General features: G+C 42.2%; 1 protein-coding gene and 2 non-coding genes across 5 annotated transcripts; 1 reads left to right on the top strand and 2 right to left on the bottom strand.

Annotated features, from left to right (window-relative positions):
- Positions 1–6,042: 6,042 nt before the first annotated feature.
- Positions 6,043–221,605, bottom strand: LRCH1 (leucine rich repeats and calponin homology domain containing 1). 3 transcript variants are annotated; one of them, XM_025000035.2, is made up of 20 exons: positions 221,058–221,605; positions 113,584–113,728; positions 88,889–89,015; positions 77,286–77,391; positions 71,736–71,872; positions 70,808–70,935; positions 69,246–69,309; positions 65,957–66,059; positions 63,329–63,456; positions 59,276–59,343; positions 57,610–57,696; positions 52,777–52,866; positions 52,641–52,677; positions 48,180–48,233; positions 47,369–47,441; positions 44,619–44,723; positions 35,449–35,558; positions 31,341–31,478; positions 28,038–28,115; positions 15,551–17,446 (listed from the first exon to the last, which is right to left on the bottom strand). In XM_025000035.2, exons 1-20 carry the CDS (start codon positions 221,368–221,370, stop codon positions 17,240–17,242), a joined length of 2,298 nt encoding a protein of 765 aa, XP_024855803.1. In that variant the 5' UTR covers positions 221,371–221,605; the 3' UTR covers positions 15,551–17,239. The 3 variants fall into 3 exon arrangements, with proteins under 3 accessions (XP_024855801.1, XP_024855803.1, XP_024855800.1); XM_025000033.2 differs by lacking the exons at positions 15,551–17,446; positions 44,619–44,723 and adding an exon at positions 6,043–8,580; XM_025000032.2 differs by lacking the exon at positions 44,619–44,723.
- Positions 221,606–229,274: 7,669 nt separating this feature from the next.
- MIR2285O-1 (microRNA mir-2285o-1) lies at positions 229,275–229,356 on the top strand. The gene has a single exon (NR_107746.1). It is a non-coding gene; the product is annotated as a microRNA mir-2285o-1 (primary transcript).
- Positions 229,286–229,344, bottom strand: MIR2285AV (microRNA mir-2285av). Its single transcript, NR_162241.1, has one exon. It is a non-coding gene; the product is annotated as a microRNA mir-2285av (primary transcript).
- Positions 229,357–231,764: the final 2,408 nt, after the last annotated feature.

The raw sequence follows: 231,764 nt of genomic DNA, 5'->3' as shown, positions 1-231,764 counted from the left end.
ATTATATATAAATGTAAATATATACATTAATATATTTATTAATATAGTAAGAGATTTTTAACTCCATAGCTTCTTCTTTACTGATTTAAAAGCAATAAACTCTTTTCTTACATTAATATATCCATTAAATATAAATGTAAATATATACATCAATATATTTACATTTAACACAATTAAAAATAAATCAACATCTCTACCCTCCACCAAAGAAGTACAAGGAATTAAGAGTATTTGAACTTCCATAATGCCTTCCTGGCTTTTGCAATAACCAGCTGGTACTTTCTTTCCACTGTCCTTTATTTAGCAACCTCCTACTCCAAATCAGACACCAGTGGTCATTGTCCTACGGCCAATGCTTATTCCAATGTGCTTACATAGTTTTATATTTATTTCTCAACCATACTTTTTTAAATTTTAGACCTTTCTTCTCCCTAAAATAATTAATTCAATGAAGGTGAATTGATGGTAATTCATTTTTTGTCTCAAGTTATGAATATTTATTTTCTCTTAGCACTTTAAAGAGGTTACTCACTGCCCATTGGCTTCTGATTGTACTATCAACAAGTCTATATTGTCCATCCAATTGGATTTCTCTTCTTTTTTGTAGGTAAGCTGTCTTCACTTTTAGGATTGTCTTTGTCTTTACTTATCCTGCTTGAAATGCACTATGCTTTCTCCATCTGAGCATTCAAATGCTTTATCAATTCTGGAAGGTTCTCAATCACCATCTTTATATATTGCCTCTCTTATATCTATTCTCTTCTGAATACTAAGAGAATTTTTTTTAAAAATGTGGTTAAAAAAAAAAGTTCAAATAGCCTCCTGACAGTTCAGATCAAGACTTGCCACCAGATAAGTTGCAGAAGAAGCTTTCAGGCTTCAAGTTTCAGAGCTAACTTTGTCACTTCGGATGGTAAACCCAGGCATGGTTGGGTATAATCCCGAGGAATTAGGGTCTTGGTGGTGGAAACCTTCCTTCAGTAAGAAACTGCTTTTTTATCTCTCTGGTATCCTGGAGTGTGACAAATCTGAAAAACTTTAAGTAAACATGCTTCATCTTGGGGTTTCCCACACTGTATCTGTGGTAAAAATTCAAATCTTAAACCTATGGAAGCTGAGAGCTGTAATGACAAAGTCACAGGAGATGATATTTCCCCATCTACTCTCAGTCAATAATGGCTAGTTTCCTTTGCAGATGGACACATTTTTTCCCCCTATCCTTTCCATGACGAGGCAGCTTTATACAGATCCTAGCTTTGTGCAGAGATTTCACATCCAACTCAGGAATTACCCTTGAATGGGTCCATGTACTTATTTCTATCACAGAAGACCTATTAATAATATCTTTCCTTGGTCATCATCAAGATGGACAAAAGATCCCAGTACAGCCGTGGCTTCACCTTTATCTTATGACTCTGAGCTCCAGCTCTATGGATTTTCTTATTTTCTTATAATAATCACAGCACTTCAATGTGTATTATTTATTTTTTAAGCATTTCTAGGCATGTTGTTGGAGGAGGTTTTTCTGGGCTGTGCATACTTCAGCTCCCTCCAGCGAGCTTGACTGGGATAATTCTGAAGTGTGAGGTGTTCTACTGTCTGTCTGTCCTCAGTCACTTCAGTCACGTCTGACTCTTTGCCACCCTGTGTACTGTACTGCCAGGCTCCTCTGTCTATAGGATTCTCCAGACAAGAGTATTAGAGTATGTTGTCATGTCCTCCTCCAGGGGATCTTCTCAGGGATTGAACCCGAGTCACTTACATCTCCTGCATTTGCAGGCAGGTTCTTTACCACTAGCGCCACCAGGGAAGGCGGGAGGTGTTCCATACCATTTCTCAAAGCTTCCTCCAGGATTGAGCTGGATTCAGTAGCTCATTGTGGAGCTGCTTTAAGGACGCACCCCCTAGTGGCCACTTTCTAGAAGGCATCCCTAGTGATCACCTCTTTCTCTTTTTTTAAATTTATTTTTAATTGGAGGATAATTGCTTTACACTGTTGTGTGGGTTTCTGCTGTACAGCAACATGAATCAGTTATAAGTATACATATATCCTCTCCCTCTTGCACCTCCCTCCCCTCCCCATCCCCCTGGACTTCCCCGTTTTCTTGCAGGCTCCCTTCACCAAAGACCTAAGTGCCCTTACACTTATTTCCAAGTATGTCTGCTTCTTTGGGGCTTCCCTGGTAGCTCAGACAGTAAAGCATCTGCCTACAATGCGGGAGACCTGGGTTCGATCCCTGGGTGGGGAAGATCCCCTGGAGAAGGAAATGGCAACCCACTTCCAGTATTCATGCCTGGAAAATCCCATGGACCAAGGAGTCTGGTGGGCTACATACAGTCCATGGGGTCGCAGAGTCGGACACGACTGAGTGACTTCACTTCACTTCACTGCTGCTTCTTTGGGGTGTCCCTGGTAGTTCAGCTGGTAAAGAATCTGCCTGCAATACAGGAGACCCAGGATCGATCCCTAGGTCAGGAAGATCCCCTGTAGAAGAGAATGGCAACCCACTTTAGTATTCTTGCCTGGAGAATTCCATGAACAGACCACGGGGTCACAAAGAGTCAGACACAAGTGAGCAACTTTCACTTTCTGCTTCTTTTAGGTTTTGCCTGCCTAATACCAGGTGCTTCTAGGAACTAGACATGCTTCTGGGTGCTTCCAGAGGAAGCCTCTAAAATATCCTGTTATGCCTATTAGAGACCATAGTTTCTAACATGGAACAATTCTATCCTGGAAAACGCATATGCTCTACCATTAACAAGGGCCGGGGTGGGGGCAGGGGAACCAGCATATAAGGTGGTACTCTGTAAAAATGCATAGGAATATCTCAAGGAAAATATTTTGAAAGTTTAACAGTTCCCTTAAGCTGGGATTACTGGTGACCTTCCCCAACATCTTTATACTTTCCAAACTTTATATGATGAACATGTATAACTTTGATAAACAGAGAGAAGAATCCCCAAATTTTAAAAAGTCGTAGCAATATTTTATTAAATTGGGAGAGAAAAATGGCAAGGAAAATGGAGATTTGTTCCTAGACCTCATGTCAAAGTGAGGTACGTGTCCCCTCAGTGTGCTTCTCTTATAAATCTTTTTTTCCTATTCTTGTTCTGACCTTAATCTGTCTTAGCTAGCTTTTGCACTGGTCCCAACAGGCTCAGCTTACCAGGTTTTATTTTATAAATATACTTGCTTTTGTATCTCCAAATATCTTAGGTATTGTCGAGAACTTTTTTTTTTAACTCCAGAAACCTCACCTGGGTTAGCTCTGCTGGGAAGTTCTTCTGTACGGTGAAAAGGACATAGGCCTGAGATGGCTGAATTTGACTTTGCCAGGCTCTCTCACCTGCTGTGACCTTGAATGAGTTATCTGAATACTCTGAGTCTCAGCTTCTCCTAGTTAATATGCACTCAAATGATTGCATGCAAAGCCATTGCCTCTTGAAAACATTCATGGGAGGTTTGCCGACTCAAGCTTCAGAAATACAGAACTCTTTACTACTGGATCAAGAAAGCAAAGAGCAGAGCTTTTTTGGTTACTTCTCCCTGCAGGTCAGTTTTATACTCTAGGTGTTTCCCAAGTTTCGTGTCTTCTGTCTTCAGTCACCAGGAAAGAATCTGAGTCCTGGAGGAGACTTATTAGTCAATTGTGAATAACGGGGCTGCTCCTGAACCAGGTGGGAAGCGTCAGGTAAGAACCACCAAGGACTGGGCAGTACAGTGGTTAGGGCTCTGCACTCCCGTTGCAGGGGCATGTGTTTGATCCTGGTCGGGAACTAAGATCCTGCATGTCACTTGGGCGAAGCCAAAAAAAAAAAGAAACACAAAACCCTCACGGTATACAAGGCAAGGTTAACTCCTAGAAGTATGTGGTATTAGGGGACAACCCTATGGGTGTCTGGGCTTCCCTCATAGCTCAGTTGGTAAAGAATCCACCTGCAATACAGGAGACCCCAGTTCAATACCTGGGTTGTAAAGATCCGCTGGGGAAGGGATAGCCTAACCACTCCAGTCTTCTTGGGCTTCCCTTGTGGCTCAGCTGGTAAAGAATCCACCTGTAGTCCGGGAGACCTGGGTTCAATCCCTGGGTTGGGAAGATCCCCTGGAGAAGGCTACCCACTCCAGTATTCTGGCCTGGAGAATACCATGGACTGTAGATCCCATGGGGTCGCAAAGAGTCAGACACAACTGAGCGACTTTAATTTCACCATGGGTGTCTACTGCAAGTCCTTTCCTTGTTGCATTTTGGTAAGAGATTTTAAGATAATATATGTAAAATTCATTGATTCTTCTAACTGACATCTCTCCAATGCCTACTGCACGATAAGCACTGTACTGGGCAATGGAGAACCAGCAAAGAACCAAATAGACAAGCAGCCGTGTTTTAATAGAGCTTATAGTTCAGAACCTTTACCAACAAAGGTCTCTCTAGTCAAAGCTATGGTTTTTCCAGTGGTCATGTATGGATGTGAGAGTTGGACTACAAAGAAAGCTGAGCGCTGAAGAATTAATGCTTTCAAACTGTGGTGTTGGAGAAGACTCTTGATAGTCTGTTGGACTGCAAGGAAATCCAATCAATCCATCCTAAAGAAGATCCGTCCTGAATATTCATTGAAAGGACTGATGCTGAAGCTGAACTTCCAATACTTTGGCCACCTGATGTGAAGAACCGACTCACTGGAAAAGCCCCTGATGCTGGGAAAGATTGAAGGCAGGAGGAGAAGGGGACGACAGAGGATGAGACGTTTGGATGGCATCACGGACTCAATGGACATCAGTTTGAGCAAGCTCTGGGAGTTGGTGATGGACAGGGAGGCCTGGCGTGCTGACCATGGGGTCGCAAAGAGTTGGACATGACTGAGCGACTGAACTGAAAGTTCAGAAAAAATTCTGGACTCACAGGAACCACTCCATAAATTCTGGCCATTTAGGTGGCCCATTAGCATGAGTGTGGGAAGTAGAGAGAGCTCTTTAGAGGGGAATCCTGCCTTACCCACAGCCAACGGGACCTGATCTCTGCTAGCTGACCTCCAGTGGAAGACAGAAGATTAGATAACCAGTCCCACTGGTGTCATTGCTGCCTAATACTCACCCCAGGAGAAACCAGGAAGTGCTCAGATACAGCAGGTGACTAGAATTCAGTCTCTGGGACAGTCCCCAGCTGCGGTCAGTGCCGTGTGGCTGAACTGCGTGGGTGACCCTCATGCAAACATGCCCTGCCAGGCTCCCCCCAGTGCTCCCACTTCCATCCTTCCCCTTGCCCTTCACACATTCCCAGTCATTCCAATCAACTTACAATGCAAAGCATCTGCAAGGCACTGGACTCCTGTAATGTGCAGGAGACCAAGATGGCTACGCTTTGGGTACAGTCGCAGCACTTGCAGTCAAGAGCCTCACAGGCCGGGCATAGCTCTTCCTGACTCGGTAGATACGGTCCCAGCCGTCCCTGCTCAGGCTGGGGTCTCAGCTCTTGTGTGTGGGTTGGGGCAAGAAAGCAGAAATGATCTGTCCCTGTTTTCCCCTGAATCCCTCAAAACAGCTGCTCTTCTCCCAGAGGGAGGCTGGACGTGTGGGGAAAATGGTAACACCGACCTGGACTCGTGGGAGGTGAAATCAGAAGTCACTGAGCTCCCTGAGGGTCGGACTCCTCAGTAGACAGTTGGGAGGGAGGACCAGACCCCAGGATTTCACAGCAAGCACCACAGAACCTTCAGATTTCCTCACGGACACTTCTGGGGCCACTACCCAAGGGACGAGTGGAGAGGTCTGATGTACACGTGGACTCCAACTGCCCTCCCTCACCAACCCCTCCCAATCATAGCAACTCTGCTTTTGAGTGCTCATGTTCTGTGTGTTCCGGGGGAGATCTTAGTTTGAATAAAAACTGTCCTATCCTATATATGCATATTATTTTTATATTTCACAATACACAACATAAAAACATATACACTAGATGATTGCCACAATCTGTTTCATCAGTGACACTCTACGTATGATTTCTTTTCTGCATCTGATGGGGAAGTCAATCAGAAGATAGTCTGTACAGATTCAAAGTTTTAATGGCTGTTAAGTCATAAAAGGAAGGATATTTGCACTGTGCATATTCTGTCCACTTAGGGCACTGTCGGCCAGCCATGCACATCTTATTGCACGTGTAAGCAATGGACAAAGATCTTGAAGACATCTCAGCCACACAAAGGATTCCATTTTGAAGAAAAAAAAAAAGCGCATTTTATAAAATATTGAAGCCATCCATATTATACAGCCAACTGCAAGAAAATACTGAAAATTAGTATCAAAAGAAATATTTTAATTCTGAAAAAAAATCTTTCAAAACAAGGATTACAGAGTTTCATATTGCCATATATACATGTAAAAAAAAATATTTCAGGACCCTGCATTCTCAATGCCCATCAAGGTGCAGCCATCTGAATTCCTATTTCTATCATCAACCTTTGACTGTGGCTAACATTGAATACGCTCTTTGTTCAAAGTGTTTTCTTTTTTTTTACATTGTTATGCTATTTGACAAAACAGGTATTTGTGCAGTACAGGAAAACATTAAAATATATTTTCAATTAGGTTAAAGTGCACAGTACATTTGACAGGAAGTAACTGCTAGCTGCCAATCCAAATGACTGTTTTCAGCGTCCCCTCCCCCCTTGCCCAGACGGGAGGGCAGCCCTGGCATTGGCTGATGTAAGTCTGTGTTCAACGCACACTGTCCTCCTGGTCTCTTTGTGTTCACATCTGTCTTACAGCTTGTGGCTGCCGCTGCTCTAAAAACTCAACAATGGCTTTCCACAGAGGCAAAGATGCAGTCAGCATTCACAAGACTTGGAAAGACGAATTCCTGGGAAATCTGTACCTGCAGGGTGAGTGCACACGCTTTTAACTGCCTAAAACAGGCTATGTGTCTGTGAAGTCTTACGTGACTCCCTCAGACCAACACGGATCCCTCTCCTTTGCTGGGTTTTCTCAGGTCATTGTTTTGTTTGAACTTGCTCCCTCCTGGGCCCTTCAGGCTCACAGATACTACTTACTTCACCTTCTCCTGTGCCCACCTTGGCGTGGCATCCATCTGCCCCACCAATTCACTGACTCACGTCTGAGGTTTCACACCAGGCACTGTGAGTCTTACAGTGTTTTATGGGCTACTCTGAAAGCCACCAGCTAAGCTGCAATAAAATAAGCACGTCTACATCTCAGAATTGTTGCCTCTTTTAAAACGGGCAGCTGTGGAAAGTGCTGGTTTCCTGACCTAGGTCCTGTATCTCAAGTTATTTCTGAATCACTTTTCAATGAAGCTGACCTTAAAACACTTTTTGGTTACAGAATCATCTTTTCTCCTCTCCCCTCTCCTACACCACTTCCTTATTACCTACCTTTGGTGCTCGACTTCTACCCAGGTTACAGTGCAAAATTACACGACAAGACACACGAGGCCAACACTCGTCACTTCTTTGTGTTAAAACGTGAATGTTTTGTGCATAGCAAAATAAGTATGAACCCAAAAAAAGAATTGTTCACATTTTTATATTCAAGTTTAATATGTCTTTTTTCCATCACAGCTATTTACAAATAACTTTGGGGTGCTCTCTCGATTTCAGTCAGTTCATTATATCAAGGGACAACAGGGCTGCTGGAATGTAGGAAGCTGGATGGAATGCAGAAATATAAATAAGACCAATGTTCCATAAACCAAAGTGTAAATAATGGCTCCCCAGAAAACAGTTTTTGTCACAGAAGCACCTGTTTTTTTTTGCTTAAATTTTTTTTTGAGTCATATACATCAGAAAACATAACTATGGAGACCTAGAACTACCTGCACACCAAAGAGGATAGAAAATAACTCAATATTTATAATATTAAAATAAAGTGTTTAACCACAAAAAAGCAGTAATAAAATAGTTTCCTAGTTTACAATTTGCATCCAAAGGATGAATAACAACTCACTAATAAATAATATTTATATAAATATTTTGTATGTCGAAAATAGTTTTTTGTTTTTTTAAAGGCAATGGTCTCAAGAAACTTCTTGAAAAATTTGGTGGCGAAAAACCTGATTGAGTTTCATTCCCTCCACCCCCCTCCCCCACGAAATATACAATGTGTTTGGTTTTAATAAAAACAAATGCATCTTGCCGCAAAACGGTTGTGCTCGGTGTTTTGGTAATGGCAGTGGGTGAGCATGGAAGGGAGGAAGGAGGCTGCAGAAGGCATTGATGTGCTGCTCCGCTCTTCACAACCAGCTCCCTCATGGGCTTTAGGTAATTACTTGTCTCACCTTAATGTCGGAGTCAATTACGAAAGGTAGGAAATCTTCTCTCATGTCCTTCCGTCAATTCAACTCGAGTTGGGGAACTGACGAGCAGGGAGTGGGAGGGTGGAGGGGACAGGCGCTGAGAGCAGAGTCCAGGGTCTCTGACTGGAAGAGCGTCTGAGCCGACCAGAGAGAGGAGTCGGTCTCATGTGAACAGAGCCTTCGCTACAGTCACATCTAGCAATGCTTGAACAGTAATGCCCACTTTGACCAGGCCTTTCTCTTCAAGAATGTGATGGGGTAGACACAGTTTTTCCTAAAAGGAAGAAGAACAAAGCATTGATTTTTAGATGACTGGAATCTAAGGATAAAACCTCAAGACACCACTGATAGGAGTTAAGTCAAGCTCTGTTGTCTGCCTATTTGATCACCTCAGACTGTGCTTTCTTCCTAGCTTTCAACCATTACAAAGACCTGTTCTGTGTTGGCAAAGAAAACAATGATTTTTTCCACAAGTGAGGGTTGCTCTAGAAAGACTTCCAGTCATCCTGAAATGTGCAAAAGATCTAAACATTAAAAAAAATCCTTGACACTAAATAACTGAGCTACATACAGTTGGAAACCACCCACCAGGAACATATTAGCTTATATTCTTACAAAGCAAAGTTGCAGACAGCCTCTCACACATTTTAAGAGAACTTGAATACTCATTTATACAGACCACACAAGGTTCTACTGACCATAAACCTTTACGAATCTTTTTTTAAACTGGCCATTAGTCTTGAGTTAGTTCATTTTATTTCCCATGATCTCTGGAATGGAGGCATCTTTTCTCAGTTTGCAAACAGCCTTATAAATAAGTAATTTTAACCACAGCCTTTAATAGCCTCCTTTTCAAGACTCTTTTATAAAACCGTCAAAGACACAAATGTCCTGCTACTTTCTCGCGCTGTATTTTTGCTCTTGGGAAATGTCCAGCACATACTATTCAAGAAAGATAATCAAGGCGACTCACTCCCTGTGTGTGGCACCCTGCATGCTCAACTGACGGTTTACAAAAGAGCAAAGACAAAGTAATTTTACACTTCTGTTGTCTGACCCTGGGCTAATACCATACAAGGGAATCTCCTTCCAGAGACTGTCTGCTTGAGAGGGAAATGACTCCACAGCAAACTCTCCCTCTCGTGTACCCGAAGATGGTGTGCTCTCCACAGTCCAGTAACCACTTTTCCCCCAAACTGGAGTATCATTGCATTACAGTGTCGTGTTAGTTTCTGCTGTACAACAGAGAGAATCTGCTGTATGTCTGTGTATATAGCCCCTCCTCCCACCCTCTAGGTCACCACAGAACACCAAGCTGAGCTCCTCATGCTATACGGCAGACTCTCACTCGCTATTTTACACATGGTAGTGTTTATACGTCAACCCCAATCTCCCAATTCATCCCACTCTTCCCTTCCACGCAGTGTTCACATGTCCCTTCTCTGTGTTTATGTCTCTATTCCTGCCCTGCAATTAATAGGTTCATCTGTACCACTTTTCTGTATTTCACATATATGCATTAATATATGCATATTATTGTTTTTTTCCTTTCTCAGTGGCCACCGTTTTTAAGAAGAGTTGAGATGAAAGCTGCATTAAGCTCCAGGTGGTGGACGCAGTGTTTAACTTGAAGCCAACTGGGGTCACTGGTCAGAACTGCTTCCTTTCACGTGACTCTTGCTGGAGGAACCAGATCTTCCTGTTGCCTCAGTGCAGGAATCTCCATAAGTTATCCCAAGTACAGGCATTCTGCTCTTAAAAAGATCTTTAAAAGACACATGCAAGAACCTGTTCCACAACCTCGAAATGTCTGTAGATTCTAATCTCGCAGTCTTAGCATCCCCCATCCCTCCCACTTCCCCAACTTATAGACTTCAGAGTGTTTCAAACTCTGACTCCGGGCCTTAAGTAATGGCCATTTGTCAATATAAAACAGCTGATTCTTTTAAACACAGTTTGAACAGTTATTTCAAGTGGCTGCTGCTGCTGCTAAGGCACTTCAGTCGTGTCCAACTCTGTGTGACCCCATAGACAGCAGCCCACCAGGCTCCCCAGCCCTGGGATTCTCCAGGCAAGAACACTGGAGTGGGGTGCCATTTCCTTCTCCAGTGCATGAAAGTGAAAAGTGAAAGGGAAGTAGCTCAGTCGCAACCCCATGGACTGCAGCCCACTAGGCTCCGTCCATGGGATTTTCCAGGCAAGAGTACTGGAGTAGGGTGCCATCGCCTTCTCCATTTCAAGTGGCTGGTGTGTATCAAACAGGATTATCTTGTCATCAATGGTGTGTTCGGTGGAGAGGCAAGCTTATGCTGCTCGCCAACTTAGTAGCCCAATGTCAACTTGAGAAAGAATAGGAGGTTCCGTCCAAGTTATGAACTGGGCCCCAAGCCACAGGGGCTTCCTCCTTGTGCTACAGCCTGAGGTCAGTGTGTACCCAACACCTGTTTGCCATGGCTTGTGAATCTCATTTCATTGCTAAGACTAATACCACAGGGACAGGAATGTATTTTCCTCATTCTTATGGTTTCCACAGAATCCAAGTAGGAAATTATAAATGCCTACTAACTATGGTTAAGCTCCTGGTCCAAGGAATTCCTTGGGGGAAAAAAAGAAATCTTCACTTTATACCAGATGCCAAGAACAATTTGAGATGAATTGAAGTTAAAAAGAAAATCCCCAAACACCCCTTCCAATCAAATATAGGTATGTATTTAATATTTTCTCTGAAAAACAGATGGGGATGAATATGTGATATCAAAATTACAAAAGATAAAAACAATTGATCACCTGGAAGTGTAAAGCTCCTGTGTATCAAAAAACAAACACTCAATTTAAAGATAAACCACCACTCAATTTAAAGATAAACAACTAAAAAAATCAGCTGTATCAAATTACAAAGGGATTATATTGACACATAAGCTCAACAAATCATTGCAAAAAAAACACTAAGAAATCAATAGAGCTCTGAGGAAGGAACATGAATAGAAGTTTAAAAACGAGGGATTTGCCCAAGGCATTTTGAACAAGATATTTTGCATCTTGACCTCAGCGTTCACCTATGTGTAGCAGCAAACATTCTTGAATTCTACAACTAATAGGTGGACAAAGCCTAACCTCTGTATGCAACATGGCTTTGACAGGGCTGTCCTGAGTCCTGCTTGAGCTGTATGTCTCCATCAGTGACTGCCCAGTCCCACCGATTAGTGATGGCTCCAGTGGTCTGCAGAGTTGAGTTTCCAAAATAGAAGTCATGCTTGGGCAGGGCTGGGGCTCCAGGGAAACAGGATGGCAAGATATGAGGCCTTGGCTGCCTGCTGACAGGACACTGGAGTTGTCACATACCAAGGGAGCTCAAAGTCCTCCCACAGAGTTCCAGATTCTCCCTTCCACCCTTGCAGCTGGTGACAAGGAGCAAACAGCATATATAAAAGGTACCCCTTGCATCCTTTCTGGCTTTCTCTTTGCATTTAGACTTCCTAAGAATCCCCGAGGTGTCCTCAGATTACATTATGGGGTTGGAGGTACCTAGGAAGACAAGCATCAGATCATAGAAACCTTATAAAAACAATCAGAAGTTGTAGTTATTCTAGTACAGGACTAGGAGGACATCTCTGATGGGAATTACAACCTGAGGTGCTGGTTGACAGGACGAGTCTGCCAGAAATACGGAGGCGCTTCAGGGGTGGCCAGAGGCCATTTCTGTCACTCGAGTCCTGTCATTGCATATCCCACAGGGAGGGAATCCCTATAGAAGTTGTGATGGGAAGGAACTGCTGTGAATTTACAGCTGGATGGGAAATGATTTTACCTCACCTGTGTAATAAACTTAGAGAGGTGAACATTTACACTGGGTTTAAATGCACAAAAAATCTCCTTGTTAGAGGAGATGAGTGATTTCCATTGAGAAAGTAGTAGTAGACTGCTCTCCTTTGCTGTTTCTTTTTAAAGCACAGAGCAGAATCATAAAGTAGTATCCTGCATACAAAAACTCTGAAGAACTCGTCCTATCCTTTGCATTGTTTCTCCAATCATGAAACAATTATTCACTCTTATCCCTTCACCCATCCCTCTTCTGAGCCACAACAAGTAGGGCTGAAAAAGGCAGGCGAGCCATAAAGATTCAATTCCAACTCTGCAAGCCTTCTGGGGTACCTCCTATAGGTCTGGTCCCAATGCTATAGATTTACGTTGCTTTTTTCCTTTCTTCTTTTTGACAACTCTGAGAGGTATTGGGTTTTTCTGTAATATCATATGGGAAAACCTGAATGAACTTTTTGGCCAATCCAATAAACAGAGTATTCTGTTTTAGAGAGGAGAAAACGGAGATGTAGAGAGCTTAACTTCGCTACAGTCACACAGTAGGTAAAGTAGGATTTGAACTTGTGTCTCATCTTACAGCAGCAGCCCCTTCCACGACATCATGTTGCTTCCTGCGAGGTCCTTGACTGAGAAATGAGTACGTTCCTTCTGTGTCCGGAAGACAGGAAACGGCCCCTGGCCCCTTGGAGTTCTCTCTAGGTAAGTCCCACCAAATTCAGCATCAGGTGGGCATGAGAGAACCCTCAACACAGGAAAGGCGTTAGCTCTGCTGGTTAGCTCACTTAGTTTCCTTTGTAGTGAGGGGCAGACGTCTTGTTCTCGCAGAAAATGCCTCGTGGGAGCAGGCGGATCACTGTCCCTGCCTGACTCTCCTCTTTATCTAGCTTCTTATGCTCCCCAAGAAGCACGCTGCCTCCTGCCAGGCCACCCACTAGACAAAATGAAGTCACCCAGGCAGCACATTTCATGTGGTTCAGTCTGTTGTCTAAAATGCAAAGTCCTGGCCCTAAACTGATTGAACCTTGAAACTGTCTGCATGGGAAAGAGAACTTCAGTTCCTGCTCTGCCACATGAGAACTCAGGGGCTGCTTCCTCCGATGCGAAATACAAATCATGTCAACCTCTTCTAGACCAGGAGAATTTGTCAAATCTTCATTTGGTTCTCTGTTTTCCAGCCCAGCTACTGTCTAGAATATTTGTTTTCTATACATATCTACCCCTTCTCTCACCCTTCTAAACCATACCCCCTTCACCTGGCTATTCCTACACATCGTTAAGGCTTCAGTGTAAACATCATGGTTCTAGAAAGGCTTCAAAGACCACACACTCTCATGAGGGTCAGTCCTGATTGTCCATGTGTTTCACATAGAGAATCTTGTAGCTGACCTATCACAGAAACTTATCCATTGAATTCCTCTTTAATTGTCCACTAAGTCAGCTATATAAGATCCAAAAACCTGTAAGCCAGTCCAGCCCGTGGTCTGTTTTTGTAAATAAAGTTTTATTGAGACACATTTATGAGTCATCCGTGGCAGCTTTCATACTATAGCAGCTGAGCCGGGGAGTCCTAAAGGTAGGTTTTAGCCCACAGAGCCTAAAATATTTACTGGCATTTTGTAGAAAAAGTTTGCCAACTCCTAGTCTAGAATGTAAGTTTTTTTTAAGACAAAATCACATGTCATGGTCACCCTTTTTATTGCCAAGGTGGGGTGCTGCACAAACAATCTTCATTCAATATTTGAAGAATGAATGAATGAACACAATCATAAACAAAATCCAGGGGAAAAGCCACAGAACTGGATCCTGATAGTCTTAAGGAAAAAAGCAAACATTCTATATACCTGATTATTTATTGAGAACTAATTTCAAAATCTGAAGCCGAATTTTAAAAGCCTAACCTCCTGGGACTTCCCTGGTAGTCAGTCCAGTGGTTAATATTTCACTTTTCAGTACAGGGAGTGTGAGTTTGATCCCTGGTAGTCAGTCCAGTGGTTAATATTTCACTTTTCAGTACAGGGAGTGTTGAGTTTGATCCCTGGTGGGGGACCTAAGATCCCACATGCCACGTGGCCCAAAAACCCAAACATAAAACAAAAATAGTATTGCACAAATTCAATACATGTTTTAAAAAACTTAAATCTCCTGAAATAAAATCCCATTAAAATACTTTTCACCTAATCCAGAACCATTTTCAAAATAATAAAATTTTAATTTACTGTCCATTACATTTACCCTGTAGGTAAAACATCCTTTTTCCTTATGATAGAGACCAGCATGGAATTTAGAGACATAACTCTAGCCACCGTACACTAAATTTAATTTCTTACTCACAAATAATTGGCCTTTATTTGTGAGTGCCTTTACTTATCTACTCCGTGATGAAAATCCCACTCAGTGGTCTTGTTTTTGAGTTCTGTGGGGCCTTTTCATCAGCACCGTTTTTAAGTGTTTCTCCCCAAGGGCAGTGAGCTACCTAGGAACCACAAATCCATAAGTAGAACGAACTAATAGAACTCAATGTCACAGATTTCGGAAATCCCGACACTGAGTGGCAAGTTGCCACCGACTGAAGAACTGGAGAAAGAGAAGTTTCTATTTCAAATAGATCTTTCTATTTCAAAAAGAATGTGTAAATAAATACTTGATCATTTTTATCAGGTATTAGAAGGAAATAACTAAAAAAAAAGTCTTTCTTGTGAAAGGAAGATTTAATATGCATATATAAATCACAACTAAATCCCCAACCACCTCTCAGATATCAAGTGGGTTGACCAAGTATCCTTAGTTACATGGCAGTGGCAGGCACCATGCTAGCATGTGAGCTGGTGCGTGGGTACCTGGGGGAGGAACCACGGGGAGGTTTAATAATGTTCTGAATAGAAATGAACAGTAATGGGCAAGAGAGTTCATTCTAAGTTTTGCCTAAAGGGCTAAATTAATTGTGTTCTGCTTGTTACCAGGCTATTTGATGAAAAAAAATACCATCCAACAGATCCCCAGAGGAGCAGCACATTAGGGTACAGATGCATTAATGACACAAGAAATAAAAGTGGATCCAAAAAACTACTCCGGAAGCCAGAACTGAAATAGGAAGGCAGCCAAAGAATGATGTCAGGTCAGCGTTGAAAGTTAAATCTGTTCTCAAGGCATTGTGCTAGTTAGTTTTTATTGACAGCATTGTCTTTCAGATGGCCACCCAGTAAGTCATCTCTCTTCTTCCTCTGTGCCCCCATCCTAATTAAGAAGAAAAAAACCAAATAGCTATGACCATGGAAGGGAAGTCTCAATGCACTGCAGAGCTGGACATAAGTGCTGAGTGTAATTCTGGGGGTGCACAAATTAATGTATTGATGGGCTGATAAAAACTTGGATTTATCACCCAAAATGTATTTATTAACAACTTATGGCTCATGGTGCTCGTTAGACATTGTACAAAGGGATTTTATTGTGTTACAAGTTAATGAGTACAAGACAGCACCCAAGGCAATTCAGTACATCTGCAGGTTACTTATTACACAACTGATGTGAATTAGACAACTCCACACACCCTGTATTTCACCAATCAACACAAAATCAGGAGGGAAAGGCTCAGTTAACTCAAGATATTACCATGTAAAGACTGTCTCCTGTTAGAAAATCTGATCTGATTTACCAACAAAGCATCTTTATAAAATATATTCTTCTAACTATGTAAGTTTTCCACATTCTCAAGTTCCCCTAGATTCATGGAAATGTTCAGAAAAATAAAATTATCTTCTTAGTAGCAATCTATAAATACTGCTTCCATCTGAGTAAATGAGAAATTTATCTTGAGGAAGTGAACTCCATTCTCCCCCTCCACCCAACCTAAGAAAAGATATTTGGCAGCCGGATGTAAATCGAACTGGGGAGTCTGTCTTCACCTTGGAGTAGGGCCTTCTCGTATTATAAAATGACATCCCAAACCACGAATATCTTGGTCTAGATAGGATCACAATGTCCTTTTCTTTAATTATAAACTGATAACATTCTTCTGAAAGCAGATATAATAATTAACATATAATCCTTTAAGTTTATTAAATATAGAAGTAGCTTGCTAATGTCACTGGAAATCAAAGGTTAAATGGAAATTTCAAGTCACTGGAGAAACTACATTCTTCTAAAATAAAAGCAATCTCATTGGCTCCTACCATAGTAACCCAAGCCCCAGGACCAAGAATGTTCCATGACTCATGGCTTTATTTGGAAATAAATACTGTCAAATCCATCACATTCTAGACTTGAAGTTACGATGTGATGTAACGAAAAAAAAAAGCAAAATGACCCATTATATTATTTAAAAATAGAAATCCCTTCTGGAAAATCCTTTCTAAGAGCCTCAGAGTAGACCAAACAAGGAAATAAGTAAAAATATACAGAAAGAGTGGTGGGCAGTGGATCCTCCAGGGGGCGCTCTGACAGTGTGAGCCCCCTTCTCCCCATTGACCCTTCAGCACAGCTCTCATGCAGCAGGGCAGAGGGTCACCCGCCCTGATGCCCTTCACAGCTCCCGCTGCAGGAAGCAGGGAGGAAGCCAAATGGACAGCCAGCAAAGCAGTCATTTTCCAGATGGTAATTTTCAACTTGGTCAACAGTGGTTATTATTAAAGACCAAATTGGACCCCAAATGCTTGCTTTCTGTCTTCTTGGCAAGGTGGCCCCTCTACAGTTCAACTGCCCAATCCTGAATTAGGATTCAACTTCAATACTGACCCAATAGAAAGATTTTCATACGCTAAATCCCCTTTGCTCCTGTTCTGGAAACTTCTGCTCTACCCAGGGCAGCAAAGCTCACTGGGAGAGAGAAGAGGCCCTGCATAGCTGGCACTGCTGCTGGCACTACGTGGACGAGGAAACGAGGTGTGCGTACACCCAGTCCTCACTGTTCCTCAGCAAGTGAAATTATTTAATGGGAACCGCAATCTATAAAGTTTGTGCTTCTGGAAAATCTGATGTATAAACGTTCAGCTTCAAAACTTGAGAGATTACTGAAGAGATGACAGGGATGGAAGTTTGCAAGGCAAAGGCTCAGAGGGAGGAAGGACCCTGTCACAGAGCAGGGGACAGACCAGAGCGTAAGGATGCACATGCAGGCGTTACGGAGGCAGAGCATTCCAGCGGTAAGTGATATAGATCAGCACTATAAAGAGAATATGGACAAGACAGAAGCTTATAAGGTCCCTGGAGCGGAGGGCAGAAGTTGGTTGTGGGGGTTTCTCCCCAAGTGCCAGCAGAGTGTCAACAGTCTTTCGAATGTGACGAAAATCCAACTGCAGGATGTCATACGGAGAGCAGAGGTCAGCCTATTCCAGGGGCAGCCATCAGGACAGAAAGAGACAGTGCATACAATTAAAAATACACAGAACAATGGCTGGAAAGAAGAACACATTTTTACTTACTAGCAAATGGCAAGAGTAACCCCTTATTTCAAGCAGGTAAAAACCGTTTCACCAAAGTTTTTTTTTTTTTTTTTTTAATTAATTACAAAATAAAAGCAGCATTCCCAAAGACTTCTATGCAAATAGGACAAAGAAATTCTTTACCCCCAATCTTGCTAGTGAGGAAGAGAATGTTCTGTAATTTATATGTCCTTCTGGTATTCAAAGAGTTTTAATATTCAAGTGTTCTCATGTGTCAACAATGGCATTAAAATAAGAGCTTTTCACCTGGGACACATTTAGGTCTTCGCCTTACTAAAGGGAAAAATATAAACTTTAAAATTTAAGCCATTATCCTGGTCTATGAAGACTGAATATAAAGTATTTCTCTCTGAAAGGTAATGAATGCACCTAATTTGTTTTTCTTTTAGAATTTTGATAAACTCTGGGCCTTGCTAGGTCTAATTATATCCCTACATGTGCCCCAAAAGTACATTAAATTTCACATTTTTGCTACTGACATAAACCAAAAGTCTAGCAGAGCTTCTTAGATCTGCAGTTAAATAATAGTACATTCCTGCATAGCATTATTATGTAGATTTCTTCACCTCTCAACAGGTATGGTTTGGGCATGGACCTTCAGGTTTTGTCTACGTGAGAGTCACCATGCAAGGAGGCAGAACTCTTCCTTTCTCAACTAAACGCAAAAATTAGGTGCTGAGTCTTGGTTGACCTCTGGATGCCTAATGCTCTCAAGAAAAAAATGGTTTTCTGATACCCTGAATTCCTGACCACAGTTTCAACTTAAAAATTATAATTGATATGTCAGTATAAAACCAAAGTTCTGGTTTTGTTTCCAAATTGAAAAAGAAAATATTTGAAAATATTTGTAATATCTTTCATAAATGCAGCTTTATGTCCAAATTAGGCAAAGCATTTAAATATATATATAATATATATTTTATGATATACTTTGCAACAACATTGCCCTCTGTTTTAGCATCACTGCTAAGCAGAGGCAAATCACAGAGCAACTGAAAGATGATTCTAAAAGACTATGTCTTTCTCATATATTCTGAAGTTAGCTTGATGCCCCCTGGTAAGGAGGCAAACTCAGTGTAAATGGGTTGAATAAGATTATAAACCTCCCAATCTTAATTTATGAAGGTAGAGATAATCTTAACAAAAGACATTTAAGGGAATTAACAAATCATGTTATATCTATTCAGATCATGCATCTTTTCTCAGTGCATTAGGAGGAATCAAGTGAACACTGCTATTTTCTCAAGAATTAAAACAGCTACTGTGTGTGTGTTACTTGCTCAGTCATGTCTGACTCTTTGCAACCCCATGGACTGTAGCTCGCCAGGCTCCTTTGTCCACGGGATTCTCCAGGCAAGAACACTGGAGTGGGTTGCCATTCCCTACTCCAGGGGATCTTCCTGACCCAGGGATTGAACCCAGGTCTCCCGCAATGCAGGCAGATTCTTTACCATCTGAACCACCAGGCTACTAATAGAATGTATTTCACTAGGACAGTGATGGACTCAAGAATTAACAGATGGGGAAACATCTAGGAGAAGTAGCTTCCTATTGCAATAACAATTTTCTATTGCAACGTTGTGCTTAATCAGTGAACTCTGAACAAAATGAACATAAGACAGAAGGCATATGCACACTGAAATGTGATTGTCACAAAAGGGGTATTTCCATGGGTAAAAGCAGTATATATCTCCAGTATGTATTTCAATACATTTCCCAGAACCCTATGGAAAATGTCTGGTCTGCTTTCCTGCAACTCCATCAAAGAACTCAGATTGTCTATGGTTTCCAGTGTATTTATCCAACAGTACACTTCTCACATGGGTAGGCAACACAGACCATTCTTCTCATTCTGGAAATAATTTTCATGATGCCACAGATTCTGGGTTTTATTTAGATTACGGTGGATAGAACTGTTTTTAGCCAGTCCATGGCGGGTGGTTTAAATTAAATCACAATCTCTGAAGAAAAAGGCATGGGTCTAAGATTGGCTGACAGGCAAAATCATAATGGGTGGAGTACGGGCACCTCTGCTTCCACCCCAGTTACACAGCTCACAGCCATCAAGTCAGCCCCTCAAGGATGCCGTGACCGGAACCAGGGCTGAAACTGCCAGGAGAACCTGGGGGTTTTCTGATCCTTGTGCTTCCCCAATTTCAGTCTTAATAAGAAGGACTTACAGATTATGCTTTATTTTTTCTTATAATTAAAATCAGAAAACACTACAAGAGAAGGAAATTTTAAAAGGCCAAACTTCACCATATATTTACAGAGCACTAGTAATTATTGCAAGGTGTTTGAAAAACATAGTTAATATACTTAAGAGTCCCCAGAGGCAAGTGCAAATTCTAATTTCCGTTATAGTGAACAGAAATGACCATTACTAGAGGTTAACTGGTTCTGATACAAGGCAACATGTGTGTGGCTAAAATTACTATTAAAGATTAACTCAGGTTCCCCCAAATACTACAGATACAAATAGATATATAGATGGTTCTGGCAAAAGGTTTAATTTACAGGCATTCTGAGTGTAATAGACTAAATTCTAAGAAATTTAGAATATACTGTTTATTTACATTTAATTTTAAAGGCAGTATACTTATTAATACAAAGTATTTTTAGCACAGGAACGCTGATGGTTATTCTGAAAATTTAAAGTCTTAGTTGACAAGGTATTATTTGGCAGAGTGAATTAGGAAAAGGTTTCCAGAGTTTCCCCCAGATATGATAACTAATCACCAATTTTATGCACTTAGAGAGTAACTCTAATATTGGTATGATAATTTATCTGGAAATGTAATTTTAAGCTTTTGGAATAAAATATTTATTTTTAACCATGTATATCTGAAAGGCTGTCAGAGCACTGACTAGACTTTGTTCTGCCACCAGGAGATACCCAGTGGGAGAGGATTCTTACTTGAACGGTGATAAACACCTACTAATTATTAAGGGATGACTGGTTTTCCAAGCTAGAGATTAGCTCTATTTAATAAATTATGAATTTAAAAACTGATTTTAATATAATCAGGTGTATAATCAGGGACCTGGACCTCTGGTTATCCAACCTCAGAGATAATCAATGCAAATAGAAACATAAATCTTGTAATAATCTCACCACCCCTTAAAAGTGTTTATTAGTTAGGATTTAAATTGACACTAAAGTCATTGATTTGGGGAAGAAAAGAGGCATTGGGCTCAAAGAGGCAAAGGAACTCATAACCTCCTATTTTAAGATTAAAACAAACAAAAAAGGTAGCTTCAATATATAAAATGTGTTTCAATTAAAAATTTCTGATCAGTTTTATATGTATAGTGTCCTAAACCCTCAAAAACGGGTGTAAAGTAGGAAAGGTTTTACAATTATTTTCAAAAATAATACCTCATATAAAAGAAAAAAAATACAAATATGAAAGGTACTGACAAGAAGATTCAATCATAATTCCATTTGTATCAACACAGTCATCGTTAGCTTCTCAGTGCATTTTAGGATTTTATTTTTAACTCATTTGGCTGATGCAGAGGATGGACACCAAGTGACTTGCCTTGTGGACATGGAATGAAAACATTCCCCTCCCACAGGCCAGCAAGGACCCCTCTCTGCCTGCCTGGGCAGCACAGAGGCCCTGTACAGTACATGGAGTTGCTGCCCTAATCCTCTTGCCTGTTTTCTACCTGGAGTTAGTAATGAATAGGAAGGGCTAGGCAGTTAGAAAACGAGGTGCATTTAATTCCAAGTTCCTTCTTCCTCTAAAGAGAACCAGGTCTGTTAAATGAAGGACCTTGGTCCACAAAGAGGTTGGAGGCCAAGGTTTCTCATTTAAATTGGAGAGACAGAGAACAAGGTGTCCATTCTCAACAGGACCAAGGGTTCCCTCCTCAGACAGAAACCTGGGTAACTCCTCTCAGAAGAAGACCAGGGCAATCCCCTCGGAAAATTTGGTGACTTCTCTCAAGAAAGACCAGGGAGTCTCACCTTGGACAGACACCTGACAGAGACCTGTTCTTTCCCAGGAGAGAACAGGGTGTCTCCCCTCAGACTGAGACTTGAGCTATTTCTCTCGGAAAAAGAACAGGGCATCTCCTTTCAGTCAGAGATCTGAGTGTCTTGACCCAGAGAAAGAGTGAGTCTTCTTTGCTCAGAAATGTGAGTGACTTCTCTCAGAAAAAGATCAGGGCTTCGCCCCCCAAACAGAATCCTGAGCAACTTCTCCCAGAGAAAGACCAGGGTGTCTCCACTCTGTCAGAGACCCAAGCACTCCTTCAATTAAAAAAAAACAAAAAAAAAACAGGACATCTCCACTCAGAGACACCTGAGAGACTTCTCTCAGAGAAAGACCAGGGCATCTCCCCTCATACAGTGAGTTGGGCGACTTCTCCTAGGAATGGCCAGGGCTTTTCCCCTTGTCAGAGACCCAAGCAGCTTGTCCCAGAGAAAGACCAGGATGTCTCCCCTCAGTCAGAGACCTGAGAGACTTCTCGGAGAAAGACCAGGGCATCTCCCCTCAGACAGTGAGTTGGGCGACCTCTCCCAGGTATGACCAGGGTTTTTCCAATTGTCAGAGACCCAAGCAGTTTCTCCCAGAGAAAGCCCACCAGGGTGTCTCCCCTCAGTCAGAGACCTGGGAGACTTCTCCCAGAGAAAAACTAGGGCATCTCCCCTCAGTCAGAGACCTGAGGGACTTCTCCCAGGGAAAGACCAGGGTGTCTCCCCTCAGAGACCTGAGGGACTCTTTCCAGAAAAAAAAAAAGCAGGGCATCTCCCTTCATGAAGAGATCTGGGTGACTTCTCTCAGAGAAAAACCAGGGCATCTCCCCTGGACAGAGAGTTGGGTGACTTCTCCCAGGAATGACCAGGGAGCCTCCCCTCAGAGACTTAAGCAACTTCTCCCAGAGAAAAACCAGGATGTCTCCACTCAGAGAGACGCCTGAGTGACTCCTTCCAGGAATCACCAGGGTTTGTCCTAAGGGATTTCTCCCAGAGAAAGACCAGGGCAGTTTCCCTCAGAAACCCAAGCACTCCTTCCATAAAAAAAGCCAGGGTGACTCCACTCACAGAGACACCTGAGCAACTTCTCCCGGAGAAAGACCAGGGCTTCTCCCCTCAGAGACCTGAGTGACTTTTCCCAGAGAAAGACCAAGGCTTCTCCCCTCAGTCTGAGACCTGAGCAACTTCTCCCAGGAAAGACCAGAGCTTCTCTGTTTAATCAGAGACCTAAGTGACTCCTTTCAGAGAAAAAACCAGGGCATCTCCCCTCAGACAGAGAGCTGGGCAACTTCTCCCAGAGAAAGACCAGGCTGTCCCCCTCAGAGAGAGACCCACGTGATTTCTACCAGAGAAAGACCAGGACGCTTCTCCCCTCAGACAGAGACCTAAGTGACTTCTCTCAGAGAAAAACCAGTGTGACTCCCCTCAGACAATGAGTTGGGAGACTTCTCCTAGAGAAAGACCAGGGTGTCTCCCCTCAGAGAGAGACCTAAGTGACTTCTCTCAGAGAAATACCAGGACATCTCTCCTCATAGGGAGACCTGGGCAATTTCTCCCAGAGAAAAACTAGGGTGTCTCCCCTCAGACAGAGACCTGAGCAACTTCTTTAGGAAAGACTAGGGCACCTCTCCTCAGAGACCTGAGTGACTTCTCCCAGAGAAAGACCTGGCACCTCCCCTCAGAGACCTGAGTGACATCTCCCACAGAAAATCCACGCCATCTCCTCTCAGTCAGAGTCCTAGGCAACATCCTCCAGAGAAAAGACCAAGGCATCTACCCACAGAGACCTGGGTAGCTTTTCCCAGAGAAAGGCCAGGGTGTCTCCCCCTCAGACTTCTCCCAGGAAAGACCAGAGCATCTCCCCTTATTCAGAGACTTAAGTGACCTTTCTCAGAGAAAGACCACAGTTTCTCTCTCAGACACAGACATGGGTGCTTCCCAGCAGGCTGAGAGACTAGGGCAATATCTTTCAGAAAAAGACAAGGCTGTTTCCCTCAGACAAAGAGACCACGGGATCTCTCTCCAGATAAAGATTTTAGTGTTTCCCTCTCCACAACCCCCACCCCCCAAAAAAATCAAGGTGAAACATTCCCTGGTAAGAAAAAAAATATTTTCTAGTATTTTTGATGCTTCACAAATGAGAGATTTCTCTTGACCTGAGACTAGTAGGAGTCCTAAAACAGCCCTAAGTTTGGATAAACTTGAGAACCCTCCAGTAGCCAACTGTGAATTCTCCACATCAAGGTCAGAGACCAGGAATGACCAAGATGACTCAGAAAAGGCAAAGAAAGCCTCAATATGTTCACAAAATGCCTCATGACCCGGAGGCTTAATTGAAGTCAGATTTTTGGTGATTGAAACTATATTCTGAAGAACTTGGAAGCCCACCAAGGGTATGCCTGTGTTCAAGATCAAGTTAACACTTGCACCAGAGGTCAGAGACAGCACACAGTCTGACTGGCATCAACATTACTGGTGTCTTTGGGACGGAGCCAGCAAAATCTCCCAATTCCCAGATTTCCATGAGGTAATTTTCCTGCAGCTGAGCAGCTGATGGTGGAAAGCAACTGGAACAATTCTGAAATCATGTGGCTGCAGAGCATCCATGGATTATTGGCTAAAAGAAACCTTAAGGGTTCAGTGATTTTCAAACTATAATTAGCAATAGAACACTTGTCCCCCAAAGGAAGTCTTAACTGGAAAGTCAGTATATGCCACAGGCAAGGGAGAAACTGCTGTAGCTGAAGCAAGGCGGCAGTTACGATCTGTAACCTCCCCATGTGGCTTTCCTCGCCTCCTGGGTGGGGCCTTGGAAAGATCCAGGGCTCTGGAGAATGTGGCTTAATCTATCGCTTAAGTCCAACACCTGCAGTCTGCAGAGCAGGGGAACTCCATCAAAGAGACCCTCCATGTATGCCAGAAAGAAGGCAGGCGCTTGAAGCTTTTGAACCCGACAGATCTGGGTTCAAAAGCCAGCTCTGCTGCCTCCCAGCTGCAAATGTGAGGTTAGGAAATTGTGTAACCTCTCTGGACCTCATTTTCTTCATTGTATGGTAATAAAATACTTCTAATCCTCAACAGTGAGCATTCAAGAAGAGGAGGCAGGTGTAAGAAGTTCTCAGTGAATGGCTTTAATGGCTCTAGGCTGCCACAGGCTCGCCTCCGGGCACATAACCAGTTAACGACACAGGTGCGGCTAATTTATCCTAAACCCCTCGTGTCCCTCACTCTGCTCACAGATCCTCTGCACTCACCCTCACGCCCTGCCTTCCAGGTGCTGTCCCTTTAGTTGGGGAATTGGCCCCAAACAAAAGAAAACAAAATCAAAAACAAAAACCTAAGGCACAGGGAAGCAGGAAGAGAAGTGACCCAGGCTGAAACAACTACCTGAAGAAATATTAACTCTGCCACCAGGAAAGAAACTTGCCAGGGAGGGACATTTCCAATTTGTTTTTAAGGATCTTTCCTTGGCATTCTCATTAGCAAACCTCTACCTCATCCCAGAATCCCTCAGAGACGGCAAATATGCCAGGTGTAACCCTAATAGAATTTCTCCAGAACTCCAACACCAACTACTTTCTGTGATGTCAACTCCTATCATTGGCATCAATTGTGCCAAATCCTAACTGTGCCCTAGACTCGGAAACGTATAGGTCCAGCCTTATCCAAACGTCACAAATAACAGACGTCTAGAGTCACCATACACATCTACTACATACTCTAGCCTTCTGCAGAGATACTAGGCTCACGCTGTCTGCAATTCTGAAGGCAGCCAATTTGAAGAAGCCACATTTATAGGTAAGCCACTCCACTGAACACACAATAAAATGCTTCATGAACCTTGACCAACCCTGAGGCAGATACTTGGGACTGTGTCCCTGGAGACTTCGAAAGAAAATATAATAAACTATAACAAGTGGAACAGTTTAAAAATTGCTTTCTTCCCACTGTATTGCTTTATGTGCAATAGTTTTAACTTCTCAGCAACCACATTCCACCCAGATGAACCTAATAAAAGTGAATAAGCTGCCGACCCTGACTCTGGTTTGTAGTTTCAAACTGTAATTCTATTACAAAGGGCAACAAACTCGGGCTAGAGCATAGCTGTGGCTTTTCAGTCTCTACAGGATGGTTTATCATTGCCAATTAGATATTTAGCTTAAAAAATACAGAATTCCCAATCTTTGTGACTTCTGGGTATGTTTATGTAGATAAGTTATGAATGGAGAAGAGAGGACAAGCTTGCACATTAGGAGGAATTCATTAAGCTACTGGGCAATCAGTGAATATTTTCTTACCCAAGTATTAAGTTTGAAATCAAAAAGAAAACGTAATGTTAAAGGTCCTCTGCTCTTAAGTACCGGCCTTTTAAAATACCTGATTGCCAGGGGAAATTTCTGCAACTAGATTCGGGATATAACTTCCTTTTCACTATAAATCATGAACTGCAGTGTGCCACATACACACTGCAATTCATCAAACCATCTTAAATAGTGGAAGAAGGATCCTTATCTAAGTGGGAAGGAGTCATTCCAACCCTCCCCCAACTTAGTATCATATTACTAGATGAAAACATTTCCTTATTTCCAATAATTTATTCCTCATTCATTCCAAGAGATGAAAACATGTTCCTTTATGTGTACAGAAGATCTGCCAATTGCCCTCCAATTGGCAATTTCTGGTTTCCATCAGAATATTCCTCCCTCCCTTTAACATATCTTATTAAAGAAGTACAACTGCTAGCCAGCCAATAGACTTTTGCTAGTAGCAATGAACTTAATGTATTATTACTCCAGTTACAAGTAAAATGCTGTTCAATTATCCATCAGGATGGATATAGATAGATGTATACACAATCACATACACACATATACCATGTGAACTTGAAAATCATCTCAAATCTTAAAAAAATAATTTCAAAAATAGCCTTAATGATGCATTTCTTACTAAGCATAGTTAAGTGAAATGCTGGCAAAAAAAGACGATTTACTCCTTGCAATTCAATCATCTCAGGAATTATCAGTTGCCTGTTAGTGCTAGCGGCATAATTCAGAAATTATGATAAAATTTTCTCTGCATTTTGATGCTAATTTAATTTCCTTTTCCTCACTTTAAAAGGAAACCATAATTATCAACCTTTACTCACAATAAATAGTTAAGGGCATTCCCATTTCATTTTGTATCACTGTAAGCCAAGAAAACGCTGATGAGTTTTAAAATATCACAGGGAATTAGGTGATAACTCATCAGTGCTTTTGAGTACAGACACGAATAATTTACAGTCTGAAACTTGGTATGATAATTTTGATTCACACATGGGAAATCTTATTAACCCATGATGGAATCAAATGATTAAAAGAGGTACATGTATGAGAATTTCACAAACATTTGTAGCCAGGAATGTATGTGCAATAGTAAAATATACACATACAATATGGACACACAGATTAACACTGCTGAAAGACATCTGGATAGATCATAAAGGCATTTAGTACATTATATAAAGATTATACTCTTTTACAAAATGAATTTGCAAGGTTCTTTTAATTGATACAGTTTTGATTTAAAGATGCTTTAAAATTTTTCCCTTTTTCCTCACATAAGATTAGAAGCCCACTGCTAACCCTCACCTTCAAACCTCACCAAGTTGAAAAATAGGAAGGAATAAAGGGAGGAAAAGGGAAAAAACCCTAATTCCAATAACTAACTGTTATCTCTGAGTAGAATTACATGAAAATATAATTCCTTCACATGCTCAAAAATGTTCTAGCATTTGTAGTTACTTTATCCTGGAACATTTAAGAAATGTAATTTCTGTCCATTTCTGTTTATTACAATGATGAAAAGTCTGTCAAATTACACCCAAATTGAGTGGACTGGCTTTTATCTCCCTAAGAAATCATTTTATGCTACTTTAGTGGACTAAAGGGGAAAACATAAGTGCAACAGTTAACAAACTATAAAATAATATACAAACACTTCTATTATTAATGGTAATGATTAATGATAAGAACAATAATTATAATATTTTCAATTAATGCTGATTATTTTGATCTACATACCCCAAAACCACAGGGTGTGAAAAGTCAACTACAGATCTGCTCTGCTTAAGAACTCTGGATAAGGAAAAACATCATCTCCAAAATTCTACCCTATATAACCCCACAGAAGGCTCCCTGAAGCTTCAGCACTTGCTGCTCTCTGAGTGGAGAATCATGCTAATCATTTTTTAAGTTTGGAATTTCTCATTTATTTCAAAACCTTAATGTTCCCCTTTTCCTCAGAATTGACCATACCATTTTAAGCCATTTTTATTTCACTGCAATAGAGTAATTTCAACTAAAATTTTATAACTTATTCGTATCATTCCTCAAGAAAGACTGACACAAAAAAGGAGGGACAAAGGAGTATTCCTATTCAGTGGGTTCAAACATACATTAAATAAAACCATTACTAAAACATAGTGATTGGAACTAAGTTTGATGTTACCTCTGGTACTCCTAATTTTCGGCAGGCTTCCAAAAAGTTTTCCACGTTTCTTCTGCATTTGGCCATGCTAAGTTTAGGCTATAAATGCAACATTCAAAAATAATTAGTTATTAAGAGGAATAATTGAAATAACAGGTTAAATTTTGAGCTTTCTAAATGCCACAAGTAATACGTGTTTATTGGAGAAAAATAATACATAAACAAATAGAAGACAATAAAAAAATTATCCAGGAACAATCCACCTGAACAGCTGTTAATATATGGATTATATTTTTCTAGACACTGTGTAGGTACATGTGTGATATAACAGGTGTGTACACACACAGATATGTGTTTATATGTAGACTTTCTGCATATTTGCATACATGTGCAAAATTTCTGCACATGTATGTGAATGTATACATGTGGATACACACACACACACGCTATTTTTATAAGATCATACTGCTGTGTAACCTGCTTTAGTTTACTTAAAAGCACACCATGCTGCTGCTGCTAAGTCGCTTCAGTCGTGTCCAATTCTGTGCGACCCCATAGACAGCAGCCCACCAGGCTCCGCCATCCCTGGGATTCTCCAGGCAAGAACAGGAGTGGGTTGCCATTTCCTTCTCCAATGCATGAAAGTGAAGAGTGAAAGTGAAGTCGCTTAGTCGTGCCCGACTCTTCACGACCCCATGGACTGCAGCCCACCAGGCTCCTCCGTCCATGGGATTTTCCAGTCAGGAGTACTGGAGTGGGGTGCCACTGCCTTCTCCAAAAGCACACCATAAACATCACCTTTTCCCATGAGCAAACATATTTCTATATTAAGGGTTGATTCACCAGGCTAATGACTATCTTTCTCCTCAAAGCAACAGGTTTTATTAGAAGGCTGCTGATGCCTCAAGGTGAAGAAATTTAGAGGCACGGTGGGGAGCAGCCTTCTAGGTTAGAAAGAGCAGCTTGTGCAAACACGGGAGTGGAGAGTGAAGGCACAGAAGAAGCAGACCAGGTTCTACGGCTACAGCACAGCTGGGTCTGGTCAGTGGGGGCTCAAGATGCTCAGTGAAGAATTTCTAAGAAGTGGACTAAATTCTGAAACATTTCTAAAAAGGAAAACTAAAGAATCCTCCAGCAATGCAGGAGACCTGGGTTTGATCCCTGGGTTGGGAAGATCCCCTGAAGCAGGGCATGGCTACCCACTCCAGTATCCTTGCCTGGAGAATCCCCATGGACAGAGGAGCCTGGGGGTCTACAGTCCATGGAGTTGCAAATTGCAAAGAGTCAGACACGACTGAGCGACTAAGCACAAAACATTTTACAGTTGTTAAAATACATGGTTATGAGGAACTTTAATGACTCAGGGAGATACTTAGGTTTCCATAAATTTTAAAAACTACTAAACAGTATATATGTGAAGCTCACAATTCAAAACAACTTCTATGTTGGAGGAAAGCCAAGACGTAAACAGTGGTTGTCTTTAGGGAGTGGGATAAGACATTATTTATCTTCCTCCTGCATTTCTCCATTATCTCTTTTTTTCTAATCAGGCATTATTTCACATGACATTTTCAATTGAAATTTTTTTATTTGAAAAAAATAAAAAGTGAAAACCAAAGAATGTAGCATTTTTTTTCCCTGAAGAACTGACAAAATATATAAATGTGTATAGATACATGATTCATAGTGTCTCTTATACCTTATAAAACAATTATTGTATATTTAAATTGGGAGCTGAAGAATGATAGTTTCTTTCTTATAATTTGAGGAAAATTACTGAATGAGAATTTGGTACACAGTTCAAACTTTATAGCTGTCTGGACTTGAAAACTTTTGCATATTAGATTACAGGACAGAATTTACTGTCCAAACTAAGGCAATTAAAGCAGATTTAAGTCATAAGACAAATTGGTCTGTTTTTCCCCTGTGTTTTCTGAAGCCAAAATGTGGTCAGTCTTTGGGAAGCAAAAATTATGTGAAACTGTATAGAAAGAAAACTGAGAGGTGAAACGGGATCATCAGCTTATTTTTCCTACTGCGAAGAGAAAAGAAAGTAAAACAAATAGTACCACTGAGACACCTTCCTTGAGGCGTCGGGAGTGGGCAGCCTCACATGAGGCTTTCATCCCACACACTCCTTGTGCGACCTTTTATGAACACTGTGCCTTGAGGTTGGGAGCTCTGACTTTTGCAAATCTGCTCACAAACACTAGTGATCACAGTGGCTTGCATTCATTCCCGTGTTTATCATGTACGGGACCTCGTTTCATCCTCATGAGAGCAGCTCTGTGACAGAGAAGAGCCAATCAAGTTCAAGAGAGGTTAAATAACTTTCCCAAAGTCGTGTGGCTCATACCCATGTGGAATTGGAATCCCAACACTACAGTCTTAGCCCCTAAACTCTTCTGCTTCATCTAACAGCAATAGTGTGGATAGAAGTTCTTCTCTACTTGTCCAATGAACCCTGCGTGGGCTTCAAAGACAAGCTTATCTTTGATTCCTCTCTTCTTGATGGTAACATGCTCCATGAAGTACAGGGAAAAGATTTTAGTGCTGGCTTTATCTCCTCAACAGTGAAACAAGGATTTTTCTTCACTCACTCTTTCTGATCTTTTCCGTTTCCTTGGTATCTCCAACCAACCCTTGAGCACAGCTAGCAGTCAAGGAATTACTGAATTAATGACCAGCTAACCAACCTCTGGCCTGACAGGTTACTAATGATATTTTACTCAGAACCTACATCTTTTCAGAGTGATCCTAAAATCCTCAATAATTATAAAATAATAGATTCCATTAGAAGAGAACCTACCAACCAAAAAATGTTTTCCGAAAGGACTTCTCATTGCTTAAATAAATGCTTGTGAGGAATAAATCTCTGTCTCTACAGTCTTAAAGTTAGTGAGCAGAGCACTCATTTAACGTGATTTGCTTTATATTTGAAACTAGTTCATTGTCTCTCATTTACAGATTTACTTGAAATAGTTTCCCTTTTTATAGTAAAAATGTTGCTTCATTCGGAAATGCTATCCCTGGGATTCTCTAGCAGTCCACTAGTTAGGGCTCCACACTTCCACTGCAGGGAGCACAGGTTCAATCCCTGGTCAGGGAACTAAAAATCCTACACGCCCTACAGCATGGCCAAAAAATCCCCAAAGACAAAACAGACACGCTATTCCTTTTCTGCTCTTTCAAGTTGTTTGGGGCCCAAAAGAGAGGATTTGAACAGGGTCCTGGTGATCCCCATCAGTGTCTTTAACCAGCAGTCCTGTTCCAAAGGAGTTTCTCTTATGTAAGAGTTAGTTTTCCTTAAATGGTGTTACTTACGACTGCCGGTGAGGGGACATGGATGCTTGCGACGGATCGCGGGCGGATGTGGTTGACCAAATGGCAGAGGACAACGCCATCCATGAGGGCGGCCCCCAGGTCTTCGTGCAGGCTGACCTTGAGTCTCATCTCGATGCTCTGAAAAGAGATCAAAAGGAAGTCAATTGCTCTCAGGCAACTGAGGGTAAAATACAGTTATGAGTATTTATGAACTGAGGTTTAAGTTTCACTATAAAGGATAAGAACACCTGGAAAACACTGACATGATTTAAACCTTTCAAAAGATATTAAATAAAAATCCCTCTGTAGAAAAATAAATTCAGTTATGCTAAAAATTTTTAATCAGTTGAATTTTTAAAATAATGGAATCACTTCTTGAGTTCAATATTGCCTCAGGCTTAGCAATTAAAATAGAAAACCAGAATAAGTTGACAAATAAAAGCCAAATCGGTGGTGACTGTTTTGCAATGTACAAAAATAGCAAATCAATATGCTGTACACATGAAACTAAAATCATACTGTAAGTCAACTATATTTTAACAAGAAGTAAATAAAATAAGTAAACATAAACAAAAATCAAATGAAAAACTCAAATCCAACCCAAACTTATTTCGGATAATGTATCTCATGTAGCCTGCAGAGGGCAGAAGAGAGATTAGGGGTGTTTTTCTCAGATTATGCTTTCATTGAAAAAGCAATTTTTCTCCCTTCTTAAAAAAATGCAATGTTTTATTTTGAGGTCATTATGAATTCATATGCAGTTATAAGAAGTAATACAGAGAGATCTCAGGTACACTTTACCCTGTTTCCTTCTAAGGGAGCAACCTGCAAAAGCACCTACACAGCCGGGACACTGACATGGATAGAACACATCCCTCACTACAGGGATCCCTCGTGCTGCCCTTTTGCAGTCACACCCACTTCCAACCCCTCAAGAACCTCTTTGTCCCTGCTCTCTTCTCCTCCCCTTCCAGGACTCCCAGGACAAGAATGTAGATCATCTGTTACAGTAACTCCCAAAGGTCCCTGAGGCTCTGCTCACTTATTTTCAGTCTGTTTTTTCTCTCTCTGCTGCCCAGACTAGGTAATCCCTGTTGTTCTCTCCTACAGTTCACTGATGCTTTGTGATGCTGTTGAGCCCATCCCCTGGGCTTCTCACTGCAGATAATGTATTTCCCAGTTCTAAATTTCCATTGGTCCTTCTTTATGTCTTCTGTTTCTTTGCTAAGATTATCTATTCCTTTGCTGAGGCATTCAATTTTTTCCCTTTGTTTCAGCCATGTTCATAACTACTTGTGGAAGAAACTTCACGGTGAGTGCCGTAAAATCTTTGTCAGATAATTCTAACATCTCTGCCGTAACAGTGCTGTCATCTACTGATTACCTTTTCACATTCATTTTGGTTCTTGGTACAATGAATGATTTTTTTTTTTTTTTTTCCTGGTTGAAAACTGGACATTTCTGGTATTACGTTATGAGACTTTGGACCCTATTTAAACTTCTCTTTTGGCTAGCTATTTTGGACACTGCTCTGGCAGGGAGTGGGAAGGCACCACCTTGCTGCTGCTGTGTAAACGCAGATTGCCACTTGGTGTCAGTTCACTGGGACTGGGAAAGAAATCCAGGCTCCCCGTGTATAGGTTCCACGGTCACCGTGGGAGGGGATGGGATTGTTTTTAGTTAGTAGGGATGAAATTCCTGGCTCCCAACTTGGCCTTCTCTGATATCATCCCTGCAGAGGTGAAAGTCAGCTGCCTATTCCATCTTTGCAGGCATGGGTAGGGTTGGGGCCACAGGTTTCCTGTAGCTGGAGTAGGGCATTTATTGTTGTAGATGTTGTAAATGTAAAAATTGTAAAAGTTTTCTGTCTCCCTAGGCTGTCCTTTTTCTGGTCCTCTGAGTAAAGTAAGCAGGCTTTTGTTGGGACTTTAAAAAAAAAAAAAAAAACCTGTTCCCATGAGCATTTCCAGTTTCCAGCTACTTCAGCTCCAAGTCTGAGAAAGATGAAGCAAAAAAGAAAACCCACTGGACTCAGCACCGAGTCATTCCTAGTCCCAAGGAGCCCAGCTGGTCTGAATTATTCTCTCCACCTTGCAGAGTGCTCTTATGCTTATTTTATATATAATTGCCAAGGGTTTTAGTTGTACTTAGTGAGAGGAATGGGGAAAAGTACATCTACTCCATCTCCTCAAAAGCAGGAAAATCCATTTTTTAAACTTCAAATACAAATTTCTCCTTTACAGCAAAAGCTCCTCATAATTGGGTAACACTGTAAGAAAGGATGACTTAATTTGGAGATCTGCAATAAGTAAAGCACTTGAAAATCAGTGCCTGTAACAGTGTTGCCTAATTCTCTTTCAAAACTGTCCTGTGTCTAGACACCTGATTTTTTATTTCTAACCTTGCTTTCAGTCTCTAATTAAATTAAAACATAAGCTATCAATATGACCCAGGCTTTAAGATAAAATCATATCACGCTTTGAGAGGCTTGTCTCAACTTCTCATCTTATTTTTACGTATCTCTGAAAGTTCGCCTCCCAAGTTTACAGCACACCCAAATACTCGAGGCAAACGACCGAGGTCTGACTTGTCCGATGTGACTGCTGAGTCAACCACAGCGGCTTAAAGTGGTGGTGAGGAGTTTCCGGGTTTTTATCTCTTTCCTCCGGACTACCTGCTATATACATACTTTTGGGGCTTCCCTGGTGGCTCAGAGGATAAGGCATCTGCCTGCAATGCAGGAGACCCAGGTTCGATCCCTGGGTTGGGAAGATCCCCTGGAGAAGGAAATGGCAACCCACTCCAGTATTCTTGCCTGGAGAATCCCATGGACAGAGGAGCCCGGCGGGCTACAGTCTACGGGGTCGCAAAGAGTCAGACACGACTGAGCGACTTATATAACCATATATATGAAGTATCATCTACAACAAAAAAAGATTCTGACCTTCCTTAAATTCAGCTTTAATTTTACTTATAGAATTCATTGCTCATTTGTAAAACTCACTGTTATTTGAAGTTGTGTATTTATTTGTTTCCTTCTTACTTATTCTCTCTTCTCAATAGACTACAGGCCTCATGAAAGCAGAGACCTTTTTGTTCTTTTGTCTCTCCATCACCTAGACTATACGGCCTGGCACAGAGCAGCAGTCAATAACCATTTGCTACTGGAGAAGGAAATGGCAACCCACTCCAGGGTTCTTGCCTGGAGAATCTCATGGACGGAGAAGCCTGGTAGGCTGCAGTCCATGGGGTCGCACAGAGTCAGACACGACTGAAGCGACTTAGCAGCAGCAGCAGCAGCAGTGAAAGAAGAAGATATAGTATAAAATCCACCTCTTCAAGAAGCTTCCTATATTCTTCTAATTAATGGCTATGGTACTTCTCTTTGAATATAAAAGAACTTATGTAGTAAAGCATGATATGCTGCCTTTAATAACTAATATCAGTGAGTTCTTTGGTAACTGATCCTTGGCCTGCCATTTGACCTTCCACATACTTACGTGAGATCCTCCTAATTAGACACAAAGACCATGAGGGTAGGACAAATATATACACAGTTGCCACCAGGAGCTGTGCTGGGGATAGAATTACAATATGGAATAAGACAGCCATGGCTCCTGCCATCACCAAGCTTAAAAGCTCCCCTAGCGCCCAGCACAAGACTTCACTCTTGGTAGGAACTCAAATGGTTTGCCTATTATATGACATTGGAAAATTCTGCCTAGTAGGGATAACTATAAACATCCTTTAATAAGTCACTTTAATAAGTGACTTTAATAAGTCACGTAATCTTATTAAATAAATTAATAACAATGCATTTTTACAAGTTTTAACTTTTATACATAGGTATTAAGTATCTCTACTTATATTACCTCATAGATTCCTCACAAAATCCCACAAAGGTAGATGGGAACTACTGTTTTAATATATGAAAAAACTCAAACTCAGAGATGTTAAGTGACTTGCCCAGTAGCAGACAGTCAGTAGGCGAGTTGGCTAGATTTGAAACCAGGTCTGTTTGAAGTATTTCAAAATCTACTTTTTAAAAATACGGAATGCTGCTTCAACGCTGGAAATTATTATTCAGTAATACAACGTTTCCCGGTACCTCTCGGAGTTGTTCCACCAGTTCTTTTTCTTCTCTCATCTGTTCCATTTTCCTCCGAATCGTAAACTGTGGGTCTATAGATTCCAAATTTCTCTGTGGTCTTAGAAACACTAGAAGAGAAAGGGGGAAAGCCTTTATGGAGTGTCTAGTACAGACTGCCATATCGGGCTGCTCATGTTTGAATCAAATAGTTTATTTATCCCAAATAATTCATTCACCACTCACAAAAACAGGAAATTCTGACTTTACATGAAAAGCTTGATTCAAATATTCTAGAGAAAATTATGTTTTCAATTATTCTGCATTGTGTGGACGAATGATCAGCTGAATCCAGGAAAGGGCTTGGTCATCCTTGGTATTATTCCAGACTCCTCCTCTAATTTTTCCACTGCTTCTATTCCAAGCTTTCATCTACACTCCAGGTTTCACAATCCTTTCATTAAACTTGAATACTCTGTTTCAAGTAACAAGACAGAATTGCTTTACATGGTATAAACAAGCACAGGTTAATGATTTTGTTGGCTGCGGTTTTTCCATCAGCCTGGATTAAGAACTAAGTGATGATATGCACTACCTACTCCCAAGCGTTATCTATCTGAGCGTGGAGGGGAAATTCTGGCTTCTATCATGTCACTGAAAGTGCATCCCTAAGTCAGCTCTTCAAAGATGACCGTAGATTGCTTTCAGAAAAGCTGTCAAGATGGGAGGCAGTCTTAAGAGATCATCTTTGCCTGCAGGTCCTTAAAATTACAACCTTCCAGGAATAGCAACTCACAGTGGCAACTCAGGAAGGAGTTAAGGCTCTGGCTGCAGACAAAATGAATGTTCTCAAACTTTGAAGGATAACATCTCTTAAAGACTATCAGGAAAGCACGAAATATTCTACCTATGGGCAGTGATTCTAGCAATTTATATCAGGATACAAAGCACAGGGCAGATTTAAACTTGAATCTTTTTCTGCCTTTAGATTCTTATTAAGACTATCAACTTTCCATGCACACAGAAGGAGCAAAGAGTGGTTAAGAGCTGTCGTTGGTTCTCTGTGTCCCATAGATTTTCAGATTGGGAGAGGTGGGGATGGGAGGATGCGGGGGGCAGGGCTTCAGAAAGTCTGGGGCAGAGAACTCCAGTTTTAAAAATCAGTACCACATAGAAGGCTGCACTGACATACTGCGATTCTAGTTGCTTCAATCACCATATCTTCAATAATATAGAATAAGAAGATTATGCAATGTTTATTCTATTCTGACAAACATTCTCTATGAGCCACTTTAAAAGCTAATTCAATTTATTTATTGTTAAATATGGTTTACAAATATACTTTGAATTAAAAACTGGGGCCCACCCTATAATCAATTATCCTACATTCATACAACTATGTCATTTTAATCCTAATTTGTATCTTTGAATCAAAACACCTTAATGAATGTCTTACACTATACTTTTCACATTTAGGTATTTTCTTTCTAAATCAGTTCTAGGATATTTGAATCAGCATTCTGGCGCTCTACAGAGGACCAGAAAGTTGACACATCTTAAGAAATCCTTGACTTACAGAAGTTAATGGAGCAACGGGATGACTACTGTACATGAAACACCTTCTGGAACTTCAGAGAGAAGTCAGCCTGGGGCCTGGGCTTCTGTCTCAAGCCCCCTAAGGAAGTCACAGGTGGAAAGAGCCAAAGTCTTGTCACCAAGACCCACAAAAACCAAACCCCACAGGAAGTGAGACCAACTGTTTCAAAAATAAAGGCAAGGCAGGCCGAGGAAGTAGGGTAGACCAATCAGCAGGGAGAGATGAGATAAAGCTGCCTTTGCACCATATGGAGCCCAGTCAAAAAATCTACCTACTTAAACTTAGTGATCAGAAGAGAGATACATTAAAATGGAAAGTCCAGAAAAAATCCACACCCTCAAAGAAAAGAAATCAACCAAATTTACCAAAAAAGTCAAGGAATGTGGACTTAATTGAGTAATACACATACTGGTCCGCAAGGGGGAGCCCCAGCTCTGTTTAAACAAATCCAGTGTTTTCTTTGGAGGTTTTATTTTCCTTCGGCTTTTTTTCTGGGGGCAATCTTATCTAATACTACATGTTTAATATTTCCAATATGTTTTTACTGGCAGACTTCATTCTGAATACGAAGCTATCAGGCAGTTAAATTAACTGTGAGCTTTTGGTTAACAGGACACTCTTCAAGTATCTATGCCCTGTTAGAACCCTATGTGAGATAACAAGATAACACAATGGTGTCTGGGTTTTAAATACCTGGTCTTGCTTTTCATCTTAAATGCCCATACATCTCAAAAAATACAAAATGCATGCTTGGGTATTTGCTTTATGAATATAAGCAGTTAAAAAATGTTAAAACATATGTGAACTGTTATTTTTTAAATGAACACTTCCAATGTATATAAAATTATTGGAAATTTGACTACTACGAGTTTTCTAAATAGATTAATTATTGTAGAATATATGAGAATTTACAATGAATTATTTAGACTGATAAATCTACAGAGCACATGTTTGTTATGACAGAATTAATTTTCATAGGATCATTATAGGAGCTCTGATTATACTATCTACAATTTTTTTTCTTTTCAAGCCATATTTAAATAATAAATACAGTGACCAGTTTGGTCAGAGCTTCAGGAAATTGATCTATGGAGGAATTATTCTAGTTTTCCTTAATTTTCTGTCACTACATTTAAGAACTCCCCTACTTAATTCAGGGGAATAAAAGTTAACTTGAGGCTACAAGAGCCGCCTTGTTATAGTAAATATTTTTCAAAGCAAATGCCACACTGATTAATGTAAATAAGAAGGAAAAAAAGCTGGGACAAGAGAGCAGAGGGAGGGTGTATATGAGGGAGTGAGTGTGTGTTTATGTGTGTGTGTGCTCAGCTGTATTCGACTCTTTTCGACCCCATGGACTGTAGCCCACCAGGCTCCTCTGTCCTTGGGATTCTCCAGGCAAGAATCCTGGAGTGACCTGCCATTTCCTCCTCCAGTGGATCCTCCTGACCAGGGATAGAACCATGTCTCCTGGGGCTCCTGCAGGCAGATTCTTGACCACTGAACCACCCGGGAAGGACGTGTCAACACACGTATATATGCCTAAGGGGCAGGAAAAGCCAAGGAAATAGGAGAAATAAGATGCAGGGAAAAAATGAGTCCTGCTTCGCTGGTTAGTTACTATGTATCAAATAACATTCAAAGAATGAAAAGGATGGTTTGCTCATACTTGCAGTTTTGCTCATACTCAGAAATACAGAGACAAATTTCTAAGCAAAAATTCTGCAGGGAATGATGAATATGCTTAGGAAGAATATCAAATTCATTCTGCAGGTACAGGTCAAATTCTACTACTTTCCCCTTATCTCTACCTCCTCCTCCACTCTCTTCATCGTCTTCATCCCCGACCTGGGAATGGTCTGTCAGCTATGAATGCGCAACGTTCCTTATCTGCGCCTCTCATGGTACTCATCACCTTCTGTCTCACAGTACAGATCTGATTTTCTCCATAGGACTCTCTAATACAGAGTTTATGTCTGTTTCCAATTTAAACTTCTACCCCTGTCCAAGAAAGCAGCTTGTTTGATGAATAAACAACAACAAAAAAAAAGTGTTTCAAAAACTCCCTCATTCAAAGATCAGACTATCTGGGACTTCCCTGGTGGTCCAGAGATTGAGATTTCCCCTTCCTATGCAAGGGGTGTGGGTTTGATCTCTGGTGGAGGAGCTAGGATCCCACATGCCTCATAGGAAAAAAAAGAAAAAAAAGTAAGAAAGAAACATAAACAACAGAAGCAGTATTGTAACAAATTCAGAAAAGACTTTAAAAAATGGTCCACATCAAAACATCTTAAAAAACAAGCAAGAAAACAAAGATCAGTCTATCTGGAGAGTACCTTGACACAGATTACCCTACCCTGATATAAGCAGTCACCTGAGAAATCTCCTAAAGCTTAGTTTCCAGGTTTGAATGCCTTAGACTGCAAAATAAAAAGTTCCACAAAGGCAGAGATTTAGTCTGTCTTTTTCAGAACTGTGTCCACAGTAAAGTGCATCATGCCTAACACACAGTAGGCACTCAACAGATACTGGAACTTCCCTGGTAACTCAGCTGGTAAAGAATCCACCTGCAATGCAGGAGACCCCGGTTCAATCCCTGGGTCAGGAAGAGTCCCTGGAGAAGGGATAGGCTACCCACTCCAGTTTACTTGGGCTTCCGTGGTGGCTCAGACAGTAAAGAATCCCCCTGCAATGTGGGAGACCTGGGTTCAATCTCTGGGTTGGGAAGATGCCCCTGAAGAAGGGATCGGCTACCCACTCCAGTATTCTTGCCTGGAGAATTCCATGGACAGAGGAGCCTGGCAGGCCATAGTCCATGGGGTCGCAAAGAGTTGGACACGACTGAGCAACTTTCAACAGATATTTAAGGATGTGCACAAGAAACTATTTTTTAAAATGTTATAAAAGTACCTTTCAGTTAAGCAAAGAAAGCCCACTCCTCTAAAAATTCCCTGAAATGCTCTTACAAGAAAAGCATTTTGCATAGAAATTATTAGTGGATATTATTAACCTTTATTATCTAAATTTAACTCCAGATTTCTTCTCTGTGGACACATGAGGTTTGGAATTCAGCTCTCCACTTCCCCTTGGAAACTAAAAAATCTGGACAGGGTGTGATGTTAAAGACATACCAATTCAAGGGCAACAATAGGGTGGCTTTGAAAAAGTATCATGAGTTGTAGATCCAGTTAATGTGAATCAGAAATCTGATTAATACATTCATTTATTCCCTCTGGTGCCTAAAAATGAATTAGATAAATTCTCTGCCCTCAGAAGGCTCAAATTTCTTCTCTATTGTCTTGGGCAGTTTATTTAACCCAGGGGTGTTTACCTGCTTAACAGAACATCAAGTCAGCAAAATAATCAGTGCGAAGACTCCATGGTACACCAAATAAATTAGCGTCTCTGAGTGTAGGGCACAGGCAGCCATTGTTTGAAAAATGCCCAGGTGATTCTCATATAAAGCCAGGGCTGAGAACCACAACCCCTCCCAGCTTCAGTTTCCTCATTTTTATAATGGGGAAAAAAATACCTAGAAGTGCAAGATTATGGTAAAAACATTCCAGAAAATGTCTGAAAACTGGCCCAAGATAGGTATGTCCGTCCATTCATTCACTTTCCAGTGACAGTTTAAAGATCAATTTTAAGTATAAATTAGCACCCACCAATTTGTTGAAAATGAAAGAGAGAAAATACTTCAAAGGAAGGCAGGAACAATTTTCATTTCAAAATGAAGGGGGAAAGGAAAGAAAGCAGCAGAGTAGTAAAAGAGCACAAGAGAAGGAGCGGAAGTGAAGCTTTCAAGTTAAGAACAACTTGAAGTGAAGCTGCCCTCTCCAGCCCCAGGGGGCAGACATAGAGACACAGGTCCACATCCTTCTCCAGCCATTTTAGGAGGCAGGACTTTGAGGACTGTAGAAATTCAAACTCCCGAGGACTTCCTAGCCAGTTGTCATTTTTATTTCTTTGAAGAATGAGTTTAGGGAAGATATGGGAATTTGAAATGACATATATTTGAAACAAAATATTAGAAAGCAATATTTATTATTTCAAATGTGTTTCTTTAAATAATTTTACTTCAATAGTCATTTTTAAAAAGTGGGAATTTTAATATAAAGCATGACAGTGAACAAGAAATAAACAAGCCAACTTTACCAAAAGTAATTAATAAAAATCATAAATGAAAGGCAAGTTGCATCATGCTGGGTAGAGTGGGAATATGATGCCATTTATTTTCACAGGTTGAGATAACCACAGATACTGGACAATGGAGCAACTATGAGGAAACAAAACTGATGGGGTAATCAGCTTTGAGATGCCATGAGGGGCACTGAATGGGATCTACTGTTTCAGAGTAACCAGGAAGAGCAACATAAAAGTAGGCTATTTCCCTCTTCCAACTTTAGCTCACATACTTGGGGATGCATACAGTGTTTCTTCATTAATTAAAAAACACTTACAAAACAGAAAGAGAATGTGAATGTATGGCAAAAACCACCACAATACTGTAAAGTAATTGAATGAGTGAGTGAAGTCGCTCAGTCGTGTCCAACTCTTTGCGACCCCATGGAAGAAACCGGAGAGAGACTCACAGACTTAGAAAATGAACTGATGGTTGCTGCGGGAGGGGAAGGGATAGTTACGGAGTTTGGGAAGGTCATGTACACACTGTTATATTCAAAATGGATAACCAACGAAGGACCTACGGTATAGCACGGGGAACTCTAGTCAATGTTAGGTGGCACCTGGCTGGGAGCAGGGTTTAGAGGAGGGTGCACACGTGTGTATGTATGGCTGAGCCCCTTTGCTGTTTACCTGAAACTACCGTAATGTTGTTAATCGGCTATATGCCAATACAAGATAAAAAGTTTAGTTTGAAAAAAACTTTAAATGTATTGGAAAATGTATTCAAATCAGAAGGCAACATTTAGCTCAAAGAGAATGAAGATTGTATTTGAAAGGTCAGATTTGGGAACCTACACAAATATTTGAAAAGACTTCTGCTGCCAGAAAATTATCAGATAATTAACAGAAAATTATCCCTTCCCTAGAGCATACTGTAGGCAAATTGCAAAAAGGGGAAAATAACAACTACCCAATGTCTGACCCGGGTAGATTAATACTGAAAACAATCCCTTTGTTATTTTGTGTGTGTGTGTGTGTGTGTGTGTGTAGTACACTATAATACCTACATGTGAATCCCTAGAATTTTCACTCATAGGAAAAATATCATATAAGTATTGGATGGTTATTTTATTTTCAGGAAGATTTTCACAGTGATTATTTTCTATGGAAATCTTAAGACTTTATCTGGCACAAAGTATCTTGCACAAAGAATCCTCAATAAACAGCTGTAGATGTGAAGGTAGAGATGGTGGAGAGGAGACTGGACCCTTGGGCATGGCCCCAGCTCCCCTTCTATCTAGCAGCGTGAGCTAGGCAGGTCACCCCACCTTTCTTGTTTTAGTTGGTTCATTTATAAAGATAGAAATTTTACTGCTACATCTAAATCTTACCTAGCTTTAAAAAGTCTTTTTCAGATATAATTCCTAAGGAAATACCAAATCACACATAAATCTTTCATTCTAGGCTTTATTCCCTTTAAACATCATCAGATCCATAACTAGCCATGCTTTCTGAGAAATGAAAATGATTCTCTCCCCTTTATTTTTAAGTAAAGGAATAGTTTATCAAGAAAGTTCCCACTTAGCCTTCCTCAATTCCCAGGATTTAAAGTGGGGTGATACAAGAAGGAACTTTGGTTTCCTTGTTATTGTTGTTTAATCACACTTGCTTTTGGTTTGAAATTTTAGAAATCTATGAAATAATAAAATTCCTTTTGTAACTGCTGCTGCTGCTAAGTCACTTCAGTTGTGTCTGCCTCTGTGTGACCACACAGACGGCAGCCCAGCAGGCTCCGCCGTCCGTGGGATTCTCCAGGCAAGAACACTGGAGTGGGTTGCCATTTCCTTCTCCAAGGCATGAAAGTGAAAAGTGAAAGGGAAGTCGCTTAGTCATGTCCGACTCTTGGCGACCCCATGGACTGCAGCCCACCAGGCTCCTCCGTCCATGGGATTTTCCAGGCAAAGTACTGGAGTGGGGTGCCATTGCCTTCTCCAGTACTATCAGATAAAACGCCTTCTGCTACAGAGGTCTAGAAAAAGGAAAGATATAGTGATAATATCAGGAAAGATATAGTGAGTGCATGTGTGCTCAGTCATGTCCAACACTTTGCAACACTCTGGACTGTAGCTCACCAGGCTCCTCTGTCCATGGAATTTTCCAGGCAAGAATACTAACCTGCCAAAATATACATTATCCTTCTATGTAATGAAGTCTGAAAAAAGCATTTTTTGGTTGAATTTCGACCAGAAATCACAACAAATGTTTTACATATATGGTTTCTATTCATTACATGTAACATATTGATATTGAGATTAAAAAAATAACTTAGAAAATATATCTTCTTGTGTTTGCAGTGGTTTTACCCCACACATCACTTCTCTTCCCTATGAATCATATTCTCTATTTCTTTCAATATTACTTTTATTGCTTTGTATCTTGGAGTCAAATGCCTAAGATCTGAACTAACAGATCAATATGGAGACTGAGATATCTGTAGTAAGTGTATCTAAATAACTATATGTATTTTATTTTCATCTTTTAGGCTACTTTAGATATACAGTGGCACGAGATCAAACAATATCCACATTAATCCTAGCTGGGTGTCCTCAATTTTTTATTTGCACATTTGATTCTCAAGCCAATTTACCACTCGTGAATATTTGTTGTTGTTTAGTCTCTAAGTCGTGTCCAGCTCTTTTGCAACCCCATGGACGGCAACATGCCAGGCTCCTCTGTCCGTGGGATTTCCCAGACAAGGATACTGGATTCCACTGCCTTTTCCTTTTCCAGGGGCTCTTCCGGGCCCAGCGAGCGACCCCACATCTCCTGCGTTGGCAGGGGGATTCTTTACGACTGAGCCACCAGGGAAGCCCTCTTGAATATTATATAGATGAAAGGGCTGAAGTTATCAAAAGTCAAAATGTGCAAATAATTTTCAAAGAAAAAAAAAAGCAAGTGATTTCTCTTCGTTTTTAGAAATTCCTTACTTCTAACCATTCTCAGTGCACTCCTTTCAGATCAGTCACAGTGTATCTTAATTACTTTAAAAAATCTCATTATCAGAAGCCTAGATAATAAAAGATTATTATTTTTTATTATTTATTATTATAAACTCCAAAAGCATTAGTTCAGAAGAGATTATCCAAATGTACAAAAACCCAAATTTTTATAAGCAAGCAAACACACCAAAAAAAAAAAAAAAAAAAACCCAAGCAGAAAGAATAGAGAAGAAATTATTGTACAGTCCTTCCAAAATTCAGAATGTTCAAGATAATTAAACATAGTTTAACAAACTGCCAGAGAACAATGCACATGCATTTTTCTGGACTTTCCAGGTTTACTGTTATCTCTGAAGTCAGGCATGCAGGAGAACGCATTCTATCTTCAGCTGCACAGAAATGAATGTTCAGTACATTCATTCACTGGCTTATTAATGAGCACATTGAAGAACAGGTACAAAGCCACCTACCATTGTCACTGTCTCCTGCAGAGGGAACACAGTAGCTAGAGCTGTCCCATGTTTGTGCCTGTGTAAGTTTGTTGAAGGAGATAGGAGGAAGAGTGAGGGCTGGGTCTGCAGGAGAGCGAGAGAGCCAGTCCGCGTACAGTCGCGCAAGGACCAGGAAAAACCAAAGGGGCGGCAGCATTTCACAAATGGCATAAGGGTTGTATGGAAATGAAGCGAATTTCAAATTATGGGATTTAATTTCAAATGTACAATACAGCAGGAGAATGAAAGATGGCGCATGGAATAAAAAGAACGATAAAAAACTGAGTGTTAGTACTTATCAATCATAGACTTTGCATGCAGTTAATATCATTCATCGTTAACAGTTCTCAAGCCCAGACTTAGAGCACTAATGAATCATGTCAGCGGAAAGAAGGGGCCCCCATAGACTATGCAGATAAAAAGCAAAAGCCCTACCAGATACCTTTCCCGAAGACCTTCTAAATAATTTTAGCAAATATGACTCACCATAAAAGTTGGCTATGCAAAGTTTAATATGTGTAAATATGTCTATTATTTATAAATAAAGCTATTATAGAATCAGCATTTACAGTTGGTGAATTTTTTTTCCCAAGGCAGTGTAAAATTTCTCTTTAAAGACATCTATAATGATAGCTGAATCTAGTCAACTCTGCTCAACCCTTGAACCATTGTCTTAGATATTGATCAGTATAAAACCAATTTTGGACACTAGTTGAGTCTCCTTAACAACAATTAACCAATAGATATCCATCAGTTCAAAGAACTTCTAAGTTGGTCATTTATGAAATAACATCTCTTTTGGGGGCACTATTCATATAGTAGTTTCTGATATTTAGAAAATACCTACACAATTTTTATTCAATCTTAAGGCAAGGCCGGTAAAATACATGGACATGTTTCTAGGAATGACTATTTGGGTATATATACATTTGTCTTTCCTTGGAGGAAAACATAGAAAAAAAATTTCTTTTGGAAAAAACTACCAGCCAACTCAAAGAATCTAAGTTTCTATTCCAAATTTCTGATTTGAGAGTCTGTTTTTATTTATAACACAGAAATCACATGAATTCATATACTTAATTTTAACATAAAAATCACTTTTTAAAGATCCAAAGCTACTTAATCAAAAAGAATGATATGACCTTCAATTAAGATTACTATATATTTTCCAGAAAATGTCAAAAATACATACTGTAATATTTTAAACTTAATAAATAAAATTTTAAACATTCCCAATAGATGATGCTAGTTTCATAAAGTTCCAACATGCCATCTGATGTTCCTGAAGAAAAATCAGTATTATTTACAACAAACTCCACAAAGCTTTCAACAGCTAGCATAATTTCCACACTGGTTAGTCAGCATTATAGAAAGGCTGGAAGCTAGGAGGGGAAATTATCTTTGTTTCCTGCTATTCAAAATGAATACTTCACTTAGTTTTCACCACTGCAAAGAATCAGAAATGGTTCAACAGTGTGGGCACAAAGTTGATAAGCTGAATTTGGACCCCATAAAAAGAACTGGAAAAGTCATGGAGACAATTTTACGACTAAACTACAAAGATGCACATTTAAAAGAATATTATTCTGTGGAGATACGTTCAACTTTTGATTTGCTCAGTTATAAGAACTTTTAAAATTGTCTAAAACTGCCTATAAGGGACAGGAGAAAGCCTAGCCAAATATGAGGCCCTCGGTGTGTAGAGAACATTCCTGGTAGATCACCACTCAAGGCATGGGTGCCCCCATTCCTCCCAGCACAACCTGAGACCTTGCAAATTGAAGCCCAGCCCATATCTGGCTGTATACACTCAGGTCTGTAAATGGTGAGGCTAGTCATTTGAGTCCAATTTCAAGTACAGTTCGGCTCTCCATAAAACACTTCCTAAGCCCCACCACACACCCAAGCATGTTCTCAAATAGCTTTGTCTTATAGTCCATTCAAAATGCCAGGAAACCTTTACACCTGGCCACACGTTACCCATCAACCAACTTCCTCCAAAAATGAAAAAACATCCCTTTATAAAAGAATTATATTTTTTTTTCCTATGGGTAAAAAATTATACATATGTGTATCTGCAACTGCTGCCAAAATGCTTTACTAATAAACCCAAGAATATCTAAGTTCTTTACTACCTTTTGCTTAAAGAATCTGAGTGCCTTCTTAGCACTTAACTGAAAAGCATTGGTACAGAATATTTGCAAAAGACCTAAGAATGAAAAATATTAAAACAGAGAAGCAACTACTAATAATAAGTTAAAATAAAGTAGGTACTATAACCAGAAAAGACCTTTAAAATCTCTCTGACCACTCACGTGAGTCTTGGAATGACTGCCCTGTCACAGGAGTAATCACACAGACCTTTCCAAGGTCCAGAGAGCAAATGAGGGGTGTCTCACAAAGAGTCACCATCCTTCATGCAGCAAGGTACCAGCAGCCACCGAGGCAAAGGGGTGGCTATTTTATCCAAAAAGCATTTCTTTGCCACTTACATGCCCCAACATTTTTCTCTCTTTGCTCTGTTACTGATAACACAGCCTTAAGAGGAGACACACTGACAACAGAGCCTGAAAATCTGGCCTCGCCAAGCTGTAGCAAGGTTCTGATGCCAGGATTCAAACTCACCAGCGTTAACAAGGCTGCTCCCACTATAACAAATGCACGCAAAAGGCTAAAGAGAAACTCCGGAGTTGTTTCACGTGGGCAAGAACACTGAGGTTTCCATTTACCTGATCGAGGTTTCAGGCCAAACAGAGCTGTGCTGGTGTTGGTCGGAGAGCTGGCGGGGGAGTTCTCTCTCATCTGTGGTGTTAGAAGGAAAGGACACTTTTTAAAGAACTGGAGCAGAACTATGCATGCTTCTCCAGGATCAAGGGTTGCAACAAAACCTCGACCTCCTTGCACTGGCTGCTGTGAGGAAGTCCTGACTAAAAAACATGATAACGGATGCATCTTCACATTGCAAATTCTTGTGGTAGAATCAACAGAATGTTATTTGGGGGCAGATTTATTCAATTTTTATATGTTCATTATAAAAGAGTTCATAATCGTGTGATACTGGTAATCCTTTTCTGCTCCAGAATAGATGTGTGCATTCAAGTGCACGCATGCACGTGTACCACACACACACAAGCACACACATACATCACCTCACAGAGGGCACATCTGATAAAGAATCTCATAACACAGTGAGATGAGAAAACAGATGACACTGAGCAGATGTCTCAGCTATGTGGAAACCCCATGGATCAGTTATGGTTAACAAGACATTCTAAATGTTGCCTATTTGAGCTATTTTCACTCTGCTTTCTATAAAAACGCTGCTATATTTAATTTTCAAAATATATCTTATAAAATGAGTCTTTAATTATGGATAGGGCTGGATCAGGCTATGAGAGCTAATGAGAGATTCCCTCCGAGATTCTGCAATACAATTAACTCATGAATCACAACAGTCTCAGATTACAGATTTTTGTAAAAGATATTCCAATTCAGGTTTCACAAAACACCTCAGCTTTCATTAATCATCAGGAAACTTACCTCATTGGGAGAATACTCGCTCCCATTACTCTGTAATGTTAGGTCATTTTGCGCCTAAAGGAAGAAAAAAAATGCATGGTATGTTCCATCAGACTATAAACTTTTTAAGGCAAGAACTGAGTCTGACTTCTATCATATCCCTGGCACACAGGGATACAATGCCTAATACATAGAATTAATTTGTAGTTAAGTAGGCCATTCTTACTGTACACTTTCTAAAAACATGCAGCTATATTCACAGAAAAATACATCTAAAATATACAAACTAAAAAAGGGATTTCCCAGAGTAAAGAGCTCAGCCCAAAGTACCTGTGAACATCAGCTTGCCAGGTTCCCCAGTAACCTGCAGGCTCCCACGTGCTGAGAGCATAAGGGTTTTCAGAAATGGCCCAAGGCAGTAGTTCCCAAATACACAAAATCTCACTGGGAGCTTTTTAATGAACGAACACGCCTGAACCTAGGAAAGTCCTATGCTATCAATTCAACATCAGTTTGTTTTGACAACCAATGAGAAAACTCAATAGTTTATTTTACCCAGATCTGCCTTTTTTATAAGGTAATCAAGAACCCCAGGGAATTCCCTGGCAGTCCAGTGGTTAGGACTCCACACTTTCACAGTCGAAGGCCCAGGTTTGATTCCTGGTCAGGGAACGAATGGAGAAAGAAATGGCAACCCACTCCAGTGTTCTTGCCTGGAGAATCCCAGGGAAAGGGGGAGCCTGGTGGACTGCCGTCTATGGGGTCGCACAGAGTCGGACACGACTGAAGCGACTTAGCAGCAGCAGCAGGGAACTAAGATACCATAAGCCTTGCGACATGGCCAATGACAACAACAAAATCCCATTGATCCGCCCTATAAAAAATTTGGTGATAACTAATATAAACATGTTCATACGTATCACCAAACTAGTAAAAATTTAAGATGTCTATTCCTATTGTTGAGGACTGCTATTAAAAAACATTCCCAACTGTGACAAATTCAAGGGAATAACATATTTTTAGAATAAAATGTCATTGATTTCCCTACCTAATTAAATGTCTTAACTGCTAACAAGTAAGTTGCAGTTTTGATTCTCTATCAGAAACTCTGTTCTCCAATTTTCCCTGTGCTCCTCCACCATCCTTCCCCACTGGACATTTATTTATGTATAAGAGTATACTTTGTAGTTCTTCCTGGATGGATGCCAGTGCTACCCACACTTAATGGGGACAGTCAACTAAAGTGTGTTAAAAGGAAGAGAATGCGGTGTGCTAATTACAAGGCATTTCACAATCTTGGTCTCACCAATGTAACTGGGCACCAGCCTCTCTCGTGGTGTTTCTGTCCGGTTTATGCTTCATGCTGATTCCATCATGGCCACGCTGTCTTGCCCAGCACGGCCTCCTGGGACCCATCCAAATCCAAATCGCCCTTGAAATCTAGATTAATCTCTCTCTCCTTAAACTCTTATCCCTTCCCCTACTATCCCAGAGTACCTAAAACACCCAGGATTATGGGCCATCTCACAGTCATTTCTGCTTTCTCAATATCTATGGCTTCTTTCCTCCACAATTTTTAAAATGCCTTAAAAGTGAGGGCAACTTCATCTCCTTCCTATTCCAGTCTTGGGTACTAAAAACAAGGCCACATCCAGCACAAGGACTCAACATAGACTGGCTAACTGATTCAAGACTCTGCTTACGAAACTGATTTCTTCCTGAATTGGGTGGAAGAAATAATACAGAAATAACCAGACCATAAAGGAGGGGCCCACTTAAGTTCCACCCATATCATGGGTACTGGCCTTGCTCATCCACCACTTTCTTCTCCATTCCTCCTTCTTGTGACTTTTCTTTTTCCACCGGAGCCAGAAATTCTCCCTCCCTTTTTAAAATCATGAAGACATATCTGTCATGGACAGAGAATTGCCCAAAGAAGGAAGATAAGGAATAAGAATTCCTTACACCAAACGTGACTCCTTGTTCCACCAAAAAGGAAAAAAAAAAAAAAAACACAAATTAACACTGTAAATCAGAGATGGAATGGAGATTTTTTTCCCCTAGAGGCTTGGTGTCTTCCTGATACTCCTAAAATCATGCACAGAGGAGGGCATCTATTTTACTGGTTCTGCAGGGTCTTCCCTGGTGGCCCAGTGGTTAAGACTCTGTGCTTCCAATGCAGGGGGCGTGGGTTCAACCCCTGGTCAGGGAACTAGGTCCCACATCTTAGTGAGAATCTCTGTGTGCTATGCGGCACAGCCAAAAAAAAAGATTAAAAAAGTGGGTCTGCAGCAGGATTCTACCATGGTCTCAAAGTATCTCTTCACTGACTACTAGTTGCAAGGGGAAATAAAACAATACTCAAATGGTGGAGAAATCAAGTTCCTCGTCCACTGGGTGATCAAGTTACCATCACCAGTGAAGCTCAGACATTCACATGTGCCTCTGAAGGTGATACCCTGAGAAGGACACCATGTCACCTGGGCAGCATCCCAGACAAGAACACAGAGACTCAATCTGATCATGAGGAAATATGAAGGATTTCTGTCCCACAAAATAAGAGGCAGTTCATTCTTTAAAAAAGAAGAGCACTATATTCTTTAAAATTTTAAGGTCATAAAAAATCAAAGAAAGGTTATAGAAATATCCAGAATAAAGGAAACTATAGGTACCTGACAACTATTGATTCTAAACTGGATCCTACTAAAGCGGAAAAAGTGCTGTGAAAAACGTCATTAGATCAATCTAAATATTTGGACTATGGAGAGCATATTAGACGAAACTATTTTATCAGTGTAAATTTATGAAGTTGATAACTGAAGTCGAGTTACATAGGATAAAATCCCTATTCTTAGGAAAGGTACATTGAGATGTTTAGGGAAAAGGACTATGACGTACAAAACTTATCCTTTAATTTTCAGAAAAAGAACTCTGGGGAGGAAGAGAGAGACAGATACCGCAAAAGTGGTAAAATGTTAATTACAGAAAATGTGGGTAAAAGGTTATAATTTTTTTGTAACTTTTTGCAGACCTCTGTAATTTTTTAACCTTTTATAATTATTTCCAAGTAAAAAGCCAAATACAAAAGTAAGTCTGAACAGAATCAAAAGGAGCATGTCTCAAAAGGAGGGCCTCATGAATTAGACCCAGGACAGCCTTCACCTAAGAGGCTCCCTGATGTCCCACTCCTGGGTCATTGAGTGACTCTCCACTTGGGGAGGAGGGAGTGCAGTGACTCTAAGGACAGAGCAGAGGAACAGTCACAGCTAAAGTCAGGTGTCCTGAGTTATAAGATGGATCCTAACTTACAGAAAATCAAGGAAGTTAGAGAGGTAGCCCACGCGAGTCCATAGTTAGCAAGCCTTTGAAATGGAAAGAAAACTCAATGTAATCCCAAATCACAATACTCAACTATGAAACCATATTCTCTAGGAACATGGGTTTTTAAACTATAGCTCTTTTCCTACTTATTTAACACAGAGACTTAGCTACTTAAGAGTGTGAGACTGCTTTACTATGGTACCTGTTCAGATAGCTCAAGCAACATAAGTTGGCTGTATTGAAATTAGCCATCCTAAACCCATTCAGTAAGAAGGGATGAAACAGGCTGTAACCAATGTTTTACTCCCATGTCACTGACTCAGACCTCTCTCTCTCCCCCCTTTTATCTTTGGGACCTTCCAAGCTTATCTCTAGTTTTATGTCAAAATTGCTTTCTCTGCAGCCACCTGAATTTTACCCTACATAGCTACCTAACCTACCTTAACCTGTCCCCAAATTCCCCCATCAGTTTATCTTTGCTAGTCTCTTAATCCTCCTAGATGTTTCTCAAATCACTTACCCTTATCTTTAAAGTCTTTCCTAGTTTACATTCAGCTGGTCAGTTCATAGGCTGCTGGCACTGGCTGGTACTACCTCCAGTGTCCGACAGAGCCAGGTTTCCCTGTGGGTCTTATTTGCCATGGCCTGACTTAAAACTGTCTGACATAAAGACTTAGAGAATTCAATGGAAACAGTCAACTCTCATCTTCAGTGGGAGGTGAAATAGAATTGATAAGCAGGAAAACTAAAGAAGCTAAAAGTATAAAAAAATTGAAAACCAGATCTTGAACAAATCTGAATACTGATCTCACTAATGAAAGTTCTTGTTCAGTCACTCAGTCGTGTTTGACTCTTTGTGACCCCATGAACTGCAGCACACCAGGCTTCTCTGTCCTTCACTGTCTCCTGGAGTTTGCTCAAACTCATGTCCATTGAGTCAATGATGCCAGGCAACCATCTCATCCTCTGTTGCCCCCTTTCCCCCGTCCTTAATCTTTCCAAGCATCAGGGTCTTTTCCAATGAGTCGGCTTTTCGCATCAGGTGGCCAAAGTGTTATAAAGAATGTTCTACCCCATGATACATCTTGACAGAATATGGTAGCCACTCTTCAGCGGCAGAATACTGCACCAGAACTCTGGTTCATCCAAGAGCAGCCTTACCTCACATTCTGGAGACCTCTCCAGCTGTATTTGACCACTGTAGGAATTACAGAATAAAAAGATATAAATATAATTTAAAGCAAAAATATTTCAATGTAAAAAGAGAAAATATACTGTTATAGAAAAGTCAACATACTTTAGTGTGGAGTCCTGTAATTCCAAGTCATCTGCTGGGTCCACAGGGTAAAAGTTTACAACGCTTCTCTCTGTAATATCTGTGCTTAATCTAAAGAGTAGGGGAGAAAAAGTGTTACCAAATTACTGAACTTTAATAAATCCTACTGCTTTTAGTTATATACTTAAAAGTTGTGTTTATCATTAGAATTGAGTAATAAGTTTTATGGTAGAAATTTCAAACTATATAGTTTCCTCACCATGACTATATATATATTTTTTAAATATAATTTTCAATCTACTTTGGTATCAAAATCCAACTTATTTGAAATACAATAGTAATTTCTGATGAGGTCATAAAAGTCATAGGTAGCACACACTAAATTTTATTAAGAACTTAATCAGTTTGTAGAAACAAGTAAAATTTCTCTCTACTATATTGTACATACACTATACTACAGATATGTCCCAAGGGCATTTGTTTAATAGGAATATTAAAAAAAAAATTTCAAAATCAATTTTAGGTATGCATTTTATCTCTGAAATTTTCTTACAGTTTCTGAATTTCTGTAATTTTAAGAGCTGAATTTTTTTTAAGATCTATAAAACCAGGAATTTCTAAAAGTCATATAAAAGTTACAAAGCTATTTTAAAAGGTGGGTATGCATTCATAGTATACAATCCTATTGAAAATCATATCTAACCAACAATCAGAAATCCTTGAGAGAAGAAATCAACAAAGGCAAAACAGGAAAGCAATATTCAACTAAATTTTTTGATGTTAAGGTCGCATGAAAGGTAAAGCTCTAAAATTTAATCCTATGATCAGTGACTTGATTAAAACAAACAAAGCAATCTGGTTCAAGGAAATGAGATAAAGGGAAATCTTAATGTGTATATAAACTTTTTATGACTATTATTCAAGCAGCTAGAAATAACTGACCTCTTGAAGTGCCCTCTCTTTATCAGAAGCAAAGACAGGGCTCTTTCTTTATCCCTATTACACTGGCTCACAGACACATTATTATCAAGTCAGAACTGTAGCAGTAGAATATCTATTTCAGGACGCACAACAAAGATCTATAGCAGCCAAAGCAGTCGATTGCTTTAGGAGGTCAAATCCATAAAAGTTTTACAACATAATATAATTTTAAAATAACAATCCACAAAGATGCAAATCAACTATCCCTGGGACAGTTACTCAAGGCTATTTTCCTCCACACCCACCAACTATGCCGACTGGCTAGACATCCTTGGCAACTTATTGCCTCAGACCTTTCCAAGCTGGAGTGGTATCTCCAGATCCTCAGCTCACCCACTTCTCATGAAGGAGCCACACCCGCCAGGGCACCCCGATCTTACTCTGGGTTCCAGTCCCACATTCCCTGGCCACTGCTATTTCCACCAAACGAAGCCGTTCTTTTTCACTTTGGGGCTCACGTATTCATCTTGAATTTGTAAGCAAAGTTTACTGGAAACGTGATACAAAGTGTAAGAAGGCAGAAATATTAAAACAATATAAAGTTTGAGCCCAAGTGGGGGTCTTCTCTCTGCTACATCACGTCTTTGAGGCTCTATCTTGGACTCAAATTCCTTTCCCGTTGATAGGCTCACCCTTGGGAACTCCATCCATTTATAATACTGCTTCCATTACAACATATCTTATGAAAGTAACTTTTATTGTACTTTATTTATTTTTAAAATTTATCTGGCTGCACTGGGTCTTAGTTGCAGCATGTGGGATCCAGTTCTCTGACCAGGGATCGAACCCTGGCCCCTGCCTTGAGAGCTCGGAGTCTTAAACACTGAACCACCAGGGAAGTCCCTGAAAGTAACTTTTAAGTCTAAGTCTTGGAGCCCCAGACCTAAATATCTAGCAGCTGAATGGACACTATCACACTGCCACCTTGGATTCTATGCAGCAGGTCCTAAACTGATCCCAATATCCTCCTTCTCAAACTGGCTGCGCCCCATGGTTCTCCATCTCAGATGGAGACAGGAGGGGTCAGGTCTAAAACACCCTGGACTGTTTCCCTCCATCCTCACCCCCACTTCAAACAATCACCAAAGAACTACCACAGTATCTACTGCTGAGTATCTCCAATGTTTAAAAGTATAAATAAAAACCATAATTTAGAAACACTCAGAGAAAACTTCCATCTTGATATATTTGTTTCTAGTTTTAATTGTTAATGGGACCTGGGGCTTCCCTGGTAGCTCAGCTGGTAAAGAAACCTCTTGCAATGCAAGAGACCCTGGTTCAATTCCTGGGTCAGGAAGATCTGCTGGAGAAGGGATAGGCTACCCACTTCAGTATTCCTGGGCTTCCCTGGTGGCTCAGCTGGTAAAGAATCCGCCTGCAATGCGGGAGACCTGGGTTCAATCCCCTGGGTTGAGAAGATCCCCTGGAGAAGGCAAGAGCTACCCCACTCCGGTATTCCAGCCTGGAGAATTCCATGGACTGTATAGTCCATGGGGTCTCAAAGAGGCAGACACGAATGAGCAACTTTCACTATCCACTCATTCTACTTATATCATTGGGATCAAATTTTATGTACTTTTACACTTTTTAAAGTTAACATTATATAGTGAGCAACCTAAAATACATTGGAAAGTTTAAAAAAACGTATTGGTCACATACTTCATCTTATTAGGGACCATAATTTAAGTATCTCCAAACTGTTAGATCATTGCCTTTTCCCCAAATATTTGCTAGGAAAAACACCTCTTTCCCCTCACAACTGCTGTTCATGTCTCTCTGTCCCTTAGGATACATTTTTGGAATTAATTCAAAAGCTTTCTGTCTATTTTTAGGCTATGGCAGAAACTACAAGGATGCCTTCTGGAGAACGGTTCTGCCAGTGCACCTTTCCACCAGCAGTTATTTATTATTTCAAATCCTCACAACATGTACTTATAGCACATTTTACAGATGAGAAAACTGGGGTACAGAGAACTTATGTAACTCATCCAGGGTACCTGGTGCTAGAGCCGGGATTGCAACCAGTGTCTGGCTGACCAAGGCGTGTTCTCCTCCAGCCATACTATTTCCTCGCTCCATATAATTACTCTCTCTGTGTGCCTCTCTCTCTATCTCAAACTCCCTCTCTCTCTCTCACATACACACACACAGAAGCTCTCTTCTCCCTGTTTCCACCTTTCTCACTGACTGCTCTGAGTTAGAATGTGAAACTCAGCTTTTTAAGGAACACACCTCGATTAGGTGCTTACAAATAAGCCAGACTCTGAGCCAACCATGAGGGAAAATGAACACGCATCATCACATGTTAAAGCCACCGCTGCCTCCTACATATGAAATTAAGTCTCAGCTCCTCAACCCTGAATTTGAAGTCACACCTGCATCACTCCGAACAGCTCCTCTGTGAAGTCCCACTCCTGGCTGCACATCAGAAGCACCAGCAGAACTTTTTAAAAAATGAAAATGGCCAGGCTCCCCGCACCACTGGCAGTGTCAGGCAGAGTGCCTGTGTTTTGAAACTTCTACAAATGATACTGAAGCACAGCCAGCATGGGAGATCACCTTTTCCGCTTGAGATTTTCCAAGTTTGTTCCACTCTTCTTGACCTCCATGCCTTTGCATGAGCTTTTAATTCATTCAGTCCAGAATTCGCTTTCTCCTTGAAAGTGCTAGCTGTTAAAGGCCCAGGTGAAATACTCTAAACTTCAGAAGGCTGGCTGAGCCACCTCCGCTTTTCCATCCGGAGTCAGGCATTCATTCTATCGCTTGTTTCCTTCACGTCAAGCCCTTAAATCCATTACACTTATAAATCACTACTCAAGGCAATGTCTGTTGTGGTCGTTTAAGTTCTTGGAAGGAAGAGCTGTGTCTTGTTCATCCTTATATCCCCCAACGTACACACTGCACATCTTTCCATGCTCTAAGCACTCAACTAATGTCAGCAGAATTGAAATGCTTTTCAAATCAATTGCTGAAGGTTTCCAGCCATGCTCAGCCTGACCTGTGAGTATTCCTTCAGAGCCAGGAACAGTGGTGGTGCACTCTCCCTGGCACTCTGGGACTCACTAATAACTCTTTCCATAAATTCTCAGAACCTGGTGTGATTTCTACACCCACCATATTACAAGACCACATCACCTTCACATTTAAATCCCCATAAACCCTGAACAGTTTACCAGGGATAACCTTTGGATCTATTTCTCCATCAATACTGCATTACTGAAAAATATTTTGTCCATGGGCATTCTATTATCTTCAGCTAAAAAATCAAAAACTATGCTGATTGCATATAGTGCCTATTATTGATAATGACTAATTCAATTAAAAAATTATCCCCCAAGTCTTTGGAAATATTTAATTTAGTTAACATACACTTGGCACCATATGTATGGATGACTGAGTCACTGTGCTATACAGCAGAAATTAAACACAGCATAGTAAATCAACTATACTTCAATAAAAATTTTTAAAAAGAAATAAATATGGTAGCACATGATAAATTAATACTTGCCCTTTTTAGAAAATCTCTTATATTTCTATATTCCAGGGGTTTAAACTTCATTAATATAAAATATGCACTTTGACTATTTCTGTTGTCTAAACATTATACAAAAATCACCCTATGAATTGCATGAAGGATGAATGAATTTCTAGAAACGACGAACAGGGGGTAGTTGATCTCAATCCCTCCAGAAGTTTGACTCTTTTGTTTATGCATCTTGGGAGAACAGACAGTTAAAACTAACTTTTCTTTCAGTGGTTAGTGGTGAGCCCATACTGTGCATTACAGATACTTAAAAAACTGAGAGAATGCACTCAATAAGTCAGTGTACTTCATGGACCCATGGAACCTGGGCCAGGGCAAGACACACATACCTGCTGGGATCTTGCAGCAAATCCACCGCTTCCCTCAGCTGTTCAATCATTGCTATATCGAGGTCCTGGTCTTTGGATGCACTTATTCTGCAGCATGAAACCAAGCGTGAGACTGAAAATGACCACTAGATCACGGATAGCACCTGGGTTTTCAAGAGCAAACTTCAAAAATCCACCTCACATCGCAAAAATGATTTTGACACACTGAGCATTTTAATGGAGATGTGTCAGAACTCTGTGGGGTGGGCTTCCAGAGTTGCTGGGGTGGGGGGCCAGCTTGGCTGTAAAACATATCAAAGTCTCTATGCCCCTGGGCCCCCATCTGCTCAACTGTGACACGAGGGCAACGGACAAGCTGAGTGGTTCTCAGTCCAGGCTCTTTAAGCAGTAAAATCATCTCAGGTGCTTTAAAAAAATGCCAGGTGTGATAGTCCCAAGCAGGCTGTCTAGGGCTTGAACATTTTATTAAGGTTTACAGATGATACTGATTTACAGGCAGAGTTGGGAACAACAGATGTAAGATTGAAAATGGGGTTTCCAAAGATTTACATAGTTTAAAAACTCTTTCTCTATAAAATCCATTTCCCTACAATTCTATGACTCTATAATCAAGCTAGTCCTCCTCCTCCTCCTCAGCATATCCAATGAATAGCTGGCTGTACTAGACAGTAATTTGAAAGGAACTCCGCAATATTTTTAAAAGGCAAGAGAGATTTGATCATGGTTACTGCTTTCCACTACAGAACATAAGTCAATGTCTTTCTATAAGTGGAGAAAGTTTTAATGATGAAGTAAATTCTCACTAAGAGGAAAACCCTCATGAAGTTTGATGGAAGGTCCAGGCCTATATGCTGGATCATGGAAAACAAAATCCTGGGAACCAAAAATCTACCCTATGCCATATGGTCCCAACTCAACCCCCTGGAAAAGGTTCACTGTCTTGACAGATCACTCATGCCCTCCTGCGTAAAGCTAGCCAAGTAAATCTTTATATGCAGTAGACTGGAAGGGATGGCCATCTGGCGTGAGATTCCTTGGGTTCAATCCTAGCCCTCTGTAACCCTGGGGCAAGATGATCAGTCTCCCTGTGCCTCAGTTTTGTCATCGGCAAAATGAGGGATAAAAACAGAATTTATCCCATAGGATTGTTGTCAAGAGGAAATGAGTTACAACCTGTGAAGTACTCAGGACAGTGCGTGGCATGTGGTATTTAACAAACATTAGCTAGCGCAACTATTAGACTTAGGACCAAGATCTCAGAAGTATATCGTTTTCTCAGGCCTTGAGGACTCTGGTGAAGGAAGCAGGAACAGGACCATATATCATTTTAAAAGGTCCATCTGTTGGTTGGTTCAGACAAAGGAAAGTAAGCTGAAATCTTTAGTCCAGCAATTCTATCTCATTTCCTGAATCACATTCTACCCAGAGCCTCATATCAGATAAAACTCACGGCCAGGGAAGGGGTATGACCTAGTACTGTGTGGTCCCAATACTATGACAATAAGCACCCATGGGTAAACTTGCACCCTCTGATCAATACCATTGGATAGGACTATCAGGTTGCCCAAAGAAAAGTGGCCCACAATTCTATCATGACAGAGCTGCTGTTCCACTTGTCACGTGCACTTTACAGGATGGAGGCTCATCCCCAGCTCTGGGTACTCACGTCCCCTCGGAAGGCCAGTGTGCGTCCTCTTCTATCCGTAACAGTTCTTCACAGGCCTCAGTCTTTTCCTATGGGACAGAACACACGGGTCTCCTGAAAGCCACTGGCTCTGATAGTCAGCAGTCTAAACCTGCCTCCGTCCATGTTCATGGCAGCACTACTCACAACAGCCAAAAAGTGGAGACGACCCAAGTGGCCGTGGATGGATGCATGGAGAAAATGTGGTCTAGACATACGATAGAATATCATCCAGGCTTCAAAATGTAGGAAATTGTGATACATGTTACAACATAGATGTCCCTAAGGACAACATGCTAAGTGAAATTAATCAATCACGAAAAAAAAACACTGTATGATTTCACATACATGAGGTCCCTACAATAGTCAAATTCATAAAGACAGAAGGTAGAATGGTAGTTGCCAGAGGAGAGGGGAGAGAGATTGGGAAGTTACTGTTTAATGGGTAAGGAGCTTCTGTTTTACAAGATGAAAAGAACTCTGGAGATGGATGGTGGGGATGGTTACACAACAAGGTAAATATACCTACCGCTGAATTGTACACTTAAAAAAAACGGCTGAGATGGTAAGTTTTAGGTCATATGCATTTTACCACAATTAAAAATAAAAGACATGGAAGCCTGGTGTGCTGCAGTTCATGGGGTTGCAGAGTCAGACACGACTTAGCAACTCAACAATAACAACAATAAAACATTAAAATTTAAAAAAAGAGAGCCTGACTCTGGACTCTGGATAAGAGTCAGAAATGCAAAGCTTAACTCAATTCCTCATCGCCCTCTTAGCACCTCCTGATGTTGACAGATTCCTCCACTGAGCTTGTCAGTTACATGGAAATATGCATTCTACTGTTTGTGAGGACCGTGTGTGTGTGTGTGTGCGCGCGCGCGCGTGTGCCTGCGTGTGCTATTAGGAAAAAGGGAAGCATAAAGACTTAACGACAGAAAATGCCTCAAATTGCATCTGATGGTTTTCATGTGTAAAACATCCAGATTTCACTGAAATGCACCCCTCTCCTCTGATCCCAAAGAAGCGCTCTGGTGGGAATCTTTAGAAAGGCCTCTCCCCCTGTTGGAACTTCCATGCGCTGCTCTCCACTTTGATCTCCAACACAGAGAAATACTGCTTTAACTCAGCTGACAGCTAAAACGGAAGCCATCCCTGAAAGTGGGAACATTCCCCTAGCAAGCAAGGTACAACAGACAAAAGGCTGGTTTTCTGTGTCAAAGTTCTGACACATTATTAACTAACTCAGGCCCAGCCAACTCTCCAGATGTGTCATGGAGAACAAGTCTCATTCTAAGGAGGGATCTAGCTGCTTGATGTCAACCACTGGCTTGAAAAGCACTGGACTCTTTTTTTTAAAAAAAACAAGAAAAACACTTAGATTTTTTCTATATTTATTACACATTTTGTGCATAATAAAAATCAATATATAAATTACTGCACCTCTATCCAAGTGATAGTGAAATTTATGGGTGAAAATACACAACCAGAAATAACTAAGAAAACATGTTCTTGTCTCTTCCTATTGGGTTTCAACTATAGGAGCCATGGGTATTTCCTTCCAAGTTTCAGTTTCACAATAAAAAGTAGCCAATATAAAACAAAAAATGTATAAAACATCTATTTCAGTACTTTGCTAAGTTAGATGGCTATACAGTCAATAAACATTATTCACTGATTTGGTACTTATGAATTTATCTACTATCTGAAATCTATTTGTCACCCCAAAATCAATACTTGTGGTGATTTTGTAGACACATGCAGAGCCTGGTGAAAAACCAGAGTCCCCAACCCCAACATACACTTCTGCAGTTGAGGCTGAACAAGGGGAGGTCACCCATGCTTTTTTGTTTCAGCTTTCAGACTGTAAAAAAGAGTCCTTTTCAGAGTCTACTTAGTATCACATTTTCACATTTTGACGCTTTTCTTTGATGATTTTGCATTTAAAATGCCCCCTAGCGTAGTACCAGAGTGCTGTCTTATTATCCTAAGCATGAGAAGGCTATGATGTACCCTAAGGAGAAAATACCTGTGTTAGGTAAGCTTCCTTTTCTGCATGAGTTACAGGGTCTTTCTTGGCTGCAAGTTCAATGTTAACAAACCAACAATCCACATTAAATAAGGTGTCTTGAGGCAGGAACACACATAAAACCAGGTTATGTACCAACCAGCTAACAAATATGTGACTAGAGGCTCGTAGGAACCTAATCCTGTATTTCCTATGGGAGCAACAGTTCAGGATTAGACAATTCAGTGTTTGAGGAGACTTTATATAACAGAACTATGTGAATGAGGATCAACTGTAGTTACAAAAGCACAAGATGCTACTTCAGTGAAGGAGAGGAGACACGATTATACAAAACACAGAGCTCTCGATGGTCGAGGGCTGAGTAATTCAGTACACTGGATAGCAGTCAAACACACTCACACTTTACAACGGGCCTGATTTCGGTGTACAACTTTTCACTGTAGATTTAGGTTTTGTTTTACTGTTAGAGTTCTCCACCTGCCAAGAGAAGCCTCCTGCAGGAGTGTTTACTCGGGAAACATCTGGGGTAGATTTCTACACTCAGCTTTGTTCCCCTAGACTCCGCCTACAGGACCCATTCTGTACAGTAGCCATTTCCATGGATCCAGTGCCTCCCGAAATCTCTAAATCTAGGAAACCTGCTTTTCTGAAACAACCTGCTTTTTAAATTTTATTATCACTTTAACTGTTTTCTTTCAGGGCTTCCACCATTAGACCCTTAACTTGAACTGTTTATAAAAGAAAGACCAAAGCCCATTTTCCCACATTTTTGTGACAGACTTGTCTCAGAATTAACAGACAGGCATCAAATGTGGGAGTGTCCTGTGAGAGCCACCGGCTGGAGAGTCACAGTCTGAGATTCTCGCTTTAGGAGAATGCCTGGCAGGGTGGGATGCTGGATGCTCAGCAGGGGTTGGGGGACTCCTGCTGTCATCCGAATAAGCAGTGATGAGGCTCCACTGAAGCCACATCAGAGCAGGAGGAGGACAGAAGGAGGCAGTGCGGGTGAGAGAATCTGAAATAAGAGCTGATGGATTAAATATACAGAATAACGAATTAGGTTTTCTGCAAATGTGTGTCATATGCCAGGATCACTGTGTTTGCTTTGAGCACACCCAAGTCTCCTACAGTGTACCGTTCAGCTGTTTTTCTCCCAGTTCCCTCGAAGGTGATGCTCGGACACATTCGTTTAGATAGAGCCCAGCCATCCTAGCACCATCCTCAGGGAATAAGGACCAGCACCTGAAGACCCCAGGCCTGACTTTAACACGGCAACTCAGAGACCACCGTCTCTCACAACCCACAAGGTATCTGAACTAAACCAAAAGGATTATCTTCGTGATCCCTGGGTGCCATGACCAAGGCCAGAGCACTGACAGGAACAAACCAAGGCACGTAATCCTGTCACAAAGTGGAACCTTAACCGCCAGCTTTGTAAAGGGCTGGTTTTCCCCTCATTGTTGCCGCTCCTCTGATGAAGGTTCGTCTGACAATTTAGTGACTTCATCCAACCTTTCAACATCTCAGCGCCACTAACCCTGCTCAGGAATAAGTGACCTCAGAGAAACCTTCCTAAAAAGGGAACATATTCCTCTAAAAGTCCTCATTTTTTCTCCTTTTACTATAAATACGCTCTCAAGAAAAGCATTTTCCTAGGATACATTGAAAAGCACGTGAAACTTCGTTTTAGCTTTTACTGGATGGTCACAGCAATTCTGATAAATTTCCTGATTTACCTGATGCACTGACTGCTGGAAAGCTTAGTAATTTCCGAATACAAAAGAAAATCATACATAAACACAGATAGGCATGGATGGCAGGGATCAGGTCCTCATGTCAGCAGACAGACACACGAGGCATTGAGAAGATGGTACAGAGGCCTGAGGAAGGTGGCAATAAGCCGAGAGTGAAGGCGATGGGTTGGAAACCTTGAACTTAAACTCTAAGGCGCCAAACAGAACTCAGTAAGTTAAGAAATTATTAACAGTTGATCCTCAACTTGCCTTCATGTAGTTTATAAATTCCGAATGGATCACATCTTTTCCGTGGGAAAACTGGCCTCTGTCTTCTCCTGAGTTGTCACTGTCACTCACAAGCGAAGGCGCTGGCTGAAATTCCTGATGAAATCCCCCTGTTAGGAAAATAAAAAGAGAGAGACAAAGCATGATTTAATAAACAGATGAACAAAAACACAGATGACTCTAAAATACATCATCTAGCTTCCCAATCTTCTCCCCGATCTCTTCTGGAGGCATATGGTGACCTAAGTTTTATCTTCCCTATCGGATGTGAGGACAAGGTGAAAAAAAGAGAAAGAAGGGGAATAAAAGTAAAAGAAATAGAAAACCCCAAATCTAATCATCAAGGCCTCTTGATCTAAAGCAGTGGGATGGGTGGGGTGGGAGGAAGGTCCAAGCGGGAGGGGATATAGGTACACGAATAGCTGATTCACTTCGTTGTGCAGCAGCATCTAACACAACTCTGTAAAACAATTATCCTCCAAAGAGTAACATTTTTAAAAGTCACAGCCTCTTTATGGTTTAGTTTCGTATGACAGAATCTGCTGTAATTTTTTTTAAGGAACAGAGAAGACAAAAACATAAAAGTGGACTTTTTTGCACTCTCAGCAACATGTGACAAGTAAGTATTTCAAATTCAAAATTCAGTGAACAGTTACTGAGCAACTACTAAATAAATGGCAGGTATAATGCTAAACATTCTAGGAATTTGAAAAACTAGTGAACATGGTAAGAAAGTGTGGGAAAGGACAAAAGTAAGGACCCAAAATCATAACATGAAAAGTGACTATGATGAGGGCCATATGGAGGGGAAAGCGCTGTCTGTCAGAGCTCATCCAACCGGACTGGGCTCTAGATGCTGCAGGACAGGAACAAGGAGCAAAGGTGGATCTCTTCCAGCTGCTCTGGACGCTGGAAAGAACCAAGGAGGACCACATCACCTTCAAGGATTTCTGCCTGCCTGCTAAGTTGCTTCAGTCGTTTCTGACTCTTTGCGACCCCAACGAGTCCTAGCCCACCAGGCTCCTCTGTCCATGGGATTCCCCAGGCAAGAATACTGGAGGGGTCGCCATGCCTTCCTCCAGGAGATCTTCCCCACCCAGAGACTGAACCCATGTCTTACGTCTCTTGCATTGGCAGGTGAGTTCTTTACCACTAGTGCCACCTGGGAAGACCTCAAAGACTTCTAGCCAGCAAAAAACAGCCACTTCTAGAACAGAGGGAACAGTTAGAACCGGACATGGAACAACAGACTGGTTCCAAATTGGGAAAGGAGTACGTCAAGGCTGTATATTGTCACCCTGCTTATTGAACTTATATGCAGAGTACATCATGCAAAACGCTGGGCTGGATGAAGCACAAGCTGGAATCAAGATTGCTGGGAGAAACATCAAAAACCTCAGATATGCAGATGACACCACCCTTATGGCAGAAAGTGAAGAGGAAATAAAGAGCCTCTTGATGAAAGTGAAAGAGGAGAGTGAAAAAACTGGCTTAAAACGCAATATTCAAAAAACTAAGATCATGGCATCCAGTCCCATCACTTCATGGCAAATAGATGGCAAAACAATGAAAACAGTGACAGACTTTCTTTCCTTGGGCTCCAAAATCACTGCAAATAGTGACTGAAGCCATGAAATTAAAAGATGCTTGCTCCTTGGAAGAAAACCTATGACAAACCTAGACAGCATATTAAAAAGCAGGGATATTACTTTGCCGACAAATGTCCATCTAGTCAAAGTTATGTTTTTTCCAGTAGTCATGTATGGATGTGAGAGGTGGACCATAAAGAAAGCTGAGTGCCAAAGAATTGATGCTTTTGAACTGTGGTGTTTGAGAAGACTCTTGAGAGTCCCTTGGACTACAAGGAGATCAAAGCAGTCAATCCTAAAGGAAATCAGTCCTGAATAGAAGGACTGATGCTGAAGCTGAAGCTCCAATACTTTGGCCACCTAATGCGAAGAGCTGACTCACTGGAAAAGACCCTGACGCTGGGAAAGATTGAGGGCAGGAGAAGAAGGGGATGACAGAGGATGAGATGGATGGATGGCATCAATGACTCGATAAACATGAATTTGAGTAAACTCCAGGAGATGGTGAAGGACAAGGAAGCCTGGTGTGCTACAGTCCATTGGGTTGCAAAGTCGGACACGACTGAGCGACTGAACTGAACCGAACTTCCTCAGCTATAGATAGAGTGCTTAGAGTATCCATGTCAGAGTTTTGAATTTTAAATGAGATCACCTTCACAGATTAGCCAGTGCCTGCTGCATATGAAATGCTCAATAAACAGTAACTACTGTATTATTGTTGCCATATTTCTACATATTTTAAACACAGCATTTGGAACTTAAAAACAAGCACTTTCGCCAGACTTCCCTGGTGGTCAGTGGCTAGGACTCCATGTCCCCAATGCAGCGTCCAGGGTTCGATCCCTGGTAGGGGAAATGGATCCTGATGCCACAACTAAGAGTTTATATGCCACAACGAAATCCTACATGCCACAACAAAGATGGGAGATCCCCAGGGTCCCAACTAAGACAAGTGCAGCCAAATAACTGAACGCTAGTGAAAACAAAACAATCATTTTCTTCCCATCCTTCCTTCTGAGACCTTGAACTGGGCTAAGGCGATGGCAGGAGTCCTCCTTCATTTGCTCTTCTTCCATGATGTTTGACATTGGCACATTGAGACTAACGGCGTCTTCATCAGAAGGCTGAAAAGAAACGAGGCACTGTCTGATTCAAGGGAGAAGTGTTATCAAGGCAGATTAAGAGAATGTTTTGTGATCGAAAAAAAAAAAAAAAGTACTGTGATTCTCACAAATGTAGTACTGATTAAAAGAGACCAAAGGACAATGCCACTAAAATATAAATTCAAAGACCGGCAAAATTAATCTATGGTGTTTGAAGTCTGGATAGCGGCTGCTCTTGGGTTGGGGGTGGGTGCATGAGGAGGTCTTCCTGGGTGGCTGGTACAGTTCTCTTTCTCTAACTAGGAACTGTTTGTATGAGTGTGCTCGCTTGTTCAAAATTCATCAAGCTAACACACACATACTTTTCTGTACGTACGTTTTGATTTGAAAATTTTTCAGGTACCTAATGATATTTTCTAATCTAAGAGTCAGGACGCTGAGAAGGACTGGATAACACCTGATAGAATAAAGAAATAACTGGAAATCCACTACCAAGCTAGCCCTAAGTCTAATCGATCGCTATCATGGTAACGGTGCTCTGAGATCTGACAACAATACTGATTTACCAAAAGCACATTAAGGTTTCATGAGGCCAAATACAGAGAGCAGGCAGCCAACCCCTGAAACACCTCATTTATTCACAGTGCATCTTACACATAACATCAAGCTTCAGTTTATTTCCCTGTTTAGGTAGAGGAAGCTGTTTTAACTATAGTTTAAATATAGTACTTAAAAGGAACATGGGTTCTGTGCAATTTTCAGAATAATGCTTCTATTTAGTAATCAGACTTGGTTCTCCCTTGGGCTCTTGTTTCCCACACTAACTGATGAAGCTTGTTCAGATAATCTATGATTCTGTCACACGTGAAACATGAAGCCTCATGTATTTTCCTATGTCTCCACTTTAGCTTCACTATTTCGTGAAAAGCTTTTCCAATCACAGGGATCAGGAACCCCCACAACTTCAGGTGGCTGTGGCTTGCTCCTAAACTCCCGAGGCTGTGACTTGTACCACACCGTGTTCGTCTTACTTTTGGACACATGCACAGACTGTTCAGAAACTGGCAGAAAACAAATGTGCATTTCATTCCTTACCCAGCTCCTTACTGGGCCTCACATTTGTTTTCTGCTTGTTTATCTGAGTAACAAATGTTAAAATTAATCGGACAATGGCAACAGCCAAAGAGGGGATGAGGTGTGAATTCTGAACCCCACAAGGAGATATTAAGTAGGGAGCAAGATTGACTGACCACAGATGATAACATATTCGCCAAATAAAGTGAAAATAGAAAGTTACATAGAATAATTCAGAACCTTTATCCGTGTAAAACACACATTTCTTGGAGGTGTTCTCAGGTAATGAGACTACCATGTGCAATAAACAGGAAGACAAAAAGCTAATGAGAAATGTGCACACTTTATTCTATTGAACATAATCTTTTCTGCAGTCCTTCCTTCTAACCCTCCTCCCACCTTTAAAAACTTAGCAAAATTCCAAGATATGCATCTAGTTAAAAAGGAGAAAATAAACCCTTGGCCTCCTTTTAGAATATTAGCATCCTACTTATACCAAGTGGGAACAAAAGGATAATGAAGTTCTTTGTTTAATGTTTTATTAATGAACTTAATTATCCCTAGAAGACAGACAAAGGATAAAGCAGAGTCTGTTTTAATTTAATAGAAAATAAGCTCGGGTGAGTAATTTCTGAAACAATGGGCTATTTCAGGGGACTTATGAGTTTTAATACAGCTAAGGGAGCTGAATTAAATAAAACTTGCAAAGCAATGTGTTGAGTATTTTTTCCCCCACGGAACCACAGTAAACTACTCATGTAGGTTCATAAGGGTAATTTCACATGTAGGTTCATAAGGGTAATTTCATTTTATAGATATTAGCCTTCTTTTTCTGCCTATAAACTCTTCTTCCTTTTGAAATATTCTATATTAGGAAAATATTAAGGCATACTAATTTTTAATATATTGCCTTATGAAATATTTTGTGGGAAATAAATTTAAATATGTTAGCTACATATTAAATCTCAAATGCCTAAAGAGAACAGGGAAAAGGCAATTTTCCTGGATTTATATATACAAAGAGTAAAAATTCAGATTTCTTAGAGTAACTGAGGTACTAATCACATCTTAAAAGAGTATTATCAGTCGCTAAATCGTGTTTGACTCTTTTGTGACCTCATGGACTGTAGCCCACCAGGCTCCTCTGTCCATGGAATTCTCCAGGCAAGAATACTGGAGTGGGTGGCCATTTCCTTCTCCAGGGGATCTTCCCGACCCAGGAATCAAACCCATTTCTCCTGCATTGGCAGGCTATTCTTTATCACTGGGCCACCAGGGAAGCCCTTAAAAGAGTATTACAATGGTTCATAATTCAATAACCACAAAAACTCAGTGTGTGAGTGTGTACGCATGTGTCACTCAGTCCAACTCAGTAAATTCCCTCAAAAAGGGAAGGCATCATGATGTGTGTGTGTGTGTGTGTGCATGTGTGTGTGAAGGCATCATGATACATCCACCCCTATCCCAGCTGTCCCTCTTAGGTCTGCTGGTCAAGAAACCTCATGTAATTTATTAGTGAAAGGGTTTGGGAACCTAACAAACTATATATATATAAAATGTTCTAAATGAGTTATTTATAACCACTTTACAAAACTCTAGTGTGGGAGGCCTCTTAAGTCACAAATCACCAAACTTTTATCAAATACTATCTGAAAAGAACACAATTTAAGAATTTCCGAAAAACAAATATTGCTGTAAAAATTATGGCTACTCAAAAATGCATTTCCTGTGGGGAAAATGCAATGTACATTTGATTGCTTAACATTTATGCAGGCGTATTAACAGCTTTTTCCTAAGTTACTCTGTCATTTAAAAACAAACACTGATATTTATAAAAATACTTCCTGGGTACTTGCACACCACTTAGTCATTTTATAATATTTATTAAGCATGCAAGAATATTCTGGACAATGTAAGGAGGGTGGGAGGAGGGGAAGGAGACATTTACAAAATACTAAAGATGCAGAAAAAACTAACAACAGTTAATATTTATAGAACACTTGGAAAATTTCAAATAACTTTCACAAACTTTATCACATGTTCTCAAGCAATTGCCTTTATCCAAGAGTCCAGTGAATGCAAGTAGATATACCTAGAGGCACAGAAGGAAAAGAATCTGATCCCGAACTTTACCTCTGTGGCAGATAAACGCTTGTCTCCATTATCACTCCCAACGCCTGAATCAGAATCCTTCTTGCTGGGTTATACGCCATCGATATTGAATTCATTTAGAAAAGAATCAAAATGACAAAGTTCAAAACAACATATATCAACTTATATCAAAATAATGACTTTGCTATATAAATTTTTATTATTATCCAAAGGCAACAAATCAGGTGAATATTAAAGGATATTAAGACAAGGCCCAACTTGGGCTTCCCTCATAGCTTAGTCGGTAAAGAATCTGCCTGCAATGCAGGAAACCCGGGTTCGATTCCTGTGTCAGGAAGATCCCCTGGAGAAGGAAATGGCAACCCACTCCAGTATTCTTGCATGGAAAATCCCATGGACAGAGGAGCCTGGCAGGCTACAGTCCCTGGGGTTGCAAGAGTTGGACACGACTTAGCAACTAAACCACCACCACCAAGACAAGACCCTAATGAAAATCAGATACTTGAATGGTCTGTTGGACAATTTTTAAATTAAATTAATTAGTTAATTTATTTTTGGCCTGACCACCGACACATGAGATCTTAGTTCCCTGACTGGGGATTGAACCAGCAACTCCTGCATTGGAAAAGCAGAGTCTTACCACTGGACCACAAGGGAAGTCCCTGTACTGTCTAAATAGAATGTAAAATAAATTCCTTGTGTCCGGAGTTTCATGGATTTACATTCTACCTGAGCAGCCCATTTTTCAATCAGATAACAAATTTTCTTATTTTATTAATTCTAGCATATAAAAAAGTAAAATCTGTCAGTTGCTCTTACCTCTTATGTTATGAAATGTCCTAACTTTCAATAATTCTGTAAACTTTTATCCAGTGACTAAATAAATTTGATAGTATGTTTAAAACAATAAAATAATACTTCTTTTAAGCATTGTATAAAGGTATCATTAAGGTAGGCTGAGATCTTAAGTCACTGTATTTACTTTTTAGTAAAAAGTTCAGGAAATATTTCTGCAATGAATACATCTCAAAAACAACCTGCATGTCTACAAGTGTGTTCAGTATGAGAATTCTGTTCTCTGAAAATTCAAGGCCCAATTTATGCCACAAAACGGTCAAGGACACACGAAATGATTCTAAAGTTCCCATTCTAAACAGAAAATGGCAAAAACCATGCACAGTGCATTTTTAAAAGACAATTAAAAAAATAAAGCCTGCACTATTTCTGAACAATGTTACAGTAGCACAGTAAAAATTAACTTAGAAAACCGTGTCTCAGTTTGATACATCTGTTCGAACTGCTAAGTAAAATATACATACATTTATATTATAGATCCTATCTATAAGGCTATACATAAACAGATGTGTATATACATGTGCGCACACACATAGGCAGCACTCAAGAAGGACTGATTATTGATTAGGAGAAGGTAGATGAGATTGAAAGATGACAAAATATTATCAACATGATCAATTTTCCCTTTCTTATTCCAAAAGTGGCTGAGATCTGACGTATTTTACTGGGAGTGTGTTGGGCTAAACAAATTCTAAATGGGGCTTCCAGTCGAGGATTGTCATACTCACCCGTCTTCCACCTGCTGGTGTAAGTGTGGCCTTTCCATGGTGTGGAGATAAAGGGAGTCTGTTGTCTTAATCTGGCATGCTTGGATGCTCAGATATTTGAATATATGCACTTTGCCCTTGGTGCAAATCTAAGGGAAAATTAATAATAAGTAGCTCCTTTTTTAAAGACAAAACAAAATGCAAACATCAGACATCTCACTCTGTATGTCTTAGTTTTTGCATTTTCACTTTAAGTAACATGTCAACAGCGATCAACAAACTTGATGTCTCCAAAACAGGTAAGATTTTAAGGCAATCATCTCCTCAAATTCTACCTGAATAGCAAACTGTGCTCAAGAAATTTCTTGTTTCTTTGCACTAAATTGCAAAATTTTAACAGAAATATATTTATGTAAAAATAGTGTAAAACGTATGTATGTCATATGACTGACCTAGAAATGTTCCAATTCTGAAAGCATGTACATTTAATTTTGTTGTCACATAGTTTAATATTTGAGCTTGAATCTTGTCTCTAAATAACTGACAGTTGTATTTTAAAATGGTCAAACTCCATTTTTCAGCTAACTTTAAAGACTCTATTACTCCTTTCATAAACCATACACTCCATGAAAAAAGTTTCAAACGCACGCACAAATGATCAATACAACTGAGTAAGTGAAATAATCAAACATCATAATTCTGGAGTTGCAGTGACCAGAACAGCGAGGTCAATGCTGGTAAACAATCTGACGTCAAGAAGATGACATATTGTAGTCAGATGTACCCGAGGTTTCAGTTTTTAAAACACTGTGACTGTTTATGATCATGTCTCACACATTAATTCTGCAGAATATAAAAAAAAAATGGTTCTGCTGAGAGTTGTTTAGATGCTACTGATAGCATACACCACTGCCCCCAGCAGCAACAACTTTGCTGTGAGACGCCTCACCTGTGCTGGAGGAGACTGCAAAGGGTTATTCTCAAGCAGTAATACTTGCAGCTGTTTCATCTCTCTAAAACAAATGGGAATCACGAGCACTTTATTGCAGGAAAAGTCAAACTTTACCAAGGGAAGATCTACTAGTTCTAAAAGAACAGGGAAAAAAAAAGAAAAGAAAAAAACTCAGAAAGCAACAAGATTAAGTGGCTGAACATTCAAAAAAGTTTCTGCTTATCAGGAAATATATCATTTAGCATAATTAAAATCAAGTTGTGCATGAAGAATATACATTATGTTGATATTGCATTGACCAAAAAGTCCGTTTGGGTTTAAGCAAAACTAAAAAACATGCTTTTCATTTTCATCAAGAACTTTATTGAACAACATACTCAGGAACCAAACAAACTTTTTGGCCAGCTCAATATAACATTTTACTAAAGAAGAGAGGAAAGCTTTCACTGGGGGCCCAAAAGTTTTAATTTATTGTTAGTTCTGATAAGAGCTGCAAATGCTATACATGTACAACATCTATTGTTTAAAAAGGCCTTTTTTCCAGCAAAACAATCACATAAGCCACACCACACCAAGACATGCTTATGTTTTAACTTCCAACTGTTTTCAAACAGCTTGCTAGCTTATGAATAACACGCTAATTATAACATATCCTTATGTATTCTGTGTATGTGGGTTGGCAGAATCTCAGAACAAGTTACTAAAAATATGTTCATGATTGTTTAACACCACTTTAAAAAATAAATGCTATCAAATTTGGAATTTTGCAACAGACCCTGTAATTCTGATTTGATTAGGCTTTATTCTACTGCTTTAAAAGAGGTCTTCTGTAGCTCCACAAACAAGACAGAACATTATATTTAGCATAAAATCCCCACCCAGTGGCATAGCAAACACTCAGTAATTTCAAGCATTCCAACCGACATTGGCAGCTGCAAGAAACGAACTCAAATATATTCCATAGAGCAAAGAGGCTGAGCAATGCCAGACATGTAGGGTGACACGGGGCAAATCACTAAGATCTCTGTACGAGAGGCGACAGAGGGTTCATTTCAGAACGGGCCTCACCACGTTTGTTATGAAATCTGGTAAGGGATGATACGCAGTGCTTTCAAATACTCAAGGAGTTCTCAAGCAGATGAAGGTCAGGGACTATAGGAAGAAGAGGAACCAAAGGCAGGACCTTGAGAAAGTATTCCTAATAACACTATCCCTCCACTCCCCCTGTACTGCCTGAGGGTTTTCACATTACTCAGCTAGACTACTTCATGTTCCACCAACAGAAGCTTAGCAACCCATCCCTTTTCTGAAGTCAGCTTGCTCTGGGTGTGGAGGGACATTCCCTCTTTCATACCTTAGTGAACTGCTCTATATTAAAGAAAAGTCATGAGACTGAAATGCTGGGACAGTGAACAGGGTCATTGCTCATCAGCTCCCAAACTCAGGTCATGATAGGCATGCAGTTGTGTAAGAGAAACCCAGGATGTGTATGTTTTTTAATTGGAATATAGTTGATTTACAACGCTGTATTTCAGGTGTACAGCAAAGCAATTCGGTTATACATACATATGTATGTATGTATAAGACCCTGATGCTGGGAAAGATTGAAGGCAAAGGAGAACAGGGCAGCAGAGGATGAGACTGGTTAGATAGCATCGCTGACTCAATGGACGTGAATTTGAGCAAACTCTGGGAGATGGTGGAGGACAGGAGAGCCTGACATGCTGCAGTCCCTGGGCTCACAAAGAGTCAGAAACGACTTAGTGACTGAACAACTACTATATATATTTGTTTTTTTCAGACTCTTTTCCTTTATAGTTTATTGCAAGGTATTGAATATATCTTCCCTGTGCTATAGAGCAGGGCTCTGTTGTTTATCTATTTTATATATAACAGTGTGTATCTGCTAGTCCCAAACTCCTAATTAATCTTCTGGTAACCCTAAGTTTCTTTTTTTATGTCTGTGAGTTTATTTCTGTTCTGTAAATAAATTCATTTGTTTTTAGATTCCACATATAAAAGCGTTATCATAAGGTATTTGTACTTCTCTGTCTGACTTCTCTAATCTCTAGGTTCATTCATGGTGCTGCTAACAGACATTATTTCATTCTTATTCGTGGCTGAGTAATATCCCATCATATATATGCACCACACCTTCTTTATCCATTCATCTGTTGGTGGACAGTTAGATTGCTTCCATGTCTTGGCTATAGTACATAGTACTGCTGTGAACATTAGGGTGCATATATCTTTTCTAATCAGAATTTTTGAAATCTAATTCAAGCTGGATGTGTATTTTTTTAAATTGCCCCCAAGGAATTCTCTGCTCAAACCCATCTCTCTGATCAATAGCAGGATAAGTGACCTTCCCCAGGCCTCACTTGTCCCAGCTGCTTTGATGAAGTGCTTGGACAGCAGTGGGAGGTAGGTAGGAGGTGAGCCCTGGGACTGCATGGAATCATGAAACTTAAAAGGAAGAGCTCTTTCCACTTCATAGTTTGTTTCTAAAAACAGAGCTGAGAATTAGGGGGACTATATATAAAAAGAATATCTCTTTGCTGTAACTTCCAGTAATATGAATCCATCTCTCCAATGGTTGACTCGACTCTCATCAAGTTAGCTTGGCAAATCAGGACGAAGTTTAACCGGACTCTGGCTCTTCAACAAATTGCCACTTAAAATGAAGACTTTTAAGCAAGAGTAGGAGAAGGAAATGGCAACCCACTCCAGTGTTCTTGCCTGGAGAACCACAGGGACAGGGGAGCCTGGTGCGCTGCCGTCTATCCGGTCACACAAAGTCAGACACGACTAAAGTGACTTAGTAGCAGCAGCAGCAGCAGCAGAGAGAAGATACAGCAGAAGGGGAAAGAAGGTAACTTAAAGTAAAAGATGGGTTTTATAATGACTATTCCTTTTAGTGCCTGTTGGGGACACAATTACCATTTTAGTTTAGGAATGCAAGAACCCGACAGTTTCACAAGGAAATGGAAGAGAAAATGGTAACTCTGCTCAGAAAAGGTCAAAAGAATAGGAAAAGGGGTGGTAAGAAATAACAAAGAACAATGAATCCCACTGCTCTCTGTCCACTGCAAAGAGAAGCAATGAATGACTGCCTTAACACTCTGTCTGTTCTAGTCCCGGAAAGTACAAAGTCAGAGTCTCCCCGCTGCATTAGGAAAAACACCATAAAACTGATCTGGGCAATAAGGCCACAAACATTTCCCCTCCTCAGATTGAAAGTATATGAGGAGGGATACGAAAGAGGAAAAGTGAGTGAGTAAATACTAAAAGTCTTTAAATTCACTGCCTCAGAGCATTATCAATGCTCTTTTGTTAACAGAGTTCTCCAGAGTGAAGCAAAAAGACACTTGATATTCAGGAAATTATTTTTTAAAAAAAGATTTTCCAGTAAACTAAAGCTTTAGCTCTTGGTGTTTATTAAAATATGGAACCTGAGAAAACACAATTATGGAAAGCATAGGAATTTGTAACCGTTCTTTTTAGAAGGAGTGTTTTTAAGAGAGAGCAAGGAACAGTGTCAGAAACAAATCTCTTGATTTTACAGATGCACTTTCTTCCCTCATGTTTCTATTACAGAAAACTGTTAAATGATTAAATTAAAAAAAAAAAAGAGTTCAATAATTAGTGATGATTTCTCAATAATTAACATAAGAGCTTAACTTTAAATGAAAGTTTTCCTTAATGCTATGAAAGGTTATATGCTTACAGATTTGCTGTTTATATAATAAGTTTTTCCTTTGTACTTGCTCAAACTAAGGAAACAATTTCATCCATTGAGAAGTAGAACTGCATAATGACAAAATGAAAAATCACTGTTTTTATGCCAAGTCATCTCAGGTAATAAAGTAATAAATCTTTATGCTTAGTTTCTAATGTTCCTTCTTTAAAATACTAGTCAGGATGAGAAAGGTGAAGATGGAAGATAACACTAAAAGCAGATGACATTTTATAAAGTTCTTTCTCTTTCATGAGCTCCATTTTCTTGCTTTGAATAACGAAGCATTTCAAGCCAAAGATCATGAAACAGGAACAGAATAATAAAAATCAGGCAGTTCTAAAATAGCTGTGTGAGGGTCAGATTAACCAAATGCTGTTTCCAAATAAACATTTTAGCTTTGAGGTATATTTGCAAGTGTAAATTTGAAATTGGGCATGGCTAGTGTGCTCATATGAAAAATGACAGAAATCAGTGTCATCTTGGAAAACTAGAATACGTTCTGGAGAAACCATTCAACATCACATCGTTCATCAACTCATCCCTGACTCAGGTCCAAATGAGGATCCCCAAATGTGAAATTCAGATCCAGTACCACCTACAAGGCTGCTTATCAAAGTTCTTAATGGCCTAACACTTCTGAATATATATATCTTTAATTTTTTATTTACTTTTATTATATTGAAGTAAAGTTGACTGACAATTGTTTTGTATTGAGTATCTTTTTACTTGAACTTCAACACAACATCATATCAGAGGGCATAATATGGAAGCCCAGAGACGCAGAGAAACGTTTGCCTGAGTCTGTCTCCTAGGCGGTGCTATCTGCAGGGCTCTGAGTTCGTGCTGTGTCTTTGGGGACCTGAGTCTCTAGAGCCATCCTTGTTCCAAGTTTCAAGAAATTCATCAAAACAACCAGAGCTGAGGGTCCAAATTTCACTTCAGGGGGCACACCCTTGCCTGAAGCATGGATCCAAGACATCCTTGCTCCAGGCTTCAAGAAATTCTTCAAAACCACCAGAGCTAGGGGTCCAAATTTCACTTCAGCAGAGGCACAGCCTGGCCTGAAGCACGGATCTGAGACACAAGGTGAATCCTGGACCTGCAGGACCAAGCACAGCAGCTAACTGTTGGCTGGACAGTTGAGGACATCACACGTCCACACCAACAGCAACTCATGCTGCCTCCTGATAGTAGCTGGATTCTGTGCCCCCCAAACTCCTATGTTGGAACCGTGACCCCCATCCCAAGTTCCTCAGAATGTAACTGTATTTGGAGGCAGGCAGGGCCTTTAAGGGGTAAGTGAGTTAATGGGGTTATCAGGTAAGAAGGGTCCTAACCCAATATGATGGGTGTCCTCACAAGAAGAGGAGGTTAGGACACACACAGCGGGAAGTCGGCATGAAAACACAGGGAGAAGATGGCCCCCTGCAAGCCAAGGAGAGAGGCCTCTGAAGAGACAAAACCAACCAACACTACGATCTCAGACTCACAGCTTCCAAACTGCAGGAAAATACATTTCCATTGTTTAAGCCACTCAGTCCTTGGGACTTTGTTATGGGAATCTGAGCAAATTAACACCACACACACACACACACACACATGGCTTTATACGGGGGGGATGATTTTGTTACTGAAACCCTTGACTAAAATTACAACGTGAATGTAACTTCTCTGTTATCTACACATGAAATTCAAATTATAATTAATAGGTACATACAAACATGACTGGATTTACCTTCACAGAGGTTATTAAAAAACAATAAAAGGCTTCTGTTTGATTCCTTTTCCCCTCTATTTTTTTTTTTTACCTTGTGGTAAAACTTTAAGGTAATTCCTTCTGACATTCAGTTCTCGTAGGGATTTCAGTTGCCCTATCTGCTGAGGCAGGGCTGTGATCTCATTGCAGCTGACGTCCTGCATCGCAAACAAAAAGAGAAACAATAAAGGCCTTTCGCTGGGAAATCAAGCATTTCAGGGGAAATCTCCTTAAGGAATTTAAATATTAGGATAACTGTACAGGTACATTTATATATTGGTCTCCAGGTCCGAGGCCAAGTGAGGCTCATCACAGAGAAAAAGAAGACAGTACAATGTTTTTATTAAAAACATCCTCTGGGGAGAGAAAAGGTGAAAAGAGGCATGTTAGTAGCCTTTTGTAGCTACTCTTGGGCTGCTGCATTTACATGCTTCAGTCTTACTTAATTCTCACAACGAATCCATAGGACAGTATTACTGGCCTAATATGCACAGATCAGAAAAATGAGGCCCAGGAAAGTTCTGTCAATTGTCCAAGGCTTGCAGAGTAAACACTCAGAACCAATTCCCAACCCACTGTTCAGCCACTACCCTACCTCACCAGAGGCTCACAATTTACAGTGTATAACTATGTATATTAATGCATTGTTTAGATATGTTATTTATTTTAAATGTAATTCTTATCAGAAGGCTGAAAACTTTGGACTGGAACATGTTTATAAACATTTACAAGCAAGACTGTGGAGGATGGAGACTGTGTCTTCTCTGCCTTGGAAAAAATAATACTCCACTGGTAATCAACAAAGGTCCATCTAGTCAAAGCTATGGTTTTTCCAATAATCATGTATGGATGTGAGAATTGGACTATAAAGAAAGCTGAGCACAGAAGAATTAACACTTTTGAACTGTGGTGTTGGAGAAGACTCTTGAGAGTCCCTTGGACTGCAAGGAGAGCCAACCAGTCAATCCTAAAGGATATCAGTCCTGAATATTCATTAGAAGCATTGGTGCTAAAGCTGAAACTCCAATCCTTTGGCCACCTGATGCAAAGAACTGACTCATTGGAAAAGACCCTGATGCTGGGAAAGATTGAAGGCGGGAGGAGAAGGGGACAACAGAGGATGAGATGGTTGGATGGCATCACCGATGCGACGGATAGGAGTTTGAGTAAGCTCCAGGAGTTGGTGATGGACAGGGAAGCCTGGTGTGCTGCAGTCCATGGGGTCGCAAAGAGTCAGATACAACTGAGCAACTGAACTAAACTGAATCATTGATTAGAACCACCTCGACACATGCAAAATGGTGGCCATGATATCTTTAATCTTCTATCGTATTATCATCCCTAATCCCACTCTTCCTCTTGTCCCTGGCAGCTCTGCCCTGCTCTGCCCTGCCCTCCACCTCCCTCACCCCAGCCACCCACTTAGTCCAGACTAGCAGCATCTCTCAGCCAGACACTATAATGGTCTCCTGGTTGTCTGCAAGCATCCAGCTCCTCCTTGGATCCATCCTTCACACAGTGAAGATTTACAGCCTGAACTTCACTGTGTCCTCCACCAGCTCAAACATCTGCAGCAGCTCCTTAGAAACTTTAGGATAAAGTACCAAGCTCAAAACCACTCAATTGTTTGCCTCCTCCTGTAAGCCCGCGAGCTCCTAGATGGAAGAGACTATTTCTTAGCCACTTTGATCTCCTGGTGCCAAGCAGAATGCCAGGTAGAAAGTACAAGATCAATAAATACTGGATAAAACGTCTTAAACCGCTTTATGTTGATGCTCCATGATGCTGCAGTTTATTCTGTCTCTGGCTGGGAGCCCAGGAGGCCCCAATACACACACCAAACTTCTTGAAGGTCTTGCTTGGTGTCACAGAACCATAGGTATATTTGGACTACAAATGATCCCAGTGAGATCAAGTCTGTAAACATCCCACACCACTGCTGAATCTATAAAAAACTCCCCCTTCACTCTTCCTTTTAGAAGGAACAAAGCCTTGTTTCATAATCACTTATATGAGAGGAACTCATTGACCAGTTCCCTGAAACCCCCAGGCTCTGTGTAAGAGCAGGGCTGCACAGAGCACAGTGGATCGCTGTCCTCTGATCCCATCTCTTTTCAATATCCTCAGGTGACCTGCCAATCTGTCATGGTCATGAAGGTGTTACATGGATATCACTTGATGAAAAGGAATAACATCACTCCTACTGAAGGCATTTAAGCTGTGATCTATGAAGTCGGGGCACACACACTGGAATCAGCCCACTCAGCGGTCTGACTTGGGGTAGAGGTGGGGGGCTGTCATGTGATAGGATAAGGACATTAGATGTTTGATGGCATCACCCCCAAGCTGGCTGTTGCTGCATTGCTTCTGGCCCAGAAAAGTCACGCCAAATTTTATGAAAGGCTTCCCTGATGTTTTAAAAAAAAAACCCACAAGCACATCTGCAGAGACATAAAAGTCTAAGGAAGTAATTACATAAAGGAGGTCTAGAGATTGGCTCAGTCACTCTTACACCCTCACTGAGTCAGTAAATTATTCTGCCTTTCTGAATATACTTCCATGTATGAGAAGTAAAAAGTGAAATGCCATCTTTTCCCGATTACTACAGCACCTCATCAGCCATAGAAGTCAATAACCAAACCCGTGTTTTATCTTTCTTTGCTTCAACCAAGTTACAAATTCTCAAGAAGTGCCATTTTAAAATCTAAGAGCCTTCACACAAATGGCACACAGGTGAGCCCTAGAAATATATGAAATTAAATTATTTTATTGGACTCAGGATCAGGCACAGTCAGATTGTTGATGGCTGACAGGAAGGGAAGGTCATGGAGGAAGAATTAGTGAGATTATTTTCCACCTTTAAGGAGAATTTATGATGACAGCTGAAATGTTTTTATAAGTCTGTGAATGATAGCATGAGAAAGAGACTTTTGCAGAATATGGGAACTGCAGATTTTTCTATGTGAAACTGATGACTTTGAGGTTTCAAACACATGATTTTTAAAAAATCTTTCTCTTAAAACAAGAGAGGTGGGAAGGGCAAGCCAAGAGAAACTAGATATATTTAGGCAGCATTATGAAATAGTCTGAGATAAAATGCATTTTTATTCAACTTTTTTTCTGTATACTATATTCACCTTGCACATTGTTGATTGCCGCTGGTTAAGTCATGAAATTAAGAGTCTGCTGTTTCCCTAAGCTTCCCTAAATATAATTTAGGGAAGGAAATTACTTCCAAATATATGTTGGAAGTAATTTTTCCAACATATATTTCTAAATGGCTTTATCAAAGAAAGTAGACTCCCCTCAGTTATATTTAAATACTTACTTACCAGCAGGGGAAATGCTTTCTTAATTTATTTTTTTAAAGAACTTCACATAATGTTAACAACAAGCTTTTCCTTCTAACTTACAAGACAGGACATCTGTAGACCATTAGAAACACAAAGTCCAATTGTCCATTCACATTTTGAAGGGTATATGGTGAAGGTCACATTATTTTAATAATACTCTGCACTGCCACCAGTTACTTCCTGTTCTGCCAAAATAACGAGGGGAAAGCGAGAGAAAGACTTTTCACTCTTGTATGATCTATACTGCAAAACCGTGCTAACCTCTTCCTTCTCAGCTACTAAACTCTGCCCAGTTTTAAAGAGGTTATGAATTCTGTCACAAAAGTAAAACCACATAGGTAATTATGTCTTAATTAGTTGGGGAATGAGGAGGAGGACAGAGAGGAAAATAGTCTAGATGTTTTTGGATAAGATACTTCAGGTTAGAAACTGAAAAAGCAACATTCCTAGAATAGCTTGGTTCTTTAGAACATGTCTTTCCCCACTTGGTCTAAAAGAAAGTATGTTTTTTGTTTTTGTTTTTTTAGGGGGGAGAGTTCATTTTTAAAAGATATGATTTAAAAAATACATTTAAAAAATAAACATTAATGCCCCATATTGCTTCATAGTGATAATTTATCAAGTTATAAGTTCCAGATCCAGGAGCTTCTTCAGCTAATCAAATGAATCCCTTCTGAATTGCCTCTTAGCCCTAAGCTATGTCTCGCAGAATAATTACTGCAAGCTATAGAGAAACCATATACTTAGCATTATAATATTGAAAATATACAGAAAGGCCCAAAAGCAAGAATCTTAAATGTGTCATAAATATTTAAATCTATTCTTTTTGAAACAGAAATGAATCTAATCATTATGTATTACATAATCACATAAACACTCAAACTCAAGTCTTATGGGCCAGCCAATTTTCTCATTTAGATTAAAAAAACAAAGAACATCAGAACTCCAGCAATGACTTAAAATGCACGTATCTTCCGCTGGTTTAATCAAAATGCTCCGAAGCAACCCAAAGAAAGACTTTATAAGTTAAGATTCTCATTTATCACAACCTTTCTGGGCAATTACCAAAAAAGTCTCTAGAAGGGTTAGAAGCATGTTCAAGATTAATACATTTTAGCTGACTGACTGCTAGTTGCAAACTTACCTTCAGAATGCAAAAATGACAAGGATTTAAAATATTAGCGTAGGTTCAAGATTATTAAAGCAGGAAAGGTTCATTTTCAGAATATAACATTTTTAGAAAGACTAGACCTGTTTTTTCAAGTTGTAACTTTTAATGAAAGCCAATATAATTAAGTGTGTCAAGACGATTTTTGGTTAGAAAAGGTTTCCAGGGAGACCAGGCTACGCTGCAAAACTACTTGTGGGATTCTCATGAGCTATCTCCCCGACTCTTGGGTTTTCAAAATTTTAGTGTTGTTATACTATGGCTTAAGTCATATTTTAAAATCTTGCTCTTTATTTAACAGAAGAAAATGTGAACATCCTAACAGGAAATACAAGCTATTAATATTACTGGCCTCCCATGATGTGGCCACGGCCTTTCGTGGAAATGTCTTTGGTGTGACTCCCACTGTACAACTTGAGGGCAGTATCTTAACCTCTCTGTTCCTATGTAAAAAGAAGAGATGAGATTATAGATCACTCTAGTTTCCTTACAACATCAGGAAAATCCTTCTACCACATTAGAAATAATGAAGAAATCTGTTGAAAGATAGATTACTTAACTGACTTAGGAGTAATGTCAATTTTGATTTTTTAGCAATCAAAAATCTAAAAGCCTGTAGTAAGAACTTTTTAAAACAAATTGGTATGTTCATTTAAATTCAAAATTTTTTCAAGCAACCTCTGGTATGATAAATTATTACCTCTCAACACTTACCGAGAGTCTCTTTCTAGTATAAAACTCTAGTTCACACCCTTCCACGTTCCCACAAACACATACCTCACCCCCCGGCTCTCCATAAGAAATGCAGAGGTAGAAGCTACAGAAGGGACCTTGAACAGGCCTTGGTTCTCCAATTCTCTAACAGAAACCAGAGGGGCTGGGAGGCATCTGCAGAGACTAGGAAAGGACCTAGGATTTGATTAGACGTGAATTCCTGTCTCCATTACATCTACCTCAGAGACCGGCATGCTGCACAGAAAAACAATAAAGAAGAGATTTTCCTTAGAAGCTGCTCAATACATCCTGTGTCTACTCTATCCTTGAATTCCAACTCTCCACACAACCACACATTTCACACACAAAAAAAGAGGGGGAAAAAAAACAATAGTGTGTCTAACTCAGGGCCAGAAAATGCACCATCTAGTCAGTTATTACCTGAGTCAGACCCTGAGAGTTTTGGGGTTGAAAAAGCAGGTTTCTAAAACAGTGGTATTATGTTCTCTTACGTGAAGCTAAGCACAGGAACACAACTTTCACCCAGAGCATGGAGACAGGACTGAGGAAAACCAAACGAGAGACGGACCACCTGTGGACCCCAGTGAGCCAGCACAATCAGAGAACCAGCGAGACCAAAGTGAAAGTGACAGTGAAGTCGCTCAGTCGTGTCCAACTCTTAGCGACCCCATGGACTGTAGCCTACCAGGCTCCTCTGTCCATGGGATTTTCCAGGCAAGAGTACTGGAGTGGGGTGCCACTGCCTTCTCCAGGAGATCTTCCGGACCCAGGGATCAAACCCGGGTCTCCCGCATCGTAGGCAGACGCTTTACCGTCTGAGCCTCCAGGGAAGATAGTGACCTTTGACAAATACCCCATAAAAGGTTCTCAAATTATTGTGTTCTTAGTGTGCCTGTCTTCTTCAGAGCCATCTGTTAATTATAAAATGGCTTCATACAATATTTCCCACCAAATATTTAACACACCTTATCCTTCAGGTATGATCTGACAAGTAAACACACACACACACACACACACACACAACAAAAGACAAGTTTGAAGGATCTTTAAGAATAAAGTGATGTTTAGCCAACTCAAGAGAGGTCTATTGACCCTTGTGCCTGGCTTGTGGCTCCTCAAGGAGGAAACTCTCACAGACACTGTCCATTTGTACCACACCCTGTTTTGTAACATTTTCCCTGCTGTTCATGGCCTGCCACAACTTTAATGGGAAAACCACTGCAAGCTGAAACAGGGAAGCTCCACAGAAAGAAACCACGGCTTCTCTCCACGAGAGGTTTGCAATCCAGATGAGGGCCCGGTGAGCTCAGCCGCCGTTGTGCCGTGCAAAGGTTTCAGTTTTCACTCCTGCTTCACCACATCGTAGCCCCATGACTTTGGGTAAGTAATTCTGAAACCCAAACTTGTCTGTGAAAGGGAGACAGGATATCCACCTTGCTGGGCGATTGTCAAGATCGAATGAGAGAACACATGTCAAATATACCCAGCGAAGTGTGTGGCATACAATGTAAGTGCTCAGTAAATGCCAGTGCGGTGTATCTGTCCCTGATAGAAAGAACACGCAAATATAAAGACTTAACAAAGGAACAGAGACAGCTACAGCTCTAAGGAGACAAGCAATACAGAAGTAATGCAGTGCCCAAGGAGGTCAAAAAGTCCTACATCATTCCCATCAGTTTGTGCTTTGAGGCACAAACTCAATAGAGCTTAGGCTCAGGCTCCCTAAGTTTTCCAGCACCTGAAACGATGCGTTAATCCACCCTGGCCTCTCCTGTGGATTTAAGAAAAAAAAAATCTCAGAAGTACTTCTTAATTGAAAGTCTTCAGGGAAGGAGGAAAAATTGCTTATCCATATCTTTGCACAATCACTAAATGCCAATGCTTTGTGTTTTAAGATTCTTAGGTAACTGATATATTCAGGAAGGTAAGATACTGTATTCCAACTCCAACTCCTCTCAAAAATCAGAGAGGGCACCTCCTTTCTTACAGATGGCCACAGTGCTATCATTTTTGTCTTTTAAGCCAACGATGACTCTTGAAGAGAAGAGTTTACAACTCAGTTTAGGATACTCTTCGAGTCTAACATGAACATTTCAAAATATTTCTTCCAAAATAGTTAAACAATGCTCAGAGCCTAAAAATAAACTGTGAGATTTTTATCAGCACTTAGGTGGCTTCATGTAGCCTGAATGCTTGGGGAGCTCCCAAAATTTTCTTCTTCTTTTTTTTTTTTTTGCAAGTTGGTTACTATGTAAGGGAGCCTCCCATGCAATTCCAGAATCATTTCAGGCTCCCCAGGGAATTTTTTTTCCCAACTGATAGCTAAAAATCCTCTGATGTGGTTACCTGTAGTATCAGTACTATTTTAAGCAAAGAGATAGGAAAGATAAATAAGAACTGATGGCAACCAGTCATTTTTAGTCTGTGACCTTAAGCAAGGCCAGTCACCCTTTGTGATTAAATAATGGCAACTTATTAAATATTCATCAACTTTGCAAATAAATGCTTTTTGCAAAGATCATGCTTGCTCATAGAGCAGAAAGAACACGGAATACAGGGTTGCCCATGAAGGGTGACCATGAGCCGCATGTGGCTACTGGCCAAGAGAAGTGTGGCCAGTCCAACCTATGATGTGCTGCGGGTGGGAAATACACAGTTGACCTTAAAAGCTTAGGATGAAAGAAAGGCTGTAAAATATCTCATCCATTTTATATTGTAGAGATGCTGAAACAATATTTTGGCTATCTAAGGTTAACTAAAATATGCTGTAAAGATGACTTTCACTTGCTTCTGTTCTTTTAATGTGGCTACTAGTACACTTAAAATGACATTTGCAGAAGAACAAATATTGTGTGATATCACTTATATGTGGAAACCAAAAAAAAAAAAAGGTATAAGTGAATTTATTTACAAAACAGAAATAGAGTCACACATGTAAAAAACAGTCTTATGATTACCAAGGGGGAAAGGGGAGGATGGATAAACTGGAAGACTGGGACTGGGATAGGTACACACTACTAAATATAAAATAGATAACTAATAAGGACCTTCTGTACAGCACAGGGAACTCTACTCAGTACTCTGTAATGACCTATAATAGGAAAAGAACCTTAAAAAAGAGTGGATATATGTATAGCTGATTCACTTTGCCATACAGCAAAAAGTAGTAAATCAACTATATCCCAATTTTTTTTTTTTTTAAGGCAAAAACAAAAACAAAAATGACATTTGCTGCCTGCATGGTCTTTTCACAGAACCGTGCTAGCTGAGTGCATTTCTGTTTGGGTTGTAAGTCAGTTACGCCAGGGTGACGTTCCAGGCGTCGCTCACCATCTCTCTGCCTTGGATTTCTTCTTCTGCAATTTGTTGAAAGTCTGGACTAGACGTCTTTTAAAAAACCCCTATGGCTCTAACATTACAGGGCTCAGGCGTTCAACAGTTTATTGCTAGTGGAGAAAACAGACAAGGAGGGGGTTGATGACGGTGCTGGATCCAGGAAGCAGAGCAGCCTTCTCTGGAGCTGGGGTCTGGTCAGGGAGCAAAGAAAAGCCCCAGAGCACCCCTTACAGCCAGCCAGCAGCTCATGTGCCCCGAGGCTGCAGACGGTGCTCTTCCACCTCTGCCGCATGCCAGCCCAGCAGCTGACAAGAGTGTCCAAGGAAAGCCCTGCTCCGTGTGGGGCTGGCTCCAGGGCTCAACACGTGTGCCCCCTCTTAGCGGATGAGCAGGCTGGTAGCCGCACAGCTGAGGGCGGGCACGCTGTCGGCTTAAGCCCGGGTGCAGCGGGACTGAAACACACGCTGGCTGCCAAACACTGACCTCACCGACGTGCCATCCATCCTCTCCATGGGAGCCTGAGCAGTGGAAAAAACCCAACTCCTTATTCACACTGGATCGGCAAGACCTAATCCAAATTCTAGTAAACTGAGATTTGAGTGTTCATCACACTCCTAAAAGAAGCATTTTTTTTTTAAAGGCATATAACTCTCAGTTTCATCCAAAGTGTTTTTGGTATACTTTTTGTTTTCTGGAATCAGTTAATATGGAAACTTCTGAATTAACTCAGACTGAAAGACAGAGTCGCCCCTTACTGGCACGGCACATGAGGGTCTTCCCAATCTATCCCAAGCCACCTTCTTGGCCCACTCTCCCCGACCTAAATAGTAGCCCTTAGCAATCATGTTTTGGGGATGTCAATCTTGTGTCAGGGGCTTCCCTCGTGGCTCAGTGGTAAAGAATCCTGCTAACATAGGAGACGTGGGTTTGATCCCTGGGTCCAAAGATCCCCTGGAGAAGAAAATGGCAATCCACTCCAGTATTTTCACCTGGAAAGCTGCATTAACAGAGGAGCCGGAGGGCTATAGTCCATAGGGTCAGAGATAGTCGGACGCAACTTGGTGACTAAACAACGTCTTGTGTCAAGCACTGGGATACAACAAGTAACACGCTGATCCAGTGCTGAAGCAGCTTTCTGGGTTTAGTGGGTACTGACCTAGAGAACGCCAAGTGAGAAGACAAATGTGGTTCCACGAAAATTCAGTGCTATGTAGAGTGCTGGCCTTAGGAGCACCCTACTCTGGCTTGGAGAATCTGGGAAGGATTTTTGGAGGAAGTGAAATCTGGCTAAAAATTGACCAAGCAAAGAAGAGAAGGAAGAAACAGTCCTTGCAGAAAGAGTGATGTGCTCAAAAGTGCTCACAAGTCTGTCCCTTACATGGACTTATGTAAGGAGACTCTCAAAGGTCTCTTCTGTACAAACCATTCTCAACCCAGGACTGAATCAATCAGTCCCCAGGCCAAGCACTTACTTCTTGTAATAGAGACTTTGTAGGAGGAGTGTATCCGCCCAAATTAATATCTGTCTTCTTTCGGAATCATCCCTCTAGGTGGCACTCAAGCAGCCACGTCAGAGCAGTGTGGCCGAAGGCCCTGGGCATCGCTGACCCCGAATCAGGAGAAGACACAGGATCCAGATCTCGTCTCTCCAACTCAGAAACCAGGGCTGAAACATGCTAGCAGGTCCTGCTAAATGCTTTAGCTGAAGAACATTTAACCTTGGGATCTGTGGGCGAGGCAACCTCTCCACCGTACAGAAAAGTATGGAAAGCTGAGTAAGAAAACCAACGGCCGCCATGCTTCTCAATACCTTTCCAGTGTCTTCTGCCGGTCACTCATAATCCCTGACCAGATGCCGTGGTACCAGTGATGTGATGACCCCTGTATCCTTACGACTCATCCCAGCTCTTGGTGTGAGCTAGTGGGCATGAGCTTCAGATTCTGCTGTCACAGAAAAAGGCACTCTTTGTAGAGCTCTGTTGTCTTTACGCCACAATTATTTACTTCTTTCCTAAAGTCAAAGTGGATACGTACGTGACGTGGGTACTGTTCCTTTCTGAGCCAATTCCAGACGCACACCTGACCATGTAGTCCCAGCACACTCTATCTGGGCCCCATAAGCCATCACCCCAATATTCCAGGTAGTCACAAAGAAATGAACTGGAACTGGCACGCAAGAGAAGAGTTATTGGCCATCAATGTCCTAGACCGGGAGTCTGTTTCAAGGAAGGTACTGTGTCCTTTTCGTGGTTGTAATCAGAACATCCTGTTTTTTGCTTAACACAGGGACAGCTGCAAAGAGTCGGCCATGACCGAGCGACTGGACAACAACAGGGACAGTACTGAAGGATGCTTGTTGGAGGATAAATTGTGATGATTATGGTTGAGCCCAGTTGCTTGTTCTTGCCTCTTCGTTCACCCAAGATACCTTAGCTCAATGGAAGTCGAGAAAGAACTCACTTTTTTCCCCTTTTAGAAACAAGGTCAGTAACTCAATTAGTGGTGAAAGAGCTGACCTCTTGGCTTCAGGTACGTACTTCCAACCCATCTCTGCCTATTTATAATTTGCTCTTCTTTCTTATCCCTGGGGTTATGGTCACATTCTAAAGTTACATCAATTTGGGGCAATGGTTACTAAAATCCTTATAGAATCAGAGCATGCTGTTCTTTCTGACTTAATTATACACCTTCACAAAGTGTGGCCTACTAATTAATTTGCAGATTATTTTGCCAGTGTATCCATATTTCATTACAAACTTACTTATCCAATCTGAAAAAAAAAAGTGATCTAACTACCATAGGATAATTTGTGAACCTGAGGAACTATAAATCCTGCAAACTTCAGGAAGTGTAAACTACAGGAAACCTGTAAATTTCCAGAACTCCTTGTCACAGCAAAGCCATGATTATTCCCTTCCCCACTTAATGTCTTTATCATATACAGACCTCCAACAACATGATCTTCTCTCCTTGACCCCCTGTAGGAAAAAGTCTTTCTGATTACCTTGATGGGCTATGATTAGCAAACAAACAAGAAGGGCATCTGAAAAATCAGTAACATACCAACTCCATTAACTGTTTGAGCTGACCTATCTCTTCAGGCAGTGATCCAAGTTTGTTGTTACTTGCGATTAAGACTTTGAGAGGGAGACCACACAGGCAGGCCGGCAGGGCGGACAGCTGATTCCGACTGCAAAGAAACATAAGAACTTTGGTAAACATGCAGGCTACTTCATACTGTTTGTGAACATATTTGTTTTTAATGTCTTTCCACTCGTACTGTCTTTTTTAAGATTTTTTTTCCCCTTGATATGGACTATTCAGCTTTTACTGAATTTGTTATACTATTGCTTGCTTCTGTTTTATGTTTTTTTTGCTTTTGTTTTTTGTTTTTTTGGGGGGAGCCTGTGGGATGTAAGCTCCCCAACTAGAGATTAAACCCACACTCCCTGCGCTCGAAGGTGAAGTTTTAACCAGTGGACCACCATGGATGCTCCTGTGAACATGTTTTTAACGAGCAAGGAGAAAGGTGTGATCTAAGAAAACATTTTGCAAATACAAAAAATCCAATAAACTTTCTATATGTGTAAAAATTCAAATCCCCAGTGCATAAGGATATAAAAGATACTAAAAGACAAGAGGCAGGAACTTCCTTGGCGGTCCAGGGGTTAAGACTCTGCACCCCCAATACAGGGGGCACAGGTTCAATCCCTGGTTGGCGAACTAAGAGCTCACATTCTGCATACTGCAGTCAAAACAAAAATAAAACAAAAAAATTTAAAATAAATAAGTGAAAAAGAGAAGGGCAGGCAGTTCTGATGCAAGCAGCTTTTCTCAGCACAAGGGACCCCATCAAGCCCCCTGCAGACTTGGCCAGCCCGAAAGCAGATGGACAGCACAGGCTGTACCACCAACAGCAATGGGAAGCTGGTGCCAACTGTTCCCTTCCCAACAGCGTGAGCAGGAGACTCAGCGACCACCAAAGCCCCCAGCTTTTCAGTGCAGTGAAGCACCATCGCATCCATCTTCGTCGTGATGGGGAAGATCATTTTGCTGCAACTCACAAAACCACCGGGCCCATTTCCAACATTTTGATTCCGCTTCCTTTTGTTAAAGCAAGAGCTCTGTGGTTAAATTCTGCTTGGCTATCTGTGAGAGAGCTAATTAAAAAAAAGAAAAAGGAAAGTTGGCCTTTTGGTAAAAGTGAAGCTGGAGCCAAAAGGAGTTCAGTTTCACGGAGGAGCCGGAAAAATGTGAGTACAGGTCTCACCCCTGCTCTGCATGAAAAGGTCTCTACTTAATGCTCTGCATTAAAAAGTCTTTACACTTCCTACCATCAATGCTAGGAGAGAGAAGGAAAATACTGAATAAATGAAACCTATGAATCACCCATAAGTGTATGTCAGCCATCTATTTATCCCCTCCTTCATAAGCAGCTCTTTTCCTGCTATCGAGTTAGGAGACAGATGGTTTTTCGTTTCCCCTTATATCTTGGCTACTCTGCTGAGGAAGCCAACCACCGGACAGTTAAGTATCTACAAATTTGTAGGTCGTGTTATTGCAATCATTTGGGACTTCTGTGTTTATTCACACACACGTGTATGAAGCTTCAGAGGTTGTGGGACCGTGTGTGTATTTATGGACATGCATATATATCTTTGTGTGTGTAAGAGAGGAACAGACAGGCTGGAAACACACCAAAATGTTAATCAGTGATCATTTTATGGGGAGTAGGTACAATGTATTTGGAGAAGGAAATGGCAACCCACCCCAGTGTTCTTGCCTGGAGAATCCCAGGGACGGGGGAGCCTGGTGGGCGGCCCTCTCTGGGGTCGCACAGAGTCAGACACGACTGAAGCAACTTAGCAGCAGCAGCAGCAGCAGCAGCAGGTACAATGCATGGGTTGTATTTTCTTTATTATACTTTGATGTCTTTTTCAAAAATTCCTACAAATTGCTTCTATTATTAAGGAAGAAATCATTATAAAAGGAAACTTCACTAGGATACTGGTTACATGGGTGTTTCTACTTGTGAAAATTCATTAAGATGTCATTTTGATGTATGGCAAAACCAATACAATATTGTAAAGTTAAAAAATAAAATAAAATAAAATAAATTAAAAAGAAAAAAAAAAGATGTACACTTAGATTTGTGCACTTTTCCGTATGTTATATTTCAACTGAATCTTTTACTTCCTCACTCTACCATATGAGGGGGTGGGTAGCTGGTTAGTCAAAGGGTGTCTCTAACTTATGGGCTCAGAAAAAGCAGGGGTTGTCTGGGTGCCCTCCAGCGACCACCCTGACCAGGTGCCCAGTGCCAGGTAACCAGGGTTTAGCAAGAAAACGTACAGCCATATCTTCTCTCCACTGCACAGGCCTACAAAGAAAGCTGTTTCCAGAGAGGGGGACGGCTTTCTCTAGGAGGGTCCAGCAGAGAGGGGAGGAGAGTGAGAGCCTGGGGCTGTATCCTGGCACCAGAAGGACCGGAGAGCTCTTAGCTCCGCCGGCAAGGATAACAGGCTGGACTGGGGTGGTGGGCTCGCACTGACACTCTCTCCTGCTGTCTGGGGGCAGCTGACAAAGGGACCAGGGCTGCCAGCCTGTGATTCTTGCCCTCAGAGCCCTCCTGCTGCCGTCGCACAGCTGTAGGAACCCAGCGGGGTTCCTCTGGCTGGAGGAGGGGGCCTTCCACGCGCCCTGCTGGGAGAGCTTTCTTCAAGCTTTCTTCACACTCCTGGAAAGAACTCAGTTTATTACAAGGCATGCATCCACACTCAGCTGCTTAGTCGTGTCCGGCTCTTTGCTATCCTATGGATTATAGCCCGCCAGGCTCCTGTCCATGGCATTTTCCTGGGCAAGAATCCTGGAGTGGGTTGCCATTTCCTTCTCCAGGGCATCTTCCTGACTCAAGGATCGAACGTACATCTCCTGTGTCTTCTGCATTGCAGGCAGAATCTTGTACCACTGAGCCATCCGGGAAGCCCCTTCTTAAAAGGCAGCAAGTAAATATTTTGGAATGCAATTTGTGGTTTAAAATATTTATTAATATATAATTTCACATAGTGAGGATTGGTAAATTAAAACATAGTAAGCTAATCCTTGCATTTTGGACTCCCCTTTGAAGACAGGATAAGGAGAACAAAGGTAAGTATTTTTAGAAGTTTTTATGCTCCTATTTTCCACAGAATCAGCAATTACAGTTGGAGATCTTTCCTGTGTTTGTCTGCCTGGAAACTCAGATTTACAGTATTCCCAGTCTCACTACCTCAATGCAGGCATCTAATCAGATTATCAGGCATTGCACTGGGAGAGCATCTATATACCATTTAAGCGATGCGATGAAGGCTCTGCTCCTTCAGACACGGGAGCATTTGAAGTTACATGGGACTATTCCCACTGGCGTTCTTCCAGGGTGGGTAACTAATTGAAAATAAAATTTAGGCTTGGGAGAGCATTTGTGGTTTCTTTGATGGGGATGAATGCTTTTTCTGCTAAAAGCAGCTGATGGAAGAACCTATGTATTTATTTATGCCCTACACATTCCTCTATTTATACTGTCGTTAATCACCTGTAAGCAAATCAAGATGCCAGGACGAGTCATACTACGGCATGCCACAGGCCCGGGGCACATTTCCTCTATTTCATCCATCCATTCCCTCAGACTGTACTCTGTATATTTTATCACAGGATGTCCCTGTATTACTGGTAATTTCCCCAATAGAAAAAGGAAATACACAGGCACACAAAAACCCATTAGCTCTCCAGCAAATATTTATAAAGAAGAGGAGAAACTGCACTCCCTTTAATCCCCTCCCTACTAGAGACCACATCAGCAGCCAGAGCTTTCTAAAAACCACTCATCTGGCAGCAATTTTTCTCAAGCAAATAAGTGCCTCAGGCCACAACCCACCCTCCCGGCCCCCACTTGTCTGCGGCAGCCCTCTGCACTCCGAACAGGCCCTCGGAGGAAAGGGGGTTTAAAAATAAGGCCCTAACAGCATCCGATAAGGTAATGGCCAACATTTATTTTCAAATCCAGCCTGGAGTCACATCTGAAAGCAATATTAAAAAAAAAAAAGATTTTTTAAACTCACTCATTACAAAAGAGTAAATTAGTGGAGGAAAAGAGAGCCACTTATTCAGAAGTAGAAATTACAGACTCGGCCATGGTGGCCTAGGCCTTGCTGCCATCGCAAAGCAAGGGCTGCCCAGCACCTCCCGTCTCTCTCCCTGTCCGGGCTGGGTGGACCTGGCGTCCGAAATGGAGATGAGGAAGGTGGATGATGGTGTGAGGAGGGGCGGGGGGGGCGGGGGGCGCGGGGCAGGAAGGCGGTGGGCCCTGCGAGTCGGTGACTACTGCTAAGGCTTTGTCGTCATCTTTCTCAGCCAAATGACTTCTTCCCAGACTTAATGATCTGTTTCCCAGTTTCAGGATGAAAAAAGGCAGCTCACCATAATCTGAATGATTTTGATAGCCTAAGTCTGCAAGCTAAATTTCCCTTCAAGTATCACTCCCTTCATTTAATTCCTAAATTAAAGAATTCACAAACCAAGTCACTTCTGTATGGTTTCTTTTAGAGTCTTATTTTAATACATTTTGACTATGGCCTTCCTTATTAATATCAATACGTTCAGACCTAATTTTGGTATTTGACAATATTTATTATTGGTTTACCAGTTATTTTCCTTAGTGTGTGTGATGTTTTAAACATGGCTATATACATGTGATTTTATTATCAGGTAACATATACATTTTTTATTCTACTGGAGTATCTCTTTTTTGTAAGTGAATGGGTTCACTTCAAAATGAAACATGGAATTTTCACTTAACAGAAAATAATTTATAGAAAGATTTCTATAACAGATTCACCTATGCAATTGGTAAAGAGGTCACTAACTGTGGAGAAAACCTGGGTTCAAATCTCATCTCTACTATAATCGTCTCTGTAACTTTAACCTCTCTGGCTTTGTCATCCATAAAACATAGATAATAATACTTACCTAATATGATGTATTAGTTTATGGATATAAAAGTGCTTGGCCCAACACCTAATCTGTACATAAAGGTTAAACCATACGCAACAGCACTAATGTGGCAAAGCAATGGGAGGGATCAAAAAGAACTTAATTAGGTTTTAGCCATGTATTTTATTTCCTGATTGCTAAAATTTCAGCCACTGGTAAAATATGGCTTCTTGTTTATTTTTTAGAAACGTAAGCCAATTAAAGATGACCATTCAAAGGCATGCTGTGGAGAACCAGGCCGGGCTATAAAATTTCATGCCAAAACAAACCAAGTTACTTGTTCTGGTCTGGAGAACCAGGACTAAAACATGTCATCACACAACTGACCTTTTCCCTCCCATCTTCTCTAAGATCCTGCCATTTTTCTGGAAAAACATGAATACTCAGGGATCATCATCTCTATTGACTACTTGGCTTCCAGGGCTTCCCAGGTGGAACTGGTGGTAAAGAATCTACCTGCTAATGCCAGGAGATGCAAGAGCCACGGTTTCGATTCCTGGGTCAGGAAGATCCCCTGGAAAAGGAAATGGCAACCCACTCCAGTATTCTTGCCTGAAAAATTCTATGGACAGAGGAGCTTGGTGGGCTGCAATCCATGGGGTCGCAAAGAGTCGGACACCACTGAGCCTGAACACACACACATTCCAAAAAGGAACAGAAATAATGATGTGAAATCACTAACCATCACAAACCTAGGAAGAAAATGTCACAGATTGCAGTGAAAGGACACAAAGAAAGCAGGGTCGGTTTTATGGTGATAACGCCCCAGGCTCACCAGACATGAGTCTCCGTGAAGGAAAGGAATAAACAAGGATGCAGGAGTTACTGTATAACTGCTTCTCTGAATGCACTGTCTGTGCCTGAACTGCAGTGAAGAACAGCTACTTCACTTGAGCCAAGTAAGCTTCCTCTTGCACAGAATACCTCTCTTAATTTTATGTTCTTTCTGCATACCCTGTTCCCCTTTCATCAAAGGCAGAGTAAATTTTTTTTCTGTTGTGCATATGACACTTGACTGTTAATTGTCTTCATGTCAACACAACAGTGAACAATACCCATAGAGAACGATTTCCTTTTTCCTGCTTGGTTCATTCTGAAAACCCACCACAGCAAAATTTCTCACCCTCACTTCCCCAAGTGACTTAATACTTCCCCTCTTTGCCAGCCCGCCCCCTTCATTCCCAGCATCCTCATATGCCTGAGAAAATGACCAACAACAACAAGATCCTGGCTTTAAGTTGCCTGGAGATATCTTGGTCTACTTTAATTTTAAAAATATAAATTCTACAAATATAATTTAATTTTAGGAATATTTTATATGGTATTTTTAGATAGAAATTTGAAACTTTGTATGTGCATAAAATCTGGGAGTCTATATTTACATCTAACTTTGAAAGGAGTTCTGCTACCTACCACTTGAGGATGACAATCATTTGAAAACTTAAAATGCTGCAAAACTAGAAACTCAGAGTCACGGTTTCAAGTGAATCTTAAACCAGTTCTTGAACACTACACCAATCCATTTCACACCCTCCACATAAGGGCCATGCTTTGAGAAGGAAAAAGTGAACTTTAGTTAAAAGAAAAGGAAGAAACAAAAAACGAGCAACTAACGCAGTTCAAAATTCAGGCAAGTTGCTGCACCAGCCATTTCGCTGTGCATTTTTGCTGTGCATACCTGCACCATATTTGGCTTCTGCAACTGAACTGGTTTCCCACAATAACAGCCACCAGTCTCCTTTTGAGTATAAATAAACCCTTGCTTAAAATATTCTGGTTTCTGACACCCCTAATGGTTAGCAGCCACTACCGATGTCTGTAATTAGATTTCAGAGTACAGTTATTGATAAGTTGTCCCTTTCTCAGTTATATTTCCTCTCCTTTTTTCTAAGAGTTCTTCAATTCTAAAACAACAAGGCTCTAAAAACTATTCCTTAAAGTTTCCTCTATAATATTGATCGTGTCCTTCCTTCATTCTAAAATGGAGCTAAATGTTCAAAACCAAGGAAGCTTTGAATTTCAACGAGAACTCTACAACCTGACACTAGCAAGAACATTAATTGGCTGAACACCACCAGAGGCAACAACGCGGATTTGAGGTTTTAAGTATTAAGACTATAGAGGCCATAGCCTCCTGTAAAACACTGTTGCTGGCAAACGGGAAAATGACCCCTAAGTGGCTGGGAAAGATGTATCGGCACTGAAGAAAATTCTCCCACTTTCGAGAACCATCTTCCATGCAGAATGGACACCACCTTTCTGCTCCCAAGAAGGTGCGCCTCATTTACCTGCCTTCTCCTCTCTGCCACTCCACACCAAAACCAGGGAAATACATATATTTTTTACTTCAGCATTTTTCCCTATTAAAAAAGAAAAGGCTATTGACACTGATTTAAATGAGAACTCCCAGATCAACTTTTACCCAGAGTTAACAAAACATATTCATAACGAAATTTAAAGTGCTTGAACATCTTTATCATTTGAAGATGTGTGCCTCTCTATTTCCAGGAATTTTTGAATGTTTGATACAGGTAGACATGTAGGAATGTAAGTCTCTGTACACCCTTTTCTTCCCATGTGTCCTTCCAAGGAAGTGAGCCTTCAGAAAGCTTCCCTCATGACAGCCAATAATAATACAGTTTCACTTAACTGTTCTGCTGCTACTGCTAAGTCACTTCAGTCGTTTCCGACTCTGTGTGACCCCCATAGACAGCAGCCCACCAGGCTCCCCCTTCCCTTGGATTCTCCAGGCAAGAACACTGGAGTGGGTTGCCCTCTCCACTACTACTCAACAAATCAGTAACATAGCCTCATTACTAAAAATACTATAAAATCCACTTACTTTACTCAAATACTAGACCTTTACTACTATTTTTCTTAACCCACAATGGAACTCATTAGACAAAACATGCTACAAACTTCATTCAACAATTCAATGGACTTTTCTTACGCGGTTCTTACGGATAAGGCATTGTGCTGGGCAGGACAACTATCATCTTATCTATATTCACAGTAATCCTATAGTAAAAGTATCAAATCCCCTTACTTTTCAGACGGGGGGCTTCCCCTGTGGCTCAGTGGTAAAGAATCTGCCTGCTAACCCAGGAGACAAAGGAGACACGGGTCTGATCCCTGTGTCAGGAAAATCCCCTGAAAGAGAAAATAGCAACCCACTCCAGTATTCTTCCCTACTGCTGCACTGCTAAGTCACTTCAGTCGTATCCGACTCTGTGCGACCCCATAGACGGCAGCCCACCAGGCTCCACCGTCCCTGGGATTCTCCAGGCAAGAACACTGGAGTGGGTTGCCATTTCCTTCTCCAATGCACAAACGTGAAAAGTGAAAGTGAAGTCACTCAGTCGTGTCTGACTCTTAGCGACCCCATGGACTGCAGCCTACCAGGCTCCTCCATCCATGGGATTTTCCAGGCAAGAGTACTGGAGTCGGGTATTCTTCCCTGGAGAATCCCAAAGACGGAGCCTGGCAGACTACAGTGTATAGGGTCGCAAAGAGTCACACACGACTGAGCAACTGAGCACATGGGCACACACTTTTCAGATACAAAGAGAATTTAAATCACTTGCTTCAAGGTGTCTAACTAATGAGTCACTCTGTGCTAAGAAATGAAATCAGGCGGGCTGGGCTTCAGGTCAAAGTCTGTGGTTTTCCCTCAACACAATATAGTCTCTGCTCATTTTACTTTGGAATAAAAAATAAAGGCAAACCACAGCAAAAGAGGCACAGATGTAAAGAACAGACTTTTGGACTCTGTGGGAGAAGGCGAGGGTGGGATGATTTGAGAGAATAGCATTGAAACATGCATATTATCATATGTGAAACAGATCACCAGTCCAGGTTCAATGCATGGGACAGGGCACTCAGGGCTGGTGCACTGGGATGACCCAGAGGGATGGGATGGGGAGGGAGGTGGGAGGGGGGTTCAGGATGGGGGACACATGTACATCCATGGCTGATTCATGTCAATGTATGGCAAAAACCACTACAACACTGTAAAGAAATTAGCCTCCAGTTAAAATAAATTAATTAAAAAATAATAAAGGCAAACCAAGAAAGCAGTAGGAAAAGGCCTCTGAATTTTAAGCAAGATGGAGTGAGGTGCTAGGCTGGCGATTCAATAACTGGTTTTATATAAAAAGCAATGGAGCAAAGGGTCAAAGATTGTCTCTGAGATTCCAAGCTGGTGGGTGGGGGACTGGAGAAAAGCTGTAGGAGCATGGCCAGGAACCAGGTTCCAAATACACTGATTTGGGAAAGAAAAGAATAGGCTCAGTTTAACACATGTTGAATTTTGAGAGATGTCAAAAGACATCTAAGAAAAACTGGATTTTAGTCAACTGGGAAAATGAGGACTAGTGTTAAAATAAGTCAAAGTGACACAGAATGTACTGGACACACACACATAAGGCATGAGGTCTGAGAGACAAGATTCAGGGACCAAAGATGGAGTTTTGGGGAATCCTAGCATTTAGGTGCAGGAAGAGAAAGAACATCCAGACACAGGAATAGAGAAGAGATAGAAAGGAGGAGAAGAGTGGGCAGGAAAGCATGTGACCAAACCAAGGAAAGAAGATGCTATGGTGTCGAATGTTGAAAGGAATCCGGTTAGTTTCACAACTACTGAGTGCTGTGCTGCCTGAGTGCACTGATAAAATGTGAAATGTAAAGGAATCTTGAAGCGCAGCTCCTACCAAGACAGGCCACATCCCCCTGAGCTGTGATCCCCTACCTCCGACTTGAACGTGGACCAGGGATTTTAAGTGTTGGAGCAACCAATATTTCTTACTGCGTATAAAAATTCAGTGACTCTTAAAAATTTTACTGGACTATAGCGGCTTTACAGTGTTGTGTTAGTTTCTGCTGTACAGCAAAGTGAGTCAGCTATATGGATACATATATCCAGGCTTCCCAAGTGGCTCAGTGGGTAAAGAATCCGCCCACAGTACAGGAGACGTGGGTTCAACCCCTGGTCAGGAAGGCCCCCTGGAGGAGGGCATGGCAATCCACTCCAGTGTTCTTGCCTGGAGAATCCCCATGGACAGAGGAGCCTGGCAGGCTGCAGTCATGGGGTTGCAAAGAGTCAGACGCAACTGAAGCGACTGAGCATGAGCACAAGGAATAAAGAAAGCGAGACATCCTGTATAGGTCTTATCCTGTAAGGGGGAATGAAGGATTCCAGACTGGTGGTGATAACTCTTGAAACAAGTGTCTGCAGATTTGGGCACCGCTGTCAGATGCTCAAAGGCTGCCTCTGCCAAGGCCCTAGGCTGTTCTCTCCTGATCCTGAGGTCACAGGGTCTCTTACTGAGACTAACGCACCACAGGTATCAGTTTTCTCAAACTCCCTGAAGATCACCCATTTACATGACTGGCCACACAAAAGTGAAAGCAATGTGCTGCCTTCAAAACATTCCCACTATCTCTTTGGTCTTCCTCACCTACTACCTGCAAATGGCCTCTCACAGTCTAGAATACAGGATGTGAAAGAAGAAGTTTCCCAATCCCTACTGAACATCTCTTTATTTTTTTTCTTCTACCTATGAGTGCATGCATGCTCAGTCACTACAGTTGTGGCCTACTCTTTGCAACCTTCTGGACTACCAGGCTCCTTCGTACATGGGATTCTCCAGGCAAGAAAACTAGAGTGGTAATATAAATGCTTCAATGTTACTCTCTCAAATCATCCCACCCCCACCTTTTCCTACAGAGTCCAAAAGTCTGTTCTTTACATCTGTGTCTCTTCTGCTGTCTTGCGTATAGGGTCGTCATTCAGTTCAGTTCAGTTGCTCAGTTGTGTCCGACTCTTTGTGACCCCATGAATGCAGCACGCCAGGCCTCCCTGTCCGTCACCAACTCCTGAAATTTACTCAAATTCATGTCCATCAAGTCAGTGATGCCATCCAGCCATCTCATCCTCTGTCATCCCCTTCTCCTCCTGCCCCCAATCCCTCCCAGCATCAGAGTCTTTTCTAATGAGTCAGCTCTTCCCATGAAGTGGCCAAAGTATTGGAATTTCAGCTTCAGCATCAGTCCTTCCAATGAACACCCAGGGCTCATCTCCTTTAGGATGGACTGGTTGGATCTACTTGCAGTCCAAGGGACTCGGAAGAGTCTTCTCCAACACCACAGTTCAAAAGCATCAATTCTTTGGCACTTAGCCTTCTTCAGAGTCCAACTCTCACATCCATACATGACCACTGGAAAAACCATAGCCTTGACTAGATGAACCTTTGTTGGCAAAGTAATGTCTCTGACCATCTTTCAAAAACCACCACAATATTGCAAGGTAATTAGCCTCCAATTAAAATAAATAAATTAATAATAAAAAAGAATACTGGAGTGAGTTGTTATTTCCTCCTCCAGGTGATCTTCCCAATCCAGGGATTGAACCTGCATCTCCTGTGTCTCCTGCATGGCAGGCAGATTGTTTACTGCTGAGCCACCAGGAAAGCCCCTCTTCTACCTACAGTCCTGTTCAAATAGTTCACAGAGTGACACAGTTCTTGCACATGGCAATATAAATTACTTGGCGTATCAGAAAAAACTGTAAGTAATTTTGATACAGATATAAACTACGTGGGGGGTCTTGTCTAGCACATCCTTCCAGATGACCTCTGTCTTTCACTGACTTCAAGTTATTTTAGAACTCTGTTTGCAGAAATGATCATAGTGCAAATCATCTGCTCATAGAAATATAGACGAATCATGATGAGTGCAGAGGAACTGCAACTGACTTCTGCCCTCCGGATACTGCCCAGCTTTGGAACTAGTTGGCAATTCATGTCATCAAGTCCACTAGAGTTTGTATGTATGTGTGTGTGCACACACTGAATTTTCCTTTACACAAAATATAACGTTCAATCAGTTCTCCATCAATTACTGGCTTAAATAGAATCTTTCACAGATGTACATTTTACATTTGTATGAGAGTTATGATTTTATCTTTTTTTTAAAGAATTATCTTTAACAGGTGATTAGTGTTAACGAGAAGAAGTCTGGTGGTGTTTCACCAATAAAATCTCAGTACAGACAATTCAATTTAAAGACACAGCTGCTACAGACTTTTGGTCAAGGTGATTCTTTTCCTCATTATGTAATACAGAGCTCTCAGAAACTGAAAATATCCCCCCACCCCACTCCAGAGAAAGTTCAGTCTTACTAAGGAGCTCAGGAGAAGGAAACAAGCTTAAACCTGACTACTAGTGAGTGATGCACTTTTCACTCTTTGCACTTTTCAGTACTTGTTTGTTTCTCAAAATGAATTGCCTATTTTAATTAATCATTAATAATAAATACATACATATTTAAAATGTGCTAAATAAAGAATAAATCAGCCTGGGTGGCAGCTCTGTGAACACACTGTATGCTATAGTGTTTCCCAGGGCCTTTCTCTTCTCCACTCACATTTCATCTTATCTTTCAACATATCCAGTCCATACAGATTCTTTGGCCTCTGAACAAGACATCATTAAGGCATATGCTTTTTAACCTCATTCTCTTTGAGGCATGAGGTCAGTTCCTAAAGGGTTCTCTAGGTGATACAGCATTCTGCCAAATCAGTGTTTAGAAACAGATGTTCTGAACAGCACTTTCTAGGAGATGCTCATACACAGACCTCACCAAAGAAGGGGGCTTCCCTACAGCTCAGTGCAGGAGACCTGGGCTCGATCTCTGTCGGGAAGATCCCTTGAAGAAGGAAATGGCAAACTACTTCAGTCTTCTTACCTGGGAAATCCCATGGACAGAGGAGCCTGGTGGGCTGCAGTCCATGGGGTTGCAAAGAATCGGGCACAACTGAGTGACTAACACTCATCTTCACCAGAGAAAGGAGAAGAGTTCTGATAGTACAATACATGGACTTTTCTTAAGTAGGCGTACCTATTACCATCCAACAGAAGATTTTCCATAGAATGTATCTTTAGGAAATGCTGGTGGCTGAGTGGTAAAGAATCCACCTGTCAATGCAAGAGACGTGGATTCGATCCCTGGGTCTGAAAGATCTCCTGGAGTAGGAAGTTGCAGCCCATTCCAGTTTTCTTGCCTAGAAACTCCCAAGGACAGAAGACAGTGGCCAACTACAGTCCATGGGGTTGCAATGAGTCTGACACAACTCAGCGACTAAATAACAATCTTCTACTTACACCCTGATGGAGCTAATGGCATTCACTGTGGTTGGAACTAAGTAACTTCTTTTCTCCTAGGGAATTTGGCAAGCAGATTTTCTCTGGTTCTCTTATTCTCTTTTTATGAACAGAAGGACTACTCACTCAGTAGAATGGATCAATTTTCTTATATCATTTTCCCATCCCTTTCTGCGAAGGTTTGCCAGTTGCCAAATGGAGTTTCAGAAAAACACTGCCTGATTCCAGGAGGATAAGGTAGATAAACTGAGATTAAAAGATAACACAGTTCCACACAATCCAACTCTCAAAATGACCCAAAGCTTCTAGCTATTTGGATCTCACCATTCAGAGAATAAGCATAAGAAAAAAAGCAAGGGAGTTCCAGAAAAACATTTATTTCTGCTTTATTGACTAGGCCAAAGCCTTTGACTGTGTGGATCACAATAAACTGTGGAAAATTCTGAAAGAGATGGGAATACCAGACCACCTGACCTGCCTCTTGAGAAACCTATATGCATGTCAGGAAGCAACAGTTAGAACTGGACATGGAACAACAGACTGGTTCCAAATAGGAAAAGGAGTATGTCAAGGCTGTATATTGTCACCCTGCTTATTGAACTTATATGCAGAGTACATCATGAGAAACGCTGGGCTGGAAGAAGCACAAGCTGGAATCAAGATTGCCGGGAGAAATATCAATAACCTCAGATAGGCAGATGACACCACCCTTATGGCAGAAAGTGAAGAGGAACTAAAAAGCCTCTTGATGAAAGTGAAAGAGGAGAGTGAAAAAGTTGGCTTAAAGCTCAACATTCAGAAAACGAAGATGATGGCATCTGGTCCCATCACTTCATGGGAAATAGATGGGGAAACAGTGGAAACAGTGTCAGACTTTCTTTTTTGAGCTCCAAAATCACTGCAGATGGTGACTGCAGCCATGAAATGAAAAGACGCTTACTCCTTGGAAGGAAAGTTATGACCAACCTAGATAGCATATTCAAAAGCAGAGACATTACTTTGCCAACAAAGGTTCATCTAGTCAAGGCTATGGTTTTTCCTGTGGTCATGTATGGATGTGAGAGTTGGACTGTGAAGAAGGCTGAGCGCCAAAGAATTGATGCTTTTGAACTGTGGTGTTGGAGAAGACTCTTGAGAGTCCCTTGGACTGCAAGGAGATCCAACCAGTCCATCCTAAAGGAGACCAGTACTGGGTGCTCATTGGAAGGACTGATGCTGAGGCTGAAACTCCAGTACTTTGGCCACCTCATGGGAAGAGTTGACTCATTGGAAAAGACTCTGATGCTGGGAGGGATTGGGGGCAGGAGAAGAAGGGGACGACAGAGGATGAGATGACTGGATGGCATCACTGACTCGATGCACAAGAGTTTGGGTGAACTCCAGGAGTTGGTGATGGACAGGGAGGCCTGGAATGCTACGATTCATGGGCTAGCAAAGAGTCGGACACGACTGAGCAACTGAACTGAATTCAGAGGGATCATCTCATGGCATCTGTTCTGACAGTCCATCTGTTCCAGAGAGTATAAACGTATTCCAAGAAATGACAGAGGACGAAATACAAAGCCTTACAGAATAAACTGCCCTCTTCATAATGAGTCCTCCTGAACCCTAAGCACCCAATCCCTCAACTCTTTGTAGATAAAGAACTACAGAATACATATTTATTCTTGACTTTATTTCTCATCCCTGAAAAAAATGTCATTTGAGACTATTACATACGCTGAAACTCTTGGCTACATTATTTTATCAACATTTCTCCTTCCTAAGTTCTCACAGCACAAGCATTCTGTTCAGAAATAGGATAATATTTTTAACACCATATTCTGCAATGTTTTAGCCACTATAGCATACATTTTATTACTTTTGAACACAAAGTGATGCATTTAGACCTGGATTGGGAAGCTGAGGAAACCAATACTGTGTCTCTTTTTCTCAAAAACAACTCTTAACAAAAATTTTATTTATCCAGTTACTGTAATTGTTACTGCAAGCAAGTAAGAACGCAAAGAGAACCAAAGTGAAACCCTGGGTTGGCCACTAGACCTCCAAACTGCAGTCAAAACCTACTTCCTTAAAGCCCTAATTTCAGGGAAGAAAGTATGGAGGATGCCGAAAAGATTAAAAAAAAGGGGGGGGGGGGGACAGAGTTCAACAAAGACAAGATTGAAGATTAGGAAGTCAAATTGTCACAAACTTCAATATAAAGCCAAAAGGAACAAGACTAGTTCTCATCAAGTTTTATAATTAAAAAAAAAAAAAAACCTCAAAGAAATTCAGTACCATAGAGTCCTCCACAAATGAATGAGTTTTGTTCCAAAAGTGCATTCCTGAGTCTAATTTGTTCCTAAGACCAATAAAGTTAGCCTGGGTACCCAGCTAACACAATTGGCTATATGGTACTGCATTGTAATAGGCTTGCAGTACCTTTCACATAAATAATACATAAAAAACAAACACAAAAAAGAAAACATTTTTAATCTTACAGTACAGTACCTTGAAAATAAAGGAGTACAGTACAACAGCTGGCATACGGGGGCTGGCATCGAGTAAGCAGGAAGGAGGAGCTACAAACTTGAGGAGGGGAGGAGGCGGGAGATGCTACTACCGTACTCTATACAATACTGAACAGTACACAAAATTGCAACCATCTGTAGAGGATGCACACACGTGACAATGTACCCCAGACACACAACCGATTTACGTGACTGAACATGCGAACACAAGTTCATACGCTTGAAAGTTTGTAACTTGAAGTTTTGCACTTAGGGAGCTTACTGTATCGATTTGTTTTTAGGCAACCAACAAAGTACACCACTGGAAGCAGAAGAGAGTGCATCAGGTTTCACTAATGAGTCAAAATGCACAGTTCTTATGCCATGCATCTCAATCACTAAGACTCTTTTCCATTACGGAACCTCATGGTGCTACCATTTTTCCTGCTTTCACAGTATTACTGCACTTTCACTCTTGATATGTTAAAGGCATATTCATGCTTAAAAAATATTATCCAAAGATAAAGAAATGAGAACTAACAAAGAGACTAAAAATGTGAGAGAATGAGAGGTCTAACATATAACCAACAGGGAGTACACTAAAAAAATAGAAGTAACAGAGAAATAGAGGAAGGTGCAGTATTTAAAAAGGTAATAACTATTTTTTGTTTTTAGAATTGATGAAAGACATGAATCTTTAGACTTAGGAAGCAAAATTAAGTGTACAGTCAGATAAATCAAAATAATATCTCTGTGCATATCATAGCATAAAGTGCAGAAACACCAAAGACAAAGATATGAGAAGAAATCAAAGGAAAAAATATAGAAGATTTTCTACAAACTTAAAACATAGTAAAACAGAGGCCAGAAAATCTAATATCTTTGAAACACAATAGAAAACAGCTATCAACTTAAAACTTTATATTAGTACAAATGAAAATTTTGTACAAATAGTTGAATCTTAAAAATGAGTAAAGAAAGCCATTTCAGAAGAAGACTGCACTTATATCCTCTCAGTGAATGCACTACTGAAGAATGCACGTTATAAGAGGAAACCCCTAAATAAGTGAGATGCAAAAGCAACAGGAAGTTACACTTAGTGGGTTTACTAGAATCCAGTCCATAGCACTTAGCATACATTCCTTCCAAGTTCATGTGGAATATTTACAAAATTAACTATGCGTGGGCTATAGAGCAAATACCAACCAACCTAAAGAAACAATGTCAAACAAAACATCCTCCAAATGTAATGCAATTAAAAATCAATTTTAAAAGCCAACTATTAAAATCTGCTCTATAGAAAACTCATGGGTCAAAAATGAAACACGGGAAATCAGAAATGATTTAGGAGTGATTTTTTTAAATACTATATATCAAAACTTCTGGGAATCACCAAAACTTTAGTGCTAAAACATTAAAAACAGAGAAACCCATGGCCTTAAATGCTCCTATAAGAAAAGAACAATAACTGGAAACTCCATAAATTAAAAGACTAAAGCTATTAGAAAGTAGACCAAAGGAAATATGACAGTATCAGAAATTCATGGAAAAGAAAATATCAAAAGAGTTGGTCATTGAAATTTTAAAACATACACAAAAAACAAACTTCTGAAAATAATAAATAAAGGGAAAAAGAAAGGCACAAATTTATAGGCATTAAAAAACTTTAAAGCATGGATATAGTAGCATGAATATTTTTAATTCCCTTATTTAAATATTTAGGTTGGCCTACTGGAAAATTCTCTATGTTTTAATTCATAAACTATGTTTACGATTCTGAAATGGTCCAAAGGGCATGGACTGCAGCAGAGCACAGTATCAAACAAGATGGCAATGGGGAAAGTGCTGAGCAAATAGTAAAGGCCACAGAAATAAGCTTCCCTAATTCCCACGATTCTTATTTACGAAATAATGTGTTTTAGGGATGCATCACTTTCCTATTTCCCATCTCAAGTAAAGAGCTATTGAAGGGCTCAAATATGACAGTGTAACAGCTCATATTTAGCTATTAAGAATTGATGAGGTAGAGGTGATGATGACAATGGCGAAAGTTTTTCCAGACTTCCACACCTCCTTTCACATGTTTACGTTCTGTTTTTCTTCCTTTTCCTCTCTTCATCTACGACACTTGTTTTAAGACTTGGAAAACTGTAACATTCTTGGAGGAACTATAAGCTTGTTGTTGATGAAATGGCAATGTTTCAAAGAGCTTTGGTCCATCCAATGAGAAATAGAAATGTAATTTGCAGCGTGTTCATTTGGGGCTTGCAGGAAAAACGTTGAGAATGAACATAAACAGGAAAATTTATACAGTACATTGGGAGAGAGTGTTCATCCTATTTTCAGAAAGCAAATCTGCAGCACAAAGATCTTAGAGGTTTTATTAAGATCAGAAGCAGAACTGAAAACAAACCCAACAAATTCTGACAGCAGTCTAGCTGTCATAAGCCATAATGCCCCTTTTGTGTTCCTCTGGTTTTTTTTTCCATACAAACACTGATCTAAAACCACGTCTGTGATCAGGCGATACGTAGAATGGAAAAATCCCTTATGGAAGTCTTGCCAAGCTTAGGCTATACTAACAGGAATGGAGTCTGATAAGAAACACCTATTATGAACATATTCACACTTAATAAAGCCCTTCACCTACCAATGCTAATAACTTTCCCGGCACAATAATTTATAAATATGAACTAAAATTTTTAAGGGCTGTTGCCTAAAGGTTCCACCTTAAAGACAAATGCCCAGTAAGCGCATTAGAAAAGGCAAGGCTTCAACCCCAAGCTGCTGCTCCTGCGATGGGTAACTCTGATGACCACTTTCTACTCCAGCAGTCTGTGGAAAATAGTTTCAAATTTTAAGATGATACTTCCAAATTCCAACACGGTTTATTGTATTTTGGTGTCTTCCTGATGATCAGTCATTTCACAAAGCACAACCTAGTTACCAAAGGCAAGTTCCAAATATATACATATGCTATGCTAAGTCACTTCAGTCGTTTCTGACTCTGTGCGACCCCACAGACGGCAGCCCACCAGGCTCCCCCGTCCCTGGGATTCTCCAGGCAAGAACACTGGAGTGGGCTGCCATTTCCTTCTCCAATGCATGACAGTGAAAAGTGAAAGTGAAGTCGCTCAGTCGTGTCCGACTCTTATCGACCCCATGGATTGCAGCCTAACAGGCTCCTCCATCCATGGGATTTTCCAAACAAGAGTACTGGAGTAGGGTACCATTGCCTTCTCTGAAATATATATATATATACACACACATATGTGTGTGTGTGTGTGTGTGTGTGTGTGTATACACATATATATGTGTGTGTGTATACGTATGTATGTATGTATATATATGTGTATATATATATATATATACACATACCTAAATATTCTCCTTTCCCCTTTGAACCAGATGTGATTTTCGTAAAAGAGCAATACAAGTCTGAATGAGGAAAAACTCCTATGATCTTCATAAAAGAAAGAGTGATACAAGCTTGAATGAGCAAAACTCCTCTCCTTTTTCCAGTTTAAGAAGACATCACCCATTTTCTCTGTTTCTAGAAAGACAAAAATACTATCCTATAATTGAGAGATTCTTCAGGAAGGTCAATGCAAGGAGAAGCTGTGTTTCTCAGGGATAAAATTAAGATTCTGAGAAACAATGAAATTAGTTTTTGTTCATAACAAAAATTATAAAATCTATGCTTTCTAAGGCAAACCTAGGATGCAGGATGCTTCCCCCAAGTCCTTCAAATAGAGAGCTACAGTCTGAGGATTAAAGATTATTCTCCAAATGAGCCCCCAAAGGAATGTGGGGATACAGGTTATATACAGCCATCAGGAAGTTGGCTCTTTCTGCACATTGTTAAGCAGCCAAAAAGGATGCCAGGCTTCAGAAAAAGCAGCCAATAAAGATTCCTTGTATGGCGTGATAACATTCTGCTCAAGAGACGGCCCCCCTTCTTTACAGGCAATACCTAAGATGCTGGCAGAGAAAGGGGCTTCTAATGAATAAACCAGCTCCTGGCTCTGCACGTTTCACCCCAGAACAGTAAAACCACTAACCAAGAGTTCTGGAAACGCTATGATCAAATGCTGTGAAGAATGTGCCTTTTGGGGGCAGCTTCTGCTCCCCCAAATCTCTGAGATGAAACGTTGAAGCTAAGCTCCCTATTCTTAGTTTCATTCACAACACCCAGACACTTGCCAAAAGCTTTTCTGCTCTGTGTTCTTCTAAAAACTTTCTAAGGTACATTTTCTTCATGAGTCTCATCAACAACAACCTCTCCAACTGCTTAAAATAGGTCTTACACTTTGTGAGGTCTTCCCGTGTACCAGGTTCAAAGTGTTTGTTCCGATATAGGAACAAGTCTTGTTTAATCACTGGTATTGTTCTTGGCCACATTTCTTGGATTAAGACGCTTTCTAACAGGAGAAGACACAGTGGCACGTACATTAAATCAACATAACCTTCTGTTGTAAACACCAAGAAGAAAAGATTACAAGCCCAGTTTCTTCAAAGGACACTACATAAACAGCAATAAAGTAATGTTTTCCACAAACAGGACATTTCTACGGCGAGATCAAAAAATAGGAAACGCTGAAGTGTTTTTAACTGTGTTTTACAGTAAAGGTTTTCTTTCCATGTACTAATTAAACCCATCGCTAGTCTAAGATGGGATTGGGTTGCTGGCACCAAACAGCCATTTGACATTTAAAGATAATGTCGCTGAGAGATCCTACCAGCCAAGAAGCTGCAGATGCAGTGACACACCACCATCATCACCTCTATTGTCATCATCACAACACCATCAAATATTTATGACTGTTCACTCGGCTGGAATATGCAATGCATCCCAGAGGGCGTCATCAATTTTGAATGGTTCCCATACATTCAAAGTGGCTTCACAGGACACGTCTCTTGTTTTAGAACACACAAAAATCAGCAATTTCTCCACGTGATTTATTTTAAAAAAGAAAACAATTAAAAATACAGTGAGACCATGTCTAATGTTATGCACAGCAACATGAAATCTGTGGAATCTGAAAAGCAGCTTCTCTGTGCTGTTTTTTTGAGCAGCACTTTCTTTCTAGTCCTAAGTGTACTATGGAAAAGAAAGTATTTGGGGTATTTATTGATATAGTCAGCTGAACTTGCCTATCCGTTAAAGCTATTTCAGACCGTCCTACATCTGACCCAGTCTACAGTGTGCACTCAAAAGTAATTTACAGGATTTTCTTAATTTTCTGAAATGTATACTGACTTCCCCAACACATCTAAATTAGCTACAGTTTAGATTAAATGCTTAATTTGATTAAATGCTTCTATCTAGAATATATCTTTTCAGATGCTGTATGATACCACTTGTATGTGGAATCTAAAACTAGGGAACATAATGAAAAAGAAACCAATTCACAGATACGGAAAACAAACTAGTGGTTGCCAGTGGAAGAGGGCATGGGGAGGGGCATTACGGGACTGGGAGATTGAGAGCTACCAACTATTGGGTTGGCCAAAAAGTCCGTTCAGGTTCTTCTGTACCATCTTGCAGGAAAACCCAAACAAACTTCTTGGCCAACCCAATATTATGTATAAAATAAATAAGCATGACTTTCTCAGTGGTCCAGAGGTTGAGACTCCAAGCTCCCAATGCAGGGGGCCTGGGTTCAATCCCTAGTCAGGGAACTATACCTCACGTGCCTAAGAACCCGCACATGGCAACAAAGATCCCGTATGTTACAACCAAGACCCAGCACAGCCAAATAAACAAGGTTTAGAAAATAAAAAAGCCATGAGGATATATTTTACCACACAGGGAATATAGCCAATATTTTATAATAACTATAAATGGAACGTAACATTTAAAAATTGTGACTATGTTGTATACTTGTAACATCTAATACTGTACATCAACTATACTTCAACTAAAAAATAATCAATTAGATAGATGGCCTATTAAAAAAAGAGCTTTTCTCGTTGGCATAATATTCAATTTGTAACTATCACACACACACACACAAAAGCCTGGACTGAAAGGGGATCAGCAGCTGTCCTACAAAGCAGTACTTTGTGCAGCATCCTGAGCATCTTGCCTCTTTTCCTAATATGTGGATTGGCAGCTTCTCTCTGAAGGCCAGGAGTCAATAGAATCCTACCATGCCTCTTCACCACACCCATTCATTTTATTTTGTTGACTTAAGTTTTCATGAGAAAGACACGAAAAGGCCACAGTGCCCAACCCTGGTTGTTGTGAAGGGGACATCTGTCATGATCACAGACAAACACAACATTCTACATTCCTTCTGGTTACCAGCTGCCTTCAGAGTCGGAGTGGTGGTGGCTGGGAGTGGAGATGGTAGCCTGAAGACAGGGAGAACTCACACAAACAACACTATTATCATGGGATGTCATTACTCAACATCTCTTAGAAGACTTACAATTTAACTAGATGCCACTGGCATCTTCTATATATTATTGTATTACACATTTATAGATAAACAGATGTGACAGTCACCCACCATTTCAGAAGCTACAAATAAACCATTTAGGCAAATTTAACATTCTACCTCAAATCTCTCCCACAAAGAAAAACTCAGTACAAAGGTCTTATTCCTAGAATTTTCATTTCAAAAATCTAATAATCAAACAGGAGTTAGAGGCCTTATAAATGAATAGAAAAGATGACCATCTCCTGCTCACTTTAAAAATTGCCCTGTGTTGCTATTTTAGGTGACATTCTTAAAGTAAATGTGATAGAAGTCACCAAAGATAATCACATATGTACATATAGCACCATTTTAGATGAGACACATACATTTTTCATATACCTTGACATATTAAGAGTATCTCTGAAAAGTAAGAGATATATTTTTTCTTACTTTCATCCATTTATTTATCAATTCCTTTGAAGAGCTATGATTCAACACTAGAGAAAATGTCCTAAAAGATGGTAATATTAAAGTAGGAAATGTGAGCAAAGAAAACCAAAACAAAATAAAAATGACCTATATAAATGATTCCTGGGTTGGAAAGATACCCTGGAGAAGGAAATGGCAACCCACTCCAGTATTCTTGCCTGGAGAATCCCATGGACAGAGGAGCCTTGTGGGCTACAGTCTATGGGGTTGTAAGAGTTGGACACGACTTAGTGACTAAACCACCACCATATAAATGGGACCAAAAATAGAGAAATTAAATCCAGTGAGAAATGAAACCATTATCAGAAGAAAACGAAGTTTAAAAAGTTGGGTGCTTAATGACCCCTTTATTTCTTTTCTTTCTTTTACCTAGAAATACGTCACAAAACTTTGTTTACAATATGCCAAACACAACTTCAACCATTAACAGTTCCAATAAATTCTCTCTGTTCTTAATTGAAAGACTCCTGAGATTCATATTCCATACAGTCTTTCTACCATCTGAGAACAGTAACATTATTCTACCTTCAACTAGCCTCAACATAAAAATCATCCTATCAAAAACAATTTTATTACTGCTTTTAAAGCAAAATATAAATGCTGAGATTAGATTCCCTAGTATTTGTAGAATTTTATAGTTTATATCATGCCAGAAGAAATACGTCATCTGTTACCCCAAGGTTTCTCAGTGTGTATATATATATATATATTTAATACTGTACAACAATGCAAAGTTAAATCTATTTAATTGTTGAAAGCAGGCTGCTGGAGGTGAAAGTATCAGGAGTAGGTCAGTAAAATAAACAGACCAACGACATATGCTCTTGGGTTATTTCCCCTATGTGGGCTGGGACTAGAAGACAGATGTTTTAGGGAGATAATAAGCCATGTCTATAGACATCACTATGCTGGCTCCATCAGGCAATTCCAGGTAATTAATACTCTGCTGCAGCAGAAATGGTATGAATGGTTCTTACACAAGAAAACTCAAATGAACTAGAAACCTGGAAAAAATGAAAGTTGGCTCTGTTGAGCTTCTAGTAGTAATAATAATAATAGTTTACATTTTATTTACCAAAAATGAAATAAAGGCCACTTAAAAACATGGCTAGGATTTATTTTTCACTCCCAAGGGAAAAGATATACAGTCCTAATGAAATGCAAAGGAAGCCCATTTTTGACAACAAAGAAAGCTGCAGAAGATTTCTAACCATCAGTGGTAAACCAAACCAAACAAATAAAAACCCTAAAATATAAATGACATTATTCTCTATCATAAATTAATACTATACCTGGTTTACTGGGAATCTTGCACTTTGAAGGCTGCATATTTGTTTCACAGCACAAACCCTGCTAGTCAGGCGCTATCCTTTGCAGAGTAAGATAATGCAACTGACAAGAGTGATGGCTGCTCAGGCTTGAACTCTGCAACTTTGTTTTAATAGTAGAGACAGACTTGATAGAACAGCTCCCCCTCTTGCCTGATATCCCAGATGTGAGCCAGGATTTAAGTATCAAGGAGTCAAAATCAGGCCAGAAAAGCTGACAGTCACAGCAGCGAAAGTCTAAAAGCTAGGCCTTAAAACTCTTAGTTTTCTTAACTTCAGGGCTACACTGTGTTGTGGTTAATCAGAGAGTCAGTACAGACCACTGACCCAAACTCAGCAAACACTGACCTAATTTAATGGGCTAAAGACAGCAAAGTCCTATCTTGCTAGAGTGGCTCAGTGTTCCTCCTCAGCTTTCTCTAGTGACCTAAGGTGAACAGGTTCAGTCAACTGTGGGTAGCAAATCCAATGTTTCCAATAATCTCCAAAACCAGGAAGGTCCTAATCTGCCTCAACCATCAATCCTTTCTCACTTCCTTCAGCCTTCCTCCTCCAAAATCTACATCAATATCCGAAGAAAACAGACCAACAACCTTCCAAGTATCAAACAAAAAGTATAAATGATGCTGTATCAATTATCTTAAGAAGCCAAACATCTTGCCCTATTGACATTGAGAAGTCGAGCACCAAAAACAATAATAATGGCACTATAAATGTATTATAAAAGATATTTCTTCAATAATCTTCATGTGATTTATTTCAAAGCGTGATCAGAAAAGATCAGAGAGAAAAAAACTGACAGAAATGCAAGTGATCTTTTTTCTTTTTTAAACCTACCTTAAATTTAAGTAAGTCAGCATCTGTAGATTAATGATGGCCTCCGGAATGACTCTGATACAATTATGATACAGATTAAGAATTTCCAGTGATACAAAATGGCACAACTCCATTGGAACTTCAACCAGTCTGTTTTTAGATAAATCTAAGAGAAAAGGAAAGAATATTTTGTCAATATATCGTCAACATAATCCAATACAATCTTATCAACTATCAATACCTTTTCTTTAACAAAGTTTAAAATAAATATTATAATCTAAATTTAGATCAACATTATTTTTTGTACCACTCTTACTACAGAGTTGTGATTCCCATTTCCTAGCATTATAGCCCAATTCATATAGAAGAACAAAAATACTACTGAAACAGTTTTAGCTCTCTATATCAGTTTGTAAATTCAGGCCAGGTACAGGGTAACTGAATCAATATTTACTTTTTTCTCCATCTGAAAATGGTTTCTCCCCCAGATGAGTATGTAAATCGAATCCTTTAATATATCTGAATACACATTTGCCTTAATATTTAAACTATTTAATTCAATTTTGCATTCATAACATATTGTCTCTGAACATGTCTTTTATACCTTTTCCAAACACACAGTAGATACTAAACAAGTATTTCATTCACCAGAATTACTAAGTACCTACAATGTACTAGACAACTCTGTTGTCTGTTAAGGATGGATACCGTGTCTGCTGCATGATCTGCGGTAAAACTGGCTCCCTTGGCCAAGTGTACCAAAGACAGTACCAGTGGGGACTTCTCTGGTGGCCCACTAGCTAAGACTCTGTGCTCCCCATGCAGGGGGCCCAGGTTCCACCCCTGGTCAGGGAACGAGCTCCCACATGCCACAACTGAGAGTTCACATGCTGAACTAAGACTCCACGGAGCCAAATAAACAAATGAATAAATAAAGAGCATCTAAAATAAAGAGTAATAACAGTCTACACAGTAATATAAACATACAATTGACAGCATCACCATCTCAACAATAAAAATGTGGAATAGTCCTTAATGTCCAAATCTAGGAATGGTATACATGACTGTAAAATGCCATAAAACACTGAATACAAACAAGAACTGCCACTCTTGAAACAGTAATCAACAGTAACAAATCACCTCGCCCTTAGTTAGGCAGGACTTAATCAGTAAGAACTGAAGATGCTCAGTAAATAATATTTCAGATTTACTTAAGGAATCACACTATATGTTGTGTATACTAATGAAACACAAATCAAAAACCTACCTCCCCAACTGACCTTCCAATAGATAAACACATAAATAAACAAAAGCAGGTTAGATGTCTTCAGAGGAAGAATTCTGGGAAAATTTTAAGGGACAATTCTGATCATATTTAAACCATTTCAAACCATGTGATAGGAAAGAAAGTTTTCAAATTCTTATTTAAATAGTAACAGATGATACTGATATAATCATCTAACAAAAAAGTACACAACAAGAAAACTACAGATGAATCTCCTTTCTAAATACATGTGTGAATCTAAATTTAAAAAGAGTCAACAGAATGAAACACTTACCTAAAAAGATTAACATATTAGGTTCAAGTAGGATTCATTCTAGAAACATCAGTATTTTCTAAATTATCTAAACATGTCATCAAATAAAGAGTGATACATGAAATAGTATATGATCACCTCTCCTCTTAACTTCTTTCTTTCCCTTCTCCTATGAGTCACATTACAATAAACATCTTTTAAGGTCTCTGAGAGTTTCAATAGGAAAGTCACATGCAAAACTATTAGCTGTCCAGGATCTGGCCTACAGGATCACCCTAATCCTTTAACTGAGCTATTCTGGATTTTTCCAGTTCTTTCTTTTGAGAGTATTATTGATTATAAATAAAGGTATAAGGTGTTAATAGTGGGCACATGAATGCCCAGACTACAATGAACAGACCAAATGAACAGACCTCCGTGTCCAGAGTTAGTGAGAATTTACCTATGTAACATGCCCTTATCATCCTGGGTTTGGGTTCCAGTTTCTGCGTTAAAAGGGAAGAAATAACAAAACCTACATGGAGCTTAGACTCTTTCAATCCCTATAGAGAAACAGTTGCCTAGGTTAATTTAAAACAAAACTGAAATACAGAAAAATCACAAGTTTTCCTATCCTATTTGTTTAGATTCACTATCCAAATGATAAATTATTGACGGATTCATCAAAATTTACTAAGTACATGGTTTCTGCAGAAAAGAAAAACACAGAGGACTACTTTTTTTTTTAAGTTTATAATTTGATAGATAAAAGGAGGCAAACCCTCAACTATAAGGTAAAAGGTTCCAATTGGGCTTAAAAAAAAAAAAAAGATAGAAATAAAGAGGTAAAATCCAGGTGGGTATTTGTTATCACCCCTTTGAGCACTCCCACTGAGCTAGACACCGTATCTGGAGCTTTGCGTCTAGTAACTCATTTAAACCAACGCAAGGAGCACCACCAACCTACAGATGAGTAAACTAGGCTCAGAAAGCTTCTGTGACTTGCCCAAAGCCACAGAAATCAGTAACCATATTCACAGCTAAGTATGTCTAACTCCAAGGCTGACCAAGTTCCCCACCCTTTCTCCTTGGAGCAATGGCCAGATCATGTATCCCACAGCTAGATTATTAGGAAGATATGGCGATTAAATCTTCACTGCATTTTCATTTGTCCAAAATACAATAAAAATCAAGTCAACAACATGTTCTGTGTAAAAACCCAGAGGACAAGAAAGTTAGAAACATTACATTCAAAAAAGAAAGTACTGAAAACAATGGCACCTGATGGACTAAATTCTGGAAGTGGTTACAGGAAACTTGGTGAGTAGAAACTGGCTTAAACTGCCAATTATCCTAATCTTATATAAGCACTCTGTTTCACTGAAGGGTTTAGAATGAGTTTTCAAATACGTCACTTATTTTTTCCTACTTGGATCTGAATATCATCTCAGTTCAGTTCAGTTCAGTCGCTCAGTCGTGTCCGACTCTTTGCGACCCCATGAATCGCAGCACGCCAGGCCTCCCTGTCCATCGCCAACTCCCAGAATTCACTCAGACTCATGACCATTGAGTCAGTGATGCTATCCAGCCATCTCATCCTCTGTCGTCCCCTTCTCCTCCTGCCCCCAATCCCTCCCAGCATCAGAGTCTTTTCCAATGAGTCTCAACTAGCTTTCTTATTGGAAGAAAGAGGGTACAAAAAAAAAAGGAACAGGTTTGCTTTCCTATGATTTACTGAGGCTCCTGCAGACATTATTTTGTACCCTTGGGCATCCACTAACTCACCATGGGAAAGATGCCCAGAATGGCTGGGAAAGTCAGTCTGGATTAAGACATTTTGACTTTGATAATCCAGAGTGGATAATCTGATTATAAACAATGGGGAAAAATGTCATACAAATTGGTTCAAAATTTTCCTGTCAGCTGAAAACAAAAATAAAATATGGTCTGAACCGTCTTTAAAAACAAAAGAACCAAAAACAAACAAAAACAAAACACACAAGAAGGAAGAAGAGAAAGAAATCCAGGATTTAGCTGTAATTAAAGTCATGAGCAGACAGTTCAGGGTGCCCACACAGACGTGAGTGTCTCTAACTGGGACTCTTAGAGGGCAGATCCTTGCCGGAGGCAGAGAGAAACAAAGCAGGAGCCAGGCAGTTGTAGTAATATTTACAGACAGACGGGAAGAATAAGAGTTCACAGATAACAGGCAAGTGTTAAGAATGCAATTTGTATCTTTATTTTGAAATACAACCCAAACCAGTTTGGGCAAATGAATCAGGAGCTGTGAAAAGTCCAGTAAGTTCTGAATGATAGAAATATGTCAGTTCTTAAACTCGAGATAAACAGGGATGAAGAATTTGTGTTTATTTTTCTTGTGTGCTGCTCTAATTCTGTTATAAATACATGGAGCTATGAATGAAGCCACTTAAGAAATCTTTTCCTAAATAAAATATCTTCCTAGTATATCTCAACTGCGTTAGTATACTGGGATCACTTAGAAAGAAGGCTTTTAAAAATCCTGAAGCCTGGGGTCCATGGCCAGAAGTATCAGGGTGTGATTTGGGCATCCCTGGATGGCTAGTTGATCCCCACTATCCCTTTATTTTCAGACTTTATTTTCTTGGGCTCCAAAATCACTGCAGATGGTGATTGCAGCCATTAAATTAAAAGACGCTTGCTCCTTGGAAGAAAAGCTATGAAAAACCTAGACAGCATAATAAAAAGCAGAGACATTACTTGGCCAACAAAAGTCCGTCTAGTCAAAGCTATAGTTTTTCCAGTAGTCACGTATGGATGTGAGAGCTGAACCATAAAGAAAGCTGAGCACCGAAGAACTAATGCTTTTGAACTGTGGAGCTGGAGAAGACTCTTGAGAGTCCCTTGGACTGCAAGGATCAAACAGTCAATCCTAAAGGAAATCAATCCTGAATATTCACCGGAAGGACTGATGTTGAAGCTGAAGCTCCAATACTTTGGCGACCTGATGCAAAGAGCCAACTCATTAGAAAAGACCCTGACTCTGGGAAAGACTGAAGGCAGAAGGGGACGACAGAGGAAGAGATGGTTGGATGGCATCACTGACTTGATAGACACGAGTTTGAGCAAGCTCCAGGAGATGGTGAAGGACAGGGAAGCTTGGTGTGCTGCAATCCATGGGGTCGCAAAGAGTCAGACACGACTGAACCACTGAACAACAGTGATCCCAAGGCAAACACAGGTGATCCACCCTCTCAGCTTCCTATCTAAACCAAGACCCACCAACAGGTGGCGCTCTCCTAGAGGCAAGTGGTTGGGTCTGGGAAGAGTCTGATTTAGACAACAGTCTTGGGAAAGAAAACCGCACCAATTCAGTTTGATTAGATTCTTAGTCTAAATTCCAGCTCAACTAGTTCCAGATATGATTGGAGCGACAAAAATCCGATCTGCAATGGAGTTTTACATATCATCATCAGTTGGCTATGATCATAGAAAATTAGGATTTTTTTTTTCTTGTTGAATCTTCACCATAACCTAAGAAAGCAGGTGCAATGATCACTCCCAGTATGTGTGGATACCGAGGCCCAGAGAGGTTATGCAATTTGCCTCAGGACACAGAGCTAGTAAGTGGCAGAGGCAAGAACTAAACCAGCAGGCAGGACACCAAAGCCCTGTTTTCAAACATCACTGATTCAGCCTCATAGGACTGCAGCTAGGGAAGGTCAGTTGTTCTTGTGGGGTATCTCTAATTTAAAAAATAATAAAAACAGATCCATTTTTTTTCTTTAAAAAAAAAAAAAAAATCCATTTCTGATACCTGGTGAGGAGGCATGAAATGATGTCAAAGCTCTGGACTAGAAGTAAGTGATTTTGACCAGGTCCTAATATCTTCTCCAGTGAGATGAGCCTGTGTCATCAGGGCCTGGTTGCCCATCCCGAGCCGGATTCAGTCCGTTCTTGCTGGAAACCTGCCCAGGGGCCTCAGCCTGCCCTGGGGAGCGGGGTCGACTGCAGCTCTGGGCAAACGGCCGGGCAGCAAACCGGAACCCCAGAACCACGTCCTCCCCGCGTCCGCTTCTTAATTGAAGCGTTCACATGAGAGCAGGGCAGCCAGAAATAAAACAATACGTTTCGCTCGGGCCAAAACAAGCTCTGCGAAGCCCTAAAATAAAGTAGCCAAATGAATAAAAATAAGCAGAGGAGCGTAGGAAAACAGTCAATGGAATCTGGTGTGCAGTCAGCACCCTCGGAGGCACAGTGTTGTTTTTGTATAAAAAAGGAAAGTTGTGCCTTGGGAGGGGCTGGATGACCCCCCCCCACCAGCCGCACCCCTCCAACAACAACATCCTGAGTGATCAGCCACCGCAGCCACGAGCAGAAGGCTGACAGACCAGGACAGCTGGGAACCTCATTTGCAACATCCGTGCTTTCTGGTCTAAAGGAAAGGCCTGTTGGAGTCCAATCATGCCCAGTTCCAGAAAAACTGAATGATCCATCTTTTAAGCTGAGAGTAAATATGTGATCACGGCTTCCCAGGTGGCGCTAGTGGTAAAGAACCTGCCTTGCCAATGCAGGAGACGCGAGAGACACGAGTTTGATCCCTGGGTTGAGAAGATCCCCTGGAGAAGGGAATGGGTAACCCACTCCAGAATTCTTGCCTGGAAAATTCCATGGGCAGAGGAGCCTGGCGGGTTACAATCCATGGGGGTCACAAACAGTCGGGCACGACTGACAAACTGGAGCACAGGAACAGGGAATGGAAGTTTAATTTTAGCGTATTAGCACTTTCGATGATGCCTCAGTAACTGGGTGAAGTGTGTGTCCTTCACACATAAATCTCAACCCCTGACCCACAGACAAGCATACGGGCCCCACTGTCTTCCTAATACTGACAGGACCCTCTGGGCCAGGCCACCTTCGCCCTCTTGCTCGGTCCCTTGCTGGGTCCATAGTTCAGAGACAATCCTTGGATGGAAGGATGGTCTGGGGCCACTTGCCCTGTCTGGACAATCTGTATCCATTCTCCCCTAGGCAGGCAGGGGTCTCCCCAGAAGAATCTCAGCAATATCCTTCTCTAAAGAACCACTGCACAATGTCCCAGGGGTCTAATCACCCCTCTTTCCCCACTCCAGGACAGACACCCCACCCGGCCCCACGATTCAGCACCCACAGCCAGCTCCCCAGACACCTGCACATTTGGGAGTACTCCGGAGTAAGAGACTTGCTCCAGGCAGTGAAGCAGAGCCCATGGGCTGCCTCATCCTTGACTCTGGAGAAAAAACCCATGTCACTTCCAGGGTTAAACAGGCAGAACTAATAAACAGATTCATGAAAGTTTTGAATGAGTCAGTCAAGATCTCAGGCTACATCTCTAAGAGATCAATAAAAAAAAAAAATCATCTTGTCAAACACTAGAGACTTGTTAAACAGTTCCTCTGTATGAACCATGAAGTTTTCCCTGATTATCTACTTAAAATGTCAACCTGTCTGTCTTACCGCCCCTTCCTCTGTTCTACATTTTCTTTTCTGTCTTAGTGCTTGGATAGCCTTCTAATATAGCATACCATTTATTCATGTATTTTGGTTGTTCATTTTCTCTCTTCCTCAACCAGAATGTAAGTTCTGTGAAGGCTGGGATCTTTGCATTGTTCACTGGTATACAGTAAGAGTTTAATGAATATTCATTGAAGGAAGGTAGTAGGAAAGGAGATTCTTCGGTCAGACAGCTTGAGCTCAAACCCTGATTCCACTACTTGGTGTGTGCACTTGGAAATGATTACTTAATTACATAGAGTAATTACTTAAATTACTCTATGCCTCAGCTTCTTCACTTGTAACATGAGGATAGTACTAGTACTGGCTTCGCTGAGTTACTGGAAGGACTACATGAGATGATACACACAAATCCTTACAGCAGCATCCACACAGAGGAGGGACTCTAAGAATAGTCTCTGTCATTATGTTAGCTAATGCTGGGTTTCGAATACAGTATTTCTAGCAAGAAAAAAAGGCCTGGGCTGGGAAGGAGTTTAAAATCTAGGCAACAAGCACAAGAAGTACACCATATGTACAAAGGCTTCATAACACTAAATCAGAGATGAAACAATAGACAAAAACAATGGTGCATTATGAGCAAAAAATCTGTAAGTTAGTTTGAACGTTACCCGTCCCAAGCAGAAGAAGGAAATAAGAAATAGAAGCTAGTTTTGGTAAATGCCAAAAAAAATATGACAGATCCAGACTCTTGGTCTGGTGAATTTATTAACAGTAGATACCTACTTAAGCCCACAAAATACTGAAGAGGTAATTACATATGAGGGTTTCCCAAATGGTGCTAGTGGTAAAGAACCCACCTGCCAATGCAGAAGACCTAAGAGATGCAGGTTTGATCCCTGGGTGGGGAAGATCCCCTGGAGGAGGCCATGGCAACCCACTCCAGTGTTTTTGCCTGGAGAATCCCCATGGACAGAGGAGCCTGGTGGGCTATATAGTCCATGGGGTCGCAAAGAGTCAGACAAGACTGAAATGGCTTAACACGCATGCATGGCCTTTTACAGAACAAATGCATTGTTGAAATGTTGATAGCAAAAATTGATTTCTTTACGGTACCTCTCCTATCCAAAGCATTGCCAAAAAAATTAGGAAATAAAATTGTAAAAGACCACCATAGATAGAATTGGTGGGGGAAGGGGTTCCTGTCCCAAAGTATAATCATTTTACTTAATCTCTAAAAGGCTCACTCAGAGGCTGTTTACTCTTCAACATAATTCTAACAAATGATATTATTGCCTGTTTAGCACCACTGTGTTTTAGAAGCAACAAACAGATTCTACAAAGAAAAGCAGTCATAAGAAAGTGTGCTTCTAACAACAATAAGAAAAAAAATAACAAAGAGTAAAATATACATACACATTTTAAAATTTCAGTATTTTAAATTCAAAAATTCTAAATGTAATGGTCAAAACCCTTCTAAATATTATAGAACAATGTAGTTTTAGCACCAAAATAATACTCTCAATGTTGAATAATCTAGGACTAGTTAACACATTCGAAAATTAAACTAACTTTAAAATGTTCAAGAGAGCAGAGCAGTACCTATTTTTTTTAATGTTTTCATGTAAAATTACTCAAAACAAAACATCTTAAATGGTTACAGCTTCTGTGAAATGACCCATTCCCTAGTGATTCTGTTTAGCTAATGAATCATTTCCCACTTCCTTTAAGAGAATTTTGGCTCTGAGACATAATAAAAACAGCTCATCTTTAAAATGAGAAATACCAATTTAAAGGGAAAACACTAATTTTCTTATGAAACATGAATGCTTTAAGTAGTATTATTGCAAAAGTCAAAAGGTAGAATTAATTCAAATCTTCACCAAGGAATGAATGGAAAAGCAAAATGCAGTCTACACATACAATGGAACAGCGTTCGACTTTAAAAAGGGAGGAAAGTTTGCCACGTGCTACCACATGGGTAATCACTGAGATTATGCTAAGTGAAATAAGCCAGTCACCAGAAGACAAATACTGTATGCCTCCATTTACACAAGGTTCCTAAAGGAGTCAAACTCATAGAGACAGAAAGTAGAACTATGGTTGCCAAAAGCTGGGGAAAGGCAGAATTGTGTAGAGGGAGAGAGTTTCAGTTTCGCAAGGTGAAAAGAGCTCTGTGGATGGATGATGGTGACGGCACACACCAACGTGGATGTACTTAGTGCCACTGAACTGGACAGTTAAACATGGTTAACAGGGTAAATTTCATGTGACATGTTGTTATTTTATTACAATTTTAAAAAATGAATGCTTTTAAAAATGATCATAAAATACAAACATTATCCTGGAACCTGAAATTTCCCAGAGTAACAGAAATTACTAACCCTATCAGGTGGGAGGCATAAGTAAAAGGGACAGCTCTGGGAAATCTCACAAGGACAGACAGCACATCTACACTATAAATGCTATTAGGCAGCTCTACGACTGGGCATGCGTGGGTGCTCAGTCATGTCCAACTCTGGGACCCCAGGGACTACAGTCCGCCAGGCTTCTCTGGCCATGGGACTCCAGACAAGAATACTGGAGTGGGTTGCCAAGTCCTCCTCCAGGGGAACTTCCCAACCCTGGGACTGATGACCAAGTATCATTAACTCAGCAGTCACCTTACCCAACAGTGTTCTCTAGCTCCATCCATTGATCTACATAGACAGATACCCTCACTCATCACAATGCCAACGACTGCACATGCTGGATACACTTGGACCTCATAAATGATGGAAAAAAGAGTGAATAGCAGTGCCTGGAACTCAACGGATGACAACTGAGAAAAGAAATAAATTAGGGCATGGCTTCAGCTTTAACAATCTAGCAGAGCAGAAAGGAAGAGACACAGAGCCTGATGGTTAAATTCTAGGCAGACATGGGAAGAGACACAGTCACAGACTTTCCCAGGAACGGGGTCTCCCAGGGTGCAGAGGAGCCCAGGGGAGACATAGCAAGGGGCTCTAAGGAACAGGAGATAGTGTGGGCCAGTCCTCTGGCAGGTCAGACCCAGGGCAGCTGCTCAGGTGTTGTGAGCAGACCTTGGGTTCTCTGGAATGGCAAGAGGGAGAACAGGATCTCCGGAGCTTTCCCTGGGAGGTTCTAGAGCTCAAGGGGCCCTTCAGTAAATCACGTGATTGCTGCTGGACTAAAGCTGAGCAGCTGATGACAATTACTCACCAGCCAGTTCATGGACAGTCTCTGGTACACGGTAATTGCAGGAAAACTAGTTATTAGTGATTAAGGGATCTGACAAGTGCTGCAAGATGAGTAATATGGGGAAGGCAAGGAAGGTGAGTCCCAAGGGCCCTAATGGATCAAACTCACATGATTATACTGGAGTTAAAGGAAAGGAGTGGACTTGCTGTAAACAGAGCAGGGAGCAGGGAGGAACACAGAGCAGCTACCCGGGAACTCCATGGCCTCAGCCTGGCTGGAGCTTACAGTCACTCCAAGGTTTACTACCAAGAATGAAACAATGCACTGTTGTGACTTGAGTACATAAATATGAAAACTCTCAACCATAAAAGAAATGTTATTTGGTGGAAAGAAAGCCCTTTATAATAAAAATGACCTCATCATAAATTTTTCCCAGAATTTTTACATTTGTTAGCTTTAGAAATCAAATATACTGTAAAAGAGTCTGTGTGTGTGTGCTCAGTTGTGAATGTCAGATGACCATAATCATCAATAATTAGATGATGATGATATTATTATTTAATATTTTCTTGGCCATGCAACACAGCATGTGGGATCTTAGTTTCTAGACCAAGGATCAAACCTGTGCCCCCTGGATTGGAAGCCCACAGTCTTAACCACTGGACTGCCAGGGAAGTCCCAGATTATTTTACTATAAATTTTTAAAATAGCAAATAAAAACATTAAGAAAGTTAACATTACCCCCACCAAAAGTAGAGAGGATGGAATGTTTTTATAGTTAAACAGCCCCTTTCACATATATTATTGATTTGGTCTCTCATTAAAAGGAACCCTTTTAGAGGCAAATCAAATATCATTTTTTACAGTCCTATAAATAATCTCAGGCATGAGACCATGTAAGATCTTCCTCAAAGATAAAATTATTGACCTTCCAAGAGACTTTCTAAATGGCAAAAAAAAAAAAAATTAGTACATTTTTAAAGAGTTCTAAGATAAAGAAATGAATTTTTCCTTTTATTAATTCTCAAGTACAGGTCCATTAGCCAGATAATTCATTATTCAAGTTTCCCCAATACTTGTGTTAAACATTAAGCAGAGTGTGGGTAACAGCCATCACTTTGAAATAGAAATCATACAGAATTCAAAGTTTATATCATATGGTATCAATTATATCAATGGTGATTAATCTCGAATGTGGCAAAATTTTAAAAGCTATCCACAAGTCGTGAGCCAGTTTCACCATATTGCTTATAAGGTCAAAGAAGGAATTATTACCACAAACTTTATTTTTGACAGAAAAAACCTTAAAGATATCACCAGTGATGTTTTTAAGTAGATATGATTCAGAAAATCTAAAGTTAAGAAAGCCAATCTTATGCACCAGTCCATTTGAAAATCCATACTACCTCCTTATACATAATAGAAATACTGTTTTTTTAATCACTAATGACATTTTATGTGTACAAAAGTGTTCAGAGAAGGCTTAAGTTATTATTTCATTTTCATGTCTTTCTTTGAAAATAGACACAGTGTTTGGGGGAATTTTAAATTCAGCTTTGTTATCTTTTGGATAAAATAAAAACTTGAAATTTCCGCTGAAGCCTATAGTTTTAAGAGAAGGAAACAGACAATTTATTGTGCTTTTCTGTTTGAGAAAGCTCCTTCTTGACAGAACCACTCAAAAAATACTTTTGAGCATCCATACCAGGAATAGTTCTGCATGGTGGGCAAACAGCAGTGAATCCTGGCAAAATTCCTGCCCTCCAGAGCTTACATTCTAGTGGGGATGATCTACGCAAAACTAATAGGGATAATATATCGCATGTTAGACGGTGGTCCGCGCTAACGAGAACAATAAAGTAGAATAAGGAAATAGGAAGTATGAGGCAGGGGACCGCAAATTTGAACAGGATGATCAGGAAGAATTCACAAATAAAGTGACTGAGCAAACAGCTGAAGGAAGGAAGATAGGAAGTCATGGGAACATCTGGGGGAGGCACCTTTTCCAGGAGGAACAGCGAAGGGGAGAGTGCTGAGGTAGGAGAAAGGCGGGCCTACGGCAGGGACAGCAGGGGAACCAGCGGGGCTCACGAGGCTGATGATCTTCAGAAAGCAGCCTTCCGCGGGACCACGGACTGTTCCCCTCCAGGAAAGGACAGAAGGCAGCCAACTGAGGCACAGATGCAGATATCTGAGTGGATGGGGTGGTGGGCAGCCACTGAAGTTCCCATAACGATTGCCGCCAAGCCCAGCTGGGAGGGAAGGAGCAGGAGATGGTCAAGGTCTTAAGATGAAGTGTGAAGCAGTCGATAGGACAGAAGGAAAGTGGCCGAACCAGACGAACGGAGACTGAGTGCCGGGTGATTTGAGGACTGGCTGTGAGCTGAGAGTGGGATGGCCAGGATGGCCAGGGTGCGTACAGATGCCCAAGAGAAGGCGCACACTGCCTGTGTCCCTCTGGTCATGTCCAACCTTAATGCCTTTGCCCATCAAAAAAACTCATCTAGAAATGAAAAAAAAAAGTATTGACTTATCATGTGTAGCTCTGATCCCATAATACAACGTATCTAAGTGAGGAGAGCCAAGCAAAGTCCCCAGGGGTGAGCCTACTCAGCAGTAAGTCCCAGATGCTGGCAGGGGTGAGCGAGGAGGTAGGGGCAGTCCCAAGGCTAAACGGCATCTTCCCTAATGCTTCCCGCCGCAAGGAAGACCATCCACACTCAGTCATTTATAGGAGGCCTCTATAAGCTGGGCACATTATGCAGCTAGTGTATAGAGCGACAAGAATTTAGGACTCAGTTCATAACCTCAAGTACAGAGTCCAACAGGGGAAGAAGAGAAATCAAAGAAAAACGTACAATGAAAATGTACGATACATACACAAGATCTATATTTATCAGTATGGTTAAATACCAACTTGTCTGACAGGCTGAGAAAGACTTCAGAGAGGCATTGACCTGTAAGCTGAGTCTCTGGACGGTGTCTGGGAGAGCACCAGGGGCAGAACAGACAATTCACTCCAGACCAACAGGTGCTGCCCAGGTGAAGAATGGAGGAGGGGGTAGCTCACTGAGGAACCGTCACTGGCATTATGGTTTTGGTACATGGGGTTGATGCTCAGCAGGCATGCATGGAAACAGTAGTTACAGAGACTGGACACAAAAATCCAGGTGAGAAATGAGAAGGGCCAGGAGTAAGGTGAAGTCATCTGCAATGGAAGAATGAACATCATCATACGAGGGAATGGATCAGGGAGATATTTAAGAGGTAGAATTGGCAGAGTGATCTGCCAGTTAGTGATCTGTTAAATATAGAAAGTAGAGAGAAAGAAAAGCTGAGGGCATCTTGAGGTCTCTGGCTTGGGGAAATGCCCAGAAGCATGCTACTTGAAAAGGAATGCAGGGAGGAAAAACCAGATTTGTGGGCAATGGTGGGAGAGGAGAGCCATGATGAGTTTAGTTTTCAATACACTGATTTAATATTATCTAGGGGGCAACCAAGTAGAGTGGTCTGTTAGCCATGAGATTTGGGGTCTGGAGCCCATGATAAAGGTCTTGGTTAAAATGTAGATTGGAAGACATCAGCATGTAAATAAGGGGTGTTCATATATGACATCATCCTAGGAAAAACATGAAAACTGAGGAAAGAAAATGAGCTAGCAAAGGACTTTCTAGCAGCTGCCTCCATAAAGCCAATGCTCTTTCCCATCACAGTTTCTTGAAACCTAAAGGCTTGGTCCCATGGCCCAAGGGCCATGATGAATTCTGGAACCCAGACTTAGCGAACCAAAATCCAATGTTATTTCCACTCCTGCACTCTGCCCTACATGTTATTACACAGTTCAATGATAATGATGGTTTTGTACTGACACCTGGACCAAGTGTGTGTAATATGATGACAGCATCTAATTGCTATATTATCACTCACTTTTTAGGAAGTAATCAGGATCCATGCTTTAGAAATGAATATCCTTTCAGTTACACTTAGAGTCACAATCAATTCCTAAAACAACAAAAATACTGTAGGCTACACACCAAGGGAATTGAGAAGTTTGACTCCTTCCAGAAACACTTCCTTGGGCAATTTTTCTTTTTCTTAATGCTAAAATATGAAACAAAGCACGAACTGTCTACAAAGTGCCTGATTTCCAATTTTTAAAGTTCACATTTAGCTAGGGCAGCACTGATAAGAAAGGCATGTTTGTGACGGTGTCTGAATATAGTATATTCCATTGTAAGAACATGCAGTTTTTAAGTCTAGAAATAGTTTATTTCAGATGGTTTCTGTATCCTTTTTCACAGATCTAGCTGGAAGCTTCTTGCTGAACTAAAATATAATAAGATTGTTCATAGAAACTGTTTCACATTATCACTTACTAGCAACTACAATAGAAATACAGTTTATATTATTTAAGAAAGCATGTTAAACTGGTATATTATTTTCCAAAATATGGTTTCTGAAAGCATGTAAACAACACGCTTATTTTCGTGTGACTTCTCTTTCTCCTCTCATTTTGGTCACATGATTTACTTCATCTAGAGTTCAGGCATAACAAACAACTGTTGCTCACATCTAATTTTTAAAGCAAGAGCTCTTATCAAGTTCTGAAAAGAGCTAGTGTGCATGGAATAGATTTAGAAGTCTACCCTCTCTAGGTCTCTTGAATTATGCCTTAAACTTGAAGACAAAATAGATTTTATCTTTTCACTATTAATGGCTTTGCAAACAATTTGAAATCCCGATCTGAGAAAATGTTTTTGTCCTCCTGAAGTTCAAACTGCATGTTAGACCCATGCTAAAGTGGACACAAAAATGATGTAAAATGACCCAGGTTTGCAATGAGAATTCTCTAGTCTTCACACTGAGTCAGTGAGCAAAAACTGCCCCATCTAAACATTTTTATAGGTGCACCACACATATGGCACTAGTTCTGACCAGCAAACTCAGAGCCTGCCAGGACTACAAGTCACCATGACCACAAATCATTACTCAGCACTTACTGTCTCCCAGGCACACAAAGTGTTTTCCAAATACTCATCATCTCGTAAAAACCTCACAGAAAAAAAACATAATTCAAAAAGATACATGCACCTCAGTGTTCATACCAGAACTACTTACAGTAACCAAGACATGGAAGCAACCTAAATGCCCATCAACAGAGGAATGGATAAAGAAGATGTGGTATACATATATAATAGAACATTACTCAGCCACAAAAAGGACAAAACTGGGTAATTTGTAGAGATGTGGATGGATCTAGAGACTGTCATACAGAGTGAAGTAAGTCAGAAAGAGAAAAACAACACAAATATGTGGAATCTAGAAAAATAGTGTAGATGATCTTAATTGCAAAGCAGAAGCAGAGACACAGACATAGAGAACAAAAATATGGATACCACGGGGGAGAGGATGGATGGGAGGAATTATGAGACTGAGAATGACGCATGTATAAAATAGATAACTAACGAGAATATTCTGTATAGCACAGGGTACTGTACTTAATGCACAGTGGTGACCTGATGAGAATGGAATCCACAGGGAGGGGGTATACGCATATGAACGGCTGATTCGTTTTGCCGTGTAGTAGAAACTAACACAACGCTGTAACACAACTATACTCCAAAAAAATATAATTTAAGGAAAACATTTAATGGAGATGTAGGGATAGTACATAGGGATAGAGACAGGGATACCTACTAGCAGATAAAGAAATTGAGACAGAAAGAAGTAAAAATAACTTGATCTATAACATACAGCTAAAAAAGTTGTGAATGTACTTCATGCCACTGAATGGTATATCGAACAGTGGTTAAAATGGTAAACTCTGTATTATGTAATATTTTACCCCCAACATCAAATATTATTTAAAAAAGAATAAATAGCCTATCTTGATTCCTCATACTAAAGTAAATTTCAGGTAGACTGAAATTTTAACAAGAAAAAGAAACAATAAAAGTACTAGAAAAAAAAAGTTGCAAAGCTGGGATTCAGAGTCCAGGCTCCATGCTAATGGTCTTCCACAAATTGCTATTTTACGGATAAAATCTACCCAAAGTGCAATTTTAAAGACCACTCTGATCATCATCAAATTAAATTTCATAATCACTCAATAGCACTGCATGGCTTGCTGGAAAATACAATGCTTTGGGCAGGTCCATCTCCTGTTGAGGAGCAAACCCCAACACAAGGTTGGAAGCCACCTTTTATAAAGCCTCAAAATTGTATCAAGTTGTTGGTCGTGGAGACAGTTTCTCAGTGAGAGCACTTCAAGGGAGACTGCCAAGTGCACTAGAGAACCCACTTTTGAAACCTGTAGTTTAGGGGGAAGTGTTTGCTATGGAAAGGATGCAGAAAATAATCACACTCGTGTTTTAAGAAACCACACGCATACAGCGGAGAACAAACACAATTACAGTTTTCCAAAATACCTCAGAGTTGAAAGCTTGCAAAAAGCCTCAAAACTTGACTGCAGATCTAAAATAGAGTTCAGAGAGAGGAAGGAGGGAACAGATCCTGGTGCTGAGGTCTCCCAGTGGCCTTTGGACATAAGAGTCCCAAACCTAGGGAGCAGAACTGCAAGGCAGCCAACAGAAAACCGGAGAAAACCAGAACTCCCCAAAGCTTGCAGTTTCAGAGTGAAGTTCATAAAAGTCTTCTGTAAAGAACTGCCCATCTCGTTTATTTTACCATGTTTCAAATATTGAGTTAATTAGAACTTTCTCATCATTGTTCTGAGAATCAGTCTAACTGCACTTGACGAAGGAAGGAAAGTCAAAACGCCCCTCTCCCCAAGCATTCAAAGCCTCAGTGCTGAGTATACTTTCCATTTGACAAACAACATGGTCCTTTCCCACTCCCAACTTCTTAATGTACACAGAAGCCAAGCAGAGAAGAAATGAATGAGAAAACAGAACAGGCTTCTGGGTGGAGCGCTCGTCAGATTGTGGGACTCCTGAAAGGCAGTATTAGACCAACGGGTCATCTTATGATGACTGGCATGCAAGATAACACAAAACACATTTCCACAGGATTAATAAAAAATAACAAGTGAGCTATGAAAAGTAAAAGACAGACATGGACTACAGATCCTGAGAAGACAGCTGTCGTCACTACTGTTTTATTAAATGGGGAAAGATGTCTTTCTGTCCCTATGAAGGATCCTCTCCTGGTCTCCCAGTTTGCAGTTCAGCTCACTGATTTTACCACAGGTTCAAAACCCCCAAGAAGCTCTGCACTACAGCCTTTGGCCTTTTTTTGTTTCCATAGTTTACCAGGAACATTGCATTACATTTCTTGAGAATACCCAATGAGATATGTTTACTTTCTGGTGTTGGGGGATATTTAATGCAGGCCACTGTCATGTTCAGAATGAATAAACATTCAAAATGTTTTGTAAACATTGTTGTTCATCTGCTAAGTCATGTCCGACTCTTTGTGACCCCATGGACTGTAGCACGCCAGGCTCCTCTGTCCTCCACGATTTCGCGCAGGTTGCTCAAATTCATGTCCATTGAGTCAGTGATGCTATCTAACCATCTCTTTCTCCGCCACCCACTTCTCCTTTTGCCTTTAATCTTTCCAGCATCAGGGTCTTTTCCAATGAGTCGGCTCTTCGCATCAGGTGGCCAAAGTATTGGAGCTTAACTTCAGCATCATTCCTTCCAGTGAATATTCAGGCGTGATTTCCTTCAGGATTAACTGGTTTGATCTTGCAGTGCAAGGGACTCTCAAGAGTCTTCATTACTCTAAGAGAAATCCAACGGGTATGTTCAGTGACGTTTAGCGGCATCAGTAACACTAGGTATTGTCCGTCACTACCCGACATTTTCTGTCACACGGGTTAGACAGGCAGCAGGGGACTGGCTGCAGCATAAAACAAAAGCCACACTGTTCTTGCACGTTGCCCCCATCACGGCATTGTACCTGGAAGTGACAGGAGCTGGACACGGTGTATCATGAAGCTGATGCTCCATGCAGCACATGGCCCACTGCCAGATGCCCCCGTGGTCTGAGCATGTGGAGACCCATGTCTTAGATGTGCCCTGACCCTCTATTTCCTATAAACCATATTCTTTCCAATGTGTGATTTTGTGGGATGGGAGGTTTTCAGGTATGTGTGTATCAAGCTTTTACCGAGATGCCTGGCATGGTAATTCGGTCCATGGACATGGAGAGAAAGAGAAAATAATGCAGGTACTTCAAAGATCTCACATGGGTCTCAAAACTACAAATGAAAAGGAAAACTCAGAAAAAAAAAATTATTAATAGAATTATCCCTTTAATATAAGCTATTGGAGGAAGTGACCAACAAACATGGGCCATGGGTAGCCAGGACTGGTACTAGCAGTTTCTATTGGAAAGGAGACTGGACGCTGCATCCTTCTAGACCTTTGCTCTGTGTGTGTGTGTGTGTGTGTGTGTGTGTGTGTGTACACGCACATGTGCCTACACTAATGAAAGGTGGACCAGGTTGAGAAGGAGGAAGAAGGAGAGGGGAAGCCTGGGAAAACAGTATGACAGGCAGCAGTCTAGCTATACAATGGAACGCTGGACAGACTGCCTCTCACTCCACCCTGCTCCCCAGCTCTGCCTCTCACATGTTACAAGGACTTGCATGGTTCACTCAATCCTCTGGGCCTCAATTTCCCAATCTGTCAAATAAAAATCCAGCCTTATCTAAAGCTCCATGGTAAAAGCAAAGAGTCAGAAATAGAACCATCCCTTCTCACTACCTTACTTTCCAGGAAGATGGACCTGTCATTACATTTACATTTACAGATACCAGTATAGGAGGAAGCACGCTGAAATCCAAAATGTGACTTTCAAATTTCATATACACACATGTACTTTCAGACACGGGCTGGTTGAGATGAACTGAATCTTTCCAGCTGGCCAAGAGAGATTATTATTATTTCTACTTTCCCCCTTCTTCTAAATAGTATGTGTACAAACCAATTCTTTGTAATCTTACAGATCGAAACCCCACACCCCCCGCCCCAGGCTGCCCTGTCTGTGGGATTCTCCAGGCAAGAATACTGGAGTGGGCTGCCATCTCCTCCTCCAGAGGATCTTCCTGACCCAGGGATGGAACCCGCGTCTCTTATGACTTCTGCATTGGCAGGCATGTTCTTTACCACTACCCCACCTGGGAAGTACTCCAAATGGTATATTTACAAGTAAATGACAGAACCAAAATGCAAACCTAAGCCCATCTGACTCCAAATCCAAGGCTTATCCAATTTTACCACATGTCCATATAAAAGATGTGTGCTGCTGCTGCTGCTGCTGCTAAGTCGCTTCAGTCGTGTCCAACTCTGTGCGACCCCAAAGACAGCAGCCCACCAGGCTCCGCCGTCCCTGGGATTCTCCAGGCAAGAACACTGGAGAGGGTTGCCATTTCCTTCTCAAAGGCATGAAAGTGAAAGTGAAGTCGCTCAGTCGTGTCCGACTCTTAGCGACCCCATGGACTGCAGCCTACCAGGCTCCTCCATCCATGGGATTTTCCAGGCAAAGATGTGTGAGGCAGATGAAAACTCCCAACCAATTCCTCAAACATTAATTTGAAGAACACATATGAAGAAGTTAAAGGAAATACTGCTACTGGAAACACAAGTCCCTGCGCCCCACACACGGTGGGGCCCAAGACCACTACAACAGCGGAAGTCGGGTGAGCTGGGGGCCCTCAGGGAGAAGGCAGGGCCCGCCCTCACCTCCCTCTCCAGCTCAGGACCACCACCCCGCGTAGTCTGAATCCCCCCTCACTAACCGTGGTTGTTAGTGGTCGGGACCCACTGCGGCACAGGACCACTAACGTTGGGTCTTTGACAGTTGGTTGCCAGTGGGCGGGGACCACCAGTGGGTCCTGGGTGGACCCAGTGCCTACCAATGGTGCAGGGTAATGATGTCCACTGGAGGAGGGAACGGCGAACCACCCCGGTATTCTGGCTGTGAGGACGCATGAACAGTACGATAAGACACCGGAAGATGAGCCCTCCAGGTCGGAAGGTGTCCAATATGCTGCTTGGGAAGAGCAGAAGGCAACTGCTAACAGCTCCAGAAAGAATGAAGCGGCTGAACCAAAGCGGAAGCGACACTCGGCTGCGGATATGTCTGGTGGTGATCTGAAAAAAACTCCGGGAGGTGGTGAAGGACAGGGAAGCCTAGCGTGCCGCAGTCCATGGGGTCACAAGGAGTCAGACACGACTGAGCGGCTGAACAACAACGATGCACAGCAATGGCTGCATGCTAAGGACAGCGCTTGCTCCGCTCTATTATGATAAACCTTGTGTTATCTAATTTACAATAAAACAGAAAGTCAGAATATTACAATCACGTTCACTTTTGTTTTAGGGGGATTTCTTTTTTTTTTTTTTTTTTGTATAAACCCACTTACAGGGGCATTCGAATAATGAAAGAAAACAACGAAAAGCAAGAGTCGCTATTAATTTTGTATTTAACACATGTGCTCTTTTCCATCCATGTCAGCACACAAAAAGGGCTAAAACTTATCTAATGAAAATTGAGTCTAACGTCACACGGTTTGGCAGTCATTATCAAGGTTGCCAGGCTTAAAATGAAATTAAGTAGAAACTAACCAACAAAGGAAACGACTACTTTACAACTCCTTGAATTACCCAGAAAATTTCTCAATACAAGACCGTGTATTAAGCACAGTGGAAGACTATAATGATGAAAAAGTATTAAAACATAGCCTTTTTAGCTCATCGCCCATTTCCCAATTGCAATTTAACTCAACTCAATCTGTATTTAATAAAAGCTGACTCTGTGCCAGACCCTAGCCAGTAGGTCTATCAAAACAACAGCACAGGACTTGGCACATTATGGGATGGCCCCATCTTGAGTATGACCCAATATGGCCCTTGTCAGGCTTCGGAAATTAAAACCTCCCACCTTCCACTTAGAGTAGCTATCACCAATCCTTCCATCCATCTGTCCACCCATACATTACTCATCCGACAAATACTTCTGTTGCCTATGCTGTGACCTAGGGATTTAAAGACGGAAACTCACTGTTCCTGCTCTCAGGTATTTCTAGTCCAAAGAAAATGACCTCAAAAGACAGAATGAACGGTAACAGCTTGGTGAGTTCAAAACACGTCTTGCACTGCATAACCATGTTCATAACAGCACTGTTCACAAGAGCCAACAGGTGGAAGCAGCCCAAGTGTCCATGAGCAGAGAATCCACACAACACCGTATATGCATACAATGGATACCATTCAGCCTTAGAAAGGAAATTCCAATACGTGCTGCAACTTGAATGCACCTTAAGGACCTTGTGCTGAGTAAAAAGAGCCTGACTCAGAAAGGCAGCCACTATGTGATTCCACTCAAGAGACATACTCAGAGTACTCAAGTTCATAGAAACATAAAGCAGGATGGTGGCTTGCAGGGTCTGGGGGACAGGAAAGCGGGTAGCTGGGTAGTTTAATGGGTACGGAGTTCCAGACTTGTGAGATAGGAGCCCTGTGGGTGGATGTGGCTGCTCAACAACGTGAATATGCCTAGTATCACTGAACTGTGTGTGTTTAAAAATGGTTGAGGTGGTAAATTTTAGGCATATTTTCTCACAATTAAAAATAAAGACATGTTCCCTCATTCTAAGATACTCCTCCCATTAAGACATGCGGTCTATGTACCCCTACCCCCTTTGTGACCCCCTTGATGAATTCAGTGTGGCAAACGTCACTCTGCGTGACTTTCAAGCCAGCCAGGTTCTCCCAGGCTCTCTTGGGACACTGACTCCAGGAGACTTCAGGCACCACAGAAATCTAGCTGTCCGAGGCGGCCATGTGGAGAAATGACACTGAGAAAGAGAGGTCCCAGAATCCCCAGAAGTTCCAGCCCCCAAGGGTGGGAACTTCCCCACTCCCATACCATCCCTGCAAGCAAAAGAGCCTCTTTGATGAGCAGCCAGCACTCTCTGACTGTGACCATGTGAGACTCCAGTCACTAACCCCCAGGTGTGCCCAGTCAACACTCTAGGTTGATGGGCAAAATAAATGATGGCTGTTGATCTAAGCTGCTGTTTTAGGGTGACCTGTTCACAGCGCTGGACAGCTGGAGCACAGAAGTAGCAGAGGACGTGAGAGGCATTTGAAAGCAGGCGGTCCTAACAGGGACCGAGGGCGACGGGGATGAGGAGACACTTAAGCTTAAGCCCCACATGCACACAAGGCACCACTGAGTATGTGGGCAGGGAGAAGGCTGCGCATCCAGATAGGCAAAGCCGGCAGGTATGACCAGAACCCGGTTAGAAGAGGGGTAATGGCAAATATGAGGGTGATTGTCAAGGCTCTCTATGCACATGACCCAGAGGCTGCTGAAGATACTGAAGGTTTCTTGGTTTTTGTTTTTCTGGCTACAAGGCATGCAGGATCCTAGTTCCCCAACCAGGGACTGACCCATGACCCCTGCATAGGAAGTGTGGAGTCTTAACCACTAGCCTGCCAGGGCAGTCCACTACTGAAGGCTGTTAGGTAAGGAAGTAATAGGAGGGCTTCCATAGTGGTCCAGTGGTTTAAAATCCACTTTCCAGTGCAGATGACATGGGTTGAATCCCTGGTCAGTGAAATAAGATTCCACATACCAAGGGGCAACTAAGCCCGTGTGCCACAACAAAGACCCACAGCAGCCAAAATGAAAAAAAACAAATCTAAAAAGAAAGTAACAGGAAGAGTTTCAGTGGGAGGAAGACCACTGATTGTAATAAATCTTCCTAGTATAACATTCGACTCTACAAGTAAATGCTGTTGCAACAAAGGTTGAACTGTTCCTTGAAAAAGTAATTCACAGATTTGGAGTGGCTGTATTAAGCTCACAACATTGAGATTTTTCCCGTCAATAATATCCCCAGGTCACTCCAAAGGTGTTAGTAGTGTTTTCCATTCTGTTTTCCTTCATGCTGGCTAAAACAGATTGTGCCCCCAAGATAAGCAGCAGAATTCTAACTTTGCAAGGAATTCCCCCCCAACACCCTCCCCGTGCTGCACCTGTTCTGAGACTACTCACAGCAGAATCCCTTCAGGCTCCACCGATTCCCTGCAAGACTTTCCAACTCGGTGGATCTCCTGATATCCAAACCAATTTTAAGAGGCAGTTGTGTCCTCTTACCAAAGAAAAAATGAAAAATCCCATTGAAAATGGCAATGTATCAGCGAGCAGGGATGGGCTAGGAATGGGGAGAAACTGAGGGACTGCCAAGGGGAGGTCGTTCTGAAACTCACTTTGGTGGATCCTGGTGGGTTCTCAAAGTGCTTTCCTTAATAAGGTGCAGAACACATCCATCCTCAAACTCCACAGCAGTCAAACCCAACACCAGAGAACGAAAATGAACGAAAGGAGCTCTTACAATGGTGTGCTCTATTTTGCCCACACAGATTATCTTATAATCTTACATAAACTCAGCCTGCAGAAAATGTTTTGCAAGTTAAAAATAAAGTCATGGTTGCATTAATTATTCTTGGGAGTCAAGGAAAGGAGGTGGGGCAGCAGAAGGGAAAAGAATGATCAAATTGGCACAATCACTAATGGAAGATGATGGGATTAATTAAACATATCCCTGGAGAAAAAGGCTGACTCTGAACAACAAAAGGAGTCACCCTCCAAAGGATGAAGTAGATTTTTATAAAGGAAGCTAGAGATTGGACACTTTGCCTTTCTGGTACTGAAAAGCTATCACTTTATAAACATTTTGAAAGGCTGTTAGTCATGTATTTGTGGCTTTCCTTATCCAGAAGATTTGCCTTCTCCTCATCACTATCCTTTTATTAAATGTCGTCTTTCTCCCACCATTAACCATCTTTATGCCAAAGCCCCTACTTAGTCTGGACATTCTAAATAACCGCAAGCATTACCCTTCCCCAAGAGTATGCATTATTATCATTATTAGGGCCCAGAAATTGCTCCCAAGATGAGGCAGGATTGCGCGAAACACACCAGATGACAGGTCCCCAGCTCACACAGAATCTGCAGCCCTTCACCAGCTGCTCTCGGCGAAAGCAGAATATAAAGCCCCCTCTAAAATCTCGTGCTCAGTTTCAATGGATGCAAATGACAGACCGGCATCTTTTAACTACACTGAGAGCTTCCAGCCCCGCTTTCTCTGGGACACATGCCAGGGGGATCAGCTATGACACCCTGGGTCTCTCTCCAAATTCTGTTTTCCCAAAAGGCTTAGGCTCAATGAGCAGTACGACACAAGAAAGCTGCTTCACTGAAATTACTAATTGCAAACTTTTTTTTTTTTTTAATAAAAATGAAAGGGAGTGGTAAAGGATCTTGACAGAAATGCCAGCTTTACCATGGCACTCTTGAACATGGCTGGAAATTTCTGCAGGCTGTCTGGTTGTTCAAATTCGGAAGTACATTTTCTTAGCTTGATTCATAGCATAAATTAATTTCAACAAATTAACAACCTGAGAATTTTTATTTCCCTTTCATGTGACAGGTTGTCTGGGTCTTTGACAGTTCCCCTGGGGTTTATGAAAAATCAGCACTGCCTGAGCGATGTACTCACCGGATGCCTTCCAGGACGAAACTTTCATGGCACCATGAAACAAGCGTGGAATCTTCACTGATCCTGGGAACACGATCCACTTAACAAGGGTTCTGCAAGTTGGTGCCTGCTGCTAGAGACACTGGCAGGACTTGCACTGATTTTTAATGAGCTTCTGCAGGCAAAACACTTGCAGATGCTTGTCTGTTAAGAAAGATGCAAATCACACCCACCCAAGCTGAAGAGAATGTAAATCTATTTAATGGTTGAGACTGTACAGCATTGGATGGTTTACATCCTTTGGAGGGCTCCAGTGTCACTGAGTTGGTTAGTGATACACTCTCTTATGGAGAAGGCAATGGCAATTCACTCCAGTATTCTTGCCTGGAGAGTCCCATGGCCAGAGGAGCCTGGTGGGCTACAGTCCATGGGGTCGCAAAGAGTCAGACACAACTGAGCGACCAATACACACACACTCTCTTAACCAAGCAAATGGTTGGCCGACTAGAATTCAGTCAACACTGAAGATACAGGATACCCTGCCTTGGGAAGAACCATAGAAATGAAAGTGTGCTTATTTAGATTTCAGTGTTTTAAAGTTCTTTATTTCACAAAAGTGTCACCTCTTTGTTTTACTTAGTTTTTGTAGAGTGTTTATTTTTATTTTGGCTGCACACCATGCGGGATCTTAGTTCCCCGACCAGGGATCAAACCCATGGCCCTGCATCGGGAGCACAGAGTCTTAACCACTGTATCGCCAGGGAAGTTCCCATCCTAGGGCTTCTTTAAGTAGCAACTTCTGTTAGCACATTCCATTTAATTCAATTTACTCAGGAATGATCAATACACACATTGCATGGAAATTTCTATTACCTAAGGAAGAATAATGCAACATTTGCTTTACATTTCAAGTCCAATGTCTGGAACACAAGTAAAATAAGCCTGCATCTTATCCACCTTCTAAACCTTTCCAGTTTCTAAGAGCATAAATAAGTGAAGTGAAATCAAAGTTGCTCAGTCGTGTACAACTTTTTGGTGACCCCATGGGCTAAAGTCCGCCAGGCTCCTCTGTCCATGGGATTTTCCTGGCAAGAATCCTGCAGTGGGTTGCCATTTCCTTCTCTAGGTATATGGAAGGGATTAGATGAAGTTCTGCGGGATTCATGAATGCAAACTTCTCAAAGCAACACTCCCATCCACTTGATGAGTTTTCCTATTTTACCATCAGAAGACACTGTAAAAAATATCAATTGTTTAAAATATAATATCCTTTTTGCAACTCTGAGGGATGAGATGGGAAGGGAGGTGGGAGGGGGCTTCAGGATGGGGGACACATGTACACCCATGGCTGATTCATGTCAATGTATGGCAAAAACCACTATAATATTGTAAAGTAATCAGCCTCCAATTAAAATAAATAAATTAATTTAAAAAAATATTATCCTTTTTGAGTATAAAGTGGTGACTAACTCCCTATATTCCCTTACTATACTAGGCTATAACCTTATATTATGAAGGGTATTATAATATCAAACTTATTGTATACATCTAATATAAGGTTTATCTCTTCCTGAGAAATTTAGTTAGAGCAATGGGAAGTAAGTACTGCAGAACTCCATCACTGCTCATCCAGACCTTGTCAAAAGTCTTACCCCAACCTCTCCCCTCATCTAATGCCATGAGAATTAACTTACGAGGTCACACATGGAAGCCTGTCACTCTCCTGCTCAAATAACCTTTTATGGTTTCCTACTTTGGCTTCCAAACCGAAGTCAGAATTTGCTGTCCGAACTTGTGTGTATGGCATTCACCTGCCTACGCTCAGAGCTGACCTCTGGAGAGTCGGCTTGGCCGCCATCCACTCAGCGTGCACGGCTGGAAACTGGAGCACAGCCCTTGCCCTGAAGCCACTCGGGGCCGAGTGGGAAAAGGACAGATGCAGAGGCCACACCGAACCTGCAGTACACCCCCCACAGGCTGGCAAATGCCATTTTGCAGGTGGAGAAATATCTGACTGACTGCACTTACCCTGGAAGACCTTCTGTCTGGGCTGAGGAAGTGGGGTGAAAAGGCTGCTAGGTCCAAGAAAACATGCTCACAAGTAGCTCTGCTCTAATGACCCCCCATATCTCTTGGGTTCTGAGGTGCAGAGCATGAAGAGGAAGGTCTAGGGGAGAAGGAGCGTGTGTGGGCGTGGCTGACCAGGACACAGAAGCTCTTCTCAGAGCCCAGGATGCCAGAACCAGCTCCCCTTAAATGCTGTCAGAACCCAATGAATCATACATTTCTTACAAAAGCCAGGAAAGACAGCAAGTTTCCCCACAACATTTCAGCATGCAATATAAAGTAAAGGGCTTCTCTGATGGCTCTGTGGTAAGGAATCTGCCTGCCAATGCAGGAGACACAAGTCCAATCCCTGATTCAGAAAGATCCCACGTGCTAGGGAGCAACTAAGCCGGTGCAGCACAACTACTGAGCCTGTGCTCAAGAGCCCAGAAACCACAACTCCTGAGCCCAAGCACCCTAGAGACGGTGCTTTGCAACAGGAGAAACCACCACAATGAGAAGCCTGCACAGCCAACTAGAGAGTAGCCCCTGCTCGCCACGACTAAAGAAAAGCTCAGCACAGCAATGAAGACCCAGCACGGTCAAAAATAAACAAAAATTATCATCAGCTAATGATTTACTCAATATCCCTGCAAAATGGGGGGGGTGGGGAGTGCAAACTGAGTATAGTCATGCACAGAAATGTCCAACACCGCTATGTTCAAAATGGAGAACCAACAAGGACCTATCGTATAGCACATGGAACTCTACCCGGGGTTGTGTGTCAGCCTGGATGGGAGCGGGAGAGAATGGATTCATGTATATATATGACTGAGTCCCTTCCCCGTTCACCTGAAACTATCACAACATTATTAACTGGCCATATCCCAACACAAAATAAAAAGTTTAAAGTTTGAAAGAGAAAAGAAATGTCCAATTCCAAAGGCAAAATTAGGCAAAAAGTTAAGTTTCCGTGGCCTTCCCTTGGTGGCTCACACAGTAAAGAATCTACCTGCCATGCAGGAAACCTGGGGCCACCTGATGGGAAGAGCTAACTCACTGGAAAAGACCCTGATGCTGGGAAAGATTGAAGGCAGGAGGAGAAGGCGGCGACAGAGGATGAGATGGTTAGATGGCATCACTGACTCAATGGACATGAGCTTGAGCAAGCTCCGGGAGATGGTGAAGGACAGGGAGGCCAGGTGTGCTACAGTCCATGCAGTCACAAAGAGTAGGACACGACTGAGCGACTGAACAACAGCAACAAGTCCCTGTAGACTTCAGCAACACAACTCATCATTGTTCTAGAAAAATATGGCAGATTATCCACAGATCACTTCCCTGCTACACAGCTCCACACCTGATGAGTTACCTGAGCAAGGTTCCTATGATGATTACAACCCTGTCCTTGGGGTCCCACACCTGTTTCTGCTGGAGAATACTACAGACTCGCAATTTACTCTACACTTGTCATTTTTTCCCTTAGGAGTTTACTGAACATAAATGCATATACCATAAAAGAGTGAACACAGCATGTCATCATTAGTGTAAAAACAGGAAGAAAATAATAATAACCTTTCCTATTTGTTGGTACCTAAGTAAGGATATACGAGAATGTGGTAACCTGGTTGCCTGGAAGGAGGTGAAGTGGGTGGCTGGAGACAGATCTGGTGAGGAGTTTGCACTCTGTACCTCTTTGCATCTGTCAAATCTGAAACTGTGGAAATGAATCCCTGAGACCAAATAGTTTACCAAACCAACACAGATACCAAAATTACATGATCTCCATTCATAATTTAAATTGTAATTGAACCAAAAGGAAATTAAATGTACTCTTTTCCTTAAAAATATATTTCATTTAATATTAAGAGAAATCAAATGCAATTCTAGAATTCTGGAAAATGTGTTACCAGTAGTAATACTAGGACTGAGTAGCTAAAAATCCCAAGAATCTGGTAAGATTTTCCTAAACATCTTTGTAAACTGTGAAACACCATCCATATAACAGTTATTATTTCACCTAATAACATGCACTAAAGTTAATAAAACCCACACAGGGATAACATGACTGAGGAAGATCCATGGAGGCAGTGAGTTTCTACATGGATCCTAGGAGAATTCAACTCTGCACCTCCTCGTGGCCAAAACTAAAATTAAAAAAACAAAAACAAGCATGACTGATGAAGTAGGAAATGAGCAGTTACAAGTGGGAAAACCCTATAAAGTATTCAGGGTACACTAAGTTTTGTTGTTGCTGTTTTGTTCTTTATTAAACGCAGGCTTTGAAGAAATGCCCAGTGAGACATTCCTGAAAGGCTGCTGTAGTCTCATGTCCCAAGTCCTCAACATCAATCCCCACCACAAATGCAGAAGACACCTCTATACTTACGATTTGGGGCAGCAATTTGTCTTTATTCTTGTAAGTTTAGGGGAAAATATCAAAGCAAAATTCAGTGCAGCCAACACAAGAGAATAATTTTCCTACACACCAGGCTCTGCTAAAATTCGAAGTAGCTATAATTTGGGCTTCCTCACAGCTCAGTGGTAAATAATCCACCTGCAGTGCATGAGCTGCAGGAGACGCAGGTTTGATCCCTGTGTTGGGAAGATCCCCTGGAGGAGGACGTGGAAACCCACTCCAGTATTCTTGCCTGGAGATTCCCATGACAGAGGAGTCTGGTGGGCTACAGTCCACGGGGTCACAAAGAATAGGACACGACTGAAGTGACTTGGCACACACAAAATTTTAGTAGAGGAACACTCATATACATCGCCCATAGGATACTCTGAGGGTGTCACTAGCAGGGTGTAAAGCTTCCAGAAGAGAGGGGCTATGTCTGATTTATCTTTGTGTCCAACTAGCTCCATAGACTCTGAAAACTACTTAATGAATATCAAACGAGGGGGATTTCCCTGTGGGTCCAATAGCTAAGACTCCACGCTCCCAATGCAGGGAGCCCAGGTTAGATCCCTGGCCAGGGAACTAGATCCCACATGCTGCAACTAAGACCCACCGCAGCCAAATATTTATTACTAAATAATAATTAGTTATTATTAAATAAATATTTTAAAATATCATATGATATCACTTCTATGTGCAATCTAAAAAATAAGATACAAATGACTTATTTACAAAACAGAAACAGACTCAAGGACACAGAAAACAAAATTATGGTAATCAAAAGGAAAAGGAGGGAAGAGGTAAATTAGGAGTCTGAGATTAACATTCTCGTGTGCTAAGTCGCTTCAGTCCTTTCTGACTCTTTGCCACCCCATGGATTGTAGCTCACCAGGCCCCTCTGTCCATGGGATTCTCCAGGCAAGAATACTGGAGTGGGTTGCCATGCCCTCCTCCAGGGGATCTTCCCAACCCAGGGCTTGAACCCACATCTCTTATGTCTTCTTTACTGGCAGGCGTGTTCTTTACCACTAGCGCCACCTGTGAAGCCCTGAGATTAACATACACTACTATATAGAAAACAGATAAACAACAAGATGCTACTGTATGGCACAGGGAACTACATTCAATATCTTGTATAATGGAAAAGATATTAAAAAATGTGTGTGTGGGTAGGCGTGTGTACAAAATGGAATCACTTTGCTGTGTATTTGAAGCTAACATTGTAAATTGACGATACTTCAATACATTTTTCTTCATCTAAAAAATGAAAGAATAAGTGAATAGATGAATATGATGTGAGGAAATGACATCTTTTGCCACTTTTTTCATTTTTTTAGTTGAAGGATAATTGCTTTACAGGATTTTGTGGTTTTCTGTCACACATCAACAAGAATTAGCCACAGGTACACCCATGTCCCCTCCGTCCTGAACCTCCCTCCCATCTCCTGCCCCATCCCACCTTTCTAGATCATCACAGAGCCCCTGCTTGAGTTCCCTGAGTCATACAGCAAATTCCCATTGGCTATCTGTTTTACATATGGCATTGTAAATTTCCATGCTACTCTCCATACATCTCACCGTCTCCTCCCCTCTCCCATGTCCATAAGTCTGTTCTCTATGTCTGTTTCTCCATTGCTGCCCTGAAGAAAATGGCAATTTATCAAGTTGGAAAAAAAAGTCTATAGGGCCCATCTCGGAGGAGAGCTTTTATCTTCTTTAAGGAACTTTCTTAAAATGATCAATTTCTAAGGAGAATCTGAGCAAGTAAGTCTAAGACAGTAAGGCCACCTAACTGCAACAGAGAGCAGGCTTGAAGTCTGCCTTTTAAAGAGAAGGGTTAGGCACATCTAAGACTATGGAGCCTGTGGGGAACCTGAAGTCCCGACTGGCCCTGCTAGGACCCTGCCCCTGTCACACGGCCGCCTCTCTCAGCCTCCCCAGCCACACAGGAATGCAGCTCAGATGACCCTTTGTGACTTCCTGCTTCAAACGTGTGAGCTCCAGCTCACAAAAACACAGTGTTAGAGGCGACCACGCAGAGGAGCCTACACCCTGACTTCACAGAAGGAAGCAGGGAGGCTTGGACAAACGAACTGACTTGCCCACGCAGCTAGTAGGTCACTGGTCCCGGGATGAGAACCAAGTTCTCCTGGCCCTGGGTCCAAAGTTGTGTCTAAATTTGCTGCAGTCCTCTGCCTGAGAGGATGACCCCTTGACTTCCCATCCAAAGCATTCTAGTATTAATACAAACAACCCCAAAGACATCTGCCCTCACCCAGAAGCCCGCCTGAAAAGCTGTTCACCTGACAGACCGTCTAACCATTTCATGATACCACCTCTGAAAAACGTGCATAAGAAAGAAATTTCAGATCACTTACTCTCACAACAGAAAAGGAGATTTATTCTGGGGTATTAAAAAAAAAAAACAAATGGCCACAAGTCTGTTTTCCACATCTGCACTCCATTCCTTCCCTGCAAGTAGGTGTATCAGTACCATTTTTCCAGATTCCATATAAGCTTTAATATATGATATTTGTTTTTCTCTTCCTGACTTATTTCACCCTGTATGATAGGCTTCAGGTTCATCTACCTCAATACCACTGACTCAAATTTGTTCCTTTTTATGGCTGCGACGAATGGAGAAAGTAGCATTGACATATACACATTATCGTGCATAAAACAGATGGCTGGTGGGAAGCTGCTCCGTAGCACAGCGAGCTCAGCTCCAGCTCTGTGATGACCTAGAAGGGCGGGATGGGGGAGGGAGGGGAGGCAGGCTGAAGAGGGATGGGATATATGTATAATTATGGCTGTTTCACCTTGTTCTTCAGCAGAAACCAACACAACATTGTAAAGCGATTTTCCTCCAGTTAAAAAATAAATTAAAAAACGATAGTTCACTTCTGTTTTTCAATACAGTACCACTTAAAGTTCTCTGGGAGGAACCTGGAAGTGACTTAAGAAGTTACTCTTACTTTCATTTTTAGAAGCTCACTAAATAATAGAGGAACATCAGCCCCCTCCCAACATGCACATGCACCACCTTCTCCCTGTTATTTTTTTACAGGCCAGGCTTAGAACCAAGGACAGGGAGTGGAAGGATGCTGTCATCTTAAGGACAGAGGCAAAGCTGTCTCTCAGACCATGGTTCTGTTCTAAGCTCATTTTGAAGGCAAATAAATTCTTTTTATGGAACGGTAACATAAAAACTTAGTTTATAGGGCTCGGTTTCTGTCTGGTGCCATTTACTTTCAAGTTTTATTTGGAAGTTGGTCTTAAGCCCAGGTAGACTCTGGGAAAAGAAAGTACTGTCATCAGGGTACAAGGTCCAGTATTGTTCCAATTGGCTAAATAAAGCCAGTTTCCTTATCTGCAAAACTGAAACTCACTCCAGGATATTTTTCTTTTCCCAACACACAATTAATTCCTCTGCCAAATGCATTACCGCAACTGAATTCTAAGTCTCTTGTTTACATTTCCAAGAAACGATGTTTAATTACTCCAGGAGAGAAATATGAGGGAGCTACTCAAATTGTTCACAAACCGTTAGGACCAGGGTTGCCTCACAGGAGGTACAACAGAGAGGGAAGGCAGGAAAGAGACCAGTATTTGGTGTGCTTCATCTAATGGGTTCTTCTCACCGGCATTCAAAGCAGGAGGCTTCCTGGGAAGTTTTTCCATCAAACCCTTAATAATAATAATTCCTTTTTAAGACAGTCCACACAGACTACCATAGCTGGGCATGTCTGTACACATCAGAAATACTTGTAGAAAATACAACTGAAAAATATTCCATCTTGGGGACCAAAACATTCCTGAAACTCTTGGGCCTAAAGCTCCTTTTGTTCTTGGATAACAATAAGACAAAAGCCAGTCTCCATACATACCCACAAGGAACGTCTGGATGAAGGAATACACGGAAGTTGAAAGCAGGATTTTAAAAAAGCAAAAATTGCTAGAGGTGCATTTGAGGCCACTTAGCCAAGGAAGAAACATTTCTAAGATCAAGAACCAAATCATCAGTAGTGATAACTCGGGTTCATTGCTATGCAATGAATTCATCAGTGTGGACAAGAAACCAGTGGTAGCCCTAAAAAGAATGGCACCCTCAAAATTAAATGTATAAGGAGGTGGGGCAATGGAATGAGGTCAGAGTCCCAGGTGCCCAAATGCCAGACGGTGATTTCCAAATGGTCTCTTACAATGTCATTCAACTCCAACAGGATTTTCTGAGTCACCGTCGTCTCTTCCTGGGAGAGAATGTTTTGAAATTGCACTGATAAACAATAGAGGAAGTTCTCCTTACATCATTACTCATCTTGACTATCATAATACCTTTCATCTGAGTGTGGCAGGGAAAGTTAACACAATAATACATAAGGGAGTTGAAATAAGGAGAATCCACCTGGAGGAGGGCATGGCAACCCACTCCAGCACTCTTGCCTGGAGAATCCCATGGACAGAAAAGCCCGGCAGGCTACAGTCCATAGGGCTGCAAAGAGGCAGACATGACTGAAGCAACTTAGCATGCACTGACTATTCATTTTCAAGGGAAAAAATGAACAAAGCTGTCAACCAGAACATATAATTCAGGGTAAAATTTTAGATGTGATTGAGAAATAGCATTTACCACCAGAGATCAGATTTTATCAAGACTCTCTTTTTTAAATGTTTTCTTCATCGTACATGTTTTTCCCTCTAAGAACATTTTGGTTATTTAGCCTTTTATGAATTCAGCATTGCTTTTTTTTAAACATATTTCCCTTATGTGGATTTGTTTGGCAGATGTTTATGACTTTAGTTTTATGATTTGTTCACAGATCATCTTTAAGCTCTTTTCATATTCTGCCCTCTAGTCTTTATCAATTTCATCTCTCTGGAACCAGAAACAGCTTCCCAGAATTCAGGGACCAACAACCATCACACTATGTTACCTCAAAGGTGTCATTAATGAAGTCAGTGTCAAGAGCTTAAAACACATACAACCTGGTTTACCTAAGAAAGTGTTGATGAAGCAAAACAACCCACTAATGTTTTCACGCTGGAATAAAAGTGTGCTTGGCCCAAACCACTTCAAAAGCCTAAGAGTGGGAGGTAGGAATTCAGAGGACATTGAGGAACATTTCAGAGTTGAATGATGATTCTGTGGTCACCTTACTTATGCTGTGTCAATTCAAATGCTTTCAGCTACAAGTTACAAAGAACCCATTTCAAGGGCTTAAGCCATGTCCTACCCCAGACCAGTAAATCAGAATCCCGTTGGGCAGAGCCCAAGCATCTGTATTTAAAGCTCCCAGAGCGATTCTAATGAACAGAGTTGAGCAATGAAAGCTCTGGCCCATCATGTTTCAGCCCTCGGGCCTCATACCACCTACCTAAAGAGCATAGACGGAGAGGTCTGAACAAAGTTGGCATTTTATCATCATGGAAGAAATGATGGGGCTGGGGGAAGAGACGACTGATAGGGAAGGAGCAGAGAGTGGTAAGTAAAAATTTAGGGGGCTTCCCTGGTGGTTCAGTGGTAAAGAATCCGCCTGCTAATGAAGGAGACATGGGTTCGATCCCTGATCCGAGGAGATCCCATATGCCACGGAGCAACTAAGCTCGTGCGCCACAACTACTGAGCCTGTGCCCTAGAGCCCGGGAGCCACAACTGGTAAGCCCATGTGCCAAAAATACGGAAGGCTACACACCCTAGAGCCTGTGCTCCCCAATAAAAGAAGCCACCACCACGAGAAGCCCACACGCCACACAACTAAAGAGTAGCCCCCCTTGCCGCAACTAGAGAAACTAAATAAATAACAAAAAAATGTAGAGGCTCATGTGTGTTTCTCCCCTCCAAGGATACAGAAAACCTGACGACATGTATTATGCCGATCTGAAATACTAATGCACAAACAACAGGTTTCTGCAGCTTTTCAATGGCTTTTAATAATTACCTTATCCATCAATGTACATACATGTATATATGCACTTAACCAGAAAAACTTAAGATTACTTAAGCATGATACTGTATAATTTCAATAGGTCAAAATGAAAGTGGCTTCCTTATATTATGATTCTTCATAATTGAACAAGTGCATAAATAGCAAATTACATTGCCTTGGAAATGAGTAGGAAATACTGGTTTTCACCAACTTGTGTGATCCACCAACGTATATATACTCTTAACCAGGCACCTTCAAATTACTTAGCCACTGCAATCTGTGATAGGTAAAAATGAACTTTTTTCTTCCTTAAATTGCTGTTCGTAACTGACCAAATAAACAAGCAAAAAATACACAGCCTTAAAGATGAATAAGGAAATAGCTTTATTCTTCAAAACAATATTGTACTGTTTCTTAGAAATCATCTGCTTATCTAGGAAGCCATGCATAAGTAGTATAGAATTTTTCTTTTTCTCTGATCTTGCTTTGAAAACACAAAACTAAACCTACTTAAAACAAACAGTTCCAAATGCTAGCCTATTCATTTTCTCCAAAAAAACTCAAAGGTTAAAAACAGAGTGGTTCTTGGAGTGATCTGCCTGGTCTCTGGCAGAGCGGTGCTTCAAAATCAACACATACAGACCCATCTCTCTCTCATGTGGTAAGAGTTTCAGCAAAACTGTGGGCTCTTTTTATGAACTTACACATACAGCCCAATTCTGTAACAGATCCAATTCCAAAGCATCATGGTATGTCAAGTGACTTCTTTCTTATACAACTTAAAGCTACAGAATAGAAATATAATGTTGTTGTATGTCAATTATACCTCAATAGAAATAAATTAAAATGTTTTTAAAAAGAAGAGCAAATCATAAACTGATGAAGCTGTGCTTTATTAAATAAAAGGCTCTCCTCTCTTGAAATTTTTAACTAAAAAATCAAATATTTTAAGAAGTAAAAATAAAACCCTACAAGATAGAAACAACTGTTCATAATTATTCACTTCATTAATGTGTTCATACCTTTACTCTATGCTTAGTTGCTCAGTCGTATCTGACTCTTTGCAACCTCACAGACTGTAGCCCACCAGGCTCCTCTGTCCATGGGGATTCTCCAGGCAAGAATACTGGCATGGGTTGCCAGGCCCTTCTCCAAGGGATCTTCCCCACCCAGGGATCGAACCCAAGTCTCCCACATTGCAGGCAGATTCTTTACCGTCTGAGCCACCAGGGAAGCCCAAGAATGCTGGAGAGGGTAACCTATTCCTTCTCCAGATGATCTTCCCGACCCAGGAATGGAACCAATGTCTCCTGCATTGCAGGCAGATTCTTTACCAGCTGAACTACCAGGGAAGCCCTGCTCATACCTTTATAAACATGTATATAAAACACACACATTTTTTAAATTTATTTTTTAATTGAAGGATAATTGCTTAAAGAATGTTGTTGCTTTCTGTCAAACCTCAACATGAATCAGCTATAGGTATATGTATAGTACCTCCCTCTTAAACCTCCCTCCCATCTCCCGCCCTATCCCACCCCTCTAGATTGATACAGAGCCCCTGTTTGAGTTTCCTGAGCCATACAGCAAATTCCATTGGCTATCTATTTTACATATGGTAATGTAAGTTTCCATGTTACTCTCTCCAAACATCTCACGGTCTTCTCCCCTCTCTCCATGTCCATAAGTATGTTCTCTATGTCCGTTTCTCCACTGCTACCCTGCAAATAAGTTCTTCGGTACCATCTTTCTAGATTCCATATATATGCATTAGTATACAATATTTACCTTTCTCTTTCTGACTTACTTCACTCTGTATAATAGTCTCTAGAAAAATACACATCTTTAATGAAGGTATTCACTTTAAAAAGCAGGGAACATAAAAGCTGTTTCTTAAAAGACTTATTTCATTCTCTAACAGCCAAAGGAGGCTGAAGAAAGGAGCTATGGGAGCTTGACATATCAAATAGGATAAACCAATGTGGGCAGGCTGCAAAAGGCGGAAATGGCAACCCACTCCAGCATTCTTCCCTGGAAAATTCCATGGACAGAGGAACCTGGCAGGCTATAGTCCATGGGGTCGCAAAGAGTTGCCAGCGACTGAGCAACTGAGCACATTAGTCTAAATGGGTGCTCTACAGTAAGGCCCTTGGAGGACCCACACGGGCGTTCGGAGACTGGAGGTCTACCTCATTAGGTGACAGCTGTAAAGCTGGCTCTGAGAGGCAAAGCCAACAGAGGACAGTGGGTCCAGAATCTGATCCTAAAACTTCCTAAAGCATGAGGTGGTTAACTGAGACCAAAACTCTAAGGCTCCTGGACCCAGCATCTCCAGAGCAGGTTCTACCCTTGGCTGTAAAACTGCCTCCCGGGGGGGAAGGATGAGGGAAGGGATAGTTAGGGAGTTTGGGATGGTCAGGTACACACTGCTCTGTTTAAAACGGGTAACCAACGAGGACCTAGCGTATAGCACAGGGAACTCTGCTCAGTGTTGCATGGCAGCCCGGATGGGAGGAGAGGCTGGGGGGAAGTGGGTGTCTATAGTATGTCTATGGCTGAGTGCCTTCGTTGGTCACCAGAAACTATCATAACATTGCTGACCAGCTATACACCCATACAAAATAAAAATTTGTTTAAAAACTGCCTCCCAAATAACGTTTTAGAGTCACATCTTGAATATGTATGTTAATAGGATCAGTGATTTACGAGGTAAATTATATTCCATGTCATTTTCCTAAGCCGTTTCCAGTCAATTCTGTGAACACTGCATACCTAAATGCCTGTGGTGAATGGCGTAGAGCGTGTCAGATAAACCCATATCAGAAAAGGTATTGTGTTATTTCTCAGGATGCAGATTTGGTAGATTAATAAAATGTCAAAGATTTTACAGAAAAATATAAATATGGTGACTATATATTTTCACAAATTAAAAAATAACAACACAATGATACAGTCTGAAAGAGGCAGGATAAATCAATTACTACCCTAGGAAGCATGCCTTTGAACATAAAACAATAGGGGGAAAAAAGTGAATACAGCAAAGTGTTAAAAACAACGTTTAAATAATCGGATATCCCAAGGAGGGGATATTTTGGATTGCCATTTCAAACTCCCTCCCAAATAAATCCATACCAGGATTTAAAGTAAAGCCTAAGAAGTGAGCATGTCACTTCCTCTTCTTTCTTATTTTGTTTGATGTGACTGTGGAGCCAGTGAACAGTACAAAGATCTAACTGGCAGCCGTAAAAAAGAGGGGAAAAGAAATGGACATCTTGTCAAATTGACTCCTGGGCATTCTGACAACCACAGCTCACAAAATATCACCTTTTCTCCTTTCTTCACTCAACTTCCTTCTAAAAGGATGCTGGCTTAAGACTTCAAGAGGATCCCTCTTCCAGGCTGCCAAACCTTGGGTAGACCCCACTTCCCTCCTCCTTCTTCCAATTAATCCCCGATCATCCTCTTAATCTGTTCAAACATCCACTGTCCCCTTCCCCCAGACTAGATCTAGTCCCTTCCCCTCATATGTTCTTAGAGCTCCTTAACCTCTCCTACAGCGGACTTGCCGTAGTTTGCTTAAGCTTCTGATTAGAGATTTTTCTTCCCCAATTACTTGAATATTGTCCATCACCCCCTAAAGTATGAGCTCCGTGAGACAGGGACCACCGCTGTGGTGTTCAACGTGTAATAAGCATAGTTCCCAGCACAGAATCCTCCACCCAGTGGGTGTTCAACTAAGTCTTTCTGGTTGAATGAATTAATTGGCTATTTGGTGCGTTCATCTAAGACCTCTTTTCATTCTGAAATTCTAAAACTCTCTGTGAGACCTTCCTTACATAATGCTTTCACCTTCGAATAAAAGAGAAAAGATCAGCAGCTGAGTGTTTATAAAAATACATGACTTTTTCCCCTTGTTACTCTTGTTGCAGCTTTCTCAAGATGCAGTTTTTAATCTTTAAGATTACTTATGAATAGCAAGGGGATGGTATGAAAACTCGGGAAAAAGTGATGTCCAGGTCTTGCTGGGAAAACCGTCCCTCTCTAAGGATGAAGAGTGTAGTTGTCTTGTTTAAGGCGACAGACCTAGACCTCCAGTCCAGAACAACATCAAGATATGGGGAGGGCTTCCTTGGTGGCTCAGTGGTTAAGAATCCACTTGCCAATGCAGAGGACATGGGTTCGATCCCTGGCCCAGGAAGTTCGTATATGCTGCAGAGCAACTAAGCCGGTGCCTGTGCTCTAGAGCCTGGGAGCCACAACAAGAGACACCACCACAGTGAGAAGCCCTCACACTGCAACTAGAGAATCGCCCCCGCTCACTGCAACAGAGAAAGCCTGCATGAATCAACAGAGACCCAGCACAGCCAGAAATTTTAAAAAATAAATAAATCTTTTTTAAAAAAGAAAGAAGTGAGGAAAGGTACACAGACTTCACGCCTTACGCTCATGCCCAAGTGTAGGGCATGTAACCAAATGGCCAACCTCGGCAGACAAGGCAGGGCTCAGTGCCCTCTCTATGCAGAAATCATTGACCTGTTTTAAATTATGGTGACAAGGCAAAGGTCATAAACAACTAACCTGAAGCCAATGTGGCTCGGTGGACACTAAGAAACCATAGGGAAGAGGCTGCTTCTCCCTGGTTCACTCAAGAGGGTTACGTGGCTGGGTACACACAATTACATGCTACACCATTCCTTTTCGTGGGATGAGTGAGTGAGGGGGACACCAAGTTCAAAAGAGAGAAGGACACTGCATTCTGTCCATCTTGCTCAAAAGACATATGTATTCAAACTGTGGCACTGGAGAAGACTCTTGAGAGTCCCTTAGACAATAAGGAGATCAAATCAGTCAATCCTATAGGAAATCAACCCTAAATATTCATTGGAAGGACTGATGCTGAAGCTGAAGCTCCAATACTTTAGCCACCTGATGCAAAGAGCCGACTCACTGGAAAAGACCCTGACGTTGGGAAAGACTGAGGGCAGGAGGAGAAGGGGACGACAGAGGATGAGATGGTTGGATGGCATCACCGACTCAACAGACATGAATTTGAGCAAACTGAAGGAGACAGTGAAGGACAGAGTGAAGGACAGAGAAGCCTGGTGTGCTGCAGTCCATGGGGTCGCAGAGTCGGCCAGGACTTAGCATCTGAACAACAACGACATACAACGTGTAGTAACTTCTCGAAGAACTTAAATCACTAGACCGTAACTTCAAGAATTACCAATTGTGACAGATTACGGGGAAAACTAATCTGCCCTTAAAAATCCACTGCATATGGGGAATTCCCTGGAGGTCCAGTGGTTAAGACTCCCCCTACCAATGCAGGAAGTGCAGGTTCAGCCCCTGGGTTCAATCTGGAGAGCTAAGACCCCACATGGTCAGAGTATATCCACCAGCAACTCCCGGAAAGTAACTCATCACCTTCCACTCTAACGATAAAACTAGCACCTCATCTCTTGACTGCTCCAGAAGCACAGGAGAGGCCCTGCCTTCAGCTCTGCTTCAAAACTAACTAGCAGCTGGACTTCCCTGGTGGTCCAGGGGACCCGTGTTCAATCCCCGGTCAGGGAACTAGACTGCACAAGCTGAAAAATAAATAAGCATATTAAAAAAAAAATAATCAGTAGCCTTCTCCCACGGCCAAAGGTCTTCATTACAAAAGGGAACCCCACCTCTCTGAGAACCCCAGGCCTTTGAGCCCTTTCCCACCCCACCCCTCACTTGCACAGAAATTGCTCACCTGATTAGCAGACAAGAAATGACAATCACTTTCCTAAGGCATCTGAGGACATTTCATAACATACTTTGAATAATACTGATAAAAGTGTTTAACATGCCAAACATCATTTAAATGTTTGCGTGAAGAGCAGACGTTTTAAAAGAGAAGGGCTGGGTTACTTCTGACAGAAAATATCTAATGCGGACAGTGTACATAAAAGGTTTGGGGTTTGGGTCTTTCCTTCACCACAGCATCTTTCAGAATCTGGGCAGCATCTGCACAATAGAGGCATTCAGCCATTAAAGTCAACTGAAACATACGTTCTTTCTCTCAGTCATTTCCTCTAAAGTGCAGGCGTGCATGTGTGTGTTTGTGTGTGTGAGAGAGAGAGAGAGAAAGAGTGTGTGTGTTGCTGCAGAGCATGTGGGGGAGTTTGTGTGAGAGCTCTTCCTTTGATCTTTCGAGACTATGCAGAAATCAAAAGTTTTCAAGCTTGGGACCATGTGAGATTCTCTTCTTTTCATTCAGTCCAAGCATCTGGGGGCACTCATAGCCCAACAGGAATAGGGAGATTATAAAGTTCTTCCGAAGCTGACTGTATTGGTTTCTAGCTGCTGCTGTAACAAACTACCAAAACTCAGCAGCTTAAAACAACATACATGTATCCGTTCCCAGTTCTGGAGGTCAGAAATCTGAAATGGGTTATACTGGCCCGCAAATGAAGGAACTGGCAGAGCTGGATTCCTGGCTCATTCCTTGTCTTTTCCAGCTTCTAAAAGCTGCTCATGGCCCTGCATTACCCGAACCTCTGCCTCTGTCCTGCCATATCATCTCCTCTGACTGACCCCACTCCACCAACACCTCCCTTTATAAAGACCTTTGTAATTATGCTGGGCTTACTGGGAAAACCCAACATCATCTCTAGAACTCAATATCCTTAATCACGTCTGCAAAGTCCTTTTCGCCACGTAAGGTAATATATTCACAAGTTTTGGAATCAGGACCTGCACATCTATGAGGGGGTTGATAGCAGTGGGTAGGAGAATGTTATTATCTGACCTACCACATGAACGAGTTACATCTCAGTGTTATTCATGAACGCTTTGGCACTGGGGATTTTCATTCAAAGAAAAATATCATTTCTGCCTACTCATGGATAAGAGTAAGCTGATATCTTTTTGATTCAATGTTTTTCATTATATGTCCTTGGTCACTTCAAACTCCCTTTCTTTGCCTCAGTTACTCTACCTCTAAAATGCAGAAGCACCCCCATTGGATCCAGAAATGGTGAGCACGGCCTGTCTGATGCCTTATAACATTTTATACATTCAGACCAATTAACGGGTATCACCTAGCTTCTTACATTCCAGGAGTCACTCAGCAGACAACGTCAACTATCAAGACAACTCTGACATCCAGCAGGTAAGAAATAATGGCCAATGACAAGCCTATAGATGTCACTCGACAAACACTTACTTCCGGCCACAGACTGAGCACCCCAGCTCAGCACCAGACACTAAGGGGAAGACGTAAGACGACAGAGGACCATGCCTCAGAGAGAAAAGAAAATGCACACGGAAAAAAACCAAAGCAGCAAATATCATATGAGAAGTACAAAGGCTTCCCCGGTGGTCCAGGGGTTAAGAATCCACCTTGCAATGCAGGGACAATAACTAATAATAAAATAATAATGATGATAATAAAATAGCAATAGAATTATTAAGTTCTGGAGTTTTCCATTTAATATTTTTGGATCCCAGCTGACTGCATGTAACTGAAAACTAATGAAAACAAAACCTCAGCTATGGGAGATGACTTTACTCACAGACGCAAAGGGCATCTAGGTGTTAAACACAAACAATAACTGATGTTCAAAAGACAATGTTGGTAACAGTGAGACTGAGAAAAGATTAAAGTGCATGCTACACCGTCCATTTCAACTTCAGAAGATCAAGTATTTCAGAAAGACTTCTACCAAAAACTGTTAAAATCAGAGTTTGGGCATTTGAGTATTTTAATTTTAATACTGAACTTTTTCTTCAACAGCTGGGAGAAAGCTCTGCCGTGTTAGGCAACCCAGGTACCTGCTCTCAAACTTTGCCACTAACTTTGCTGTGTGACTTTCGGGAAGTCACTTCACATCTCTGAGTCTCTATTTCCTCTAATGAGGGAAGTGTTAAGACTAGATCAAATGTAAGATTCCTCCTAGTTCTGCCATGTTATATTTTATGAATGAACTGTCACTATTAAACTTAAAATGGGGCTTCCCTGATAGCTCAGTTGGTAAAGAATCCACCTGCAATGCAGGAGTTCAGTTCAGGCACTCAGTAGTATCCAACTCTTTGCAACCCCATGGACTGCAGCACGCCAGGCTTCCCTGTCCATCACCAACTCCCAGAGCTTGCTCAAACTCATGTCCATCGAGTTGGTGATGCCATCCAACCAGCTCATCCTCTGTCATCCCCTTCTCCTCCTGCCTTCAATCTTTCCCAGCATCAGGTCTTTTGCAATGAGTCAGTTCCTCACATGACGTGACCAGAGTATTGGAGTTTCAGCTTCAGCATCAGTCCTTCCAATTAATATTTAGGACTGATTTCCTTAGGATGGACTGGTTGGATCTCCTTGCAGTCCAAGGGACTCTCAAGAGTCTTTTCCAACACCATAGTTCAAAAGCATCAGTTCTTCAGTGCTCATCTTTCTTTAGAGTCCAACTCACATCCATACATGACTACTGGAAAAGCCACAGCTTTGACTATTTGCAATGCAGAAGATCCCAATTTGATTCCCGGGTTGGCAAGATCCGCTGGAGAAGGGACAGGCTACCCACTTCAGTATTCTTGGGCTTCCCTTGTGGCTCAGCTGGTAAAGAATCCACTTTTAATGCGGGAGACCTGGGTTCAATCCCTGGGTTGGGAAGATAAGATCCCCTGGAGAAGGGAGAGGCTACCCACTCCAGTATTCTGGCCTGGAGAATTCCATGAACTGTATAATCTATGGGATTATGGGATTGCAAAGAGTCAGACATGAGTGAATGACTTTCATTTCACTAAACTTAAAACTTGAATTCCAATCACATGTTTTAGTCATTATCATCAGAGATACTTTGTTTTTGCCTCCTAACAAGAAATGTAAGATTTTTAGACAGCAAGGAAACTGAAAGAAAAAAGAAAACTCAAAGGTCAAAACTCTTCAAATCTCTCCTTAAAGAATTTATCGCATGAAGAAATACCCTACTTCCCCATCAGGATGTTTAAAAATCAGTCAAAAATTTCCAATAAAAATATTTACAAGCACATAATGAGGAATAATATCCTTATGATTATTTTTTTTCTTATGATTATTTAAAAAAAGAAAAAGAAAGAAGGCTGAGGGGAGGGAGGAAGGGGAGGCGGGAGAGGAAGGAGCACAGGGAAAAGAAGGGGAGAAGGGAGGAGGGGAAAGAAGGGGGAGGGGGGGTCCCTCGTCCTCAGCACACAGAGCCTCTGAACATAAAACACTCCACAATTTCTGTATGTCTGCTCCTGCAGGACCCAAATATGTTTTCCAAGTGGCTATGAAGGGATAAAAGGCACAAGAATGCCGTAAAATAAATACATAAAGTAGCATGGAAAGAACCCATTATTGTTCCAGAGTCAGGAAGCTTTGGAGCCCAGCCCAGGAAAACATTCTGTAACCTAAGGTGTGCCCTTCCAAGTCTTGGCCATTTGTTTATAAAGGACTCAGAGATAATTCCAGACACGTGTGTTTTTTATGTCAATCCAACTTTCCTGAGCAAAAAAAAAAAAAGTGCTTTAAACTCAGAAGAGTTGAGACTTGAAAAGGGTAGGTTGGAATTACAACTTCCACACATTTCTGGGTGCTGCTTTGTGCCAAGAAAGCAGAGTAAGCCTTTCTTATCTAAGAAACAAATGGGTCGATTTCTTGTTTAGAAGCAATAAATTTTTCAGCATTTAAGTATATCCCAAATATTGCATGGGACATACTTAAACTAAACACATGTTTCCTTGTTTCACTAAAATTCAAATTTAACTCTGGCATGGGACATAGTTATACCAGAAAATTTCATTGTTTGTATGAGATTCAAATGGGATGAGGTGTCCTGAAATTTTTTTTTTTTTTTATGGCCAAATTTGGCAACTCCTTCCCCAATCCTTTCACTATTCCTCCATGGTAGTCTGCAATACAAGAATAAAAAGTAGTTACTGCCAGTGAAACAAACAGGGAGGCAGGATCAATGAGCTGGTTAGAAAAATAAATGAATAAATAAAATTTCAACAGTAGCAAGGTCAAACGATTTTAGACGTAATCCCTGTAATCACTCCTGGCCTCCAAAATCTCAATCTCATGGAAATTAAAGGGCTTCCTATAACTATTTAAAACAAACAAGGCCCTGGGGTCTGCAGAACATAACCTCTTTGAATATCAAATCATCTGATTAAAAAGCTGAAAATAGAAAGTGTTTTCAAATGCTTAAAATTCACCAATACTTAAAAAGTTTTCTAAGGCAATTAACTAGGTTGTCTATGGCAGATCGAATTTTCAAATTTGTTGATGGCACTCAGTGTTGGGCTTCCCTGGTGTCTCAAATGGTGAAGAATCTGCCTGCAGTGAGGAAGACTGGGGTTCAATCCCTGGGTCAGGAAGATAACCTGGCGAAGGGGACAGCTGCTCGCTCCAGTATTCCTGCCTGGAGAATTCCAAGGATAGAGGAGGCTGGCGGGCTATGGTCCACGGGGTGGCAAAGAGCTGGACACAACTGAGCAACTAACACTTTGACACTGTCATTCAGTGTTAGCACCCAGCACTTTGCACGTCCATTACTCACTCTGGTGACACAAATGGATCCCCAGCTCCACCCCAATTCTTTTGCTGGACACAGAACACCTCTGCGGACCTCAGCCTTAGAAACCCACGTGGGTTATGTAAGGTGGGTGGCTGATAGAAAGAGAACGGGGATTGACAGAAGATTTCAGGGAAGACCTGAGGCAGGGTCAGAGGAGGAAACTGGATAGGTTCCCAACACCTCAGATCTCTGCAGTGCGGCTTTGTTCCTCCTTGAGTGATCACATACCCGAGCCCAAAACACAAAGCCACGCCCAAAGAGGAGGAGTCAGGAGACTGTCCGCATCTCTGTTTGATGCCAGTAATGAAAAAGAAGGAGCCTCCTGCCTCCTAGACCATGGGAAGTGCAAGAGGTACAAATCATTTAAAAGATGGAGCTGCAGAATGCAGACATTCTGTTATAAAAATACAGTCATTTAGGGATTTCCCTGTGGTCCAGTGGTTAAGAATCAACCTTGCAATGCAGAGGACATGGGTTCAATCCCCGGTTGGGAAACTACTGATAAGGTCCCATATTCCTCAGGGCAACTAAGCCTATGTGCCACAACTTGAGAAAAGCCTGTGCACCCCAATGAAGACCCAGGATGGTCAAACAACAACAACAACAACAACAAAGCCATTTATTCATCAAGATAAGACTATTTAAATTTATTTAAATTTACTTACTTATTATTAAAGTACTGAGCAATGCCTATCAATAACCAACCTTCTGATAATGCAGAATTTCAGCCTAATATCCAGAGAAGCACACTAAGGGTTCAACAGTAATGTCCTTTGATTAAGAAACCATAATGATATTGAATGCTTTCTGGGTGCCATCATAGTGCTGAGAGCTTTGCATAAATTTACCTCATTCAATCTTCATCACATGCATTTTCTTTTAAAAAAAAAGTATTCTTCTATTTAATCTCATAGGAAGACTAAGTGCAAGAAGTAAGTAGCTTGTCTAAGGTTCCAGACACAGTAAACTGAGGGGATAATTCAGATCCTTGGTGGACCAATCCAAGACCCAAACTCTTAACCCTGAGCAGACACCCCGTCCCAGAGTAAATGTGTTCTGGGTGGTAATCATGACACTACCACTGACAGAGGAAACGGAGGAAACACACTTAAATGTCTCAGACTCTCAGTTACACAATGAAACTAGATCATCTTCAAAGACTTCCCACATCCAGAGTCCAAGCTCTACTCAATTTGATCCCCAAATTCATTGGATTCAAATTATTGGTTCAGCAGTACTAGTCACATGTCATCTTCCTGACACCTTTAAGGAGTGAAGAGGTTAACCCTTCCTCAAGGCTACACAGCAAGAACAGAAAGAAATGAGACACAAATTCCGATCTTTTGGATCCACATTCAGGAGCAGTCACCATTAAACCACAGCTGGATCCATCATCTCTAATTTACATGACAATGGTGCAAACTGGTCAACATAAAACATCCAACCTACAAATCCAAATACAACACACCAGCTATCAATTCCCAGGTTTATCTAACAGACTCTTTCCTCCCAGGAAAAAAGAAAGTACATGAAAACTCTGACTCACAGCTGGATTTCAAGAGTTGGAGCAGTGCTGATGCCATGATGCAAGCCTAGCTTATGGCCCTAATGTCCTAGGCCCTGTGACCTTGCCAGGAACCTGCCACTCCATGCCCCAGCCCCAAACAGCGTGACAGTCCTACTGGACCTTGACAGGAGGAAAACAAACTCAACAGGGCTGGGCTTGACAGGTACTGGAGGGGGGGCCACCTGAACACTGCCACGGAAATCCAATTAGCCTTAAGGTTTTGTGATACCTCATATGGAGCCAAGCCCCACCTAGATTTAAAAGGACTGGATAAGAAAATTCAGATTGCAAGAGGACACTGAATCAACCTTAAGGGACAAGTCATTTAACTTTTTAAAAGCCTCTATTTACCTATGATCAATGAGATAACTATTAACCATTCTCCTGTATTCACTACCACATTTTAAAATGTTTCTAATCTTACTTTTTCTTAATTTATAAGGGTCTTTTGCTCCAGTATGCCTCAAACATAAGTTTTCACATACAGGCAGTCTCCATCTCCCAAACAAGTTGCCCCCCAGGTCATACCACATTATTTCTTATTGTCCATAATTCTGTTTTCTGCAGGGAGGAAGAAAAAGCACTGGAGAAAAAAGAAGACAGAGAATGAAGAGACTCTACCAGATGTGAGGCTGATGCATTTTCTCCACCCAAGTCACCATGCTAAGGACTGTTGATAACAGAGAAACCAGACACAGCACCTCTGCTCAGAGTATCCACGAAGTAAATGATCGTAGGCAATTACAGATGATTGCAGGTGACGCAAGCAATTCCTAGCGGCCAGGAACTACACTTTGGAGGGCTAGAGTGGGCTGACACATGATCTCCTTCCTGCTGAGTCTTCCTCTGGGAATCCTGCCCTTGCCCCCAGGTATAAAGCTGTTTCTATGGAAAGTCCGATCTGCTCTGAGAGTCCCACCTCCTGTGGAGCAGCGCCTGCGCAGGTAAAACTGAATGTACAGCCAGAGCTGGATGATGTCGACAATCAAAGTGCTTTAAGGGACTGACAGCATCCCACAGCAACAGGCTGTCAGTCACCCGCAGAAAGACTGGCTACTGCTGTAGAATACGAATAGCAAAGGTCTATGGCGCCAGGGCTCAGTGTCTGCCAAATTGTACGACAAGATAAATCAATTCAGTGACTGGCATGTTATGTAAAGAAAATGAAAACGTATATCCTTAGGAAGACCTGTATGCCCTACAACAAATACTTTAGGTTCACTTGTGTGTGAAACTGGTCAGGACATACAATGACAGCTTGGAAAACTCAACTTGGGGTAAGTTGGGGCAGCAAACGAGACCCAAGAAATGGCAAACAAAAATGAATTAAATACTTCCTTTAGAAGGGCTGACCATACAGTTCACAGTCTGGACTCTATTATTCTTGGCCCGATGGAATCCAACTATCTGAGAAAACTACTGGAAAACACCTGAAAGATTTCAAATGCAGGTGTTTAGAAAGCACACACAAAGGATCGCATCAAGTATTAAAAGACAGGAAGCCACATGCCCAAACCATAAAGATACTCCTAGAAAACAACTGTTTATGCTTCTACGTTTAAGAGCCTGGTGGTGCAGACAATGCATGCTGAAGAAAAGCATGCAGATGGCCGCCTGGGAATGCCACAGAGATAAACATCACATGGGCAATGTCCTAGTGTGGGGAAGCAGAATGGAATAATTTTTTAAAGCACCAGCATATTTTATATTTAATATAACTAACACATGAACACATTTAACACTGGGTTACGTTTATAACTGTGTGTGTGTGTCATTCGCTCAGTTATGTCTGACTCTGTGTGACCTCATGCAATGTGGCCCACCAGGCTCCTCTGTGCATGGGACTCTCTAGGCAAGAATACTGGAGTGAGTAGCCATTCCCTTCTCCAGGGGATCTTCATGTCCAAGGGATCCAACCCGGGTCTCCTGCATTGCAGGAGGATTCTTTACCATCTGAGCCACAGGGAAGCCTTGGGAAACGCTGGGATCCGTTTACTAAAATTCTCTTTTAAATCTATTAAACGTGTGCCTTTCAATAGTTAAAGTGAACACTTTTATGTTTTTGAGACAGCCAAGGAGCTAAAAAGAAAAGTATCATAAATCTTTTCCAACTTCAATATGTATCTCCATGACAACACAGCTCAACGGACTTCATGGTCACTGGCATTCCTTTTATGGAAGTTCACCGAACATCTATTAGGCATCAGTCACAGTTCCACAGTAATACAAGGTAACCTGGTTCCATCAGGCTCATTTTCACCCTACATAGGAGAAAATTCTCATGACATTCGATCTGGCAATAATTTCTTCAATATGACACCAAAATCAATGGAAACCAAAGAAAAAAATAGGTAAACTGTACTTCATCAAAACCAAAAACTTTCTTACCTCAAAGTGTACTATTAGCAGAATGAAAAGGCAACCCAGGAGATGAGAGAAGATATGTCATATTCATTTATCTGCAAAAGGTTAATATTCGGAGTATATTAAAAAAAGAAAACTACAACTCAACAACAAACACAACAAACCGATTAAGAAATGGGCAAACGGACATTTCTCCAAAGAAGATACACAAGTGGCCAAACACACACATGAAAACACGCTGCTGCTGCTGCTAAGTCGCTTCAGTCGTGTCCGACTCTGTGCGACCCCATAGACGGCAGCCCACCAGGCTCCCCATCCCTGGGATTCTCCAGGCAAGAACACTGGAGTGGGTTGCCATTTCCTTCTCCAATGTCTGAAAGTGAAAAGAGAAAGTGAAGTCACTCAGTCGTGTCCAACTCTTAGCGACCCCATGGACTGCAGCCCACCAGGCTCCTCCATCCATGGGATTTTCCAGGCAAGAGTACTGGAGTGGGGTGCCATTGCCTTCTCCGAAAACATGTTCAACATCCCTAATTATTCAGTCAGTTCGGTTCAGTCAGTTCCGTCGCTCAGTCATGTCCGACTCTTTGCGACCCCATGAATCGCAGCACGCCAGGCCCCCCTGTCCATCACCAACTCCCAGAGTTCACTCAGACTCACGTCCATCGACTCAGTGATGCCATCCAGACATCTCATCCTCTGTCGTCCCCTTCTCCTCCTGCCCCCAATCCCTCCCAGCATCAGAGTCTTTTCCAATGAGTCAACTCTTCGCATGAGGTGACCAAAGTACTGGAGTTTCAGATTTAGCGTCATTCCTTCCAAAGAAATCCCAGGGCTGATCTCCTTCAGAATGGACTGGTTGGATCTCCTTGCAGTCCAAGGGACTCTCAAGAGTCTTCTCCAACACCACAGTTCAAAAGCATCAATTCTTCGGCACTCAGCTTTCTTCATAGTCCAACTCTCACATCCATACATGACCACTGGAAAAACCATGACCTTGACTAGACGGACCTTTGTCGGCAAAGTAATGTCTCTGATTTTCAATATGCTATCTAGGTTGGTCATAACTTTCCTTCCAAGGAGTAAGCGTCTTTTAATTTCATGGCTGCAGTCACCATCTGCAGTGATTTTGGAGCCTAAAAAAATAAAGTCTGACACTGTTTCCACTGTTTCCCCATCTATTTCCCATGAAGCGATGGGACCAGATGCCATGACACTAATTATTAGGGAAATGCAAATCAAAAACACAAAGTAACACACATTGGCAAAGATGTTGAGAAACTGGAACAATTGAGCACCGCTGGTGGGGGCAGCCACAATGGAAAACAGCACGCCAGTTCCACAGAAAGCCAAAAAAAAGAATCATCATATGACCCAGCAATTCTATTTCTGGATATATCCAAAGAAGTGAAAGCAGAGATTCACACAGATATTTGTACGCTCATATTCATAGCAGCATTATTCACAAGACTCAAAAGGTGGCAGCAACTCAAGCGTCCATCAACAGGTGAAAGACAAAATGTAGTGTACCTAGCTGAGGGAATATTACCCAGTCTTAAAAAGGAAGGAGATTCTGACACATGCTCCAACTTGGATGAATCTTGAAGACATTGTGCTACGTGAAACAAGCCAGTCACAAGAAAATACTATATGATTTCACTTCCATGAGGTATTTATAGAGAAGTCAGATTTACACAAACAGAAAGTAGACGGTGCTTTCTTAGGTTGGAGAGGTGGGGAGACTGGAGCATGTGTATGAGCTTAGTTGCTCAGTCGTGTCTGACTCTTTCCGACCCCATGGATTATAGGCTCCTCTGTCCATGGAATTTTCCAGTCAAGAATACTAGCGTGGGTTGCCACTTCCTTCTCCAGGGGATCTTCCTGACCCAGGGATGGAACCCATGTCTTGACCCAGGGATGGAACTCCTGCATTGGCAGGTGGATTCTTTACCACTGAGCTACCTGGGAAGCCGAGGAGAATGGAGCGTTAGTATTTAATGGCTACAGAGGTTCAATTTTGCAAGATGAAAATAACTTTGGAGACTGGTGGCATGACAACATGAATATACTCAGCACGGCTGAGCTGTACACTTAAAATAGTTAAGATGGTAATTTTTTAATGTATTTTACCAAGTTTAAATAAATAAATATATATATAATCTCTGGGGGCTTTGTGCACCACAGTGTTACCCATGATTCTGGGTGCAGAGAATAACTTTTCAAGTGTCCTGAGGCAGGCCGAACCTCAGGCTTCACAGCTGCACACACTTCCTTTCCCAAAAGCCCATCCAGGAAGTTCTGAGTCTTTAATTCATTGTCTAACCAAACAGCCTCACAAAACCATTTCCTCAAAACACAGAAAAGGGCCATTTTGTGTCTTTTTTTTTATTTCGGGGGTGGGAACGGGGTGTGAGACTATGAAAGAAAAAGTCCTAGGGAGGCTAAAAAGGCAGACAACTTTTTCCCTTGAATTTTCTGAAATCTGTGTCTTTTAAGAGCTGGTAGCATATCATCCATTCCGATGCAAAAGCTTCCAAAAATATGCAACCATCTCCCTCCCCTAGACAGACAAGTTTCTGTTTTGCCTATTTTCACTCTGATTGTACACTGAACTGGGGAACCATGGCTACAAGACGACCAGAGGAAACCACCCCAGAGATGCTCAAAAGAGGCCATTTTACACATAAAGAAATAGCGGTGTTTCTGGAAACTGGGGAGGAAAGAAGGCACTAGATACTGACTTTGAAACTGCCTCAAAAACTGTGAAGTTGGAATTCTGTTGTGATTTTACCATACCTGTGGTTCTGAACCAGCACACCAACATCTATCCACACTTACAGTGATAGACCAACTATAAAATGGTATCAAGAACCTTGCAGAGGGACTTCCCTGGTGGTCCAGTGGTTAAGAATCACCTTGCAATGCAGGGGACACGTCTTAGAGCTCTGGTTGGGGAACTAAAATCCTACACGCCTCGGAGCAACTAAGTCCGAGTGCCGCAACTATTGAACCCAGGAACCTCAACTAGAGAGTCTGTGTGTGCCAATGAAAGCTCCCACATGATGCAACGAAGATCCCGCATGATGCAACGAAGATCCCGCATGACGCAACTGATAACTGACAACGCCAAACAAATCAATAAGCTTTTCTAAATGGTCTACATCAAAAAAAAAAAAAAAAACATAAAAAAAAAAGAACCTCCTCGAGGTTCCCAGAACTTTGGGTGCTGTTGATGAGGTCATATGGTTTATGATCGGACTACATTCATATAAATTTTAGAATTAACAGGGCAGCAGGGGAAGGAGAGGAGCTCCTACATATACCTAATCCTCTGTATGCGTGGTAGTTCTGTTCTAGAAAAATCACCTTGAACACTGAATTACCAAATACCAAACTATTATCACCGGAGGACTCAGAAGGACTAGGCTCCTTGAATACCACATCTCTGAGCATCACATTTTAGTTAACTGATCTTGTTTTATATGTGATTCGGTTTAAAAACATCTTATCTGATATATGATGCTGATTCCTTACCACTGAACTCACAGCCAACAGCACTATTTTGGAGTACAGATTTGGGGACCATAAATAAATCTCAGCAAGCAGGAGAATTCACAAAGAGAATCCTTGAATAAGGAGCATCCACTATATTAGCCAGGCTTCCCTGGTGGCTCACTGGCAAAGAATCCACCTGCCAGTGTAGATGAGGATTTGATCTCCCCTAGGTCGGGAAGATCCCCTGGAGCAGAAAATGGCAACCCACTTCAGTGTTCCTGCCTGGAGAATCCCCGTGGTCAGAGAAGCCTGGCTGCCTACAGTCCATGGGGTCGAAAAAAAGAGTCGGACACGGCTGAGCGACTGAACAACAATAACAACTGTATCAGCCAACTTAGGAACGTTCCTAGACTTCTGGTGATAAATACAAGGTCTTTCAACATATTAATGGTGGCCCTTTTAAAAGTCATTTGAAAGACTTCGCTTGTAGTTCAGTGGCTAAGACTCTGGACTCCCAGTGGAGAGGGCCTGGGATTCAATCCCTGGTCTGGGAACCAGGTCCTGCATGCCGCGACTAAGTTGGCATGCAGAAACTAGAGACCCCACATGCTGCAACTAAGACCCGGCACAGCCAAACAGATAAATAAATACATTTGAAAGTCACCTGAAAATTCAGGTGTTCTGACCTGCATATACGTCACACACCTGACTGCCTGCCAGAGGCAGTGACAATGCTCCCCTGGTTCCCTCAAGTTCAGCAGGCCAAGCAAAGCACCGATCACTGGACCTAACAGTCTGCCCACCAGCATCTACCGCCACCACGTCTGAGGGACTCTGATCCAATCACCAGCCGCCTGTCTGCCCACAACGGGATTTCCCACCGTCTCCAGCAGGCACACCCTCAAAATCACTCCCTTTGTCTATTCATGCTTCAAAGTTTCCTCTGAAAATAACTCCCAGTTAGAATTCGCTGGCGTTCTTTCACACTCCAACAAAGATATCTCTGTTGTTTGGGATATTTCATTTCCATACATATGCTTAAGACAAAACTCAAGATTAAAAGATGCCCAATTTTTTTCCTATTTACTCTTCACAGCCACACCACGTGTCTTCCATCAAAAAAAAAATGGAAATCTACAACAGACAGAACTAATTCAGGCTCCTTGCGAAATAACACGCGATTTTTTATCTCTCCAAAGTAATGACTCTAAACTGAGCATCGTCGTACCAGACTACACCAAGCTGTGCTGCCTCTGAGGTTGAAAATTTTCAGGGGGCATAAGACAGGGTCACGGTATTTCTTCAGAGCCGCAGGTAAAGTATAAAATTCACCAGCCCAATAAATGTAAGAACTCAAGACTTTCTTCAGAAAAGAAACCCATGCTTCTGTCTCAACCCCTGGGCTTCCCTTGTGGCTCAGCTGGTAAAGAATCTGCCTGCAATGTGGGAGACCTGGTTCGATCCCTAGGTTGGGAAGATCCCCTGGAGAAGGGAAAGGCTACCCACTCCAGTATTCTGGCCTGGAGAATGGGTCACGGAGACAACTGAGCAACTTTCACTTTCACTTCAATACCCCCACCCCCATCACCACTGTTCAGTTTTCAGCTCCGCCCCCTTACAGTCACACTAAAAAAGGAAGCCCAGGTCTCCAAAACTTCTGCTTTTTAAAAAATCTCAAAACCCGTTACTTCTTTAAAGTCTTTTCTTCAAACAAAATTCACCTTCATTCTATTCCTGTGGAATCTAATAAATCATTGGTCAGGAGAAGATGAAGTCTCTCAAAAAGCCTAGAAGGAGAAAATGACATCCTGTTTCCAATAATCAACAATTTGACACACCTCACGGGAGAAGTTACGCTGGTTTTTAGAGTCTTTTCTAAAGTTGTTTAAAGACTTTTTCACATCACAACTAGAAAATCTTTTTTAAACTTTTTATTTTATACTGGAGTAGAGCAGTAAAGCAGACAATGTTGTGACGGTTTCAGGTGGACGGCTAAGGGACTCAGCCATACACAGACACGTTTCCATTCTCCCCCAAACCTCCCATCCAGACTGCCACATTATACGGAGCAGAGCTCCCTGTGCTGCACAGTGGGTCCCTGTTGATTATCCACTTTAAAAAAGCTTTTGACGTGTACACCTGTGGCGGATTCATGTTGATATATGGCAAAACCAATACAATATTGTAAAGTAAAAAAATATATATAAATAAAAAATTAAATTATTAAATTTTAAAAATAATAAAAATAAAAAAGCTTTTGAGCATTAAAGTGATGACTTACTATTTTAAAGACATGCTTATTCTTACTTTCCCACCTTTAACATCCCCTTTCCTACATAAAATATTCAAAGAAAAATTGCTGAGCCATAGTTTAGCTTTCACGATTTTGCCCGTCACCAGCAAAATTCTGTGTCTGGATCAACCAGTATGTGCCTAGGGCTTTTCCTGTTCTTTTTGTTTCCTTGAGTCAATTCCTGTCAGGTCCAAACACTCCAAAAATAGAGAATTTTGGACATAGGAATTCACCTTGAGTCATAGCAGGAACCCCGCTTTCTCTCCTGAGTTCACCAATAAAAACAAACGAAATCTGAAATTACATCTAAAGCAAAAAGGCAGGTGAAGTTTCAAGTGCACGTGTGGCTTCAGCACTAGCTGGGGATGTTCAGGCAGAACGGACGTCAGTGATAAACCTCAGAGAACAACAAGGGCTGCTTTGCAGCCATCCCGTGTCCTAGGTGAAAATGCTGACTCGAATCTAAAAGCGGATCCCAGTTGCTTCCTACCTAATCCGCCTGTGCAATGTGGAGAGAGACACAACCTGGACCAGAATGCAGAAATGGGATGGAGACACAAAGCGGGTCTTTGGAGAGGGAGTGAGCGTGTTACACAACTGGGGGCAGCCTTGCAGGCAGCACAATCATGGGGAAAGCTACGGCTCCTCCTCACAGCTGGTACCAGGCCCAGTCATCCTCTTCGCTCCCCAGACAGAGAAAACGTGTTCCATTCACTCCCATCTGCCATAAGGGAATACGGTTATATGGTTCTTATGGAGGCTGGGGGAGTTGAGAGAGCACAACTAGAAAAGATCAGAGATGGTATATTAAACCTACAGTGAACTGGGTTGGGGGGGCGGGGCGGCAAACCCAAAAATAATCATCATGAAGACTGTAATTAAATGAAGACTACAAGTTTAGAATAAGGTTGGGAGAAAACTCAGAAACTGCACAGCTAGAGGAAGTTAATGCAGCAATACTGAGAACAGTATGAATGGGACTCAGATAAAATCTGTTCATGAGACTTTCTTGCCCGCTGTGGACTGGGTGGCCACAGAACCTGGAGGCAAACAGGTTTTCCGAAATGACACTCTTGTTATTTGATCTCATTACAGTCTTCACGTTTCAGACAAGATATGTTTTATTTCTAAAAGGTGCCAACTTGAAAGTAGGGCTGTCTTTTTTAGAATGTGCAGCCGCATGATTTGGTGATTTTATTATTCATCAAAGCTAAGGGAAGCAGTCACTTATGAAGTCCTATGGACTAATTCAGTCAACTTGAGAAACGTGAAATATTAAATTCTCCTGTAAACTCTGCTGGAAGTCAGCTCTCCCTCTACCTGGCCCATGGCCCTAAGCATTCTCAGCCTCAAGGAGAGAGCACGATAGTGGCTTTAAACCAAAGGGTCTTTACTTCTCTGGGGAGATTTTTTAAAAATCACTTGCTATTCCATCAGGATCCCTTCCCTAAATTTTTCTCTGGGTAAGTAGCACGCGTCAGATAACAAGGGTCCCATACTCATCCTATGATTTTCTTAAAAGCCTCATCCGTAAATATACTTCTTGAACAATTCCCTATTAGCTTGGAAATTTACGACATCCTGTGCTTATTTTGCTTAACTGTTAAATGCAGACTTTCCACTTTTTTCCCTGAAATGAAGGAGGGGTCCAGTGCCAAACAGTAAGACTATCCAGGCAAGAGAGGAGAGTCGGTGAATGTCTCGACTTGCTCCCTGGAGTCAGACTGCCTAGGTTTAAACGACAACGCCGCCACTGGCTGGCTGTGTGATCTTGGTCAGGTTAATTAAACTCTCTGTGCGTCCGTGAAGATACTAATAGCCACGACCTCATGGGATTCCTGTGAGAATTAAATGGGTAAACTAAATATGTAAAACATTTACAACTGTTTCTGTCATATGGTAAATACTAGAAGCGGGTTAGATCATCATCATTATCAAATTCTATATCATTTGAAGTTATACTACTTAATTCATAATATCTTTATATTTTACCATGTCAAATTAAAATCAGCTTTATGCAGGCATATCTCTAGGAGACATGTGGGGTTCAATTCCAGACCAGTACAATAAAGCATATACCACAAAAGTCACAAGTTTTTTGTCTTCCCAATGCACACAAAAATTATGTTTATTCTATCCTGTAGTCTATTAAGTGTGAAATAGCATTGTCTTAAAAATGTGCATAACTTAATTAAAAATAATTTATTGCTAAAAAATGATAACCATTATCTGAGACTTCAGTGAGTAAGAATCTTTTTGCAATAGTAACATCAAAGATCACTGATCACCATAACAAACATAATAATAACGAAAGTTTTAAATACAGTGAGAATTACCAAAATGTGACACAAAAACACAAAGGAACAAATGCTAAAAATGTGCTCATAGACTTTTCTCGGAGCAGGGTTGCCACAAACCTTCAATCTGTAAATAAATCAAAAGCAGTAACATGAGGTATGTGCAATAATAGATGATAAAAATACCTAATCATTATGGTGAGCCAACTGAACCAAAACTACGACAATAAACAAGTACAAAATCAGAGCAAGGTGAGTTTACATTTCAAAAGGGCAGGAGTAGAAGCTGATAGGGGTTGGGAGTGATATATGGTTTCCCAAGGAAATCCCATGCTTCCCTGGTGGTTCAGATGGTAAAGAATCCGCCTGCAACTCAGGAGACCTCGGTTCGATTCCTGGGTTGGGAAGATCCCCTGGAGGAGGGCATGACGACCCACTCCAGTATTCTTGCCTGGAGAATCCCCATGGACAGAGGAGCCTGGAGGGCTACAGTCCATAGGGTCGCAAAGAGTCGGACATGACTGAGCCACTAAGCACAACAAGGAAATCCCATGCTCCCTAGACTTGATACAGTGGCAGCACTGGCCTGACCTCAGGGCCTCACCAGCTACAGAATGGTCCCCACCAGGGTCATGTTCCTGGCAGGGCCGCAGGCCTCAGGTGCCCCCTGCAAAAGCACAGGTGTGCCCACTGGCTCCCAAGGCAGCACCAGAAAAACTAGCCATTTGGATCAACCGGCAGAACCAGCTTCTTCAGAACACGGCCTCACTTATCTGAGATTATGCTTAATTCAGACCACAATAATGATTCACCAAAGTCACTTTGGTTTCTCCTGGTTCTAAGATCCAGCAACTCTCTGGGCCGACTTTTCATTTCTGCCTTTCTATTTTGAGCATGACCTAGTCAGCTACCAAGTACTGAGATTCCCAGAAATGTTTGAAGAATGGCATCTTCCACTTAACTACATCTGTCTCATCAAATTCAGGTCTTAGGAGGATGAAAAAATAAGTAAATAAAGCAAACCCCTAAAGTAAAGTAAACCCCTAAAGGAAAAACAAACATCGCTGTTTCAATTCTCATTGAAAAAGTGTTTGAAAATACATTGATAAACTTTCATATTACATAAATGGAAGTCCAGAACATTGTTTAATTTTTCTAATGACTTGAATTCTAAATAAACTTTCTGAGGCTTTTAAGAGAGCTATAAATATAGAGTTAGCAATTCAGAGAAGGATGACAGTATTTCCAATTTGGAAGGAAACAAGAAAGGCTATTTGGGGGCACAAGTCTCAAAAAGGACTAGGGAATCTGAGGAGATGGCAACTGGAGGCAGGTTAGGGGTTAGGGATCAGAGGTTAGAGTTAGCCTTAGGATGGTGGGGCGGGGGGCTGAGGGCAGGAGAACTCAAGTGATGAGGGAACTTCAGGTGGAGCAAAGACACAGACTTAGGGAAGCCAGAACTCCAGCATCGTGTTCAGCACAACTGGTCCAATGCAAGCAGGAAGGGGAGTCTGAGTTTCGAAAAGCTGAATAGGGCCAGATCACAGGGAGCCTCAGAGGACCCACCAAGGAGTTTGAACTTTAGCCCACGTGCAGGAGGGAGTCACCAGAGGTTCTTCAGCTCTAAGACCAGGGATTGGGAAGAGGAAGGATGTGATCGAATGAGTGGTTTTGAAAAATAAAACTGACAAATGTCAATACAGAGTAATGTTAAGTACCATTTGTAGCATACTTGCTCAATGCTTGATGGACTCTAACAATTAAATCTCATTTTATAGATAAGAAAATGAGACTCTGAGGATTAAAATATCCAGATCATAGTGACTCCAGAGTCCTGCACTGACTGTCACAGGGAACCCTCATGTCCCTATGGAGGGCACAGTGTCCCTCAAGGTACAGAGCAAGTAACAGAGCTCTTCCCTCCCGTGTCCTGCCTATTCTGAACTGGAAGGGTAAATCCAGGAATGAAAGAGAGAGAACGACAAAGTGCCATGGACCACCAGGACACATCACAGGCATCACATAACTGGTGGCTCAGTCTCTAAAGAATCCGCCTGCAATGCAGGAGACCCAGGTTCGATCCCAGGGTCAGGAAGATCCTTCAGAGGAAAGTATTCTTGCCTGGAAAATCCCATGGACAGAGGAACGTGGCGGGCTACAGTCCACGCAGTCGCAAAGAGTCAGACGTGACTTAGTGACTAAACCACCATCGCCAAGTGATTAACTGAGGATACAATCTCCCTAAAACTGCTGCCTCTGAGCTGTGGCTCACTCTGAAACAGAAACACTCCTGTTTATAATATAAATTAGCAATCCCAAATCAGGAGACCTTCATTCTCCACTTATGTGAGGCTTTGACGAAATCGATGATACTCTTTAAAAATTTATCCAACAAAAAATTAAAAAAAAAAAATTTTTAGATACCAAAAAAAAGTGTCCATCCAATGGGTGCACACCAGTCGAAAGTTTTGAGCGGCCTCATCATGGCACTGCTGCATTCAAAGCAAGGACTGAGCCACGAACAGCCCGGCTGGGTGGGAACTGTGCCTATTCTGACAGTTTTTAAAACAAGAGTCTATTTTTGATTCAAATACCACAAGATGCTGGGGAAGCCTTGAAAATCAGGGACAGTTTTCCCCCAATTCCATCCAAAGTTCAAGAAGGACTCCATGGAGAAGACTTATGCTACCAACAGATGACTGAACTCCTCTAATCTCTCAAATTATCAATATTATTTTCCTTGACGTTAGCCTAATGACTGAATGGAAAATACAAGTATTCTTAGAGAAGAAAAAGTGCAATAAAAGAAGACATCCCAGGCTGCAGTCCCCTGTGAGCCTTCATGTTTTTCAAAGAACATTTGCCTTCAAATTCTTACCTGAGAACAGGAATTAATATATTTCTGGCCTAAAGGGAAAGGTCTTGCCCTGCTGGTTTTCTCTGGCCCCGTTCAGCTCTAAGAACTCAATTTTTTATATACATATATTATACACTTGCTAATTTATAAGAAGGAAATGAAATGGCTTTGTGACTTCATACTTAAGAAACAGACATTGAAGCAAAAGTTCCAAATGAAAACTTGTAAAATGAGCTTTGCTTAGTTGTCCATTGATTAACACACATCAGCATAAAGAATGAAACTACTAATCTTAATTCTGAATTTCACTTATGATAAATATATGCTAAATTTCCTGTACATTCCCTCTTAGAACCACGCATCCAGATGAATCCAAAGAGATGCATGCTTCTAAGGACTCAAATTTAATTAGGTTTGGGAGACTAAGAACTCTGTAATATCCTGACTCCCTTCTTAACTGCCTTCTGGAACCTGGGGCCTAGCCTGGAGCCCTCGCTGAGAAAACAATATTTCAAAGTGAAAGCCAAAAGCCACCTTTCCTATTGATCAAGTGCACATTCAGATAAATCTTCCTTCGAATTTGATTAAAGTATCCATTTCATTATGCCTCTCCAGAAGGGAGGTCACAATGAAATCATCATAACCCTACTGGAATCATTTCCATTCCAACAAATTAGATATTAATGAAGGTTTATTCTTACAACTGAAAAAAAAAAAGGAACTAATTCATTATGAAAATGAATAGCACACATGCATGCTTATCAGCGGCCCATAAAATAAACATTTTCATATGAAAACTGTGTTTTTAGATCCTAAAATTATTTCCAGCCTTTGGCCTGTAGCCACAGCAACTCAGTAGCTTTGCCATTTATAGCAAAGCTTAGGCTGAGTTTCAGGGCACACAGAAAAGGGCACTTACTTGACATTTTAAGGCCACAGAGCCAATCGGACTGTCCATGCAGGAAGGAGCTTCGTCCAACCAGGACAAGTGAAAGTTAAGTCCACGTGTTTTCACAGCTACAGCTGGCAAGGCACTGACAGAAAATAAAAGGCCACAGGCAACAGAAAACTCTGTTCTGAGAAGACACACATCAACTCCTGAAAGCTAGCACATCCACTGATAAACACATCTACTTATCACTTCACATGGGAGCAACTGAAGACTAGAAACATATATATTACCTCTCAATGAAGCCATTATTCTCCATCCTACTCAACAGCACAGAGGCCTGGGTATGAGGGAAACTTACTCTGAACAGACAACCTTTGCGTTTTCTTAATCTCCTCCATGCATGCCAGCCTGCTAAGTCGCTTCAGTCGTTTCTGACTCTGTGCGACCCCATGGACTATATCCTGCCAGGCTCCTCTGTCCATGGATTCGTCAGGCAAGAAAGCTGGAGTGGGCTGCCATGCTCTCCTCCAGGGGATCTTCCCAACCCAGGGACTGAACCCAAGTCTCTCACATCTCCTGCATTGGCAGGAGGGTTCTTTACCACTAGTGCCCCCTGGGAAGCCCCTAATCACTTCCCTACCCCCAAAAAAGAGTAAAAGAAATAATAACCTTCAAACTTTTCCCAGTCTGCACGAAATATGGGGGCGAGGGAAAACTGAATGGGCCGCAGGGCAACAATCCATCAGACGCATACTCAGCGTGGAACATTCTCCACAGCAAGTGGCCTGGTCTCTTTTTAAAAAGGCAGTGTCATAGAAAAAAAATATGAGAGCTTTTCTAGACTAGAAAAAATAAGGCCTTAGGGCCATACCACTGCAATGCAAGAATGCTGACTGGATCTTAGTTCACGGAAAAAATAAACAATCATAAAAGACATTCTGGAAACAATTGGGGGAGAGGGGTGTGAATATGGACTGGCTATCGAGAATCATGAAACAATTATGGATAATTTTCAGATTTTGAAATATTACCGTGGTTATGTAGGAGAATGTCCTTATTTTTAGAAGATAGATACTTAAGAACGTAGGGGGTGAGTATCTTAATGTTCGCCTACCCCTGTTTGCCTCAAATTGTTAAGCAAAAAATATGCATATATGTATACATTCACACACACACACATACACACAGAGATAAAGCAAATACAGCATAATGGTTAACAATTAAGGAACCTAGGCATGTTCAATGTATGTTCAAGGTACTATTTTTTCTATTTCTCTATGTTTGACATATTTTATAATAAAAATCTAGGGGGGCCAGGAGTAGGGAAAATGCTGCTAAGACCTTAAATATGTGAAAAGAAAGTTAATCTATCTCTGAGGAAACTCAGAAGAAATAACAAGGAAACATATATGACTTATCATGTAACTACCAAAAACATTTAATCAGACTAATAGGTAACTTATTTATCTCTGAAAGTTGCTACCACTTTCAGTATCTACCACTTACTATAAGCAATCCCAGATTTACTATGTACATAAAAAACATTTCAGGACTGCAGATGGTAGTGAAACTGTATGGTTCTGGTTTTCACGCTTTCATACACAGCATGTTGTAAATGTGAATTACTTCAAGACAACTCAACCAGGAAAGATCAAATAACTCGGCATTTACAATTCTAACAGAGCTATATGACTAGATTTACCCAAAAGAGAAAAACACAGCCTCAAGTTTGCACATTCCTTTAATTTCCTCATATCAAATTATACTTAAATATCCACATAGCACTAATAATTACAGCCCCACCAATTCTTAACTACTCAGTGGTACTAAAATTGAAACAGAAATGCTAAGATTAATTTCAGCAATTGACATAGGGAAGGAAGTGAGTGAAGTGAAGTGAAAGTCATTCAGTCACATCGGACTCTTTGCGACCCCATGGACTATATACCATCCATGGAATTCTCCAGGCCAGAATACTAGAGATGGGTAACCTTTCCCTTCTTCAGGGGATTTTCCCAACTCAGGGATCAAACCCAGGTCTCCCACACTGCAGGCAGATTCTTTACCAGCTGAGGTACCAAGGAAGCCCAAGAATACTGGAGCGAGTAGCCTATCCCTTCTCCAGCGGATCTTCCCAATCCAGGAATCGAACCGGGGACTCCTGCATTGCAGGCAGATTGTTTATCAACTGAGCAATCAGGGAAGCCCGTATAAGGAAGGAGAGCGATTATTAATTTCATACACAATGCCTAATAATGAAAGTGATATATATATTTTTTACTGTTTCTCACAGCTCTCTGATCTGTGCTAAGGTTATAGTTTTGAGTCTTTATTATCACATACATTAAAAATAAGGCAGATTTGTTTCAACTTTTAACCGACAAAACCAGTGTCATTTATTGAAACTTACCACTAAGACTGCTATAAAACAATGACAATAACGATGCACTCCTCTAAAATGTGTCTCTGTGCCGTGCCGTGCGTAGTCGCTCAGCCGTGTCCGACTCTTTGCAACCCCACGGATTGCACCCCACTAGGCTCCTCTGCCCATAAGGATTCTCCAGGCCAGAATCCTGGAGGGGGTAGCCATGCCCTCCTCCAGGAGATCTTCCCGACCCAGGGATCGAACGAACTCCCGTATTGCAAGCAGACTCTTTACCATCTGAGCCACCAGGGAAGCCCAAAATTTGTCTCTAATTCCCAACTAATCAAAACTACCACAGAAAACACAAGCTGAGGACAACCTAAAATTGAGCTTCAGTGAAATACTTTCTCTCAGGCACCCATAATGTGCTCCCACTCCCTTATTTCCTTCCGATCCTTCTTCTTAAATGTCTTTAACATACTGTAAGTTTATTAAAAGTGTCCTGAAAGGCTGTCTAATCTGCTTTAATCCATCAATGCCAGAAATCCCTTGCCAGCCTCAACACGTTTTTCACTTAATCAGCATTACAACCTGCACATTCTATGAGCAGTGCAGCCTATCTGGCTTGTGAAGGCACAGGGCAAACTTGAGGATGGGGTTTCATTTCAAGGAATTACTATTCCACTGACTAAAGGAAGTGTGGTACACAGAGCCAAGGACTGAGATGTCGCTGAAGGCCAAACTTCCACTTCTCTCTTACTGTTCAGTCGATAAGTTATGTCCAGCTCTTTGCAATCTCATGGACTGCAGCATGCCAGGCTTCCCTGTCCTGCACTATCTCCTGGAGTTTGTTCAAACGCATGTCCACTGAGTCGGTGATGCCATCGTACCATCTCATCCTCTGTCCCCACTGTTCCTCCTGCCCCCAACCCCTCCCAGCATGAGGCAAAGTGATTCCTCTGCTTTTCAATACACCGCCTGTCACTCCTCCCGACAATCAGGCCAACTGGAGATCCGAAGCTTCACCTTCAGCAGGCAGCTTCCTCAGGGTGCTGTGGTTCGAGCATTTACGACTTAAGAAACTCAGATGGGTAGAGAAAGGCCTGCATCTGCAAGCCTCTTCCAGGATCCGTCATGAGCTGTTTAATCCTCAACAAGCCACATGACATCCCAAGGATCTCAGCTGGAAGCCACTGCTGACGTCGTTTAATGGCCAACTCCTCATCTTCCTGATAAAGAAACTGAGATCCAGTGAGAGCCAGAATCCCTCTGCTGAAGCTGAGACAAACCACATCATACACAACATCCAAGAGAGATCCAAGGTTTCTTCTTGGGAAGATTCAAAGTTAGGAAAACCTGCTCAAGACAACACAATATGGAAAGAACTATCCTGACCCCCAGCACTTACTCCTACAGCTGTATTATAATTCCTGAGCCCAGGGAGGAACTCAATCAAAGCTGGCCAAATGAAGAAACAGATGAACAGAGTTCTCCCCGGCCTTTGCTGGAGCTGTCCTTGGCTGCTGACCACATGCAACCGGCAACCTTGGGCCGTGTGTGTGGCCCTTCCTCAGACCTTCCTGGGCAACAATTACAATGTTGAGTCTAGCAAAATGTGTCATCTCTGTGGTCATACCCACTGATCTTTCCCTCTGTCTGTCATTCTGTCTTCCCATCTCTGTTTTTGCGACCACTGACTTTTATCTCCTCTAAGTCAAGCTATTTCTAGATGCTAGACTGGCGATAAACATGTCATCCTGGTGAGAAGAATGCACAATGCTTTTAAGGTTTAAAAACTCAAACTGAAAAGTCAAAATAACTTTGAAAGTGCAGTTTTCTGCCCAGGACTGGACTGACTCATGCCTGAGAACTGGGAGATCACAAAGTCAAAGAAACTAAAATCGGACACCTACACAGCACAACCAAGTCTAACTGTATGGTTTAGATTTAACAGGGGGAAAAATACATTTACAAAGACTTAAACCACAGTCTTCATGGTTTGTTCCTTCAGCTGGAAAGGATTTTTTTAGTACTGTAATTACATTTATCATTCCTAGGGGGAAAAATGACAATGTTCATTCTCATCCCCAGTAAATCCAGTTACAACCAGAAAGAGAGAGATGTAATCTAAAGAACGAAAATTACTTATGTGGGTAAAGCATGTTCGAGAACACTCATTTCAGATAACACTCATTTCTACAAAACTGTTGCAAATTACAGAAATGCTAAAGAAAAAAAAAAAATGCTGAATGTATGCTTATGAGTAGCAGAAATACAAGTGCCAGCGCCTTTTAAAACATCGTACTTAACAAGTAGATCCAAAATGTTTTGAAATATATGTCAGGAACGCTACCAAGTTGTTCCTGCTCATTTCCAAAACCTTACTAATCATGAGAGAAAAAGACATCTGTTCATTTTAAAAGCTGGAAATGCTTCCAGTTACCTATGAAAAATGCAGTTCTCTTAGAGAACTACTTCTTCTCAATGTCACTATTACCCCATAAATTTCCTGTAACTTTTCAGTAGTGAAGCAAATTGCGAATTCCCTGTGCTTTTCATGGCTTCGTTGCAGGGAGGAAGTTAGAGGAAGGAACTTTTATAGCAGACCAAAATATACTTCTCCATCAGTTCCCAAATGAGGCACAAATTCCATCCATATTTTACCTATAGCCTCATCTCAAGAACATCCGCTTCTTTTCGTAACAAGTGGTGCTTTATAAGACATTATTAAATACGTACCGTGTGGGCTCTGACTATAAAATTGTCACCCGACTGAAATACCGTATTAAAAGTAAGAAATAAAAAGCTTAAAAGTTCAAGAGCACATGAAGAAATCAAAGAGACAAAATATTAAGGGGCAAAAACTCACAGAGGCATAGCTACAAAGCCTAACAAGAGAAACATGAGCTACAGGAACCCTCAGAAGCCCCAAGGTGGCAGAGGGCATTGTGAGAAAGAAAGACTGGGCATCTCAGCTCTCTCAACAGCAGAAGCTACGAAACCCTGACTAGGCAGGAAATCTGCTTGCCATGTGATTCCAAACACAGTTAACTTTGGTGTCTTGAGAGATGCTTTTCAGATTTTAAGATGCACTTGAATCAAAAGAGGATCTTGTGAAAAACATAGACTCTGGGAATTCCCCAGTGGTCCACTGGTTAGGACTCCAGGCTTCCACTGCAGGGAGCACAGGTTCGATCCCCGATCGGGGAACTAAGATTCCACGTGCCACATGGCCAAAACAAAACAAAACAAAAAACCGACTCTGAGTCCGGAGGTCTGGGGTGGGGCCTGAGTCTGCATGTCTCTGGGAGCTCCCAGGTGATGCCAATGAGGCTGGTCCAAGGAACATACACTGGGGAGTAAGATCTTAAATGTTAAAAAAAAAAAAAAAAAAACAGGATTAACACAGCAGGACACTATGGAAAGAGATGAGGCTATGAGGGTAAAGAAATTTAGGTTCCCTGGAAGAAAGGCACTCTATAACTAGAATGCGAACTCCACCAGTGATGAACAGACAACAATTTAAGCGTCTTAATTATTCTCATGTCTTTGAATGCAAGTCCCATTGCCTAAGATTTCGGAATCATACATACTTCAGATAAAGGAATCGGTTAAGTTTTACTAACAAATGTAATGTGTTTCCAACCTTATGTGGTCTGATAGTTAAAATAAATTTATAATGGAAGGAGTGTGTTCCCCCGAGATACTGGAAAAGAGTCATCACAGTTTCTGTATTTCTTTTTTCTGGGCTTAACATCTGTTTTCTTCAACTACTCTTCGAATAATAAGGTTTTGATTTATTTCACTATTTTAGTTGCTCTATCCAGAAAATCGTTGTGTTGTTCTACATGTGTCAGTTCACTATTAAAAAGCTAAAAAAAAAAAAAAAAAAAAACATGAATAGAAACAGTAATATGAGTTTCAATATGTTGAATGTTGACTGTCAGGTACTTTGGGTGGATTATCTCACTTAAGTCTCTCAGCATCCCTTTGTTACCCTCATTTTACAGAACAGAAAAATAGGGCCCAGAGATATTAAGGAATTTGCCCAAGGCCACACAGCTAGCAAGTAGTCAGGCCAAGATCTGCATAAAATAAGGAAATTTCACAGATCTTATCCTCAGCCACTACCTACATCATTTCTACAGAATACCTAGAAATTAGTCTTCCCTTTCCACAAAGGGAAAACATGTGAAAAATAAGTTTCCTAACTTCATGGAATTTAAAATCTAGGTGACCAAAACAACAAGAAACCTTAGTTGAAACATGAACAAAAGTACAAGCCAATAATTAAGGGCAAAAGTGTTAGTCACTCAGTCATGTCTGACTCTTTGTGAGCCCATGGACTGTAGCCCACCAGGCTCCTCTGTCCATGGGATTCTCCAGGCAAGAATCCTGGACTGGGTTGCCATTTCTTTCTCCAGGGGATCTTCCCGACCCAGGGATTGAACCCTGGTCTCCCGCCTTGCAGGCAGACTCTTTACCAACTGGGCTACCAAGGAAGACAAGGTCAAAAGTCTGTAGTAATCTGGTTGGATCAAATCACATCACTAACATTTATTCTATTAAATAGAAAAGAAACCTAGGGAATGTAGTTATTCTCAATTACCCCAAAGACTAGAAATACCCCAAAGTTAGAATCAATACTGATGTCTGCGAACACAGGCAGAAATCTGAAGGCGTCTTTTGGAGTCAAAAGTTCATGCCGTAGCCTCTGAGTTCAGGGGCAGAAGACTCCAACGAAGACAAAACTACCCCACCATACTTCCAACCAAGACCTCCAGTGCGTGCGAGAGGTCATGGACTTAATCCAGCAAGGAAAATGCCTTGATCCAGTGAACCTCATTCTTTTTAATTTGGCCAGTATTCTCACTGGCTACATTCTATAGCAGCCAGAAAAGGACAGAGTAGTCATGCTTTTCAACATGGGCATGTGGCTGCAGCAAATTCCACCAAGATCTTTAAGGGAAGCTAGAACTGATTTGTCTTCGCAGTGATCAGATGAAATGCATAATGTGAGAACCGGTAGCTTTTATAAGATGGGGGACTTCTCTGGCGGTCCAGTGGATAAGACTCCAAATTTCCACTGCAAAGGATGAAGGTTCGATCTCCGAATCCCTGGTCAGGGAACTAAGAGTTTGTATGCCATGTGGTTTGGCAAAAGATAAATAAATAAAAAGGTTGTTCATTTATTTTTTTGACATTAAGATCCGTCCGTGGATGTTTATGTACAGCTGTGTCTCTTCGCTGTTCATCTGAAACTACCACAACATTGTTAACCAGCTATACCCCAATACCAAACAAAAAGTTTAACGTTTGGGTGGAAAAGTTAATTAATTAAAAAAAAAGATCCATCCTTCGAGAATCTGTGGCAGAACAGTCCTTGAGACAGTGGGTCTCAGGCCACTGGATGGTCTCTGGCCTGGATCAAAGTGGAGTTTTGGGTAACACCTTTTTCAGAAAAATGTATTAGCTCCTGTTTCCACCTCTTATTGAATACAACTGCCACTATTTTTCTTTCCAAGAGCACAAGGCTTTGTGATGTACGGTGGTATGAGAGCTGGGGTAGGAGCCACTACTGGATTCTGAGCCTGAAAATCTCTGGAAGTGTTTGGGAGCAATTATGGCTTAATTCCATCAAAAGGCAACAGGCTCACCCCTCAGGAAGACATCCAAAGGAACTCAATGCAACCACGGAGAGTCTTGTATTGGTCACAGCCACTGGGAGGATGAAATGGCGCAAAAGAAGACGGCAACAGTTGTTTTCCCATTGGTGGAAAAACTTGGCGATAAGGGTCCTTTGTGGGCTTCCCTCGTGGCTCAGATGGTAAAGAATCTGCCTGCAATGCAGGAGACCAGGTCGCTCTCTGGGTCGGGAAGATCTATTGAAGAAGGGAATGGGTACCCACTCCAGTATTGTTGCCTGGAGAATGCCATGGACACAGGAGCCTGGCTTGCCATGGGATCACAGAGTAGGGCACGACTGAGTGAGCAAGCACACAAGCAAGGATCCTTTGTATCTTAAGCGCACTCCAATTTTTAAAACTGCCAGTGTCCCATGGAACGAGCAGTTTCTAGGTGTCTACTATACTTTCTTCAAATAATTTTTAAAATTCTTTTGGATTATATAGAGGGAAGGCATCCGGTCTTCTAAGATCATGGCATCCGGTCCCATCACTTCACAGCAGATAGATGGGAAAACAGTGGAAACAGTGGCTGACTTTAGTATTCTGGGCTCCAAAATCACTGCAGATGGTGATTGCAGCCATGAAATTAAAAGACACTTACTCCTTGGAAGGAAAGTTATGACCAACCTGGACAGCATATTAAAAAGCAGAGACATTACTTTGTCCACAAAGGTCCATCTAGTCAAGGCTATGTTTTTTTCCAGTGGTCATGTATGGATGTGAGAATTGGACTATAAAGAAAGCTGAGTGCCGAAGAATTGATGCTTTTGAACTGTGGTGTTGGAGACGACTCTTGAGAGTCCCTTGGACTGCAAGGAGATCCAACCAGTCCATCCTAAAGGAGATCAGTCCTGGGTGTTCATTGGAAGGACTGATGTTGAAGCTGAAACTCCAATACTTTGGCCACCTGATGCGAAGAGCTGACTCACTGGAAAAGACCCTGATGCTAGGAAAGATTGGGGGCAGGAGGAGAAGGTGAAGACAGAGGATGAGATGGTTGGATGGCATCACCGACTCAATGGACATGAGTTTGGGTGGACTCCAGGAGTTGGTGATAGACAGGGAGGCCTGGCGTGCTGTGGTTCATGGGGGCGCAAAAAGTCAGACATGACTGAGCAACTGAACTGAACTGAAAGGGAAGGCAACTGATTATGGAGAGAATGGGAAAACAAAAAGAAGGACAGGAGTACTTGGGTTTGAGAAGACGGAAAACTAATGGAAGAGTGGAGGCTGGGAGAGGCGAAATAATCTGAAAAATCCCCACCTTTAGTTGTGATTTTCATCCCACCCTTTGCTGACTCCAGTGTAATGGTGAGGGGTATGAACAGGAGCCAAGACTGCTGTGCTTTGATCCCTGAAAGGGCTGCTGAGAAACTGAAAAATGACTTCCTTTCATGCTGCAGATGCCTCCTATCTAATACAAGGATGAGGGATTCCCTCACAGTGCAGTGGTTGGGACTCTGGGCTCACGCTGCCCAAAGCCGGGGGTTCAATCCCTGGTCAGGGAACTAAGATCCCCCCACAAGCTACAAGGTACTATCAAAATAAGAATAATAATAAAACAAGGATGATAGTGATAACTGTTTAGGAGACTAGTGAGACAGAGATGACCACGCCTGGCACGTGGTACCTGTTCAGACGATGCTGGGGAGTCTTACCTACCCCGACCACTCTCTTGGGCTTCCCTGGTGGCTCAGATGGTAAAGCGATTGCCTGTAATTCGGGAGACCTGGGTTCAGTCCCTGGGTCGGGAAGATCCCCTGGAGAAAGAAATGGCAACCCACTCCAGTACTCTTGCCTGGAAAATTTCATGGATGGAGGAGCCTGGTAGGCTACAGTCCATGGGGTTGCAAAGAGTCGGACACGACTGAGCAACTTCACTGGTCACCACTCTGTTCATCTCGCCCTCCAAGTCCTCCGTGCTCCATTTCCTTCACCCCAGCTCCCACGGCCCTTTTGCTGCTGTTGTTGTTGTTGCCTTGCCTTCCGTTCTGTCCCTGGCCTTCCCACACTTTCCCTCAGATGGTTCAGTGAAGTGAAGTGTTAGCTGCCCAGTTGTGTCCGACTCTTTATGACCCCATGGACTGTAGCCTGCCAGGCTCCTCCATCCGTGGGATTTTCCAAGCAAGAATACTAGTGTGGGTTGCCATTTCCTTCTCCAGGGGATCTTCCCGACCCAGGGTAGAACCTGCCTCTCCTGAATTGCAGATGCTTCAGAGGCACAGTTAACACTGTATTCCAAGGACTTCCCTGGTGGTCCAGTGGTGAAGACTCCATGCTTCCACCGCAGGGAGCACGGGTTCGATCCCTGGTCGGGGAACTAAGATCATGCATGCTGCACGGCACAGCTAAAAACACACATACACACACACCAAAAAAACAAAAACAAAAACACTGTATTCCATTCAGCCCCCAGAAGATTGGGAGGCTTGGATGGGGATTAGGGGAAGGAAGTAAAAGGTATCTAGCTGCAGTGGGGTTGACTGAGACAATGAGAGAATCAGCAGACAAAGAAGCAAACACAGCCCCACCAGCAAGATTCCAAACCTCAGCAGGGAGCTGACACATGAACCCACTTTCTGGTACAACAGTGCCATGGGGGATGTGTTTTCCTTTACTTCATTAAGCAAAGTGCATGCTTATTAGATACTTACCAGTGATGCACCTATTAACACGAGGATGGATTCCAGCTACATACCTCAGTATCCCAAGTGTCATGAAAACATTACTGCTGCTATTAATAATAATAATAATAATAATAAAGAAGCCTAGAGTCAGACTTTGTACATAAATTCCCTTTCCTAGAGCTTCATCAGAACTGACCCAGTGCTAAAAACTACAAAATTCTTAACCAATTCTCTTTGCTCTCTGCTCTTTTTCGGTAAAAAGAACTTTGTCCCCAGAGCTCTGTCACTTCTGCTCTCATTCCCATATATTTAAGCTTTTCCATCCTAATCCACCCTGCACATCAGGAAGGTTGAACAGGCGACGGTAGCTTTTATCACCATGTCAGCCCTGATTAACTCACATTATAGAATCAAAAATAGCAAAACGCGAAGGGACGCTTTTTCTGGTCTCACAAACAAGTTCGTCTAACAAGCCCCACTTCAAAATGTGAAGTAACAAGTGATTTACCAATTTAACAGATTTGCGCCAGGCCGAAAAGTCCCCAGTTCCAATGTTAGTACCCCCTGAAACAGAAAGCAGGGTATGCTAACAGTAACCACTGGCGTTACAAGACACGGCTTGCTTTTTTCTTAGTTTAGCTAGTGTTGTCTCAACTGTCGCGTAGGATGCAATTGCAAATTACACTTCGGATAATTTCATCTCTTCACTCTAAAAACACAATTCTGGGAAACAAGTAAGAAGAGAAGAGCCCTATAAGAAAGAGTGAAATAAATGAAACCCTTTCAATGATTTAAGAACTTGAGATACTGTCTAGAGTCAGCTTATAATTTGATGACAAGTGATAGAATGAGTTTTAAAACTCCTTCTTTGTTGAAAATAGTCCTATAAAGCTTTTCCAGCGCTAACTCACAATCAAACAAGAATGGCAGTTAGATGGGACTTGATTTTTTTTTTTTTTTAAATTGGAGGCAGTTGGAGGAGGGCCTGGCAGAGGAACAAATGCTATAAAAAGGCCTTGAGTTAGAAACGCAAACAGATGTCCATGCCAAAATGCTCCGGGAGCTTCGCTGGCCCACCCCGCTTGCCTGAGAGGTTTCACTCCTTGGTGAAGCCTTCTTCTAGACCTGCCTCGCCCAGGTACAGACTGCGAGTCTTCTCAAATTACCCCGAAGCCCCACAAGATTAACAATGTTACCACACTCTTTATTATTAATTTTATTGGCATACAGTTGTTTTGCAATGCTATGTCAGTTTCTGCTGTACAGCAAAGTGAATCGGCTACATGTACACATATATGCCCTCTTTTTTTGGATTTCCTTCCCATTCAGGTCACCACAGAGCACTGAGTAGAGCTCCCTGTGCTAGACACTGGGGTCACATTAGTTACCTGTTTTATGCATAGCATCAGTAGTGTATACATGTGTGCATATATGTCAGTCCCAATATCCCAATTCCTCCCTCTGCCCTCCTTCTTCCCACCTGGCATCCATGTTTGTTTGTGCTCTATGTCTGTGTTTCTATTTCTGCTTTGCAAATAAGATCATCTATACCACTTTTCCAGATTCCACACGTATGCCTTAACATACAATACTTGTTTTCCTCTTTCTGACTTACTTCACTCTGTACGACGGTCTCTAGGTCCACCCACACCTCTACAAATAACCCAATTTCACTCCGTTTTATGGCTCAGTAATACTCCATTGTGTAATGTACCACATCTTCTTTATCCAGTCCTCTACTGATAGGCATTTAGGTTGATGCAGAGCCTGGCTATTGTAATTAGCACTGCAATGAACAATGCGTCGCATGTGTCTTTGGAATGGAGGCTTTCTCTCTGGGTTTGCTGGGTCATATGGTAGCACGATGCTTAGTTTTCTAAGGAGCCTCCATTCCGTTCTCCACAGTGAATACATCAATTTACATTCCCACCAATAGTACAAAACGGTCCCCTTTTCTCCACATTCTCTCCTCAAAAGCACCTCATACTTTTGCATTTTAAGTTGCCAGATGATGAACAACTGGACAGCTATTTCTGAAACCGGATCTTCTTTAACTGACAATTATTTCAATATTCACATTGCTTCGGTATGAAAGGGACAAACCAGCAGGCAACTGCCTTTGGATGAACCTACAGAAAAATTAACTGTGAAATATATGAAGGTGGTGAAAAGATAATTTAGCGAAGAAAGTACAAATTATCTACTTTGTTAGCCTATGGAGGTGTTATTACCTCCTTATTGATCACATCATCAGATCCATAATGATAAACCCCAGAAAAGAAGCCAACCCTACCCTCTACTCAAGTTGGCCAGAAAGGGAAAATCATTTTTTTTCCCACTAGCTAAAAGTTGGCATATGTGAAGAAACTGTTACCAAGAAAGAAAAAAACAATAATAGGCAAAAAGACATAGGGCACATCAATCCATCTGAGATTGACATCTTGTTCCATGGAATTCTAGAAGGCTACATGTATAGTCACTTTCCATAGTGATAAATACTTCTCTGATGAGCTAAAGAAATGAACACTGATGAAGGCTGGCAGTTAAGTTATGCTCTGCAGGTTCACATTAGGTGGCCATTCGGGCTGCAAACGCAGCCCATAATCAGATGCTGCAGGCAAGCATACAACTTTCCTGTTCATTTGAGTCAACCAGACCAGGGTTTCAAAAAAACAGTCCTTTGGTGTACTTTGTTTTTTATTCTAAGTTCTACATACAAATTGTTGAAAACGCAGTCCTTCTCCTGCACAGGACAAGTCCCCCACCTTCATCCTAGGGAAAATGTCTCAGCATACTCATGAACAAGGGCATTTTCACCGGCATTAGGGTTTTGTCCCTGCAGAGTTGGGAGGGTGCAGTGTGGCTCCCTCGATTAAAATCACTAATAAAGTGTAAGTGTCAACCCCTTCTTCCTGGGGAGCTCCCCCGGAGTGTGCTTCCCTTCTGGCAGGAGGGCCAAGCCCTATGCTTCCAGCTCCTAGGATGTGAGCACCTGACTGCATACTTCAGACGTTCCCAAAGCCAACCGAGTGACTGCTAATTCTGCACCAGCTCGTGGGGACCAGCCACCAAGCTACTTCAGTTCTCAAGGGAGTCCAAAGGACTGACATATTAATGCTGGAAGCGAAAGGAGAGTTGAGAAACAGGGGTAGGTTATCATGAAGAAGAATGATGTGGTCCTTCCAGCAGAAACGCTGGTTCTTACCATCCAGAAAAGCACTCAGAATGTATCCGATTGTTAATCAGATGAGACAAAGACTCTCCTATGTTTGGACGTTACCAGACTCTAGCCTTCATATATTTTCCTGCAAATTTGAATGAGATCCTCCAGCTGTTACTAATGTGTCATCCTTTAGCTTCTGCAGGCACTAAAAGCAGCCATGTTTACACAAGGTGGCACCCACGCCTGGGAACTGTCAGGGAAGCAGGGCCACTGTCTGCAGAGGAAGCTTCTAAGGCTGGGCAGAGCGGTATTAGATCATGGAGACTCTTATGCCATGTGGGCACCACGCAGCACACACCCTTCATGCTCCTCCAAATTAAACACCGACGACCACAGTTCAGTGTGATTTCTTACAGCCAACTGATCTGAAATGAAGCCAGGAGATCTGAAGGGAAGGCTTTCTTTCCACACCTAATGCATCTCACAGCCCAGGGATTCCAAGGGGATACAGCATGTGCATGGCCTTCCCCCGTCGCTCAGATGATAAAGAATCCGCCTGTCAATGCAGGAGATGCAGGTTCGATCCCTGGCTCGGGAAGATTTCCTGGAGGAGGAAATGGCAACCCACTCCAGTATTCTTGTTTAGAAAATTCCATGGATGGCGGAATCTGGCAGGCTACAATCCATGGGTCGCAAAAGAGTTAGACACAACTCAGCGACTAAACAACAAGAAGAAGAGCACGTGCATGTGGTTAGAGGGGATCAGAGAAAGACGCACATGCATGCGTGAAGTCGCTTGAGTCATGTCCGAGATTCTCTAGGCAAGAACACTAGAATGGGTTGCCATGCCCTCCTCCAGGGGATCTTCCCGACCCAGGGATCAAACTCATATCTCTTATGTCTCCTGCACTGTGGCAGGTGGGTTCTTTTGAATTCATCGACTGGAAGGTAATCTGGAGTGGCCTGTCTTAAACAGGTAACGCCTTTAAAACAGGGATTTGGACCCTTTTTCTCCCCCTAATATTTATTTATTTATTTTTATTTAGCCCTAATCAGGTGATGCCTTTAAAACAGAGACTTGGACCCATTTTTCCCCTAATATTTACTTATTTATTTATCTGTATTTATTTCTTCAGCTGGGCCGGGTCTTAGTTGCAGCATGTGGGGTCTTCAATCTTCACTGCTGCACACAGCGTCTTTTTTAATTGTGGCATGCAAATTCTTAGTTGTGGCATGTGTAATCTAGTTCCGCAACTAGGGAACGAACCAGGACCCTCATACTGGGAGCATGGAGTATTACTCACTGGACCACCAGAGAAGTGCCTCTCTTAAAAAAAAAAAAAAAGCCACTATGAGTTCTATAGTTCTGCAGCCTCAAGGAACTGAATTCTGCCAATAATCTCACGAACCTGGAAGACGAGTCGGAGACTCAGATGAGAGCAGCCTCAGCCGATACCTTGATTACAGTCTTGTTGGACCCTGAGCAGAGGACCTTGCAAAACATGCCCTTACTCCTGACTCAGGGAGGCTGTGAGATAATAAATCCATGCTGTTTTCAGCCACTACGCTTTTGTGACAAATTCTTATGAAGCAATAGAAAACCGACACAAATGCCCATGTGGGCCTGGCCCTCGGCTGGGGTGTTGGGACAAAGAAACAGAGAAGGGGAACAAAGGGAACATGGATATTTATATATATGATAAAGGGTAAGCACAGAACTCAATGGGAGCAGTGAAGGAGCCTCTCATTCTGGTTTGGGAAAGTAGAGAACAAGCAGGCTGCTCCCAACTTTTCCAAACTTTAAAGTAAAAGTGTTAGTTATTACTCAGTAGTGTTTGACTCTTTGCGACCCCATGGGCTGTGGTCAACCAGGTTTCTCTGTCATGGGATTCTCCAGGCAAGAATATTGGAGTGGGTTGCCATGCCCTCCTCCAGGGGATCTTTCCCGACCCAGGGATCAAACCCAGGTCTCCTACATTACAGGCAGATTCTTTACCATCTGAGTGACCTGGGAAGCTTGACAACCTCCTAAAACTCAGAGTTCTAACCAACAGCAGCCTTGTGACCATGCAGCGAAAACCCTCTTGGGTCTCAAAATATAGAGAATATGCATAAAAGAATACAATGTTCCTGTCAAGTTCAACACCAACCACAACTTCCAGGTTATCAGAAGGGCATTTAAAGTAACCTATCACTGGGGAGCTCAACATTCAGAAAACTAAGATCATGGCATCCGGTCTCATCACTTCATGGCAAATAGATGGGAAAACAGTGGCTGATTTTATTTTTCTGGGCTCCAAAATCACTGCAAATGGTGATTGCAGCCATGAAATTAAAAGACGCTTACTCCTTGGAAGGAAAGTTATGACCAACCTAGACAGCATATTAAAAAGCAGAGACATTACTTTGCCAACAAAGGTCCATCTAGTCAAGGCTATGGTTTTTCCAGTGGTCATGTATGGATATGAGAGTTGGACTATAAAGAAAGCTGAGTGCCGAAGAATTGATGCTTTTGAACTGTGGTGTTGGAGACGACTCTTGAGAGTCCCTTGGAATGCAAGGAGATCCAACCAGTCCATCCTAAAGGACATCAGTCCTGGGTGTTCATTGGAAGGACTGATGTTGAAGCTGAAACTCCAATACTTTGGCCACCTGATACAATGAGCTGACTCATTGGAAAAGACCCTTGATGCTGGGAAAGACTGAGGACAGGAGAAGGGGATGACAGAGGATGAGATGGTTGAATGGCATCACCGACTCAATGGACATGGGTTTGGGTGGACTCTGGGAGTTGGTGATGGACAGGGAGGCCTGGCGTGCTACAGTTCATGGGGTTGCAAAGTCAAACACGACCGAGCGACTGAACTGACTGATCATTGGGGAATTCTAACAAGTTTTACACCGACAACCTGAATCCTACAGAAGAAAAAAAACAATGTTCTCATTTAAAGCTGACACTAAGGAAGCACTATAATTAAAACAGGCTGTTGTGCATGAGAACCTCACTGAAAATGCCTTTCAGTTCTCATTTCTCCAGCTTAAGGAGAAGTTACATGAACACAAAGTGAAAGTGAAAGTGAAGTCGCTCAGTCGGGTCCGACTCTTTGCACCCCATGGAACTGTAGCCTATCAGGCTCCTCCGTCCATGGGATTTTCCAGGCAAGAGTGCTGGAGTAGATTGCCATTTCCTTCTCCAGGGGATCTTCCTGACCCAGGAATCAAACCCAGGTCTCCCGCATTGCAGGCAGACGCTTTACCGTCTGAGCTACCAGGGAAGCCCTAATGCAAAGACATGAACACAAAGTCCATGGTAAATGTCTAAAACCCAGATGGCCTTCCCCTGGTCGCTGGCATGCCTCAGACTTCAGCCAAAATCAGCATGTGGGCAGTGGTAAAGAATCTGCCTGCGACACAGGAGACGGGGGGTTCGATCCCTGGGTCAGGAAGACCCCCTGGAGGAATGTGTGGCAACCCACTCCAGTATTCTTGCCTGGAGAAACCCATGAACAGAGGGGTCTGGCAGCCTATAGTCCATAGGGTTGCAAAAAGTCAGACACAACTGAGCGACTGAGCACGCAATCAGCACGTGCTTCAGGAATGCGGACTAATTCCAATCTTTGTCCAGGCTGAACATGGGAGGTAAATCCACTGCCAAAAATAAAAACGCATTCCCAAGTCAAATATTCATCACTTTCGATGTCATACTGTTCTGTATCACAGGGGTTTTCCTCCTTCAACTTCTGCTAATTATCCTTGCGCCCTCTGAACTCCCCTGCAAATTTCCTGCTATCTCACCAGAGGCATGAGCTCAAGAGCTTAGTAGTCAGCTTCATTCTCTAATTTCAGCCAGAAGGGGTTCCTGCAGGCATTTCAAGAAAAATGTAAATAGAGAGAGAAAGAAAATATAAATACCTAAATATGCTAAGTCACTTCAGTCGTTTCCGACTCTGTGCGACCCCACAGACGGCAGCCCACCAGGCTCCCCCGTCCCTGGGATTCTCCAGGCAAGAACACTGGAGTGGGCTGCCATTTCCTTCTCCAATGCATGAAAGTGAAAAGTGAAAATATAAATTTACGTAAATATAGACCGGGCAATGGTTTCTGTATCTTTCCATTTAAATGGTTTCAATCTTTCAATTCAATTTAAATGGACTCCCTGAGCACAAAGAGATTTGCAAGTGTTCCAAGGCATAGGGCAGGGTTCAAGAAACTGTGCTGATAGTCGACACAAGAAGCTGAAAATCACCAGCCCTGGGCAAAACTGAAAATCCCTGCCTGATGATTTTTACACACAGGACTGAGACGGCTCTGTACCCGTCTGCCAAACATACACACGCACAGCTTTCTGTTCTGCAGGTCTTGCTACAGAGCAATGTCTCCTCCAGCGTGGAGAGAGAACCTCTGTGTGCAGGGCAGATGAATGAAAAGCCCTCCCCAGCATGGTTCTTTCTTTAGCTAACCGCACACACGTCTCCTGCTTGCGAGAAGCTAAGCCATACAATGGTCAGTCACACCAAAGTTTGGGGTGCAGAGCTGAAGCTAGCCTCCATACCTATAAAAGTACTGGCTGCAGCAGAGAATTCTGTCCTTCTCGCTGGCGGTAATGGAGACGCAGCGCGGAGCCAGCGCTTCTACTGACTCTCTGCTGCCCACCGTCAGTCATTCCCAAGGTAGGACAGGAATGGAAGAGTCCACCCTAATGGGGACCCCCATCTAATAAAAGAAGATGGTTCCTGCCCATCAGGCATATTTTGGTTTAATGTTTTTCAACTGTCTCACTATCTACTGGCCAAAAGAACCTTTAATGCTAACATTCAAGAATGTACTTGTGGGCTTTCCTAGTGGTCCAGTGGCCAAGAATCCACCTACCAGTGCAGAGGACAGGGGTTTGATCCCTGGTCTGGGAAGATTCCACATGCTGCGGGGCACGTAAATCCACGCACCACAACTACCACGGCCTGCAGGCCTAAAGCTGGCGCTCCGCAACGAGAAGCCACGGCAGTGAGAAGCCCACTCACCGCAACCGAGAGTAGCCCCCACACACCACAACTAGAGGAAAAGGCAGAACAACGACGAAGACCCAGTGCAGCCAAAAGTAAATAAAGTTTTTTAAATTCAAAAAAAAAAAAGAATGTACTTGTAAATATCTAATGTAAACTTCACCCTAAGACTAAGCAAAATCTTTATTATTACTGCACCCAGAAAGAATTTTGCTAGCTGAATTTATCCAAACAGACAAGAGAAAGATGAAGGAAAACCAACAAATATCCCGTATACCAAAATAGAAAAAAAAAAAAAATAATAATTCCAAGCAACCAAAAGTAAACAAGTGAGTGAGTGTTTCATAATCAGTTTTCAGTTACATGGGTTGACTTTTAAAATCTCTTAAATCATAAAAGCTTGTTTGTCATCCTTTTAAAAACTTTAGAACATGCAGATAATAGTTTATCTGTTTGAAGAGAGGGAATAATTGAGTAGAAATGCTTTACAAGTCAGGAAAGGAAGCCACAAATGATTATTTTAGGTTTCCAAATGGAGGAAGGGAAAAAGAGGTCCCGTTTATTAATCAACCATGTGTGCGTGCGTGCGTGCTCAGTCCCTAAGTCGTGTCTGAAGCCCGCCAGACTCCTCTGTCCATGGGATTTCCTAGGCAAGAATACTGGAGTGGGTTGCCATGCCCTCCTCCAGGGGATCTTCCGGACCCAGAGATCGAACCCGGGTCTCCTGCATCGCTGGTGTATTCTTTACCACTGAGCCACACACAACATAGTCTGAAGATGCTACTTCCTCCCTGACCACATAATCCAAAATAGTCCACCTGGGCCTCAGCCTGCATGCCCCCTGTCACCATCTGTTATTATACACTCCAATTTCCCTTTCACTATACTAACCCCAGCTCCATGAAGGCCAGCACCACATGTGGGTCACCAGTGTAGATGGAACATCCAGCCCAGCCCAGTGTTCATTCATTCATCCATTCACTCATTGCTTGAGCTCGAATATTTACTAAGCTCCTACCATGGGCAACCCACTCCAGTGTTTTTGCCTGGGGAATCCCATGAACCTGTAGCCACAATAAATTCCAGTTGCTTGCAATATATAGTTATATGGGGCTTCCCTGGTACCTCAGCTGGAAAAGAATCTGCCCACAATGCAGGAGACCCAGGGTTTGATCCCTGGGTCGGGAAGATCCCCTAGAGAAGGAAACGGCAACCCACTCCAGTATTCTTGCCTGGAGAATCCCATGGACAGAGGAGGCTGGCGGGCAACAGTCCATGGGGTCGCAAAGAGTCGAACACCTGAGTGACTAACACTTTCACTTCACTTAAGGGAGCCTGGGAACTAGGGACACTAGTTACAACAGGAAAAGAAAAACAAAGTCTCTCCCTGCATCTGATGACAGAGTGAGGGAATGATAAGAAAGACGGGAACAAATAAAGAAGAATCAAATAATAGCTAACAGTGATTGTTCCTCATGCCAGGCACTGCTCTAGGTACTTACATGTTCCACTCCCTCGGAAACAGGTGCTATTATCATTTCTAGTTACAGATGAGGAAACCAGGGCAGAGAGGGATTATGGAGCTTGCCCGAGGTCACCAGACCAGGAGGTGGAAGAGCAGGAACCTCAACATGGCCGTGAGGTTCGAGTCATGGTGTGGGTCACGGTTCTCATCACATAGGGACGTGAGCAGAAGGAAGGGACCAGCCCCTCCACAGCCCACGTGCCCTCTGCAGCCCACATGTGCTGGATAATAAACACTTGCTGGATGAATGAATGAAGAAAATAGCACAGCATTTCTTACTGTATAAAGGTTAAGACTCCATGCATTCACTGCAGGGGATACAGGCTCGTTCCCTGGTCCCGGAACTAAGATCTCATAATGCTGTCTAGCCCAGCAAAACAAAAAAACTTAAAAAGCCTTTTAAAGTCCTTGCGAACTTTTACTGCCTCAGTTCACCCTCAGATCACTGGGACACTCAGCGTCCCAGTACACCGCCTTCTCATTCGGCCTCCTGTACTCCCCCAAAGGTTGGAAAGATTTTACTCTTTTCCTTTAGTCAATATAATGAAAATAATGGTCATAAATATATGTTTCTCACTTGGCCTCCTGTACTCCCCCAAAGGTTGGAAAGATTTTACTCTTTTCCTTTAGTCGATGTAATGAAAATAATGGTCATAAATATATTTTCCAAACTATATCCCTGCGGATGAAGCATCTTCACCCTAAGATGTTCATATTTCTAAGCAGAATTGGCCTTTACGTCACCCTCTCTCTCTCTCGCTCACTTACTCTCTCCCTTTCTCTTTCCCTCCCATTTTACCTTTACCAAGAGCTAAGACACCACGCCACATTACACGCTGGTTCTCAAATTAAAGTCACAGAGCTTACAGGAGACCCCAAATGGCTCATATAAGATGATAAATGTATGTGGTTAGGGGACCACAGCCTCAGAGGAGCTGCAGCTACCCAGGCAGCCAAGTGCAAGACAGTCCAAGACCTTCCAACAAGCCGGCCAGCACCAGGCTGGGCGGGACCACTGACACCCTGTGTACAGCAGGGAGTCCCCAGGCACTGCCTGGGGACGGGTGCAAAGAGGACTCGGAGGACTGGCAGAAGGGAGGTTGTATCAGCCAAGAGGTATGTTCCCAGACTAGTGACAGAGACAGATGCAGGTCCTCAGCTCGGACGAGGGCTGGAGGCAGTGAGCAGATCACTCTTGTCTAAAAATAGCTCCTCCAGTGGGGCCACCACAGCTCAAAACACAGCTACTACTAATGTCTCACACACACACACACAACACACACACACACATGCCAAGTACCATGCGTTGAGAATTTGTTCTTTGAATCATCACAGCAACCCCAGGAAATAAGTTTTAGTATTTTCCTTTGACAGATAAAAAATCAGAGCTCAGAACTGGCCCCAAGTCACCCAACTAGTAACTGACAGAGCAGAGATTTGACCTTGATCTTTGCCTAAACAGCCATAATCGTTTTAAACCTCATGCATGGTCACAGCAAGCAAGAGATGGAAGCCAGTGACAAAGACATGGTGATGTGAGCCCTTGGTGGTTCATTATGGAAGAGCTCCTACCACATACAATGCTAAGAAGCTCACATCCAGCCCTGGGAGATGCCACCCCTAGCAGGCTTGGAGAAAACCCAGAGACACGGCCAGCATTTCTCCGGTTACTGAGAGTACAAAGGGCCATGTGTGGAGGGCAGATCGGGTGCCCATCGCTCAAAAGTCCACACTTGAGTGTCCTCTGTCCCTCAGGCTAACACACATCTCTGTGAATACCACCACCAACTGCGCCCTTGGCATGCAGCACAGTCAGCAGAAAGCAGAAACACTGCTGACAAAAACAAACTCCAAGACCCAGGAGCTGCATCTGCTGCAGACCCGTCCTCTGCATGCTGGGTTACTTATATTAACACCAAGAACCGAAGAGCTTTAGCTATTCCCCACTGCAGGGGATCTTCCCAACCCAGGGATCGAACCCAGGTCTCCCACATTGCAGGCAGATTCTTTGCCATCTGAGCCACCAGGGAAGCCCCAAACAAATAAGAACTAACCACAAGATGTACTGGGTAGTCAGAGGATGCCTGTTTTGATCAACAAAATTCTAACATATCGTAACGTATTTTTAGAACATAAATGGATCCTTTTTTGTTTAGTTTTTTAATTGTTAATTAATTTGAAAGGTGAGCTCTAGGGAGAATTTCAATAGTCTCCGAATCTACCAGTGAAAGAAACCAGGGTAACTGGCCACTAGCGTTTGATTCTGTACTTGACAAGGGCAGGAAGTCAGCTGATTAGAGAAAGGTAACAACACAGGATCTTCCGAACAAAACCTTGTGCACAACTGTTCACAGCAGTGTTACTCACAACAGCAAGGGGTGGGGGACAAGTGAAGTATCCATCTGCTGAAGAATGTTATCCGTGTGGGGTATGCACATAATAGAGTATTATTCCACAATAAAAAGGAATGATGTACTGATTACGTGCGACAGCATGGACGACCTTGAAAACGTGATGCTCAGTGCAAGAAGTCAGTCCCAAAAGAACACGTACTGTGTGATTCCATTTTCTGAAATGTCCAGAAAAGGCAAAACTCACTATCACAGACTAGTGGTGGGTTGCCTCGGGCTGGTGGGGACGGACTTGGGAGGAACGGGGAGTGACTGCTAGTGGAGACAGGGTTCTTCGGGGGTGATGAAGATACTCAAACATTGTGCCCATTGCTTCACAACTCTCAATATGCCAAATACCACTGATTACACTCTTTAAATGAGTGAAATTGTATGGAATGTGAGTTACATCTCAAATAAACCTGTTTAAAAAAAAAAAAAAATCAGAACAGAAATACGAAATCATTCTCTCCCATCCTTTAATTTCAGACAACCCTGCTCCACTAGGGTAAAATTCAGGAAGGTTTAAAATCAGTCTCTTGAGATAAACAAAATTCTACAGTTGCACCATGCCATCTGAGAAGCTATTCCACCTCACCTTTGTTATTACACTGTCCCTTCTCTAAAACTAACATTCCTTGCAGGTTTCACTCTTCCCCAGCGGACTATTTCTCACACGCTCCCTTCTAGCAGAAAAAAAGGAAACGCTGCTTTCGATCAATCAATCTAATCAAAAAATTTCACTAACATCCTGCAGAGAATAAAAAACGGGACATCCAGTAGGAGTTCATCATGCACAGAGGCGGTATTTCTAGGGGACCAATGACCTGCTTTAATTTTGATGTCTCACTTATTAGCTCCTTGACCTTGAGGAAATTATTTAAACTGAGCCTCAGTTTTTGGAGACCACAATATCTCATTTTTACCATGAGAATAATACAGTAAGCCACCTCTAGAATATGCCATACTAGAGGCACAATAAGAGTCCTCCATTTTTTCTCTTTTCTATGCTCGTCAAGGAATTTTCGAGGGGTCACTAAAGGGTGAGATGGAACCACACAAGTCAAACTGGATTTGAATCCCAGTTTCTGGGCTTCCCTAGTGGTTCAGATAGTAAAGAATCAGCCTGTAATGCAGGAGACTCGGGTTCGATCCCTGGGTCTGGCAGATCCCTTGGAGAAGGGAAAGGCTACCCACACCAGTATTCTGGGAAATTCCATGGACAGAGGACCCTGGTGGACTACAGTCCATGGGGTCACAAGGAGTCAGACACAACTGAGCAACTAACCCTTTTTTTCACTTTTCTCCACTTAAGTAGCTATGGGCGGCTATTTTTTCTGGGCCTCCATTTTCTAATCTGTGAAACAGGGAGAATGCATGTACTTACATCCTAAGATTACTTGGGGGATTAAATGAGAGAAATACTTAATACAATACCTGACTCAAAAAAAAAAAGCTATTATCATTCTTCTTGTTGTTATCAGTAACTGGAGAGAAAAGACCTGAAGTTAAAGAACAATTAAGGATCAATTCAATCACTTGTACCAAAACCCTAAAGTGCAGAAAAGCCAGGGGTGAGTGGGGAGAGGGAAGCCGTGGTTGGAGACATCACAGAAGAGGCAGGTGTTAAGATCGTGGGGTGACTGACAGGGACTGGAAATCCGGAGTCTGATTTTTTGATTGCTCTATTTTCTGTTGTGTTTTGTTTGGCACATACAGAGAGGAAAAGGAGGGAGTGAGTGACAGTCGATCAATTATGTCTGACTCTGCAACCCCATGGACTGTAGCCTGCCAGGCTCCTCTGTCCATGGGTTTCTCCGGGCAAGAATACTGGACGGGGCTGCCATTTCCCTCTCCAGGAGTAAAGGGAAGAAAAGATCAAAGGCAAAATAGAGAAACAGAGGTGCTAAACCTGGAACATACGGGACTGAGACAGAGGCAGCTGAAGCCACAAAGACTGGTGAGGAGCGTGAGGGGAAACCCAGTGGCTAAGGAGGGGCACGCTGGATCCCAGAGGCAGATGACATGGGAGCTCTGCAGGGAGAGAGCCTCGAAGGAGGCGGGGTGGGGAGCAAGCCGGCTCAGGGCCGTCACAAGGGAAGACCGCGGGTGATACAGCATCACAGGGTCCTAGGCTCCAGGTGACAGGCAGGGAGTCCGCCAAAAGGCCCCGCCTTCCCCACAAAAGGCAGTTCTTTCTAAAGATAGTGCGCGTGGTGGGAATGGCAAACACTTTTAGAGTCTGGTGGACGGGTTACACCCTGGCTTCTAGAATCCTGGGCAAGCCGCTGAGCATCTCTGGGTCTTGGTATCTGCGCTCCACAAAATGCAAGGTAAACACCTTTCCCAGGCCGAGGGGAAGAATGAGATCAGGTCTGCAGGGTGTCTGGCACCCAACAGCTGCACAGCAGTGCTCTCAGATCCTGGAGTTCGTTAACCAGCACGATCCCGAGGACGCCCGGAAGGTTGGCTCAGTTTCAGTTTTTCTATCAATAAACTAAAATGCCACTCATAAACAGAATTAGAATATTTGATTTAGTGTGACTGTGTGGACAGTTGCGCTTCCCTGATAGCTCAGCTGGTAAAGAATCCACCTGCAATGCAGGAGAGTGGAGAAGATATCCCTGGAGAAGGGATAGGCTACCCACTCGAGTATTCTCGGGCTTCCCTGGTGGCTCAGACGGTAAAGAGTCTGCCTGCAATGCAAGAGACCCCGGTTCTATTCCTGAGTCAAGAAGATTCCCTGGAAAAGGGATAGGCTACCCACTCCAGTATTCTTGCCTGGAGAATTCCATGGACAGAGGAGCCTGGCAGGCTACAGTCCATGGGGTCGCAAAGAGTCAGACACAACTGAGTGACTATGCACAGCACAGCACATAGACAGTTAATAAGCTGTTTCAAAATAAAGAAAATGAAGGTCAAAGAATGGAGAAACATCAGTCTTCAAATAGTAGGCAAGAATTCAGCCATAAAGCTCCAGTTATTCTGTGTTTTAAAAAGGCTTGTTTGGACTGCCCTGGTGGCCCAGTGGTTAAGGCTTTGCCTTCCAGCGCAGGGGGTGCAAGATTGATCCCTGGTAGGTTAGCTAAGATCCCACCCACCTCTTGGCCAAAAAACCAAAATGTAAAACAGAAACAGCGTTGTAACAAATTTAATCAAAGTGAAAGTGAAAGTTGACCAGTCATGTCCCACTCTTTGCAACCCCATGGACTATACAGCTTATGGAATTCTCCAGGCATGAATACTGGAGTGGGTAGCCTTTCTCTTCTCCAGGGGATCTTCCCAAACCAGGGATTGAACACAGGTCTCCACATTTCAGGCAGATTTTTTACCAGCTGAGCCACAAGGGAAGCCCATTAAAGACTTAAAATGTTCCACATTTAAAAAAAAAAAAAGTAAAAATGTTGAAAAGTTAAAAAAATAATAATGAAACAGCTTGTTATTCAGGGATAGTGCAGCAAGCAGAGAGCTAAAGAGGAATTGGTTGTTCTACTTCTCAAGTTGGATAAGAGCACACAGAAGCAGTTTTAGTCTACCTTATTGAGGTACAATCAGTATATAACAAAACGCAACCTTTTTACATGTAGAGTGTGATGAGTTCTGACAAATGCATACTTACCTGTGCATTCACCACTAACCCAAGACAGAAACTGTTTGCATCAGCCCTTGTACCTCCCCAGGTCTTCATGTCCCCACCCCAGTCCCAGCTTCCTACCTGCTGCCTGTCCCTAAGACAATTTCACTATCATCATTGAAGCCATGCTTACACTTCGTATAGATTCTTCTATGTATGCTATATTTCATGATTTTAAAATGAGTGGTGTATTTGCCCACTAAAATTAATGACAAATGCCAAAGACCTTCCTGTGAGGGTTCCTTGGTGTGAAAGTTAAAAAGAGAAACCAGGGACCTCCCTGGCGGTCCAGTGGTTGGGACTTGATGTTGCAATTCGACGGTGAGGGTTTGATCTCTGTTCAGGGAGCTGAGATCTCTCGTGCCTCGTGGTCAAAAAACCAAAAAAACATAAACAGAGAAGGCAATAGGTAACAAATTCAATAAAGACTTTTTTTTAATGGCCCACATTAAAAAAAAAAAAATCTTTAAAAAAAAAAAAGAGAAACCAGCCAAGCATTGTCATTCCCCGTCAAAGGGCAGCAGTCTGGGCAGGTGATGGAGATGACCAGAATAAATCGCTCAGATCCTAAACCTGATCTGAACTCAGTGACCAGAGGGCCTGAGCAAGTCACTTACCTCATCTCCATTTTCAGTTTATCTTAATACACGGTGCCTATGGTTCCATGAGTAACGAGATCACATAATTTATCATCCAAATCAGGATGCATTATAAGGAGGTGCTATTATACATTAAGGGGCTTCCCAGGTGTCGCTAGTAGGGAAAAGCCCACCTGCCAATGAAGGAGATGTAATCCCTAGGTTGGGAAGATCCCCTGGAGAAGGGCATGGCAACCCACTCCAGTATTCATGCCTGGAGAATCCCACGGACAGAAGAGCCTGGCAGGCTACAGTCCATAGGGTCGCAGACTCTGACACGAGTGAAGCGACTTAGCAGTCTTTATACATTAAGCCAGGGCAAATGGTATCAACCAGACTGACCCCAGAAAACCTGGTCTATAGGATACTTAGGAGCGCTCCATAAGAGCACCTCTTGTGATGTCCACAGTGACCTAAGGCTCTCTTGAGAAACGAGTGTTGCACAGAACTATACAAAGTGATATGTTTGAAAGCTGAAGTCTTTTGTCCTAAGGTGATGGGGTTCCCAATGTTTACAGTGGCATTATTTACAACTGCCCAAGTATGGAAGCAACCTAAGTGCCCATCAGTAGATGAAAGGATAAAGAAGATGTGGTGTGTATATATATATATATATATATATATATATATATATATATATATATATATATATACACAATAGAATCCTGTTGTTCTAAGGGGCTAAGTTGTGTCTGACTGTGATCCCATGGACTGTAGCCCGCCAGGCTCCTCTGTCCATGGGATTTCCCAGGCAGGAGTACTGGAGTGGGTTGCCATTTAGTTCCCTGGGGGATCTTCCCAAGCCAGGAATCAAACTAGAGGCTCCTGCATTGGCAGGAGGATTCTTTACCACTGAGTCACAGGGAAGTCACCAGCAGACTACTCAGCCATAAAAAAGAATGGAATTTTGCCATTTGCAGCAACACGGATGGACTTGAAGGGCATTATGCTAAGTGAAATAAGTCAGAGAAAGACAAACACTATATGATATCACATGGAGAATCTAAAAAGTACAACAAACTAATGAATAAGACAAAAAAGAAGCAGAGTCCCATTGGGGAGAGGGAATACAGGGGTAGGGAAGAGAAGGTTTATTATGGAATTATATGAAGTCAAGGGTATGAAACTTTTGAAAAGTGTAAAGCACTACAGAATTTAAAGAATCTTTCATTCAATTAAAAAAAAAAAAGGTAATGGGGCTTATCCAACCCAATTGTGTTAGGAGATCACAAACAAGGAGACCTGGCTGATAGAGAAGAGGAGGGTTCTAAAAGAACCTCTGAGGCCACTGAGACCAGAGGCTGTGCACACTGAAAAAATGAACCAACCTTAGAAAGACCCTGGCAGCCTGATGGTGAAAACACTGAGCTGGGCTAGCCTGTCTTTGTCATTCACTCTCTAAAAACGCAGACATTGAGGGCACTGCCAAGGCACATTACCTTGGAACTCCCACTGTGTAAATTTCACATTGAGAAATCAAGTCTTCATTAACATAGTGATTCCAAGGACTTTAGGGGTTAGGGGGGCGAGGGGGAGCAACAGCAAGTCTTCACAGCTGCCAAGTGAATTTCATAAAATAGATCGGACTTTGGCACATTAGCACTCATAAAGTTACTGCATGGTGCCCTTCAAAGTACAGCACAGACGCAAGAAAGCATTCATTGCAAATATCTGAACAAACCACGGCGGAAAGTTTATTACAAGACGATAGCCACTGGAAGGACTGGTACAACTAAAATTAACTTTGATTTATCCAGGCTTTCTAAAGACTGAAAACTACACATAATTACCTTAAATTGCATGCAGAGATTATCATCCTCACCTCTAAGGGAACTGAACAAAGAAAAGATCTGTTTGCCTTCAATTGCACAATCAGATTCCTTTGAATTAGATCGATTTGCATTAACAAAAAATTTTGGTTATTTAGCCATACATTGTGCTGCCATTTTAGTCAAAATGGGCTGCTGTGTTATTTCATTTATAAGATTATAAAAGCAACTAATTAATGCATTGAAGGATCTTCATTACAAAATAAAATGCATGTTTAGAAATCAACTCAACGATTGTTATTAAAAAAAAAAAAAAACACAGAGAATGTAAGTACTCCTACTGCAGAGGGAACGCTCTAGAAAGTATATTACTTGATGACTCACTCAATGACCATTCATTTCTCACTGGAGGGAATAAAATCAAGTAAATTTTAAATAGGCTGTTCAATTAAGTTACGGACTACAAAGTCTAACAAAATTTCATAACAAAACCAAAAATCTGAAGGTGTACTTAAATTTTTAAATAACAGAAATGTTGGAGGATTTTTTTTAATGAGTATTGGTGCTTGCTGGAAAGCACAGTTCTTAGAAATGGAGCTGGTAATTGGCCACTGGAAACTGGTGAGTATCAGGACTAGAACTCTCCAGGCATCCACCTGGATCCTCTGTATCCATTTATTTTAATGCGAGACATGAGTCTGGAGTGGAATTTAACTCAACAGTCTCTGAGTCACCACAGGGACTACCTATCAAAATGCTCTGGGCTTGATTCCCATCACAAACTCTCGTCTACGGATCCATAGCTCCAGCTCTAAATATGTAGAGAGCACAGTATAGGAGAAGAAAACTTAATTCCTTCTTCCCTTCTAGGTTCTTGGTTGGCCTAGTAACTAAACTGCTATCCAACAATGGGAAAAAAACTAATTTCCTACATATAGGAGCTCATAAATATAAGATACTGAAAGAAGTAACCAAAACAGACCGCTTTTATATATATTTTAGACCCACCCCCTCTCAAAAAATAAAAAAATAAAAAAACGGTAAACCTCCTAAAAATTGACAAGACAAATGAGTTTGGACTTGGGGTAGGAAATGAGTGAAGAAATAAAGTTTATTTACACAGCCATCTCCACCCTGAATTCTTCTATTCCCTCTTTGGTATGGAGGGTATCCCTGTGTCTCTTTTGGTATCTCTTTCACATGAGGTATTTAGTTTCAGTTTTCAGGGAGACTAAAGAGGCCAGAATGTTTTTAAAGTAACTTAAGTTAAAAACTGTGGTGCTGGAGAAGACTCTTGAGAGTTCCTTGGACTGCAAGGAGATCAAACCAGTCAATCCTAAAGAAAATCAACTCTGAATATTCATGGGAAGAACTGATGCTGAATCTGAGGCTCTAATACTTTGACCACCTGATTCGAAGAGTCAATTCATTGGAAAGATCCTATTGCTGGCAAAGACAGAAGGCAAAAGGATAAGTGGGCAGCAGAGGATGAGATGGTTAGATAGTGTCACTGACTCCATGCACATGAATTTGAGCAAACAGTGGCTCAGAAAGTAAAGAATCTGGCTGCAATGTAGGAGACCTGGGTTCAAGCTCTGAATCAGGAAGATCCCTTGGAGAAGGGAATGGCAACCCACTCCAGTATTCTAGCCTGGAGAATCCCATGGACCTAGGAGCCTGGTGGGCTACCAGTCCATGGGGTCGCAAAGAGTCAGACATGACTTAGCAACCGAACAACAACAGCAAAGTTCAAAATAATCAATATGCCAAAGTGGCCTATTCTGGGGGTGGCAGATTCTGCTCCTACTAATGGCAAGAGACTCCAGCACTTCTTCAACCCGAGTTCAGATTCCAGCTTCAGCTCTGGCTCTACTGGCTCTGCAAATGTACTCAGGTTTGCATAACTGATGTTTCCTTCTGGGCTGCAAGGAGACTACCTGCCTTGCAAGGCCGTTGGGAGGACTGAAAGAGGAAATAGCCTGAAGGACCCTGGACCCAGACCATCTCCCCTTTTGGTTCCCTTATCAGTAACTTCGGGGTGATACTGAACCTCTCAGCAGGCCTTGGATGTAACGCCTTCTGATTAAAGTTCAAACCAAATGCTGGACACCAGGAAAGTAAGAAAAGCAATCACATGTTGAAATCTACATATTTATTCTTTAATCTCTGCATCCTCACAGACATGTTCTCACTCCTTGGAGAAGTATTTGAGGAATGAATGGAAAACACATAAAAACTCAGAAGATATAGTCTTGGCTCAACCACTTGGTAACACAACCCAAGGAAAACCATTTCGCCATCTAATCCGGGTTTCCTTACACCTAAGATCTGAATATTTAGCTCTGGAAGAATAAATAATACCTACTCTCTGTGTGCTAAGTTGCTCAGTCATGTCTGACTCTTTGCCACCCCATGGACCGTAGCCCGCCAGGCTCCTCTGTCCAGGGGATTTCCCAGGCAGGAATGCTGCAGTGAGCAGCCATTCCCTTCCCCAGGGGATCTTCCCAACCCAAGAATTGAACCCAGGTTTCCTGCACTGCAGGCAGATTCTTCTCTGAGCCAGTACCTACTCTACCAACTTCCAAAGACTGTCAAAAGAATATAAATAATGCTTACACACAGTGCCACCAGGTATACTGAAGCTTTCTGGATATCACAAGCATTTTATTAATGTCACAATATTTCTAGGAATTTAGTCTTTCTGTGCCTTAGAAGACTGAATCTCTTTTCTAAAAATAACGGACTGTGATAATAATAATGGCAAATGTCAGTGCCAAGCATTGATCTGAGCACTTTACACATATATTCATTCATTGCCTCTGCACAATAATCCTAGGATTATGATCCCTCATTGCAAGACAAGGAAACTGAGGCTCAGGGAAGTTAAGCACTAGCTGTGTTCTTGTGAAACCAGGACTGAGAGCCAGCCATGTGCGCCCTTAGCCACTATGCCAATGACAGGCTGATGACACCCAGTTATTTATCGTACTGAAGACAAACTATGACACGTCAACCCTTGGGAATCTAGGAAAGCAAGTGACATCTACTGATCACTCACTTAAGCCAAACCCAAATTCTGCTCTGGGGACTGTATCTCAGCTCCTCGCAACAGCCCTGAAGGTAAAAGAGTATTTTTTTTTAATTAATTAATTTAATTGGGGGCTAATTACTTTACAATATTGTGGTGGTTTCTGCCATACATTGACATGAATCAGCCATGGGTGTACATGTGTCCCCCATCCTGAACCCCCCCCTCTCATCCCCCTCCCCATCCCATCCCCCTGGGTTGGCCCAGTGCACCGGCTTTGAGTGCCCTGTTCCATGCATTGAACTTGGACTGGGGATCTGTTTCACATATGGTAATATACATGTTTCAATGCTGTTCTCTCAAATCATCCCACCCTCACCTTCTCCCACAGAGTCCAAAAGCCTGTTCTTTATATCTGTGTCTCTTTTGCTGCCTCACATATAGGGTCATCGTTACCATCTTTCTAAATTCCATATATATGTATTAATATACTGTATTGGTGTCTGTCTTTCTGACACTTCACTCTGCATAATAGACTCCAGTTTCATCCACCTCATTAAAACTGATTCAAATGTATTCTTTTTAATGGCTGAATAATACTCCATTGTGTATATGTACCACTGCTTTCTCATCCATTCATCTGCTGATGGGCATCTAGGTTGCTTCCATGTCCTATTGTAAACAGTTCTGCGATGAACATTGGGGTACACGTGTCTCTTTCAATTCTGGTTTCCTCGGTGTGTATGCCCAGCAGGGGGACTGCTGGGTCATATGGCAGTTCTATTTCCAGTTTTTTAAGGAATCTCCACACTGTTCTCCATAGTGGCTATACTAGTTTGCATTCCTACCAACAGTGTAAGAGGGTTCCCTTTTCTCCACACCCTCCCCAGCATTTATTGCTTGTAGACTTTTTGATAGCAGCCATTCTAACCGGAGTGAGATGGTACCTCATTGTGGTTTTGATTTGCATTTCTCTGATAATGAGTGATATTGAGCATCTGGAAAAGAGTATTTTCACCATCAACAAATTACAAACCTGGGGACTTGCCTGGTGGTCCAGTGGCTAAGACTCCACACTCCCAGTGCCAGGGGCCTGGGTTCGATTCCTAGTCAGGGAACTAGATCCCACACGCCACAACTAAAGATCCTGTGTGGCACAACTAAGACCCTATGCACCCGAATAAATAAATATTAAAACAAAACAAATTACCCACCTGAAGTTCAGCAAGACTCAGCAATTTGCTTTAAATTCTAAAATTAATAACCTGGGGGAATAATATGTAAAAAATACACCAACTAGGCAGAGCAGCGTTTCCATCCCTGCCTGTCTCCTGCACGGGGCATTTCCCAGACCAACTCGTCTCACGTCTGGATGCCTCACTGAGCCCCAGAGCTGGCCCCTGACTTATGCCCACGTGAGGTTCCTGGGTTGCTCAGGGGTAAGGAATCCATCTACCAGTGCAGGAGACACATGAGATGCGGGTTCAATCCCTGAGTCAGGAAGATATCCTGGAGAAGGAAATGACAACCCGCTCCAGTATTCTTGCCTGGGAAATTCCATGGACGGAGGAGCCTGGGGGGCTGCGATTCACGGGGTCGCAAAGAGTGGGACATGGCTGAGTACACACGCACAGCACAGCAGCCGGCTCCCCGCACCGGGTGGAAGGGACACCCAGTCTGCTGGGCCCGCTGACCAAGGGGCCTGGGAGGGAGCTGGGCTTTCTGACATTGGGTCAGAACGGCCTCAGGGAAGAGAGCAATCGCCCAGAGGCAAGAGTTTCACATCCTGATGCAGAATTCCATGTCAGAAGGGAGTCTGCATTTTTCCAAAGGCCCAGCTCTGCCAGGGTTAAAGGGAGGGTTGGCGGGGGAACCAAACCACCACTTACTACTTTATTTCCACAGGAAAATGGATTCCAAGTGCTGAGAAAAGTCTTGCTCTGACAGGCGGACCTCCAGGCCTGAGTCTGGGTGGGACTGCCCCACGCGTCTGTCAGTACTTTGGGATCCAATTTACATGGAGCCCAAGCATGTCCTCCAAACCACATGCTGTAAAATCCTGAACTAACACGTTTAATCTGTAACTGCGCTTCGTTTCCTATCTTTTTCTCCCCAGCTTTGGACCACATGTTATTAAAGGTTTCACAGTATTTTTTTTTTTCTTTTAGAGTCCTTCCTCCTGCATGGTCTGGGTGGGGCTCCTCCTGGATGGTCTGGGTGGGGCTGACCTGAGAAGTCTAAGGAGGGAGGGAGCTTCCTGGCTGGGAGGTGTCCACCACCCTGCTGTGTAACCTTGGGCAAGTGGCTTAAGCTCTCTGAGCCTCAGTGTCCTCAGCCATTAAACCAGGGAGAGATGTGAAGGGGTGATTTCTAGTTATCGAGAAACTCCCTCTTCAGGCTACAGTGGTCAAGAAAGGCATTTTCAGAGGCAGGTGGATTTCAACTGGATATCGGAAGTTGGGTGGAACCCAAATGGCAGTTGGGAAGGTAAGGAGATATTGAGCTCCTACTACAGTTAAAACAGACCACTCAGCAAGAATTAAATGAGGAAATGTATATACTACATATATTTAATATATCTGTTTACATATAAAGGACATGGAACAATGCCTGACACAGGAAAGAACTTGATAGTGTTGTTATCATTGTTATAAGCATTGTCCTCACAACACGACTCAGTATCCATTGCGCCCATTTTACAGGTAAGACATCAGGTCACAGGAAACTGATACTCCGAGTTTAAGTTATCTGGTCAGAGTGACACAGTTAACAATCGACAATACCAAGATTTGGACCCTGGTCTTTGAGGCTCAAGAGAGCTGATTTTTAACCTCTAAGCTACACAACAGGGAAGACAGTCCCTTAGGCTAAGGACTAAAAGGCTTTTTCTGAAAATGACACTTAAGTTACTGAGAATACAGTACTTTCGGGGCTTCCCAGATGGCTCAGTGGTAAAGAATCCACCTGCAGTTCAGGAGCCAGGAAGATCCCCTGGAGAAAGAAATGCCAAGCCACTCCAGTATTCTTGCCTGGAAAGCCCCATGGACAGAGGAGCCTGGTGGGCTGCAGTCCACTGGGTCGCAAAAGAAGCAGACACATCAGCAACAAAACAACAGTCTTCCAAATACGTTACTTGAGTCCTTACCCAATTCTGCAAAATCTACAGGGACAACTATATCTCTATTTTTTTTCCTCGTCCACAGCTGCTACCCTTGCTAAGTGCTCAAAACCTGTTACTCACTTCAACTGTTAACTTCAAGCGACATTTGATACAATAAAACTCCCACCTGTCCCTCTCAGAAGTCATGACAACTCGACCTCTGGATGTAATCTGGCTTATCAAACACTTGGCAAATGTTGAAGAAAGTACTCTTACCTGTTGAGAAAGAATAACTCTAGGGACCCACCAACCACCAAAAACAAGATTCTAAATTTGAGCGAGGTTGTGGGGAGAAGGGGGACCCAGACTTTAGTCAGAGTCACCCATTTTTAAGTGTGTATGTGGCCCCTTCCTTTTACAGGACATCAGGTACTCAGAAACATTTACTGCGGGGAATAAGACAGGCCTGGCCCAGGCCTCCTGGGAGGGCAGGCTTACACAGCACAGTCACTGTATCCAGGCCAGGAGGAGTGTGTGCTGGGCTGAATCGAGTTCCCCTAGATTCGTGCACTGAAGCCCCAGTTCCTCAGAACATGATCTATTTGGAGATCAGGCCTCTCAAGTTGTATAACCGCTCACAAGGTTATACGAGTGGGTTATGGGCGGGCACTAATTCAGTGTGACCGGTGTCTTCATAAGAAGAGGAAACACGGACCCACAAGGAAACAGCAGGGACGCTCAAGGACAGAGGAAAGGTCACAGGAGCACAGGGGCAGGCTGGCCACCCACAAGCCCAGGAGAGATGCCTTGGGAGAAACCAGCCCCGCCGACACCTTGACTTTGGACTCTCAGCCTCTAGAACAGTGAGGAAATAAACTTCTGTTAAGACACCCAGTCTGCGGTATTTTGTTACAGCAGCCTGAGCCAACTAGTAGAGTGGGGTGATGGCTGAGAAGCAAAAAGATGCCGTGTGGGGGAAAAAAAAAAGGTGAGGACCAAAAAAACGGCATCAGATCAGCAAACCGTGCGTCGTGGCAGATCCAAGATGACGGACTGAAAGTGCAGGGACTAAGAGACGGCTTCGAGTAGGAAAGAGGAGAGGAGCAGTGCACTGATAATAATCTAGCACTTTCTGTCCCTTGTATGGAGGGCACACACAAAACTAAGGGAAAATCCCTGCCGAGCCAGACCTCACGGGCCAGCAAAGGAGGAAAGAGTTTAAGCATGGGGAAAGTACCAGAGATGAAGGCAATAATTCACAAAAAAGCACCATAAGGAAATAATGCCAAAGTGTCTTAAAGCTGCGCCTGATTCTGTGCTCAGATCTACATGGAAGGGCTGCCAGGGAGCCCCCTGTCTTGAGGAGGCTGGGGACTGACCAAATGGGAGCAGGGTTAAGTAGACTCGTCCAGGGCAGAAGGGCTTCCCTGATGGCTCAGGCAGTAAAGTGTCTGCCTCCAATGCGGCAGACCTGGGTTCGATCCCTAGGTTGGGAAGATCCCCTGGAGAAGGAAATGGCAACCCACTCCAGTACTCTTGCCTGGAAAATCCCATGGATGGAGAAGCCTGGTAGACTACAGTTCGTGGGGTCACAAAGAGTCAGACACAACTGAGCAACTTCACTTTCATGCTTTTCCAGGGCAGAAGGTGGGGAGGTGGAGGGGTGAAGCGAGGGAAATGACCTGGAAAAGGGAAATGCGGGCAATGGGAAGAAAGGCCAAGTCAGGCAGTCTGCAAGGGGAGATGCTATCTTTGAACTCATCGCAGTTGCCTGCAGAGAGAAAATGCAGTAAATCAGAGCCAGGCTGACGGAACCAGGTAAGATATACTGATGCTACTTGTAAGGCTGTGCAGCATCAACATCAAAAAATAGGGAAGAACATTGGAGGATGTAGAGAATGGACATGTGGGCACGGGAGGCAAAGGGCGTGGGGACGCACAGGGAGAGCAGCACTGGCATATACACCAGACAGCGAGTGGGAAGCTGCTGTATCGCAAGGGGGCTCAGCTCAGTGCTCCCTGAGGACCTAGAGGGCTGGGACAGGGGTGGGAGGGAGGCTCAAGGGGGAGGGGACATATGCACCCACAGACCTGACTTACACTGTAGTACAGCGGAAACCAGCACAACACTGTAAAGCAGTTATACTCCAATAAAATAAATACATAGAATATTTTTTTTTAAAAAAGGAACATTGGAGGAATACCTTGCGTGGCAAAACTCCATGGCCAGAGCTGCAGAGGTCAGCTGTCAAAAGCAAGACCACAGGAGAAGCCAGAGGATTAAGAAAACCAAGATGGGGCTTCCCTCTGCCCCTCTGGGGAGAACAGTCAAGGGGAACCTCAAGGCTCACTGGGCCAGAGAGATACGGACTGTGTTTCGAGTCACAAGGTCTTAGGGCCCCTCCAGCAAAGAGACTGAGGAAGCACAGCAGAAGGAAGAAAGCAAATATCAAAGAAGATTTCCAAAATTATAAAGCCTGACCCCGGAACATCCTGGAAGGGTTCCAGGTACCATAAATTAACCTGGCTCAGTATCAATCTCCTATGAACATAGGAACAATAATTTCTCAGCAACCCCAAATTAAAACGTTTCTATGATGCAAACCAAACACTGCTTGTCTCCAATTTTTTTTTTTTTTTTTGGTCCCAGTATCCCTCCTTTATGACCAATGGAGGACCCAGATAGGAAAAAGTAGGAGCACACCCAGGAATCTGACTTTGAGAAAGGCATCTCACTTCTACTTGCTTGCAGTAAAAGCAAGAGAAGCCAAATTCTCACAGTTCTTCGACTTTCTATCCATGTAAACAATCTCACTCGATTTTTGAATTACTTTGTGGGAACAGATGGTTTCCAAATGTACGACTTCTTACTACAGTATATGGAAGCAATACTACTGAACTCTGAAATTAAGATGAAGAGAACACAGACACGCTTCAGGCCTGCATCTCTATTGGCAGGCCTAAGGCTTACATGGAATCCTGACCATTCTTATTTTTTTTCTTTCTTTTCTCTCTTGCCTTTTTTCTTTTTTTGGTTAAACAATTCACACCACATACACACAAAAACTTCTCTGAAATATCATAGCAACTGAAAATTCTGCTGCAAAAACCCTTCCACGCCACGCACGAAAAATAGTAGCAATAAAACAGAAGCCTCTTGACTTTCTTATAAATTATACATCAGCTATGTAAATATAGTTGGGTTTTGGGTCTTACATCCTTAAGCCTTTTACGATAGAGACTTCCCAGGGGGTGCTATTGGTAAAGAATCTGCCAGAGTGAAAGAGACGAGGGTTCAATCCCTAGGTCGGGAAGATCCCCTGGAGAAGGACATGGCAACTCACTCCAGTATTCCTGCCTGGAAAATCCTCCCATGGACAGAGGAGCCTGGCGGGCTACAGTCATGGGGCCGCAAAGAGTCAGACATGACTGAGCACACACATAATTTTATATTTGAAATAAACATCACAGTTAACTCCAAATCACCTGAATTCCAACAAGTGACACCATCACTGAAAGAGCTCGCAAACGGTAATCGTGGTGGCAGTACCAGACCTAAGCCCAGGCCAGCTTTCCCCAATGCCTTTCTAAGGCAGAAGTCTAATCTTCCAAAAAGCTAAGCCAGATCTGGCAAGTAGCATCACAAACAGAATTCTATGAGGCACAGACAAAAGTTCAAGTCATGTGACGCAACCGACAACCCCATAAGCACCTTAAGCAGAGTTCATAGCATTTCTGCCATTTAAATCGCCAGGTCTCTGGAAAAGCAGACTCAACAAAGCGCCAGGAGGAGATGACTCTGGGAAGATATTAAGAGAAAGTAAATGCTGCCCAGCATAAATATAAAAAGTCTTTATACCTATTATCTCTAGCCAAAGAAATTCATATAGCAAATGAAAAATTTGGTGCCACAGAACTTTCATACAACAAGAAGTTTGTAGCAATAGTAAATGCCTCCACACTACTTATAAACTGTACATAAATAAAGGCATCGGGTATGTAAATATAGTTGGGCTTTCTTTTTTGGCTAAGCAAGTCACACACATATAAATGTATATAGATGTAAGTATATAGATCTGTGTGTGTGTTAGTTGCTCAGCCATGTCCGACTATTTGCAACCCCATGAACTGTAACCCACTAGGCTCCTGTCCATGGGATTTCCCAGTCAAGAATACTGGAGTGGGTTGCCATTCCTTTCTCCAGGGGATCTTCTCAACCCAGGGATTGAACCCAAGTCTCCCACACTGCAGAGAGATTCTTTACCGTCTTGAGCACCAGTACATCCAAGTATATAGATATATACCAATTAATACAGGTATATAAATACACCTATAGGTATAGGTAAATAGTTATATCTATATAACTTATAGACATCATAGTTATATCTATGGATATAGGTCAATAGATATACATAGATATGAAAAAGGGGAATAATAGAAAAGTGCATGCAAAAGGAAGCAACTTGTGTTTAAATATTGATAAGTAATGACGAAGTTGACTAACAACTTCTAAGCCTTTGTTCACACCAGCAGAGACCAGCTGTGTTCACACACAGCAAGAGCAAAGGTAATTAACCTCTGCACCAATCAACACTAACATGGATTTCAAATGTTAGTGTTTACATTTTAAATGCTTACCTACCCTTTAAATGCTAAAACCAAAGAACTGCTAAACCACAGCATGAAAATTTTAAGTTGCAACAGAACTCAAAAAAAAAAAAAAAATTCTTAGTCAACAATTGAAGTTAAAATTTTTAAATAGTGAGGTTATGCCAAAATTTTGCCTAATAACAGACACTCACCAAAAAAACAAATAAGATGTCACAGTGACTAACAAATTAGCCGGTGGAATACTTTCAATGACGGTCAAACCCTGGGCTGACCTTTATAAACTGGCACAGCTCAAAAATTCCCAGAGGTTTTGTGGCCTATGGTTGCATGCTGTTATTCTGGAAACATGATTATCGTGTTCTTGCCTTTTCAATAAAGAGCGGCCCACGATGCAAGCAACAAGAATGCAGGTGTGTTTGTGGAGACTGCTCCTGCCACACACAGAAACGTGGGAGAGTACGCGTGGCTGTGGTGCAGAGCCACCATGCACACGGAGGCCTGGCAGTGCTAACAGCTTTGACTACTAGAAGTCCCCTAAATGGCAACCCACTCCAGAGTTCTGGCCTGGGAAATCCCATGGACAGAGGAGCCGGGCAGCTACAGTCCATTAGGTCACAAAGAGTTGGACATGATTGAGCGACTAAACCACAGTGAAACCTGGCCTTCCCTGGTGGCTCAGCGGTAAAGAGTCCGCCTGTCAATGCAGGAGACACGGGGTCAGTCCCTCGTCCTGGAAGATCTCCTGGAGAAGGAAATGGCAACCCACTCCAATATTCTTGCCTGGAGAATCCCATGGACAGAGGAGCCTGGCAGGCTACAGTCCATCGGGTTGCAAAGAGTCAGATAAAACTTAGTGATTAAACAACAACAGTGAAACTGATCAACAACAATAATAAAAGGGAGGAAAAGCTGTGACTCCTTGTTTTTGAAGTATTAATAGTCAATATATGTGATGAATATAGCCATTTAAATGAGAGTGACTACAACTATAAATGATCGTTATAGCACAGTGACTAATCAATTCAATAGCAGAAACATAATTTGAAACAAAGCATAACTACAAAAGAACATCATGTTCTACAAAAACAAGTGTGATTTCAAGTTTCATTACATTCATAATGAAAAATCTTTACGGCCAAAATTATGGAATAGTTTTTGAGACCAGATAGATTTCATCAAGTCTTGGGTCCATCCCAGTGACTAAAGGAAGCTAATATCCCAAGGATTCAGTTGAGACAGGATGGGAGTGTGGCAGGGGGACTCAGGCTTCAACAGAGAAGCCACAAATCTCAGAGAAGAGTCTTTGCCTCTGTAGATATTTGAGAGAGGTATCGCAGACAGACCAGGGCCTTAGTCCCACAGGCTGACATATCCCAGGCCCCAGTAATCCGCGGTGCCCTACAGGGTCCTAAGAGCCCTGTGCCGCGTCACCCCATTGCACGGTGACGGCCTGAACACCCGTCTCACTTGTACGCACAGCAGATCTCAGACTGTCAGGCACACCCCACATTCACACCATCTTTCCAACCACAGAATGTGCGTGCGGACTTCCATCCAAAACCAAGCCAGCCTACAAAACCTGACCCAAACCTCAGGTTAGCAGAGTCTTTCCCAGCCAGTTTAACTAAAATGACCTTTTTTTCTGAATTTTGCAGACAATGTCTATCTGTGCCACCGGCGTCGCACCTTGAGGTCCCCACGGCTTCCCGGTTCCCGTGGCCGCCCCAGCAGCAGCAGCCCCGGCGGCCTGGCCCACCTGCTCCCCTTTGCTGATGTCCAGTGGTTTTATTTCCATCCTTCTGTCTAAGGCAGGATACCAGGGCCTCAAACCCTGTTCCTTCCCACATGTGACAGGGGGAATTAAAGGCTGTGTATCGTGTTTTTCATGTTTTGTTTTGAAATTAAAGGATGCAAAATAAAGGGGGCATCCCTGGTGGCTCAGTGGTTAAAAAAAAAAAAAAAATCCACCTGCCAATGAAGGAGACACAGGTTCGATCCCTGATCTGGGACGATCCCACATGCCTTGGAACAACTAAGCCGGTGGGTCACAACTGTTGAGCCTGCGCTCTAGAGCCCGGGAGCCGAAACAATGGAGCCCACATGACCTCGCGCCTGTGCTCTGCCACGAGAGAGGCCACGGCCAACAAGAAGCCCCCACACGGCAACTGGAGAGGAGCCCCCACTTGCTGCAACTAGAGAAGAGCCTGCGCAGCAGCCAAGACCCAGCCCAGGCAAAAGTAAATAAACACATAAATAGAAAATTACATATATATATACACGTATATATTTAAAGAAGATGCAGGGATTTTATTTTAAAAAAAGATCACGTGGCATCTCACGTGTGCTCCTGTCGCATCTTACTCTCTGCACCTCCTCCAGCACCAGCACTGGCACTTACAGGACCTCACTGAGTACTTTTCTCATCTGTATTCCTGCCTGGGCGAGCCCTGCATTTCCCATATCGCCTTTCCTGCTTCCAGCCACCCCAAAAAGAGATATCAGCAATAACATACCCCACTCTCTTCTTAATGTGACCAACTTTCAACAACTGTTCTGTACATCGGATCCAAGATTTTCCTTTTCATTTTCCAGGACCTCCAGCAATCAGCCTGAGACAGACTCTTTTCTTACTCCTCTTTTCAAGTCACTTCATTTCAGTCATACAAACACCCTTTGGAACTTCCTTATCCCCAAATGACACTATTTAATAAATCAGCACTAGAACAACAACAACAAGTTTGCTTTCCCAATGAACGTATTTGTGTACTTTTTTCTCAGACCTGACTTTCTGCATCAGTTCGTATTTATTACTACCATTTGTGCTATTTTACAAGCTACTGCAAGTCACCTTTAATACAAGGCAGAGTGTATATTTCTAAACCAAGATAGCGTACATCTCCTATAAGTCTTCCCAGTTCATCCTTCAAAATCTATTTCTTCAATTATCTCCACCCTCACCGACAAGGAGAATGAGAACTCTATCAGAAGAGGTCAAGGGAGTCTCTGTTGGTCTCTGCTGTATCCTTGGTACCTAGAACAGTGCCTGGCACTGAGCAGTGCTTGGTGGGTACTTGCAGAACGAATGTTGGTTGAATGAGTCTCCAGGTACCCTCCTGGATTTTACTCCTCTCCACCCCTTCCCTGTGTGCGTATATGCCAAGTTGCTCCAGTCGTGTGCAACTCTTTGCAACCCTATGGACTGTAGCCCTCCCCAGGCTCCTCTGTCCATGGGATTTCCCAGTCAAGAACACTGGAGTGGGTTGCTGTTTCCTCCTCCAGAGATCGAACTCACGTCTCTTATGTCTCCTAAACTGGCAAGCAGACTCTTTACCACTAGCACCATGGTCAAGAACACACACACTAGAGTGAACTCATCAGGGTTCCATCCCTGGTTTAGCATCTAAGTAGAGCGACGACCTTGAGCATGTATTACTCAACTCTCCCCAGCTGTACAGGAGGATCTGAACGTGCTTTTCACAAGGACCCAGCAGGGTGATGCAGAGCCCAGTCCAAGAGCTCATAGTGGCTCTTCCATTCAGCCAGGGTCACCTGTGCTAACACACAGCCCTTCTTTCCCCAGCTCACCAGCCAGAAGTCTGGATCCTGACGACCAAACTATTTGCACTCAAATATGAGTAAATTGATTGGCTCAAAGAAAGGGGGAAGGCCTAAGAGTGTTGGGTTTTTTCCTATGAAAGGGATGTATGCACTTGATTAACAGAGCTTAAACATCTATTGAGCAGCCCTGGGCTTCTATATTTCTATGTTTACATCTGGGTTTTCAACTCCTGGCCAGATAAGCTACATTACCCAAGAGGGCAGTTCTGCTTAGGGTGGCTGCCAGAAGAGTTACTTTTACAAGGCATAAACCAAATGGCCTGAATTATACAACTGAATGGGGAGATAAAGCTTTCTCTGTCACTCCCTGTCTTACAAAATTTATGAAAAAGTCCACTTTACATCTCGGGTCTTCAAGGATCTTTGTGTGTCCTTCTGATTTTAAGAGATGTTCTGTAAACTAAATATGAACCCCAGAGAATCCACTGTCTCTATTGTATATGTTACTATTCAGACACTCCACTCTTCTAAAACTCTTACATGCAGGAAATGTCAGCACTGTGCACACTGGAGGTAGTTTTAACTCTTGCTTTATTTCGAGTTTTGCTCTTCCAAATAAGGAACAGTGCTCTGAGTAAACAGAGCAAAGGGCAGAACACAACTGGTTTACACCCAGCTTTGACCTGAGGCAAAAATGTTTTTGCAAAAGCAACTCTTTAACACATTTGGGTAATGAAATTTCATGTAAACGAGCTGTCTACATTGAATACTCTTTACTTCAAGAGTTGTCCTAACTTCCAACAAACTCCAGTGTCATTCCTCCTCCCATAATTAACACTGCCTTTATCCATAGGGAGTTAACCCTGACGGCTCAGATGGTAAAGACTGTCTGCAGTGCAGGAGACCCAGGTTCAATCCCTGGGAAAGGGAATGGCTATCCACTCCAGTATTCTTGCCTGGAGAGCTCCATGGACAGAGGAGCCTGGTGGGCCCAGTCCATGGGGTGTCAAAGAGTCAGACACAACTGAGGAACTAACATTTTCAGTTCACTGTCACTAAGGTTAAGCCTCCAAGATTTAACTAGTTAGAATTTTCTGCACATAGAACATGTGCAAGTGAGGTTTCGAATTAAAATCTTGCAGAACTCACAAGCACAGCTCACCACAAACAAGCAAAGAAAGGACAACGGAAATCGTGTTTTAAACACCACCATGCTTCACACAGTTAGGTCTGAACTGAAAGAGGTGGTCTCTGCTTTTAAAAGCACCGGTCTTCTCCAAGAAACACCAGTAGGGCAAACACATCAAGTTCACCCAACTTTGAAATAAACCTCAGAAGTAGAGGAACACTATTCATTGCCTCCTTCTGAACTTACAGACACAGATTATTATTGGTCCTGCAAGCTCCATGTTCATATCCAATGAAATGAATATCCTGCCAGCTACATTTTCAGCAGTCATATCCAATCCTGCCATAGCTCACCTTACAATCTGCCGCAAAAGGGAAGTCCAACTTAACAACGGACTTTTTTCCTAAGTTAATGATTCAGGCAATTCTTGGAATAACTTCCACTTGAGAAACTGCATCTAAGTGGTCCAATCAAGAACCTCCCCAGCTGTTGACAACTCAACTCTGGAAATTCCCTCCTTTTTGCCCATTCCTGACTATCCCTAGATCCAAATTGCAAAGTTTAATGACCCCAAAGAGTGCTTTCTGCCTCTAGTGAACTCAGAAGTCTTGTCTGAATATTCATTAGGACTCTTAATAAACGTGCATTGAATTAAGAGGGGAGCGCTGGAATCTAGCTCCAAAAGGCCACTGTCTGTCCCCTCTCCCCACCCCCACCCTCCCGCAGCGGAGGAAACAGATCTAGAGCTGACAGTCAAGCCATCCAGGATCCCAGGGGTCTGACACTCGGCCTGTGACGCAACGACAGCCAGGAGGTCTGGTTGGTGGTTCCCAAATGGGGTACCCACTGCTCTGGGAAATGCTGGGAGGCAAGATACAAACCCTCCTCCAAAGAACTGAAACCCGACGGCGGGGAACCCAGGCAGTTCTACCTGGATCCCAAGGCCCGAATCGCATTCCACCAGCCTCCTTCCTGTTTATAGATCCTGCTCCAGTAACTCCAACTACCAAAGGGAAAGCCGACCTCTCAGAAATATGTCAACACACGACATAACTTGAAAACGGTGTATGCTCATTGGCGCGAGTTACAACTTGTCGGGCTCACGGGTGGAAACCAGCGCACTTTAATTACTTTTTTTTTTTAAATATACCCTGCCGTCTCTTCCAGGGCCCCCGCAAAGATCGGATTACTGAGTACGAGGTAGCTTCAGTGGCAGGACCAAACCGCGTGGGCGGTGAGCTGGAGGCAAAGAACCAGCGAGCGGACAGCCCGGCGAAGCGGCTGCGATTTGGTTTCGCGACCAGAGCCGCCGCTCCCTCACACAGACGCAGGAAGAGGAAGCCGCGGGCACAAGTCGCCCGATCGCTCGGTGGTGTCGCCGAGGGGGGCCCGGCGGAACTGCGCCGGTGCCCTCGGGTCGGCGGAGGGCGCGCCACCTTTGTCTAGAGGCTTCCCAACCCGGACGGGCGGCGCCTCGGCGCAAAGAGGGCTTTGCCCGGGTTGGAGGCGCAGACGCGGCGCCCGGGTCCCCAGCCCCTGCGCCGGGCCCAGGAAGCGGCCGCAGCCTCCCGAAACCTCCCACTTCCACTGCGCGCACGCGGCGCGCCCGCAAGTCCCAGTCCAGTGGCCACTTCCCCGGCGCAGCAGCGGCGGGGGGGACCCACGCGCCCGCGGGCTCGGCGGCCCGGAGCAGCCCGGCTCTCCTCGGGCCGGACCGCCCACGCGGGTCCCTGCCTCGGAACAGCACGGGCCGCTGGACCCCCAGGTCAGGCCAGATCTCAGACTGGCCACCGCGTCGGGGAAGGCACGACAGCCCGCCAAACACCCACACCCACCGCCCGCCCTCGGCCCTCTCTCACCTGCCTGCACCGTGTCCGAGAGGTCATGAGCGGGGGCCGCGGTCCTGGGAAATTCCTTCAGTTTCCTGGCACTGAGGTTCAAGCCCCCGGAGTTGGCCGCTTCCTCCAGCGCGCGCTCCAGCCCCCGGTTCAAGGGCAGGTTGAAGCCCCCGCCGCCGCCGCCGCCGCCGCCGCCGCCGCCTCCCGCGGCCCCGCCGCTGGCTCCGGTTCCTCCGTGGTGGTGGTGGTGGTGGTGGGGATGATGATGGGGGTGCAGCGTAGCCACCGACAGGGCAGACACGAAAGGTTGGGGTTCGCTTCCCGGCGTCGCCATCTTCTCCCGGGCCCCCCCCCGCCCCGCCGCGCCGCTCCTGCGGGGGGAGGTCACACCTTTCCCCCCCGGAACGGGAGACGACAGCCCGGGGCCGAGTCCCCGCGGCGCTCCGCCGAGAGATGCCGGAGGAGGGGCGGAGGGTGTGGCAGGCGCGCGGAACCGGGAGCCGAGAGGCGGAGGCGGCCGTGGCAGCGCGGTCTCGAAGGTTTCCTGTCCCCGGGAAGCTAAGGACTGCGGCGGCGGCGGCGGCGGCGGCGGCGGGCAGCGCGCATGTGTCTCCTCCCGCCCCTGCGCCCTCCTCCCGGCGGCTCTCCCCTCCTCCGCCGCCCGCTCTCTGCTCCGCCTTCCCGCGGAGCCGTCAGTCCAGCCCCGAGCCTGCCTCCGCCGCCCCGGGCGCGGGCCCCGGCTGCTGCCGCGCGCCGGCGCCGGGCTGCCCCGGTACTCGCTTGGGGCTGGACGCGGGGAGATCACGGGGTAGGCAAGAGGCTATCTCAATTCTGCGAATTATTCGGATTCTTTGACCTCCAGTCCCCTCCCAACCCCCAGAGGCAGTGTTTCACGGTAGGATCAGGCTAACAGACGACCCCCGCCCCTAGCGTTTGGGCACCTCCAGTGGGCCAGACGCTGGTCTCCGTTGTCGGCGTTCGTGATCTCAGGAATCTAGGGGACCCCGTGAGCGGAAAAATTGTTTCCCTCAGCCCACAGAGGAAGTGAAGAAACCCGTCTGAGGTCACCCAGGCAGTCAGAGGCGGAGCTGGGTTTGAAAGGAGAGCCTTCGGACTCTAGGCTTGCGCTCCTGTAAACGCCGGGGCTGGACGCCGCTGCGAACAGCTTAGGAGTGGAGCAGAGCGTTTTCTGAGCGATGGCAGAAAACTACAGGCACAGAAAGGAAGGAGTTTTCAAGATGCAGGTCGTTTCTATGGTGGACAGAACCCACTGTCGTGTGAGGAAGAGGGGCTGGCTGTGGCTGGCTGAGCCCGGAATTGGGTGGAGTTGGAGGGGTCAGAAAGGCAGTGACCCCAACTATAAAATAACCCGGTCCCGGTTGGAGCCTGCGCACAGGTGTTCGTCAAGGTGACCTTGTGAGCTTCTTTTAGCCCCTGTTCACCTTCTGCCCAGACCAACACCAGGGGCATCAGAACTTCTGACAGCCTAAGAGTAGAACAGTTGGAAGGTTAATAACGTCCCCCTCCTTTCTGAAGTTTCGGTTCCAACTCTCTAAGGCTCTATACCCAAGTCTTGAGCAGCGACCTTGTGAGGGACTTAGCTAAGGGAAGAGGATGCAGGTCAAATAAGAAAATAATTCAACCCTTGGTGGAGGGGGAGATGGTGTTTTAAGCGGTGATGCGGAAAGGTGATGATCTAAAGTACCGCATGGTCGATGTCACTTGCACTGACTGAGCGCTGAGTAAGTACCTCTTGATTCCCTCAGTAGTCTAGGGTGAGTTCAAAGTTCTAACCTCGGAGGAGGAGACAAGCGCCACCTGCTGGAATCCTCCGCCAAAACCTCCTCTCACCAGCTCCTTTTTCGCCCCTCTGCCCCTCAGACTTTTTTTTTTTTTTTTATGTATTTGGTTGTGCCAGGTCTTAGTTGCGGGCATGTGGGATCTAGTTCCCTAACCAGGGATTGAACCTGGGACCCCTGCCTTGGGAGCTCGGAGTTTTAGCCATTGGACCTGCAGGGAAGTCCCAGGCTTTTAAAAGCCAGGCTTGTGGATGATGATGATGATGGTGAATGTGCAAGCATACTTATAAAAATAACCTACGGTTTCCTTTCCTCTCTGGTATTTTTCCAAAAAGCCAGTGAGAAACAGAGACACAGAAAAAGATGCATTTCGAAAAAAAGAAAAAGAAAAAAGAAAGAAAGAAAAAGATGCATTTGAAAATCTTCCGCTAAATCCAGGTGGTGGTGTGTGTGATCAGTCTGCAGGGTATGGTTGAGGACACCTTCTGACTGACTTCAAATGTAGTTCAGGCTGTGAATCGTGGTGCATCATGTACTATTTTAAGACCACAAATTCTTTTTTTTTTTTTTAGAGGAAAATATGGGATATAGCAATCTGTCCTTATGTTAGGTTGACTTAGTTATGATAGCTTGCTTTAAACTTTTCCTTCTCCAGATTTCTAAAGTGTAAACTCCTTGAAGGAGGGACCTAGTCATGTTTGCAACTTCTTTCCCATAGCTCAAAATCCAGAAAAGTTCTTTGCATATGATGAGTGTGCAATGAAGATTAGTAATTAAGCATTGCACAATAGGCCAAGTGGCTTACAGTTTGCTATTTGTTGGTACATCTTTCAAAGGATGTCCTTAAATGAAGAAAATTTTTTTTAAATGGGCGGGGAGGGGGTGTTACTTTACCCTTGAAACTGATCTTGGTTATTTATAAACAGTCAAGAAACTTGACAAGCCATTTTCTCTTGCTGTCTAGCTTCTTCACTATTTTTTCAATCAGGTGGACATCTCTGATTTATTTGATACAAATCTCTTCTGAAAACAGAATCTTCTTCCTGTTCTACTCTCCCCACACCATCCATGCACACAGTCTTCTGATAACTGCTATGTTATCACATCAACCCAGTTAACCATCTTGGTTATTTTGGAAGGAGACTTCTGACCAAATGATGGAACATCCAGAGAATCAGAGGATCCTGACTGTTCAGACCCTAGATTCTGCCTGTTCCTAAGTCACATCTTTAGTTTCTATGAGATAGCCAGTGGTGTGTTGATAATACATTGTGCTGTTTGTGTATATCAGTTTTATTTGGTTTTTCTGTCAGTGCAACCAAAGATTCTAAATATTTAGTCTTTTATCTTAGTCTTTATTCCCCCTTGTTTTCTAAAATAGCCTCATTTGGGGATGGTCCACAAATAATCTTGTACCAACTATTTGGATGATGGCAGCTAACCTTTTACCAGGCTTGGTCTTTAGTACTTTCCAATCATTTCACAAAGTTAATAGAATTCAAATGCTTAAGAAAAGTGGGGAAATAGAAATGCCCCCTGATAAAATAATATCACTATTAGAAGGAAATTGATCAGTTTCATCAACAAATCAAAAAAAATTTAGAACCTATTTTTTAAATTTTTGTCCTCAGTGAACATACCAGATCATACAGAGTCTTCCATGTGTAAGACCCAGCTCTTTTACTCTCACCTGAAAATGGAGTTGCGGGCAAGTTGTAAAAATCTAGCTTATTAAGAATGGCCGATAGCATGGCCATCTAGGGGTATCTCTTTTTTTTGAAAGTGTAGTATTCTAGATTTTTAAAATTTATTTTTATTTATTTAATTGAATTATAGTTGATTTACAATATTGTGTTAGTTTCAGGTGTACAGCAAAATGATTCAGCTATATAGATATACAGAGAGATTTATATAATCTTTTTCAGATTCCTTTCCATTATAGGTTATTACAAGATACTGAATATGGTTTCCTCTGCTATACAGTAGGTCTTTGTGGTTTATCTGTTTTATATATAGTAGTGTGTATATATTAATCCCAAACTTCTAATTTACCCCCCCATCTTTCCCCACTGGTAACCATAAATTTGTTTTTTATGTCTGTGAGTCTATTTCTGTTTTGTAAATCAGTTCAGTTCAGTTGCTCAGTTGTATCTGACTCTTTGCCACCCCATGGATTGCAGCACGCCAGGCCTCCCTGTCCATCACCAGCTCCCAGAGCTTGCTCAAACTCATGTCTATTGAGTCAGTGATGCCATCCAACCATCTCATCCTCTGTCGTCCCCTTCTCCTCCTGCCTTCAATCTTTCCCAGCAGCAGGGTCTTTTCCAATGAGTCGGTTCTTTGCATCAGATGGCCAAAGTATTGGAGTTTCAGCTTCAGCACCAGTCCTTCCAATGAATATTCAGGACTGATTTCCTTTAGGATTGAGTGGCTTGATCTCCTTGCAGTCCAAGGGACTCTCAAGAGTTCTCCAACACCACAGTTCAAAAGCATCAATTCTTCGGCGCTCAGCTTTCTTTACAGTCCAGCTCTCACATACGTACATGACTGCTGGAAAAACCATAGCTTTGACTAGACAGACCTTGGTGAGCAAAGTAGTGTCTCTGCTTTTTAATATGCTGTCTAGGTAGGTCATAGCTTTTCTTCCAAGAAGCAAGCATCTTTTAATTTCATGGCTGCAGTCACCATCTGCAGTGATTTTTGGAGCCCCCCAAAATAAAGTCTGCCACTGTTTCCCTTGTTTCCCCATCTATTTGCCATGAAGTGATGGGACCAGATGCCATGATCTTAATTTTCTTAATGTTGAGCTTTAAGCCAACTTTTTCACTCTCTTCTTTCACTTTCATCAAGAGGCTCTTTAGTTCTTCGATTTCTGCCATGAGGATGGCTTCATCTGAGGTTACTGATATTTCTCCCGGCAATCTTGATTCCAACTTGTACTTCATCCAGCCCAGCATTTCGTGTGATGTACTCTGCACATAAATTAAATAAGGATGGTGACAATATACAGCTTTGACGTACTCTTTTGCTGTTTTGGAACCAGTCTGTTGTTCCATGTCCAGTTCTAACTGTTGCTTCTTGACCTGCATACAGATTTCTCAGGAGGCAGGTAAGGTGGTCTGATTTTGTAAATAAGTTCATTTATATCATTCTGTTTTAGATTCCACATATAAGGGATGTCATATGATATTTGTCTTTCTCTGACTTACTTCACTTAGTATGATAATCTCTAGGTCCGTCCATGTTGCTGCAAATGGCCTTATTTCATTCTTTTTTATGACTGAGTAATATTCCATTATATATATATATGTGTACATCATCTTCATCCATTCATTTGTCAAGGAATAGTTAGGTTGCTACCATGTCTTGGCTATTGTGTTAATAAATAATTCTTCTATGAACTTTGAGGTGTGGGTGTCTTTTCAAATTGGAATTTTCTCTGGATATACGCCAAGGCAGTTGTGTCTGTCATAGTCCCGACTGTCCCCTCCAACCACAGGTAGATAAGTGCATCCATCAAACTCTCCTGAAAAGTGAAGGAAAAGCACTCCAAAACTATAGGCAAATAACAAAGCTTTTGACTCCAAAGGCAGCACATCAGGGCTGTGCTGTGTGCGCTAAGTTGCTTCAGTCATGTCCGACTCTTTGTGACCCCATGGACTGTAGCCCACCAGGCTCCTCTGTCCATGGGGATTCTCCAGGCAAGAATACTGGAGTGGGTTGCCATGCCCTCCTCAGGGGATCTTCCCAACCCATGTATCAAACCCAGGTCTCCCACACTGCAGGCAGATTCTTTACCGTCTGAGCCACCAGGGAAGCTCTTTTATCTTGCTTCATATTATTCTTTAGCCTCTCAGCTTCAGTTTTCTCCCTCCTTCCTAAAAAAGAACCAAGAATATTTCCTGATTAATACCACCTTTTTTACTCCCTCCACAGGCTCTCAGTACTAAAGTTTTCTCTTTGTACTGTATCTGTAAATACTTATCAGTAAATATTTATCTGTAAATGATCAGGGTATGTAGGTTGTATTCATTAACTTTCAAGTACATCATTAACTTTCAAGTACATTCATTAACTTTTAAGTACATCAAATGCAGAGCTCAGTTCTTTTTTTTCCTAAGAAATTAAATAAACAATGTTTGAGATATTTTTATATTATAAGGCAACTAATAATACCAATGTGAATTTCTCTGAAGATAATCAATACTTCCTTGGCATGTTTAGGAGATTTTATTTTATTCTATTTTGCGTTCCAAAACACTAATCTAACAAAGCAAACTTACGTGAGAAAAATTAGAACAATGTCCAGAGTTTTTCATTAAAGCCAAATGCATTCAGTTTTAAGAATTGTATATAAGTGTTGAACTGTATGTGTAAATATGACATCATGCTTTCCTATTTTTTTTCCTAGTGGAAAAAATAAAACAATGGTAATTCTTGCCAAATTAGTCTATCCTTATTTGGGCAAAAAAGAAAAATGGGCTACTAGAGTTGGCTTTCAAAATCAATATTTTTAATTGAATTTTTTTCCTTATCCTTGAAATCAAAAAGTCTATAAACTACTTGCTTAGATTCTTGGTTTTCTTTTTTTTTTTCTTTTAATAAACTTTTTATTTTGTATTGGAGTATAGCCAGTTAACAGCGTTGTGATAGTTTCAGGTAAACAGTCAAAGGACTCAGCCATACATATACATGTGCCCATTCTCCCCAAACTCCCCTCCCACCCAGACTGCCACATAACTTTGAGCAGACTTCCTTATGCTATACAGCAGGACCTTGCTGGTATTCCGTTTTAATAGATTCTTGGTTTTCTTAAAAGAGAATTAGTCATACTGCACTCCAGCTACCTGCTTTCAAGCTTTTTCTCAAGCTTTGCTCACACCAACTGTAATCTAATGTATTTTCTAGGCATTCTTGTTCCAGGGTTTATCATTAAGTCTCAAAATATTGTCTGCCATTGGATTTTAAAAATATTTCACAGATGACTATTGTTCAGACCAAAACTTTCTTTCTACTCCAACCTCCCAATAAAAATCCTCAGTCCCCTCACAGAGGCTTATTTTCCCTTCTCAATGAGAAATCCTTAGAAGCGACTGCGGTGGCCAGGCCCCGCTCAGCTGTTTCTTCCAGTTCTCTCCAAGATAAAGCAGAGCTCTAGCTCCTTGACCAGGGAGTCTTTATTTACGGCTTCCTTTCCACGGCAACTTCTATTAAATGGAAAAACCACAAAATCGGGGCCATCGAGATAGCAGTCTCTAAGAGGCTCTCTGAATGACCAGAGAGGAGCCATCTGTGAATGAGTTGTTTTATGGGCTTTAATCTGTGTGCTAGTTCATAAACATACTTGGGCTTAGGATAGAATGCCAATTTTGCATGACTTTTATTATTTTTAAATAATATTTTTAAAAGTACATGTATATATGATATAGCCAATTGTGTAGCAGAAAGATAGCATTCTGACCTAGTACTTATGAGACATATAGCATTTGGAAAGAAACTATGAGGAAAATATAGTCTGGATCACTCAGGTGAGAAAACGTAATAAGAAGACTTTCTTTGGCTTAATGAGATTGATATCTCCTTAAGGAAAAAAATATCAGTGACCAACAGCGGACCCTCTGGTTCCTGCCGGAAGTTTGTTAAGTGGCTACTAGGGAAAAAATAATGGGACAGTAAGGACAGAAGGGGCCCAGCTAACTGGACTTTGATTTATAAAGAAATGTATTTTACATACTGACTTTTTAAAGATGTGACTATATAAATGTTAGGTCATATGTAGGAATAGATAATAGCTTTACTGTGATTTATTTTTCCAAAAATTCACCTATTCTTTATATTAGCTTATTCGTGTATACATAATGCATATTATGTTATTGGTTTGTAGTGTAATGGATATATGAAATATTTAAGGGAACCAGCTGTTTGTATACAAATAAATTGGTTAACTTGCATGCAGAAACTGAAGCAGCACTATCCTTTATATGTACCCCTGAAGATCCCCTGGAGGAGGATGGCAACCCACTCCAATATTCTTGCCTGGAGAATCCCATGGACAGACGGAGCCTGGCGGGTTACAGTCTATGGGTTTCCAAAGAGTCGGACACGACTGAGCAACTAACACTCAGGAATCGTGCATAAAGGGCTTCATTGCCAAATAAGTTTTGAGTTCAAAAGGTTTAGAAGTTATTTTATTCTAGGACCTCTCAGAGCCTTTGATATGCTAACATGCATTGTGAATATGCAAGAGGGAGAGAGGATGTACATCTCTGGGGTGCCAGCAATGCAGGAGTTTGATCCCTGGGTCAGGAAGATCCCCTGGAGAAGGAAATGGCAACCCACCCCAGTATTCTTGCCTGGGAAATCACATGGACAGAAGAGCCTGGCAGGCTACAGTCCATGGGTCTCAAAAGAGTCAGACATGACTTACATGTATAAATACATAGGATTGGCCAAAGAGTTCATTTGGGTTTTTCTAGTGAGCTGTAAACAAAAAACCCGAACGAACTTTTGGCTGACTCAATATATATATAACATTAACATGTCTAACATGTGCTTAGTTATATATGTTAGCATATGTGTAACAATCATAATGAGGCTTCCAAGGTGGCACTAGTGGTAAAGAAACCGTCTGCCAATGCAGGAGATGCAAGAGACGCGAGTTTGATCCCTGGGTTGGGAAGATCTCCTGGATTAGGAAATGGCAACCCACTCCAGTATTCTTGCCTGGAAAATTCCATGGACAGAGGAGCCTGGGTGGCTACAGTCCATGGGGTCACAAAGAATCAGACACGACTAGAACACACACACAGCAGCAGCAACATACCTAATAAATAACACACGTATATAGCATAACTATGTATATAATAAGAATTTACCACGAAATCAATATTTTAAATAGGCCAAGTGTCACTAACGCAGCACCTCCAGTAAATACTGTTCCAGGCCTATTGTTCATTAGGTAGATTTTAAAGGAACTAAAAAGTCTTCCTATTTATACTTAAGGTACTTTGCATCTAACTAAAACAGTAATTTATATGTTCCCTCGAGACAGCTTTAAGACTCTTGATGTCATTACAGGGCTATTTTCCAAAGCCAAGGCTATCATTACTGCCTTGTCAGATGCAGAACTGGGTTGGGGGGTGGCGTCCCAGAGTGGCTGCTCTTCCCCAATTTAGTAGGAAATGCACTCTGGCTCTGAGGACATTCCGAGCTGTATCTCAGATCATTCCAATGCATCATTTGAAGAGGGGTCAGACCTGGACCCAGGAATAAGGCCTGCTGATGAAGTGACATTGCAAAAACAGGAACAGGATCATCCCAGGCTTATCTCCTGGCAACCATATCAATGGGGAGCGCAACCTACCGTGGGTTTAGAAGCAAAACCAGTTAGAACTTCCAGCAGTTTCTGGTTGGTGCAAAAAGAGCCAAGTCAGGATTAGTGGGATTCAGACTGGACCCCTGACCAGAAAGGAGCTTCACTCCAGGGAGGGTGAGCAGTGCTAGAATCCCTCACAGGAGCCACAGGGGGCGTGTGGTCTGAAGGTCCGTCCCAGACACCGGCAGCCCCAGACAATCGAGAGAGAACAAGGACAGTTTCAGGTCTGCAGCTTGAAGCAAGCTGCAAGGGTGTGTCCTTAGAGCCCAGCTCTGGGAGAAGTGTCCAGGAGGCAAACGGGCTCCCCAACCCAGTGGTTGGAAGATGGAGCCCCAGGCCCAATGGTGAGCTGCAGGCCAATCAGGAAGCACTGCATCCACGAACTATCTCTGCAAAGATGGGCAAGGATGTATAAGAAACTGCTAACAGTGATTGCTCCTGGAAGGAAAACTCAGAGAAGGGTAGAAAAGAGATTTTATCTTTCTCTGGTACCTTTTGTTCAGTTTAAATGTTTCATTTGTGCATCCATGGGCTTCCCTGGTGGCTCAGACAGTAAAGAAGGTGCCTACTGTTACAGGAGCCACAGGAGACTCGGGTTTGATTCCTGGGTCGGGAAGATCCCTTGGAAATGGCAACCCACTCCAGAACTCTTTTTTTCAAGCAATTAATTACATTTTTTAAAATACCCATTGAGAAGATGGAGCTCGGGTCAATAGTCCCTGGGGAACTGTTGGTGAGTCCTGAGGAAGAGTGCTCTATGGGATAAATCAGAAGTGAAGAAGTGAGCCAGAATATTGCTGCAGTGAAAGGGGGGTGAGATGAGAAGGGCTTGGACTGCAAGGAGACACAGGATGGGAAATACCTGGAAGAGGCAACAGAGCCTCAGTTTTCAGCCAAGGTTTGCTGAGTCACCAATGCTGCTGCTACTGCTAAGTTGCTTCAGTCGTGTCCGACTCTGTGCGACCCCATAGAAGGCAGCCCACCAGGCTCTGCCGTCCCTGGGATTCTCCAGGCAAGAATACTGGAGTAGGGTGCCATTTCCTTCTCCAATGCATGAAAGTGAAAAGTGAAAGTGAAGTCGCTCAGTCATGTCCGACCCTCAGCGACCCCATGGACTGCAGCCTTCCGGGCTCCTCTGTCCATGGGATTTCCCAGGCAAGAGTACTGGAGTGGGTTGCCATTGCCTTCTCTGTGAGCCTCTGCTAAGTCAGGTCAATGCTAGGCACTGGACGTGAATGGAGGGACATCCTATCTATACCCTGCATTTATATCAGATGCCAGAGGCAAAGAGGAGACGTAGAAAGCCCTGCTTGGAGAGAGCAAATACAGAGCAGCTTATGAACATCCAGACTGCAGACACTGGAAGAAGACAAGGGAAGCAGAAACAGGAGGTATAAGCTATTTACTGGGCTTCTCAAGTGGTGATAATGGTCAAGAACCCATCTGCCAATGCAGAAGACAAGACATAAGAGAAGCAGGTTCGATTCCTGGGTCAGGAAGGTTCCCTGGAGGAGGATATGGCAGCTCATTCCAGCATTCTTGCCTGGAGAAGAC

The sequence above is a fragment of the Bos taurus genome, chromosome 12, assembly GCF_002263795.3.
Source record: "Bos taurus isolate L1 Dominette 01449 registration number 42190680 breed Hereford chromosome 12, ARS-UCD2.0, whole genome shotgun sequence".
Taxonomy (NCBI): domain Eukaryota; kingdom Metazoa; phylum Chordata; class Mammalia; order Artiodactyla; family Bovidae; genus Bos; species Bos taurus.
Note: the sequence above shows the minus strand (reverse complement) of the source record. Positions and strands in the feature narration are given on the sequence as shown.

What these genes read in the sequence shown, in the direction of transcription:
- LRCH1 (XM_025000035.2), bottom strand. Translation starts at nt 221,370, where the DNA reads ATGGCGACGCCGGGAAGCGAACCCCAACCTTTCGTGTCTGCCCTGTCG. An exon ending in CCTTAAAGTTTTACCACAAG is followed by an intron (nt 71,873 to 77,285) that starts GTAAAAAAAAAA and finishes CTGTTCTTTTAG; the next exon opens with AACTAGTAGATCTTCCCTTG. An exon ending in AGCGTTTATCTGCCACAGAG is followed by an intron (nt 66,060 to 69,245) that starts GTAAAGTTCGGG and finishes GTTTCTTTTCAG; the next exon opens with CCTTCTGATGAAGACGCCGT.